The following is a 259,700-nucleotide window of genomic DNA, read 5'->3' as shown; positions in this document are numbered from 1 at the left end:
ATGGAAATGGGATTGCGCTTTTAGTTTAAAAAGACAAACTCTATGATCCCTCTGGGGTATGAGCAAAGTGGATGGGGCTATCGAGTCAGTAGTATCTTGATAAGGACATTCTATTCCACCCGAGAACTCAAGCGGAACACCCTTGGGCCACGTAGACAGAGATGGGGGTGGCAAAATTCCTTACAATGGAGATAAGTGGGGGGAACCCTAAGTCGAGCTGCTCGTCGTATCCATAGTAATTGTTTGTCACCACCTCGGGACGTGAGTTGCTTAGCATCTACAGCATCATCGGACAAGATAGGAAGCCCTAAATTCCATTGTGAAGGTGGATACGCTGGTGGCTAAATTTCCTCATCCATCCTAGTGTAGAATTCCTAGCCTTGGTGAACCCCAAAATGCCCCGCCTCACTAGCCGTTGCCTTGGACTTGTCACTTTTATCAAGGCCTCTCAACACTTTATTTGGTAGAGACAGACCCCATGGCCAGTCTCGCCCACATTTGTACAGTACACCCACGTTGACTTTACGATCTAGGCCTCGGATTTGTGGTGCCCGCCTCGAATATCAATTGACACATACGGCCTTCGCACTCATGAGCGGGGTTCCACCACGGTCTGATCCTAAACTTCTCAGAAGGCGAGAGAATAAGTCAACTGCAATTGGCTAAGCTTCTTCTATCAGTACGCTATCGGTATATCTACCGCAACAATGGCTGATATGGGAAATAGGTAGTAGATATCTGCACGCGCTTCTGGATTGACTGCTTTTGGATTCTTATCAAGGGCTTATCATTCAGCACGAGTGAGAGCAGGGCTAAGCTCCTTGACACCTACAGACCGCGCAAGTACAAAATCCAGCAGATCCCTCCAGCATTTCGACTTGAGAAATTCAAGCTAAAGACAGAATCACTGTTCTACGACTCTGACACACGATCATCATCAAGATGGCTCCTCGTCTGGAGAGGAGGTATGTTTCGAAGCTGGTTCCAAGCTCCGAGTTCATGCTTTTCATTGTCATTGTGGGAACATCATTCGCCGATTCGGTGGTACGTCCAGACCAAACCGTGTGTCTTCATGTATTTGGATACTAACCTCCCTGACTGGCGCAGTTGACCGGATACGACAGCTCCCTTATGGGAAGCTTGAACGTAATGCCGTCATATAAGTCATACTTCACGCTTACCACAGCCACGACGTCCCTCAACACGGCGAGCTCTTACCTTGGTGGATGTATAGGTGCCTTTTTCGCCGGACACCTCACCGACTGGCTGGGTAGGAGACGAGCAATATGGTCGTCCTCAGCCATCACACTGATCGGAGCCGCTTTTCAAGCCGGCGCCGTAAATATCACTATGTTCATCATTGGCCGCATCATTGTCGGCATTGGTATGGCCGTCGCCGTAGTAGCGACGCCGACATACGTTGTTGAGGTCGCAAGAATGTCATACCGCGGTTTCGCCCTGGGACTGTACTATTCCTGCTGGAATGTCGGGACTTTGATGGCGTCTGGTATCTGTTATGCGGTAGGCTTGATGTGAGACTTCCGCACTCATGACAATATGGCTAACGTGCATTCGTCCAGACCAATGACTGGATTTCGACATGGGGCTGGAGGTTGCCGAGCCTGCTGCAAATTGTACCCAGTCTATTTGCTGCGGGAATCGTGTTCTTCATCCCCGAGTCGCCACGCTGGCTGATCGGACAAGATCGCCACGGAGAAGCCTTGGAAGTGCTGGCCATCGTCAACAGTGGAGGAGACAAGGAGGATCCGAAGACGCTCTTGCAGTTCCGAGAAATCAGTGATACTATCCGCTGGGAGAAGACCGAAGGCCGTCAGCTCACTCTGGTCCAAGCGTGGACGAACAAGTCTAACCGCAAACGTCTGCTTCTGGCTGCGACCTTCTCAATAGTTGTGATGCTCTGTGGCAACAATACCATCACCTTTTATTTTGGCGACATGATGACCAAAGCCGGTATCACGGACTCGACTACCCAACTCGAAATCAACATTATCTTGACATCTTGGGGTCTGGTAATCTCCGTTGTGGCCTCATGGTACACCGACCGACTTCCGAGAAAGGGATTGGCGTGTACCAGTCTGGGTCTACTTTCGCTCTTCATGTTTGCCTTGGCTGGCATGACGGCGAAGTTTGGAAACTCGACGGATAAGTCAGGCATTTATGGGACTATCGCAATGATCTTCCTCTGCAAGGCGGGATACGATATCGGCATTAATCCGCTAACCGTTTTGTATCCGGCCGAGGTCCTATCGTACCAGATCCGTGCCACAGGCATGGGTCTATATGCTTTGACTACCAAGATGGGCGGCCTCGTCTCAACCATGGCCATTCCTTTCTCGTTGAAGGCCATTGGCTGGAAGACGTACTTGATTTTCGGAAGTGTCGACATCCTCTACATTGTCCTCATTGCCATCTTCTGGGTCGAAACTCGTGGACTGACACTCGAGGCAGTGGACGTGAAATTCGGTGGCGTCAAGCACTCCGATGTTCCTGACCTCGGCGACCTTGACAAGGCCGACACCAAAATCACTATCGAAGGCGTCGATCTCAGCCCACGTGGCCACACTGAGGAAGCAGGAAGCGTTGACCTCAAGGTGGTGGCGCTTTCAAAGGCGGCCGATGTGTGAACAAAGGTGGAGACTGCGGGCGCATCCGTAGGTCGTATTGCTGGCAGTGCAAGGAGAATGAAAGAGGTTGTGCATGTCATTCCAGATACTGAGATTTTGTTTCCGAAAGCCCTACCCATAGTCACCCCTTGCTCTTGAGAGATGCTGATCTCAGTCCAAAGATAGTTTACATCTGGCCAGGCGCTTCTGAATAGGAGTTGTGTTATTTATTCTATTCTGTCATTCATTCTTGCCATGTTTCTTGGATCAAAGTCATGGTCTCGTCTCTCGTCATACAAGGAAATACCTTCCTCAACTCGTCGTTTCTCTCCGTTACCCACTTCTTATCTTCCTGCGCGCAGACACCACTTGCTAATAGACACAGCGGAGTAGATGTCCGCGAACTAGGGTTACAAGTAACCGGGATCGTCTTCATCAAGGTCATAATGATAGTGACTGTCTCTTGCACTCGTGGGGACCATTTGGGATCCTTGTAGATTTGGAGCTGTAACACCAAATGCGCACACCAATACCAACACTGGCCCAAGGTGTGATAGTAGATAGCTTCTGGTCCGGATTCTCTTGCGTAGTCACCGTTTAAGTCCAACACAGCCATACTTTCGCCATACACTCGCAGCTCCGTTTCGATCTGAAAGGCAGCAGCCAGTCCCTTGGAGAACGACCCGCTTTCGTCGGACAAGTCGGATCTCAGGTGACAAAGGCGCGCCAAAAACACCCAGAGCGGCTGGGGACAACCCGTCATCTCGCGGAATGGCGGTTCTGACACGTCCAATTTAGGATCGGGCCAGAGAAACCAACAGGTTAGGGACAGGTAGGGCCGTCGGTTTTGCGTCAATGAAGTCGTAATGTCCAGCATGGCAAAGCGCTGGAGTAAGAACCGCAGGACAAACCCTTCGCATGGTGTATCGAGGATGTTCAAGCTCTGGAGGAAATGTAGAGCGATATTGAGATGAACGTCGACGCCAACCAAGCCTATGAAGAAGCTGTTGGCAACCTGCATCAACACCGCGGCCAGCATCACTAGATCCGTTTGGAAACATTGTTGACCGCTGGGAGATGAGTCGCGTTGAATCTCGATCCTGTTCGAGGTCAAATCCACATTCATTCCGCCGATAGCCTTTCTCAAAGAATCTAAGGCTAGATGCTGTCGCTGCAGAGTTCTTTCAGCACTGACTCGGCCCCAGTGGAACATCCATTCGATTGCGTGCGAGACGATAGTGTTCCCTACCAGAGGCGAGGTCATTGCCATCATGGAAAACTTGCGGTATGGGTTCTGTGCGCCATCATAGGCCACCATATTCCCGCACCGCTTCCAGAGCCCTGCGAGTGCGAATTAGAGCAGATCACTCTGATAGCGGACGATCTCCACCTACAATATTCAAGAGCAAGCCTTTCGTCATATGACTGGCAAACGACCGAGAAAGGCACTGGAATCACTCTCGTAGGCCGTGGTGTATGAATTTGGACTTGGCCCGCCAGATGATCCTGGGCGAGACCATCATCTATCTCGTCACCCTCAGCGGCGGCGGCGTCGATGTGGGGGAGTGTTTGTTGCTGAGAATATCGGCGGAATCCAAAGTCCGCGGCTTCAGAACCACTCTTTCGCTGCAATAAAGCTGTTGCGGGCTTCTGCGCAAGGACTACAGGTCCTTTCGTAGCTTCTCCGTCGTGATTTTGGGCAATCTCTTCGTTCAATAGTGAACTTTGACGTTTCCGTTTGGGCCGCCGCGCTTCCGGTGCCCTTGGTGACGGACGAATAAAGGCCCACCTAAAGCGATTATCGTAATCGCAGTCGACCCCTCTTCTCCAGCAGCCGCCACATTGTGGTCTCTTCTCATCACACTTGCGACGACAGCGTCGGCACACCGCACATCCTAGAATTTTGCGCTCAGCCGTCGGTACGTAAAGGTCATCAGATAGGGCACGGGAAAACACTGCTTAACTCAGCAAAATTTACTAACCTGTCCGAGATCGCGTTTCTGTCATCGCTGATCGAAAGTTGTTCGAGGCAGGGCGCCAAAAATTCCCAGAGAGGTGAAAACGTGGGAAAAGGAGCTGCACAGAGCGCAATCGACCTAATGTGGATAAACTGGGGGAGGAGATGAACCAGGGTATATCTCGAGTTTCGAGACCCTGATATCGTCCCTCATTGGGGGCTTCCGTCGTCGCCATTCTCCGACCAGGCCTCGTGACGTCGCTTACCAGTGGTCCAAGATATGAGCAGTCAACCTCGGGAATTGGGCTAGCGGCTCGAGATATCTAGCCGATATTTGGCTAGTGAGGCTACCGATGGTGCTGGTTGTTGGCTGGGAACCGGCAAAAGTCAGGGAACTGGTTGACGAGTGCCATATTAGCATTCCAGGCATAGACGAATGAAATCTCAACATGGCACATTGGGACTTGTGATAGATGTAAACCCAACTAGCTACTATAGCGCCCTGCCGGAAGCTACGCTGAAAGTGCTGGAAGACGGCAAGAAAATACTCGAGATATTTCCTCAGATAACACGGAGTAGCTTTTGCTCATCTCCGCGACCCACTGCCGCCCCTCTGGCACAGATAAGTGCCTACATTGCCATATTCATACTAGGCAATCCACTTGCCGACAAGGACCCCTCGGGTTCTTCTGATTGCATGTCTGGAATACTCGCTCTCCGCATAAGCCAGTCTGTAACCTAAAAGGGGGTGAATTCATAGATGCACAACCTAAATCAAGATGAATCATTGGAACGCCCTGTTGCAATGTCAAGCCGCTTGATTGTCCCTGTGATCAGAGAGTAGACCACAACATCCCTCTGATAACACCATCTTCGGATCAGTAGACGGCAATGCGGAAACGCTGGTTCGGTAATAGCCGACAGTCTTAAGTTGTGCATTCCAAAAAATCAATATAACCAGGTGAAGGCCACCATGATAGTATGATATTACTACCGCCTTGAGAAATTTTTCGAATCCTACCAGGAAGAAGAAGAAGCACAATGGCAAAAGCAGAGATTCCCGTCATATCATTTGAGCCGTTCCTCAAAGGCGACTCAGAGCAAAGAAAGGCTGTGGCCGATCAGATCTACCGAGCATTCCACGACATTGGGTTCCTTTACTTGAAAGACTCTGGTATCTTGCAGGGAAGAGTGGACAGCATTTTTACTCTGGTGAGTCATGTCTCTCAACGTTGAGAGTTCCCCGCTCTGGCAGAGTGTGGATGTGGGCTGATCCAAGGCACTCACAGGCAAGACAATTCTTCGATCTGCCCTTGGACTTCAAAAAAAGATATACTATTCGAGATCCAGCCGAGAACCAAGGCTACTCACCTAAACTAGCAGGCGATCATCGAGAGTCGTATGAGCATCGGCGCTTCACCAACGAGCTCTGTCCAACCTCTCAAGAGTTGACTGATCACAATCCGGAAATTGCGAACTTTCAAGTGATCATGGACGAGTTCTACAAAGAATGCTTCGCCCTGTCGGAACAGGTACTTAAGTGTCTGGCACTGTCCCTGGGCCTCCCTGGTGGGGAGCATTATTTTGACTCAATGATGGAAAGATCCGATCCGCAACTGCGTATCATGCACTATCCCCCAGTGCCAGCTGCCAGCGTCACGGCGTCCAGAGGGGCAGATGACGCTGGTGAAAAGAGGGCCAAGCCTCACTGTGACTATGGCTTTTGCACGCTATTGTTCCAAGATGGGGTTGGAGGCCTCGAGGTTGATCCATTTCACACAGGGAACTATATCGCGGCTAAGCCTATTCCTGGCACGGTCTTAATCAATATTGGCGATTTGCTTCATAGACTACTCAACGGCCGTGTCAAAAGCACACTTCATCGAGTTGTTGCTCCGGCGGTGGAAGTGGCCGACGAGTCTGGAATGCTGCCATCGAGGTATTCAATTCCTTTCTTTGTCCATCCCGATGAGAGGGCCAACATCAACCCTATTGTCTTGAGCGACCAAGAGGAACAGCTTTACAAGGGCGTCAATGCAGGCATCTGGAGGGCATGGCGTACTTCGAGATTTTATAATGTGCCCGAGAAGGAAAAGTATTTCCTCGACCAGCTTGGAATTGCCCATGAACTTGTACGCACTGCCATAATCAATTGAAAGCGCGGGACAGAAAATTGCGACTATTTGGTGGTATGGGATTCACGAATACTGGTAATCTACTATTCTGTTGTTTAGAACTCTCCAGGCCACCAGGCTCGCTCAAAGCCGACCATATCAGTCTCACAACCACAACCACCCCTGGCTCACCTCCGTAGTAGAAAATTCAGTTTTGAATCTTTTCTTTGGTATAGTGCCTGCTCGTGCATACTTACGTCAGCAGAAAACAAGCAAAACTCGGTTCCACAGCAGCGCATGTTTAACTTGAGATCGTTCGGTAGCCTTGGACAAAGATCAGCCGAGCCACCGGGTGAGGATACAAGCATTCTGACTATTGCTTCGACCACTGTCAAACCATCTTCGACACAAGGCTTCACTGGCTGCGCCATCCCCCAAACTGCGAGCCTATCGTTCTTAACAGGACAGAGGAATTGCTGATGCCACCAGATGTCTCTGGAAGTTTGAAGGGCTTTGAGACATCAGAACTGGGCCCTGAAACTGGTAACCGGTGGTGGATTCGCACAGCGTTATTAAATTCATTCGCCGCCATCATTATCGAAGATTGTCAGAATGATGAGTTGTTTGCTGCTCACCCTCTTTGAGTGACGTTGACTGTTCCTGTACCCAATATTAGGTTGTGTTTCATGTTGTATTCTCGGAGACGAGCATCTCGGGCCTGTATCTATTGGCTGCGAAGATTTCGGCCGGGAGGCTGGTGGCCGTGGCTGGGAGTGGACTTGGTAGTCGCTCCGAACTAGCTAAGGACAGTAATTGACTACAAATAGTTTTTGGTAGTCATGATGGACGACAGTCACCTACAAGATGCGGAGTACTGATGACCACTTCACCGTAACCTATTTCCTTGTACTCAGTACTCGGTATTCGGCGTCTCAGTTTACCCTTTAGCCCCCTCCCGGGTGGTCAGGACTGTGCCAGGGGAAGGATGTGGTTGTGCGTTGTTTGAGACACCTACAGTCGTACCATAGCTAGCTCACATGTCCATTTTTTTGCAAACCACGGTGCCACGGCCCAACTGCCTCTTTCCCATGGGTTCCCACAGTGTCTCCCACTTTCATCGTACGTGATATACTCGCCTTCTGTTAGCTGGCCCCTCCCGCGGAACCTAACGCCCTGCCTAATGTAGACATCCTTCTTCAGCTCTTGAAGTCTATCGATTCCCCCTAGCACTCTATCTGCTCCTGCATGTTGAGTAAGAACATTCAACATCACTGCCGTCTCCCTCAGCCTTGGCAGCGGTAACATGTCGATGCAAACATGGTGAGGAAACATGACTTGTGCGGAACATGGGCGTAAGGAACCGGGGACCGACGACTGTTGATTCAGGGCAATAATGTTATTGGTCGAATGCCCCGGCAACCCCGATATGAGTATTGGCGAAACAGAGGTTTGATAGAACGGCGACATATACTGTGGATCCATGACTCGCTCGATGTCGATACCCAAAGCGCGGGCGTTGAACAAGCAAGCGGCCAGGGTAGTGGTTACTCCATGTGGCCAGAGTGCAGCCGCTGGGCGATCTCTTACAAGGTTCAAGAGCTCTGAGAAGGGAGTGTGAAGTTTGGGAATGAGAGATTGATGAGTAGGCAGTAATGTCTGAGGGGAAGAGAATGTGAATGGCGCTTCCTTGGTAGCGCCGCAATTCGGATCTGGTCGATCCTGCACTCCCTCTGCATGTTCTTGATAGCGGTGGCTGGGTATCAGGGTTTCTGGGCCGACGGTGCTTTGGTTCAGGATCCCAGTGTCGGAAGAGTTTGCATTGGCATCCGCTTCGAATTCATGGGGATAGGGTGCAAGTGGCCTTTGCCTGGTGCTGGATAGGAGTCGGTTTTTGGCCCTTCGCCTCTCTCCTTATAGAGTATCAGTGTTAGATTCGGCTTCTAAGGGCAAAGCAGACTCACGGAATGCTCTTTGTGCACGCCGGTTTTGCTGACGCCGTGCCTCGGTAATGGCACTTTTGAAGGAGCCCTTATCTCCGGGCGCGTGCTTGCAGGTTGGTGTAGAGTGCGAGTCATTACAGCACATTCCGAGCCTAGAACTACTAGATTGGCCTTTCGCGAATCCAGTTTTGCTGGTCATTGAAAGGGAAAGCGAAAATTGCTGTTGACGGCAAAGGCTTCCTGAGGTCGAGTTTCGGAGGCGGTGTTCAATTTAAGCCGCTTTTGTAGCCAAGCCTATCATTTCGGTCTTCCGACTCTCCTACCACTTGGGTGGCACTTGCTCCACCCCTTGCTGCTTACTACTTTTGCCCAATCGGAATGCAGGCGTTGGAATGGAACAGAGAGATTCGGGGCAACTTCATTGTATAGCTCCCAAAAGGTGTGCGTAAGTAGAAAGTATATATTCCATGCTGGCAACGCCCATGTCTAGGTTGATGAAAACCATGCTGGCGACGCCAGAGATCCTACGCCTTGCCTCGCTTCTTCATGCAAATCTTACTGGCCACGAACGATGCCAGCGATCGACAAGAAAACCATCGCCATCGTAGGCGGAACAGGAAAACAGGGCGGCAGTGTTGCACGCACTTTCCTCTCCGCTCCCCAGTCATCTCATTGGCATGTTCGCTGTCTTACGCGCAATCCTACGTCTAAAGAAGCCAAGTATGTACATACCCAATTGACCAATTTGCAGGATGTTGAGCGATATCGAAGATGCGCTCTTTTATTCCCGCGTCTACGTCGGTGCTGACCGTCAATAAGGAACCTCGCTGCTCTTGGCGCCGAGCTCGTCCAAGCCGACCTCTCCTCGATCCCAAGCCTTCTCTCGGGGTTCTCGTCAGCCCACGCCATCTTTGTCAATACCAATTACTGGGAAGTGTATCGTGGCGCTCTGGCCGCCGGGAAGAATGATGACGAGGCCTCGCAACTGGCGTACAACACTGAGATCAACTGGGGTAAGAACGCGGCCGCGGCAGCATCGCAGATACCAGAGCTCGAGAGATTCGTATACTCGGCTTTCGGCTCGATGAAGGTCGCCTCTGGTGGCAAGTACGCTCGCTGTCATCATTTTGAAACTAAGGGTGTGGTTGTTGCATACATCTCCACAGATCTGCCCCAGCTGGCGGCCAAAGCAAGCTACATCTATGCTTCTTCGTATTCCGACAATCCTTTGTTGTACCCTCACAGGGTTCCCTTCGGAACGCCATGGATCGTATGGCTTGTCTCAAAGATCCCGTTTCTTGTGAGGTTTCTCCCGAGCCCTCCTCCGAGCGAAGAGAAGTCCAAAGAAAAGAAGCTGTCTAAAGGTGGCCAATATCTCATGGTCCTTCCGGCGAAAATGTCGATGAAAATTCCAGTTTTCATGCCACATATATCAACTGGTGGGTATGTGCGTTGTCTGGTGGAGGAGGAGCCGGCAGGGACGAAACTTTTGGCAGTTGATTGGTGGATTGGGCTCGACGAGGGTATGAAAACCTGGGAAAAGGTTACGCAACGCAGGGCGCACTTCGTGGAGGTCACTGTGCAGCTACTCTGCCGAATGACAGGCTTAAAGGAAGAGGTGGTCGAAGGTGCTGCTTATCTGGCCGAATTTCCTTACATGTGTGAGGTGAAAGATTATATCGAGCCAAGTGGGCTGCGGAACCCACCACCTGAAGCCATGAGCTTTGAGGATTATTTGAAGAGCAGAGATCCTCAGGAGCTGCTGATATAGTCAACAGACTGATAATTGTTCCCAAGTTGAGTCAGGTTGTGCACTAAACATAGCTGCAACAGCTGCCACGATCGCTATGATCATAGGAGAGATGTTACAGTCGCTAGTAAGAAATAATCGTCTGGTGTACAAATTACTCCGCCGTAGAATTCCCAGTGCTCTGCCGTTTTGAAGAGCGGTCAACCGACGTGGGAAATTTTTCTCACCCACGATATTTACCCAGTGTTGTCATCCCTCATGCGTCAGACATCACTCTTGCGCTTCGATACCAATGTCTGCCGAATGTAATCTACAGAACCGCTCTAAAGTATATGTTCGATGGCGGCCCTTGAGCTCTACCGAATCTGGATTGCCAGAGATCGATATCGATGTTTGGGAAAACGAGAACGTTCCAATATCACTTTCGCTTCGCTGCCCGACCCAGTCCAATCAAGCCTGTTCCTGGAAGAGCGGTGCTTCTTTCACAGATGTCTTTGGTCCTGCCTCTAGTAACCGAAAAGTCTTTGAAGCGGTGGTGGCACCTACTCTTCCGGCGGTTCTTAAAGGTCGCACCTGTAATTTTTTTGCTTATGGCCACTCTGGTAGTGGAAAAACGCATACCATTATCGGATACGACTATGAGCATGATGAGGGACTTGGTTTATTTCTTTGCGCAGCACGAGAACTTATAACGGCACTTGATACTCTGAACACTGGGCTTTCTGAGGGCCAACGAGCGGCACAAGGGAGGCTCTGTGTCTGTATGCGACTCTATGAACTTCGAAGGAAGAATGCATATGATCTTCTCAACGAACAGAACGAGTGTTATCTGCGGGAAGGACCTGATGGACGGACACACATTCAACTCGGGCTTGTCATACGTTTGACGAAGTGCGTCAGCATCTTCTTGAAGGATTGAAGCTAAGATCGACCGGTACATCTACCGTTCACGATCAAAGCTCGCGCACTCATGCAATCTTGGAGCTGGAGGTGGTGAATCGCGCTCTTCTCGAGGCTCGTAATGCAGTCGTAGAGCGTCAATCGGAACTTGTTCCTGTCGGCAAGAGAGCCACGGATGTTTATTTGGCTGAGATGGCCCGCAGCCTCATCAAGGCGGAAGACGGGTCGTACAGGCAAAATCCTGACTGCCCACCAGACCAAGCTCGCATCGATGCAGCAGAGAAAGAAAAGCAGGAGTTTGAAGCACGTCTTGCGGCAGCAGAAGCTACTGTGTCATCTGTGCTTAGTTCGAGTCCATATCCATGCCTTGGTGGCAAGTTCGTCTTTGTTGATTTGGCAGGTGCTGAATATTTCGACCAGGGAAAAGGAGTATCGACTTTGGGACTAAGGCTAACACCATAGGAACGATAAGAAAGAAGATAAATCAACGCAGACCTATTTGCGTTGAAGGAGGTCATTCGAGCCCGAGCTTTGGGTGAGCCTCGTATCCCATTCCGCTCAGCTCCCCTTACAATGGCTCTTCGGGAGCACTTCGTGAGAGCCGAAGACAGCTTGTCTGCTATGATACTCACTGTCTCTCCGGCATCAGATCAATTTTCAGCGACTGCCAACACATTGAAATACGGCAATCTTGTTGGCTTGACGAAAGAGTATACTGCTTGTGGGGTGAAATCATAGTTTCTAACGACGGAGAAGAAATTAATCTCTAGCGAGACAGGTGAGCAGCTCAGAAACGGTCTTTGAGGAGACACGTGAGTTAGGAGGCGTACTTAACACCGAGATACTTAAGAATCAAAGAAGTATGACAAAGTTTAAAGTTGCCAGCGTTGTAGGCTACGCCAGTGAGATGTGCGAGGCCCGATGCTGGTAGTTAGATTGCTTCGATCCACCTACAACAACTCTGCAGAGGTCCTCCATGCCTTGTCGGTTGAACAGGACAAGAAAGTCACAGACATCAGTGTTGCATCTTCAATTCCGGATGTTCAACAGCTTCAATCGCGAGACAGCCGTCTACCTATACCACCCCGTTCCGGAAGCAATCCGATATGCCATTTGACAGCCCATTGGAGATGCTTTTTTGTTTCGGTTTCTTGGTTGCAAACTCTTCGCGGAAGACAGCTTCCATCTCCCTTCTGACAGCCACAACCTGCGACGATTCTGAGAATTCGACATCCTCCCAGCTCAGACTCTGGTCTTTCACAACATCCTTCTTGAGCTTCAAGCCATGAGCGAGTCCTATTGGCAGACCTCCTTTTTCCAAAGATGCTTCTGCAGGCATCAGCTTACCAACGACAGTATACCCGCCTTCACCGTCTAGCACCTCGCCTGCCTTAAGGTCCCGCTTTGCAGTAGCAATGACATCACCTGCGAATGTCTTCGTCTGGCCTGTTGGCTCTCCACGACACATAATGGAAGCCACTGAGTATCCGACTTCCAGCCCGATCAGGTGAAATGGTTTGTATTGTGTTGCATAATATCCCGAGGTGTCGGTTTCGAGGCCGTATTGCTCAAAGCATTCCTTTTGATAATCACTTGGTGCTGTGATTCCACGATGTGTGAGCTCTTAAGTAATGAATGAACTATTTATGTCAGTTGCGAATGGGCCGAGACTTACCCTTGAGCACCACGTACACACCAAACCTAGCATCTTTAAACACTTGCCTTCCATCGGGCTCTAGCGACGACACAACGTCAACCATTCCAGACTTCTCGCTGAAGCCGCCATCGGAGACCGGTTTCAAGACCTTCGCCATATCGTGATATCCACATGGGGTGAAGCTCAGCCCGTTTGTGGGACAAGCTAGCCCAGTGCCGTTGGCCACAGCCGCCATCTCTAGGCTTGACTTCGTCCCGTCGAGAAATGAGTTGAAAATTTGTGGGTTCAGGCTATCCCTAGCTACCTGTTCAGGTGTGAATCCATAGAGGTCCCACACCGTATCGGGAGTGGAGTATTTGTACTGCGGAAGGTATTTGGTGCCTTTGCCAGCACACACCACGTCAAATCCGCAGGTTCTGGCCCAATCTACCAGCTCTGATATCAGGGCAGGTTGATCGCCGTATGCCATGGAGTATATGATACCCGCCTCTTTAGCTTTCCTTACCAGGAGTGGTCCCGCAAGGACGTCTGCCTCGACGTTAATCATCACGATGTGTTTTTTATATTCGCAGCATAGGAGCGCGTGGCGCACACCAGCTGCTGGGTTTCCTGTGATTTCGAGAATAACATCGATTTCGGGGTGGGCGATGAGAGCAGTGGAGTCAGTGGTGACGATCGTCTTGCCGGACTTAATACCTTCAGTCAAGCCCATCGTTCCAGTCATGTCGATTCTGCTTTCCGGATAGCTTGTTCGACTAAAGGCGTCATAGATACGGCCGGTGTTGAGATCACATACACCAGCGAGGTTGATTCCTGGCGAGCGGAACACTTGAGCAATGCTTGATACCACAAAGAAACCACCAGTTAGTAGAATTCTTTCTGAGCATTGGACCCTCTGGCAAAGTCGTGTTCTTTTTGCTCTCCGCTCGACTTTTTCTTGAACGAACTGATGCATAGACTTACAACATAGACCCAAATTTCCCAGCGCCGATGACCCCCACTTGAATTGGATTGCCCCCAGCATCTCTCTCCGCCAACTTTTGCGAAAGACAACTCATCTTCTAGGTTCTTCTGTAACTCTGTCCTTCTCCGTGTCTTCGAGCTTTCTGAATTGATGGTCGAGAGGTCCCTCGAGAAATGAATAACAAAGTTTTGATTAATATTATGTCTCGACGGCAAGGGCAGACGGGGTCTGTTATCAAAAAAGAAAGACAGTCTGGATCGGTTTGACAACTTGGAACAGAGTCGGAAAGAAACCCTGGGCCGCTACCCCCCATCTCCAGATGACTCCATCACTAGTGTCTTATCTGCCAAACAAATTTGGTTTATTTGACCCACACGCTACGCACCCTTACCCCACAGTACGGAAATTTAGCCCTTTTCGATCATCACGATGCCTTGAAACTCCAGAGCGACAATCCCAGGCAGCAATTCCGGTTACCACCACACAGGCGATGGTATGATGTCTCCGCGCTTACTTTCCGGGGTACATGTTACCCGATAAAGTGTTTGAACATTGTTCAGCCTGTGTCATCCTTCTCCGAAATTGCCATACTTCCAGCCATCGCAAATCTCTTCCTTTTCCTGTTTTGGCGACAATCCTTCTTGGATAGTTTTCCTGGTGCAGTGGCCACGAAGACAGGTTCACTACCGGCCCTTCAAGACCCGCCACCCGCAGGCTGGAAGAAGTTCCAGGCGAGACGTTTTGAACCTAATGGAGACTTTTTGAGTTGCACCCACATTGGGCGACCGAATCTGGAATAGATCCTGTAAACGCAAAAATCTCGAATGTGCTAGAGCCTGAGGGATTCGCTGTATGGATTCGTGTTACACGGGCTACAGTAGGGAAAATACTTTCAATAATCCACCAGAAGGTTGCCTCACTGGCGTATATTGACCGCCTCTCTTTCATTGCCCATCTGTTTTCTCCTTCAAGACCAATTTCTCCCACTAATTCGGAATCATTTGACGGGTCGAGACGACATACACCTCGAGTAACTTCGACACTCAAAACTTTCACCAAATTAAAAGATCACAATAAATCACATAAATGGCAGTCTACCATATCGGTGCGTTCTGCAGAGAACCTCGCTATCATTCCCCTTGTGCTACGGATTGTACCTTTCTCTTCTAACCACGAGCAGTACTCTTCAAATTAAAACCAGACGTCAGCCCCAGCGACATTGACAAATTAAGACACGCGGTCGTAGGCATGGTAGGCATAGTCCCTGGGCTGATAAGGGCCGACATCGCTCCACCGCACTTGAGCACGGCACACCGTTCGCAAGGATATAATATGGGCTTGGTTGCGGTTTTGGATGGTCCTGGAACGATAAAGAGCTATACCGAACATCCCGAGCATCGAAAGTAAGTCTGATATATCTATGTCTGACAATTTTCCTTTCAACCTCCATGCCAGAGTTGCTGGACGCAAGTTCGCTTCTCCACCAACGTTCTGTATCAGACTCGAATGCCTCAGGGTTGTCACATGGACATACTATACAATATATGACGGTGCAGATTTGCTGATCACTCATAGCTATGTAGGATTCACGAGCTGAGAGAGTCGCTTTGCACTGACACCCTGGCCTACGACCTCGAGTACAATCTATAGCACGAAAATCTGGCGGTCCCAATATCAAGATCAAACTGCGTCCGTCCATACTCTTGTTTCTTACAATACTCGTGATATCGATAAGCATAGGCTTAGATCAAACACGCGTAGTTGACTGGAAATTACCTTCAAGTTCCCAAGGTTCTCAATCAATTCCTGTCGATGTTTTAAAAGCCCTTTGAAAACAAATGAGCCGTAGTGCATTCTAGAAGGGGGATTCCGACGGTCATCCTCTCGAGACTCCAGCCAATAGTATTGCATTCTTTCGCTACTTTTCTGTTGACTACAGTCTGAAACTAGTTTCAGCATCTTCTGAGAGGCAACCGTCAAGAATTCGACAGAACACAGAGGATGAACCTTTGCTTTCTTATTTCTGTGGTTCAAACAGCTCCCAGCGCGGAAGTACTACTTTCAATCTAAGACTGTGGCACATGATTCAGCAATACATTCGCCTCAGTTGGACACAGGTATCGTAGTCTCAATCGCATACTCTTCCCCATACCAGTAGATCTCCAACAATATGCTCATCACTTATCAATATGCCCACACTTTCGGTTTGCCACTCGCGTCAGCAACACCAGCCTTGTTCATGCGCCCGTACCAAATTCTCAAGACAATGGAGAGAAATGCCACCACAAAACTACAAGCAGCGCACGTAAAGTTGCCTGTAGGATAGCCTCTCTCGGCTTCACTGGCTTTCCAAATCCATTGAGCAATGATTTGGCTGATTCCGGATGCTGAGTTATTCAATGCTGTCGCGATAGCCATCGTGGTAACGCTAGGGACATTCCCGGTGATCCATGCACTGAGTGGTGCAACACAGGGAAAAGCTCCCGCGGACGCAAGAACAAGGCAACCATATCGAGCAGTGTATGAGTGGGCAGGGAGACAACCCGAAATCAGCCAGCCAAGGCCACCCAATATCGAGCCGAAACAAATGTAGTATCCTCTGGCGTTGAATCGGTCGGCTAGGAATGAGTAAAGAAGGGCACAGAGGTAGCCCACCACCCATGGAGGGATTGTCAGTAGTTGCGCTTCCAGTGACTTGTAGCCCAAGCCCGTGACAATTGTTGCAGTGTAGAACGTGAAGGACGCAAGTGGAATAGTGTTGAAGACCTGTGGTATTGTCAACTTCTGGATCACCGCCGAGTTCGAAAGTTGAAATGGTGCTCACATAAATAATATAATGGAGCAACATCCTTGGAGAGAAACACGTTTCCATTATTTCTTTTCGGGTAGCGTGCGCTTTCGTGTACCCTGCCCCTTGCTGTTGCAGTCTCCAATCACAGAGCCGTTTTTCTTCTTGAGTGAGCCATTTGGCGCGTGAAGGATAGTCTGGTAAAAAGAAGAGCAGAAGGAGGGCGCAGAGAACAGTGATAATCCCTTCGATGATGAAGAGCCAACGGAAGCCTTGCAAGCCACTGGCACCATTTAGGTGTCCGACTCCGTACGCAATAACACCACCGAAGGCTCCTGCAAGATTGGCGTGGGCGGCGACGAATGCGATACGCAGCCCTCGTTCTTCGATGCAATACCAGAAAGTTGTGAAATAGACAATTCCTAAACATTTGATAGTTAGCGGATGAATTGCAGAAGCGATAGCAGAGGACGTCTTCCTCATTTCCACATACCTGGAAAGAAACCGGCCTCGAAAACGCCAATAAGGAAGCGAAGTACAATGACTTCAGCGTAAGAGTGCACGCCAGCAAATCCTAGCGTTGTGGCTCCCCAGCATAAGAGTAATAAACCCAACCAAATCGAAGGACGGACGTAACGTTTGATAATCCAATTCGAGGGCAATTCAAAAAGCGTGTATGCAACGGAGAACAGGCTCAGTGTGATAGCATAGCCAGTGGAGGTCATATGTGTCTGTTGTAAAAGGTCGTCACCAGTCTCTTCATTGAGGACTTTTGCGTTGCCCACGTTGCCTCGATCAAGATAGTTGAGAAGGTACATGAAAGACAGCAAAGGGACGATGCGCAGGTCAATTCTGCGCACAAGCTTCTTCAACCGTGTCTCATCGTGTGGTTGTTCCAAGTCTATTTTAGCGGATTTCAGCTCGACATCGACTCTGTCTGGGCAGGGCTTCTCTAGAATGTTAGTACAGAAGCCAGCGATATGCTTTGCACTTGTGAGAACACTCACCCTCTCCTCGTGCACAACATCTGCCATCTCTTGGATGTCTGACTGTGTCTTGAGCATTTTGAGTTCCTGATATCCACGATTATTGTCATGAAGTAAAAGGTAGCTGTGCAAGAACTGCATGGAGTGCCCATCCCGTCTCATTTATATGCCACCTTGCCTTCGTTTGCGGGAGCAGCTGGAAGAGTGCTAAGCTCAACTTAGACCGTCGGCACACCCATACGTGGAAGGCGGGGAAATTCCTGGGGTCTGATGGGCCCACAAGGGGCCGAGGCTGGCGGGTTCGAAAAGTTTACAGGGGTAGGAATACATACCAAAACGGGTGAAGCTGAGAGTACGACCTACTTAGGTACTTTGTCCCGGTAGAGACGAGCAGGGGCCGCGTATATTTCCAGATTCGTGCACTGGCCCGGCTTCGTCTAGTTACGCTCCAACGCCTTCGTTTGCTTTCGATTTCCGTCCTCAGGCAGTTAGAACCCAAGGGCACAACTTAAAGGACAGTTGGAGGCTCTCTGGTCTCGCTAACGTCTGCCCATCTCTCTACGAGCCTGGTGTCTCTTTGCAATCGAAATGCCACAAGTCCACATTTTAGCGATCTTCACTCCGAGACCTGATAAAGTCCAGAGGGTGAGTCTGTGATGTTCCAATCGATGGGTAGGACAGCCCTCTGAACTCTCTGCAGGTCAAAGAGCTCCTCACTGCACAGTGTAGAGAGGTCTATGAGAAAGAGGATTATGCCTTGAGATTCTTGGTTACGGAGCAAGTCGAGGCTGAGGTGCCTGAATTTATATTATTTGAAACGTAAGGAGCAGCATTTCTGTTTGAACAGTCAGAACAATAGCTAACAGCCCTCTCTCTTTGTATCAGGTACACTTCCAAGGGTGACACAGATCGGCACATGAAAGAGCCTCATTTTCTCATCATGTCCAAAGCATTTGCAGAGGAAGGGTTATTGAGCAAGAACACTTACGTGGCAAAGACTGTAACGACGGCTGGGTTTGATCTCGACCGTAAATTCATTATACAATAGACCTCTGGTGTTGAGTAGCTATTTATTGAAGAGAAGCTGAGGGCAAGTGAACCAGGAATCGAGCCTGGAGACATGCCCGTTGTCGATATGCCAGTGGATCCGATCTATTCCATATCCCAATGCTCTCTCAGTGAGTCTCGTACGTACTTCGTAGGCCATCCGTGAGCATTTTCTGTGCTTTGGAGAAGCTCCAGAATTGCGCGTTGCTCGTTGACTTCTGCGAACCAGCCTCCGCCTGCACCTGTTCAGCAAAGGGGTCGACAAACCTCAATACCCAAGGTACCGGAGAACGTCCACTTTGAAGGGCAAAGGGTATAAACTCACACATATGCATGATTGGACACAGGTTGAACTTTGGGTTGACAAAATGATTCGAGTAAGCTATGCCGCACACAGCTCTTGCGTGGAGCATGACCGCTTCCTATTTGAGGTGGAATTGGATTAGCTGGTGTCCAGGGCCTCACAATGATAGTGGTAGACTCATTCAACCCTAGTCTTCTTGACGCACTTTCATTGCCTTGTGAGCCCGAGTGTACCTCAGCCCTGCTCCCGGTGCTGGAAGATCAGGTTTGTAGAGACTCAGTAGAATCTTGCAAAGATGGAAGTATTGGGTCCCCGTTGCTATATTAACGTTGCTTCGTAAGAATTGTATTTCGGCTGCAAGAAACACAGTGAGAAGGGGTTTTGAAGAAAGGTGCAATTACCATGCCATGAAGTACAGAATCGGATCTCGGGCCAGAATTTTCCACTATGCATTGATGCCTCCTCGTAGAATATTGGTGTGAACGAGATAGGTTTCCGGGCGTCCCAAGCAGTTACTTGTGAATTCAGATCCTCCCAATGAGCTGGTGATTCTGTCTGTTCAGTGAAGCAGTACGTCAAAATCATTACCGTAGAGAAGATGATGCGATTGGCCCAGACATTGTCGGGCGCTTCAGACAATGAGAAATGAAAATGTTGTTTTGAAAAGTCGATCCGAGGTGGCTGCTGGATAAAGAGAGACATGTAGGCATCTTGCCGCACAAACTGCCAAAAAGCTGCTTCGGCTAGACCCCCTGTGACAGCACAAGTGCGGGAATTGAAAAGCGCTGAAACTCCGAGTAAATGATTCCCGGAGTCCTGTTGGGTCACGTATCCTAGTATCACGTTATTGGAACCAATCGTGACTTGAATCAACCAACACAAGGCTTACCGTTCATCTCTTCGAATTTCCGGAGTATGACTGCGGCGGCTAGAACATCTTCGGTTGTGGCCAAATTTTCATCAGTGATTAGGGATATGAGCATCCCTACACATCTGGTATGGTAGACCTCGGCGAGGACAGTGTCGACAGGTAGAGAAGATCCCTCGACAGATTCCTTCCGAGGCGACCGGTTGAGATGGAGCGCGGCGATTGCAAATATTGCATTCAGAAGGACTTCACTCTCGAAGGCTCGCTCAGGCACCACCACCTGAAAATAACCATAAGGATCGGTCACATCAAACTTCATATAGGTATTTAGCAAGCGTGCGAGAAGAAATCGGAGGCCGACATACCCAACATGCTAGCTCTTTCGCAAAGTGCTGCAAGAGCATGGCTTCAACACGATCATTCAACACACGACGTCTGATGGACGTGGAAGGGGTAGTCGGCGAAAGACTTCCGTGCTCATTGAAAAGAGCGAGGCTTGTTCCTGAAATGGTTTCGTCGGGCGGAAAGAACTCCTCCGGACGAGTAATTCCGAACGTCGGCATGGACGTCTCATCAACAAGTGCATCTGACGTGCCCAGGTCTGCTGGCTTCTGTGAGCATTCCGGAATAGGGGGCTGGGGAAAGGCCGATACTGATCGGTTGGCAAGAGGCGCATCCCACTCATTGTGTACATCCGGAACTTGGTCGTCGGTCGGACTGGATTCGTCATCTGACTCATCTTGGGCCGCCTCTGACGCCGGTACAGCAGCATCGATGTTTTCAGTGACGAACGTTACTATAAGTGCTCTATTAGTTGGCCAGATTCGCGCTGTGGGTGATAATACTGAGACAGACAGCGTTCGGGAATTTGTAGCCAGTTGCGGCCATTTCCATTGGCTTCTTTATCCTCAAAGACCCTGCCGTCTTCCCATTGCGAAATGAGAGGACGTCCTGTACATCTGCGGTGGGATTCTTCGCATCGCCAGCAGATTGGAAGGTGCTCGTCACCTGGATTCGCGCTGTTAAGCCGAGTCCGAAGATGCCGAGGGGTTGTCGTGACCTACACTTAATATGTCGTTTCCGGCAGGTGTCACTGAGCCACTCGTTAGTGGGCATGGAAGCACAGCGATCCTGCAAGGACTCACCATCCGCGGCGTGATCTGGTCTTCGGCATCGGGGAGTTGTAACAAGACTCAGTTGCGAGTTTGGGGGTTAGACGAGGGAAGGAAATTCATGATTTCCTCTCAAACTCCACACAACTATCACATGCGGGGTGAGGGACCAACCAAAGGGGGATTCTCCTGCAGGCATCTGGGCGGTGGGAAATCCAGTTAGGTTTTGCCGCCAATCGGCCCTCTTGGATTGAAGTTTTTGGAGACGTGGTGTGGATGGCCTTCTCTCTTGCAATTACAACTCATTGAGCATCGGGGGCTCGTTTATTCCTCTGGACATACAAGAACCTCTGAAAGCATCACTTGCTATCAACTCGACTAAATGTCTTCTGCAGCAAGATTCATGTACAGGCTTTGGAATATTCAAGCTAGTTGGAGCTCCTGAAGCTCCTTGTTGAAAACAACTTTGACGCTCTTCACGGCCTCCTTAGCGCTCAGTCTTGGTATCAGGATATCATCGTATGAGCCCTCAAATGCCACGTATTCTGACACTTCTGTCACGACCTTGGTGGATGCTGTTGGAAAGAAACGAGTTGGCTCCTCATATTCGTAGACCATGGTGAACGACCCATTCGAGACCGAGCCGTCAGGCAGTCTCACCCCAGGAGGACAAGCAGTCCATGTGTGAGGAACTCCGCCGATGATGTCAACGAGGGAGCCCGGGGCAACAGCGTACAGCGTGCCAGCGATCTCAACCATTCCCACCCCGTGTAGCACCAAGATGCGCTCATCTGTCAGTTTCTGTTTGTCCAGGGCCATGTGAATATGACGTGGCAGACGCAGTTCCGACGTAAATTCGATAAATCCAAGCTGGCCGGAGAAGAGCTGTTTGCTCCTTGAACACAGCTCATGCATCGTCAAATCGATGTTATTGAAGGGCTTCTTGACATGTGCCAATCCATGTGATATTCGACAGCTGTTGTCAAAGGTATATCCAGTCTCCCCTTCAGGCATTCTTGATCACTCTCACTCTCAATACTGCGAATTGGTTGTTCTTCTGCTTATGTCTTTTGCGTCCTCGCTCCTAATGTACTTCGAGCAGGATTTCGTGACTTTGTGCGTAGGGAGTATCGAAAAGAGAGTCGTGTGACATGGACTGAGTATTCGTTGTCGTTCCAACAACCAGTGTCTTGTTTCTTATCATCAAGCTCTCATGTGCTCGATCCACACTCTGGTTTACGACCCTCCTAGCCCAGAGCGAATAAATACCTTCCGAACGGCAGGGTTTGGAAGGTTATCCTCTTTTGCCTAAAACAAAGTACAGAGCGTGGCAAAAGGCTGGTTGCGAATAGGGTAAATAAACCGCGGACGGATGTGCCGGAAGAGTTGCCTTTTTTTTAACGCCCTGAAGTTTCGCAAGAGACGCCGCAACAACAGGGCGATTTGTTCTTGTATCCATTCAAACACATACATATGGAAGAGTCGTCCGAGTCCAACTGGGATTCGGCATGATATTCCGACTGTGTATTTGGTATATAAGCCTCACGAAGACATTTGGGCTTGTAAGAACGGCAATATCGCCTCATGCGGCTGCACCTTCCAGGAGGATTCCGACATTATGAATCAAGACTGAAACTTCTGGTAAGCGGCGTTTGGTCGAGAGAGAGCGAAGATGTTTGTGGTCAAAAGGTTTGCGAGTCCCGGAGGTACTCAAGGTGAGTCTGGAATTCGCTCAAATCTAGGGCATTTGATATTCGTTCACAATCAGTCAGGGTTCGGGCTCTCAACGCTTTGGTTAGTATGTTGTTGCCCGCCAGGCTCTGGTACCACACCTTCGTGACCATGGTATTGGATTGGGAAGTAAGAGATCGGGTTCTGAGATTGACCCGTTTGCTTACGATACTCGTCGGTTCTTCATTGTGGGGAAATACGGAGAAGGGCTCGGGGGCGGGACAAACCCTGAGGCCAATGTCCCACAGGCTCAGTTGCTGGCAGGTTCTGTGGTGCCAACTATGGCAAAAGGGTACTCTTCCCCACAGTCCAAGGGCATCAAATCGTTCGACATTGATGAACCGATATACTCGGGCTGAAAATTATCCAGCAGCCGTGAACAGTGTGCAGCCATTTACGCTGGTGGGCCCTTTACTCCCACAAATTGTTGATGACCACCATCTTGTCGAATTTCTATGCGGTATCAGCCCGCACTGTTGACAAAGCAAACTTCTTTTCTTACGGGACCACCATTGCTTCTGTCTCTAGAAATCTGACAGGATGGAAGGGGAGACTTCAACAATATTTATTCTACTTCGTTGACATAACAATTCATTGTTGATTTGCCACCGCAAAGTCGTCATGAAAGTACTCAATCGCACCACCGCGTTTGGCTTCGCTCTCGTGTTTCTCATTTGGGTCGTCCGCTCTCTCATCTACCGCAAGAGAAGAAAGCTCCCTCCTGGTCCGCCACGGCTTCCGATCATCGGTAACCTGCATCAAGCGCCACCCCTCGACCCATGGAGAACATATCAGGCTTGGACAAAGAAGTATGGACCTATGTACAGTCTCCGATATGGTCTAAGCACTGTGATCATGCTGGGAAGCTACGAAGCTGCTCACGATCTCCTCGATAAGAGAAGCAACATATACAGTTCCCGCCCACGTGTTGTCATGGGCGGAGAATGTGTTAGTAAAGGCTACAGGACATTACTCATGCCATATGGCCAGAGATGGCGCAATCACCAAAGGCTTCAGGGCGCTTTTCTCAACGTCCGTATCTCACAGAGCTATCGCCATCTTCAGGAGCTCGAGAGCCTGCAGCTCATTCACGAGCTACTAGACCCAGCGGCTGATTTCTCCGATCGATACCACCGCTATTCTTCAAGCTTGATCTTTTCGTTGGCATACGGGACTCGGATGACCAAAGGCGACGAACCAGAAGTAAAGGGGATCGACCAAGTCATGGAGAACTTTCTATACGCCGCAAGAGTCGGGACGTGGTTAGTGGATGCGCTGCCGGCACTCAACTATCTTCCCAAGTTTCTCGCCCCTTGGAAACGCCTCGGGAATAAGTTACACGATTTCGAATCTAAATTATACATGGACAATTTAACCCAAGGCAAAGCATCAACTTCCTGGAACTGGTCCAAACAGGCGCAGGAGATGAAGGAAGGTCGAGCCATGACACAGAAGGAACTCGCTTATGATATTGGCATTCTGTATGAAGCCGGAAGTGATACAACGACTATGGCTCTAGAAGTCTTCACACTTGCGATGCTTCTCTACCCCGACGTCATGAGGAAAGGACAGGCCGAACTTGACTCGGTACTTGGACCTACCCATTTCCCGAAATTCGAGGATAGGGACAGTCTCCCGTACATCGACGCGATCATCAAAGAGATCCTTCGATGGCGACCGGTATCTGCTGGCGGTATCCCTCACGCTGTGATCCAGGATGACGAATACATGGGTTATGACATACCAGCAGGCTCCACGGTGATTGGCAATCACTGGGCTATTCATCTAGATGAGAATGTCTACAAGGATGCTTATCATTTCAATCCTGACAGATGGATCAACGACCCCAGTCTACCTTTGGCGGCGTTTGGGTTTGGAAGAAGAATTTGCACCGGCCAACACATCGCCAAGAACAGCCTCTTCATCAACGTCGCAAGGATTCTTTGGACATTCGATCTAGATTACAGTTATAAGATTGTTGAGGGAAAGCGCCAAAGGTGCGAGGTCGATCCGTTCGCTTTTACCCAGGGTTTCAACTCTCGCCCTATCAAGTTTGAGGCTCGTTTTCTCCCACGAGAAGGCAGAGAAAGCCATGTCAAAGCAATATGGGAAAGTGCCGAGAAGGACTTGGATATCGTGATGGAGAGAGTACGAATTGAAAACTCGAAGTCGTGATCGATAAGAAGAAATCCTGGTGGAATTATAGGAGTTAAATCAGGATGCTGGAAGGGTCTAGGCTATGTGTCAGAAGTAGGGAAACTGCTAGGGTATTCCAGTTGCTCACTGATTATGCTTTCTTGATTGCTCACCGCCAATATTTCCAACTTGTGGCTCGAGTCTTCTCCCACCCTCTATTGAGGGCATCAACAATGCTTTCCGGAAGCGGCCCCTTCTCCAGATCCTTGAGATTCCCCTCGAGCTGCCCAATGTTGCTCGCGCCAATGATGATAGCGTCACCGCCTCGAAGCATGGAGTGATGCATCAACCATCGCAAAGCACATTCGGCTTCCGTCAACTCATGGGCCTTTGCTGCTACGCGAAGCATATGCAATGCGTCAAAAGTTCCATCATTCCAATACCTATCTCTGTACGCTCTGCCCTGGAAAGTATTCGGGTCGAAGCGAGTCCCTTTTTCAAGCTCTCCGCTTTGGTTATTGCGATGGTATCGACCCGTCAAATAACCACCTGCCAAGGGATTGTACCCGTAAAAGCTGATGCCATAGTACCGCAGGCAGGGAAACAACTCTTGCTCCACGCTACGGTGGATGGCGTTATACACTCCTTGGTACACTCTTGGCTGGATCCAGCCATTCCGCCGACAGATCTCACAGATTTGAGCAACCTCCCAGGACATGTAGTTGCTGATACCATACGCGGTAAAGTACCCCTCCTTGTGAAGGTTGTTGACTTCTCGCAAGGTCGTTTCATAAGGTGTAGTCCGGTCAGGTCCATGTAGGTACCAAAGATCAATCTTTTCAGCTTTGAGCGCTTTCAGTGACTTCATTAGATTCTCTCTCAGATGCTCCGGACTGTGAGTCGATCCTCTGTCTCCTGGTGCATCGGACTCAATAATTGTCGCTGTTGGATAGAACTTGGTTGCCATGAACAAATTCCGATCCGCCCACTTAAGCAAGCCTAAATACTCCTCCGATGAACCACCACCATAGAACTGAGCTGTGTCAATTTCATTGTGGCTATAAGATCGAAAGAGATCAAGCATAGAACCAGCATCCTGTAAGTCATGGACGCGAGCTTGCTCAACCCCTTCACGTCCGAAAGTCATACAACCTAAACACCAGTTATCAGTATTTTATCGTTGCTGCAAGAGCGGACCTTACAGACCCAGCACAACCTTGACTGGCTTTCTCTGAGTTAAAGACATTCCGATTGCCTGAATTAAATTTGAAAAGAAAAAAAGGGCGAGCACCTCTCCAGCCGATATATAGCACTCTGGCGTCGGGGCTTCTTCACAATGTTGTGTTGTTACTGACACGGGGTCTGGGCATAAGTCGGAGTTTGATTGTATGGCCGGCAGACCTGTACGTGGCTGACATTGTTGCACTAACTCCATGTTCTGCAACCGCTCAATTACTATCTCCCGCTCTTCTTCCTCTAAGGTGTTGTGCGACTAGCTCTGAACTTCCGCGGGGATTCAGCACGAAATGGAGCCCATGACCAAGAATATGACGGTAATCCATCGGACGAAGCAACCTTTTCCAATCAGCTCGAACACATTGCCCTCAGCTAGCTTCAGCGATATGTTGTACAGAGTCTGTTGCGATCTCGGGCCATAAAAGGCGGCGAGCAGTCTAATGTACGCGCTGTGGAGAGAACCGCTTTCCGAAACACCCAATCCCTCTCGCCCAGAAAGCTGTTATGTTCGTTTCAGTCGCATTTAGGAGCCCCACGCTTCCACAGAGTAGGTGATCCGGTCGCCGGCATATAGTTGTGTTGTCCAGCCATGCTTTTGCGGAAAGCAGAATGTTCCAGCTAGCTGAGACACAATCACAACAACTTTTGAAGTGTCGTATTGACAAATCTGGTTCTTAGAGCACTTGCCCACTAGGCTTCATCAAGATTCTCGCTGGTGTTGCCGATGTGTCAAAATCATTTGTCTTGATGACATTCTGCCCCTCCCAGCTTGTCGGACTGCTCACCTAAGCCATATGTGATGACCTGTATTGTGAACCTAGAGTAGTCATCGTTCAGCAGGTTTACGGAGAAGACGCTGGGGGGTCGCCGGGCGGGGTGATATATCGGTAAGCTGTTGCTTGGTTGTCGGTTGGAATGGGCGTCGCAGATGACATGGATTGCGTTTGGGTCGAAACAAAACTTGCTGTCCTGGATACAACCGTTGGAGTTAGGCCGCCGTTAGGACCGCCAGACTCAGACTTAAGCCACCGTCGACAGAGTCTGTCAAATTCATCCACGACTTGTCCCGTGCTTATATCCATACCGTTCGCACGGATGAAATACTTATCCTGCACTCGCTGGGCGGAGGCCACCGACTTTTTGGTCTTCGAGTGAACTGCAGCATAAATTGACTTGTAGATCCCTTGGCCAGTGTAGCCGATAAGGCCCATGCATGCTTCAACAAACAAATTATCAGGCTGTTATCATCGACAAGGGGGCACCGAACATACCTGATGTTGGTTTCGTCGCAGTCTGCAATGCCCCTTTACCGATCCCTTTGCCAAAGCCAATAATCCCTTCTTTGGCCAAACCCTTTGCCGGCTGCACCATCAAGTCCGTCAGTCCTTGGCCCATTTGATGGACAAAAGTCGTTCCCGCGACTTTGAGGCCGCTTTTCCAGTCAGTCACGGCGGCGTGATCAGGCACTTCCTGGCCGTAGAGCTTCGGCGTATTCCGCAAGCCTTCGGCAACAGCGACCGGGATGTCGACCAACGATCCCTTTATCACTATTCCTGTAATCTGAGAGAGGCTCATGGCAGAGGCCCCCACCATCTTCGCGATTTGTTTGCTTGAACCTTCCCCCGAATCTATATCTAGACCAGGCTCGGACTGATGAGACGAGGCACGACCTAACGCGCGTTCTTTGTCTTTCTGCTTGCGGACTGCTCGTGGGTTTCTCCAGAATCCGCTGACAGCGGCCAGAATATCGTATGACATCTCCATCGAGACAGCGAGTGAGCTAGTAAGAAAGTCCCACCGGCGGTTTTCAATTGTGAATGGTTTTGATTTGTACAATCGAAGGTCGTCGGCCTTGATCCTCTTGGCTTGGATCAAGATTTCAGCCGCAGCCCCAGAGATTTTGAGATGTGTCTTCGATTTCCTGTACACCCAAGTAGCGGGTAATCCGTTGATCAGATCACAACCCATGTCGTCAACTGGCAAATGGCGATGAAATGAATGAACAGCTGTTTTGACGCCCATCTCAGCAGCCATCTTGACAGCCACATCTTTCGCAGCGCTTTGAGTCTCTTCACGCAGGCAATAGCGGATGGAATTGCTCAAATTCTTGCTATTGAGTTTCTTGTAAGAAATTGGAGGTGGTCCAGCCCGTGAGGTGGCAACCACGTTGCCCCAAAATGGCTGACTATAGTTGATCAGCAAGGACAAAGCCATGGGTTCGGACGGCAGCATACTCTCCAAAGAATGGCACAATGACGGTTGGGCGGCCATGCATCAGCCCGGAAGCTGTAGTCCCAGCACCGCCATGATGGACCACCACAGAGACTTGTTGAAACAACCACTCTAGATATTTAGCAAGCGAAATAGCGGAGAGTTTCATCGAGTCATCACTCACCATGTGGACATTCCCCAAGGAAGAAGACATTTTCATCAACAGCTTCGCTTTCCAGGTTGCTCCACCCCTTCGAGATAATGGCGCGCACACAACATTCTTTGACAGCAGCAAGCAGTATTTGAAGGATTTTTTCGGGGTTCTCGACCACGATACTGCCAAAGCCAATATAGATGGGGGTCGGCCCCGACCTCAGAAATTCCTCGAGATCAACAGGTACAGTGTAGGGCGTGGGATCTCGAAGTAGAAACCCGCAGACGTCTGCTTCATTTGTCAAAAAAAGGACTGTGCGGAGAGTATGAAGGACTGACCGATATGCATGCCCCAGTCTTTGGGCTTGGGGGCTAACGCGGGAGACCAGCAATAGGTGTGAGGAACTTGGAGAGTCTCCATGAGGAAAGGAGCTTCGGACATTGGTATGGCTTCGAGATCAATCGATTTCCTCCAATTCTGTACAATGTCGCCAATTCTCGGGGAGAAGTCAGCAGGGCATCGTCGAAAAGGCGGACCTGCCCTACCCATTCCAGGTCAACAATTGGACCATGCCGTATGAGATGTAGTTTGCTAGCTTCGGGTCGGTATTGCCATTCCTGATGTTCGCTAGAGGATGAGGGAATGCTCGGGTTGGGCTCCAGGGCATGGTGAACATAATGTGGAGCGGAATTCCAAGTGCTTGAGCACAGTGAATGTGGGCAAAGGATGGAGGGTTGGCGATAATGGCATTGGCAACGAACGGATCTCCATTATCTGAAGGTGAAATGCATGAAGCCCAGCACCCTTCAAGGATCTCGCGAATCATCTGCCTATTCTTGCTGACGTCTCCTTCTCGCAGGGCCTTCATGCGAGGAAGCAACCCTGGGTTCTTGACCATGTACTAGATAATCAATTAGTTCAGGGCTTAGCAATCAGAACGACATCAAAATACCGCCATCAGTTCGGCAGGATCGCCTCCGACAGAGTAGAACTCCAACCCAGCATTTTCAACAAACTCTCTGAAGACGCTGTGTGTGGCCAGGCGCACTCTATGCCCGTGACGCAGTAGTTCCTGCCCGAGAGCAACAAACGGCTGAACATCCCCACGACTACCAACAATCTGGATCACAATATTCAGAGGCAGTTTCCACGAGTCTAGTTGCGAGATGGTTGAGTATGCCGGTGGGGGTTCAACGGTGTCTTCTTCATCCTCGGATGCTTCAATAAGCTTCGCAAAAACCTGCGCAAGTTTTGAATCGAAGTTGAGAGAGACGCGTCCGTCGTCGAGGACGCTCGTGGTATCATCTAGGAGGGCATCAGGGAGCGGAGAATCGGGTTCGTCAAGAATAATAGCATTGTCCGTGTGAACAGTAGTATTTGGAAGTTGTAAAGGAGGTAAAACAGCCAGTTGGCGAGAGATATCTTGCTTTTTGCCCATAGCTGGGGAATGCTGCTCTGGAGTTGACCAAGAAGCGGCGCATCCTGGGGACTTTCTTTGATGGAAGCCTTCAGCTCGATGACATCTGAACACGGAAGATTTTGCTGAGCACTGCTGGCATGTTCCTCCTCGATTTCCAGGCGACAATATTTCTCGCTGCTTGTGGAGAAGATTTTTGGCTTTTGAGTGGCTTGCAGGATCAATACGTGATACGGCGATACGGTTTCACACCTTCGTGTGGGAAAAAAGGTGGTTGGCTATTGATGACTTTCCGCCCCCAAAATCTTCTCTGGCCGGAACAACGTCAATTAATATCCGAAGTTCACCAGTATGATTGCGTGTCTCAAAGATGGGGGAGGTTCTGCCTGAGCATAGCCCACCTGGTAGTCGAGTCGGACGAGAAGACCCAAGCTGACCCAGCAGAAGCTGCCCGGCAAACCTCCGACAGGCATCATTAATAACTGCCTCCGTTGTTGTCCCTGGTTTCTCCGTCCACAATTTCAATTTGCTAGCTTAGATTTGTGTCGGCTTCTTTCTGCTATGTAGATGAATTTTGCATGCCGAGCATGTAGTGCTAGTTGCCAAATATGCTTGAGGTCTACCCATAAATCTGGCTGGCCAGTCGCGTTCCTTATATTACTGTGTTCTTGGGGACCGCATTGCTCTAGAAATACTTCAGCCTTACGCGGAGAGTTTTGTAGTCGGAATGACACCGCGGAGGACGCTATTCCCCAAATGGAAGTTCCCGGCCAGTTGACGGCATCTGCTCCGCCTACACAAAAAAACTCGAAGAAATCATTTTGACATGCAAGTTTCGCCATGCTACCCGGGAACATTATAGCCGAACGGCTCGAATTACACTTGAACTCGGCAACTGAAGAGTCTAGCAGCGAAGAGGATTTTCGAGATTCTCCTCCAAAACGAAGACGAATTTCGCAGGAGAGTGGTACACCTCCACGCGCCGCCGCCCAACGAGTCCCCGTATCCAGAGTTAAAAGCACCGTCCTTCCAGAGAAGAATGGGCCATCGTCAGCGGCGCGACCTTCGATCCCTACAACCTCTGCTACCTTTCAGTCACTTGCTGTGGCGCCATGGCTGATACATTCTCTCGCCGCAATGGCCATATCACGTCCCACCGAGATTCAGCGAACATGCATACCTGAAATTCTAAGAGGAAGAGATTGCATCGGAGGCTCGCGGACGGGCACTGGGAAAACTGTGGCCTTTGCAGTCCCTATATTACAAAAATGGGCAGAGGATCCCTTCGGTATCTACGCTGTCATTCTCACGCCCACGAGGGAGCTGGCGCTGCAAATTTACGAACAGTTTCAAGCACTAGGGGCCCCGCAGAATCTCAAGACAGTCCTGATAACAGGCGGATGTGACATGAGGCCCCAGGCGGTTGCTCTAGCTAAGCGACCACACATCGTCGTTGCAACACCGGGGAGACTGGCAGACCACATTCTCAGCTCTGGCAAAGAAACTACCATCGGGTTGTCTCGCGCAAAAGTGATGGTCCTTGATGAAGCCGACCGCTTGCTAGCCTCTGGACCGGGCTCCATGCTTCCAGACCTCAACACCTGCCTATCTGCTCTTCCTCCACCTTCGTCACGATTAACCCTGCTATTCACCGCGACAATAACGTCAGAAGTTCGAGCGCTGAAGGAACTTCCGCGCCCACCAGACCGGCCTCCTATTTTCATCTCCGAAGTTGCAGACCTCTCGGACCCCTCACTCTCCTCCAGCCTTGTTCCGGCGACCCTCACACAAACATACCTCCAGATTCCCATGACGCACAGAGACGCCTTTCTTCACGTCCTTCTGTCGGTTCCTTCGTTCATTAAAACCCCTGAGCCCAGCATCATAGTCTTTGTCAACCGCACCAGCACTGCCGACGTCCTTCACCGAACCCTCCTCCAACTCTCTCATCCTGTGACAGCACTGCACTCCGAACTCCCCCAGAGCCAACGAAACAGGAATCTCTCCGACTTTCGCTCTCAGAAGTCGCGGATTCTTATAAGTACAGATGTTGCATCAAGAGGTCTTGATATTCCTGAGGTCAATTTCGTGATTAACTTTGATGTCCCTCGGAATCCGGTAGATTACGTTCACCGGGTTGGGCGTACAGCTAGAGCGGGCAGGGAAGGCACGAGCATCACATTTGTTGGACAGAGAGATGTCGCTCTGGTTCTAGCAATTGAGGAGTACACAGGAAGTAAGATGGTAGAGTGGGCTGAAGAGGGGGTAAACATCGAGACACGTGTGGTGAAAGGCCGGACACTGAAGGACGTGGCCGAGGCGCGAATGGAAGCTCTTCGGGATGTCGAGAGCGGCAAGGACCTGAAAGGCTGGCGAAGGAAGATCAAGAAGGATAGGAAGCGAGCAGTTGCTCAATAATGGACAACCTCGAAGACACGCTTTTCGCCGGGCTTCAATGGTGTCTTTTGTGGACTATGAGTATGCCCGCTATGGTACATTTGTGTCGAACAATTACTATCCGAGATGTTAACGTCCAGCCTCGAGGTTCTTCTCCTCCGTTCTGCTCTCTTCCTATTGCCTGTCTGCCATCTGGCTCTTCAACGATCGTGCATTCATACATCATTCCTCAAAACCTTCACAATTGCATACATAAAGTGCGGACACATACCAATGATGACTCTTGAGTTCATCGTGAGGTTATATTACCACACGTGGCTATTTTGATGCCGTTCTACCTCATCCAGTCAATATCAAGCTCCGCTTTGTATTCGCCCTCGTCATCGATGCTGCTGAGAACAGTGTCTTCTCCTGTCCAGGTGGTTGGTGTGCCGTGACGCATACTTGATAGGCTCCCCGGCTTCTCGCTTCCGTTTACACTGCCTTCTCTCACTCTCCTCGCATTATCATTTGACTGATGTTCTTTCCACCATTTCCCGCTCTCTTCGACAACCCTCTCTTCCCAATCTTTGACAGGTCCAATGACTTCCACACCCTTCTGACCCGCCTTGAGTACATCCCGACAGGGCAGTGACATGGTCATGTTTTCCTGGTTGTTTCCTCCTGTCAAGTCTTTCAGCTTCTCCTCGCCCGCAGCGTAGACCAGGCGTCCAATATTGCTCCAGTACAATGTCCCCGTACACATGGCGCATGGTTCCCAAGTCGACACAAGTGTGCATGAGGCAAGGTATTTCTGTGAGAAGTGGATTGTAGCCAGTCGGGCGAGCTCAGTCTCTGCGTGCTGAACATGAGAGATGGAGAAGTGTGTAAGCAGGACAGTAGTATTGTCAGGCCCTAGAAGCAAGGCTGCAAAAGGCCGCTTTTCGTGCAATGCCGTAGCATTGTTTTGTAGATCCAGACATGCTTTCAACGCAGCGTCAATTTGTTCTTTGGTCAGGGATGTTCGAGTTGGCTCGTAGGTACGAGGAATGTTTAAGCCGGATGTGGGTGGTATTTTGGGGCCAGAGAGATTTGCTGGGGAGCTGGTGGATGAGGCAGGCGAGAATGGAGGATTGGTGGTCAAGGTTAAGGGAGCATTGCCTGTCAGAGTGGTATGAATCGATGAGCTAGAGAGTGCGGTGGACGGCGCTGAACCCGGAGGAGGTTTTCGATGGATTGCGCCTGACGGTGGAGTTTTGTTGTTGGCAAAAGCTGCGGTGGATTTGAGATATGACTGATAACTCATTTTTCGAAGTATTGGAAAGGAGCCAGCCTATCAGAAGTAGCGGGTAGATGAAGCACTGTAGTACAGGCGAGAGCACGAAGAACCTACGTGGTTAGGTTTATCGACCTCCAGAATATTGCACGCAAGTCATCATTCATCGGCTCGTTTGGAGAAGTGATGCTAAAGCGCAGTGCGCATTATTGATAGCAACGTTGTGGATTTTTCATTTCAGCAGGAGCGCAGCGGAGCTCCCATCAATCATAGCCCCAGGTGCAACCCCCAATTTGCGTCACCTCTGTTCAGCAGCCGAGAACGCTGCGGAGAGAGCCAACAGACCTGTTGTACGAAGAGCCCTTTGATTTGTTGATTTCAGGTGGGAGACTGGCCTAAACACCCAGTTCCTGGCGCTAGTGTTTCCGCCCCTGTACGCTGCGAATCCGTCGCGTGGACCGAAGACAGAGGTCGTCCTCGTAGAGCCTTGGAGGCTCAGGGTTGCGAATCTGTATCGACCACCGCTCGTGTTGTTGGTAATGGCATTGCCCTGCGATATTGCATCTTCCTCAATCAGAAGACGAGAATATCGATCTTGTTTTGCTCGGCTCCATATCTCTGACGAATGCTATCGAGATTGAGCAAGGCGACCATGGGTTGAAAAATTTGGCCGTTTGTGAAGATGGTGCTTTTCTTCTCGTCTTGATAAGAGCCATCCACCACAATTCGTTGTAGCCCCTCCGTCTTCAGTTCACCTGCTTCCATCAACTGATTCAGCCTCTCCGGAGTGCCTACAGCGATTCCAACTTTATTACTCCGCAAGAACTGTGCATTCATTTCGAATTTCATGTGTTTAGGCATAAATTTACCGACTTTGGAATCCCGAGTCTTGAACACTCGTAGTTGTCGTATGAGATCTGCTATGCGCATACCAGATATTGCGAGGACGAGGGTATGTGGAGTCGCGACTTCATTGCAGGTAGAAAGGCCCTCTTTACCGCCAGTTGCAAATCTCTCGAGAAAGTCTGGAAGGTTCGCAACGACTCGGTCTCTTCCGTAACTCGTGGTGTCAACAAAAGCCTTCGTGGGTAGGTACCGGTCTTCGAGTTCGATGGGGCTACTGGTTGGAAACCACTTTTGGATGCACTTCGCAAAGTGATCAGCGAGGAGGGCAGGGTCAAGGGCGTCGTCTAGTGTTGGGGTTTGTTCCGGCTTCATATCAAAGGCGGTTCGTTTCGATGAAGGGCGCGGGTCGACATCGTCGAACTCGTTGAGCTTTCGCTTTTTCCCACGGTCGCCCGTGGCCACCTGTTTCTTTTCGAGTTGGATGGAGGTCATCTCATTCTTCCCGCGCTCTTTTGGAGCCAGCAGATTCTTTGCAGCGCCCCTGCGAGCCTTCTTCTTCGTGCGAGACATCGTGGATGGTCGTCCGCCAAAGGGAACGTATGCATGGACGAGGCTGCGCTGAAGATTCGAGGAGACGGCACCAGGTTTAACCTTGCGCAATAAAATAAAATATTTGGAACTCCGCATGGATCACCCCGCATCTGCAACCTTGGCAGAACGTCAACTTGGCTGCTTGGTATGGAGCACGGAGTTAGTCTACTACGACAATCTATCACACTAGGTGATGCGTCCTGCCATCACGGTTCGCAGTCATGGCAAAGTCTGGATAGCCCATTCCGATATAGAAATACAGCCGGCTTGACGTTGTCCGAGGCTCTACTTCTATCCAAACTCCGCCGTCTTTAGTAATCTGTTTGGCGTCATTTCGCGATTGATGACACCATAACGCCTATTGAGCAAGCTTAACAAGTATAAACAGATGGATACTGACCATGGCAGGCAATAATTTCTGATTTTGCTTCCTCAGCGAGAGAACTCCACCTTGTCTCAATTCTCTGTGCCAACATGGGCGCTTTCAAGGACAAGCTTGAGGGCCAGAACATCGTAGTGGTTGGAGGAAGCACAGGGTAAGCCAAACAAAATGTTCCATTGGGTTCCTGCTTTCTGCCGTCTGCCATAACTCGGTTGACAAAGGGTAGGATCGGCTTCGGGGCTGCAGCAGCACTTCTTGATGTCGGTGCCAGAGTAACCATCATTTCATCCTCTTCGGCGAAGTTAGATGCCGCACTGCAAAGACTTGCGTCTCCAAGTGCCAAGGGAGTTGTCGCCGATGTCCGTGACGAGACGGCCTTTGCAGATACTCTGCGATCACTGGCACCTGTGGACCACATTGTCTTCTCGGCTGTTGATAATATCATTCGGGGCAAACTAGAGGACCAGAACCTCGACGAAGCAAAGCACCTCTTTGGGGTCAAGTTTTGGGGAGCAGTCATCACTGGAAAAGGTACATTAGACTGACAACTTTCAAGGACTAAAGCAACCGTTTGCTCACAAGGCATAGTTCTCCTGAAGTATGATATCGTGCGAAAGGGAGGCTCCCTGACTCTCACATCGGGGACGGCTGGCATCAGACCTGGAAAAAATGCTGCCATTGGTGGGGCCTTGAACGGAGGGGTGCTCTCTCTCACCAAAGGTCTTGCCGCAGATCTTGCAGAGAAGAAGATCCGCGTGAATACAGTGGTGCCGGGTTTGGTGAAAACGCCACTCTGGGACAAGCAGGGCAAAACACCTGAAGAACAAGAAGAAATCTTCAGCAAAGCCAGCCAAAATCTCCCGGTAGGGTTTGTTGCCACTCCTGAACATATCGCCGAGGCGTACCTCTACGCCATTCGAGCAGATTATTCCACCGGTAAACTAATAGAGATTGGTAAGTGTAGCAGAGCCAATCTCGTTCCCAGTGCTGACGGGCTTTTCAGACGGGGGTGTTCTGTTATAGCTGCGTCTCGAGCCACACATCAAATGCTGAGCTTGAGCTTGGCTTGGAAAGTACGCGGGTGGTATATCATCAAGCCTTTACAGCCAGGATCCTGAACGAGAGCGCATCTTCCCGTTGATCTGATCGAAACCGGGAAGAGCTTCTGACGGTAAGCAGGGGATTCATTAGCCGCCACTACGATTTACATTAGACCAAGGAAGCAGCAAACGCAACGATGAGCACTAATAGCTAGGAAGCCGTGTTGGGTTTTAGCTATGCGAAGTGGTAGATAGGCCCGAGAATGATAATGGCCTGCCCACGTATCCCAATCACTTAACTACCACTGGTGCATACGGCTTTTGGTCTCTTGAATCAGAAATCTTCTAGGAAGGGGTGTCCCGGGTAGACGAAGTACGCATGGCGATTGCCATTCGGGTGTGCTTCACAGGATGATTTCTATTGCTCATGGTGCCCCTCAGAAGGTGTACCCGCCTGAGGGCCGAGCAACGAACTCTTGACATTGACCACGAGGTTGGCAATGCTGAGGATCAAATAATCTGAGGCGCAATTGTAAAGGTCGACTGAGATCTGGTGTCGACGAGTTCGATTTGATCATAATCACATTATACTGAACGTTTCTAGGTAATGGCAAACCTGGACTTAAAGCAGTGAACCAAAACAGCCCGAAAATTGACAAACAAGTTATCAAAGCTTGTTGACTACAGGCAACAGCCCTATGGCTCCTAATGCCCAAAACAATCGCTGAGCCTCACTCATCACGCCATTCACAACCTAATCGACACCGCAGGGTCTGGCACTTATGCAGTGGCAGTCCAGCATACCCAGCTCCTGACTGTGTTCTTTCTCGTGGCTGGCCAGGTGAGCATCAAACAAGGCTGAGATGGTGATCTTGGTGTACTTCTTGCCTGATAAATGCCTGCCATATAACGCAACGGGAGAGAATCTTTTGAGAAGGTACTTTGAAGGACGCCATGAAGATTGATACTCCGATCTGAAAACGTCATACAAAGCAGTATGCAAGAATTGCCCTCATCTAATTGAAATGGAGCAGCTCAATGGCTTGGTTGACAGTGATTAGGCCATTATAGACGCTCCAAATCTCTTTGTATCTCACCTCTGGGTAGGTATACATGCACACCGGCGGTTATGGGCTTGTAAGCTCGTTGCCTCAGGTTTGGAAAGGGGTAAGGTGATTGTGCAGGTGCAATATATCAGGGGCCACATGAGTGTCTGCAATATCCCAACCCGCTTTCGCTTGCGCCCGTGATCAAGCCTTTTGCGGTCAGAACAATTTTGCAGTCGTGATCTCAACGCGCCCGCAGCGACTTTGCTCAGTCTGTTTCCTTCAAAACAAAAGCTTTTGTAATGTCGTCACCCAAGCCCTCATCGAGAATCGACTGCAACCAATACATGTCTCTCTTGTCTCGGTCGGTTTCGAATTGCCCAGGCAAGGGGTTGCGATGACGGACACCAAGATACTGCTGATGGGTTTTAAAAGATAAAGAAATGGTGTTACGTATTGGCCAGGCTTAGTTTTTCGAGACACGTAGTTCTCCCATGCCATTTGAAGTAGGGCAAGAGTAGGATCTTCAAATGCTAGGGTTCTTCCTTTATCCTCTCCTCGTTGTGAACCGAAGCTCACATGGCAATGTTAATTCATCACGAGCGAGGAGCAACCTCACCCTCTCTACTCACCTGCCCAACTGGGACCACTTCCTGCTCCACTTTCAACGGAGCATATTGTTACAATGCAAGCAATCAAGATATTTGCTGCGCTGACGGCAGCGGTGGGCAATTCTCCTGACCTTTGGAGTGCTATTACTAAGGATCCACGTAGGAGTCTGTAGTGGTGGTTTCGAATGTGGTGTTGGTGTTGCCGCCAATCGATGCTGTCAACAAGTGCGTCCGTATCATGGTCATATTGTCCAGAACTCACTTTCCTAGGGCCAAACGCCAGAGCAGTGCGCACAGAGCCCTACTGTCGATGTAGCGACGACCGTAAACGCAATTCCAGATCCGACGGTCGCTTTACGAACCTCTGATTCCACACATCCACGCGTCTGTATTTCGGCTCTTGGGATTGTGTTCCTGTTATTTGCTTTTCTTTTGTCTGCGTCCAGCAACTTGTGACGTGGCTAATGGTTCGTGGCTTTCGGTGCGCATCTTATTCGGAATTTAAAGAATGGCTTTGCAGACAACTGGGTTGAAACAGCTGGGAGATAGTCGCAATGAGAGCTTTCAGATGTCCTTGGCATAGGACGAGTAGTATGGCAATGGAAGCAAGTCTGTCGAGGAAAGAAAGTCTTCATTCCTCTTTCATGTCACATCAGAATGATGTTACAGTAGCAATAACATTCGGATGAATCTGCGGCCTCCGCTCGGCTTTGGTGACTGTGGGCGAACTCTGCGGGGCCTGGGGGCGAGGGGTTCAACTTTCGCATACCTTGAATCGGCGTCAAAGCATTGATCCGACAAATAAATTTCTTGACCGAGGTCCGCACCACTGGAATATCCGTTGGCTCCAGACCGGCGACTACCACTGATCGCTCTAAGAGTGACTTATCTGTTAGACATATCATTATATGAGCTCGGCCGACCGGATTCTTGCGATGACCATGCACATATATGCTCAAGGCTACTGCGAAATGATCGGCGGCCGATAACTTCAGAAACTCTACGTGTATCGCCGAACAGTCACACGACGCACTTGACTGCCTCATCGTATGGGTTGAACGCCGGCCGCGACTCACTGTTTTCACCATGCCGATCATAGAAGAGACGGTGACGGACAATGAACATCAAGACAGTTCTGCGATCGCCGAAGGCGATGCCTCTGGTCGCCATCCCCGTGTCCCTCCAAACCCAGCTTCGGTCAAGATCAATGTCGAAGGCGCCTTCATCGTCGACGACGAGATGAACCTCCGTAATGGCGCCTCCAGCGAGCATGAACACGTCCATTGGGAACACAAGGACATCCGCCTTCCATATCACACAGATGTAGTGAGCCACGTTGCTCTTGATGTATGCCACCCATGTGATATCTATTTCTCTGCAACTGTTCTGACTCTTACCCTAGATTGGCGGGTCACTGGCGAAGCTGGTCTACTTCTCCCGCGAGCCAGGCTCGACGCACGGCGGCGGACGACTGAATTTCCTCAACTTCGAGACGGACCGGATTGATTTGTGCATTGACTTTATTCAAGAATTGAAGAAGACGCAGTCAAAGCTCAATGGGTCTACTCCACAGGAACTGTGTGTCATGGCAACAGGAGGCGGCGCATACAAGTTTTACAACCGGATGAAAGAGCTGTTGCACGTGGATGTAGTTCAAGAGGACGAGATGGAGTGCCTCATTATTGGTTAGAATTCCAAGAGGAGCTTTTATGCATGATGGCTGACTGGGTTTCAAACAGGGCTAGACTTCTTCATTACCGAAATCCCGCGAGAGGTGTTCACATACAGTGAAGAGGAGCCGATGCAGTTCGCCGAAGCCCGCGCAGACATCTACCCCTACCTCCTGGTCAATATTGGATCTGGTGTCTCAATGGTAAAGGTCTCTGGACCTCGAGAGTTTCAGCGCGTGGGCGGGACGTCCTTAGGCGGTGGGACATTCTGGGGTATCCTATCCCTTCTCACCGGAGCCCGCACTTTCGACGAGATGCTCCGTTTGGCGGAAAAGGGGGACAACAGCGGCGTAGATATGCTTGTGGGTGATATCTATGGCGGGGGATACAGTAAAATTGGGCTCAAAAGCACCACTATTGCAAGCACGTTTGGGAAAGTGTTTCGAATGAAGAGGATGGCCGAAAGACACGCGGAAGACGGTGAAGGGTTATTTAACGGCGATGGTCACGGCGAGGACCATGACATGCTACGAGGATTCAAAATCGAAGACATGGCCAGAAGCTTACTATATGCCATCTCGAACAACATTGGCCAGATTGCTTACCTTCAGTCAGAGAAGCACAACCTCCAGCACATATATTTTGGCGGCTCTTTCATTCGAGGCCATACTCAGACGATGAATACCCTTTCTTACGCCATCAAATTCTGGTCCAAAGGCGAGAAGCAAGCCTACTTCCTCCGGCACGAAGGATACCTTGGCGCTGTTGGAGCATTCCTCAAACGACAACCGAAGAATTGGGGCAGGCGCAACAGTTTCGAGGATATCAGACTAGGCAAAGTGTTGTCGAGGGAATAGCATGGATTCGCATCTCTCAACAAAACAGTGATTATCGGAATCTTGTTCAGATCCGTGCACTTTGCCAGAGAGGTCCATTTGACTAAGAAGGCACCGAGAACCTGTTTATACCTTCGACACCAAAGCCATGCTCCAGAACCACCCTTTGGAAAAGATGGGCACGAATATTCTTTGGCGAGACAAGCGTGTCTTTCAAAAAATACCAAACAAAACACACTACCGCCAGTCCCGCATATCGGAACAGAAGCAAAGGTTACTCCGTGGGCATGCACCTGGGGCAATTAGTATTGTTGTCCTAGACTGGATACCCAGGTATGGGGTGGTCCGAACCACAGGACAACTGGTTTGAGAGAGGGGTCTGGGAGTTGCAGCAGTGCCCGAAGAGGGCCTCCAATGCATCACTACCTGGTGATTCTGTGAGAACCCACAAGAGATTTGGGCTTTCGACAGAAGCTTTTGCGTAAGGCTGGAGGAGGTTTCCGGCGGGCGTAGAAGGTTGGAAAACTCCTTAGTGAGTTGGGAGTGATGCAATATCGCACCGAGGCGGCACTCTTCCGATCAATATAGCGGGAAGTTCCAGCAATATCTTTAATCTACTTCCCTCAGCAGCACACTCCACAAAAAGAGCACGAGAAGTCACCGGCAAGGAGATGCCGCAGCGGAAGTCGAATGCTCAGACCATCATTGCGTGTTCATCTCCGTATCATGAGGGCTAACAGCCAGCACGACGAATGAAGGGCCTTGTGGCCTTAGCCTGGTGAGGCTTTTGGTCGCCAGCAATGCGCGGCAGGAACCAAGGAAAATCGTTCGGGGGTGGATGCTCCCCAAACAAGCACCGCCGGTTGGCTGCCCTCGGGGGGTCTGGCCCCTCTGACGATGCCTGACGTCAAATGGGTTTGCACACTCTCACCCTCTCTCATCCGACCCTCGCATGAGGCTTGTCAACAATGGCCGTTATCCAGCCTCCTTCGGCTCGTTCATATCTTACATTCGTTCCTTTCTGCTGGCGCATTTGAAAGCGCTCATTCCCGTGCGACACCTGCATTCTCTCCAACTCTTGTTGTTTCTTGCCCCTTCGTTTGCGAAACTACAAACCCCAATCCCTTGTTCGGTGACCTGCCGCGCAACTCTCGAGTCTGCGGATGGGTTCGGCATTGCGACGACGACAAACAAGCAGTCAGCAAGACCACAATTGCTTCACTTCCTGCTAGAAATCGCCAGGATTTGACCGCGAGGACCTTCTCAGGGCATTCGCCGTCTTCTAATGGTTTGCGCTTCTACCACCACCGAATGCTAGGACTCGGAATTAACGTAGTGATAGGCTCCCCTCGCGACCCTCGCATCTGCCTTCTTCCCAGCAACCCCCGCTCTCGTACCTCGTCAGGCCACAACCACCATTCTAACGCAATCAACAACGTCGTGTTCAGGACAATACTCTGGAGGTACACTCGCTGGCGCCATTATCGGGACTTTCTTTGGAACCCTCCTGTTGATCTTTCTCTTCAATTCATTGCAAGCGGGCAGTTTCGGAAATCGACGTGAAGAAGTCATCGTTGAGCGCAAACGAAGGCGCCGGAGTCGAAGTGGCAGCTCGTCAGGAGTGCGGCGACCAAGCAGGGTCTACTCTGGGTAGGCATTGGTTTGAGACCTTCTTGGGTTTCAGGATGAGGTGGCAGACGGAACACGAGTTGTACGATTATTGATCATTGAATGACGACGGGTTGGGCAACATTACTACGGGGCACGTCTGCATTGCAGCTGATCGGTTCTCAATTTACGACGAAGAAGGTTGAGCCTGGAGCTATGAGTTTTTGAATAAGGGGGCTGAGATGGGAATCTGGGAAACACCTTGCATCTTATGTTTTTTAAGGATTTGAGACATCTGGGGGAATACAGCCGTATGCGCGACTGATGTGACCATTGGGATTCCTTTGACCTTGCTCAGATGGCCGTGAGAACATCGCGACGTGTGTCTGTACATGAGGATCAAAGGAACGCTGTCAGATATGCAGATGCTGGGATGAGATTTCCAATTTCATTGAACAAGATCGATGAGTTCACAGTCTCTTTTGATATGACTTTTGCGGGTCTGCTGTTAGAGGTGTTTGTTGCAGCGAACTGTTTATTTACTCCATCCTCCCGGCAGGTGAACTCGCTTGACCTGCTGCGCCTGTGACAACCCAGCCGGGCTTCAGCCGAGTAGCGTATTTGCTGCTTGCCTGCTTGCCTGCTTGCTCACTTTCCGCCCTCTGAATCAGTTGACGGGATTCTCGTTGCTACGCCCTGTTCTTCTTTGCAGTCTGTATAACCCAGAAGGTCTTCAGTAATCGGCCACATTTACGCTACCAACCATAAACATCCCGAGATTGACCGTAGACTTTCTTCCGCAGGACGACTATTCAGACTAGCTCGGAGGCACGCGAGTTCGGGACCATGGCCGTCAAAGCGGTGATACCATTCCTTGTGGGAATGATGCTGCTCACTGGGTGCGCCAACACCCTTTTGACAAAGTTTCAAGATCAACAATGTGTACGGGGTTGCAGGAGCGAGAACCCAAAAGACCATAAGACGTTTGAACAACCGGTCATCCAGACGCAAGTTCCACTCTCCGACAGACGGGAGTTTTTGATTGCTAACCTGCACAGAGTACAAATGTTCATCGGCGAGATGGGATGTTGGCTTGTTATGTTGGGCTTCTACCTGTACCGCTACCTTGTCCTGCGCTCCAAAGATGCACCGCTTTTACACAACACCGACGAGGAACAGGAGGAGCAGGAGGAGGAGGAAGATGACACCGTCCGGCCAGTTTCTTCACGCGATGCTACCGACCCAGCGCTGAAGCCACTCTTGCCTAACGCAGACGACCGAGCTCATCTCGAGGGGTGGAAAGTTGTTCTATTAGGCCTTCCAGCATGTTGCGATATCGCAGGCACAACCTTGATGAACGTCGGATTGCTGTTCGTCGCTGCCTCTATATACCAGATGACTCGAGGCGCGTTGGTTCTGTTTGTCGGTCTATTCAGTGTCCTGTTCTTGAAGAGAAAGCTCTACTTGTACCACTGGATTTCCCTCGTTATCGTGGTGTTGGGGGTTGCCTTGGTTGGATTGGCTGGGGCGATTTCCTCTGGCGACAAGAACCCTGCTGCACCCAAAGAGGGTAGCATCGAGCTGATTCGGCACACGATACTTGCTGCGAGAGACGTTATCGTGGAAACGGTGGATCCTAGCGTTCTGCGCACTGTCCTGGGTATTTTTCTGATTGCCTTCGCCCAAATCTTCACCGCTACACAGTTCTGCCTCGAAGAATGGATTCTGGAACATTACGCCCTGGAGCCACTGAAGGTTGTTGCATGGGAAGGCTTATTCGGGTTCATCGTCACGGTCGCCATTCAAGTCATTCTGCATTTGGCGGTCGGCATCACAAAAGCTGGCAAGCACGGATACTTTGATGCCGAGGAAGGTTATCGTCAGGTGTTTAACAACCGTGCAATCGGCATTTCGAGTCTTGCAATCATGGTCTCCATCGGCGGCTTCAACTTCTTCGGCCTCTCGGTTACCCGAAGCATCTCGGCAACTTCTCGATCAATCATTGATACCTGTCGAACGCTCTTTATCTGGATTGTCTCGCTCGGGCTTGGATGGGAATCCTTCAAATGGCTCCAGGTGGTTGGATTTGCCCTGGTGAGTTTAAAGAGCGCCCGTTTCTGCATGGGAAAATTACTGACGCCTGCTGTAGCTAGTGTATGGCACGTTCATGTTTAACGACCTTGTGAGACCACCAATCAAAGCGTTGTTGCCTCAAGGGAGAAACGGCGAACGTGAGCAACTTTTGCCAGAAGAGCCAGTGGAGCATATATAAGGCCTAGCCATCGACACAGGAAGAGTGTCAGACTCAGCTTCGCATCGGCGTATCGTTTTCCAAGTCATAACAGGTCGCTGGAATAGACGTTTGTGTATCCCCTGAAAAGACCATTCTCATTATACAACTGCTCAAGGATGACTTGGATGTCCCTTACGGTATGCTCAGCTTGTTATTCTACGGATCAATGGGCGTGCCATCCCCTATTCTTTCAATTGATCCATTTTCCGAGGATGGAGCAACGGCAATTTCGTTCTGTACAGAGATTCGAATAAAGGAATCCAAGTCTTCTGGCGATATCGAACTCTTCAGTCCCAGATGTCAGCTCCTTTGATTCCTATCTGGAGAGTGGCAATTTCCAAGTGACAGCTCTTGGCGGTGGATTTGGAAACGCAGTGTTCAGGCTTTGTATCCCGTCATGTAAGGCATGACAATTAAAAGGCTGCATATGCCCTCTCAAATTTCAATGTCATGCTATGCGGTGCGACAATTCTCGCAACCTTTCGAGTCTGACACGGTTGTGGTGTGCACCCTGAAGCCGGGTTGAAGCAAGGGATGAATTGCTGCGCTACACGCCCCTAAAGGTGGCTGGACAAGACTCGCTCCAAAGGGTGAACGATTCTGTGTGACGCCGGATCTGATACTCGACAACGATGCAAGGGAAAGATTCAAGAAACGGCTGCTCGCGTCTTGCAGAAGGACCGCGGCGCCATTGGCAGTTGGATTTGCAACACGCGCAGAAGTGAGCAGCTGCCTTTCCCCTGAATATATGTCTCAGCTTATCCTTCATTGAAAGGGCCACATCCGCAGCCTACTTATTCTGGCTCGCACAAACACGATGGAACAATTGGATTCTACTCACGCTCTCGACGCAGCAGCTCACCCTCCAGATCGATCCTCATCGTTCCGTCCCGCTCACTGCTCGAGGGAGGGACAAGTGACACCACCCCCGTCGCCTCAGCCACCGACTGGGGACGGATCCAGAACGCAGCTGTCAAGGCTGCTTCATCGATGCAGGTCTGCGAAATCAAAGCAAAGCAGATTACTGCAAGCCAGGTTTCCAACCGCCACGTCGCAAGAGACATCCTTTCCATTACTTCTGCCCGAATTTCCGCCCATTTGCGAGAACAATTCTCCTACCACGACACTGCCTTCTCCCGGCCTACGCAGGATGTCGGCGAGCTATAACGACCTGCGTGCCCTGGCTCGCAATGAAGCTGCTTCGAGCCCGATCAGCTCATTACTCCCAAGCCCTATTACGGGAGCGCTGCAGAAAGAAGGTGGCTCGTGTTTCAGATTCCACAACCCGCGAGAGCGTTTACCAACACCGATCCCCAACGAAGATTCTTTGGATAGCCTGCACATTTTGTCCTATTATTGCGACGATCAGGACTGCGACGATCAAGACCAAGGAAGCCACTCCTCCGAACACGGGATACTTGAAAACGATAATCTAAGCACAGCGTCGGAATCCATGCCGGTAACACCGCGTGACAACGAGGATCGAGGCATTCTTTGTTCGGACGAATCTGGATGGCTGGCCAACACGACGTCGCATGAAGAGAGGATGCGGCGATTCAAGGCTCGCTACTATCAAGTCATTCAGGGGCCTTGCGCCCTTGATCGCACAGAAGGCAGCGAGGATGGAGTGGTATAAATTCGTACATTTTCTGTTCTGTTCGAAGTGCACTAATTGTATCTCAGAAGATCGCCACGGTCCTCGTTGGGCCAGGAAAGCCGAGACTAGTTCATATTCAACGTCCGCCTTCGAGTCAATCGAGGACTGAATCACCTGGAGAAGGGATGTGTGCTCCATCGACACCAAAGCAGGGGGCAATCGAGGTCTCCGCCTTCAGCCCGTATGACACCCCCTGCGATATGCCTCAAATCGAGTCCCACGTTTCAGACAGCATCTGCCCTCGTATCTCGGAAGCCTCTCCTCCTCTGACCGGGTTCGTCCCACAGCTTACGACCTTTGCAAAGCGAAGCAAGACCAGCATATCAGATACCCGCGAACCCCACGGCGCTGACAATTGTATCCGTAAATTGACAGATCCATTCATGACGTCGCCTCGGAGGACTCGAAGCGATCGATCGTTCCGCACGGTAGAGAAGAGGTGGGCGGTTTTGGACACACTAGAAGTGGACTTGCACTCAATTTCAGAGCTGTCACCTTCAGCCAAGAGCGCGAAATGGTCACGATGCCGAAAGTTAGAAAGGGCGCTCAGTGCGGTGACTGTGGCCATTGACGAATTCCCCGATGGCATGCTCTGTCTCGACTCGCCTGCTGTCGTGGAGCTGCGGAATCCACAAATCTCGAATGCAACCTACATCGAGGCCCTTTGCCGAATATTTCCTTCTGCGTCACCACCGCTCATTTCTGCCATCACGGCCTGGGTGATCGTCGATCTCCACTTCTCTCGACTGAAAGACCAGATCGTTCCCATCGAGCGGTACTGGGCGCAGGCTGCGGCCTCGAACGAAAGTTTGCATCGCATTCCCGAGAAGGCGAGAGAAATGTTGGGAATTGGCCTCCCGGATGAAACGTCCATTAGGCTCAACGAGTATGCGCTTCGAAAGAGAGCGATGGCTATGCAGGCAGGTATCGGCGTTATTGGGCAAAGGTTGATCGAAGGTTTAAGAGGATCGTGGGATGAAGACATATGGCGATCCCTGAAAGTCTTGGTGGAGGTAATTGAGGCGAGTTCGCCGCGTTGGCCATGATAGCAGGTTCCATTGAAACAGTTTCTTGTCCTTGTGACACCAATGATTCGATCCATTCTTGATGTCCGAGAGTTACCGCAGCGCCAACCTGACATTCAACCCCGTTTGATTCAACACCCAGGCATTGCTTACTTCCCATTCCCGCTTAGGGTCATCCAGCTGAATCTTGAACTTCATGAGCAGCGCGGGAACAAGCTTGTGCAGCTCCAGCATTGCAATGTTCTTGCCCAAACAGGACCTCTTCCCGGCACCGAACGAGAGGAGACTGTGTTCCATATTCTTGGTTTCCTTTTCTTTCCTGCTGAGCCAACGACTGGGGTTCCACGTCTCCGCGTCGGAGCCGAAGACATGTGGGCTACGGTGGAAGACCCACGGGTTCATACCCACGACAGTGCCTTCAGGAAGGAAGGTATGGGTGCCGTCTTCATGCTGTAACGTCAAACCTTCTCTCGGAACGACGCGCTCAAGTGGCAAGGACAAGGCTGGATTCAGCCTGAGGCCTTCTTTCACCACAGCACAAAGGTAGGGAAGGTATTGCTGGGTTTCGTTCCACGTTGGGGATGGGCTGGAGATTTTCTTCTGTGCTGCAGCTGAGTCCAGCTCGGCGGTCAAGAGCGAGAGCGAGCCAGGATTTTTGAGGAGATGGTAGAAGATGGCTCGTAGAGTCGACGCAATCGTGTCGCTTCCGGCGTTGATATTCATCTACACGAACTTTGGTTAGGGGCTGACGAGGCTTGAAAAATGGGCTTTGGTACTCACAAATAAATTGGATAGAATCTGAGCGTCTGTCAACGCCTCATCTCCCTCGGTGCCATCATTCCGGGTTTTCAAAAACCGGCTGAGGAAATCTGGTTTGTTTAACTTGTCGGTCTTATTCTCTGCACCCCCTTCCTCCAAGTCCGCCAGTCGCTCCTTAAGTAATCGTTGAGCAAACAATAGGATTGGTGAACTGACACTCTTCCGGAAATATCTCACGTATAGGGGGTTCTTCCCTAGCACTGCTTCGTCCAGCCAAGGCATTTGACCGAGGACACTGAAATAGGAGAAATTCGCCCCAATGGCGTCGATAATGTTGTCGGCATCAATACCAGATTCAATGAATCCCAAGCGCCGGCTGAAAGTGAGCTCTCCGATCACATCGAAAGCAAAGAACTGTAGATAGCGTCCCAGGTCAAGCACACATCCCTGCGAACGCGAAGTGCAGGCAAATTGTTCCTCCAGGGTGAGGAGAAACACATCCGTCGTGCGGTCAACCAGTTCTTCATACTCTACCAGCGTGCTGAGCGAATACGCATGAGCAATCAACCTTTTGGATCTTGCGTGCTGGCTTTCATCTGTCATAGCCACAAGGCTGGCCGCTCGACGTCCATTCACAATATTCTGAAAGCAACTGTAAAAGTCGGATTTCACAAGACCTTTGCCGATCCCGTAGATCTGGGGAATGTAACTCTGCGACCCTGAAATGGAGATGCACTTGGGCCCCAGGCGGACAAGGTTCCCATAATGTTTGTGGAGCATGAGATGTTTCTCGTGGGCATTGCGGTTGTAGACAAGGAGGAGGCGATAGATATCGGAGAGGCGTGCCGCGAAAGGCCCAGGGATTGAGGACAGAGAGAAGTAATCTTTGAGGAGATATAATATGAAGAGGATGGGGACTGCGTATATCAACAAGGGAAGCAGCATGGCTGCCTGAAGAATTCAGGACAAGAGAGAATTGGCCAGGGGAGTAGCGTCAAGTTGAATTCCAGAGGTCAGCAACACATGTCCGACTGCTATTACAGCTCTTGGAGCAGCAAAGATATAAATGAGGCAGCAACGGTAACCCTGGAAACTTTTCTCTCTCCGGGTCGATATCCTCGGCGTTCTTCCGCGCAAAGAAAGCACGCGAGGCGGACTGTTCGAGTTACTCAGGACGAGCGCGACAACAGATCTAGATGACACGAGAAACAGGCTTGTTGGAGGTCTTTTTTTAGGGTGGAAGATGCGGGATGCACCACTGCTTTGGGGCGGAACACTTTCCGTCCCCTCAGTGCGCCGCCCACGTTCGAAACACAAAATTTATGGGGTGTCGACATCTGGAACAGATTCCCTTGCTTGCTGCCGTTACATCCGCATCGCTTTCAGATGTCTCAGGAAGCCCGGTCGGAGCTGAGAATAGTCTTCTCCCTGTCGGATTCTTGCTGATGGGCCCTATACCATGGCAAAGCTTTGCGCCGCTGACCGGGCCGCTTCTCGAAGACGTTCGCCGGTTTCTAGCTGGTTGTCTTTGGGCGGGATGCTTGCGAGTAATCTTCTTGTCTGCACAAGAAGACACAATCAAGTATTCGTCCACCTTACGGCTCCGTCCAGTCGACTTGTTCGGTCACCGGTGAACCCCCATCTTTGGTGTACGAGATTTTCAACCGCAGGCGGAGTTTTGTGGGGAGGGCCTATCGAACAATCAGTCAAAGAGTAATGGTAAAAATACGAAGAAACTTACTCCCGTCGCTGCAACAACCTTCATGCCTTGGGTAGCCTCGTCGCCGACTCCCAATATGCTTTTGTTTATGGCTTGTAAGGTCAACTTCTGACTCTTTGGAACTGCAGCTTGCAAGCCGACATTCGACATCTGCTCAAACGCGGAGGTGTTCTTGAATCTTGCAATGGCTTGTATCGCAGAACCACTTCTGGAGACTTGGATCGCAACAGACAAACCATTCTTGTTGTATACAGGATGTGCTTGTGGTCCAGCAGGTGCAGGGCTGGCGGGTTTCGTAGTTCCGTTGCCGAACAGGTCCATGATGGCATCCGCGTTGGAAGGTGGTGCAGGGCTTTTCGTTTGTGGTGGAGGACTTGAAACTGAGCTCCCACCTCCGAGAATATCTGCCAGCAGGTCTGCTGTCTGCTGTTGGCCGTTCAGCGTAGCGCTGGTGTCAACAGCAGGCACATCGGATCCGCCCATAAGATCAAGAAGCATGTCGGATTCCGTAGTCTTCGCAACTTTCACATTCGTTTTCGCTTTCAGAGTCTTTCGCTTGTCCTTTGCAGGTGTGGTTGACTGGCCGAGCACCCGTTGCTCTTCCTTGATCTCCGGTGGCGGCATTTTCTCCAACACACCTCTTCGAATGGAGTCGTAACCGAACATGTTGCTATATTCAACGGCCCTCTGCTGGATCTCAATGCTAAGGTCAGCCGTTCTGGAATTCATTAACCGCCTTATTCGTTCAATTTGGGACTGATCAGACATCCTCGTAGTCAACTTCATGGCAGAAGTGATGATGTATTCGGTTACCACTTGATTTGCATATGTCGAGTTGAGGATTGTCGTGAACAAGTCGACAACGTCGCTTTCTTTGACTTCCTTCACCAGCTCTTCTTCCTCATACGATCCACCGCGAAGGAGAGCATCACCATATTCGCCAATGACCCAGACTGCAGCCAGAGTCAGGGCCTCCTGTGTGATGTCAGACTTCAGGGCCGCGTATAACTTCTGGACTGCATAAGTTTGCTGATCCGCCGAGGTGGCGATGAGGCGAATGAAGGACGACAGAATCTGCTCTTTGACAAAGTTTCCTGCTAGCTTGACAATCCTCAGCATAGTATCGATGTGCCAGCGTTTGTTAGGGGCGAATCGATCTGCGGCGATGCCAATTTGCGTCGTCATCACGGGTTTGAACTCGGTATCAGCGACTTCCAGAAAAGCCAACAATTCTCGTATGAGTACGCGTACATTGTCTTCTCGGATCAGGGTGAAGCTGAGATCCAGCGCCCGGCGGCGGATGGAGATATCTGGGTCTCTCAAGCATTCTAGGATGGTATTTCGATGCCTTTGAACCGCATTGGGCTCAATGGCGACCACCTTGATCAATGTGTTGAGTGCGACATATCGAATGTTGTTGTCCTTGTTGGCCAAGAACTTCCCTAGGATGTTGACGCCCAGCACCCTCAGACCCGAGTCGGCTTCGATATCTAGAATAGTGAGAACCGCCTCGTACAATATGGCGTTGCCAACATTCTTGGTGGATTCGGTATTGGTGGCGACCTGTGCCAGAATGTCGTTGATCTGCTCGCTGGTCGCAGCGTCTCCGCGCCCCAGAACTCGGAAAAGCCGAAGGATCTTCACTTGCAGGAAAGGATCTGTGATCCCGGAAACATCATGTTCAGGAGTGTATCCCGAGCTCGTCAGACTTTTCAAGGTGCGGACCAAGTGTGGTACAACAGGCCGGAACATTTCCACCACGCCTTCTTCACCACCTTCTGCCTCATCTGCCTCGCACATACTCGTTATCAGAGTCAATCCGCAAAGGAGGACTCCATGATTTCTATCCTGTAACAATAGTTTGGCTTTTTCAAGGAAATGTTCTTGCAGATCTGGGACTTTTCGGCATATTCGCATGGCGCAGAGCGCAGCCTTTCGACGTATGTAGGGGTTGGCGGTGGACACCAGCGTCTCGACTTCGGGAAACAAGTCTCTGGACATTTCAACTGAGGCAATGTTGCCTAAGGTGCAGAGGGCCAGTCCAACGACATATTGATTCGAATGATTAAGATCGCTGTGAACGGTCAGTAAGGCTCTTCAAGGGCCCAATGCAGTGCATACGTACTTCTTCAATGAGTTCGTGACCAACGTGAGGACTTCTTGGTTCTCGTCGAGCAGCAGCATTGTCCCCAGATAGCCCAGTCGTTTGTCCGCAAACCTTGGAGAGGCCAGGAGTTTGAGGCACTCTATCTGGCCGAAATGTGTGCGTTCTCCCAGCGTGAAAAGATATAGCAGCTTTGCGACATTGTTCCTTCTATTTCAGGTCAGAAACATCCCTTCTCACATCGCAGTTGTGATGGAGCGACCTAATATTGTGGTCCCCGCTCTCTTCTCGAAAGCTAGCCCTGATTGCGGCACTTTCTTTTTGGACGACAGCACGCTCGTCTGCAATGGTCTTGGAGGCCCGCACATTGCGGATGAATTGTTTAACTTGAACACTTGTCAGTAGGCCTCGAGCAGCGCAGACAATCCACAGGGCGACTGACGGGAGGTCATGATGGCTCACGCTGACCCAAAGTCCGGGTCGTGGAAGGATGTTCACTCTGTCATGGGGTTTTGGAACTATCGTACGACCGTCTGGATAGACCTTATATTTAGCTGGCGAGCGAGGCTGACGGATACACTGTGATGTCTGCGACCGTTGACAATCCTGGTGTCCGAATATCGGTTCAGGAACAACCTCATGCGTCCGCAGAAGTGTCCCTTCAACAGCGGCCAATCGGGGCCCGTGTCACGCCAAGAGCCGCTGCATTAGCCGCTTAAGTATTTAGGTAGATAATCAACTGCTAAAGCGATACGTACCAGAGTAACTTCCAGGTGGTTACTACTCCGTGGTCCGCCCTCCCTATCGAGTTCTTATTGCTGGCTCTAGGACATTGAGAAACTCCTCCCGGGGCATAGTAAACACCTTCCAGTTCGCCCAGAATGCCCGAGCATGTCGAAATATTCTCGCGGAGGATGTGCAACTTGCCGACAGGCACATACCAAGTGTGATGAAAAGGAGCCTGCATGCTCCAGATGTATGCTTTCAAGCATGGCCAACCTGAGAAACAACGATCTGATTGAAGTTCAGGCACCAACCGAGGCTGGCTCTGCCCTGGATATCGACGGCCCCTCCGCTGGTCCTTGAAGCACGAGAAAGTTTCCAAGCCGGATTCGTCCCTTTCGGGTGTGACAGCTCCAAGGTCTAATTCCTCTCGAAATGCATCCTGCCACGAGAGCTTTGATTCCTCTCTCACCGGCCGACATTATGACTATGGAGGACCACCCTCTGATCTACATGCCACCCTGGGGTACGACGACGCAAGGCCCAGGCCACGATCAGCACAGGAAGTAATGGGCAAGTTATCTTCAGAAGCATTCTCTTTGTATAACCTTGGAAGGACACCTGCCTATCAACGAATGTCATCGATTCTCCAGGATTCTGTTCTGCTCTTCAGTTGCTACTCTGGGATCTTGTCTCGTGTTCTATCCATTTATGATGGTCGGTTCAGCCCTTTCCGTGCTGCGGCACTGTCCCAGTGGAGGCGGTCGCCACTACTCTTCTCTGCGTTCAAGTATTTTGCCAGTATCTACAGATCGGGTCTCGATGCAAACTGTCATCCTTCTGTCGTTGTGAACGAGGCACGGCTTGGGGTTCTGGGCGAACTGTCTTCCAGCCTCGTGGCTATCAGCAGGTCCATTCCCGCTCGAAAGACAGAAGTCCTCTTTGTTGTGTGCATGTTTGGCCTCAGCAGTAGCTGGTACGATTTGAAGGACCTCGGATTGGAACACTACGATGCTGCCTCTGCTCTTCTGTCCGAACTACAACAGGAGAACTCCAGGGTTGCGCCAAGGGCCACCCAATTCTTCGCGGAATTCCTGGTATATTGGTGGATGATGCTGTCCTTTGCTTGTGGTCCGGAGACACGCGAAATTCAGAACCCACCGGCAATTTGCCCTCACAACTCGCGCGAGCCACGAATGCCTCATCCTCTTACTGGTATCTCGCCAGAGTCTCAAGTCCTCCTGGGAAAGGTTGGCCGTCTTGTCCTCTTGCAGCGCAGGAAAGTGCTTCACCTGCAAGTGACTGCGGCGGGGGCACTTCTTTCCACACTCCCTGATGTTGAGAAGCTTCGAGAACTTGAACATCAACTGATGTCCTTGGAGTTTCCCAAACCCAACATGGTCTTGGATCCGCAAGACCCTTATACTTCCGTCCGCGACCTGTTCAACATCGCCCAAGCATATCAACTGTGCGGGCTTGTCCTACTCTACCGTACTTACCCCAACCTCCTAGATTTCAATCCAGCCAGGGACACTTCGCACGCCATAAAAATGCGGACCCCCCGGAGTCCTGGAACGATCTCGGAGTATCCAATATCATTGGCAATTCACGCTTTGCAGGTGTTGGAGCAGAACTCGAGAAGCTCCGGCACTCGGACCATCGAAGCAATACTGCTTATGATCATATCAGGGGAGCTTTCGCAGAGCACCGTTACTCCATCCAAACGTGAGGGCGAGGCACGGTGTGACATATGCTTCCAATTGCCTGCAATCATGCAGTCTCATGAGTTCTCCAGCTTGCATCGGCAAATGACGATAGTGGAAGCCAGGGCTCTGGTTATCGCTCGGTTTGAACGAATCCAACATATCCTACCCTTTGATACAATCCGGCATATGAAGTTGTTAGTCTTCGAGACCTGGAGACTCATGGATCAAGGATCAGGTGTCTTTTGGGTGGACTTATTGATCAGAAACAACTGGCAATTTGTGATGATCTGATTCGGCCACGAGAACTTCGAGGCACAGCTTGGCCAGCAAGTCTCGATTACGGATTACTCCGCGATCAGAAACTGGATGACTTCCGTTGAGTGTCCCATAGTGACTCCTGTTTCGGATGTGGTTTGTCTCTCATTCTTTGCTTCTTACCAGCGCTTTTTCTCCTACATTCTACTGCGCATACCTCTCCCAGGATTGACGCTGTAAACACGAGCCTCGCAATGCACGTCCTGGTTGTGGTTTGTCATCCCAAGCAGGAGTCTTTCACCCACGCTATTACCGATCAAGTTATCAAGGGAGCCCAGAGCAAAGGTCATACGGTCAAGGTCATCGATTTGTACCGAGATGGTTTCAATCCGATCTTTACTCCACGCGACTGGGAGCAATTCGAGGGTGTTACAATGCCTGAGGATGTGCTTGAGCACCAACGTTTCGTGGAAGAATCAGACGCAATTTTTCTCGTCTTCCCCATCTGGTGGTACCAGATGCCCGCCATGATGAAGGGATGGCTGGACAGGGTTTGGTCAGCGGGCTGGTGCTACAAATGGGAGCGCAATCCTGAAGGCAGCTTGTTGAGCCACCGGCCTTGTACAGTCCTTGCTCTCGCTGGCGCGACTTCTCGACAACTCGATAGATGGGGCTATGACAAGCAAATTCACCATCTCTGGCGATATGGTGTCTTCGGCTACTGCGGATTTGAACCTCTGAGAATCACTATCTTTGACGACTGCTCTTACCCCGAAGGGGGGAAGCACGCTGAACATCTGCAGGCAGCGTTTCGAGCAGGGCAGAATATTGGTCACGATCCCGAAGCCCTTCCGGGAATCAAACCGTTCTTAGACAGGGGCCTGACCATCCGAGGAGAAAAATACACTGGGGAGTGACCAAGCTGCCTGGTTCAACGCCGACTGGATCTAGTTTACGAACAGGAGCCTATCGGAAGGGCACCTATGGGCGTGCTGAAAATTGGTGAGCACACAGAATGCCCAGAGATAGGACGGACTTTCCGCATGCTTCGCACAAGACTTCTGATAGAATTCGACAATGATGATTTGCACTGCGGACACCCCTTGTGCATTTGTTCGCGCCCAACGAAGCCCGGGATGCAAGACCGTTTAAACACTCCATCTTTGCAGGATAATCGCGGCATCTGTCATTGGCCGAGTGATTATTACGCCTTACTCAATTTGACGCAAAATTGCGAACATCCTTGAACGTTTGATCCAGGCTTAACCACAACATAGCTCGAGCCGAGGGACTTTGGGTGCACCTACTCGCCAATCATGCAAGCTGATAGCGATTCATGGCTGGATACAGCAAGCCATTCTCTAAGATGTTCAAAATGCTTGCAGGTCTCTTGCCAGTACTTCCAGCACGGACGCTTGGGTGGTATTCTATATCTAGCTTCCCGAGCTTTTGGCAAGACTGATCTATTCTACATCAATTCTGCCTGGGCCTGGAGAAGGGACTACACAAACACTGGGTGATTTCGCCGGTCGACTATCTCACGAATATTTCAAGATGAATGGCACGACTAATGGTGTGGGCACACATGGCCCGGTTAGCAACACCCTCCCGGCGTCCTGGTACCGCGAGGAAGGAATGTACGAATTGGAAAAACGTGCCATCTTCTCCAAACAATGGCTCTGTGTCTCCCATTCTCTGAGATTCCAAGAAATCGGGGAGTTTGTGAATTTTGAGATCGCTGGCTACAAATTCTTCGTCATTCGCGACCGACAGAATGAACTGAAGGCTTTCTTGAATATATGTCGGCACAGAGCATATCCCGTGATTGAGAAGCAAAGCGGTCAGGGTGGGAAGATTAGTATTCTAGCATGCAAGTACCATGGTAAGCCGGCAGATATGACACACGGTGCATCCTCTCGCCTCCTGCTTCGCCGCTGATCGACGCCTATCAGGATGGTCTTATGGTCTATCCGGCAATCTCGCAAAGGCACCGCGTTTCGAGACGGTGGAGAACTTCGACCGGTCTCGATATTCGCTGTATGGTGTTCATGTGCGGACTGATAGACTCGGCTTCGTCTGGGTTAATCTCGATGCTGCTGACCCACCAACAGTCGCTTGGGAAGATCATTTCGCAAAGGTTGACGAGCAGCCACGCCAGAAAGACTTTAGTATGGAGGACTTTAAATTTGACCATGCATGGGAGATGGAGGGCGAGTACAACTGGAAGGCTATGGTAGACAATTATAACGAGGTAATGTCGGTCTCTAGTTCAAGCACTGCAAGCTGACGACAAGCTCAGTGTTACCATTGCACAACTGCACACCCAGGCATTCTGGCAACCACAAAACTCGACACTTACGATGTCAAGGGTATCAGAGCCTGGATTGAACACTATTCGGAGCCGCTGGATAGTGTTGAACACAAGTACGGAGTGCAGCCTACTTACTTCTTCCCCAACGCTGCCATATTGATATCGTAAGTGTCGTTGATGCAATCTCGCACATGTCTTCCTTACTGACAATGGAACAGCGATGGGATAACTTATCTCACTCGGTTCGCACCAAACTCCGCAACCTCACTCAAGCTGGAATATGAGGTCTATCGGCACAGATCGTGCTCTGATCAAGACTTCGAAACCATGAATCCCTTTTTCAAGCAGGTCGAAAAGGAGGATCTCGAGCTCTGTAACGCGGTGCAGCGCAATCTCAATATGGACACATATGTCAAGGGACCACTACATCCGCACAACGAGAAGGGGGTCATCTATTTCAAGAATCTTGTGAGGGAGTTCCTGCACAAACATATGGAGGAAGAGCAACAAGCTGGGCGAAAGATCTATCCCGCTCGGAGGGACGATGACAGCCAAGAGATCGCGGCTGAAGAGGCCTTCTGTCGCCTTGCCTGCGATGGGATCGGAGCAAAAGCAGTTCCCGAGTGGTAGATGCTGCCAGAGATCAATGTACTGTCAGACCGCATAGAGCCGCCGCTGGCATCCTCGCAAGATATTCAGGATATAGTCTCTTTACATCTCATCAACCTCACTGTCCCCATCACCCAGTAGGAATACCACGGAGTCCACGCTGGTGTCACAATATCACGAGAGGGTCGATAGCAGACACCACCCAAGAATCAGATGCTGGTGACTGTGGCCCAATCGGCGCGCCTGAGCGTCACGGAAGCCGAGGCTGACGTCTGAGGGCGACGAGTTTGGGGAATGGTAGTGCTGATTGCTCCATTTTCGGTAGAGATTAGGACAATCCAAGGTCAGTCTGCACATTCGGATTCAGGGTGTCCGAACATCCAATCTTGCATTTAGTACTGCAGCAGGTCCTTTGAATTTTGCATCCGGAATCATGGATGCCTGCTTTCCTGTCGTGCCCATTGTTCTGTAGCGCATCTTTAGCATTCCTATTCCTTTTTTCTTCTTGAATACCCCGCCATGGTACCTTCTCGCTCTACGAGTCAAGAGCGAAACATCCTGCGTCCGCGGCCGACAAGGGCGTTGCCGGAGGCCTTACGTGCTCCTAGCCAAGGTCTGAATGGCTTTGCTGATGTCTCGTCGAGCATCTCAAGGCATGTCATCCCTCTATCTACAAACACTGCGATGCTGACATTTGAGACCTTAGCGGTCGTTCCACGCCAATTCCTCAGGATGCACCGCCTTCAGTCCATTCCCTTTCCACAGCGCGAAAAGCTGCTCGTGCTCAGGCGAAGCACCGCTTGTTCTATACAATCGATTACGTGTCCCGGGTCTCCTATTTCGATGCGCGGAGCGAATACCGCGACTTTCGTGGCTTCTTCGTCCTTTTCTGGATCAGTCTGACCATCATGGTGATCACGACGTGCTTGAGAAACATCAAAGAGACGGGTCATCCTCTGCGGGTCGAGGTCTATGCTCTGCTGTCACGGAATGTCATTTCTTTGGGCCTGAGCGACGCTGCCATGGTGGCAAGTACCGCGCTGAGCTTGCCCATCCAAAAATTGGCACGAGGCACGAACGGCGTCCTGCGATGGCGAAGAGCTGGAATCTGGATACAAAGCTTGTTTCAAGTGCTATGGCTGGCATTATGGGTGAGCTGGCCGTTCTTGCTGAGTTGGACCTGGACTGCGCAGGTCTTTTTCGCTCTCCACACCTTGACCTTCCTTATGAAGATGCACTCCTACGCCTTCTACAATGGCCATTTGAGCGAGACGGAGCGACGCCTGCGAGCCCTCGACAAGCCAGAAACGGCGGACCGGGGCAAGGCGGTCAAATACCCCAGCTCACCCTCTCGCTTGCGTCAGATGGACTCAGAGAGCTCCGAGGAAGAGAAAGAAGACGAGCAGGATCTGGCACAGCTCCGGCAAGATTTGGCTACCGAGTTGACTTCTCCCCTTGGACAAGTCACGTACCCTCAAAATCTAACGCTGTACAATTACCTCGACTACGTTCTATGCCCTACTCTTTGCTACGAGCTTGAGTACCCAAGGACACCCAAAATCCGGTGGCATGACCTCTTCTACAAGACCCTTGCCGTCTTCGGCTGCATATTTTTGATGATCACAATCAGCGAGGAGTTCATCATGCCAGTCCTAGCCGACTCGGCTGCTCGGCTGCGCCTGACGACATCTCTCTCTGAAAAAGCATTGATTCTGGCTGAGACTACCAGCATGATGCTGTTCCCGTTCATGATCACCTTCCTCCTAGTCTTTCTAGTGATCTGGGAGTACATCCTGGGCGCATTCGCAGAGATCACTTGTTTCGCCGATCGCCATTTCTATTCGGACTGGTGGAACTCCAGCGACTGGCTCGAGTTCAGCCGCGAGTGGAACATCCCGGTCTACCACTTTCTGCGCCGACACGTCTTCTTCTCTTCCAAGACGTACTTCTCGACCCCAGTTGCCATGACCATCACCTTCCTGGTAAGCGCGCTTGGTCATGAGCTGATCATGGGCTGCATCACCAAGAAACTGCGTGGATATGGCTTCTTTGCCATGATGCTCCAATTACCGATAGTAGCCCTGCAGAGGAGCAAACTGGTCCGGGGACGGTGGGTGCTCAACAACGCCGCATTTTGGGGCAGCATGATTCTGGGGTTGAGCACCATGTGTAGCTTATACGTCTTGGTTTGAATGGGAGCTTCGATAAAGACGATACAACCATCACGTGTGTAGAATATAATAGTCTGTGACAATAAGAGACCAATAAGAGACAAACAATAACAAGACAATTCCCTAACATCTGAGAGGTCTGGCAGCCACTTGGTGTTGAAGGGTCATAGGGTCAACAAGACTATGTCGGCCTTGGCATGATTTTGCAGTAGGTGGCAAAACCGAATTTTGAAATCTCTCTCGCTGCTTTAAAATTTCTCTTCTCAGTAGCTTTGCCGACCCGAATATCACCTTGAACATCACCAATTTCAGCGAGAGAAAGTCGCTGCTTTAACAGATCACTACACAAGACTTTACGCTTTTCCAATTCCGACAATATGCCTGGCGTGTAAGTTCCACTCTGATTTTGTGCACTTCACCCCCATCCTCTCTGTTTTTATTTGTCTCCATCAACGACGTGACGACAACTTCACCCCTGTCCACGGCTGTCCAGACCTGAGACAAATTCTCTTGAGTCTGTTCTCAACGACAACCATGCCCTTCATGTTACCTCACAACGTCTCCCGGTTGCCTGCAACCTTTCTCTCCTACCCTTCAACCCACCTTCTTGCATAGTCTCCCGCCCACAACATTCAAGGTCTTTGAAAAATCACTTGGCTTGGAACAGCGGACAACAAGACGACAGACAGTGAATGAGCAATGTCGATGGTCTGTGCTTCATGCCTCTCTTTTACCTTGACGCCGTCCTGTGCAACGCTGCACTCGACATGCCCTACGACTGGACGCCGTCAACAAGCCACGTTGTCATGGAGTTGCACCCGCGTCGCCTTGCCTCTCAATACACACCTAACCCATTTTGCTCATTTGGTTGAACTCATCACTGACATCTTGATGTTCGACAGACCCAAAAGTGCCACCATGTGGAAGTTTATCCACATGGCAACCCGCCCAGAGCGCTTCTTCGTCCGGGGTGGAGATGAGCTCGAGTACAACTCGGCCATCGTCCTCAGTCCCCAGGGAACGCCCATCCTCGTCAACGGGCAGCGGTTGGTGGTGCCTCGGCTGCGCGTGAAGCGCGATTCGGAGGGAAAGCCAGTCCGGCGGGCGCCGGAGCTTTGGCTGTGGGAGATGGAAGATGCCGATCAGGCGGAGGCTGATGGCAGCGAAACGTGGATGGAGCTGGGGTTTTTCTCAGGCCCGAAGGACCTGGAGAAGAAGTTGTTGGACTTTCTCGCGCGGGATTTTGGAGACGCGGTCACCGGACCGGCCGGCGCGTTGCAGGGCGGGCGCGGCTCCTGGGACCGCTTTATCTTCCACCGCCCAGGGGAGCAGCCAAAGCGGATGACAGAGGTCCGCGAGGAGTATTGGCAGGAGCAGAAGCGACTGGAAGAGGAGGAGCGGCAGCAGCAGCAGCAGCAACAGCAACAGCAACAGCAACAGCCCTGAAGGTCCCCCTCTGCCCTCTCTTGCCCCTCTCTTTCCCCTTTCGACTTACTCCGTTCTCTCCGTGGGATGGTGGTTGGATCGGTCGCGCTCCCCTGGGCGGTGTCGGTGTCGGTGGCTTGTCTCTGTTTGGGTCGGACGGTTATCGCCCTTTCATCCCCCAAGTCAGCGCCGCAAGGGCTTTCTGAAGGGACGCCCCTCCCATAGTTATGAGCTCCGCTCGTCAACGTCGTTACAGCGTTTGACAACTATGGGAACGGGTGAGGGTCTGGTGCGAATATACATAGGCACACTCGATAGCTTGTTGAACTGAGACTTGGTTGACCCCCAGTCCTTGAATGTGTCCCTTTCTCCAAATTCGACGTAACAGACAAAGTGGGACAGCAACAGTGGTTAACTGTCTTACAGATTTCGAAGATCGCTTGAGCTGTATACAAGCAGCTAGCAGAGGTGTGAATGAACTGGACCAGCATAAAGCCTTTCCTGCCTTTGACTATTCTCGGAGATGACACGACAGTCACATCATCAGCAGATTGTCTGAACACCGGAACAATGTCACAACGCTGGAACACAATCAGAAATCAAGATGCGCCAGTATCCCACCATGACCTGATATCCAAAATGGGCCCCCAACTCCAAACATTTGTATATCAGCACAGATCACCCATCCCACCTTTCTCCGGTTCGCGAGTCCAACCGGCGGATCGCCAGTGCCACAGACGCCAACAATAAAAAGGGCAGATCAGCAACTTGGAAAGGCCAAGTGGCTGACAAGTGGCTCACATCACCACACAACCACCACTCCTGGCACGTCGCCGCCCTCCTCGTGGGGGCCTTCCAGGCGCAAACTCCTGACCACTGGCATCTTCATCTCCCGTTCCGGCATCATGAGCCGCACCGTCTTCGTCATCTCTGACACGGAATTCGGCTTCGCGAGCCCGCCGTCTTCGGCGCCTCGAGCTCCAGCCATGACCGACGACACCGACCTCTTCGCTGGCGACCATCCACTCTGCCCATTTCTGTTCCAAGCGGGCAGCTGCACCCCAACGGCCGGTGACGCAACGTTTGTAATGCTCCTCTACCGTTTGCTGCCAACCATAGAAGGCTTTGAGATGAATGATTTCGGTGGGGTAGAGCAAAGTTTGGATCTCAACCACCTTCCGAATTTCCTGTTTCTCGCCGAACTCATCTTCCGCATTGAATGTCTGTACCACTGACTTCTTCCGACCTTGCATGACGCGGCCATTTCCCTGAAGAATCTCGCGGACGCCGGCCCAGGTGACGTTGGCGCAGTCAAACGCAACCAGCTCTAGGCCCTTCTCAGGCCGTTGTGACTTCTTGGTCGTGCTACCCCGTTTGCGGACTTGCTCAGAGGCTTCCATGAGCACCAAGTCAGAGATTCTTGTGTTGTCCAAGCACAGAGACTTGATACGAGGGCAGGCCTTGAGCAGAGGCAACACGCCGATATCTCCTATCTGCTCGCAGTAGGAAACGCTCAGGTGTTCCAAGGTCTTCGCAGCCTTTGACTTTGAAAGATTGATCAGTGTTGCATTCGTCAAAAGATCAACTTCTTCCACTTCAAGGTGCGTCAAACGGTGTGTTGACTGCACGAGATCTTCGAAGGCATCATCAGTCAAGGCCGTGTTCTGGCACGTCCGGAGACCTTCCAAGTATGGTACGTTATATGCAAGGGCTTTGACACCTCGGTCGGTTAGATTTCGACAGCGCGAAATATCCAAATGTCGTAATCGCCGCGGAGGCACCACTGGTCGGTCAGTCAGAACATCCCGTTCGGGGTCGATGCCGTGGATCATGATCTCCAGAGCCTCGTCTGTCAAGCTGTCACAATGCTGGAGGATTAACCTCTCCAGAGTATTACGCTGGAACAATTCGAGCATAAATTCGTTGTCATCCAACCCTCGAACCTCGCTGGCCCGCAGATCGGTGAGGTTTGGACAAGATTGGATGACCTTCTTGAGACCTTTGGTGTCAATCTGGGAACACCAGTCGATGTTCAGAAGCTCGAGCTGAGGGCAATGGCTGGCAATGATTTTCATGGTTGCATTGTTGATGTTCTGCATGCTGGGCATATTGATATGGAGCAGTCTTGGGTTCCGGAGAAGAAAGAAATGAATGGACGACCGCTCAATTTTGCAGCCTTCGATGCTGAAGTTCTCCAGGTTCCGGCACTCTTGGTTTGTCATTCTGGTCCCCAGACTCAGCCACTGATCCCGCAGTTGCACACATCCCCGGAGATTGAGGTTCTTGACAAAAGCGCCGGCCTTGAGCATGATCTTAATCAGAGCCTCCGAGGTGATTTGTTGGTAATATGTCTGGCAGTCGAGACTCGTCCACAACTGGCCATCAAAGCACATATCATGCCACTCCTTGGACACTGCAGAGATCCTGATGATCTCCTTGGGTGATAGGAAACCCAGCACGTACACTCTTATCTCATATGGCAGGTCTTTCCAAAAGTTGAAATTCGGTCTTCGAGGGAACGGCTTCTCTGAGATCTCAGGCAGCGGAGTGGAGAGAGGTTTCGAGGTGCGAATATCGACCGGTACAGGGACGGTAGTGATCTCATTGGGGTCCAATGGTCGGAGTCGGGCGTTTGTCTCAAAGTAGGACTGCTGGCTGCAGGGCGAACCGGGCGTCGTTGGCGCTGTAGAGAAGCCATTGGAGAAGGCGTAGGAAGCGTGGGGTGATAAGGAGTATGTCGAGGGCGGAGAATTGAGAGAGACGCAAGAGATGGAGGCCTTCTGGCCGGACTTGTAGACCTTCTCGCTTGAGCGGGTTCGACCCAACTTGGCAAGGGACGGAGAAGAAGACATCCGCTGCAGGCCTTGAAGCAATCTGTGCCGCCCTTTGAGCTTGACAGGCTGGTCAAAGGCCGTTTGGGCCTCCATGAGAGGGCTGGCCGGAGTCATTGGCCTTGGAGAATCGAGCGGTCGAGGTTGAGAGGCAGACGGGGAGAAGGTGATGGTGTTGGGCATGGCTGCAGGAATTGACTGCTGCTGCGCCATGATGTAAGTGGGAGGCTCGGACACCAACATCAAACGTAGAAGTTGATGTGCAGGATCAAGTACAAATGCAGCTCCGGCCGATGCTGTAGGATGGTATGTCCGATCAAATCAAGCAAGCCAAGCGAGGGAGAGGCCGCCCCTCACGCCCTCGTTGAAAAGGGATTGCTGTAAGGTAGTAGAATCGAGTTGGCCAGCAACTGTTCTCATATAGGTAGAGGAGGAGAGGAGGAGAGCGAAAGCGAGTCGATCAGAGGAGCAGTCAGTCCATTTGCAGGACCGAGCGACGACGGTGAGGTCAGGCGACTTGAGAGGCACCGGATTGAAAAGAGCGTCAACAAGATGGAGATTGGGGCAGCGTGGTAAGAAGACCAATCCAGGATTTTGAGAGGCCGAGCCGAGACAAGGAACACGCAATTGTTGCTGGTGATGGGCGCGGACATACGAGTGCAGCTGATAGTCGCATGGATACCTCCCTAGTGGTAGCGAAGTGGGTGTCATCTTGTCCGGTGTAGGAGACGGAACGAGTCCATCAGGCGATACGGGCGGGAGGAGTCAAGAAGCAGGGTGGGTTGAGTCGACGACCTACTATCACGACTCAGGTTAGGGGGAGAGGGAAGGGGGAGCGGGGGCAAAAGGGTTTGCAGAACCTGAGAGCAAACAGGCACGGGCATGGGCAAACGGGGCAGCCACCTGCTACTGCACCAAAAGCCGCCGAGGCGAGGCCAGCTCGCGGTACAAGTACGGAGTATCTACTTGTGCTGAGGGATCCTCAAGGCCTAGGGGCAGATGAGCAGCATGCGATGGGCGATGGGCGAGGGGTTCCAGCTGCCACCACTGGTGGGATGTGGGAAAAAACGGTCGAATTTGGCTTATCGGCGTTATCGATAGGCTGGCCTGGCCCCTATCAGTGCCAAGGTTCCAGCTAAACTAGCCAGAGACTCCTCCCCAATGAAAAATGTCCAGGTACTCCTTACAGACCACTCACTACACCAAGCAACTCGATCCTCCTCCGAGCCCACCATCCCCCCAAACCATGTCATTTGTATCCGCCCACTGGCAACTGACTGGTTCACCGAACATGCACTCACACGGTTACAGTTGTCCATCTGATGACCCTGCAGGGCTCTGATCAAGATAACGCGGTGCAGACCACCAGGAGTAAGGGTACTTCTGGCTGGTGAGATTCCACATGAAATCTAAGGCAAATGATCAACGGAGAGAGTGCGTTTGCTTTTTCTTTTCCTGGCCACCAAGGTGTCATCGCGTGCTTCCGGAGAGTCAACTCATGCCCTCTCTTGGATGTTTTTGCCATCCAGGGGTTGTCCTGGCCCTTCGATGCCGTGGCTCTCTCGTCTAGCGGCCCATGCAGTCCCTGACGCGGCCAGCCTCTGTGCTTGACTTGTGAGCCACCGACTCTTGCTAACAGTTCTTCTTCCCCCACAGCAGATCTGCCGACCACTTGCTGGTTTGCTGAGCGCTAGTGGGGACAGAGGCTGTGTTTTCAGCCTAGAGACTAGGAAAGTCACTGCGGACCCTGGCCGCTTAACCGAAGAAGAGCCCATCTCACCTTGGTGCGCCTTTGCCTCGTGGCCACCACCTCGCCATCCTATTCTACTCGCCCAAATGCGGCGGACCTCGACTCGACTCGGCCCATCCTACGCGTGGTTCCGCCTCTAGTTGGAGACATGCAGACCGTTTTCCATGCGAAGCAAGGTCCAGGCCCTTTGCAATATCTGCGAGATTCCGAATCCTGTTTGGTTAGCCGGCGTTGGTGGTACCCATGCCACCGCGGCCGAGCCCTTCTCGAAGGACATCTGTACGAATTGAAAAGCGATGGCTGGTCTCCAAGTAGCAGGGGGGTTGCGGTCCCTGCTCACCGTGGGATGCAGGGGTAACCACAACCACTGCTTGGGGTGGTTTCTGACCGCGTAGGGTCACGATCTTCCCCCTTTGCCTCCTGCGATTAAGGACCAACCGGTATCTCGGTTTCTCAGTTGTCACATGGGATGTCGTCAACTGCTCATGGGGCGAAGCCGTCCATGATTGACCTCCCTGTGCCTTGATTTTGACACTTTTGATAACCTCTGTGACGCCAGGCTCGATGTGAACGCGCTGATCCGGGGCTCTTTTCCGAACCGAGGACGACATTCTCTCCCTCTTCCTGCCGACGTTGTCGTCAGAGAAACGGCTGAGGCCTGACCGCACGGCAGTTCCCCAGACGCCATCCACCGCCCGCATGTTTCTCGGAGTAAGGCCGAACATGGCGTTATACCCCAATGGCATGAGCTGCCAATGTGGACTGGGGTGGAATGGCCTTCGGTGGCAGGTTTGTCTCATCACTATTGGCCCGACAAGACTCTGCTCCGTCCGGAGGTCCTTTCTCTAGCTTAGATCCCCACAGTAGCACTTCCCTTCCCCAGCTCTCAAAATTCGGCTGAATGCGCTTCGGAGTCTTCACGGGCGTTCATCCTCCTTGCTGGAGCCACCAAAGTGGACGGGTGGGGAGATTCACGAGACTATGTCTACTTGGTCCCGCCGAAGGCTCATTACGAGGAGAACGCAGCAGCTTGAAGCGGAACCTGGAGAATAGGTATAATTGAAAATGCTCCACATCACATTTGGAACTTTAGTTCAAAAGGTACTATCCGTCTGCCGAGGGACAACTACCCTCCAGACTGAACGGTGGGAGTCGACCGCATAGACCTCTCCACAGCTCGAAATTGAGAACCGACCGTTGCTGCGCTCATGCGAGGCATGTTCTTGGCCCGGTGTATCCAAGTGGATGCCATGCTTACCCCATGCTTCATTGTCCTGGGAGCCTGTTCTCGACCGAACTGTGACCTCTCCGCGAAAAGGAGCGCTTCCCTACTCCGATTGTCGTCCCTTTGGGATGTCTGCGGTTTGTCGCTGGTGCCCGGCAAGCTCATCCATATTCGCACATCTGCCCCGTTCAGACTCTTAGCATTCAAAAGACCGCTGGTCCAACTTGTCGAAAGTGCAGTTGTTCCCCCAGCAAAGATTCATCGCAACCATTCTTTTTTCTTTTTGGCCGTAAGTCTGTTCATTTAGCACATATAGCACATAAAAGCCCCCAAAATCAGCCAATCATTTCAGTCATCATCATCTTCTTCAAGCCAAGGATCGTCAAGAACTTCTTCAATGGTGACACGTCTGTCCACGTCTCGGTCCAACATCTTGCGAATGAGCTCTAGGCACTCTTCAGAAAATGGCAAGAACGGCACCCGCAGCGGGTGATCGAGGATTTCGTCTGTCACAAGTCAGTCTGCAGGCAACTCAGTCCTCCCGTGGCGCTGCTGACCTAAATTATAAAAAGGATCTTGCGAAGAGTTAGTCATGCCTCAATGAAGGGGAGGGATGTTGGACCTACTTTCTTTATACGCAATGGTGTATAGCAAGATGCCCAATGCCCATACGTCTTGCTCCTTGCCGCCATAGGGCTTTCCGTGAAGAACTTCTGGAGCGGCATAGTCTGCACATATTAAAAGACAGACACCACACATATCTCGATTGAACTCACCTATAGTTCCCACGAACACGTCGAATGGTCCATTTTTGATGTACGCCGCGCTGCCAAAGTCAATCAGTTTGATTCGTCCTTCGCCATCCAAAACAACATTCTCGTCCTTGATGTCTCGATGCACCACAAGAGCCTTGGTGTGAAGATGGTGAATGGCGTCCACAACCTGGCGGAAGATGTTCCGACTTTCGGCCTCGGTCATATTCGTCCTCAGCTCGATATAGTCGAATAGATCCATACCCGGAATACCATGGGGTAGCATTTCAATGTAATAGTTGATGTCATCCTCGAAGAAGTCAATCATCTCCACGATATTGGGATGTCGGAGCCCGTCTCGACGGAGATAGTCTAGGACATGGATCTCCAACGGGACGGTACCCAATCTGCGGTCTCTGGTCCAGGTGTCAACCAGGATGCGCTTCTTGGTCACATACTTGAGAACCATCTTCCTTGATTGGCCCTTCTTATACCTGACGAGCTTTACTTGACCATACGCTCCAGAGCCCATCTCCTCTAAGATAATAAAGTCATCAATGGTCTTTTTCTTGTGGGATATATATGTCATATGGGGGGGAGGATGTTCGAGCGGCTCATCCATTGTGACGGACTCTGTGTCATCGGATTGATCAGCCACGAGCGACAGTTGGGAGCTGTCTCCGGATCTGTCAGAAGGTACTGGGGGTGGAGAAGGAAGCGTTGGTGGTGGTTCTGGTTGCGAAGGTGGCGACAGAGAGCGTTCATGGGTAAGGGGCTCGTCATCGCTTGTGCCTACTCCCACACCATGGATATTGCGGGAGTAGATGATCCAAAGTGCGTAGACGAGCTCAGCCACGGCAACATTTGACTCTGCCCTGAGCTCATCTTTTTCCTCAATCACTGCCTCGTCTGACATGGGGAAGACGGCCTCACTGCGAATGACTCTCATTTGAATATCGACCATGATATCCGATCCATCTCTGTGTTTGGCAGGGACGCCGCACGGCCGTAGAAATATGTGGGCAGGATTTTCTTTGCCCTCTCGGAGCGAGAGAATGGTCCGCGCCCGGCGAAAGCTGTGTTCCGGTACGACAATCCCATCCACGAGATCAACGCCATCGTCCTGCTTTAAAATGTTCAAAACATCCTCGAAGCTGGGGATCAGATTGGCGATATGCAAGCCATCGAGTTTCGGATAGCCAAACAGCGCGGCCGAGAATATGCTGTTCGAGCTCGTGATTTTGAGAGTATCTGGGTCCAACACCATAACACCGGCTATGTGAGGTAGACTGGAGACTCGGAGCTGGTCTCCTGTAGGTGACACTTCCACCGTGGTTGGTACCTGGACATGTTCAGCGGTCTCCGCTGCGAAATATCCAATGTAATGTTTGTCGTGGGAGTCCAGTGCATCCAAGGGGAACTTTGGAAGTAGAGACTTGAGGGTTGTACCGTCCAGTTCAGATCGGCCCCATATGGCGAGTATCTCGCCATGAGCGCTTTTCACCTCTCCCGAGTGGTCAATATCGAGGTATGCGACATCTTCAGTGATCTCTTCAATCACCCAGATAAGACCACCGCGTTTTTCCATGACCCAGAAACTGGCGGCACCCTTGCTGCCATCTCGTCTTTGAATGGGCACGATGTCACCGCAAAGGAGGACGCCCCTAGATTTGCTTGACGGGTGGTTCTTAGGCTTGGGGCTGTAGTGGCCGCCAGAGCCATCGTCCGTCCTTGCTCTTTCTGAAGTTTTGTTAGCTCGAGAGGGAGCTTTACTAAGTAACCGAGCTGTAATACCACTTCTGGACCCTACCAATGAGAGGCTAGTACTCCTCGCCTCACTCTTCGGAGGAGGCGGGGACTTCGGTTCCCGAACTTCTTCAGGTCGCGACAGCCTCGTCTCCAACCAGTGCCTTCTTTCTTCCTGAATGATTCCAAGAATACTCAAAGACCGGAGTTCAGCTCGCGTAACTCCGAAAATTAGGCAAGCCAGGTCGTTGGCTGCCAGAATTGTCCAAGGAGCGTCTGCTGTTGTGCGGAAAACAGCCTGGTGCGCAGGCGACCACTTGCTGCTATGGGTATGAACGGAAGCGGCGTTTCCAGTGGTTGGCGTGGCAGGAACGCCTGTTATTGAAGATGTATACGAGGCGCCCTGCACGACATTGTTGTCATCTGCCGAGTATGGCTGCGCGAGAGCTTCTATCAGCTTCTGCTGTAAAGATACAGAGTGCAGATCAGTGTAGGTCCTCTTGAGCCCAGTCCGGCGTGGTGCGTCTATGGAATCTGATCTGGTTGGCGGTATCTGCATTTCAAGACCAGGCTCGTTCGGCGACATGTCATCGTCTATGGAATACTTTCGTTTTTGCATTTCTTCCTCCGGATCAGGGTTCACAATCGCGTGTTGAGCGTTGTCTAACTCCTGGCTGAAGCTCTTTTCGAAAACATTGCGTCCGTCGACGTGCGCTGGCCCGGTGAGGGGGCCCAGCCCGATCGCTTTGGATCTGCTGCCGCTTGTGTCAATGGGGATGATATTGGCCTTCTTGAGCAGGTCCATCATGCCCTGAAGCTCCGGATCCCCACTGACTCGTGCTTCCGCGTGGGCCAGTGCTGGGTTTGCTGCCCATGACGACCGGTCCCTTACGAAATCAATCGACTTCTGGAGGATATTTTGTCTGCTGTGGAGGATCTCCTCGGACTGTTTGGCGAAGGAGAATGAGTGGAGGGATTCCGACGGAAATCGGTGAAGATCTTCTATCACAGGAGAGGATGGTCCGCTCATCATATAGCCAGTTGAGACGGACCTGCTGGATGAGCCCGATATTGGCGCGGTCTTGGAGTGATGAAGCACAGGAGCAACGAACTCCCCAGCTTCCAAGATCAGCGTAGGCGTCCGCAACGACGGCCCTTGTCGTCTGATCCGTCGAAGGCCAGATCTACCCAGGCCATCATGGTCGACACGAGCAACCCTAGGTGTTTGTCAAAACCCGGAATCGTTAACGGACAGTATATCCACCCACCTTTTCAGGTTGTTCATCTCTTGAGTAGTCCCCGCGTCAAAGGAGAACCGCGTTCTCTGAGAAAACGTAGGTGCATCGTACTTGACGGGCTGTAGATTCCCAGTGCTCTTGTTTTTGGGGATTCGCAGTGACTGGTCTCCCCCCATGCCTGTCGAAGGTACGGCGAGGAGGGGGGAAAGAGGCGGGGTGGTGTCTCCTTCGCAGACATGTCAATACATGTCCAAAGCAGGCTGATTGCTCAAACAAGTTGCGGGTATCACCAGGCTCTTCCCAGTAGAGCCATGGGCTCAATGCATACCGTGAATATCCAATCCATTTCGTGTCATGCTGATTCTTAGCACTCCAATTCGCCGTCAGGCCGCCTGGCCGACCGATCCAGTGCCAGTATCACAGTGTCAGCCTGGAGGGACGCATCTCTCAGCAGGATGTAGACAGTGGCGAGTGTAAGATCGAGTGAGGAAATGAGTGTACGAAAACAGTTCCCTGTCTCCAAGATTTGAGTTGAGAACTTTTTTGAGGGAGCAAGGTCGGAACGGCAATGACGGACAGCGACGGGGGTCAAGCCAACTCGGTTCGAAGGGGGAAGGTTGATAAGTCGTGGCGATCCCAGGACAGGAAACAAGAATCGTCGATCAACAGGTCATCGGCTATTATGTAGGTTCGCGAGTTGGGAGGAGATTGTGGAAAGGTCGGTCGTTGTTCAAGCTGCGCAGTATTGTAGGCGCAGTTGTGCCGTCTGAGGCGATTGGTCCACCCGCACCCAGTGGCCTAATAAGCCGTTTCGCCTTGCATGTGCCTCTACCATTGACTGGGGACCGCTTGAAAGGAAGTCGGCATGGTGGGATCATCGTAGGCGTGTTTACCGAGAGATCGGGGCAGCCTCATGCCTTAAACCATCTAACTAACATCCCAACGATCGCGAACGTCGGGCTTTGGCCCACAGGAGCCAGACTTTCAACCGAAATCAAATCAAAACGCCCACTCCTCCCTGTAACCGACGGACTCTGGGCAGCACCCAGGTTTCTTTGTCGCAACCTATATCTACCTAGACGCTCGGAACACTGAGCTGATCAACGCAGAATTATCTTTCCGATCGTCATGCACTGGCACCTACTGTGCGTTTTGCAAGCACTACTGTCAAAGACGTCGGAGATATTCGACACCAACCCAAGCACCGCAGTCACTGCTTGTCGGAACAGCCGGGACTGCGTTGGAGACGTCGGAACTGTTGAATTTCGAAGGCTATGAAAATGAAAATCGGCAGATGTAGAAACTCCCAGGTCGTGGCAGTTGGACGGCTATACCCACAACGCAAAACCCACATTGATATCGTCTAACGCATCGCTCGTACACTCATTGTTACACAGTAGTCGATCGTGTCCTGCATTAGCGTTCCCTTTCCCTTCAGCCTTGGCCTCCTTGGATCTTAGTCAAGGTGAAGCCGTCATCCTCACTCCCTGAGTCTTTGCGCTCCTGCTGCGTTTTGGTCTCAGCTGCCTTCTTCTTAGGTCTGGTTCTAGACTGGCTTTCCCTTCTATGTTCTGGCAAGTCAGCAACAGAACTGACAAAGCTGGATCGGTGGCGATTTTCCCCAAGCATAAACGAGAATGATGAGTCCATCAACGATGGTCGTGACACGGCCTTGTTAGTGACCCCACCACCAGCCTTTCCGACCATGGGATCTTGGGTTGGCTCCGTGGTTCGTGATTCCGGTTTCGTGTCGTCTTCGCGGTCCTGTTCACCCTGAACAGCCTCGCCTGACTTGTGTGCAGATGGATTGGTTGTTTTGGTGGAGTTCTTTGTATCGCGGACCTTTTGTTCCTTTGGAATTGGGATGTCTGGATTGGACAGATAGACCGAGACAAATTGGATTTTCGCGAGGCATATATTTAGATCGTGCTCTGCCTCCCCAGCCCCTTCCGGAGCTGTCAACTTGATCGCCCTCAACGACTCCAAAGCATCATTGAGCATTTGGCCCAGCACCACGTTCCTTTCCTGTAACATTTCTAGTTTCTGATTCAGATTCTGTGATGGGTCCCCAGCTTCTCCTTCTGACCTTCTCGGCTCTGGGCTGACTAGCGGAGGTGTATCCAGGCTGGAATGCCGAGGGTGTGAGGATTGGTAGTGGTTCATGTTACGTCGAACTTCGCCAACTGCGCTTCTAACGGCTTTCGAAACATCCCACCCTTCAGTTCGTCTGTGCAGATTGCCTGTGACTTCTCGGAATAGCCCTTCGAGCTGTCTCTGCGGAGATGCAAACCGGCCTGGAGATGCGCTTGGTGACTGGCGGTGTTGAGCGGGTGCGGTTGGTCTGATAGCTGGTGAACTGCGGCGGCTCGGAGCTTCGGTGCGCTTCGGCCACCTGCCAGAGTATCGTTGGATCACTATTGCACCAGCTTCGCTGTCTCGATTCTTGTCCAAAAAGACGGCATCTCTGACCAGGGACCGGGGGTCTTCGGTAGAATTGGGCAGAGTATAATGAGTTAGTGCGGTGATGGCGGCGGTGTAGTCTGCTTCGATCAATGACCAACGAGATCTCAACAGCATTGCAACGCAGGTCAAATCGACGATATCTGATCTCAGGTTCTCGGCAAAGAGAACATCCCATACTTTGAGGACGTCCTTGAAATCGAATTCCCGGCCGAATAGCAGTCGAATCCAGCGGCTGGACGCTGTCAGGTATGATATTTTACGCGATGAAAAGAAGACGACTCACATAGAATAGATCTGGGGAAGAATGCCGAGCACATGCAAGTGGAGTGCCAGTTCCGGATCGACGGCACTCAGGATGTCGTCGTGGATTCTCTTGCTTCTTGCAATGATAGGAGACGAGTCGCGATTCTCTCCAACTTCGTAGAATGCTTTCGCCGTCTGCATCAAGGCGCAGAACAGGTTGAATGAGTCGTGCTCCACGAATTTGCCGTCCAGCACCTCTATCATGAAGTCCATGCCTTCGGCCTTTTTGTCACCTTCTGGAACAGCGGTTAGATCCACGGCATCTTGATGGACGACCCAGATGATAGGCGCCAGCAGCTCGTGCATTCCCTGCCGGTAGCCGATATCCGGGTTCAGCTTCGCGTAAATGAAAAGGATGTCTAGCAGTCTCTTCTGAGTAGCGGGTTCTCGGAAAAAGTAGTTGTCCTGCATGCATCGTGTTACATCCTGGAATATCTCCTCCCTGTTGATCTCGTCCTGCCGTAGACTTGCCCAGGGAGACTTTGCTTCGTCAGACGTCAGATTCTTGAAGTATTTCCAAGAGATGCAGCCACATACATTTTCGTCGTCCGCCAAGGGATCTGCAGACGAATGAAGATCATTGGGATGCTCGATGAAGCGTAAGAAGTGATCTCGCAGGGAAACGTATGCGGACCGAGACTCCGCCAACTTCTTGGACCACGAACCCTGGCTTAACGGTCCATATAGAAGAAAAGCCTGCAGAGTTGCGGTTGGTAGATGATATTTCTGGAGGGGCCCGCCAGTTACAAACCTTCCAGGAAACGGATCGCAGCCCATCCTCACATGGATCGAAGCCTTCACCGTCTCGTACAGCCTGTCTCAAATCGACTCCGATCGAGGTATTGAAAATCAACGTCCACCGGCGCCTAGACCGAAGTGAGTCCGTGAGTGATGCACAAGCGATTACACTTACTGTATATCTGCAAAGTTTCGCATGACCGCCAGTCATGTCCAAAGAAGGAGGAACTGATGAAGAGACTGTGTAGTTTCAAGACGGGGCGGAACCGAGTTGGTCGCACATGGAACGTCTAAAGTCATGGGTTCGGACTTGCAGGGCGAGTTGTCCGGGATGCTTGGCACCTGTGCCGCTTTAAAAACCTGGGCTTGTCGCTCAACGCACAACTCCCAACCCAGTCGTAAAGCCGGCATCACCTACCAACAGACGAGGGCGTATTCGGCCCCGATAAAGGGTTTCCTCGTGGGGTGAAAAAGGCCTGGCCGAGCAGAGGCCGGCATCATTCTCGTCCCAAAGCGGGCTGATTCGCTAGCAGGATTTCTATCCCTTGCCATTATCTAAGTCGCCCACTGTTACTCTGCGCTGACCACAGCCTGTGTCCGCGCTACGTTCCACAGCCCTGGCCTGTTATGTAGTCTGTCAAAAATGTCTGCCGATTTGTATGCAGCGTTTATGGCGGAGGAGACGCCTCCAAAGCCAGAGGGGACAAGCAATACACAGCCATATGTCGCGGCGACGACTGCGACTTCCACAAACGCTTCCAGTATTCAGGCCCCAACTTCGAACACGAGAATGGCTCAAGCAGCCCAGCAGCAAAAGGTGTCTTCACCCCTCTGGCAGCGAGATCCGGGGGGGAGCGATATCCTGTTTGATGCCGAACAAGCTGACTCCGGAGACGAATTTGGTGACTTTGAGATGGCGGGCGACTCCCCGAGTGATAGGAACAATACCAGACAGAATAATTCTCTGAGGCACGAGTCTACCAAGACACAAAATCCGGCACCTTTAGCTTTTGACCTTCCGGAACCAATTGAGATGCTCAATTCCTCGTCGCATCCAGAAATGAGAGTCCCCACAACCTCAAACATCCAGCGAACCCAGAGTGGTACGGAAAGCACGGAAATCGACGTGAAACCTTCTTGGGACGATGATTGGGGCGACTTTGAACAGACGGAGCCTCAACCTCCTCAATCGGTTGCGAAAGTGACCGCTCAGTTGTCCGATGATGAATGGGAGCCTGTCGAAGACGGAGTGCCTGCGTCAATGCAGCAGATTTCCCACCCGAAGTTTCCATCAATAAAAGGCAAAGCTGCGGAGGCCACTTTGCAATCCAGTACCCAAGCGTTGGCTTTTGAGCGGCCTAACAATGTCCCGCCGCCGTCCTCGCTTCTGCAGTTGCTCTCCTCTGTTTTTGAATTCATCCACCAAAACAATGCTGATAGTATGATGTCGCAATCGGAGTTAGCGTCAAGGTTGCTGGTTGTCTTTCGAGTTTCCAGCCGAATCGTCGCCGGCAGGACCCTACGGTGGAAGAGGGATACCGTCCTAGCTCAGAGTGTGAGGATAGGTCAGTCAGGCAAGAGTGGCGGAATGAAACTAGCAGCAGTAAACAAGAGTGAGACAGCCAAGGAAGAACGAGACACTGAAGAAATGGTTCGACATTGGTCAAGCTACGTCCACGAATTCAACAGCATCCTTGCTCAAGCTGAATTTCCTCCATACCGGATGAGACTGACTGCCTCCCCTCCCATCAAGAGATTGGGACAAACCAATCCCCCTGACTTGTCAAAGCAATGCGCACTCTGTGGGTTGAAGCGTACAGAAAGATTAACCGATGTGGATTTCGACGTGGATGACATTTTCGGTGAGTTTTGGGTTGAACACTGGGGCCACAAGGACTGCTTCGACTTCTGGTATTCGTACAAGAATATGCTCGAACACCGTTAGGCACGACCATTATCTTAAGGATATACCACCGGGATTCGCTTCCGCAGACTTCGAAATTCTGTCTCGGTGCCGGAATGCACCTTTCACTCGCAGCAATCGTCCTCATTCCAGATGCTGCAGGGGCCGGACGCATCGGGACACGGATCATCAAGCTCGTACCTGTCGGCCTCTCCCTCCACCTCAGCTTCTGTCCAATGGAAAACCTCGCACCCGTCGCACTCAAAATTTGAGTCAGGGTCGTCGCCGCACAAGCAAGGACCCCAGGACCGATTGTCATTGCTGGAACCCATCGTCCTGTCGCAATCGAAACAGGTGCGAATGGAAATACCCCCGAAGGCATTTCCTCGCCACTGTCTTTTTCTTTCATCATATGCCGTGTCTTGCTCCATGGTTACACCAGGCCTGGCATACCCTTCCGGCTCGTCCCATGACCAGGCTGCAGAAGAGTTGAAGTTGATTGCTGGACGGTATAGGAGACAGTGATGGCAGAAGAGAAAGTCTTGGGGCATCCAGGACGTGAGCCTCGACATCAGGACCATATACGTATCGTGGTCCCCGGGACATTCCCATCGAGCTTGTTTGATAAATGGCGTAACGTGTGCAGCCATGGCCTTAGAGGTGAGTGCGAGACTGATCATATTCGCTTTGCATGATATCTTTTGGAAGATGCAAGTTAGGGCGCAAGGTGGAAGGCATTCGAAGGCTGACAGTGCCTTGGGGCTTGAAGTGGCCGTCTGAGACTAGTTTGACATCAGATCGAAGTTTTCGAAAATGATAGCAATTGGGCTGACCGTTTGTGGAAACCAAACCTCACTCAAATCGATCTTGAAGTCCTGGTGTTTTGATTCCTGCCTACGGTGCGGCGAAGGGGCTGAGGAGGTGACCTGACATTTTGTGTTGTTCTGCACCGATGTTTCAGTCCTTGGGAGGGGACAAAACCAACAGTCTCCGTCAGGAAGAGACCACACCATGGTATGAGGAGAGAGCACGTCGCATACACTGCGAGACAGCATCCAAGCCATGTGAGCTGAATACTTGACAGGACTGGAATCTTACAGCATTGAACAGGGCTTTTATCGAAGAAGAAAAGAATGGTCAAACAAGTTTTTTAGGTACAATCAGAATAGATTGTCGATCGAATGGTGACGAGAAAGTGAAAATTACTGGCAGGTGCATTTGCTCACTGCCTGAACTGTAAGCATGGCCTTTGTCTCCCTACCTAGGTACCTGCCATTTGCACTCACTTCACCTACAACACCGCCGGGCAGTGGCTGCAAGGCATCACTTCAATGCAACAAAGCCGCGACCGCGACATCTGGAGCCAAAATCCTTTTGCGAGGACGACCGTCTTTACAGGAGACAACAAAATCTCAAAAGTTATATTGCTATTAGCGACACTCAGATACACAGATGATGTCACCACTTCATTCTTTGGCTGAACCTCACCGATTCCGCATCTGAAGTCCCTTTTCTGCACAGCCTTGCTATCATCCTAGGTACCCATGTATTCTTCTCAGAGGGCAATAGAAGGAGAGCAGAGGGAATGCTCCGGAGACACGCATTGAACGGCATTGTCCCATATGACTTAGGGGATTTGCTTTGTTACCTCAAGGAAGTGCTTGTCGAATAAATAAATGACTGAAATCACTATTCCTGCAAGGACTAGAGGACAGCTTCATAGACGACGTTCACAACAACGAGCAACTAGTCGACGGTAGTGGGGCTGGGACGAACGAGCAAGGCCCGAGTAGTGACGAACTCTCCGATAGGATTGCGGCCCAGGCCGCAGTAGTGTCTAACCCCCAGGATCGATTCCCCTCTCCCACTGATATCCGTGGCTGCGTGCTTTGGTTGTGCAAATCATCCTCCTGACTACTTCGAGCAGTAAAGAAACGCCTAACACGAGCTACATCACCGTGGTAAGGCTCCCAACACTCCGGTCACACGGTTCAGTTCCTCAGAACAGTCACGAGCCACTCGGTCGGTGTCCCTGGCGTTTGCGAAGCCCCCCCTCACCAGAAGTGGCCTCCCACCCAAGACGTCCACTTGACACTTTCCGCCGTCGATCACAAGCCTACCATCAGCCCATTGCTCTCGGGCTTACAAGGAGAGGGCGGAGAGCACCTCAAAACCAAAGGTTGTGCGAGAAGATCTCGGACGAGCATTCAGCGAACAGAAGAAAAACTGCAGCTTGGTGGCGGCGGCGAGGAACAAACGCTCTCTGGCTTCAACGGCGTCGAAGTTGTAGCCAGAGACAGCTCTGAACAGCATGGGTCTTACGTACAACGTCTACCTCGATTCTGCTAAAATATTTGGCTGCAAGGTATACCCCCTTGGTCAACTACCTCCGCGTCCCTTTTGCTAACGGAGCCGGTCGACGCCCTTAGAACTGCAAGACACACCTGGCCGACTTTGACGACATCATTTCACGCAATTTCCGAGGCCAGCATGGCAAGGCCTTCCTATTCTCCACCGTTGTCAACATCAAGCAGGCTGAAGCCATGGAACGCAATATGACCACCGGTAGACACATTGTGAGGGATATCAAGTGCAAGCAGTGCGATGAGACGGTGGGTTGGAAATATGATAAGGCCTACGAGGCTGCAGAAAAGTACAAGGAGGGAAAATTCATCCTGGAAAGTGAGTTGCTTTGCACGGTGACCTGAAAGAAGGGCCAGGCCATCGGTCCTAAGGAGCATCTTGGGGGGGCCATTGGAAGGGACTGGAGTTCTCTAATCTTTGTGCCTGAATAACACCCTTGGAGTCGACCATCCTGTCAGTTTGAACTAGGACGTGTCAGTTCGGGTCTTTGGATTTGGTATAAGGGATATTGCGTTAGAGCAATGAGCGAGCGATACCGCTGCACTTCTCCGCGAAGGCCCATCCAGATGTGGGACGCACCCTTTGCGATCGGGCAATCCCGCCGACTTCCCACCTTGTTACTCTCGATACTGAAGCCGGGCACTATGGGAATTGCTGCGCAGCAGTCTTTTTGAACATCAAATTGTTTCCGGCGGAACTCGATTCCCGTCTCTGGTGGGGGATAGATAGATCTCTGCCCGAAACAATGCCATTTGGGCCGCGCATTCGGAAGCCGTTTTCGACCCTCCCATTGGATGCCTGTTTCTGATGCTCATTAGGCTCGACGGGTTTCTCTTCCACTGTCCAATCTTTCCCTCTTCCAAGCTGTGCTCCCACTGTGGGCAAGCAACACGGACGCAGCTATTGCCTCTGTCGGGATCGCCACAACCTCTAATACTCAACGAGAGCCAGGCGTTACCACTGATGACTGGTCCTAAGAGCGCTGGAATGTCCGCTGGTGTGCGTCAGCCCACCTTTGATCTATCCACACCATTCCCCCGCCATGAACCCTCCGAGGCTGGAATAAACACACCATGTTGCTAACCCGTAAATAAATGACACCCAAAAACAATTCTCCTCCGACTGAGGCCGCAGGATTTACTTGCTTCCCTCACTTCGCAATAGCTCCTCGCCCATCATATAACCCGAGCTAAAAGGCTCCAAATATTGCCGTCGTGTTCTGTCTGCCCAGAATTCCACACCTCACCAACCGATTTAACACACAGAGACAAAGGCCAAAGAATAGCACATCATGGCTTCGAAGGGTACGATGAAGGCGGTCGTCTTCAAGGGCAAGCTGCAAGTTGAAGTTGAGGACAGACCTATCCCCAAAATCCAAGATCCCAAAGACATCATTGTCAAAGTCAGATACACTGCGCTTTGCGGGAGGTATGCATCCAGTCCCCACTGTCCTGACCAGTACTGACAAAGGAATAGTGAACTTCATGTCTTTCGCGGCCATCAGCCGTCCGGCACTGGCTTCATCATGGGCCACGAGTTTACGGGAGAGGTTGTTGAGACAGGTTCCGACGTCAAATCGTTCAAAAAGGGGGACAAGATCGTCACACCCTTTACCACCAACTGTGGCGAATGCTTTTACTGCAAGAGAGGGTTCTCATCACGTTGCGAGAAATGCCAACTCTTCGGAACGGTAATCCTCGACGGCGGGCAAGCAGAATACTGTCGAATCCCACTGGCAGACAGCACGGTCGTCAAGGCCCCAGCGAATATTCAGGAGAATAAGCTTGTGCTGATGGCCGACATCTTTCCGACAGGGTATTTTGCCGCTGCCAACGCATTTCGAGGGATGGACCAGGAAGTGATATCGCAGAGTGTCGTGCTCCTCATTGGATGTGGACCGGTCGGATTATGTTCCCTGGTCTGCGCTCTCGAGTACAAACCCAAAGCTATCCTCGCCATCGACGGCGTTGAGGCTCGTTTGGAGCAGGCGAGAAAGCTCGGCGCCGAGCCCTGGAATTACCAGAAGGACATGGATGGGTTGAAGAAGCGGGTATTGGAACTCTCGGACGGAAGGGGAGCAGACACAGCAATCGAACTGGTAGGTCACAGCAGTGCGTTGGGCATGGCCTTTGACCTTCTGAGACCGTGGGGCAACATTTCTAGCATTGGCGTCCATAACGGAGAGATTCCATGGACAGGAAATCAGGCTTACGGGAAGAACTTGAGAATTCAGATGGGCAGGTGTCCAGTTCGAAGCCTCTTTGAAGAGGCCCTGGACATGCTTGCAAAGAAACAGGACCAGTTGGATTTCATGACTGACAACATCAAGCCTCTCACGGAGGCCGTGAAGTGGTACGATGAGTTCAACAACATGAGAGTTCAAAAGGTGGTTTTTGAGGCAGATAAATGAGCGGTTAGGAATACTTGCCTCCCTTCTGTCTCTAGATCCCTACGCAGGGGTTCACAAGATATTGTAGTCCCTGGGGGTAGCTCTGGCTAATGCAGACTGGATCTCAACCTTTGAATCTCCCAGGATTCCCCATGTTCCCGAGATCAAACAAACTCTGGTACAACGGGTACTACGTTTGGACATGGTGGCTGCATGCGTTCTGGTGGGTCAAAGACGTTTATCCCCGCCACATAGGATCTTGGCCCAGATTCATGATGCCGATGAGAAGATCGGATAGTATTCATGGCATATTATGCGGGTAGATAGGAGGTCAGGGAGGCTGGCGCAAGGCTTCAACGTACAATCAGGCGGTCAGTCGGTCAGTCGGGGCCGAGGTCGGCTTGACCAAGTCTGAGAGGGAGGGAACAGAGCATCGAAATAGCTTGTGAAACTTCATGGCAGGGATTTGCAGTGCCTGAAGGTCAAGAAAGAGTTAGTCCACAGCATTTGGTAGAGACGGAGAAGACGTACTCATACTCTGTAATCACATGGCTCTAGAGCTCGAGTCGCAGGATGCATCAAGCATTAAGCCGTCTAACAACCAGTTGGAATTGGAAGGCCGAAACCCGAAGGTTAGTGAGGCTGGAGCAGGAGCAGCACAGGAGCAATAGCTGGAGCTGTTGCTGTGCCAGTGGCCGGCTGGCCTATGGGAGGGGACCCCCTCCTCACTGCTCTTCGCTGCTGCTGCACATTCGCCGCTGAAGAGTTGTGCTTGGTCGCCTCCAGTTTTTCCACTACTATTTCGTTTGTTTCTCAAAACTTGCTGCATCCTCAACACCACCACCGCATCTCGAATCGCCCTTCGCCGCGCACCTCACACCTCACACCTCATACCTCACACCTCATCCTCGACCTCTTCTCTACCTCATCCCTTCCATCCTCATACCTCGTCGTATTCCTCCTCTCTTCTCCTCCATTCTATCTCCTTCCCCGCGGTGCACTGCATCTTCTCTGCTACGCAAGATCACCTGCCATCTGCTTAGTTGGACTCTTCGCACCTTGTCGATCCGCAGTCGCCCACATCCCACGTCCAGCCCGTCCTCGAGTTAACTCCCTATCATCCTCAACTCCGACACACCTCCCGATAGACATCACGATGGCCTCCGTTGACTCTGCTGCATCTCCAAATCACATTGATGAACCTGGTGTTGCCGACTCTCTGTCCCAGCTTAATGTTGGAGATCCACAGAATGACACTCCGAAGACCGAAGAGGAATATGCGCAATCCCAATTGACCCTACGTGCTATTGTATCAACCAAGGAAGCTGGTGTCATCATCGGCAAAGCGGGAAAGAATGTTGCTGATTTGCGTGAAGAGACCGGTGTCAAAGCCGGCGTCAGCAAAGTTGTCCAAGGTGTTCACGATCGCGTTTTGACAGTCACTGGCCCTCTTTCTGGCATCGCAAAGGCGTACGCGCTCGTGGCCAAGGGCCTTCTTGAAGGCGCACCACAGATGGGTATGGGTGGTGTCATCCAGAATAATGGCACGCATCGTAAGCATTTTCTCCAATCTCCTACTTTTCGACCTTCGCTGATTTCCCCGTTCCAGCCATCCGTCTTCTCATTTCCCACAACCAGATGGGCACCATCATCGGCCGGCAAGGATTGAAGATCAAGCATATCCAGGACGTGTCGGGAGTCCGTATGGTTGCCCAGAAAGAGATGTTGCCACAATCCACCGAGCGTATAGTCGAGGTCCAAGGCACCCCCGAAGGTATCGACAAAGCTGTTTGGGAGATTGGCAAATGCCTGGTCGATGACTGGCAGCGCGGGACTGGGACGGTTCTTTACAATCCGGCTGTCCGGGTTCAAGTTGGGTCTGGTCCTCTCCCTCCCGCGGTTGGCAGCGGTGGTATGTCTGCGGGTGGCAACTTTGGTGGTGGTCGGTCCTACAATCGTACCGGTAACGGCGCGGACTTTAGTGAGACGCGTACGTACAATCGCAGCGCCGATGCGCCACGAGGAGGTGGTATTCCCATGGTCACTGAGGACGGAGAAGAAGTCCAGACCCAGAATATCAGCATCCCCGCCGATATGGTCGGCTGCATCATCGGAAGAGGAGGAGCAAAAATCAGCGAGATCCGCAAGAGTTCTGGGGCCCGCATTTCCATTGCCAAAGCACCACACGACGACACCGGCGAGAGAATGTTCACCATCATGGGCAGTGCTAGTGCCAACGAACGTGCCTTGTACCTCCTCTACGAAAACCTCGAGGCAGAAAAGGGACGCAGACAGCAGGTCTCCTCTGAATGAGGTGCGCATGCTGCCACAGCCCGGCTCCTTGTCCAGCACGACCACTCTTTCCCCACGCTCCTTGAAAATCCCCCGTCCAACCATGTCCCGCCTTCAGACTCGACGAAATGACAGTTCGACTAAAAAGCAAACGGCATTGTTTTTCCTTCTTCGGCGTCGGATAGATGGTGTCTTGCGCAAAGCGACATTGACGAAGCTATGATACCTTACCTCTCGCCTGGGGCGCGAGAATTTTTTGACGAATGATGACCTGATCTCGAGCTTGGACGTGACGAGCTCCATCCATCGATCCTTGTTTAATGTTCTCCAACTACCAAACACCAATGCAAATCGATTCCCGACTCACAAGTGAACTCATCCATTTCCCCCAACCACTGTTTCCCCATTTTAAGCCTCATCGCCACAGCCCTACCGCCCAAGGCTGGATTCTCCGAAGCGAAGGAAAGATTAGACACTGGGTCGGAAAATAGCGGCGGAGGAGATGCCCTTGAAATGTGTTGTCCGTGGCTTATCTAGAGGATATGGCCAACGCTAACCTAGGTATCACGCGGCTGGTGCAGGAGGATGTTCGTTGAGCACCTACTTAACAAAACTCATGCCGGTCGAAGAGAATGAGCGTATCAGACCAGAGGACGGACGGGCCTCCTCTCCCTACGAGTACTTCAGATGAATCCAACAGCGAAAACTTTTCGTCCAAACCTCGCTTAAGTAGTGACCATTTTCAGTTCGTAACATTTCCAGCCGACTGCAGCGTTGATTTGCCCAAGGCGAGTGACTCGTAGATTGGTCACCGCATGTTCACAGCCTCTGACAGGCGGGAATGAGACAAGTCAGCTTCCGAGGGGCGGTATGTGAATCAACGGCAGCTCCGCTCACCATAGGCTAGCCGGGCTCAAATGAGGTTGTGTCAAAGTTCCTGCTGATGCCCGAACGTTGCAGCTGCCACTACTGCTGCATCCTTTTTGCCCCAGGCGCTTCAGGACCCCTGGTGTTTAAACGGTATCGATGGCCAATCCAGTGGGAGAGCCCGGAGTAATGGGGTCCGGAACGCCCCTGCAGCATGGATAGCAGGGAGCGAGGGAGACGTAAGGGACCTGATTCCCAGGCCTCGCGCTGCAGGTTGTCAGATGGAGACCAGTCACGACATGCCCAAAGGGGACAGCTGAAAGCGAACCGAACTATCGCAAAGCGTGAATCACGACTCCGTCTTAGGTGGACAAGACACATGTCCGTGGGATCTGTCTCTGTCCAAGGTCACCTTGTGCTTTTGATCAACTGTATCGTGGACTTCTGGCTTGCGAGCGTGCAGTAAAATCTCTCTAACCAACAGGTGCACCCAGCTCGCCAGCTCTCTGCCGCGCTGGCCCTGTGCATCTCGTTCTCTGGCGTTTCAGGTAGCCGCCCGTTGCAGATCAACAATCCACCTTCGCCAAACCGGGTGACTTGGCCCTCGTCCGGCAAACCACGCTTGACGTCGACCCCGTCGTCCTCGTGGCCTCAAGGGTCTCGCTTTGGCTGGCGTGGGCACTGGGCAGTCAGCAAAACCAAATGCAAATCCATTACTTTGGACTTTTCCAAACCTCCACGCGCGTGATTGCTTTCATGCACTAATATCACAACATCTACTATACAGCAAGCCTCCTCCCACCGAGCCTTGCCTTGCCTGACGGAGCCGTCCAGCTTGGAGCACCGTATTCCCTCCGCTCTGGTGTCACCATCGAGGCACAGGGTTTGCAAGGCACACAATCCGAGCCCTGCGGCTGCGTCTGCGTCTGCGTCTCAACCTCGACTGCACCGTCGTGCAACGGGCAAAAGAACACGACCAATTTGCCTCCCACCCGCTGCAGGATTCCGCCACGATAACCTCGATAACGCCTCTCCCCACTGAACTCGAACTGGTTCGAGTCTACTTATTAGAAAGAGAAAGCTGTACAAAATATCGGAAATCCTGACGGTGCTTCCGAAAGCCCTGCTATTTCCCACGCATCATCAACCTTCCTGCCGACTCTGAGCGCACCCTATAACGAAATCATGTCTTCCCCGGTGCCGCTTCTTCGGCCACCTGTCCCTGGTGCTCGAAGCTCAAGCGGTAGCCGGACCCCTCGTTTGACATTGGGAATTCCGCCTTCACCCAACCAACGACCAGTCTCTGGAGAGGGAGAACAGGCTGCTGAAGTCCCCCGCTTCAGCCTGGCCGCATCTGGAGTGAAGGGGCCACCAAAACTATCTCTTGCAACACCGATGGGAAGTCTCGGTTCAGTGCAAGAAGGAGCAACCAATCTAAGACCACAGATACAACCCTTGAATATATCCGCAGTGACAGGAAATGAAGCCATTAGCAGGCCAAGAGGGGATAGTTTCCACGCCGCCAGCGTTCCCGGATCTGCTTCGTCGTCCACATACTCAGCCCTCTCATTCGCCATGCACGGTAGGCAAGCTGGGACACCTGACCCATCCTCGGCGATAAGTTCGATCTATTCAGAGGCCAGTATCGGCGGGACTTCGATGGAAAGAGAGTCGAGTATGGGTGGGTTGTCGGTGGACTTTGAGAAACTCGCGATCGAGAAAGGCAGGCCGCTCGATGTGGAAGACCTGGACGACGAAGGCTGGGGTGCAGCGAGTGAACAGAAGAAAATTATCGAACTGGGTTCTCTGGGTGAAGGTGCGGGAGGGGCGGTGACACGGTGCATGTTGGAAGGCGGCAAGACCATTTTCGCCCTCAAGGTATGTTTGCATCCACCCGAATTTGTTAGAGGCTCCTGTCCCTGATATTGGACTTCACGCAGATCATCACCACCAGTCCCGACCCAGACGTGAAAAAGCAGATCCTTCGTGAACTCAAATTCAACAAGAACTGCACGTCCGAATATATCTGCCAATACTACGGGGCTTTCATGGACAAATCCTCGAGCACGATATCAATAGCAATGGAGTTCTGCGAGGGTGGCAGCCTGGACAGTGTCTACCGCGAGGTCAAGAAGCTGGGTGGCAGAACGGGAGAAAAGGTCCTGGGCAAGATCGCAGAAGGCGTGTTGCATGGTCTCACCTATCTCAACAGCAGGAAGATCATACACAGAGGTAAGCCACAAAAATTCAGCACCAGGACTTCCTCTCGAGACTTATTGACATGATGCCATGTAGATATCAAACCTTCTAACATCCTCCTCTGCCGTAACGGCCAGGTCAAGCTCTGCGACTTTGGCGTTTCCGGTGAATTCGGCACCAAAGGTGACGCCAACACCTTCATAGGCACCTCTTATTACATGGCCCCCGAAAGGATACAAGGGCAATCCTACACCATCACTTCCGACGTGTGGTCTTTGGGTGTGACCTTATTGGAAGTTGCACAGCATCGCTTCCCATTCCCAGCCGACGGGACGGAAATGCAGCCTCGTGCTGGCTTGATCGATCTGCTCACATATATTGTCGCTCAGCCAATACCAAAGCTAAAAGACGAGCCCGAGAACGGCATCAAGTGGAGCGACATGTTCAAGTACTTTATCGAGTGCTGCTTGGAGAAGGAACCCCCTAGGCGAGCCACACCGTGGCGAATGCTCGAGCACCCGTGGATGGTCGAGATGAAGGCAAAGAAGGTCAGCATGAGCTCCTTCTTGAAACAAGTGTGGGATTGGAAAGACTGAATGAACGACACGCTATCTGGGCCAGAACTGGGGACGCCTTGCGATGTCGATTTGAACATGACTATGCGGAAGCGAATCTTGGATTTTGATGACGCGATCCCCTGGAGGAAAATACGACCGTATTAATGCTGGAATGAAGGGAAGTAAGGATTACTAATGGGCAAGACTCAACGGCTTCGCTCTGAGGCAACCACTCGCTGAGAGGCGTCTGGATCAAGGACAAGCACCGACCAGCCCGAGATGATATTGAGGTACTACACCTTGGGTGTGCGAAACCGAGCCTTTGTCCTGATGGGGCGAAGACTGTATTGTGCCATCAAGGCGGACCTGCAGCGGTTCGATGGCTCAATAGTGCATACTCGCTGCAGTTCGAGCAGCTGGGTGCCCTTATGCATCTATTATCGTTAGATAGAGTTACGGTGAAGTCAATGAGGTCAATGCCGGGACAGAGCGAAAGAAGATCACATTAACCAGCTGAGAAGCGGTGCTACTCTAATTTCACTGATCCCAACTGCCCTGATAGTTGCCCGTGCCGCCGCCACGACGTTCAGAGCTTGGCTTTATGTGCAATCAGTGTGTATCCCCTGGGGTAGCTTTCCAGACGATCCTTTTGCATCTCATCAATATTCCGCATTCCGGCTGTGAGCATGGAGATGTCGAACTCGGCAAGCAGGCACTTCATGACGTGGCGGACGCCCTCTTCGCCCATGATGCTGTTGTTTCGAACTGTGAGTATAGTTTACAACTCGAGTTAGATTTTACAGGGGGATAGTATCCAACGCACCTCAGCCCGTAAATCCACATCCTACCGACCCAGACAAACTTTGCGCCCAAACACAAGGCCTTGATGACGTCCGAGGCGCCTCTCACGCCCGAGTCAAACATGACGGTTAGTTTCTCGCCGAGTCCGGCGTTGACGATGTTCTCGAGAGCGTCGAGGCTGGCAATTGCGCCGTCGACTTGGCGGCCCGCGTGGTTCGAGACCACGATGCCGTCGACACCCAAGTCCACGCAACGTTGGGCATCGGCGACAGATTGGATGCTGCGAATATCAGAGAAATCAGAAGTTAGACGCTGGTGATGAATCTAATTGGGGCACCAGGTTCCACCGACTCACCCTTTGATACAAAACGGCTTTCCGCCACTCAGCCCCTTCCACGTCTTAATCAGCCAGGGGATCTTCTCCCAGTTGAACGCCCGGCCGTGCCAAACATTGTCTATCCACATCGCACCGGCCTCCTCGGGCTGCTTCTTCGGGTCGATCCCCGCCTCTTGCATGCGTTTCTGGAAAACCGGGTCTGCGAGCCCTAGATCCGCGCCGATCCCGCGATAGAAGGCGTAGTTGGAGGTTGCGACGTCGTCATGTCGCCAGCCAAGTTGCCATGTGTCGGTCGTCAGGACACATGCTGTAAAGCCATGGTCGACCGCTCTCTTCATCAGGGAGACAGCCAGCTCATCGTCATGGGGCAGATACAGTTGGAAGAAGCGGACCGGGGAATCGTTGTCTGCGCCTTGAACATTGACGGCGTCGGGCATTTGGTGACCGGCGTCATTCGACGCAGCAACATCTTCAATGGTGCTCGATCCGGCGGTGCTGAGCGCATAAGGCAAGCGAAGCTGGCCCGCAACTTTGGCGACGGGGAGCTCGCCCTTAGGGTGGTAGATCTTGTTGATACCGATGGGGGCAAAACCAATCGGGGCAGACACCTTGTGGCCAAACAATGTCGTGGTAGTGTCTCGCTCATTGACATCCACGAGCTGATGTGGAATCAGTCGGTGGCGGAAAAAGGCCTGCCGGTTCGCCAAGTGAGTCCAGCTGTTGCCAGCGTTGCTCTGAGCATACAGTCTGCCATTGACGGACAGAGATTCTTCAGCGCGGGCTTCAAGCTTATCGGGCCGCGTGTTGAAAGGGGCCACTTTGCCCTCATTCAGCGACCAGAAGGAGTTGCGCTGTTCTTGCTGCCAGTGAGGAGTGCTGCGGTGGTAGAGCTTGGGAATTCGAGGATCACTCATTTTGGGAGAGAAATAGATCTGGACTAAGCGAGAGAATAAAGTAATAGAAACAACCAACCAAGGCCCAAGGATTACAGAGAAGACTTGTTTGAGATACTCGCAGAGGTGATGTGATTTCTCTCAATGTTCCCCTGTTGGAAGCCCAAAACTCACCGTTGGTTTATACGTAGAACCAAAGAACAGCCTTGTGGTCCTCGAACTCGGACAGACAGAGCGATGCATGACATATTGTGCTAGACGGTGTGCTTCCCGGCAGATCGAGCATGATCGTCACCACTATGCATAGCAGGGGGAGGATGACGTTGAGATGGGACGGTAGACGTAGTAGATGCAGTTGATGGACTGAGATGGCGGTGGAGATTGGACATGGAGATCGAAGCTTGTGCTGCAGGGAACTCTTTTATTCGATCGTCAAACGCCACGCCCGGAGTATTTTCCGGGTCACTTTAGGGAGGACTTCACGCCTTGAGGGTTGAGAGAGGAAGTCAATGGTAAGGCCCCTTGTTTGTCGATTGTGTTCGAGGGCGCAGCAACGCAGTCTGATGCTGACTTCGTCCCATGTCCTCTCAGCTAGGTTCTAGGGAGATGGAGCCAATGTTGCCAAGGATTTGCCTCGACACGCCAACACTTGACAATCGACAGCATCTGCCCCAAACAGTCCCATCAAACCTTCATCCTCCCTTCCTTGCGGTATCCTGCTCTGCCCACCACTTCTTAAATGCCTTCTCTGCGTCTTTGAGCGCGTCGAAGCCCAACAGATCTTCCTGATATCGACTGTCTATCCACTTCCACTTTGTTTGACTGCGGTACCAGTCCAGGCTCGCCAGAGCTGCATCCCGCTCCTCCTGTTCGGGCCCATCGTGAAGATGGAAGTATTTCCGGTTGGTGACTGCTCCTAGCACATTGACCGTGGTACGCGACTTGCGCAGCTTCTCATACAGCCTCAGCACGGCTGAGATGTGGTCCTCCGCCTCCAATGTTGCGTGATTGCTCGCTGACTTGTGCGCAACTTGTCCCAGCAGGAATCCCAGCACTGCGCCATCCTCCACCGCCATTGCTGCCCCCTGTGCCTGGTATGGGAGGGTTGGATGGCATGCATCGCCCAGCAGTGCAATGTGATCCTGCGCCCGATCTCGTCAGTCGACACCTCCAACTGGCCGAGGGACTCACCCACCCGTGTCCATTTCTCGAGTTCTTGGTGATGACAGAGCTTCCATTTCAACACGGAGGAAATGCACGAGATCAATTTCACCAGGCTACCGAGGTCAGCATGTGTGCTCGGCAGTCATCTACCACACCTTACATTTCATCCCATCCTTCGAATGTCATCCTCATTTCGTCAAGATCTCCTTTGACCGTCCTAACACCGGTAGGAAGATTGTCCGGTCGAAGCAGCACAAGGTTGAATTCGGCGCCGCCACGCACAGGATAGAACACACAGTGCTTATCAGGCCCCATCCAAAGTGTCACGGTCTTCTTCGCACATAGCTCTTCGACCCGCGGATCATTCAATTCCGATAATTGTTGGCGCGAGAAAGTCGCCCGATATGCGAGATCGCCGGTTTCGACTGGCGGCGAGGGGTGGCCCAGGATGGCGTCGCGCGTGGATGACCAGAGCCCTAAAAGCGTTAAGACGAGCCATGATCAGAAACATGGCTGGACATCATTCACCATCAGCTCCAATGATGACATCTGCCTTGATAACCTCTCCATCAGACAATATCACCTCTGTGCGGTCAAAGTTGAGGTCTGTCACGTTGGCATCCAGCTTCACCTCTGCTCCAAGCCTTTTTGCCTCCCCGAGCAATATGGCATGGTAATCTTGTCGATGGATGACCCTGTTTACGATCAGCTATCAGGAATCTTGTTCTGTGGCGCAGATTGGAACGCACATCCATGGTGCACCCATTTGCTTGATGAATTGCTCGCCTACAGGTCTTGAGGCCAAGAGCTGTCCATCCCGGTATCTTCTCATATCATGCCATTCAAGCTGAACAGCAGGCTTGTCGAACAACGGCAAGAGGCCGTAACTTTGCAAGATCTTTCCTGCATTTGGCGGAACTTGGATGCCAGCACCAATCTTTCAACTCAGTCAATATCATCTCAACCGATTCGACCTTTAGAGTCCACCTACGGCGGTGATTGCTGGTGCCTTTTCCAAGACCAGGACGCTCAACCCTTGATGTCGACAAGCGATGCTGCACGAGAGCCCCCCCAGCCCAGCTCCCACTATGATGACTCTGAAAGGAGATGCGCTTCCCATTTTTCCCTGCGACCAAGTCTTCGGTATGCACTGCAAAGATCCGCCATGGCCGGCACTTATATCAGGACCTGAAGGATAAGCCAACTGAGTTTCTCGTCACTCTTTCGTTTACCAATCAAAGTACACATATCCATCCGCGGGGTTCTCTGGAGTAGCTGTTCTCTTGCCAAAGCCTGGGCACGGCCTTTAGGTGTTTGTGGGTTACGCCGAGCAGGGAGCGGCTTCTGCTGGTGCACGGCAGATCTTAGCCTCGCTCTGAGGTCCGGCGGGACGTCCGCTGAGCGGCAGTTGATATTCCTGTGCCAGAACAGCGCCAAATGCCGAATGTACCCTTCGCTAAACTCAAATGCCATGATCCACAGGATTCCGCTGGTCTGAATACGGGGTCTATCTGAACGGGCAAGCTAAAGCGTCTGGACCCGACATCGTAGTGCGAGACGACCTTAATCTTTGGCATTTGTCCATCAGTTTCTGTCTCGCCAGACCCATTGTCCAGTATACTGACGAGTCGTTCGACTATGTGAGAATCTCGACTCGATCACTTGAGGGCTCACGCCTTCGGGATTGGAAGGTGGCGTGGAGTCTCTACTTGCCCCGGAGACGCTCTGACTTAGCCATGTCGACTTCGAAGAGGAATTGCTGAAGCCAGCTTGCGGCATTCCTATATGCGTGATACCTGCCAATCAAGGCTTTTCGAACAAAGGACAAAGAGGATCCGAGGTGTCGACTCCCATGTATCAAACGATCGGGTTCTTTCTGGTCTCGGCCCTGGGGTTGCCCGGCTCAACTCTACTGCCTAGCCAGGTGAGCACGGCGCAGACATTGGCATTTGAAGTGTCCTGAGTCGATCATGCGGGCACGGTCTTCTGCGTCACCTTGCTTATGCCGGTCCACGTGACGGCCCTCGCTACATCCGCTCGACATCCATCAACGCTGCTGGGGATCCGTGCGAAGACATCGGTCTCTATCGACCAAACATTGGAGCAGAGAAATGCACTGTGCTCTGCGGTGCTTACTTGCAAATACATCACTCTGATGGTAACAAGGGTCGAAGCAGCATCGAGCGACGAAACCCCTGTTTCTGGATCAATCTGCTGAAGCATCCATTCAAGGAGCAAAGACGCATTGGTTCTCATGGCTGAATGCCTACTGTATCTCTCAAGGTAAGAGGATATATGTGTTTTTGTTCCTACCTATCTAGTGTTTCTGATGACAAAGATTCCTTGGTCGTCGAAGAGACAGCATGATTTGTGTGTGCCACTGCTCATAACAGCTCTCTGACGGGGTTTCATGCTTTCTTCGGCAGCTCCATATTTATGATGATCGTCTTGGCTTGCAAATATCCTTTGAGGCCTTCGTAGCCGCTCTCCCTTCCTTGCCCTGACTGCTTGTATCCACCGAATGGCGTCTGCGGAGTTGTCTTATATGCTTGATTAACTCCCACATTTCCGGCCTCAATCTTGGACGCTACGCGCAATGCTCGCGCAATATCGGATGTGAAAACAGAGGCTGCGTCCGTTAGCATTGCTTCATCTTTTCTAAGGAAGCTTTCACTCACATCCAAGACCGTAAGTGGTATCGTTGGCCATGGCGATAACATCTTCCTCAGTCTTAAAAGTCTTGAGGGCAATCACAGGTCCAAAGATCTCGTCGGTAAAGACACGGCTCCGGACATCAGGATTGAGAAGTACAGTAGGTTTCACGAACGTGCCCTTGTTACCCAACCTCTCTCCTCCGGTCAAGACTTCAATACCCTCGGCCTTGCCGTCGTTCAGGAATCCCATAACGCGATCGAATTGTTTCTTGTCAGCCAGTGGTCCATACGCAGTTTCAGCCAAAGATGGATCTCCCATTTTCTTTGTCGCATCTTCAAAAGCCTTCTTGATCCCTTCGATAAACTTTGGGGCAATGCCTTCCTGGACAAAGACTCTGGACGAGGCGAAGCAAATCTGTCCGGAGTTCCGCAGAAAACTGGTGGAATTGTGCAGGAGAGCATTGTCCAAATCGGCGTCATCAAAGATGATAGCGGGAGATTTGCCTCCCAACTCCAGGGAGACGTGTTTCATGTTGGATTTGGCGGCCGCGATTTGGACAGCTCGCCCACCGGCGGCAGAGCCAGTGAAAGCAATCTTGGCAATGCTCATATGCGATGCTAGCATGGCACCTACCGGGGCGGCTCCTATCACGATGTTGATAACGCCGGGGGGAAAGCCAGCTTCCTTGATCAGTTCTCCATAGAGAGCTGCTCCCAGTGGCGATTTTTCCGATGGCTTGAAGACAAACGTGTTTCCAGCCGCTAGGGCGGCTGCCATTTTCCAGGCGGCCAGGGCGTGAGTGCCGTTCCAAGCGGCAATACCGGCGCAGACCCCGAGAGGTTCATAGGCGACGATCTTATAAGAGCCATCACCCTCCGGAGGGTAGCTTTCACCAGCAATCTTGCCGGCAAAGCCAGCATAATAGCGCCAAATTGCGGCTGGGCCGTGGACAAAGCCTTTGGCAACGGTGATGGGTTGGCCCATGCACAGCGTCTCCATTTTGGCAAGGCGTTCGGCATTGGCATCCAGGAGGTCAGCAAACTTGAGCATGATGGAGGCCCGCTTTGCACCGGGTGTCGAGGACCAGCTGGGGAAGGCGGCTTTGGCGGCCGCGACAGCCTTGTCGACGTCGGCCTCGGAAGCCACTTGGACTTTGTCGGTGACTAGGGTGTCATCGTTGGGGTTGTAGATGGACAGGGTCTCTCCTGACGAGGAGGGGACGTACTGGAATGGTGAGTCCAACCCTCAGACGAGGGTGAGGAGGACTTACCTCGTTGTTGATGAAGAGATTGGTTTGGTAAGCCATCGTGATTATATCGAGTGTCGATGTGGGCGGCGGTGTTGAGAGTGAAGACGACGAGCTCACCTTGGACAGTGATTGAGATGGAAAGAGTCAGCGACTGGATGATGGCGGTATTGATTGATTGACCTGGCTGAGATGAGATTAATATATGTATCCATCTCTACTGAATGTAATGGTGAGAAGGTGGTCATGGTTACCCCGCACCGCGCACCAACCGGGCCACGCAGAATCCCCAGCATCGTGCGGCGCTTCCGAGGAAGAGAGATTGATGGCTGTTGGCTTTGCCGTCACCATCTCCAACAATGATATATTGTGTTTTCGATGCGAGCATGTCGAGCCCAGACGTTGGAGCCATCCAGCTTGGGGGCTACCGAGCATTACCTAGGCACTAGGCTGCTATCCCGCATCTGTATGTGAACACCATCGACGCCGACGCCTCCTCTCATTGCTCGCCTTTGACGCACGTTTCGCTGCCTTGTTGCCGTCAGCCAATCAGGCTGCCCTCGCCGGACTTTACTCCATGGCGTCCTCTTCCCTCGAAAGCGACTGCAACCTCGTCCTCTACCGACACCTTGTGCTGGCGACGGGCGCAAAGGACTGCCAATGATGCGGCGGTAAGCAGGCAGAGAGCAAAGCTTCATCCGACAGCGGACCACATGCATGGATGGGCCACCCGTGAAGCTCCAGAATCCACCGACACCATGCCCATGACCTCGTCCGCTCCATCATGCAGTCCTCGCAGCAACCTGTTTCCATCTTTGCAGGCCTCCTCACTGACCTCTTGACCTCCTTCAACACCCTCACATCCCAGCTCTATCAGAACATCATGTTTGTGCGACTCCGCGACGTGCTGCTCTTCGGCTCCGTCACCCATCGGGTTGTGGCCCAGTCCAATTGCTCCTCCCCAGCCACGACCTCCGTGGACTTGACGTGGCATCCTCCGAATGCCACTAATATCAACAACCTGGCATTCGTTGTCAATGGCACTGGCATCAATGGATTCATCTTCAACTCCTCCATTACTCCCGCTTCGACCGCCTACAGCACGTACAACTGGTGCAACATGCCGCACACGCGACGTCAAGAATACCCCCGCATTGCCCAGGGCTACACTTTGGAATATGTCGAGATTGTAAGTCGGATTTCGAGGTTTGGGCGACCTGGCCTGGTGATTATGGCTGACCCTGTTGCAGATTCATCGTCACCACAAGCGCACGCCTTACGCGTCCAACACTTTCCCCCGCGAATCCTACGCCTGGAATTGTGACGACGAGGCCTTGTTCTTCTACGGCGCCCCAGAACCAGATGGATCCTCGGCCCAGATCAACTGGCAAGTGTACACCTCCCCCTCCAATCCCCTGGCCCCAGAGGGGTTTAATGGGACTTGCCAATTTCCTCAAATCTCTGGATCCGGCCTGAACGACTCTCGGCAACATGGTCGCGATCTCTTCGGGGTGTATCATGACTTGCTCGGCTTTCTACCGTCATCCTATAACTCGTCGCGAGTCAAGTACCGCGTCACAAACAATGTCATTACCTCCCAGGTCGCCGGTCAAGTCGTCGAGGGCGAGTATTCGGGGCGCCGGAACGCCCCTCTTTCCGTACTCATCCAGCCTGACAGTGTCGATAGCCTGGAGCCGGCCTATACCTGCTCCGCTGCCAGTGACCTCTATGCCTCTTACGGCGTGGGCAGTGACGCCGCCAATTGGACCCTGCACCTCAATGACTCGGTCTCCTTGTTCGAGAAGCTGGATTCCGTGAGCGGGGTCAACAGCAGCGATCCCGACTGGCACAACTGGTTCGATCACTACTTTGACAATCTCTCCGCGCGTCTGTGCCACCAAAAGCCCCTGCCATGCCAGATCGGCAACTCGTCCAACTGCATCACCGAGAGGGACGCCGATGCCGTCTTCCGGCGCGGCCAGTACGAATACTCGTTCATTTACCGCGACAGTCCCTCGTCGCTCCCCGCATCCACCGCGAGCTACGGCATCTACATGGCCGAGCTGGCGCAGAATCTCCGCGACGCGATCAACGGCACGTCCCCCGTCATCTACATGCACAACGTGGCGCACGACGGGTCTCTGTCCCGCCTGCTCAGCATCCTGCAAGTCGACGTCATGGTCTGGCCGGGCATGGGGTCCGAGGTCGTGTTTGAACTCTACTCCAAGCAAGGGTGTTACTACCTGCGCGTGCTGTGGGGTGGCCAGGTGCTGCGGAGCTCGAACCCGAGTCTCGGCCTGATGGACCTGATACCTGTCCAGACATTCCTGTCGTATATAGACGGTTTGGTCGGGGTGGGCGCGAGTCTGGTGCCCGGCCTGTGCGGAGGAGGTTCATGAGATTTTGAGAGAAACGAGGTCCATCAAACGTCTATACAAGTCACAAAAATGCTAGATGATAGAAGCTGCCCGTAAGGGCCGAGCGAAATAACGAATCACCTGAACAGTGGCACATGGCTGGAAGGGGAATATCCTCCAACGCAATAAAATCGTTGACCGTCGAGATTGATGGTGGCTGTCTAGGGTCACGTCATATCTGCTGCTCTGCTCCGCTCCTTGTCCCTTCAGGCTCGCTTGCTTCCTTTGGCGACAGCAAGATTGAGTACATCGAAATCACACACACGTCCCGGGACACACACGTTCCGGGTAGTCACATGCCCATCGCGAAACTGTCTTCGTGGGTGGGAAATATCTCAACGGGGAACACTGGCCTTTTCCCTTTGGATCGGCATCCTCCCCCAATACCCAACGTTTAGACTTCCTTGTGCTCCACAACGTGGGCCTTCTCCTTCTCCTGCTCCTGGAAATGCTGGCCGGCCTCCTCGAACGTCTCGGCGATGCGGTCGCCAAAGATGGCTTCGATCTCCTCGAGCTGTGGAAACGGGGGTTTATGCGTTAGGACTCAATCTTCAACTTTTTTCTGTGGTGGGGACGACTTACGGTCTTGTTCTTCGTCTCCGGGTAGAAGAAGTAGAATGTGGTGATGAAGATGAAGTCGCAGACGACGAAGATGAGGAAGTACTTCCACGAGATGTGCTCGAGGGCCAGGGGCGTGACCTGGACGAGTAGGATGACGATGCAGTTGAACGTCGCGTAGCCGCACGCTACTCCCGCGGCCCGAATGCAGGTAGGCATAATCTCCGAGGAGTACTGGTGATCTTGTCAGACGGATCGAAGCGGGGGGGTCAAAGACATGCTTTGGGCAGCTGGAAGGACAAAGAGAGGACTCACGCATGGGGCAAACGTGTTGAGGATGCCACCATACCCCCAAACGAGAAAGAACATGCCAAAGATGATGCCCTTGGCCACGCCCAGGTCCGTGCTACCACCGGCTTCGAATCGAGCCCACATGATAACGATCAGCAAGGCGCCCGGGACGATGAAACCGTAGGCCAAGAAGACGGACGACCGGCGGCCAATGCGGTCGAACCAAGGCGACATGCAGGCGACCGCGATGCAGACGACGGTGCCCCAGATGCCGACCAGGACAAGGGACATGACGGCATCGAACCCGCAGATCTGGTAGATAAAGACTTGATAGTTCTGGAGGGGAATGATGCCCGTGAGCTGCTGGAAGAGGAAGAAGTTCATGACCAGAAGAACCCGCTTGCGATATGACGGCTTCGTGAAGATGTCCTTGAGGCCGAGCTGCTCGTCCTGATCGAGTTGGATCTGCGCCTTGATTTGGTGGAACTCGCGTTCGTAGAAGGTGTCGTCCTGGTGCAAGCCGCCGTGGATGCGCTTCAGGACGGTCTTGGCCTCGTCGTATCGCCCTTTCATGACTAGCCAGCGGGGCGAGCGTGGCATCCAGAAGGAGAACACACCCATCACCAGGGTCGGGACCGCCTGGAGACCAAACAGAACTCTCCATGAGGCGTTCCCTTTGATGAAATAGAACCCGAGCCCTATCCACTCGGTGACCGCGTAGCCAATAGAGACGTTCATGGCATATATCATGCCAATCCGGCCTCGGATATGTGGTGGTGCAATCTCACTGGCGTAGACTGAAGAACGAGGTTAGAACCAGGTGGTATAGAGACAAGGCCTGTTGCACAAACCTGGACACAGGGCAAACACAATGCCGCAAGCCAGACCACCAATTACTCTCCCGGCCACAAACATCCCATAATTGACAGCAGCAGTCTGCAAGACGATGGCAGGGACGTTGAGGAGACAGGCAAATTGTAGAGTCCGTATCCGTCCGAATCGGTCAGGGAGGTACCAGTTGGCGATGTTGCCAATAGCACACGCAGCATAGTATGCCGAGTTGAAGGCTCCGATGGTGTTCGCATCGAGGCTGAAGTAAGTCAAGAAGCTCGAGTACCCGAGCACGGAGGTGGTAATGCCTATGGAGTTGTTAGAGGGATAAGTCTCGACAAAGACGTTGCAGCCTGCCATCGTACCAGAATCGTAACCATAGAAAGCAGAACCAAATGTGATATAAGCGAGACAAAACAACTGATACCTATTGAGTCCGAACATGTTGGCTAGTAAGTATGAGATGTTCTTTCGTGAGGTAGGGTATCGTAAAGTCTGAACCGCTTCGAAGGAGGTCGACTACTCGAGGGGAAGAGCCTTTAATACCATGGAGCAGTCGAGCCCGGCTGATCATCCAAGGAGTCTGGGGTTTTGCGGGGAGTTCGAGACCCTGGTCGAATTCCCCGAGGACACTAGATCTCCCAGCATGGAGATTCGTTCCCTTTGTCATCGACATGAGTGGGAAGGTATTGTCGAGCTATACAACGCCCCCGCTCCTCGGGCCCGGCTCAGTTCGATCCAACCGTTCGGGTTCAGGTTTTGACAATGACTCCTCTCTTGTTACCTCAACATGCTCCAGCCCAGGGCAATCTACCGAGGGGGTGCTATCCGCTTGACCCTCTTCATTCTTCAAGAAGCGAATCCTTGGATGGCGGGGTTTGTTCCGCCGCCATATTTGGCTCGTTTCTCTATTTCGCCTCTTCTGGCATCGTGATTTTGTTGGTGAGCCGTAACGCTCTTGTCTTCAGTGCCTGGCTAAGACTGATGGTCTCAAAGCTACCTTCTTGAGGCGCCGCGCCCGAAATCGAATTGCTGTGGCGGCGAAACTTGTGAGGGATAAGTGACCGAGCATTTCATGAGTAAGGATTCGAGGTCGTCCGGCAGCCAATCATATTGTCGAGCTTGGAGTTTGATCAACCCCCAAGAATCAAGAACCTTGCTGGGTCAGGCTCATGTTCCAGAGAGTTTCTCGCCTGGACGAAAGGAAAGATGGGGGAGGAAAGGACCTCAAGACCGATCTGCGGTACGAAAATGTGGGATTCCCGAGAGGAGCGCCGACGAAGTAGTAATGATAGCTTGACTACGAAGGCTTTGAAGCTTTAGGAAGAGCACTATCTGTTCTTGTGCTCTGCCGCCCTGAATACTGCAGAGTATTTAATGCGCCGCGCCACCATTTGCCAAATCACTTCTGTTGGCCACCCTGCCCGCTCCACATGGAAATTGAATATCTCCTAACCCGCCCGTAACATCGTCGCCGTAAAGGTTACCGGCAACTGTGTAGGCTATGTATAACACCATGTTTCCTGTCCGTTACTTAAAGGAACTCTTGTGAGACTCTTTCCTCGCTGAAGCGACTTTTCCAAGTGCATGGTTGAAACTGTCCCGGCGGTTTTCAGGTCCAAATGAACTGCCAAAGCCCTCGCATAGCCTAACTAAGTAACAGCAGCATAAACACGGAAACATGAACATCCTACATCCTAGCTGTGTGTGCGCTCCATGACGACGACCTCACCTCTAGTAGACAGCCTGAGGCTGCTGTCCGTAGGTAGGGTCATATGCCTCCGTTCCATCCTCTCCCATTTCTTCTGCTCCATCACCATATTGCTCATAATCATCTTCTTCCCCACCTGTTTCGCCCATGGTGCCATCGTCATACTCGCCTCCCGTAGCATGTCCCTGACTGCTGGCGCCTGCTCCGGCCATCATCCCTCCACCTTGCATGGCTGGGTGGGCCGCTGCTGCTGACATATGAGTAGAGGCTGCAGTCCCCTGGCTCGGCTGGTTGTAGTAGCCCCCATCTTCATCTTCTTGGTCATACATTCCCTCCTCATCGTCTTGTTGGTGCTGCGGATACTCTTCCTGCTCATTGTAGTCTTCGTACTGCTCTTGTCCACCGTACTGCTGTTGCTGCCCGCCGTATTGCTGTTGTCCACCGTGCTGCTGCGGGTGGCCGCCGTAGCCCCCCATTGATTGCCCGTGCATTTGGCCGTGGGGGTCACCGTAACAATCTCCACCCTGGAGCCCTTGCAAGTTGAGCGTGATGTTCGGGTTGAAGGTCGGGTTGAAATTGTCGTCGACGTCGGTGTTTCCACCCTCGAGAGGCCCGATACTGGTGTTTCCACCGTCGACCGGGCCGATGTTGGTATTTCCACCGTCAATAGGTCCAACGCTGCCGCCGGAGACAGGGCCCAGCGATGTGTTCCCCCCTGAGCTGTCGCTTGTGATACCGCTGACGCTGTTTCCAGTGGTAGTCCCTCCTGTTGCGGTTTTAGAACCGTTGCGCGAACGGGGCCGTACAGAAGTCCCCCAGATGCGCGGGTAGGCGTCTTCGGGTGAGAAACTTACCTGAGACAGACCCAATCGAGTTTCCACTGCTGCTACTCGTTCCTCCCGTTCCGCCCTCATTCGCGTTGGTGCTGCTAGTGTTGCCGCCAGTGTTGTCCCCGGTTGTGGCGGTATTTTGGTTTGAGTTTGAAGAGTCGGCGCTGGAGCTGGCGCTGGCATCGGCCGTGTTGTTGTTGGTGGTTGATGGAGAGGAACCACCATCTAGAAGACCCCCGACAAGACCTCCAAGGAAAGACATTGTGTACGTAGTTGGCTGAGTTAATAGAAAGAGTGATTTAGAGATTGTTCGGAAAGTTTGAGTAGTTTGAATCAAATGAGTATTAAGCCCAACAAATGTTGTTGTGTTGAAGCATGGAGGGAGAACAGAAAAACACGAGCTCTTCGAATCCTTATAGCTAAGTTATGTTCTAAAATCGGGCACTACTTGAGAAGATGAATTGAAGGCCCGACTCTAGAATTATCACCCGTGTTCTCCGTTGGCTTGAATGGATCGAAAAACGGCGACCAATTTTAGCTTCAATTGTGCCAACGTCTACTTCTCTGTAATGATACAAGCCACACTGATTACCAGCTTGCCTCAGTCACAGGGCCCAGGTTTAGGCTGGGTGTCCGCATCCAGGAAAGAGGAGAGTCTCTTCAGCCCCGAAGGAATACCGCTTCGGATAGTCCTGTCAGAGTATGGCCCACACTTTAGCGTGCCCCTCAGTAATAGCGTATTATTGTGGGCCTCGAGGTTATCTTCAACTCGCTATGAGATGGCGGTTGTATCTAGGCTGTGCTACCAGCTATTTTTGATCAAGCAACGTTGGAGGACTGTGGCTTTTGGGCGTCTATTTTCACCTTCGTTGATGATGGGCTTACTAAGTTGCTGGCGGCACGTCTCTTTATCTTTAGTTGGAGAATGTGAATCTCTTTTCAAACGAGGCTGAGAGATGGGCTGTAATCCTAATCTACGCCCTTGAAGTCTAACCTTTGAGGTGACAGTAGATTCTTACCAAACTATTTCTTAGGCTTGTTATACGAGTTGCCTGAGAATCCAATCTTACCCACCTGCATTTGTGCCTCGCATCAACGATTTCCAACCCTACGAACAGAACCCTGGCGTGAGAATCTCTCTTATCCCTGCAAAAGGCTCCAACCTGCTAATATTCATGCCAGAAGCTATGCACGAGATTCGAATTTAACAAAATGAGCAATGCCAGACGAGGATTGGCGTGACGAAATTCAGGAATACGCCCTCCTTCTAGACGCAGTTGCCAGCGGCGACAGATCTCGAGTCGTGAAACATTTGACAGATTATATTCTCGGCAAGAAGGAAGGGAACCAAGCCTCACAGCTGAACGACCAAGAACCGCAAGGAGAAGAAGGGGGGTACCCCGAAGAGGAGGAAAATGGCTACGAATATTATGAAGAGGACGCATATAACGACCCGTATGCCGGGACGAGCACACAATCTGCGGACCAAGAAGGAATGTACACAGGGGAGGGAAGAGATCTGGACTATGAGGACGGCCAATATCAATACGACAATGACTATGACGAGAATATACCTACTGAGTACGGTGTCTCAGGAGCAGCCGAGACCTACTATGAAGGCCCTTACATGTCTGGTGCATACAATGAACCAGAGAATGGGGTTGATACATATGATGGTGAACCATACGATGACTACTCTGGCCTTGATCCCTCCGCTTATGGCAACGAGACATACACAATGGGAGAACCTGAGAGTGCCGATATGAGCTATGCACTTGGAACCTATGATGGATCCAACAGCAACAGTTACGGGACGCATTCATATCCTGAAGGCCAACAATACGGCGGAGAATATTACGATCAAGCAGTGGATGGGACGTATAACGATTGGAATCAGGGTGGAGAGAACTATCATTATCAGCATAGCGCAGACGAAGTAGGAGGTGAGTGGCATCAAGAGTCGGATCACGGGCTTGTCTCAGATGACCAAATCCAGGAGGTCGTCGATGAAGCCGCTCTCAACGAACCAGGAGAAGAATACTTTGAGGAGGACCAGATGCACCCCCGCGACGATCGCACGCGTCCGGAAGAGCAAGCACGTCCAAATGACGACGACGTGCCTCCAAGTTATCATTCTGAACAAACGAATTTGCACCAGCCTTATCCAGAAGATGCCCTCCCTTTCTACCCCCCAACGAAAGACACACCTCCGGAATACTCTGCGGTTCCACGCTACGAGGTCAATCACACTCAGCAGACACAGTACGCTCATACGAGGCTAAACGAGCTGACAGGAGTAGACAGAGACATCAGGGAGACTGAAATCCCTGTCAAGAGTCATGGAGATAGATTCGGCGCTGGCAATAATGCCGATCTAGTTGACTTTGAGGAGGATGAGTGGGAGGACGAGGCTTGCGAAGAGGAGGATGAGAGCATAGGGCCGCCACCATCACCCACTCACTCTGACCTCCACTTCAATCCTTTCAGTCATCAATACGGGAGGGGCATGCCTGGACGGAGACCGGACCCTTTCCTCTACCTACCAACTATTGAATCAAGCCAGCCAAATGTAGTTTGGGAGCGAAACAGGCGTTAGAGCTTGGCACAAGTATATTTGTATAGAACCACCAATTCAAGTCTGTTTGACAGTCAGAACAAGTCTCCGGGAGGAAATATCGAGGGCAGTACTGATTGACTTCGAGGGTCTTTCGAGACCGGCAGAGTAGACGCCCACTTTCACCAAGATCTCGTCCAATGCTTTTGGCACATGGTAGACTTCCGGGGACCGGCCCGCTGTAAAGAGAGAACCACTCAAATAGGCTTTTGATCATCAGCAAGCAGGATAGGTGGGTGTCGGAAGTACGGCACGATGACATGGACTCGATGTCATTCCGTGGTCCGGCCGAGTTACAGAATCTACTACATCGATAAGAATTACTTCCAACATGCCAAGAAGTGTACCCTTGAAATTGGATGTAATGACCATCCGGCCCCAAACGCCTGTTCGTTGGCTATCCGCTGGCAGTTCCAGGGGCCCTGGCCTCGCTTGTTATGTCCAAGTTTGATATGTATCAGCACCGGGGTTTCGGCGATGAGATAATAAACAACCCCCGAAATAGCGCAAGGCTCCCCCCTGTTGGGGCAAAAGCTTAATCTGTAATCTTAAAGCGACTCTATCGCGGGATCCGGGGACTTTGCCCAGCTTATTATGGGCGTATTTTCCGCCCAATATCACTAATATTGGAGCTGCTCGAATGCGGCCGTAGGTGCTTAGGCTGAGCAGGAATAGACAGCAAGCCACACTGCCTTCTGTCATTCATCGTGAATCCTTGGCTGTATCCTTTGCCTCAACGGGCTTAGACGTCTGGATTCAGTCAACCCAACAACACTCATCTACGCCGGTAGAAAATAGATCATCTCCAATTGAAGTTTGACCAGCCCTATGTCGAGCATTTAACTTTGCATAATAATCACTCTCTTCTTTGTGGGAGACGCCGCCAGGGGAAAGCAACAGTTCATATACGTCATTGAAGAAGCACAACTCTACCTGAATCCAAGGAATTACCATCATTCTGAGGAAAGGTCTAGATTGCTCAACAGGCCATCCTGTTCTAATCACCATGGACTACGACTATTACCACCACGACTACTACTACGACGATTACCATGACTATAACGGATGGGACGGGGAGTATGGAGGAGACGACTATGACTACGACGAGTCTTATTGGTATGACGATTACTGGTACGACGAAGACTCTCCAGAGTACTACAATCACCAGTATGACGAGGGCCAGGATTATGACGGCGGCCATCGCAGCTACGCTGCTGCCGCTGAAGAACAATATGGAGACCAAGTTGAGGGATATCATGATAACGGGTACAATCAAGGATACTCTCACAGTGGCAACTACCAATACGCAGAGGAAGCAATGCATACTCAGTCCAATCAACGACAACACCACTACTATGGGAGCAACTCCTGGTAAGGTGGGGAATTGCGACCAAGCTTGATCAATTATACCCTAATGCTGGTGTCAGGAGTGTCTCTTCAACACATCATTCCGACAGTCACGCCGTCGACCATCACGCCTCGAAGGCTGCAACACTAGCATTAACGGCCTCTCCAATGCCTCCATTACTTCCAGTACCTCCTGTATCTCCAAACCCTCGAGATATTTCAGCTCTTTCGGTCCTTCGCACAGGCACACCTCTGCTCCCCGCTGGCTTCCCAACCGTATCGCGGGCCCTTGACATCAACCGCAACCAGAGCCTGAGCGTGCAGCCCATACATTCACAGTCTACGCAATCTGCTCGCACCCCGACTCCGACAGAATCTTTCTTCCACAATCTTTTTTGGAGAAGCCCGGTCAGGCGCCGAGCACGCACACGACCGGGCACGCCAGTTGCCCCACCAAACTCGAGACAAATGCTTCACAGTCCCAATTTAACCGCCAGTACATTGAACAGGCCTCTGTCAGCTACCGGTAGCCCTCCAATAGCTGGATATGATGCGTCGAGGGGAACAGATATAGGTTTTCTAGCTCCGACTCCTGAACGGACTTAAGGACTTCAGCAAAGCGGGATAATGGGGTATGTATTTTGTCACTGGTGTTCTATGTTTATGGGAAACTCAACATTCAAATTGGTCATGTTCGAGGAAGTTCTGTGTTCTATAAAATGCCACGGAGGGAGGGCTCTCCGTTACAAAGCTTGGTATCAAATATATGTGATATAAATTATGTTGGAACTATACACAGACACATATTCGATGATTTAGTCACGCGGTTTGGAGGATGAAAAATAGTGTAAGATGCATGAATAGCTGAGCAGATGCCAGGGTCTCGACACGAAGATTCACCATAAAACTCCAGACTGTGAACCACCACTGTTATCGATTGAATTCGATTATTGATCTAGTCCACATTTTCTCGGTTGTGCAGATTTGCGAACTTGTATCATGACACAAGCCATTCCGAATACTCCAACTTCAACTGACCTTTTCAAGAAACCTTCGTTCCTAAGCAGAGTTGCTCTATGTCTGTGCCTACAGCATTCTGATACTTTAAAATGTACTAGAAGATCATATGTGGCGCAAGCTGTCGAGGGTTCGTTCAAAAGCAGGCGCAGCGCTGCGACTCGTTTAGAAACAGCTTCCACCCGTACGCCCATCTCACTGGATAAACAGGCTAAACTTGAATCAGGAAGCTGACCATATCGATTACTAGTTCGGCGATATATTTTTGGGAGAAGCGGGGAGAGCAAAGCTTCGTGTGGCACAGGGCCCTGGCCCCTCTGCGGCAAGCCAAGTGGACACATCTATACCGGGCATTTGGCTGCACCCCGTAGCCGCCCAAGGCTGTACACATATCACGCCCTTCCTCCTGTTTACATAGCCCAGGGCCTCCAGGGCATATTGGGTCCTACGTCTCTTAAGTTTTATCGCGCTCGGGTGCAGTCTTGTCCATTTTCTTGCGTTGCTCACACTCTCTTGCAGACCAGTCACTCTTTACGAGATTTTGCGGCATTCCTTGCACTTCAGTCGCTCTTTACAGGCTTGAACCCATTTGATTCATTCCGGCTGCCCACTCAAAACTATTGCGCGCGTTTGCTAAGTTTACCATGAGAGTGTCTCCCTTGTTGACGCTGCTTTCGGCACTCGCTGCCACTGCCTTGACATTTGTATGTCTCCTCGGGGGTTACTCAACAACAACCCTTACGAATATCGATATGTTTAGTGTAAGTCAAACATCTTCCATTTTTCTTATTTCACATGGTTGACTGGCTTGAACCAGCTTAACGTATCACAAATAGCAAATACGAAATTCAACAACGGGACTGGCAACGGATGCAACTGTGTCGAGTTTGTCAATGGTACGCTGACGATAAATGGCACGGCCGTTGTCAACGGAACACTCACAGTGGGATATGCCCAACTTGATCTCTTCGAATACTACTCGGTCTATCCCATCAACTACTGTGAGGGCAACTATCTTCCGTCATACCAGGATGCACACGCAAGTGCCGTCATCACCCATTGCGAGACTCCCTCACTCTCGCGGCGCTTTGATCTTGTTACCATCATGGAGACAGCCATGACGCGGCTTGGTAACGCCCTCGGGGAGGACATTTCTCTCGACGACCTGGACTGGCCAAGTGGAATCACGAGCGCGTTCGTCTACGTACAGTCTGCCGGCTCGGCCATGATTGTTTTCTTTCTCATTGGACTGTCCTGCTTGATCCTTGCGTCACTCGCGGCGCTCTGGTGTTTGTTTACAACGAACCGGACTGCTGTAAAACTTATCCTCATTACCTCTGTGGTAAGTCACTGGATTTCTTGCTATTCTCGCATCTCCAAACAGAATGCTAACCATGATTTCAGCTTGCTTTACTAAGTCTCACAATTTGTGCGGGCATTACAACGGCTATAATTACGATCGTTGTCAACGGCGTCAATGCCAATGGAGAGCAGATTGGTGTGTCCGCGCAACAAGGCAACGTGTTTCTGGCCTTGATCTGGATCGCTGTCGCGCTCCTCTTCATCTCGACTTTGACAACAAGTGCCACCCTTTGTGTTGGACCCAGCCGCAGGTCGCATGCCCGATTGGGAGGACAAGAAGGGTATGACATGCCACCGGTAATGCTTAAACGGAAGCAAGCGCCGTATTACATGCAACCTCCCGACTCGAGCTATTGGGATGCATTCTCGTCCAGAAGAATGTTGGTGGATCCGCGGGAGGAAGAATATTACACTTACGGCGACGAATTCAGATAACGTCGATCGTCAGAGTTGGGGTTTAATATGTGCTGGACTAGCCAGGATAAGCTAGCCTTCCATTTAATGGCAAAGTTCGCCGCTTGTTAATGAAACTCGTTATCTCATATCTTCACGCGCCAAAGTCTTGACATTTCACCTCGAAGAGTGGCCGGGGAAACCCCGCGTTCCTCAAAGACGAGACGAGGGGCCGAGATTCTTCGTCTCAGAATAGAGGTAGAAATGAGGCGTCCAATTTTTGGGCGCTTCCACCATGCTTCCCTCAAAGATTTAGGTAAATCTTCGGGCTCCGACAAGGCGGAGTGGGTAGATTCTATAAGGAGCATGTTTTCTGCGAAGTTGCAAGTCTCAATGTCAACGGTAAGAAATGCAGGACACGAAAACCACCAGATGTGGGGAGTCTCCATATCAAAGCACCGGACAGCGGCTGGCCGGCTGCCTCAATCAGCCTGGCGTTCTGAGGGTGGAGTCGATCGGAGGTGGTGCATTGCATAAGATCAGCGGCTCAAGGAGCGCAAAGACTGGCCATCTTCTTCATAGACGGAGTAATCAGTACATGTGACATGAAAAGTATCCTCCGGCGGCCTCATCTGGCTCGTGGGCATCGGTCAGTAGGAGGCTAAGCTCACGCAAGCATCGCAGGCCTGGCTGATCTGAAGCTGTGACTGCACCCCACAATCTCGATCGGCCAGTCAAGAACCCTTCCTGGTTCGGCCAGGCCTTATTGTGTCGACTCTTTTTTGGCGTTTTTGATTACTTGCACGAGTCCGTTGCCCCGCCGTGATTACAGGGCTAAGGCCTTGGCGGTCAGGGTGTAGGGTTCGTGGCCCCGCAGCCTCGCCATCGACTTGCCAATGGAGGCGATGAACAGCAACGGCCCGCAGGATCCACTGAAGTAACCGACCCAGTCGAGAGTGCGGCGTGGTTCTATCTACGAGTAACTGCTCTGTCAGCAAACCACAGTTATATCCACATCTGACAGCTACAATAATGCCACTGCGGGGCACCGGTTCGTCCCATACCTCCGAGTATAGACTGTTCTCTTAGTATCTGACCGCCCTGCTCCTCGCCGCCAACCTTAGACCAATAACTCCATTGGGAACAAGTTCTCCCAGTCATATTCAGATTGTCTAATGGACTTTCTATTCTCCAGCGCAGGAAGGGGCCAGTTCCCTTTCTGATTACCTGGTGTTAGGGCAGCATGCAGGCCTGGAAATTCAACGTCAGACCTCCGGATATCAATATCTCCCTCGAATGACTCGTCAGAGCATTTGGCTAGAAGCAGTAGCCGAGTGTGCCTTTCCGTAGCATGCAGCTGAATCTTGGAATGCTTTTCTTCTCCAAACACAACGTCGTTGCGAGAACTCTCCGTAACTGCGGTGCAGGACTATTGGGAAAGGACATATTCCACGAAGAAAATAGGCTTGAATATACTGTCTGTCTCGGAGCCTGTATAAGCTTCGGGTCTTTGTTGAAGCTGATCTAATGTACTTTCGCTTTTTGCACCGTCCGAACCACTGACCTGAAAATCACCCGCGGAAAAGATACGATAACATCGTCGGTCCCTATACCTTTTCTTACATCCCTCGTCCTCGGGGCGCAGCACCGCCTCTTCCCCGCATTGCCATCCCTCCACGAGCACCCATTGCGCCCCCTCTCATCCCTCCTCGCGCTCCCATGGCTCCACCAGGGCCCCCTGTGCTCGAGTTTGGATTGGGAACTTGTGGAGCCAGACCCGCTGGGTTTATCGCCATAGGTTCTGCATCCTTCAGGAGCGAAGCTCTCTCGATTGTGCTGCCGTTGGCCTGGAATTGGCTGCCACCCGTCGTGCCGGCCGTGTCGGTTGGGTTGACCTTGATCTTCACGGCGCTGATTTCAACGTGTGTCTGGATAATGCCGATGAGGAAGCCAATGGTCCAAATCACTGCCAGCCAGTGCAGCGCTAGTGCAGCACTGCCTTTTGTAACCTGGAAGATCCCAGGGGCTTCCGCGTTGTGGCTTGTGGCGAGCTGGACTGCCGCGAACATCTGCGAGTTCGACACAGCTGCGGCGAAAGCGAACACAACCGACAGTCCGATAAGCACAATTATGACGACCCGCAAGATGTCGAGTCGGCGATTCCTTTGCGACTGCCTCCATGAGGACGCTGGGCCAACCCAAGGCTTGTTTAAGGCGCCGTAGAAGGCGAACATGATAACTCCGAGCGCCAAGAACATGCCAGGAATTGCGGGGAAAACAATGAAGACGTCGTTTTGCAGAGATGCTGCCACCTCAAACAGCACGGAGTTAAGTGTTTGATTGGCAGGTAATGCCTCAAAGTCGTATATGTTGTTGTTTCCAATGGACAGATATCGAATGCTTGCAGCGTGATCTTTACCCACGGTGATGGCACAATGTTCGGGTCCACCCGAAAGCGAACAGCACATTGCTAAGTTATGATGAGCCCCCATTTCTCTCTTGACATTGCATCAAAGGATAACCAACCTGTGTACCCTATTCTGAGCCGGGTTGTTGCTTGGCCATCAACAGAATTGAACTGTAACAGATAGTACCCCGATGTACCACTGCCTGATCCTTGAGCCCCGGGTACATCTCCGAGAATAACAAGACCTTTACGGAGCCAGTTAGCAGGATGTCATCCCAACGAAGGAACAGCAAAAGGTATACTGACTTTGAAACAGAATAGCCAAGGCGGCCAAAAGATACACAAAAAGGCGGAGCCAGACACTGTCTGTGTAAAGGTTAGCAAGGTTTCAGTTGGTGAGAGAACGGTCCGCGACATACCCGCTATGTGCTTTTTCCAGTACTGCGTCATCCCCGAGCCCATAGAGCCCATACCAGCTCCCATACTTGATACTGAATTCATTTTGAGGGAATGTGTAGACTAGGAGATAGAAATGAGAGTCACCAGGTAGAGCAGGGAAATGTAAAGATTGACACAAAACCGAGAAGTACTATGCTAACGAGTGAATTTCAATAGTAGTGCGATTGCAGTAAAGGATAGTGACAGGTGAGTTTTATTCTTATTCCTGGACACTCGACCTGTATATGGCTTCTTGAATGGGGGGAATCTAGTACCGGAGGCTGAGCCCGACCAATTTTAGTACCCGAAGGGCCCTACAGCTTTGGACAGCCTTGCCCCTCTGCAGAACTGACAGTCTTCTCAGATTGAAATCATTAACAGGAGTAACCGGCACGGGGCGCTCTCCACATGCTAACTTAAGACTCCGTGCCTCCTCTTTGCCGAGGACCCCCTGAGGGCCGAGCTGCGCATGGGGTCCCGATCCACCAGGCTGGCCGTCTCGTCATTTACAGCCTTTCCCACCATTGGACTGCAGCTTCCATCTATATCAGGAAGCTTGCTTAGATCATAGCCACTTCTTATGCTCAGATCTGAGCAGCAGTCAGATGCACTGCCGGCCGTGAGTTGCCTCTCGCATCCTACCAGCAGACGAGACGACTTCAATGATGGTGTAGCTGGGGATTTCGACTCAGAGTATCTTAAGCTTCCACACCATATCCTGTCCCTTGATGCTGTGGATATCATGTCGATTTCTCTCATAAAGGTACCGCGCAGTCTGGCAAAGTTGATTGCTGCCAATGCTTCTCATCTGGGGAGGCATGCCCATTGGGGGGGAAGGGGGTGCTTTACTAAGCTTCATGGTCAGGTACTGAAGGCTATTGTATCAGTACGTAACGAAGCCGCAGTAAGTGACCCATGTCGCGATTTCTGCAAGACCCTACGTGACCAAACGCTTGTATATCAATTTCCTCTGGGCCTCTCTAAATGGAGGAGTATTTTCAAACTGGGGCACCAATGACTCCTACAAGAAGAGTACATGAGTACGACATTCACCTGAGGCCTCTGAAGTTACATAAAATCCACAGGCAGTAGAGTGAGAATCTTGAGACATGAGACGAAACAGTAATGATTGCGCAATGCCAATTTCGCAAAAAGATGACTGATATCCAAAAAGCACTAAGATCCCGCTCGATTGTGCTGAACCAAGCATCCAATCCAACAGCAACAACAACATCTGCAGCAACAGAATACTTCCCACCACCATCCCGACCATCTACTGTTCCCACACACCTCCACTGTTGGCGCTTTCACTCCTGGAGTACCAGGGAATTACATATCATGGCATGCGCTGTCATGGTGCGGCTCTTGATGACAGTCGTCATGATGTTGCTGTTGGTGACAATCCTCATCCTCATCGTGGTGCTGTTGATGGCCGTCATCATCATGGCCGGATCCCATGTGATGATGAGCTTCGGGGCCACCCATATGACCGCTGTGATCCCATCCATGCTGTCCGTCATCCTGACAATCATCCTGGTCTAACGCAATTCGAATGGTTAGATTGCAATGCCGCGGACGCAGGTGTGTCCTTTGGTTGGGCAACTTACAGTGATTCATGGATTCATCATGCGGCTGATGATGGCTTCCGTCGTGCGACTGGTCCCAGTTGCCGTAGTTGTTGTGGTGATAATTTTGACCATCTTGTCCGTGTTTCCATTGACCGTCGTCTCCCCCTTGCTCGTCATATTGATGGTTCTCGTCGTAGTTGGATCCGTCGTCATTCTCCCCATCGTAACTGTCCTGATGAAAGGTATCTTCAACGGCATCAGCAATGTCATGAACACCGTCAACGACGTCTTCGAATCCGTGCTCGGCAAGACTTGCGATGTGGCCGAGACCCATTTTGTGGAGTATGTGTAATGTCGAGGATTGCTTGAAACAGATACAAGCGGAAGATTATTCTGGGACTGGTGACTTGGAAGATTTTGCTTTTGATGATGACTGGTACTGCTGCTCTGGTTTTGTGCAGTTGCCAAGGCGAACTTGGTTCCTTTATATCGTCGACTTCTCAACTGACCTCGCGCAAAAATAGTAACCCGATTGCAAGAGTTGTTAAAGACACCGCAGCTGAGTAAAAGCTTCGACCTTTCAGCGAAAGTCTCTAGCAGGATTGGGGCTGTTCCGTCGCGAGGACCACATTACATGGGGTTATTTTGACGGCAGGTAAAGCCACGAGCCACAAAAATGGAGCCGAAAACTTTCCATATCCATCAACTCAGCTCTACGAATGGCACAGACCCAAGTATATTGTCGGACGAAAGGGGCCGATCTGCTGATTACAGGAGGTACTGATTACAACAGGCGTCAACAGCATTGTCCCTGACGTCCCATAGAGAGCGGGAAATAGTGACAGTATAAGCGCTATGCACTATGCATAGTGTACGAGGGTAGATATCGGCGGTCCGTCGAGGGTCGCACTGGCCCCGTAGTGGGAGAAGTGGATAAAGAGCCCCAGCTAGAGAAGTGGATACATCCGTAATGAGCAGGGGCGCAACAAGGCCTCCACACAAGGCCCACCAATACATCGTCGCCATTTACAATGACTTTTAAAATGACCTGTAATTTACTCCGTACACAGCCCATCAATATCAATATGCTGGGCTATGCTTACTCATACCTCAAACAAACCCACTGCCACTTAAAGCCTCCCGTTACGTTCAAGCCAATCCTCCAGCAACTTATCACCAAGATAAAGATGGAAAGGCCTTTGCCCCTTCTCTTAATGGGAGGCCGATAACGCACTAATTTGGCCGTTGGAGTAATCAGTTCTTGCAACACCGCAAGTGTGTACTCAACTCGATGCTCGCTCGACTTAAATAGAACAGATCCTTGTACAGACCACGGCGGTTTCGACACTGAGCCTCTAAGATCTCGCCAAACGGCGGTCTAGATGATCATGAGAGAGGCCGGCGGTTGCACCTGTAGCGCTCAGAGGGTACAGCCCCAGTAGGACCCAAGAATTGCTATATAATGGACCGTATGTAAACCTAAATATTTCCGTGGGAGAAAAGCAAGCTCTCACGAAGACGAGTAAATAACACTTCAGCCTTTTCCATATCACCCAAACCATCACACTGCAATGGGTAAGCTCAACTTTCACTTTGGCGGTGGAAGCGGCTCCAAGGCGAAGCCCAAGGCTTCTCCTGAACCCCCTCCATCTAAACCGCCGACTGCAGCGGAGCCACCAAAGCCACCCTCGCCTCCTCCACCACCACCACCACCGACTCCCGCAAAACCACCAACACCACCAACAACCAGTACCTCCGGCGAGACAGATCCTAATCCAGCAACACACTCAACACCCAGCACTTCTGGCGAAGCCGGTCCTAATCCGGCAGAATCTCATAACCCCGCAACGCATACAACACCTGGCAATTCAGAAGAGGATACCCATGCGGCAGAGCCTCATAATCCTGCAACGGGCACTTCTGGCGAATCCGCTACTTTACCCTCACACCCATCCAACTCCCAAACAGAACCACCGAGCGACACCCCCGGATCGTTTCCCTTCAACCAACCCGCTGGCCCAGGCCTCGGTACAACAGTGCATCCGTCAAACGAAAACTATGGCGAGCAGCCCAGTGGCCAACAAGGGAGCGATCTAGGTACTTACATTGATGGAATAGCCCAAATCAGCCAATCCGGTCTGCCACAGATGATATTGCAAAACACGGTCTTCCATAACCAGAATCCATACAACAGTGAGTACCCACCGTACGGCGAGACAGGCGGAGCTGAGGGCTACGACGATTACTCTGGCGAGGGAGGATATGACGGGGAATACGATCCAGGAGTAGCTCAGAACATTCCTGAGGGAACCACGGATACCTACCCGGACACGAGCACCGATGCGTATCCAAGTACAGCCACCGATGGCAACGCAGGTGCGACCACAGATGGCTATCCCAACACGAACGTCGACGCCGACCAGAGTACGAACGTGGGCGGGAACACCGACGTCGACAACGAGGATGGCGCATACCAGGACGATGACGAGACATATGAGGATGACGAGACCTACGAGAATCCTGACCCCCAGGACGAAGACTACGACTATGATGACGCCGATCCTGACTACCTAGCTTCCAACGATGACGACGACTTGGGAGTCCAGGGTGAGACCGACGTTGACAGCACAGAAGAATCACCTGCGGATGATGATTACTCTGGCAATGCTACTGCCCTGGGGAATGCGGGCGGTTCAACTCCCAGCGCAGCGTTCCCTCACCAGCCTCCCGGTGCGAGGATTGGAGTTACCGTACAGTGATGGTGTAGCGTCCCTGTTTTCTCAAACATCAGGTGAATGGCTTTCGTCTGTCGGCGCTAGGAGAAAGGATTTGCATTTGGATAATCGTAGGAGGAATGCACATTGTTATATATACCCCAGGACTTCCATGGGCAGATCTCCTTTGCTTCATACTTTTCTCAATCCTACTCTCACGTCTACGCAAGGACCAGGCTTGAGAAGGAGGAGTTGACAGCCTTCTGCTCCGAGACAATACTGTGCAAAATGTGCTTGCCATCAATAAGTATCTATCGGTTCAACCCTAGCCCTGTAGACAACAATCCTTCAAACCCTCCGATATAAGCCGCTCAGCTAAAGATACGTAAAAGGTCTCGTCAACTCAGTAAGCTAAATTTAATCCTTCGCAGTGCTTGCCAGCTGTCGAAACATGTTGAAACATTTGGGATTTCTGCGCCTTGGAGGATCAAGGCCCAAACGGCGTCGACTTTACCGCCTCATCAGCTTCTCGATATGCATCGTAGCCGTAAAGCCAAGGCTGGACCTCTGGACACGTCCTACAGTAATTGTCAGTGCCGCTCCACATTGTTGGGGGGGGGGGGGGGGGGGGGAAGGGTGGAGGTTTTGGGGGGTGGTGGGGGGGGGGGGGGGGGGGGGGGTAATAAGAGCGACAACTTACCAGCGACTAGGAAACTTGCCGGATATCTCTTGACCCAATTGCGATTCAAACAGCTTGTCCCTAGCTTGCTGTTCGGGACCGTCAGGCATATGGAACGCCTCTCTCTGATGGAACGTCTCGCGCGCGATCCTCTCGCTTCGCGGCTTGCGGAGACGTTCGTACAGCGTGATCGCCCACGACAATTGTTCCTTGGACCCGACGTGGGACAGCAGTCTCCCCAGCACGCCGCCGTCTTCGATGGACGAATTTGCGCCCTGCGCCAGATAGGGCAGCATTGGATGGCAGGAATCCCCGAGCAAGAGGAAGGTCTTTTCCTTGTTCGTCCACGACTCCAGCTCTTCGCGGTGCATGAGTTTCCACTTGTCGACCTGTTCGACCTGCTCGAGGAAACGGGTCAGGATGGGATCCCAGCCGGCAAACAGAGCCCGCATCTCATTGACCGAGCCTGTCGTCCGTGAAAGTCCCTGTGGAAGGTCATCTGGGCAAAGCAGGACTATGTTGTACATGGTGCCGCTCCTGATCGAGTATGCCACGGCATGGGAGTAGGGACCAATCCAGAAGTGAACCTGCGGGTTAGCAATCCATTCCTTCAATTCGGGATCAGTGATCTTGTCAAGTTGCAGGACAATCCTATAAGCCAAGTCCCCAGTCGGTAATGGCTGGTCCGCGGTTTTCAGCATGCTCTCTCTGCACTTGGACCACAATCCGTCAGCGCCGACGACCAGGTCGCTCTGGATCTCTTGGCCCGATTTGAGAATGGCTTTTGGGCCCGCTGTTGTGTTCACAACCGAGGACACTCGACAATCAAGCCGCACAGTCACTCCAAGCGAGATGGCCTTGTTATACAATATCTTCTGCAAATCCACCCGGTGAATATCAAGGAAAGGCAGACCGTATTTTCCCTCAAGGTTCTTGTCAAAGTCCCTTTCCTCAGCCAGAATCTTGCCATCCGTGTATCTGTGCACGGCCAGGACGGTCGGTACCGCGGCACAGGCCCTCACAGATTCTTCCAGTCCCCACTGCCGCAACAGTTTCGAGGCATTGGGCGTGATTTGTAGTCCAGCACCAATCTCGGCCAGTTCTTTGGCGGCCTCGAAGACTGTAACTGTGTGTCCTGCAAGAGCACAGGAGATGGCGGCGGCCAGACCTGCTAACCCCGCCCCTACAATTGTAATATTCAAAGGGATGAGGTATCTAGAGACGTCAGCTGGCTCAGGTGCCGAGCCACTCCGCATCGCAGTCGCCATAGATATCGCAAGGTGGATATTTCGGAAGCCTTGCTTGGCCTGTTTCGCAGAGAGCGACCACAGTCGGTTGGTTTTGAAGCCAGAGCGGAATGCTCTTGTGCTATTCCGATCCTGTCAGCCCCGTCCCAAACATCACCGACGCTACACGAAGCGAGGGGAACATTGAGTGGTTGGGTGGGTACGGGTCGATCTCTCGGTAGTTAGACACCTTTAACTACCGATCATCCCTGACATGCTCAGAGGTCGGGCGGCTCGCAGAGACAAACCTGATATCAACTGGCCCTGTTGCCTCCATCATTGAGCCAGCATTCAGTGAGGCCACGATGGAGAGTCTACCACAACTTGGAAAAGCAATCGCTCAAGTCTTATTGCCGACCTACCAGGTATACACGCCATTGTTGCTCAGGCAAGCCGACACCATCAAGTCGACCGCACGTCAGACCTTTAGCTATGGTAAACATCCGCGTCAGCATTTGGATCTCTACACTCCCTCGAAGACGACAAATTCCAAGATTGGCAAGTCGGTCTTGATATTCCTGTATGGAGGAGGATTCGTGCGAGGCGACAAGATCAACCCGAATTTTCCAGAGGGCTTGGTGTACGCGAACGTGGGCCATTTCTTTGCGGAAAACCTAGGCGTCAAAGTCATCATCCCCGACTACCGACTTATCTCACACGATGCGACGTTTCCTTCTGGAGGCCAGGACCTAGAGCTAGTCATTGAATGGGCTAAGGAGCACATGGGCCACGATGCATCAAGTCCTACCAACCTCTTCATCATGGGTAACTCCGCTGGGGGTGTTCACTTGGCAACGTATCTCTTTGCCCCTGACTTTCGCGGCAATCGCCAGAAGCAATTCAAAGGAGATGCTCCAGCCTTGAAATTGAGTGGTGTCATATTCCTGGCAGCCCCCTTCCACTTCGATCGGGCAATTGCAGAGAGAGCCCAAACTCTTCAAGCATATTTCGGGAATAATGTCCGCGACCGGTCCCCGCTGGGGCTGCTGAGAGCTTGTAAGAAAGACGGATCCATTGATGATCTGAAAGCGGTTCCGGCTATGGTGCTTTATGGCGGACTTGATCCACAAGACGAAATCTTGACCCCAAAGAATGATTTCGTCAAGGAGTGGATTGAAACGGATGCTGTGGCCAATGAGTTAACGGTGCTCAAAATTGAAGGCCACAACCACATCAGCCCCGTCTTAGCCTTAGGGACGGGGATCTCCAAAGAAGAAGCTTGGGGTCGACAGGTGGTCGAATTCATCATAGCAGCTGCTTCCAAGAGCTGAGGAGGCCATGTTGGTTGACAGTGGCTTGTACAAGAGGCTAGTCTCTCAGTTACGGCCCGTCCAAGGTAGGTAGGGTATATCCAGCCAACCGTATGCGGTGATATACACTTCCATAGTCGGCCCATGGCTTGCTGGTTTGGTAGCTTTACAACCACTGTGTGCAGAAAGAGATCTACGGAGTAGTTGTGTCAGGTTGAATGGCAGGTACATCCCATAACAGAAATCGAGCAGATAGAAAAGCAGTCCATCCAGAGAGATAAACCTGAAGAATCAGGGTTGGGTATCTTATTTGTATCTGTACACGGATCTATGGTGTGAACCAACATGTCTTCGTTGTCCCATCTAACCTCCTGTTCAATATTCCGCATCATATGTCTGAGAAGTGGGAACCATCTCGAATATACCGAAGAAGGCACTTTTGGGCACCTTGTCCGCACAGATGCGTCGGACTCCGTTATGTTTAAGCATTAAATGTCGTAGTGTGAATATCGTCATCATCAGAATCAGAATCCGCGTTGTCCATCATACTGTACATCGCCATCATATCATATCATCGCCTCCAACTCGTTGTTGTCGACGTTCTCTGGAGGCTAGCGCGAAGTCGGCACGACCAGCATTTCTCGACTACCTGGCCTCTGCAAGCGGTCGATGCCAAGGTGCTCTTTCCCGTCTCGACCGACGAAGATTCCGAATGCGTACCTCATCCCAACGTCATGTGCTAGACGGCGGACAGCACGCCGTGATCGACGACCTTTTTCCTCCAATTCGCCGTCACCGGTCAGTGGCGCTGGAGTAATAGTTGACCCTGTCAATCTCTCGATCAACTCAGATTTCGTTCCAATGTTCTGTAGCGCGACATCACCGAGCAATGGACTGGCATATAGCCAACTCAGAAGTGCTGCAATGGTGTCAATACTGTGCGGCAGGTACCGCTTCCTGGTCGGCCAGATAATCAGGTACGAGAGTGCATAGATAGTGACCAGCACGCTCAACGCGATGTACCCAGGCAAGCTGGCGACAATTCTGACTTGGTTATCGGAGGAGAAGAACACTGCAGTGAACACTCCACCAGCCAGCACCGGAATAGAGAGCAAGAGTATCGAGATGAAGGCAATATATGCAACTTTGTAATCGCGATTGATCAGGGCCCGGATAACGACTCGCACAGGTCCATAGGAAGGGTATGAGAGCAGTAGTGACTTCCTTGCTGTGGCACCACTTGGCTGGGAGAGATTGCGGAACGGCTGGACTGCTCTGTAATACATGTCAATCGGCTGCCAAGCGAGGAACAGCACCATGCCAAGAAATGCTGGCAGGAAGCTGTAGAGGAAGTTGGCGGGTGAGAAGCCGCTCGAATCCGTCAAAGACGGGAGGAGAGGGCGGAAGCCATCTTGCACCGCTTTGTTGACGAAGCTGACGACCAAAAAGGCGATGACCAGCAGAACGGCAGCCACAATCCATGCCAAGACGAATGAGTCGCGGAGGAACCAAGGCGTCCACCGGTACCGGACAAAAGGCGAATGGATGTTGCGAGAGAACGCAGAGCCATAAGAATGCCGTTGAGCTTCAAGATCAACCTGGTCGTTGGGGCCATAGACAGTTCTCGGCTTCTCGGGTGGAAATGATAGGCGTTTGACAGGGGCGTACTCCTCTCCCACGGCATGGAATACTTCGGGGCGTTCAGACGTGGTGAAGAAACCTAGGCGCAGATTTCTGGGTGGGATCTGCACGTTCGGTTGTGGTGATATCTCGGATTGCTCAAAGTCTGGACCCACATTTGACCTCCGGAACAAGCAGATCAGATCAGCGAGAGAGCAGGGATCCCAGAGTAAGTTGGAATTCCGTCGCCGAAAGCGAAAGACGCAATACAAGAGTCCAAGGCAAAGAAGGACATATAGCGCCACTAGAGTCCAGCCAACGCCTCTAACAGCCGTCCATCGGAAACGTGCCGGCCCGTCATCTGTGATCCATTGTGTCTGGAAGACGCATGCGAGAAGCGGGACCGTAAAACTCGTCATCCAGAAGATCAAGAATGTAACTCCCAACAAGGACTCGCCATTCCGGAAGAACGTGAGGTCTGGCAGCAGATAGTTTGCTGGAAGAATTCGCATGTTTTGCAAAACCCAGTGATTGCGGCGACCTGGGCCCATGCAGTAATAAGGCAGGGATCTATACACTGCGGCCTCGACCACAAAAAGCCACAGGATCAAGAGAATGCCAACCAGTTGTGGTAGATACTGGAAGACAAAGTAGCGCGGCGTCGTATTTCCATCATAGTTGAAGAGTGCATGATTCGTGCCTGCGAAGACCAGGCTGAATATCAGGGCGGCGATCATTAAAAGGCATAGGAGGAAGAATAGACCAAGAATTGGAAGTCGTAAAGGTAGTGGTACAAAGCCGAGTCGTAAACGAAGGTCTTTCGAAAGATCAACTGGGATCATAACCTCTTGGAGGCCTGTTTGTGAAGGAGCGCGAGAGGGCGGACGAGGCGAGGCAGGCTGGGGGGGTGGAGTCGGCGGAGGAGACGGAGTTGGCGCATGAGGGCTTTCGTCAAAGCCAGGCTCGATGGGAGGTAGGGGCGCTGGAAGAGGCACCTGCGGAGCAGGAAATGTACTATCCCTGCCTCGACCAATGACATCCTCGTCTCTTGTTAACTGCTCGATGGCAAATCGGATGTACGGTGTATCGTCAACCCCAGGAGTCGGAGGGCTCATCTCGTCGAAACTAGACAGCATCCGCACCGTCGACTGTGCACCTGCAGGTTGGCTGTGTCGAATGTTCAAGGGAGCCGGCTGAATTGCGCCAGGTCTTGAAGGGAGTGTCATCTCGGAATCGATAGGGTTGTGATGCACTTGTAGCGGAGTAGAGATGCGTGAGGGAGGCGTCTCATAGCTCGCTTTGGAATCGTCCGACTTTTGACTGGCAACTTCGGAGGCATAGTCTGAAAAGTACTCGTTCGTAGCCGAAGAGGACTTGAGAGAGTCGGATTTGATATATTGAGGGGTGGTTCGTTTGACTGTCTGGATGTGAGCGTCGGGATCAGTGACCAAGTTCATCACTTTGGGGAAGGGTAGTGAGCAAAGGATGCGCAAAACCCAAAAGGAGCGGAAAACTCAAGAGACGCACGTTAACGACACGGAAAGAAAGCAAGGGAGTAAAGTTAATGAGGCGATCGGAGAATTAAGAAGAGAGCGTTGAATGCGAGGCTGGGATTGAGCTGGTTGTGCTCGTGGATGATGGTGAGGTGGTTGGTGGGTGCGGGCAGACACCGCTGAAGATTCCCAGCCTCCCGCAACAGCATTGAGCAACCAGAGTGAAACACATCACGAAAGCGGAAGCGAAACCTGGACTAAGCAGGGCATGTATTCACTGAGCTGGCAAATGGCGTCCACGGCACCAGCCGTCTGAAGCGATTGCTGCCTTACATGCCTCAGGACTTGTACGTGTAGACACAAGTCGCATTGGGAGGATGGAGGTTTGACGCAGATGCTGGCCTTTGGCCGTTGGGCCCGTTAGCCAAGATACGTAAGACTGCTCCACATTGGGCTTCGGATCGGAATAAAGGAAATGCCGCTCTTGCCTTAGCGTCTTGGCACAGGTGCGCCACGTGAATCTTGATTTTGAGTGCTATGGCCAGCCTTGCCATTGTTTTGGGACAAGCCCAGCCTTGTCAGTCTGGTGTGCATCACTCATTGTGAGCGAAATGCCACTGTTGGGCTCATCATGTCCTGCCAGAAGAACATACTGTTGGGCAAAGCTATGTGACTGTCAACCTATGAAGCAGCTTTTGCTTCTCCAATGCTCATATTTCAAATCTTTTAGAAGGTGCCAATGTCTTGCACAGGGTGAACAGCGCTCCTGCTTGATACGGTTTTCGGTTGGCAATTGATTGCTTGTGTAGTGAAGACTCTGTGGTCAGGTAGGTGCGCTGCGGACCTGGTCTTTACACAAGGTCCGGCAGTCCCAATTCTTCGTTGTTTATTCAGTGAACTGTTGTGCACCCTTACCACTCCGTCTTCCTAGCTCTCTCTATCCCTTGGTACACATCTAAGCCTGTTCATCTTCATCATTACTACATCCCTCTCATTTGAAGGTTGTGATAAGCTGCGAGGCTGGCCATCGAAATGATCTTCACAGCTCTTGTCACCACAATGTGGCTTGTTGGGCTGTCAGGTGCGGCTCCAACGAGGACGGATCACGCGCTTGGTGTTCTGCAAAGCCGGGTCTTTGCTGTTCTTGACCAACTATGTTCATCTCAAAGTTGTCTTTTTGGGAAAGCGATATTCGACCTGTCAACATTCTCTTGTTCATGTCCCCTGTGGTCCGGGACGCCCGTAAGTTCGGACTCTAAATACGCCTCAGCTGTGTGGCCGTTGCTAATCAGTCCTTGTTCAGTTCCCTCAGCCATGCGGTGCCTTGGAATGTGAAAATGGAAAGGAGACATTCTACTCGGTGATGACAGATTCGTGTTACTGTGGCACAATGGAAGACTGGTCCAACAAGGCGAATGAAGCCTACGATTCATTCTCAGAGAAATATCAACAGCCCGTAAAAGACTTGCGCCGACGGCAGACACAAACGAGCCCAGCACCGGGAATTGATACTGCAGTCCCGACATTCATCCCTCCACCTAACCAAGACATCACACAACAGTTGATTCAGCAATCCTTGAGTGTCCAGCCCCAGAACACGGCAATAGTTAGCTCCATGGTCCCCTATCTTCTAGACGGCGTCATCCAAATCTACCTGCAATTAGACGGTCCGGTGCCAACAACGCTTGTGGTCAACTGCAGTACTTCTTTACCCTGTGGCACAATTGGACTGGTCAACCCTCAACCCAATCTGGCGTTGGTACCCCTGGTGGTGAACCAAGGCCAAGGACAGCCTCAGACGGCGGTTGCTGATTGTCATTGCATCGCTATCAACATGTACAATCCACACATCGCCACGTACTGGATCCAGAAACTAAACGATGGCAGCGTCTATTCAGTCCTTGGGAACAATGTGGTTGCGGATATCGACAAGATGAATACGACCCAGAGTACGGCTTTGACTCTCACCGCCGTATCTCAGGGAGCCGACAAACGCAGCTTTGACCGCGACATTGTGTATGTTGAACCACAAAGACGACAAATCTGGAGTGTTCAATGTGACCGGGCCTGCCCTTTCCAGTACATGAACAAGATCAAGGGCACCGATGGATATTGCGGTTGCATGTTTAACGATGTAGGCAAAACACTGGACGCCCGGACTTTGGTTGAGCCAGACCTCTACAATGCAAAGATGACTGCGGAAGCTTGTGCTGCCATGACATGTTTCAACGATGGAGGCGATGCGACTCCGGCGCTTTTTCATCCCTTCCAACGGACTTGTTGGTGTGTCACACAACCATACATCGAATCCAACCCAAACGCTTGGAGTCCTTCGTCTGCACCGATATCTTCTTGATTGAGTCAGCTGTGGTGGGAAGGAATATGAAGGGATTGACGTGGTAGTGACGCATCAAAATTGTACAAACACGAAACGGTGGCTTTCTTGGATTTGAGGCGGTACGGGCTTATGAGTGTCCGGTCGATGATAATAACTTTCTGTGAGAACTCGGCATGCGACCTGGTATGAGCAAGTGGAATGAATCAGAACATTGTCGCACACTTGGATAAGTGTGCAGCTGCGAGACGTGTGAAAGGAGTAGCTGGTGTCAATGAGCAACCCAAGAAGGATCGGATCGGATGACCAGTCCTCCCTGGACGAAGCGAGAATGAACGCCGACCGAGCGAAAGCCAAATTGAAAATGTTGGAAATGTCTCTCTGCATTCTCGGTGCTTTGCACGGGCATTTGTCCCTAGAGCTTCACAAAACCGACAACAGCGAAAGTTGTAGTATTTTATTGGGACCGTGACACAACTCGCCCATCACGCCTTCGCTTGCTATGAAAACAGTCTGAACATTAAGTTATGAACCCAAAAAAGAAAAGAACTCGACCCGACAGAAACAGGAAGCTCTGAACTCTTCCCTTGTTTCTCTTCTTATCCTGTTTTGAACCTCAGCCTTTTGCCCTCCTTCTGAAGTTGTTCTTTTGGCGACGCGGTTGATTTTCAGCTGAGGACCTTGCAAAATGTCCTCGCTCTTCCTCGCCCACCAAACCGCTGTCTTATTCCCTGAGAGTGGTCGACCGTTGGGCTATTTCTGTGGGCCCTTCCGCCTCTCCGAGACTCGCTTTCCAAGTGCATCCCAGCAGAGATTGAAGAAGTTCGGATAAATCGGGTACTGCGTCGCTAGAGGCATAGAATCAATTAACCCGCTCAATGAGGTCGAGCTTCCGTATGTGCATTCATTAAATCCGTATTGTACTTTGTGTTGTACATTGAGCCTGATAGTAAGAAGCCACCCATTGATTAGCGGGTTTGGAGAACGCTTTTTTCTTTCTTTTTGCAGATCCGATATGACAAGGATCTCCTGTGAAGATTGGAAGGTGGTGGTCGCCGCTGAAATGAGCAAGATGAGGGGAAAACCGGCCCCGTTAACACAAGACTCGACGACCAGAGATAGTGTGTCTCTTTTCTTCGTCAGGAACAGCACGAGGTGTCGATTCTGTTCACCTCCGGGTGGAGGAATTTCCACCGCCATTTCCTGTCCCTGCTCCCGCAGTTCCAGGGCCGACCCCCAGATCGCCAGGTAGAACACCTGAGCCACTGACGTAGCTGGTCCGACTGGGACTCGTCCTTGCGGTCTGTTCTTCAATGATATCACTCAGCCTGGTCGGATGGTGGTGGCTGCGGGTCTGCAAGCTCTCCCAGCCTGTCATGGCTTGAGTTACTGCGGGTGGCACACTTGGATCGTAGACTTGGCCTTCGTAAGGTGAAGATGTAGGATCCAATGTTCGTCCTTGCGGAATAGGTGGAAGGGCACCAGCCGTAGTACGAGGAATACCCCCGGATGTGGTAGGTGGCTGTTGTGAAGACTGAGGTTGGCGATATTGTGCAGCGTACATTCTCTCACGCTCGGCATCGGCCGTATGATCGTCGTCATCCTCTGATATTTCTTCCAGTATTTCACCTTCGTCATCGCTAATCTCTCCAGCCAAACCTGATGTCCCTGGTGCAAGTGGTTGGCGATAAGGGATGCGCCGGCCTTGCGAGTCCCGGGTATAGCTGCCGTCGGGGTTGATATGGTATTCTTCCTCGGATGGTGCCAGTGACGCGTTAGATGGGATATACGACTGTTCTGTCCCTCCCGTACCCTGGCGAACAGGCGTGGGCAAAGCACCAGACATTTGAGCATCGCTGGTGGCAGTTGGATAGTACCTCGATTCGCCAGGTGTCCTCCCAGGCGATTGCCCTCCGGCCGCCGCAGCACGAGCAGCAGCAATTGCAGCACCACTTGTTGCAGGCTGCGTGGGCCGAGGAGGGGTAGTGTAGAATTGCGTATCTGGCTCACGACGCAGCTGGGCTTGTTGTTCTCGCTGCCGGGATGACTCTGTGAATGGGTCTGTCATGGTTGAGGAATTACCGGTGTCGGGACGATATGTGAACTGTCGGCTTTCTTCCCCAGGCGAGTCGAGAGATGTTGTCGTTGTTTGACGGGAGGGAGGTCGTTGTTGCTGCTGCTGTCCAGACATGGTTGTTGGCCCTGCACCACCTGTCGGCCCATCTCTTGTTTGTGGGCGTTGAGCCGTACTCACCTGCCTACTCGGCAGACCTTGCATGGGCACAACTTGGACACCACCAATAAGGGTGGGCTCTCCACTCCTTAACGCAATGGTTCTCTCGCGTTCCTCCTGTTCCCTTCTTCCCAGTTCTTCCCAGGCACGACGAGCTTCTTCCTTGCTAATTTGTAATTCGCGGCGCATCTCTTTGACAAGCTCCTCAGCTCTGGTCTTTTCTGCCCGCACTTGTTCGATCGAGGTGGAACTGAGCGTCCGAGCTTCCTTTTCTGCGCGCAGTTGACGTTCAAGCTCAGCCTGTCTTTCTTGAGCTTGTTCCTGCTCATGCCGAGTTTCAAAGAACCAGCGTTGAAATTTTCGCTCGGACGACGCTCGAAGGCGTTGCAGTTCGACCACCGCGTGAAACAGGTTTGCGCCTGCCCGAGACAAATCATCAATCTGTCGAGCCATCTGTCGGTCGAGGGGTTTCCCAGCTAATTCATCGGCATTGTTTTCCATGCGATGGATGAAAGATGATACGATGCCCTCCCAACGGGCAGAAAGATCTTCCCAGCGTTCAAATGCATTGGGAAAGCGGCTTCGACCCCCCGCACCCGAAGCTTGAGCCGAAGGCTGTTGAACAGGCTGAGAGCCAAATGGGGGAACAGGTTGAGCTCGAGATTGTGGTTGCGGCGGCTGAGTGGGTCGTGGCACCTGTTCTGCCGGTTTGGCTGGTGCAGGAATATTGAGCTGCTCATAGGCCTCAGTCCGATTCCGCTGAGCGGTTGCAGAAATCCTGGGTTCTCTTGCAGCGGGCTCAAGGGGCCTCCCAGTCGTCCTAGAGGAACTGGGTTGAGCGGGTTGTATGTTCTCTTGCCGCCGTGTCGCCGGGCCAGCAGGTTGAGGGATGGCTCCGCCTATGTTGTAGGTTTGAGGAGGCTGAGCACCGGGCCTGGCAGTCGTTCTTCGTGAGGTGTCCTCCCCAACGCCAACAACTTGTTCTTCTTGTAATCTTCTAGCTTCCTCCTCCTGACGGAGCCTAGCCGCAGCTTCCTCGGCTCTTCGAGCTTCCCGTGCTCGTCGGTCTCGCATAACATCTGTAGGAGTACGATATCGAGGGGGTTCGGTGGGTGTTGGACCAGTCCCAGCAGCCGCGGCCGCCCGAGTTGCTCCGCCATTCTGAGTTCGGCTCGATACAGCAGCGGTACCGGGCGCAGTGCCCCTTACCAAATCTGACATTCGAGCCTCTTCTTCGAGTGTATCGGCAGTTAATGGCTGCGCATGAACACCATCCCCTCTTCTGATGGCCTCCAAGGCGAAGAGGATAGCGTCGTGGGTATGTCGAGAGATGTGGAGGGTCCTCCGAGGCTGATAAAAGTCGTCTGAGACCAGTCGCTGGAAAAAGCTAGGGGTGGTAGAGCCGGACTCGTCAAATTGGACTGGCGGTGTCACAGAGAGGGGTTGAGACCTTCTCGCACGCAGAGGAGACCTTGTTGTCGCCCGTCGCTCTTGTAGTCTTGGGGTTCTCCGTAGCGATCGAGCACCGCCGGACTGCGAGGATTGAGGACGCCTCTGCGAGATTGGAGTGGTTATTTGTTGCTGGCGTTGGGGTATGGGATCTCGTTCCGGGTCGTAGTACTCGTAAAGGTCGTCAAGAGCGGGTTGATGGGGGAGCGACACTTCGACTGCTGGCTGCTGGGGGACGAGGGAGGGATCCTGGGACAATTTGGGGACTGCGCCTGAAGCGCAACGGTGACGGAGTTGGTAGTAAAAGCTCGGAGGGTGGTAGGGAAAGGACTAAACAGGGTTGGAGCCAAACGAGATGTGAGAGGGACTGAACAGTAACAGTAACGGAGGCATTGACGTGGTGAGGTGGAAGAAGTGCGCGTGGTTGTGCTGGTGGCTGGTCACTTAAAATCATGGAGGTTGGGCCTTCAGCTTCCAGTGTAGAGTCGCGTGTCCACAAGTGCGGCGAAGTCGCGCCTTGGAATCGGTGAGTGAGCTGAGACAATTTACTACTCGATATAGACATCAAAGGTATTCTTCCCTTCAAGCAGCGAATTTTGTTCGACTGTGTGGTGTTGAAGCTCGGCCGATCACCAGGCGGTGGCTGCGGCGAACTCTCTGGGCGCAGCTATGAGCGCAGTCAGTCAAACCTCAGCTCCCAACTTTGCATGAGTGACCCTCTTGGAGCCTTTGTGGTATTCTGAGTTGATGCTGATATTGACCTGTCCCGTAGCGAGTATTCAGATTTGGAACTGGCGGGTCGCAAGACATCAACTGCAGACTGCGGGAGGACAAACGGCGGACTGCGGATCGCTACCGGCGGTCCAAGACCAGATGCCTGGATTGGATACTTGAAGGGCTGCCTGGAACAATCCTCGACAACGTGTTTGCCATGATCTCCTATTTTTCCTTGCTCGGGCACCCAACGGTTGTGTGAAACTCGGTATGAGTGAGGCCGTGGTGCGATATTAGAGAGGCTGGGCGCAAGCTCACAAAAGCGTCGAGCCCAGATGTGGAGCGATGAGCTGGCAGCATCGTCATCCCAACGCCGCGATCTACGGCCACCGCCGTCTGCTCCTTCAACCCCTGGTCCCGCGAGCCACAGTTTCAGCTGCGTCGTCACCGCCCGAGCGCCCTCATAGCCGGCCGCCCATCTTTCGACAGCCTTCGTCGAGTCTCAAGAAGCAAGTTCTGCAGGGGACAAGAGATTAAGATCAAGAGCTTGGAGAACAATGCTGGACGGGTTGGAAGACCTCGTTTCTGCCCCACCATCCTTACTCAGGAGTCATCCAGGAACCAGGGACAAAGATGCTGCTCGACTTGTCCACCACCTCTTTCAGAAGCGGATTGGCTCAACGTCCCTTCGCCCTGAGCGAATCACCGCACCTACAGACGAGAGGCTTGCAAGCCTCCCTGCGTGATCCGTACCTTTTCTTGCCGTGCCCGGGCAGAAGCGAAAGCCTAGTTGCCATGAGACCAGCTTCCCGGATATCTGTCGCCACCACTGAGGCTGAGTGCCTACTCTTTCTCTGCTGACCATCACCTTGCTTGTTGGGCAAGCCTCGCTTCCATGATCAATGACCTTGGACTCCCAAATTGTGTGCATGGGGCGCGGGGTGTACGGCTGTCGTTCGCTTATCTCTTGTTTGGATGCAGGGTCTATTTCTTGTCAACCTTGACTGCCTGCGAATGTCAATGACAGGGTCACTTTTCTCGGTTTAAGCTATTTCTGCAACACACCACTACCCTGGTGAGATTGAGGTGTCTTGCGCGAGGGTGTGCTGCTACTTCCCCCAAGCAAAGCAGAATGGAATTTCTGTCCTTCACAAGATTGGTCATATTGGTTGGGGCGTCGTCATTGATTGATCTCCAACCACTGTGTTTGCTGTTGGTAAACAGCAAATTCGCATTCTGTCTCGTGGTCCCAGGGCCCGGCCAAGGAGTTTGGAATCCTGCTGAAAAGCAAACTGTACCTTGGTTTCCAACTCCTGTGAACGCGTCCAAACTCACATATTCAGCCAGAAGGCCGTTGCTGTCCAGCCAAGAGAATGTCGCTGGTGGAGTTCCCATCGCACCCAAGTGTGCGGAAAGGTATGCGTGCCTAGACTGGTGAGGCTGTCACCCCTTGAGCCAACCTGGCCCCTCTCTTTCACCGTGCTCAATCTCCAATATTGATGGCGCAAACATTGACGTTCAGGGTCGTTAAGCGTATCATTCTGAGGCGCCTTGCCTCAAAAGAGAAGCAGACTGTATCGAAATGATATGGTCCTGTGCCCTCCTGCAAAACCGAGATGTGCCCCTTCTTCACCCTGCAGCAGCTATTCATGACCACAAAGCGATTTACCCTCCTAGACCACATGAACAGAGCTTTGGCCAAGAACTCGGACGGATTTTACCTGAAAGCCAATTCGCTTTTACTGCTCCAGGCCCATACTTCCGCTTCCAGCTCGACCCCGCTGTGCCTGTGATCGATGCAGGGTCACAATCTGTGCTGCTGATGGTCTGGCTATGCTTTGGCGCGGCATATTGCGAAAGAAAGACCGGCTTTCCTGACACCCACGTCGAGGCCCCCATCTTGTTATTCAGACTGCCTGTGCCTAAATCCCGCGAGGCCAGAATCTCCACGGGTTGCATGGTATCTAAGAGCCTGCAAGACCCAGGTTTGCTTCTCCTTCAAACTGCAGCTTGAGCCTACTTCCAGTCAGCCAGGATCTTCTTCTGAGGAATCTCCTCAGCACGTGGAACTGTCAGTATAAATTGATAAATTCGCCCACTCATTCCAATCCGAATCTTTCGTCGAGACAGAAGCTCCGGCCAGATTTCCTTTGTCACAAGAGGAAGTCGAATGGTTGAACTGTTTGTACCCTCTCTGTGAAAGCGTGGATCTTCAAGAGGAATGCTCTACACCTACCACATATGCCACACGAATTCTGGAACATGCCTCAACCATTGGGAAAGGGAGAACCTCATACCAATCCACATTACAAGTGTGGAAAGGATGCCTCTCATCCACGGCCTTCCTGCTCGGATCCTGGTTCCTTCCATGGACTTCTCCCACACCGTGTACCATCTGCGTCACTATATTCTGGGGAGATGCTGATGCAGCAGGCCTCGAATTTCTTTCAGCCATCCCTTATTTATGCAGACGCAATCGACGAAGAAATTCACTTCATGATCGAGCCTGAACGCCGCTCCGCTCCCTCGCCAATAGAATATGGTGATTGGCTCTTTGAACAGTCTCGTCTTCACCCCCCAGCACTGCTTCCACCGGCACCACAATTAGTTCGGCCCCCATCAAACACATGCAAGGTCGAATGTCGATTATTATCACCAGAGCCATCGGCTTTGTATCAGGAAATGAATACAAACTCGACCTCGACGGCGAAGAATGAATTGCTGGAGCAGTTGACTGCGCAAGTTGGAGATATCTCAATAGAACCCGAGGGTCTGTCCACGGTTCCAACAAGTCCAATCACCCTAGTTCCGTCTCTGACGAATTCGCGTCATTCTCGCTCATCCTTTTCCATATCTGAAGGTTCCCCTTGCACAGCTGCCGGTTCTCCCAAGAACTACTTTGAAAGTTTTCTGCCGCACAATTCTCACGGTGCTGTGGCATCTCCTAAGATGACATATGAGGCCAGCGTCGGTTCTGGCATCTACAGCATCAACCCGCCGCCGCAATCAAATCCTCGCCTGTTCCAGGATGGCCAGCTTTGTTGGACACCTCAGCCCACGAATCTCTCGAGTGGCTCCAAATACCCACCAGCGCAGCATTTGCCAAATTCAGACGATAGTACTACCACGACCCAGTTGCCTCAAGGTTTTGAAGGACATAAAGAAGTGTCTTACATTGATTGGGACGACGAGGACGACCGCAGACGCCACTATTCACCGCTCTTGCGGATTAAGAAAAGTTTTACTGATCTTCGTGCCGCCGAACGCTTCATCGCGGACGCCAATGCCCGCATGAGAATCAATTTGAGTCAACGCAAAGAGGCCAAATGGGACGTTCCCAACGCGCAACGCCATGAAGCATATGACGCATACCAGATATCTGGACGCCATCGGCAACCCACCCACAGTGCTCAAAGTACGCCCTTGCCGGTGAGGGAAGAGAACAGTCTGACCCGGTTTTCGTCCAAGCTGCGGAAAAGGCCCAACGCCAATTTCCGCTCCCACGGTCAACCCAGAGTAACAGCTCTGGTGGGGATGTCACAACAGAGAGCTGACAAAGGGATTGAAAGCACACGGTCGGATGGTATTTTGTCAGCGCCGCCACGAGACACCGCTATACCTCCAACACCACCTTCGACGGGGAAGAGGAAACGCGCCAATACCATGACATCCGAGCGGTCGAGGGAAGTGCAGAAGAAGAAGGTCAAGCTTGGTGTTGTCGGGAAGCTGGTGACGCGACTTCTCGTGTCCAAGAGAGAGCGTTGACGGAGTATTTTGTCTTTAATATTCAACCGAACAGAGACGCTGGCAGTAGGGATGGGGTCAACGCTGTAGTCCAACGGCGTCTTTGGGATACCGGCAGGAAATCTTTCGGTTCTATATGTCCCAAAAGTGACGGATGAGGCTTTCGAATTGGTGTTTGGCATTCCGAGCATTTGGAGCAGGTTGCATGGGTGAGGCTTGGTGAGGAACGAGAGGTTCGTCTTGCTCGTGGAACGGACTCTTGAAAGCACCCGGCATTCTACATGATGTGTGAACGATTACGGCTGAATGACGGGGTAAAGACCTAGAGATCCTTCTGAGGGATACGATATGGGGCATGATAACTAGAGTGATTGACTGATTTGGGGATGGTCCTCGACACACCGGCATGATATGCGAGAGCAAGGGCGAATAAAGTAGCGTGGTCGACAAACGCGAAGACGCTTCAGAGCTCAAAGTCGAGATGTGGACAACTACAATGACTTGATTTTGATTCCCAAGCCCCAGCTCTCTTGCATATCCCGAAAGCTTCGCAATTGCAGTATCAGTGCTGAAAGATCCTACCAAGAACAGCCGCAAACAGGCCACTGGTCGATACACCAATCTAACATTTCGTATCCGATGTCTTACCTCTGGGGTTCGTCCATCTCCGGCCTTCGTGGCTATGACGGGCAGCGGCCGGACCAGGACCCGCGAGACGGTGTGTTCGCGCACTCTTGCATTCTCGTCCCCGTCGTCGTCATTTTTGCCAGTCGTGCATCTCGATCTTCCGCAACCCCTTGCTGCAGAACCCAGTCACGCGCGCTCCGCAGGGCACTTGAGAACATGTCGAAGGCCCAAGTCTGAACTCGCGAGGTCAGGGCTTTCATTCCAGGCCCTGAGGAACGGAGGGGTCAATATCGAGAGCCACGCTCAAGACGTTGGCTCGTGCGCCGCCGAGTCTCCTTGCTTGGGTTTGTCTGTTTCTTTCTGGACCAGTGTTTCCCCGGACCTCGCCCTTGACTCGGCAACGTCTCCAAAACCAGTCAACGGTTCTCTGGTGCTCGTCCCCCCTACCGCGATCGCTGAGTCCGCTATGCGGTCCCTTCTCGGGCGACCGATGCGAAAAGAGAGAAGCGTGTATGCACGTGGGCCGTTGACCTTGAGTGCGCGGACGCATCCGTGCGTGCCAGCAGCTCAGAGCCTAGACGTCGTTCTCGTCGTGTTTCTCCGAGGCATTTGGGTTCTGCAGGAAAGGTGTTTTTCTCCTGATCCGTGCAGGCGCAGCAGAGGCAGCGGTGTGAGCAGAGCACGAGACCGAGCGGATATAGCAAGTCTAGAGGACCCAGATCAGGAGAGGAGGCGCTTGGCTTCGGAGGAGGGCAAAGGGTCAACCTGGAAAGGATAGATTTCGGTTGTCTGAGCGCTCACACAGAGAGAGACGAGAATGCTCATGAGGCGAGGACATATTGAAGGAATGATCAAAGGGCCGTCTCCACAAGATAGTCCAATCCTTTCCCGCTTCCTTTTCGCCCTTTCTGCTGCTTCCCGGTCCACTCAGAGCGCATCTCAAGGCCCTATCTTCGAGGGATGACCTGTGGCGGAGGCTTGCGGCGGACTAATACCTACAGGAACGACCTTTCTGATTGAGAAAGCGGATGCAGGCTCAGCGTACTGCTCAGCAAGCAGATCCGGCCAAATCATACAAGACGTGAATATGAATCCGAAGGCACAGCATCCCTCAACACAGAGCGGAGGTAATAACCCACCCAACGGTAATTTCGAGGATCAAGATAGGAAGAAGGATTGCGGCAAGAGAGTGAGCGTATTGGGGAGCCTATCGCATACATGTCTATCTGTGATGCCCTCCTTTCGCCCGTTCAAGTTGGCCCAGGAAGCAACTGTCCATGCAAGATCGACACAGGTGACCCAGACTAGTGAGAGAGCCGTTCAGGTAGCAGTAATTAGGCAGCAGTTCTCCCGCGATGGGATACAGATGGCGGATCTTCCCCTTATTCTGTGCCCTTTCCAAAGTGGGTGGCAAGTATACTATGTATGTGTGCGGCTTGTAGGGGACAAATGCAACGTAGCAGAAAGGGGCTGCGTACCGAGCACCGAGTACTCCGTACACGTAGTCCACACCAGTGATTGAAACGTTGGCCAGCCATCTTTTGTCCATCTCTTTTGGCTGATGGTGAGGAGTGTCTTTTCCAAGATTTGACAGAGCCAGGGAATCTGAAGTCAGGGGGGCCTCCTTGGGTGCAGGATCATCAAACCGTTTGGAATTCTCTTGCGCCGTGCCGCTAGCTTAGCAAAGCTTGGGAAACTTATTACGAGAAGGTTTACGAGTAGCCCCCAAAGAAAAGGGCTTCTCAAGCGCCCGACAAACTGTGATTTTGCAGCGGTCAATTTACATTCGCCCTAGGGTAGGTTGTGGTCGATGTGGATAGCTCTATTAGCAGGGTGAGAGCGGCAGCAAGAACTTGGGACATACTCGTAATATAATTGCTTCCTGCGGATCTCCATTCGGCTTTCCCCCATCGAGACCATCCACGGCAAGTCCAGTCCTCGAGTAGTCGACGATAAGAAAGCGAAATGAAGTCGACTCGGGTCCTCGTACGAGCAGAGAACCAGACTGGCACGAAGCAGCCCCGGCGTTGTGCGATGGTGGGACAAGGCAGAGAGCTATCGCACACCAGTCAAAGATGGCTCTTGTTTAGCATGCTGTTCGCCCGTGGTCGGCCAACGTCTAAGCAGCAGGCAAGCTCTGGTGGACCGTTGAGCCAGTGCCATGGTTCATGGTCCAGTGCCTGGTCCAGTGCCTGGGAAGAAAAATAAGGCGACGCAAAATCCGGGGATGGCATCTTGGCCCCCCGCGCAATTTCACCAGGCAATGCTTGCTGCTGGCTCGCTTGCTAGATTCTGAGAAAAACCTGGCACGATGGGTCGAGACAGTTGCGGTTTCAAAGCGACGAGCTTCTCGTAGTTCCAACGTGTCGTCGCAAAGTGTGCGCGGGCCGAGACGTGATTGCGCATGATTCCCTCAGTCGCCAGACAAGATGATTGAATGCTCCAGTCGGGCTTGTTTGGGCTCGAGGCTACTGGCGCTTGGTCTCCGGCCTGTTGGGCCAGTAACAGCATGTCAATCCCCGATGATCTTCAGCGAGAGAATCCACAATTACACACTAAACAGTCCCAAAGAGGAGGATCGTCCTTTTCGCCGGACGAAGGGTGCTTGCTGGCATCAGATTCCAGTCTCACTCCATGCTGCAGCACTCAAAACGAGGGCGAGGGTGCCAGATTGCTACTCCCAGAGAACAGCCAGTCCAAGTGTTTGACGAGCGTTGCAGTGGGAAAAGCCAACTTCGGTTGGTATAACCGAATAGAGCCCTATCCGGGTGTCGGGGGAGGAGGAGGCTTAAGCGAAATAACTCTGGACCCGAGTCCCGGTCGCTATCGCCGCCGGCGTGGGACGAGGAGATGGACAGTCCGAGTCACACGAGTGTGTGGAATGTCGCGCAAGGAGCACGCTGTATTATTGCTATGTACTGGAAGCCATTAAAATGCCAATTCAGTTGCAGGTCAAGGGTCAGCCGTCGAAATGATGCCGCATAACGTTTCACAAGATCCAATATATGCTCGGGGTCTCCTGTAGTGCCACCCCCATTGATGTCGTGTGCCTCGCTGCTGAAAATCTCAGTCGCGGAAAAGCCCCATCCACGCATCATTTTCCCGGCGCCAACGCTATGCCCCTGGCCCAAATGTCAAATGGGTATCAGATAAATGAAGCCTCAGGGGTCTCAGTGGCTTGGGTAGGTCACGTTGCCACCGATATCCTCCAACCACGCAATGCTGTTGAACTCGGTGTAGATGGTGCTGATCTGCCACGTATCCTTTTGGCCTTGGCTGTTGGATGCTTTCAAGACCGTGATGCCCTTGACGGGCTGAGGTTGGAGACCACCGATCCATCGCAGGGAGATGGTGTCGCAGTTGAAAGCCTCAATGGCAAGGAGCTGGAACGGGACTGGGGGCTGAGAGCCCTGGCCGGCCATGAAGGCTGCCTTGCTTGGGAAGGTCGCGGTGCCCACTGGTTGGCCGATGAGGGAGTTGATCGAGTCAGAATAGTCGGTCAGATTGTCCGCCAGGATCTTCTCGGCGTCGGCGTCGGTGTAGGCTGAGATAAGTTTGCCAAACCCATCAACAAGGCTCTCAACAGTGGCCTGGGTCAAGCACTTGGTCGGGTCGTACTTCCCTCCCCAGAGGCCGCCCATAGTCCATGGAGAAGCATAGGCTGAGGAGATGAGGGCGGCGGCGGCAGCGATGGTGAATGAACGCATGGTGATGGATTACGTAGGCCTTTGTGAGAGAAAAGAATGTAATTGGGTTGGGTCTGCAACGAGCGAGGAGCAAATTGCTGAGAAGGAGGTAACGAATGATGGTTCTGCGGAACTGGGTGACAGGCTGGGTCCAGAGGAGGGAGAAGCGATTGTTATATAGAAATTGATGCCATTGACCAGCCCGGAAAAAGGTTGGTACGGAGAGAGCCTGGACTAGGTCAGGGACTGGCCGGCAAGCCAGCCATGTCGTTTGAGATCCTGCATCGCCCTCGCACTCAGCCTCGAGCGAGCAGACGCAACCGTCACCACCTCCAGCTCCAGCTCCAGCTCCAACTCTGGCAACCGAAAGGCCCCAAACCTTGGGAGCGACCGTCGCAGCTGGCCCACCTCCCGCCACAAGGTCCAGGTGCTGGATCAACTGGGGTGATGGGACCAAGACGCACGCCGCTTCTCTCGGTGGGGACCAGCCTATCTCGCAACCTTAGCTCGCAGACGACCGACGGCGACCAGGTGACTGCAATCTTCGTGTCGTGGATAGCGCCAAGATCAACATGTTCCCCTGCAGTAGAACCGATAATGGATGGGGATTTGAGGATTTAGGTTTGTCGATAGCGCCTCCTCTTCGTTTATCTCAGCCACTGATGTTTGAGGCTAGCAGAGGCGTCAGCCCATTTCCAGGATAGTCGAGGTATTTTTGGGCTAGACCAACCTCGCCCCAGCCTTGGATCAAGAGCCCGTCGCTGAGAAGCTTAGCCTTTTCCCTCAGCCACTCATCGACTGCCCAGATGCTCACGGAATCCAGGCTGGCATGGTCTGGATCAAACGGCCATGGTTTGAGCCATGGTTCATGCGCCAGGCAGGGCCGAACTGGGTCCCCGCAAGACGTCGTCGCCTGGGGGTACTGGATTCGGTAATCGCCATGAGGGCTTTCATTCTGGACCCATTATTGATCTCCCCCAAGGACTGGTCAAGGTTCCCCAGCCAGGTCGATTAATTTCTCTGGGCAGTCTGGAGTGGTCACGAGTGCCAGAGCAGAGACACCGCAGATCAATATGCGACGCAATCGAGCTGTCAGTCCTGGTCCAGAATAGAACACGGGACCTGTCCTGTTTCTGCTTCAGGAAAGCATACTATGTGGCCAAGCGCTGACACGATGTCATCTGTCATTAATCCTTCAGCGCGTGCTCGAGTTACAGTAGGATTTGTCTGTGTCATAGGTTTGCATCCAGGTCCTGCTTCTCCCGAGCCCAAGAAGCACACTCGACCATCACCCTATGCTGTCTCTCCGCGGAGTGCTAATGTCGGTGATGGTGACCGACTCGGGGCGATGCGCGTCGACCTCGCTCTGGATTTGTGTTGTGCCATAGGGCAGGCCTGCGCCACTCCTCAACGAATTCTTGCCTTTGATGAGCTGCATGAGCATGAAGTTTAAAGCACATTTAATGCCTTGCTGCTCGCCCCGCTTGATGATGTAGCCGTTGATGTAGTCGATTTCTGGTTTCTTGCCATGGCGGATATCCTCCCGCATGCTGCTCGAATTCTGCGCCGTCCGCTTGGTCACGCCCACGAACAGCTGCTCAAGTCGCCTGGAAGAGAACCGGTGCTGAACATTGGGGATGCCTTCCAGTTCAGGTAGACCTCGGATGACCAGAGATATCTCAGCAAGGAGCAGCCTCTGGACGGGTAGTAGCTCCTCATTATTCAGCAGTGCCCCGTTGGGAACATCGAGGAGGGCAGTGAGAGGGTTCAAGATGCAATTGGAAGACAGCTTTTCGAGCTGCAGTTGCAGTAGGTCCAAGTATGGGAACGCCGCGCATGCCAGCACTGGCGATCTAGTCAAGGTGCGGAGAAGATACCGCGAAGATAGGTTTGCAAAAAGTTCTTTGTCGGTAGGGTGATGCTTCTTCCTCTCTTCCTCCGACAACTCCCACAAATGCTGAACTGGTGCCTTTGGAGGGAGCGGGAAACGATCGGTATCTCGACATATGCCCAGAGCTATTGTACCATATCCAGCATGCACGACTGTACAAGGCTGCGACATGTACGCGCCATGAGAAACAATTCCCAGCATATACGTCGGGCGCGTCTGAGGATCGGTAAAGACCTCTTGATTGAGTTCATCTATCTGGCCGAGCCCATTCTGCATAAAGCATATGGTTGTCTTTGCGTTGACACGGTGTTTGATAGAGCGGAGGGCAGCAACAGTTGTAGGACCCTTGACGGCAACTACCAAGGTGTAGATGTAGAGCTCGCCGGACGGCATCTGCTCTCCTTCCTCGAGAGGATTGGTCTGTGGTCGATTCAAAGGCTTGTCCGGAATGAAGTCCCATCGCGCCTTGCCGTCCTCTGTATATCCGCTGAACAGGTCAACATCGTACCCAGTCTGCTCATCGTTGATCTCGTTTTGTTTGTTTATCAAGTTGATAGTACGGCCACCTCTTTTGAATACTTCATACTGCTCTTGCCGGTGGATCATTAAGGTGATCGGAGGAGGATTGGGTAAACATCTCAAAGAATGGGCGACCAAAGTTCCGATACTCCCGAGCCCGAGGATGTGTACACGTCTTGTAAGCAGCTGTTCATTATCTGTGTTGAGTAGTGCTGATTCTTCCAGTGGTTTGGACTCGAATGTGGGAGAGTCTCCAGAGGGCTCAGGCGAAGGCGGATCTCTCCACCAAGAGAGAGCTTCAGTCATGGTTCCGAACCTGCGAGGCGGTTGTCTAAGACAAAAGGTGCTCTGCGTCCACAAGCCTGAGCTCAGAGCCTTTGGCCATCTGCGAACTGCCCGAGAGAGTGGGCGAAGAAGGAGTCGTTGCGACAGCTTGAAGGTTGGTTTGGGGTTCACCAAAGAATGAGATTGGGGTAGGCGGGCAGATTGCGCAACTCTACCTCGCGGGATATGCTCTATCAAGTTCAAGACACCGTAACCATCCTGATAAGGCCACTGGACATCGATCCGTCTGGTGAGAAGAGAGATAAGGAACCGTGATGCGAGTGATGGCAGAGGAACTAAGCTGGTCGAGTGCGTCGCAGTCGGAGAATGCGAACAGACGCGCAGGTTTGATGCGGGGAAGAATATCAATTTCCTACTCCAATTCACGGTCGACTGCGACATTTTTCTCTAAGTTCACGGAGCATTGCCCTGCCAGCCACACTTTCCCCTGCACCATCGCGACAAGATGGACACCAAGGCTGTGGTACAACTCGTTGACGAGTTACAGGAGAATCTGGAGGACCTTGAAGATAACCTCGAACCAGTCCTTAGCGGCGCTCTTTCCGCCACCACGAAAAAGCTGCCCTTGCTCGACCGCGCAAAACTCAATGTCCTCCTTGTCTACTCGATCGAGTCCTTGATTTTCTCCTACCTCAGGCTGCATGGTGTCCAAGCGAAAGAGCATGCTGTCTTCAAAGAGTTGACAAGAGTCAAGCAGTATTTTGAGAAGATCAAGCAAAGCGAAGCCACACAGCAGAGTTCTCGGCCAACTCTCTCGCTGGACAAAGATGCTGCCGGAAGATTCATCAAGCATGCTCTGGTATGTTGCTCTGAGAAACACGCGCTCTCAGCGAAATGCTAAAACGCTCTAGGCGGGGAATGAAAAATACGATCTACAACGCGCCGAGCGCGAGGCACGAGAGAGAGTCCTCGCAAATAAAAGGCTAAAGGATCTCGAGGCTGCTATGAAGGCAAAAGCCGAGGCAAATGCGAGCGCAGGCGAACCATCCGATGCCACTGATGTACTAGAGCAAGTTGCTCAACTAGTCGCAGTCCCATTGAAAGATACGCCCTCTTCGGAGGCCCTGGCTGACAGCGACTCTGATGGCGACGACAACAGCACAGATCCAACGGAACAGCCACAGCCGCAGGAGGGCAAAAAGCGGAAAAATAGATCCAGAAGCAAGCCACAGAGGACAAAAAGAAAGAGAGAAACCGATGTCCAGGATCGAGGGAATGAGGATCAAGCGCAGCCGGCCGCAGGAAACAAGATGTCCAAGAAGGCAACAAAGAAGACGAAACGAACTTAGAATGCTGCTTCTACAACAGGCTGACCGTATTCGTTGGCAGCCGCGGCACTTTCACCGGGATATGATCCTACCGCAGATGGCCTGGTAGAAAACATCGCTGCGTGTCCCATTCCCTCATAGCCTTTTACTCGTCGAATATTTTGATCGACAAGGCATTCCATCAAGAATGCAGACTCTATCCCGAAAGGCGGATTTGCATGATACCCATCGACACTGCCGGAGAGAGCACGGGACGATGTTGGAAGGCGCTTCATGGTCGAGCCGATGGGAGGTTTCCACTCCAGCCGGAATATGCTGAGGTAGTTATTCCATACAGCGGCTTATTCAGTTCGCGGCTATAATCATCGGAACCGTTGTGCTGCCACCCAAGGGAACATCTATCCAAGGATGAATCCTGCACGTCAGATATTCGCTGTGCCTATCGTTGAGGTGAGCTTCATACAAATTTATTTCACTATGAAATTATCACTTACTTACCAAGCGACGATAGCACAGAACACACCCACATTCCGTTGAAGGAGTTGTTTGTGACAGCACGAGCCAGAATTATACCATTTGCGGTTCGGTTCGGTTGGTCTCTTATGTGACTTGACACATTTGCTCTAATCAACAAATGTTCAAGCCCATTCCAGACTTTGCCTATCGATACTTCGTTACGCCTTTCTGATGTTGTACGACACAGGCCTGCTGAAATGGATACTCGACCCAAACTTTCTCTCTTTCGGGTTCTTGATCTTCTCTGACTGGGTTGCACTAAATGCTCGTGCTTTTGCTTGGGCACGGTCCAACTTGCCGGGCTCATGTGGCATTTGAAAACTGGCTAGCAATAATTGCGAAAAAAGTTTGGAAAGACGTGACTCAACCCTGGAACACCGTCAACCACATGTGTTCAGCTGACCAGGCGTTGCTGCTGACCCTTGCGTTGTTCCGCTCAAACAGGTCACCTTCCTGGAGGTCTGCTGGTATCGTGGTTGTCAGTGCGTGGATGAAACGTCGGGCTGCGGTTTCCGAGGATCTTGATCATGCAGGTTTCGAGGCTGATAATGATAATGGTTCAAATATTGACTCGGGACAAGTGTGAACATTCCTATAAACAGTGGTATGTCGAGGGGTCAACCCACTGGGACACTTTCGGTGAGAAAAGCTCAAATCCGAAGCTCGTCCACAATCCGCTTGTATTTTCTCATCTGACGCGACGCTTGGACCCTCCTTTACCACCACCACTGCCCATATTCACGGACCCCAGCGAGGCTCGAGATATATCTTCTGACTACGGAGTACATCTAGTTGGATGTAAGTTTCGCCAGCCACCGAACCTTATATCGACTAGCACCAGCCCCTCGTCAATCAGATGATCGTCTCTTGATGATCGACCCTCCGCCAGCCCAGCCCAGTCGATATATGCTTTACATGGCAGACCATATTACCGTGCGATCGTTGCGATTGGTTGACGAGGCTGCGCATAGACAAAGTACGCTATATCCTGCAGGGGGAAAATGTTGAGCCGGAAGGATATACCTCGTGAATATAAGAACCAGAGGATGTGCGCTGACAAGGGTTCCGGAAACCCTCTTCAACGATTGCCTTCTGGTCGTTGGCTCCAGCACACAGCTTGTTGTTATACAAAACGATGCTCAACTTGGTCCTTCGTCTGGTCGCTGTCGCGGCCTGTGCGTTGGGGGTTGCCATATGTGCCTATATCAGCGAAGAGATCCTGAAGGATGAACCTTGCGCTATATGTATCGACCCGGCCACGCAGAGATGTGACACCACGAGGGCACCCAAAATGGCCATGTCAGAACGGGAGGTGGTGGAAGTCGGTGCATGTTCGCTCGCCTGCCACAACCTGGACTGGGGGAAGATGCTTCCCCTTCTGGACACTTCAGCATTCCGCACCCGCTTCATCAGCCTCTTCAGAAAGTCTTTGGGCACCATTGTCGACCGTTCCCTGCACGTGCGGTTCACCAGAGAGTCTCCTTCGCCTGCTACGATGACTGAATTGTAAGTCGCCGTAGAGGAACGATGTGAAGGCCACGAAAGCATTGAGCCATGGGCCCGTGTCAGAGATCAAATCCTGATGCTTGAGCCGGGACGATATGGAAGGCCACCTGCTCTCGAGCATCTCCACCCGAGAGGGAGACATTTGATCTCGAGTCCTTATCGGCGTTTCCGACCATATATATATCATGCCCGGGGTTCAAGAAGCCATTAACCACGCTTCCGCCACTCACTATCGTCTTACAAGGGAAACGAACGAAAACCGTGTCCGGCCACCGTCCGTGCCGGTCCTGAAATTGACGTCATTCGCTATCATATCAAGATGGAGGTCTGGGGCCGCTGTTGCCTTCATTCCTGTTCCCCGTCCGACCGAGAGGATATGGACCAGGCTAAGGCCAGGAAAGCGGAGAGTCAGGAGCTCACACAAATTTCACAGGATGTCCTGAGTGTTTGCACGTCGGATCCGAAAGGCGGAGGAAGTTGAAGGAGAGAAACCCATCAATTGGCTGGTCTCCTCTCCTCATGCTCAGCCTCGCCGGCATACGAGTATATTTGGACGCAAACCAATAGTCCGGAAGATGCTGGAAACCATAGTCGACTGAAAGGAAAGAGTGGCATGTTTTTTTGCCTTAGCTGTTGGGGATATACCCACCCTCATTGAATTGCCATACCACATTAGAGTCATCCATTTGTTCGTTGAGTTCCATTCCCGCGTGCCACTTGCTCGCTTACATGGATCCAACCTCTCACAGAACATTGCCAGGCCGTAAAAGGGATAATTATCTTCGTTGAAGCCTTTGAAGAAAAGTTCGACTCAGTTGTTAAAACACCACAAGAGGCCGCTTGCTTGCTAACCGCTCAATCACCAAAACGCAAATATAGGGTAGAAATTATGTACACCGGACAAGATGAAAGACCATAGTCCAAAATCCATCACGGCTTTTCGCCCGTCCATAGTCCGACATTCCGGCCGTCCAATAACACACTTGAACAACTTCTATGAAGGCATCAGTTTTCTGCTCTGCATAATTGCTGTGCCATGGTAGCTTAAGACATTAAAACTCTCTCGGGCTTCAAGATCAATCGTCGCCCACAAAAACCGGCATCCATTCCTGTCCCGGGTACGCCGTGGCACTCATTGGGATCTCTTCTTCCGATTCATACCCCTCTGCTTTTGATCCTGGTAATTCTGCAATTATGCCGGGCGTGTTCTTGTCTCTCGCACTGGAACGACGGGCTTCTCGTGGGGATGTGGGAACATGGGATCCCTCTAGAACGGAAACATTGCGTTCTAGCCCCTGGCCTGTGCTGGTGTTCATATGCTCAGCATGGCTGCCGGATTCGACACTGACAGGCGTCTCACTCCTTGCTGTTCCACCCTCAATCCGCTCCCGCAGGAGCTGCTTCTTGCGCCGCTCGTTTCCTTCGTCTTCGAGCCCCGGCACCGTGATTGCAAAGGGCCGTTCTTGATCATCGTCCGGGCGCGCGATGCCACCCACAGGGCTGATCTTCTTGGAACTGAATGTACCCAGCATGTTGTTAACGCCAATGTTCGGAGTGCCTCGTTCTTGGTTGGAGTCTAGGTCATCAGAGGCCGGACGTCCAAGTCGCGGTGAGCGTGATCGTTTGTGGAGGTCGATGACATGGGTACGAGCTTCCTGTTGAGTTGAACCTGTAGGCTGTCCAGGAGAAGCAGAGGTTGGTCCGGCCGTGTTTGTCATCCCAGGGCTTGGATTTGGATTATACGGAGCCGAAGCGAATGACAACGGACGCGAATAGCCTTGTGCTGGGGCAGTAGCAGGGGCGTAATATTGGTTACGGTTTCCGCTACTTGTATCAATGCGAAGATCGGAGGGCCGACTTTGGTTTGGATTCATGTAGGGATACGCAGTGGATGGATATGATCCCACTGCTTGCTGCTGACCTGGCGGAGGCGACTGAGCAATTTGTCCCGGGTATGGATATCTGGTGGGTTCAGACTGGTGTTGATATGGAGAGGGCGCCTTTGGATACTGAGATGGTTGAGATTGAGATGGAACCAATGGGTATGTAGACTGAGGGTATTGTGACTGTCCGGGCCCTTGGTGGAAGTAGCCCCCGGGTCCAGCGGGATACTGGCCATAAGGAGTCTGTGCAGAATATGGATCTGGAGACATAACCCGCTGGCTCTGCGCGGAGTAGGGGTCGGGGGAAATAACACGTTGGGTAGTTATGGGCTGCCCTTGGGTCGTCCGTGAAGGAGGAGTGGGTGCCGTTGCGGCCCGTGTGTTGTTGCTGCTGCTCTTGAATAGGTTGCCTCCAAATCCTGAGAACCTCTTCTTCTTACCCTCTGGAACCCTCTCCCCGGTTTCTGGTGTAGGAGCTCGCAGGACATCCTTAGACTGCCGCCTTGCAGAGTGGGACTGAATATTCGACGATGGAAGTTGTCCGAGGTGGTCCTGGCGGCCGTGTTGGCCGCTATGTTCTGATGACATACTGTCATTCCGGCGCAGGAAGCTACCACGCTTCTCCTTGTGTATTATTTCTGTATTGTCGATTGGACTCCCGACTCTCCCTTGTTTGTGGAGCCTCGAACGCGACTGGGAGCCGACACCGAAGAGCTTTCCAAGCATACTCTTCTTTCGCTCTGTTTGTGGGCCAGGGAATGCTGGTTGTGAAGATTCTGGTTGCACAGCTGGAGCGGGGGATGCATTCATTGACTGACGATGATGCTGCAAAGACTGAGCAGCAGGATGGGTCGGGATGTTTCCAGACTTAGTATCATATTCAATGTGAGCAGCAGGGCCAGGTTTGTAAGAAGGCTGCTCCTGGTAACTCCGGCGATTTGGTCCTTCCACTGAGACGTTTGAGGCCGGTCCGGGATGAGGCTGGGGAGGAATCTGACTGGGATATTGCTGAGATCGGAGCGCACTGGGCAGTGGCTTCCCGCTCGCGAGTACTTGAACATTGCTTCGACCGTTCCTGGGCGCGGAGATTTGTTTTGGTGATCGATATTCCTGCACGTACGGGCCAGGGATACGATATTCCTCTTCCATCGACGGCTGGTGTTGTTGCATGATGGCAACCTGTTGCTGTTCTTTTTGCTGGCGCAGACGATCAAGCTCTTCTTGAGGCCGTCTGGCACTAGGTAAAGGACTCTCAGTAGAGTACATCTGAGCACGATCCAGTGGTGGCTGCTCAGGCTCCGCTGCACGCAAAGCCGGATGGTTGCCGATGTTCGGATCAACAGCGAAAGGTCTGGAATATGACCTTGAATGCCTTTGCCCTGGTGCATTTGCCTGATCCGTAATCTCTTCGACGCTGACTTGTGACATCTCTTTGCTGAGTCCTGCGCTGCTTCGGCCCTGACTTATGGGACTGAGTGGCTGGGAGGGTATCCTGCTGAGATCCGGCTCCTGCATCTGCTCTGATTGGTGGATTGCACCAATACCTTCAATGCCAGCAAATGAGAAGGGTCGACGTTGGCCAGGCAGATATTGTTCGCGTTCTTGCTCATGGTGCGAAGCCGGCTGCTGGTCTGGTAGTTCGCCTGCGGAATCTGGCTCTATCACCCCAGTACGTGGCTTCGAGTCTTGCATATTGGGGAGCTCGTCCTGCGTTGCCGTCGAAGGGGCAACCGCCGCTGGAGGTTCTACTGGGCGTTGCTCAGTGTCCAAGGATGGTTGTTTTATGGCCGCCTCAGCTGCCATGAGTTGGGATGGTTTTTCAGGCTGGGTTACCCGTTCTCCATATGGAGCAGCTATCGGATCAATTGGTGCTTCGTCGGCGGGTGATAGAGACACACTCCTTCTGGCATATTGCCGTTCAGCGCCAGCGCCAGGACTGGGACTAGCACTGGATACATCTGAGATGACAGATCGTCGTCGCAGCTGTGGCACTTGCAGGCTCCTATCACTGGAGTGCCCCTCAGATGCTGATCCTTCGTGGTGCTCCGTGAAAGGCTTTGGTGCGGCGAGAGCATTCGGGTCCAAACCACGAGACTCCGTGGTGGCGACCTGCGGTTGAACTGTAGAGTCTTCTCTGTGGCTCTTGCTTCGTTCAAGAGCTTGGTGTGGGGATTCGATAGGTGATTGATCGGTAGGTCGGGTCAACTGGCTGATTGAACGGCTAGGCAGTCCATCATCTTCGTTATGCTCTTGTTCGCTATCCAGTGCCGAAATCGCGGGACTAGGAGCAAGCACAGGACCGACAGGAGTAATGGAAGAGGTGCCGTCGCCGCCAGGTACCACATTGGCGTGCTGCAACTGTGACCGTGTGCCAACTTGACTTTCTGGAACCGTGGGTGAAGTGGATGTTTGTGGCAGCCGAATCTGATCCAGATCGCTTGTCCGTGACCTCTTAAGCTCGGGATTCGAGAACCAATCAATGGGGGAGGCCGGCGTGATGCTCAATGGAATTTGCGGTGGACCGTCAAGTGATGTGGAATCTCGTGGCTGGGAAGGAGATGCAACGTCTTCGGGCTCGTCTGGAAGAGGTCCGGTAGACTTTCGTCGGCTGGCCAGTGTCCCCTAAAATCAAAACGTCAACCAAGGGCTCGCTCAGGAGAGACAGACATGTTGAAAAATGTGGTTTTCCATTCATTACTATTTGAAGGTGCCAGAGGAGAAACGCCGTGAAGGTGTCCGAGCCAGGTTCTGGGGTCCCTGAACAAATAAATTCCCGCCATAGCATCACATACATTCCCTTCGTTGTAATGAAATGTATTACAGGCGCGGCAAAGGAAAGGGGGGAGATCAACGGACTACCTTTTCACCAGAGCTCGCGTGACGCATCTTCTCTTTTCCTTTAGCAAAAAGACCTTTGGCGGCAGTTCCCGCTTTGCCACCGAATCGTCCAGCGGCCGCCATTAGCCTCTTTCCGTCCTCCTGCATGTGTCCAGCTGATTCTGTCAACATTCGTCGGGGCGATGGCTTGTGTATATTGATGCTCTCGGCCCTGTCTAGTGAGAGCCGACCATTCGTGGCAAACAGCTCCGAGTTTTCAGGCGTCTTCATTGACATCAGCCAATTTCCCAGCTGTTCATCTGGCGTGGCATAGTATTGCCGACTGTCGTTGAACGCCTTGATGCGTTCTGCTGGGGTACCAAGATTCAAAATTGTACGGAAAGTCGGTGGCTCGTCGTGTTGTCGTGGAGATTGGGGTACCTCTCCAGCGGCCGTAGGGACTCTGGAGGGCTGCACCACTTGAATGGGCTCATGTGACGACAGAGTTGCTTGCCTAGCAATAGGCTGATCGACCTCCACGTCCATTTGGGGTTTGTCAACTAAGCCAGATGCCAATGGGACTTGGGCTGTAATCGTATCCGGAGAACTTGCTGAAGGCGGGCTCATTTGCTTGGGCGTTGACGCAGAGGGCGGCTGTGAGCTGCCTGTCTCCCAGGAAAATCGTTGTTGGAGGAATGGTTTACCGCCCATAACCATTCTCTCTTCGACCGGAGCTTCTGTTTGGCTAGTACCGGCCATATCTGTGTCGACACTTGGCGATATAGTCGCTCCCCGAGGAAACGCAGTCGAAGTTTGTGAAGATAACATCGTGGATTCAGCCCGTGGCTGATCAAAATTGCTCAAATTTCCATCGTTGGTCAAGGTGGTAGGCTCTATTGGTCGTGGTGTGATCACATGTAGAGGTGCTAAAGTCTTGGGTCCAGGTTCAGGATCATCGACGTTCTGATGTATGGTCCCTCGCGGAATCGTGCCGGATGGACTACTTCCTTGTGCATTTTGGCCGTCCAAATTTGAAGATTTTGGAGTTAAACTCTTCACAATTTCCTGTTGTAATCGTTCATTGTCACTCTCGGTGGGAGTGTCTTGCGGCATTGAGACGTTAGGGATCGGTGGACGAGGGCTCGAGGTATCGATAAGTCGGCTAGTGCGCAAAGGCGCCGGTATGTAGTCAACATCTTGAGGGGACTTCCCAGCCTCGGCAGAATTGTTGGTTGATGAAGGCGTTGAGCTCGACACAGATGGATTTCGGACCGGTTTGGTCACTGGCTCAGAACTTGTTCTTTTCCCTATGCTCTCTTGTCCAGGCTCGGCCATTTGCTTATTTCTCTGACTCTCTGGCCCCATGTCAGATGTTGCTGGCTGTGCTTCCTCCCCACTAGATGAACTCGACGCGTCCCATTCATTTGCGTTGTCTTCTGATGATGATTCGCCAGAGGCTTGCGCTTGTTCGGCCAGTCGATGGCCAGCCAATGCCCCAGCAAGAGCACTTCCAGCGGAAGCGGCTGCGGCGAAAGCCTTCTGGGTGACTCCATCTCCATCAGAAGTGAGATTTACAGGAGCACGGGCAGTAGGTATGCTCTCAGTGCTATCGACTCGACTTTGAGAAAATGGGGGCTGAGGTGATAGGATATTCCTCTGACTTTGTAAAGGCGTACTTGTGCCAGGAGTGGCTGAGCCTGCAGACGAGGCATATGATTGCCATCCCCCAGGAATTGCAGGACGAAAGCTCTCTAGTCGCATTTGGGGTGATGGGCGCCCTTGGACGTCATTCGATGGCGGAGGCTGCGCCGTTGCAATGGTAACAGCAGATCTCACGGGACTTGATTCTAATCTGGTTGTAGGATCGTGGACTTCAGTTAGTGATGGAGTACCTGACCTCGGCAGGGCTGGGTCTGTAGATGCAGGACCCGTTTCTTGTTTGAGTTCTGCAGGAAGTGGTTTATCACCTAACACCCTGCCACGAGCTGGTTCTTCTGGTACAGATTGTCTGGTCTCGTCATCCACAAGGGAGCCATGCTGTGGTTGTAGAAATTCCCGAGGTCCAACCTCACGAGGCTTCTTTGCAGGACTATTATCTCGACTTGGGGGAGTAATGTCCCGTCGATAGCCAGGACGAATTGGAGGTGGCGGAGAAAGCACTTCGTCCTGAGCTGGCTGCATCTCAACAGCCTTCAGCGTATTGGTTGATGTTGGTCGCGACTCTGAATGCGCCGACTCCTCAGGAATTGCGGCCTGTACGGTCTGGATGGAGGAAGTAGACGGGGTTGGATCATGCCTGTGACTCATTATAGGGCTAATGTCTGTCGTTGAGGCGCTGTTTGAACGACCAACAGTCCCTGCTGTGGAGGTGGGAGAAAAGGGTGACTGGTTCTCGCTTTGATCGAAGGCCTGCTGGACAACTGACCTATAGCCAAGAGTAGGCTGGTGCTGCAAACCTTGCCTCTTCGATTCAGAGCCAGCATCGTCAATAGTGTTATTTGAAGAGGTCCCTGGCGGTGATCCATTGCCTGATGACTGCGACATCTGAGGTGTAGGTTCCGGCACCGGCGTTGCCAGTGCACCAAGATCCACATCAAACCCAGATGTTCTGTGGACGAGGGGTAGCCCAAAGGATTCCTTCGCATTTGGCAGGCGATGATCCGTCTCAGGAATGCCTTCAGTGATTGAAATATTACGAGAGATGGGGGAGGCGGATACGGGGTCTGGACGATCGGTATAGACCGATGATGCAGTAGTATCATGTCTAGATACCCCCACGGCGTCAGACTCGGTCTTTATCTCTTTCGGTTGTTGGTTGTCGTCGCTTGGTATCTTGATTAAGTTGTCGAACCCGTACTCGCTCTTACGCTCCGGCACGGTATCCAAGGTAGGTTTCAGGCGACGAGTAGAATCCGAATCCTCCGCTGTCATCTGCATAGGGCCCGTAGGTTCCTTGGGATCTGAGGAAGTCGAGCGACCACCAATAGAACCTTCTCTAGCTGGGTTCGTGGCCGAATCGACGCTTGGACGGGACGACTCTTGTGACTTGCGTACTTTCTCCATCTCCTCAGGCATACGCTTGTAGATATCTGATGGCCGAATGAACACTGGTGGAGGACGATCATCAATAGAAATGCTATTACCAGGTCCTGGGGATGAAGAACGCACGGGAGACTCGCTGCGTCGCAAGAGATCTGGCTGAGGCGACTGTTGACTCAAGCTTGCTTTGCGCGGAGGAAATTGTCGGTGAGATGCATTGGAAGAACGGCTATCCGGCCTCATGGGACTTTCTCGGCGCTGATAGACGTCACCAAAAGGAGGGCGACCCCCGAGGCCGGAGATGTTTTGCTGTGGGAAGCTTCCTGGAGCCGAGAAAGGCACTTCTTCATATGCCGGATATTGCCTGCCTCTTGAACCTGGTCGGAAGCCACCTGGATGCATAGGAGCCTGTGCCTGGGTATTAAGGCGAAGAGGAGCCTGCATCCCATAGTTTGAAGCAGACGATTCGTCATCGTGTTGAGGCTCTGGGAAAGGCGAACGCTGGGTCGTGGGGTATGCCGATTCAAAGCCAATAGAGGAAGAGAGATGTCTTCTTTCATCGCCGCGATCAAATGACGGTCTCTGGTCGGCTCGAGAAGGGGAAGGGCTGGTAAAGCTTCGATTGGATGGATAGACGTTGGACTGGGTGCCCCAAGCAGGATGTCGAGGATTGTCCGCAGACACGGGTTGTGGCTCATCGTATTCTTCATCCTCTCCCCAATCTGAGCCCTCATAATTCACCTGGCGGAGATCTTTCCATTTCTTCGAGATCGCTCTTCCCACATTGGTCTTGTATTTCCCAGTACCATAAGGGTTGGAGGTCGCCATCTGTAGCGGACCTGGGGGTCGATTGGCCTTGTCCAAGTATAGCAGGAGAAGAAGTTGCGGATTGTCAAGGTACGAAGTAACACATTTCGCAGGCTATGCGCCACGGCATATGTTTCGACTCTTTCCGAGTATGCAGGAGCAGTCGAGCAGCTGGCGTTATTATGTCCGAAGGGATGCTTGTTGCACGCGACAGACGGATGTGGGAAGACTATTATTGCGCAAGATGGGTAGAAGAAAGGCTGGAGCAACTGATCAATTGGCAAAGAAGTACCGAGGATACCTAGAGCATATGCGAATAAGAGGATGTGAAGGAGATGTGAGCGGACTATTAGGCCAGCCGCGCAATGCTGGAGGAATGGCGGGCAAGAAATGAAGGGCTGCTGCGTTGCTCTCCTCACTCTGCCCTACGAACGGGACAAGAGGCTGCGGACTTGATTGGAGAAGACAGTAGGAGAGTTCAACCATGCGTCACCTCAAGAACGGCTGCGCCACACTTTTTCGCGACCAGATCTCGATAAATCGAATGCGGCAGACACAGAGGGTGTGTATGGTCTCTGGTGATGATGGAGGACGGTGGGATATGGGCTGTTGAGTTTGACAGAGCAAGTTGGACGCCGCTTGCAAGTTTCATACATTGCCGCATCATGCATCACCCGTTCGTGAAATTGTTCTCCGCTTCCTGGCTTTCGGTGCAACGCGAAACCCTCTTCAATTACGATCTGACCTGTGGCTGTGATGAGGCTGTTGTGGCAGGTGGCTCGTTGTGGCGGCAAAGACACCTGGACATTTCCGGCTGCGGCGCCTCGAACGAGGATCTGGAGTTCAGTTTCGTTTCTTTCATTTCACGGAGCTTGTACATACTAACTTGAGTCTTTTGCCTGGACGCAATACCGTCGAGCCACATGTAATAACATTTCCACTACCGCACATCTCCCACGATACTCATTTCATAGACCACGGACCTAGCATGAGCCCACTACCACTTACTCCCTCATAACTGCAGCACTGTTCCGATTGCGAACACCGAGTTCCACCACTTTTACTCTTTTAATGCCACTGTGCTGAAATTTAGACCGCCATGGTTTCCACAAGCATTCAAGACCGAACGAACGAGTTCCGCACAATCCTCGCGCAGGCACAGAAGCGGCAAACCGCAACCAAGGGCGGGCCACAACGACAGTCCCTCCTCAGCGATTCGCAAAGAAAAGAAGCAAATGGAGCCGCAAATGGCACCTCAAGAGGCTCGAGGTCGGAATTCGCTCGCAATGCAGCCCAGATAGGGAGGGGGATTACTGCCACCATGGGCAAATTGGAGAGGCTTGCGCAGCGTACGTCGAGAACCCGGTGTTCGGTGCGCGCAACAAAGCTGCTGACAAGGAACAGTCGCCAAAAGAAAGGCTATCTTCGACGATCGACCTGTCGAGATCGCGGAGCTGACATACGTTATCAAACAAGACTTAGCTGGGCTTAACGCACAAATATCCGCCCTGCAACAGCTCACGCACTCGCAACACCCAACCGCTTCCCAACCCCGATCGGCGGACCAAGAAGGGCAGCACAACAAAAACGTGGTGTTAATGTTGCAAAACAAGGTCACGGATGTCGCCGTCAATTTTAAAGATGTGTTAGAAGTGCGCACCAAGAATATCCAGGCGTCCAGATCGAGGACCGAGAACTTTGTGTCGTCGGTGTCGGCAAGATCACAACCCCATCTGGATGACTCAAGGTCACAATCGCCGCTCTACCAGGGTTCAAGTAGTCGGCAAAAAACTCCCCAGGCCTCTTCGACCGATCTTTTGACCCTTGAGCCTTCAAATACTTCGACTCTCATGAAGCATACCCCTCAGTCCGACCATCAACTGCTGCTAATGGAGGAAGCACAACCAACCAACACGTATATACAGGAACGTGGACAAGCCATCGAAGCCATCGAAAGGACGATAAACGAGCTGGGCTCCATTTTCGGCCAACTTGCAACGATGGTGTCTGAACAGGGAGAGATGTTGCAACGGATAGATGCAAACACCGAGGATGTGGTGGACAACGTCCAGGGCGCACAGAGAGAGCTGCTGAAATATTGGAACCGGGTACAAGGGAATAGATGGCTGGTTGCTAAAATGTTTGGTGTTCTCATGGTGAGTTAGCAATCCCCCCCGGTTGTCTCAGCTTGACGTCTAACGATCCCAGATATTCTTCTTACTTTGGGTGTTGATATCGGGCTGAATGGGTAGCAGTAATGCTATCCACGGGCCAATGTACAATCATTTTGTTGAGTTTCAAGATTAGATAATGACAGCCGTCCCACTGGAACAGCGAGTGGTTGCGAGCGATTGTTTCTGGTTTGATGCTTTAAGCGTCCATACCCTGAGCGTCAGCTTCAGCGGAAGATGCCAGTGGCTGTTGTAACATCCAAGACGACTAAATGCAACGATCCTCAAAATACCTCTCTGGAGATGCAGCCCATCGTAGCTCAAGCAATGGCCCGGCATGAGTGTCACTCGAGACAAAAAAGGCATTAGAAAGGAGCAATTTCACCTAGACTCGGCACGGGATGCCTTTTAGCGTCGATGTAAAATGAGGTGCGAGTGATCATGGACTGCCACCCGACGTTGTTGAGTGTGGTTGGGAGTGAGAGCTTAAGCCAGCAAATGTATGTATTCATCTCAGTGTCGTGGCCAGAAATGGCAAATTGGTGGCCTTTGCACCGTTTATTATGTCAGTAATGGGTATCGCTCTCGTCCGTGATCAATCAACTTTTCCAAGTCCAGTTCTCTTCATTATGGGTATGTACAATGAGTCGTCGCCATACTCTTGTCTCTCTCCATTACCGCAGTTTGAATCATCGGGACTTGATTGACAGTTGATCTCGTCGTGGGTGAACAAGAGGCGGGTATCGTGATCGTGCCCATACTGCTGATGCCATTTGAGGTGAGTCTGTTCGAATGATGCTTCCAATACCCATGAAGAGCCTGTTGGACCAGATTGTCAGAGACCTTCCTGTACAGAGAGGAGCCGCGATACACACCCAAACATAGTGCCCGACCCCAGCATGTATTTCCCCAGCGTCCTCATTACACCAGCTTGACCTGCGCCGTATTGAAAGATCGTCACGGTACCTTTGCAGTGTAATTAGTGTGGACCTTTTGGACGGTTGCACCGAGCGCGACAAACCGTAGATAAAGCCCATAATGCCCCCGACAGCTGTGAATCAGTCAGTCCTTCTGTAATATCATCTCTGTCTTTGTTGTTGTCATTGTTTGACTGACTTCCGCCCATCAACATCCCCATTTTCACTGCAAGCAACATTAGCTTCAGACGAGCAACAGAATGACAGGGAGGACCACATACTTTTATCAATCCACGACGGCCCACGCCGCTGCGCGGAAGGTGGAATTGGAGGCATGTCGCTGCTGGTGTTTTCCTTGTGCTTGCGTTCTTGCGCGACGCAGTGGCTACTAAACAGAGAGCGAATTGGAGAAGGTAAGGTGAGGGTGAATGCAGCAACTCATAGGGTGCAGTAGTGGGTGTGACGATGGAAGCCCCATCTATGCCAATCGGAGCCGGTAAAATTGCCGCCGGCCACGATGAGCACGATGAGCACGTGATGATCCTCCGGCCGTTTGGTTCGGGGAGACTTTCCACAAGTTCCAGAGCGTCAATCTGAACTGCTACAGAACCACGAGTCGCATCCTCGTGAACATCAAAAACAACCCCAGACCGAAACCAGTCGCCTGCAACCAACCGCGTGATGGCAATGGCATCTCTTTGACATACTGTGACGCTTCCCCGACCTCGAATTCGACTCTTTCTTGAATTGCCGGAGCTCAGTGATCAGCCCCAGGTTGTTCCCGTCAGACCCCTCGCTGTCGAGACCACTGCACGCGAGCAGCCTCTTCCCTCCTTGGACTCTGTCTACATCTCTTGTATGTCCTCGATACACTTGACATGATCCTCCTCTTCTCCATATGTGGCTTGAACATCGTGGGATGGGCATATCGATTGACATTGTATCCCTCAGAAACCAGACTCACCTGTTGACTTCTCGAGATCCGACACATGACGGCCAGGCACAACACCGAATCTCTGTTTTTCTCCGCTCCCGTCACTTCTCCCTCCCGCCTACTGCCAATACGAACCATCGCAAGATCATAGAACACGCCCCCTATCGACTACGAATTAACCCCCGTCCTCTTACCTCCCGATGACGACCGCTGTGGCGTCGCCCCCTAGCTTCCCAAATATATCCAGGCTCAATTGGAATGGTCTAAGCGGCACAGGAGGTGGGTTTTCCGCAATGAGCACTGACGAAGTGTCTCGGATGTTTTTACCTCAGCGTAAGACTGTGCAGAGGAGCAATTCGTCTTCATCACTCTCATCCACAAGTTCTTCTGGGTCAACGGTCACCCTTACCCAGAATGACGGCTCGTCAGAACCCGCTCACGGACCAAAGAAAAAGGCAAGGGGAGGGTTCTGGCCTGTTTCAAAATCGGAATCGACAGCGAGTGTCTCCAATGCGCGGGCAAACGGGTCGCTTCAGACCGCTATTGGAAACTCTTTGGTAGGAAAGAGTCCAGTACAGCCAGCGCTGCCCAACCCAAGCCCTACTGCTCAAGTCAATGGGACAAGGATCGTGAATGGAGCGGTCACTGGTGAGCCAGCGGCAATTTTAGCGCTGTTACCGATGAATGGAACGTTCGAGAGGAAACAAATCAATCTTCCCTTCTATCCAGAAGTACTTCGGATAGGCCGACAAACGAATGCGAAGACTGTTCCAACTCCGGTGAACGGATATTTCGACTCCAAGGTCCTGTCACGACAACACGCTGAGGTGTGGGCCGACCGGAGTGGGAAGGTGTTCATTAGAGATGTCAAATCATCAAACGGCACATTTGTCAACGGACAGCGACTTTCACCAGAAAATCGAGAATCTGAGCCTCATGAACTCCGCCAACACGACACACTAGAATTAGGCATTGATATCGTCAGTGAAGATCAAAAGACCATTGTTCACCACAAAGTCTCAGCCAAGGTTGAATATGTGGGTCTGCCTGGGACGACCAACAACGTGCTCGACCTTACTTTTGGCGACTTGGATCCTTCTCATGGCGGTGCTCTATTGCCATCACCTGTAAGTTCACCAATGCTTCACAGTCGAAGCCGGCCCGGGGGACCGGCTACGAATGGACGGGCTTCGGCACCTTCAAGCGTTGCAGGCAGCCAGATGAGTTCGATTGCGCAGCAACGGATGAACATGTGGGGGGCCACGCCGTTGAATGTGGAACAACTGGTCAAGACACTCGCCGTAAGTTACTTCATGCAGCTATCAGGCACACCAGAAACTGACATTGAGTGCTAGATGGAGATGCGGGCAGCAAGACAGCAGGCGGAGGAACTCGACCAGGCTGGCGCTTTTCTGAACTCGTTGTTGACACCAGGAGCTGAGGCTCCTCGGCTTCAGCCCACGTCAAAAGAAGTTGCTCCTCAACGGCAATCCAACGGACGTGCGAAAGCCCCCAAGATGGAGCATATGGCCCGCTTCGCCGATCCCCCAGCACCACCGCCACAACAACCGCTCCCGGAGAAGCCAGACACCTCGAAAGCAAGCCCTGTCGCAACTTCATTCACGAATCTTCTGAAGCGCAGCGAAACCGCCAAACAAGCGAACAATGCGTCACATTCTCCTACCAATGCTCAAAACAGTCAAATGCTGTCTCTCATTGAGGCGCTATCTATTGCCAAAAAGGAACTCGACTCTCAGGGAGCTCGCGTGAAGCAACTGGAAGATATGCTCAGGCAGGAAAGGTCTGCCAGAGAGGATGCTGAGGAACGAGCTCGGAAGCTCGAACAACATGCGGCATCACGACCAATCTCAGCCGTTGAAGAGGAATCAGAGACACCGATAGATTCCAATCACGACAAAAAGGCTGTTGAAGAGGAGGCAGGACATGACACGGACGGCGAGCTTGATGCAAGAACGAAGAATCTACAACAGAATCTAGACCAAGTCTTAGGAGAGATGCAGAGACTAAAAGCAGACGTGGACCAATTTCAGCGTCGCGCAGAGACAGCGGAAGCCGATGCAGCCAACGCCCGGAAAAGCCTCGCCGAGATGATTGATAAGATCCGAGAAGAGAATGAGAAAGCAGAATCGTCCGCAAGGAAGTCTCATGAACGACAATCAGACGCCCAGGAGGATGAGAGCGCCGAGGGCACTGGGGCAGAAGTCGAGGAGCTGAGCTCGAAACCCGTGGTCAAGTTTGCACAAGCGAATGGGCACGTCCGCGCACCAAGGCTACCTGAGCATCTTGAACGGGCCGTGGCAACAGTTCTACGGGACAAAGGCGGCAATTCAGACGCTATTGCTCAGTCAGCACCATATGTGTCTATGCTGGGGGTGGTCCTGATTGGAGTTGGATTAATGGCCTATCTCAACTCCTGGCAAAAGTCGGAGAGATGACGCATCGACGCAAGAAAACCGGGATTTTCATTTCGTTGGACATACTACCTCCTTCATTTCTTTAGTCGGGTCATCGGTGCCCCAAGTCTCACTCGTTTTCTCTCCAGCATGGTATCGGGCGTGGCGTTAGAAATGGACAGACTCAGTTCCAAGGGCGGAGATACTGCCCATGTTCGGCTGGGGGCCATACACAGGCCCATGTCGAAATGGTCGCGGAGCACGGCGTCAAAGATGTGTCAAAATGGAGCGTCAATATCTTCATGGCTGAGGCCACAGCAAACCAGCAAACAGATTGTGGGCGAGGCGTTGGTCATGGAATGCATGAGAAAAAGATCTGGGCGGGATAGGCGTCATGTATATATGCACGTCGAGTTAGGATTGTTGTCAGCCTTATTGCTCTTTTTCGAGGCCCTCGAGGCTAAGACAAGGTCCGACGAGTCCAGTCCAGCGAGCTAACATGAAATGATGATACGAGCTTCAAGAACCGCCACGGCAAGGCTTTTAGCGTATTTTATTCGTATTGGATCTTCTGTGCGAATAGCTCGTGCTCGTAGGCAGTGCCAGGCATTCGGGTGATCTGCCCCTGACCAGGCCGAGTTAATAGGGGTGCGATAGCGGGAGGCCGGGTGGGAGGAGGATTCCGTGTCTTGTACGGAGTACCTTGTACACGAGTAGGATAAGTTTGTTGAGCCTCACTAGCCCTACTGGCAGATTCAGATACTCCATCTCAGGGACTATTATGATACACTTGTAGCCGGGTGGTTATCAGTTGGGAAAGGGGGGCGTGTTGAGTGCCCGCGGCGCTCCAGGCCAACCATGTTTTGCTGCCCCTTTTCGGCGAACGAGATGGCGGTGGAGCTGAGCCAGTTGCTCCATCGAGCCATCATCAACTTCGGCCTCCGGCGCATCATTTTATCTTTCGTTTCCATCCGTCAGTCTGGCGCTCGGTGACGGCAGCGTTACGCCATGGGTTTGGTCACTCCCTGGCCTCCGTCCGCCGTATCTGTATCGTCTTCGGGAGCCTGGATGTCAAAATGACGTAGGGAAATACCTCGTACACATTGACGCACACTCCGCAGTTCTTTTCGGGGAAGCCGTTGGCCTTGTCGTTGGCTGGGGTCTCAACGCCCAAGGTAACTTCCGCTCATCCATCGGGGCCGTGGTTGATATCAACCTATGGCGGCCCCAACACGCAGAATATGACTATCCTCTCCGCCCAGGTGGCCGTTGCAATGCTTTGCTTTGTGTCTCTTCGGTAAGTGTGTATCTTCCGGCGGCCAGCCAGGCTCATACCATGAAACCGATCACGCTGCGTTGTTCAATGCTTCCAAAATGGCAAAGGCACCTTCGAGCTGCCACATACGGGTCGAAAAAGGCTGGGTCACGCACCGATCAGGTCTCGGGAGGTTGTTTGCAGAGGCGCTGGTTCGCTACGCCTGTCGACATCACTAAGGCTGCAAATCAAGATTCGGCCGACCCTAGGGAAAAGGTGGTGATTCTAGGTAGTGGTTGGGCAGGTACGGTACCCGTCGACCGCGATCCAAGAAGTATACTTACTTGGTGTGATCAGGTTATGTCCTGGGCCGCCAGCTGGATAAGAGAAAATACCGCGTCGTTATCGTCTCGCCTCGCTCCTACTTTGTCTTCACCCCTCTCCTCAACGACACCACCGTTGGGACCCTCGAATTCCGAAACGTGCTCGAGTCCGTGAGAAAGAGAAAGAGTGGCTTGGAGTACATCCAGGGCTGGGCAGACGACGTCAACTTTGCGGACAGGACTGTTACCATCGAACCTTCAGTGCTGGATCCGGATGTAGGCCACGCGATGACCGGGCCAAGGAAACCGAATGAACAGCAGACGTCCAGCGGGTACGCTGTGAAAGGCGTCTTCCCTCATGGACCGTGGCAAAAGGAGGTGCAGATGGGTGGGACGGGCTCCCATGAAGTTCCTACATTTCCCATACACTACGATAAATTGATCATTGCCGTGGGCACCTATAGCCAGACGTTCGGCACCAAGGGTGTGCGTGAAAATGCATGGTTCCTAAAGGATGTCCGGGATGCCGTTGCCATACGCCGTCGCATCCTGGAGTTGTTCGAACTCGCACGATTGCCCATCATCCCCGAAGAAACCAAAAAGCACCTCTTGCACTTCGCCGTTGTTGGCGGTGGTCCAACGGGCATGGAATTCGCCGCCTGCCTGTCGGATCTGCTGAGAGATGACCTGTCCAAAATCCACCCGGAGCTGATGAGATTCGTCCGCATCAGCCTATACGACGTTGCCCCCAAGGTCCTCCCCATGTTCGATGCCTCACTCGCCGACTACGCCGTCAGACAGTACAGACGTCAGAACATTGAGATCAAAACCTCTCACCACGTTGAAGAACTCCGCAAGGGGTTCCCCAACGACGAAAAAGCCCGTCAGGATCAGGCCAGTCAAGTCAAGGGAAGAGTATACACGATCCACACGAAAGAAGAAGGCGACGTCGGCATTGGCATGTGCGTGTGGTCCACAGGGAACATGAACAACCCGTTTGTCGTAAAGGCGCTCAATCATGTGCGTCGGTTCCCAACAGAGTCGGCACAGATCACCCAGGGTAAGGTGAGCGACCCGATGCAACGACAATGGATCATCCAACGTGATGCCAGAACCGGCGTCATCTTGGTGGACGACCACTTTCGGGTGCATCTTACGACAGAGTGTGCCGAGGGCATGAAGGAAGATGAAAAGCCGAAAGCGTATATGAAAAATGTCTTTGCACTGGGCGATACCAGTAAACTGATGTCAGGAGCCCTGCCCGCGACGGCGCAAGTCGCGAACCAGCAGGCCCTCTGGCTTGGGAAGACACTCAACAAGCACCCTTCACCTGAGGAGTTTGGCAAGCAGAAAGGTTTCACATTCAGGAACTTGGGCGTCTTGACATATCTCGGCGGAGCCAAGGCCATTCTTCAGGGAGGAAACGGAAACGGCAGCAGTGGTGGTGCCGCCAAGGGGATCAAAGGGCTGGCCGCGTACCTCATTTGGAGAGGAGCTTATCTCACGATGACGCTGAGTTGGAGGAACAAGTTCCTTGTCGTGGTGCAGTGGGTGGCTGTCAAGGTGTTTGGGAGGGATGTCAGTCGATTCTAACGGGTTGGGATGGACAGTTGGGTTTCCGGGTTGCCGTTCTGGGAATATGACAGGTTTGGAAAAGCCGATTGCTTGGGCCGTGTTAACGCGGCTGAACAGAGGTAGGGATAGGCGTTTCTGGATCCAGGATGTGGTTATCATAAGCTATCATGGGTACATGTATGGACAAGAGGCGGGAGGACAGTTCCAAAAGCGCTGAAATAGATACACACATCCTTCCTACCTCTTCAAGCTATCATCTATCCATTACAACAGGGGTAAACACAGTGCCAATCGAGGCTGCCAACACTTTCTTTCCTCTGGAGACACTGGCTTACGGGCTGATTATGGCTCGTGCGTCTGTCGTCCGAGTGGTGGAGCCCTGCCTCCAGAGTAACGTTGAACCTAAACCTCTCTATATCACTGTTCTCGACCGACACAGAGACGCACCCCAGAGACCCTCGAGGCATCGTCTTAATAATTAGATGCAAGGCCTTCTGGGCTATTACCTCTTATTGGAAATACCACTCCCGCCCGCTGCGGAATCTTTCCTTTAGTGCTACTATGGAGTTACAGGCCAATGAAGGAGGTTTTATCTCTCTCTCTCTCAGCCCTCTCGACATTATTCCTTCGCTAGCAGATTGGAACTTGGCCTGGGGGCCATGCGATACCTTGGCTTCAGTAAGCCGGCTAGATCGAAAGTTACTGCAAGGTGTGTTGGCCGGATGAATGTGTATATAAAGGTGAGCGAACCTGCGATGCTGTGCCACGCCCTACCCCCCTCCTGCCCCGCCTCGCATTCAAAAGCAAACGCCAGAAGAAAAACAAACACACATCCTGCCCTCATCTTCAAGGCCAAAACACAACGCAGCAGCATCCGAAAAGCCATGGCCGAAATCGTCTCCGCCGAGGTCGCCCACAACTTGGCCTACGGCAACCTGCTCCGGGTGTTCAGCAACCGCGACGAGGCGTCGCGCCTCCGCGCCGTCCAAGAGACGTACCACGCCGACGTGACCTTCTACGAGCCCGACTCGGTCGCCACGGGCCACGACGGCGTCAACAGCAAGGCCGAAGGACTGCTCCGGGAGAGAGCAGGCTGGGGCTTCGTCCCCGTGGGCAATGTGCAGAGGAACCACAACATGCTCTATCTGGCGTGGGGGTTCGGCCCGCAGGACGAGGCCACGGGGGAGGTGGACGTCAAGGTCAAGGGCGCAGACGTCCTGCTGGTGGACCACGGCAAGGTCCGCACCTTTTGGGTCATCATAGAGGGTGTAACCGATTCCAAAGCCTGAATGTGTCGAACGCAGTGTGTCTGTCCCCAGAACCGGTACATATTGTCGTGTCAACGAAAGGAAGAGAAACGTAAAGGAAAGGCACCCTTCTTGTGAATGTAGGAACTTTTCTCATTTTTTGGGGATTGTTATGGCTTGGTCTATCTGCTGCGGTTGGGCGGGTCGCTCATGGCATTGCTGCCAGTCGCACCTTTCCACCAGTCTGTCCGATAGCCACGCGATTTGCGACTTTGCCGATTTTTCAAGTAGCCTTCAAGACCTTCGCATGCACCAGCTCACTGGCACCCTTCGGCACAGGATGTGCTCGCGTCAAACGGCGATTTCTGTTTTGATGTACTCTGTCAAAGGTGTTGTTGGTAATCATCCAAGGTTCGGCAGATTGCACATGGTCACAGGGTGTCATAGCCCGTGAGAGGAAAGTATTGTCACATGTTCCAAAGCACTTGCAAGAGACTGCCTCTCGTGTCGTTGGGCGTTCAAGCCTTAGCGGGCCAGCAGCTGCAGTACCAGTGGTTGTTGCCAGTGGCAGAGCAACCAGCCGCCATCTCTTTGTCACTGCAACCCTTCATGGCACTGCTGTCGCACACGATCTGGGATTGCTCGTTGCTATATAACGCGGTTAGTCTCTGTTCAGTGGTATTACAAGTGGTCTGGAGAGTCTTACCAGGTGCAGAAGCGAAGACAGTTGTCGCCGTTCAGCTGGCCGTCACAGGTGGCAAGGTCCCAGGCCATGGCCGTGTCAGGGTTGGCTGCATTTCCGGTAGGGTACTGCAAGCATGTGTTAGCTTTGAGGGACAGATTGCGAAGCCGGAGACTCTGTCAGGGAGAAAATGGGACTCACACAGCCGATCTCCATGGCGATCTCGGGGTTGGGAGACTTTGGCATGAGCCCAGCAAGAGAGACAGGCGAGAGGGCAAGGAGAGAAGCAACAGTGAGCATCATCTTGGACTGCATTCTGAAGACGTCTGCAGTGGTATTGATGTTGATGTTGATGTTGATGGTATTGGCGATTGTTGACAAGAGTCTCGACTGTGGACTGTTGCAAGCGAAAGCGAAATTGTTGTGTTGTTGTTAGAGAGAAGGGCTCTGAAGCAGTGGAAGGAGATATTTATACCATGGAGGAGGCAGACGTGAAGATCGTGCGTGAATGTTGATTGATATCCACAACCAGCGACATACTGGTGATTGATCCTGTCACTTAGAAGAATCAAATAGAATAGCAACCCACCTATGATAGCTACCTTTACACAAGTGAGAACACACAAGCAAACAAAGAGGTGACGGTGACGTGTTCGCGAAGTGCCGGTAAGATTTGGATGCTTTCAATGAAACCAGAGGGATTGATGATGTGATTTGTATAACAGCTGTAGCAAGCAGGGAGCAGGAGCAAGCTGTCCCTTTCTTCTTGTCACCTCTGCCTGATATTCGATCACTGCCCTTTCACTCATGAGACGGTTGCCCGGATCTCTGACTGGAATCTATGAGCCTGCTCAACGAATCTGTAGTATCTTGGGGGTTAGATAGACTTCGGCATAGAAGATGAAAAAGACACGTGGTAATCAATGGCCAATGCTGTGCAAACCATCCGGATTTCCCAGGGCCAGTCTCTTTTTTTCCCTTGGTGTCCTGGGAGGCTGGCGATAAGCCGAATATTGCGGCATTATTCCATGAAGCTACTCCATAGCAACATTCCCAGAGTCCCGTAACCAGCGTAAGGACGTCTTACTTCATTTCCGGGTTCGAAAGGCTCTCCCACGGATGCCCAGTGCTCGCCTCCTGTTGGGGCAATGCAGGCGTATATAGTCCAGCAAGACACCTTCACCTTCACACGATCTTGCTCGTCTAGAATCGCGTCCTATAAGGTGTGGTGGACTTTATCATAACGACAGCCGACCGTGTCCTTCTCAGAGCAGACAGTGGGGTTTTCTGCGTCTTTCTTTGCCTTTTCCACTTACGTAGATAAGTCAAGCATTCAACGTCCCATCCATCTTTTGCGACAGCAATTGCATCGGCAAGGCAGAGTGCAACGACTAGCCTAGCGCTCCATCCGGTATACATCAAAAACGCGGATGAAGAAGGAGCGCGCCAGAGAGTCCACATGGGATTGAGGTTTGAGCAAGGGTACTGGGGATTTGGAGAGAGGTTGCTCTCGCATAACATTCCCAGTGGTTGCACAAAGCCACGTGCAGCAGACTGCATTCAAAGTGCATTCGTGGTTATGCAGAGGCGGGATGGGATCATCCGTGGAGAGGTTGCAGTCCGAGCGATGGGAACGGAAGAGATGTTCCATTGACGGTCTGGAATGGAGATGCCGCGTGGAGAAGAATCTGAGTCCACCTGAACAGCTTCAAGGAGATAGGTAGCGAGCGAGCGAGGTCGCTCTCTGTGTATCTGGTGATTCCACAGTACTCGGTAGTGGTGGAGCAAACACTGGGCACCAGACTGCGCCGTGGCTCGCAGCGACCTTCCCTGGCCGTTCGGGGAAACCTCGTTAAACCTCGTCGTCATCTTGCAGAAGATTTCGCTTTCGCTTTGGCATCGACTGGCCCGCCTCCGTGTTCACATCCAGGTCTCACCAAGATGCTCCCACAACGTCCATCCCACTGTCCCGTCATCATGCTACGCGATATCCGGTGACAATTTGGTCCAACAAACCCCCCATGAGAGCTCCGTCAATCTCCCACTCCGACGTTTGCCACCGTCGCCATGAGCTCCCTACTCAACCCTATTCACAGCGCGAAGCAGAAATGCCGCCCCAAACACCAAGTCCTTGTCCTGAAATGCTATCCCAAATACCAGAAGAATGTTCAGGAAGTCAAGCCCATGTCCTCCGAGCTCAGCTACCTGCTCTATTATGCCTCCACTCGCCGCAACAAGCTGCAGAAAGTCGGCGCATTCCTCGAGAAGAAGAACGCCGGCGACGTCTGGAAAGGAAGGCTCGGGTGCGCATCACAATGTCTCTACCACTATCGTTGCTAATCAAGCTGCAGCAATGTCCAGGTGACCCTTCAGATTCTCGCTGCCATCATCGAGAAAGCCCCCCGCGACCTGTCTCTTTATTCCAGATCCGTTCTCACTATCCTCGATTCTGTCCTACGTTCGAAAGACGTAAACATGGTGGAAGACTCTATTCCTACATTTGAAGCCTATTGCAAATACGTGGACGTCGCCTCTCTCACGGCCGATCAGCAGCGTGCTCAGCAATATGTCTCCCTCGTCCAGCACTACACTGGGTTTGCCTTAAAAACGAAACCCTCGGACAGAAAACAAGGAGACTCCATCCCACTCTCTCTTAGATGGCGGAAAATCGGTCTCCGCGCCATTCGGGCCGTCGTGGCCTCTGACGCTTTGGCTGTGGACTCCAGTCGACAACTGAACCTGGTCATGCCTGTGATCCTGGAGAATATGTCGCTGGAAGAAGAGAATATACTGTCAACATTGCAGCAGCGGGCAAAGACAAGCGAGAGGATGGACGACGAGACCGCCAGGAGGAGGCGTATGAGTATTGCCACAGTCACAACCGTCGACACCATTGATGGCGATCCTGCTGCCGCCGTGGAGACCACTGCGGGTGCGGACAAGGTCGCCGAAGAGGAGGTTAGAGCTCTGGCATTGAGATGCCTGAAACAAATCTTCTCTGTAGGCATTGGAAGTACAAGGGGTCAAACAAGGTTGGCAACAGCTTTGACCCTGAAATTCATTGCCTCAAAAAATCCGCCCAAAGTCACGCCGGAAACATCAAGAACCGGCAACTGGGCGACGTCTCTGTTTGAAGCAATTGCGCGATGGACACCTGTACAAGATCGTTTCATTATCGTTGTCACAGCCATGGAAACTCTGGTTAGAAGCCCCATGGCGGAGGGGGTCCTGGAGAAACAGCTGGTCCTCACAACCATGATCGATTGGCTTCTCAGTTCGCCTGTCAATCTCATCGGATTAAGCGTCATGGATGTTCTACTCGGTTTCATCCAGCACATGCTAGTTCTCCTCCAGCTTGGTGGACCCAACGCTCGCGTCACGCAGCCACATCGAGAGGATACTCTCGGGTTCTATCGAGAAGCCAAGGAAGCATTCGATCCAAGTTCAGTCTTGACCGACAACAAGATGTCCCGGACGCTCTCCAAAGAGTTGACAGCATCGCCCGTCCGGCAAGAATTGCTCGAGAGACTACAAAAATGCATCGCGTCTCTTTCCAACCACATCTACTACACAGACCAGATCAGCGACATGCTGACAGCAATTCTGGCGCGGCTGAAACCATCACCCCAGTCTGAAGTCCCGACATCGGCAGCTGCTATCAACGACCCAGCAGCCGCAACGAAAGCGATTGCAGAGTCTGCGAACATACATGAAGACGCCAACACCTCTACATTCTTTTCGTTTGCAACGGCGCGGGTCACTGCTTGCCGAGTCATCAAAGAAATCTTGGTTCGCGCCAATAGCAGGCGAAGCGCCATGGGTGCGCCCATCGAAGCACGTGCACGAGTCGGAGTGCAAGTGTGGGAAGGCACTCAGTGGCTCCTTAAAGACGAAGACAAAGAAGTGAGATTTGCATACGTCGACGCGCTGTTGGCTTGGCTCAAGCTCGAAACCAACAAGAGCGACTTGCTTCTACCCCGAGATGGCAATCGAAAGCAGACGCAGTCCAAGAAATATCAGGGCGAGAATGGTGTGGCCAAGAGGGCCGTTTCCAACGCATCTCGCAAAGAAAACAAACCTACAAGATCCAATTTTCTTGCTCTCTTACATCTCGCTGTTTACGACAGTATCCTGGACGATGTCGAAAACGAAACGAACCTCCTTCTTCTGTACCTCCTCCTAACCAAATTGGTTGAAAGGCTCGGAGTTAATGCGATCCGCAGTGGATTGCCTATGATACTCAGACTCCAGGAAACAGCTCTCAATGGGGAAGTTGTCTCCACCTCAGGAAGAGTCAATGTGGGAAGTGTTGTGCATGGCTATCTGTGGACTATCGCGGACAATTTTGACTTTGAGACAAGTCCACCTGGTCATGAAATCAACGCCGAAATCTCTCGGAGGAAACGGTTTGGAATTTGGCTCGACAAGGTCAAATTTCCAGCGCTGTCTGTCGAGGACATCAGACATCTTCGAAAGGAGACGGAGAAGACCCCAATCTACAATGAAGAAGCCGTCGAAACCATCAAGCCGTTCCTGTCGGTTGTAAACATTGTGGAGGAAATAGCGACTGCATACGACAACGCTTTGCTCACACCGCCAACCTCTGCCCCAAATTCGCCTGGAAGAGTCTTCTCTGTTCCGACTCTTGGATTTGGTTACGGTTACGGAGCCGCTCCTCAACCGAAGGCGTCCAGAGAGGATCAGCTTCCGCAGAAGGTCAAAGATGAGATGGCTGCAGGGTGGAGCAGAGAAGCATGCATTGCTGCGGTTGAAAAGGAAAGTGCGGCATCTGTCACAGGATCTCGAACGGGGGCATCTTCTATCCCTAAACAGCACCTTGGCGTCAATGGGGCTGCTCGTCCGTTCGGCTCTGTGAATGGGAAAGAGTCAACTGCGACGGCAAACGGCACCACAACCCCAACTTATGGCCTGACGGGCGGATTAGGAAGCCTCACTCAAGTCCGAAGGGCGAGCGCCACTGGTTCACCTGCAAGGGTCCCGACCACGTCCAGCAGAGAGTCGACGGTCAGGGTCACTGACTTGAAAAGAGCGCTGTCCGGATACGGCGTTACAGGAAGGCGGCAGAGTCCCCTGCGGAGACCGCAGGCTGGTTCGCGCAGGAGTACAGGAAGCAGCGGAAGCAGCAGCATGCTTAGTTGGGATGAGGCTGACGACCGTAATCCATCCTTCCTCGACGTCGCAGCCGCTGGTGATCCAACCGAGCAACCTCTCGATAGCAGTCCGCCGAGGCCACAGACGTCATCCTCGGGCAATCCCAAGATGGCGGACCAGAGAGATGCGACATACCATGACCAAACAACGCTACCGAGTGTTACAGTTGATCCTCGTACGGATACGAACGTCCCGCCGGTGCCAAAGATCCCGTCAACGCTCAACCTTCCTGGTACCTGGCCCCGTGACGCTTCACCAGCGCGACCTGCAGAGAGTTCGCCGGAAACAGCCGTCTCGGCCGTGCCAGAAAGCCCGAAGTCACGAAAAATCACAGGTAAAACGTATTCAACGTCACCAGCGCGAGAAAAACAAAGCCTCCGGAAGACGTCCCGGCCAACAAGCCGCAAGGGTGCGACGCCACTATCTTCATCTCCGAATGAGAAGTTCGATTTGGGATCACTGTTGGCGGCCATTCCTATCCCTATAGCAGAGGCAGCAGGGGATATGCAGAAGGAAAACCGAACCGGCCGGCTCATACGGCCTCCTTATTGATGGATTGTAGTAATGAGAAAACTCTGGATTGTACATTACTGGGCAATGGCTTTGCTGGCCATGAGTTGTGCAAAATGAGCGTTCCCTGTTGTTTCTATTGTGTTTGGTTGTTTGTTCCAAGTTAGACTCGCCGAGAGTTTCTGCGAGATACTGTCTCTATGGTGAAAATTCAATCAAGTGGATGGATTTGAAGACTCATTTAAGATGTAAACCCGACGAGGGCGGGACCAGTCCGTACTCTGCTGTCGGTTTGTGAGATTTATAGAAATCGAATGACGATATACACGTCATTTGAACAGCGACATCGTGACACCTGGATTCTGTCCCGTTCATTGTCCTCTCTGTGACCCTTCCTGACTTCGAAACTGATCCCGAACTCTATAAAAAAAGTCACCGTCCCCCGATGACGGTTCGCGATCAGTCCGTCTCTCCATACCCCCCATTGACGCAGGTCTCTCACGATGGTGGATGCGGCGCTTTCAACTCTTGTCGAGCCAGTCCGAGCATCTATGCTCCTAGATGTGGAGGGAGGTGGTGCCTATTCAAGGGACCTGAAGCTGGGAGAAAGTCTACCGGCAAGTGAGATGATGGGTCTCCAAATTGAAGGCCTCGACACGTCATTTGGCTCTTTGTGGAGAGGCGGAAGGGTCATTGGAATTGGGTCGACTGATAAAGAGGGGGATAATTCACCTAGAAGAAAGGTATGTGCTCAACTGCATGGCCTATTAACAGTAATGTGCATGGGTTGATGCTCTGAGATGGCCCTTGAGAAGCTCAGACAGAGAACAACTGACCGCATCATGAGGAATCAGAGATCGTTGATCTTACAAACTCTTGCCGCCGCACTCCTCAGCTCCCAGGTACGAGTCTCCGCGACTTCAACCGTATCGCCGAATGTATACATCGTGACTCCTCATACCTCTCAAACTATTCCAATGCTCCATGTTCTTCTGGCAAACACTATCTCTGATTCTCAAGCCGCGATTGAGCTCCTCAAGCCTGTGCGACTCTTACAATATTTCGACCTCGCGGGATTGGCAGAAAGCTTAGGGGAGATCAGTCAAGATCTCTTCCAAAGGGCTCATGTGACCAATAAGACGACTCCTGCGGAGCTATACAGACGCGCCCTACCCAGAGATATCGTCTTGATCCAGGGTTTGGCCCAGACAGTGTCAGCCACGCATCGTCGGAGTGGCCTCGTTCAAAGCAACGCGCTGCTCGGGGATATGATGAGGAACACTACGCAGATTTCGCGGATATCAAGAGATGTCCTTGTCCTTGTAGAAGTTGCTCTCGAGATCGGGGCAGCGTATGACCTCCAATCGCGTCAGGAGGGAGCAAAAGCCAGGAAGGTCCATGCCACAATCCAACTAGAGTCTACCTTTGTTGGCTCAAGCGGTGAGACTTTGAGGCTTTACTCTGGGCATGAATCACTAGCGAGGACACTGGAGGCAGCTCTCGATTGTATCGTTGTAGCGCATGACGGGTTCGGGCGAGTCAAAGAGAGCAGGAGACCTAACGAGTCCGGAGAGCAGGTGGTTGAGGTGGTCAAGGATCGAGTTGGTGACTTGATGGGCGTTTGGGGCCTTTGGAAAGGAGGATGATCGCGTCCGGAAAGCATTTCGAGATTGTGAGGTGCGCCTTCCAACGCTTCCAGTCGACTAGAGGCCACCATTCTTCTCCGAGACTCTTGCGACCAACTCTTCCCTCGTCGCCGGATTCACCGGGTTACGATACACCAATATCTTACCAATGAACATCGCTAACAGTCATTTCAGCGTTGTCGCACGCTCCGGAGTGCCTGTCATGCACGCTGCTGTCTTACCTCCCTCAGGCAAAGTATTGTTTCTGGACAAAGTTGAAGACTACTCAGAACTGCGACTGCCGAACAATCGTTGGGCATATTCCGCGCTCTACGATCCCGATACGCACCATCTTACTCCACTGTCTGTCGCGACAAACCCCTTTTGCTGCGGCGGGACCTTTCTGGCGGATGGCCGGCTTATCACCGTCGGTGGGAACGCTCCCTTGCTCTGGCTCGATCCAACAGTCGAGGATGGGTTTGATGCGATTCGGTACATTGGAGATGAAGATGGCAACTATCAATGGAAAGAGCCCGGCAATAAGCTGGCCTCCAACAGATGGTATGCATCCGCACAGACCCTGGCGGATGGCACCGTTTTCGTGGCAGCGGGCAGTTTGAACGGACAAACCCAGAACAACTTCAGCAACAATAACCCCACCTACGAGATTCTTGATACGAACGGTGTCAGCGAAGGCGAAAATATACCGATGGATATCTTGATCAACACAATGCCGTACTAGATGTACCCCTTCCTGCACCTTATGCCCGACGGCTCGCTCTTCATTTTCTCGGACACCTCCTCCGAGATCTTTGACGTGGCTGCCAACGAAACCATCAGGAAGATGCCCGTTATGCCTGGGCTGCACCGAACCTATCCCAACACCGGCGGCAGCGTCATGTTACCACTGCACCCAGGGAACGACTACAAGCCTGAAATCATGATTTGCGGTGGGGGACAAACACAAGCGATTGACAGCGGGTGCGAATCAAGCTGCGGAAGGTTGAAACCTATGAGCCAGAATCCTCGGTGGCAGATGACCGGGATGCTAGGGCCTCGGGGAATGGTAGAAGGGATCCTACTGCTCGATGGCACTGTGCTCTGGATCAACGGCTGTCATATAGGCGCACAAGGATTTGGACTGGCGACCGACCCGGCCTTGGAAGCCCTAGTCTATAATCCGAGATCGTATACCTGGACTGTATCTGGAAGAACCTCAATTGCCAGGCTTTATCACTCTGTCGCCTTCCTACTCCTGGATGGAACAGTGCTCATCGCCGGGAGCAATCCAAATGAAATGCCAGTCACGCTGCAGCATGTTGAAATCCATAATCAGTACAAGGCCTTTCCCACGGAATTCAGGATGGAGATTTGGACGCCGCCATATTTACGGGGTGGCAAGGCATCTCGAAGACCCAGGAACATCAGCCTCTCGACATATACCCTGGCGTCTGGTGCAAGATTTAGCATTGAATTCAGCACCGTGGACGAGACCGAGACGCTCGACATTGTTCTCTACAGTGGAGGCTTCGTCACACACTCAGTCCACATGGGCCAGGTGATGCTGTACCTCGAGAACAACGGTTGCGAGAGCTTGAGCGACGGTCGAAGGAGAGTTGAGGCGTGCATGCCAGAAGGGATCAAACTTGCCCCTGGACCGTATGTGGTGTATGTGGTTGCCAATGGCATTCCCGGAGTCGGGCAGTTTGTTACCTTGCGCGTTTGACCTGCGACCGCTTGTTTATTCTTGGTTTATTGCTTGAATGAGCAGTATTAATGTAGGGCATCAGGACGGACGACGTTTGATATTCCATTAGCACATTCTGATCGAAGTCAAATCTTGTCGTTTTCAATGTTGTGCAATTTTCTTCTCATGCTCCACCGTAAACCTTAGTACGTTCAAATATGCGGCAAAAGGCGTAGTTACGAGAATGCGAGCCTCGAAATCATCCACAACGCCCAAAGTGTTCGCACGTCCATTGCCTGCGAGATTTCCAAATGGCAGAAGATCCGCCGAAAGTACCGTCGCCAGACCTGGCGCAGGCAATTATCCCTAGTGTCGACGGAAGCACAGATCTACCCTCCAACACCACCGCGGGACAAACATCAGAACCAGCCCCGCGACCAGCGCAAGATGGTGAGGGCGACTCAGTCATGACTTCGCCCACTGCGCCCATGACCGCGGCGTCTGCGCCAGTATCTACTCTCCCAAGCACCACGACCGGCGGACCAGTCCCCCTCGACTCGCCCTTACGCAGCACGCCAATCCACCCGTCCCTGCCGTCGGTGAAAGTCCCCGAGGCCGCACTGACGAGCAGCGCGCCGAACACGAACCCGATAACCCTGCAGCCGTTCACGGAGGCCGAGCTGACGAAGCACGGGTTCGGAAAGCTCCGGGCGCAGATTTTTGCTACGGCGGCGAACAGCGGGGGAGGGCTGGGCGAGAGGGAAAAGGAGGAGATAGCCCGCATGCGCGAGGAGACGGCGGCGCTGCTGAAGCAGAAGCTCGACGAGCGGGAGGCCCGGGTGCGCGAGATCGAGCGCGAAATGGAGGAGAAGGAGAAGATCCGCGAGGTGGAGAGGAAGGTGTTCCGCAAGAAACTGGCCGGTGGGAAGGAGATGTGAGTGAGATCAGAAGGGAAAAATTCGCCCTCGGACCCCCCGTTTCGTGTCGAGCGGGCGGCTGGCTGGCTGCATGGACTGGCTACAGTAGCTGGAGAAGAGAGTCGTCCATCTCATTCCCCAGGCGTGAATGGCTCTGAGATGCTCTGGGCAATCAATGTCTGCGCACTACGGCATGGAAAAACACCTAGGTTGAAGGGCGGAAAGGCCAAGCGTTGCAATTCTATGGATGGCGGTGTGCTCTATTACGATGAAAGTCTATGGGTTCAACAAAACCAGATCCCGTCTATCCAACTCCTTGATCTATCCAGCCGAGCGCCGTCGTGGAAGCAAGACGCCTCTTTCGCCCGGAACCTCACGCGGCACAACAACAGAATTCAGAAAAGCCCCTGGGTGCAAAGCACCCAACAAAGCAAAGACCAAAACAGCAATTTGTATGCCAGTCCCTCCCTGACTCCCCTGGCCAGCTCCTCAACCGCATGTCCCCCTTCCTCAACCACACAACGTCAATGTCAAGTCGACGGCCTCCCGACAGTCATGCTGCTGTCCCCAGTCGTTGTGCACATTGTACGAGGCCATACAGTACTCCTCCCCGGGCGCACAGTGCAGGGGGACACAGTTGCCCTCGACGACGTCCGGGGTCAAGGTCATGCCCTCGTCCTTGAAGGCGTGCTTGATGGCGACCTCGCCGACGTAGGCGCCCAGGCCGTCCTCGTCGCCGATGATGGCTTCGCCCTGGTGGGCGTCTTCGTCGAGCCACCCGGCGTCTCCAGCGTTGACCATGCTCAGATCGTACCAGGTCCGCTGGAAGGAGTCGTGCCAGGTCCACTCGAACTGGACCGGCGCCGTGTTGTCGGAATCGGTCCGCCACAGTTTCCAGCTGACGCCCATGCGCGGGTCGTGGGCGAAAGGATGCGACAGCCCCTCCTGGGGTTGGAGGATGGAGTAGATCTCCTCCGGCGGGCCCTCCACCCCAGGACGGGGTCCGTGCACAATGTTGCTGTGCACGATGAAGGGGCAGTTGTTGTACACGACGGATTGGCCCAAGTAGCCATCACCGCGCCCGCCAAACTCAGCCGGCGCGCTGGGGTCGGTACCGGCGCTGTCCTCGGGTGCCGCCGCGGCTTCGTCTGCCTCTTCAGGTTTTGGTTCGGCGGCCTCTGGCGTGGTTGTTTCGGAGTGCCCTTCGGACGCACCGGCTTCTGCTTCCCACTGCTTGTTTGCAGGGGCTGCCGGCGCGTGCTCCATGGCACTGTGGCATGCGAAGGCAGAGTCCTCCTCCGCGGACGGTTTGATGCCCGCATCGTCGTGGTAGGTGGGCAGGGCCGAGGCGAGGAGGCTCATCGCGGCAACGCCGAGGGTGGCCGCGGTTGCGACCGAGAAGAAACGCATCTTGGCGACGGTGTCGATGAAGTCCTCAAAAGACGTTGACTGTGCGAGTTAGCCTCCCTGTCGTCCACCATGTGTTTCAATTGTGTTCTGTTTGAAAGAACTAACAGACGTGCAAGGAGCTCACAATGGCGCCTGCCGCAGCCACGATTGACCCAATAATGCCCCCGACGCTCCACAGTGGCATCAAAATGTACTGGATGATTTGCGTGAACATGAATCGTCACCGCGTGGATGTTCGTTTGGGAAGGCGAGGGAGAGTGTTGCCGGTTGTGTTTGTAAGGACAATTTGAGGCTGAAGCGTTCCTGGATGGCAACGGTGAGGGTTGAGGGAAGGTGAAGGTGCAGATGAAGATGAAGAATGCCTCTCGAGCAAAGGCAGGGGATGGATTGCTGCTCTCTTTATAGTCCCTGGCCTTCGGTCGGTCTCGTTGCAGAGTTTTGATCGGCATTTCTTCCTCTGGATTGCGCGACCAGGGCGTTCCTGTGGTCCATCTTCCCTTTCGCTCGCGGGTGCGACTCGACAACGAAAAGTCTTGGGGTGGGGGGTGGATGTACATGGCCTCAACAACGCCGTGGCCGTGTAATGGTGTCTACCCCCGTGCAAGCTTTTGCAAAACGTGGAAGAGTAAATAAATGGGTGCTCCGCCCAGCAATGCAAGGCTGAGAGCCTCGACGATCGCGAAAAGGGGAAGAAGAGAGAACCAGAATCGAAGAACACGAGTGGAGTAAACACATTCCTGATTTAGGGTCTCTCTGGCTCTCTTGTCAGTTCAGGTCTCGCGTGGAATCCATAAGAATCTGATCGTCGCGCTCAAAAAGAGCCAGGTTCTCGAGGAGTCAAGAGCACGAGATCCATGGATCCTGAAAACAAAAAAACAAAAAAAAAGGGGGAAAGAATTTGGCTTTTTTTGTTTCTTATTTTTTTTTGCTATTTTTGACCCCCCATTTTCCTTTCGCTGTAGTAGCTGAGGTACGGAAGATCGCAAAGGGGGCTCCAATGGGCAAACATCTGTGGCTCGCGGTCTAATCCGCGCAAAATCCAAGGCTCTGCCGTGCGCCAAGTCGACGAGGTGCAGTGGTTCAGGGGGTGGTAGTGGATGAGATGAGCGAGTGAGGTCGAGTGAGTGAGGGAGTGGAGTTTGTTGGGCGCGCGCAAGGCTGGGGAGGAAAAGGGGAGAAAGACAACAACGACAGCAACAACAACAACAACAACCACGACCTGCGCACAGTTGTACGGTACAGTATTGAAACTTATCTGGTATGACCACCACGTGCCACTACCTCCTAGGACAAGATCCTGTTGAAAAATACCAAGGGACTCGGTACCAGCCGGTGTTGCGCTGCAAGTGGAGTTGAGTTGATAGGAACAATATGCTTCTTTTACGGTCAACGTAACAACAAGGCTCCGAATGGCGTGGGATCGCTCGCGGGGAAAAACTTCGGCCCTACATGCTCTAAAACGAGCTGGCCACGGTCTCATGTGTTCCTCCTCTTGGAATACTGAAAAAGGGAAAGATTGTCTGCGAGCGGAACCAAATTCGGAATTTTCAGGGTATCATTGCCGTACGTAGGTATGCATAACTAAAGAAAACAAGGATATATGCTGCTGGGGCAGCTGAATAGATGGGAAACAAATTACCAATACCCATCCGACTGCACAAGCCTCGTCCCAGCCAGCCCGCATTGTCCAAGACCATTTCCATACAAGCGAGACAGAGTACCCAGGCTGCAACTTTTCCCCTATCAACCCTCACAAGCCCTTGAATCAGGCCACATCAGCAGTCGCAGTTCGATCACGAAGGTCGCCCTTCTTTTCGTCCTGCTCAATCGCGGAGCTGGAGCTGTCCACTTCCGTGTCCTGAATCTCCGCCTCAATAATAGGACCGTGGTAGAACCTCTTGCCGCGGAGGTACCAGTACACCATGGCACACAACAGGATGAAGGCCAAGAAGACGATGGCGTAGTTCATGTTGTCTGCCGTGACCGGTCGGATCGTGGGCATGAGGAAGATGATGGAGACAAACAGTGTCCATGTACATGCCCACAAGTTCACAAAGAAGGAGAATTTACCCAGATGCCACGGCCCAGGCTCGAACTTGTTGAAGACGAGCTTGCAGAAAATGGGAATGACGTACGACCAATCGAGAGCGATGGCGCACACGTTAAATACGCCCGCAATCGCAATGTACGAGCCCAGAGCGATCAAGTTGATGGCAATGCACCAGAAGATGCTGATCCACACCGCGTAAAGTGGAGTCCCGGTCCATCGATTGATGATGGTCCAGACCTTGGAGAAGGGAATCAGGCGATCGCGAGAGAAAGCAAACACAGTCCGTGCCAACGCCTGCGTTGCCGTCCAGCAGACGAATTGCAGAATGAGAAAGGCCGAAACCGTGAAGAAAATGCTGGCGCCCTTGCCCAAGGAATTGTAGAAGATTTGAGCAACGGGCTGATAGATCGGAGAGGCGAGGATTTCGGCGGCATCTCCCATGCAGAAGCAGAGCACGATGTTGAAAAGCCATCCGAGAACGTAGGTGCAGATCATGGCAAGGGAAATAGCCCACGGGGCTTTGATCTCGGGCTCGCTGATTCTGAAAGAGGTCAGCGTACGCATCTGGAAATCGCAAGGGTGTGCATGACTTACTCCTCAGTAATGTGGGCCGTGGCATCATAATCCGTCATGGTCCACGAGACTGACAAGAAACCAAACAAGAAGGACCATCCGATAGGGGTCCAGCCGGCGCTTCCCTCCACATGGGTGAAAACGTAGCTTGCATCGTGCTTGTTGTCGGTCACCGCGAGGAGGGCAACCGCACAAGCAATCAGGACCCCAAAGTGGTAAATGACGTAGGTCTTGGTCATTTTCTCCATCCAGTAGGTCGAAAGAGAGTTGACCAGCCCACAGAGCACCGTTAACGCGGCCATGACTCCGACCGTCTGGTTGGTGGTGGGAAACCATTGAAAGTCGCGACCGATAGACACTGCGGCTAGGAGAAGTTGAGCCGAGCCGTACTCAGACGAGGCAACACCGGCGACCTGTCCCAGGAGATTGATCCATCCGACGACCCAACTGATGGAGGGGACCCATTCCTTCGGGGCTAGTCGAGAAACCGTGTAGTATAAGCCACCACAGGTTGGATAGGCGGAGACCAGCTCGGCGACGGAAAAGGCAATGCACAAACATCCAGCACCTGAGATCAGCCAGCACCACACGACCGAGGCGGAGCCACCAGCTTCGAGCGGATAGATGAACGTGGTAGCAGTGGTCGCGAAGAGGCCGGAAATACTGACGGCGAAGGAGAAGGTGGAGAGGTAGCCGAACTCGCGCTTGAAGACCTGTCGGGTGGTTAGAACAGCCTCGTTCTTGTTACTCAAGGGCGGCAGTCCGCATTCCACATACCGGCTTGTATCCGAACTGCTCGGCAAGAGCTCTGTCGGCCGCATTCAGCTCGTCCAACTGAACCGTCCTGCGCCGACCTTGAGCATCTTGAATCTCAACTGTGCCAACGCTGTGTCTGCGCAATTCGCCGTCATCAATGGGGCCTAGGTTTACTTCTTTGTTGGCCATGTTCGTGGAGTGAGTGATATTTCCGAGTTCTCTTTTGTGTTCAGTCCTTCGCTCGAGACCAGTGGGAATCCTTGTATTTGTAGAGCAGGGTGTTGGCGTATGTTTGCAACGCAACGACTGATTTCAGCTCAGCGCCACTTGCGATAGCGAACAACCCGTTTGACACAGGTGCAATAAAAGGTCACTCTTTCATCCACGTCGGAAATCGATTGCATGTGCCGCTTGTTGGTGATGCGGTTGAGAGGAGTGACGGCCCGAGTGGTACGTTCAACTACGAGCTGGTATGGGTCGCTGAACAACGCAGCGCACAGTCTGTCGATCGGTTTATTGGGACAGAGAGGGAGAGAATAAGAAACAGAGAGTTTCAGACAAGCCTGAGGAACAAGAAGGAAGAGCGAAGGCGGCTAGCTTTCTGCGATGCCGAGGACGCTGGTGAGGCTTGATCTGCGCATCGTAGCATTGGTGCAAGGACATGGGACTCTCGGCGATGGCGGTGGAGGTCTGATGAGGTAGCCATGATGCCAACTGGGACCCGCCGGGGATGGAGGAGGAAGAATCTTCGATAGAGACCCGGGGGCGGCGGTTCGATTGGGCAGATTCGACAGAACGAAGTTGTCAAACACGATGGCGTGGGATGTGAGTGGACGAAAGGGACGAGAGATGGATCGCGGTGCCCGCCACGAGAAGAGTCTCTCTACGTAACTAGGGCTTCCAGCTGCATGGGGCGACAACCTTGAGCAGGGAGGAGCCGGACTCTGCATGGCTTTTGCCTTTGGAGGGGTGGAGAAGGGCCTGCTTTGCTCGGTCTTTGCTGGACGTGGCAATCGACAGGATCCATCAGACGGGCTACTTCGGCTGAGGCTTGAATTAACCTGCCACTTGCCCACCGGGTGCCACCCAAAATCCTTCGATTAGGCCCGGTCTGGAGAATGCATGGAGATGCCTTCCAGGCACCGGACCATCAGATGATTCGATAGAGGCGCCTACGGATGAGGAGAGCCCGCCTAGAGCCCGCCTAGATGCTACCCACAGCCCACTCACAAGCCACCTAGAAACAAACTTCTTCAACCCCTCAAAAATCTCCAGCCGTCGCTTCAAGTTGCAAAATCTCCACCCCTGACGTTGTGCCCCCGGTCCGAGGGCAAGATTACTTGGACATGGAGAAGAAGAGGAAGAAAAAAAAAAAAAGGCGAAAAGAGAAAAAAAAAGGAAAAGATAATTGAGTGTAAATGGCTCAACAAACGAAATGGATCAGCATGTCAATCTCTGCGGACCCTCCATCTGCACAACACTGTCATTTCCGATAAGAATCCAGCTTCTCAGGTGCTGTGGCTACCACTTGGTGGCTACCTCCTCGCACTACTGATAAGCAGGTGGCAGCACCTTGGTGGTTAGGAGCAATGGTCATCATTCGATTTCTGATAAGCCCAGATGGGGGATAAGTTCAGAGCATGGATGGCATTTCCCTGCCTAGATGAGTACCAAAGTCCTTGATCTATTAACCCTAAACAGCTATCCTTTGCGGATTGGTCTCTGCTGCTCTCGCGACAATCGTATCACGGGCCTCTCATATGCAAGCCTTGCCGGTCCGTTCGAGGCCGGCTGACACCAATACGAGGCACCACTACTCCTCCATTCCCCTCTCGTGGAGGCGGGCTGCTCGCCTCAAAGTGCCCATTTGGTGTTAGTAGGCTTCCAAGATGTGACTACAGCTGGTCTCGAGACAGTTGCAGGATACCACAGGACGTCCATCTACTCTGGGCAGCCATGACAAAGGAAGGGGCACGAAGTTGATGCAAGATACCAACGGTCACTAGGACAATGGGATCGTGGACCATGTATCGAATCCATTTGAGAATTCAAGAGCTAGCTGTTTCTGTCTTTCTCTGCCTCTGTCTCGGGCATTTCGTTGCCAGAAGACCCAAGCCGAGTCCTCGCACAACTGGACTTGCGACACACCATCTTGTTCGACAAAGCACAGAGTGGAAAGGTCGTGCTGATGAGGCTCAACCACTCACTCGTCCCTTTCGATATGGAAGCCATCCTTGTGCCTCCAGAGACCATTTCAACAGTCCCATATGAACTGCCGTAGCTTGTTATTTTTTCTTGAAATACCGACACCGAGCTGAAGCATCCATCCAATTCCAGGGGATCGCGAAGGCGAAAGCGGCCACAACTGTCAGCGGACAATGCGGTTGTTCACCATGAATCCAGTTCACCAAGCTCCGCCGGCATCGACTTCAGCATCGCTGGAAGCAGTCCAGTTACCATTGGCAGTTGCATCAGTTCCGGCAGCCGAGCCCCAGGCATCGCTGGCAGCGTTGGCACCACCTGCACCCCATGCATCGCCTCCGGCACTAGCAGCGTTGTCACCAGTTCCCCACGCATCACCTCCAGCGTCACCCGATGTAGCACCAGCATTGTTCTCGTAGTCTGGCTCCTCCTCTTCGTCAAAGTTCAGATCACCTTCTGGCTTGAAATGTGTAAGGAAATCAGGAACATCCTGGTTGGTTTCGAGTAGGATCTTGGTAAGGAATGGACCTAAAGCTTCGTCGCCCTCATTGTAGAAGGAAGTAGCAAGACCTTCGTTGCCAATGCGAGCAGTGCGACCTATTTGTGGTTAGCCGTGGTAAAAGGACCATGTTCGGGCTGACATACCAATGCGATGAACGTACTCGTTCTTACCATCATGGTCTGCAGACGGGAGATCAAAATTGATGACATGCATGACATTGCGGACGTCGAGACCACGAGCCGTCACTCCAGTCGCCACAAGAATAGGAGTCTGGCCACCTTTGAACGAACGCAAAGCATCCTCACGTTCACTCTGAGTGCGATCGGAGTGGATAGAGGTTGATGGGAGACCCAAGTTGAAGAGATAGTCGTCAACAAAGTCGGCGGTCTTCTTGAATCTCACGAAGATCAAGGTACGTGAAGGCGGCATGGAAATGAGCAAGTCATAGAGCGCCTTCATCTTCTTGTCTTTGTCGCACCACATGATCTGAAATAAGTTAGTTACAACATGTGTTCACTGTTGAGGGAGTCAAACATACGTTCTGCTTAACGTTGACATGGACACTTCCGGTTCTGCCAACGCTAACGTGGACATAGTCAGATGCAAGATATTTGGCCGCAAGCTTACGGACACGCTTGGGGAAGGTTGCACTGAAGAGAAGGTAACGATGATCGCCATCAGTATTGGCATCTAAACGAGGTCAGTATACAAAGTAGTGCGTGGATAGGTGTGCGCGGATAGGTACTTACCTCCACCACCCATAATCTTTGACATCTCCTCACCCCAATCATCATGGAGCATCTCATCAGCTTCATCCACGATAGTGTAGCGAACACGAGCCAAAGATAGAAGTTCAGGACGGCCCATAAAATCGAGGAGACGGCCAGGAGACGCGACAAGTAAATCACAACCGCGTTGAAGTTGAGCGGCCTGGTCTCGAATCGGAGCACCGCCATAAGCGACACACGGACGAAGCATCGAGCGATAGCAAAGCCGACGGGCTTCATCGAAGATTTGACAGCACAATTCGCGAGTCGGAGCCACAATGAGGATCAATGGTTCGGCTCGGACTCGATCACGAGTAGGATCGAACCCCTGGCCAATATTCGGGCGAGGCGCTGCTAACTTCTTGACTTTACCCATCAACTTGGAGATGGTTGGGATCAGAAAGGCTGCGGTTTTGCCAGACCCTATAGTGTTATTTGTTAATTTGAAGGTGCACGAAGTATCCGCAGACGAGGACGAAGCCTACCAGTCTGAGCAATGCCAATCATATCATGACCTGTCAACACCGCAGGAATAGTGTAAGCTTGGATTGGGGTCGTATGACGGTAGCCACAGAGCTCAATGTTTTCGAGGATGACTGGGTGTAAGCCAGCGTCCTTAAACTAAACAGAGGTAAGATTTGGAACTTAAGGGGGATAGAATGGACTCACGCTGGAGACAGGATTGACACGAGTCTCGGATTCAACTGTGACTTTGACAGCAGTAAGACTAAGAATAATCAGCTTGCAGCTCATTATACGGCGAGGCTTTACTTACTTTTCGAATTTGATGCCGGCACGGTTGATGTGCTCGCCACGGAAGAGATCCTTCTCAAGTCTCTCGTCGCGTGGGCCAACATCCCCGTACTCTTCCTTCCATTCGTACTTTGCTGCGTCGTGGGACCAGTTACTGGTTGCATGCTGACTGACGGCAAGATCCTCAGCGCCAGCTTCTTCTTCGGCTGCAGCTTCCACCTGAACTTGGTCGCTGTTGAGGACTGTGGTCGGGGCACGAGAGGTGTAATTGTTCGCTTTAGGCTCAACCCAGCCAGATTCGCGAGCAAGCTTGATGGCCTCCTCGTTCTTAGGGGGACCAGTAGTTGGCTCGACACCGTTGGCTGGCGTGATATCAGCAAGAGCTGACGCCACCTCAGCGGTATCGAAAGAGGAAGCCATGTTTACTGAAGGAAGTAAACACGACTGGGAGGGCTGAAGAGAACAAAAGGGCAAGGTGAGGTGATGGTGGAAGAGAAAGAGAAAAAGTTTTGAAACTTGGGAGGAGGAGATATTTAAAGAAAGAGCTGCCGGACCGGATCAATCAACTTGGCAAAACCAGATGGTGATCGAGCATGTCTCAGCACGCGTCACCCGAAGCCTGTGATCTGGATAGATGATTTGAGACGTTGAGCGTGGGGAGACGACGTCGTCCGGGGAATCCGGTGACGGTTGACGATGATGTCGTCTATGATGTTGCCGATTATGTCGTCGATTATGTCGTGATGATGTCGCTTGGGCGCAGGCAGAAAGAAGAGGGAGGAGGCCGCAGCCTAGACCTTCTCTCAATCCCAATCTTCTTGCTCAGTCCAAAGTCATGTCCAGTTGCCTGATTGTGCTTAATTTCATTGTATTCTTCGCGTCTCATTTTACTCAGACTCTCTACCTTGGAGAGATGTCTACTGGAATCCACTCGCCCACTGTCCTCTCAGTTGCTCCTGTACGATACCACGCTGCTGACTTCCATAGGACAACACGGAACAGATGTTTGATCTGCCTGAATGTTTGTTCAACCCCGATCTTCTGCAGGAATTGCACTCCAGTGCCTTTGATCAGGACACAAAGCAAATCATCCACTCAAGACGATCAAACGGAAACACCGGGGTTTGACCCGCTCAACTTATACCCAGGCCAGCAAAGGGTTTCATAAAGCCTGCGGAATCAAGCAATCAGGAGCGAAAGAGTCGGGTGCAACAGCACAAGGACTAATCCAGGTAAAGAGGAGGCATAACGGATAGCCCGAGACACGGATCTTTGCGCGCTGATAAGTCTGTACCTTGGGCGACCATGCGTCGCCTCAGGTGAACGGCCTTGTTCCAGTCTGGCCTTGGTGCTTTCACAGCATCAAAGACAGATTCTCCCGTCGGAGAGCAAAGAAGATTCGCATTGAGCAACGAACTGAAACCTTTACCTACAATCCTGTCCCCTTGATTTCGCGTCTGAACAGAGATTGGGGTTGAGAACAGCCCCTGAGGACATGAGATTGCCAAAGGATCAGATTACAATTGGGACTTTCTTGAGAGCATCGGCTGATGCTGAAATAAGCTCTAAGCATTGACGATGGCACTCTGAGGGCTAGTGCTTGCCCGTATTTCAAGAACACTGGAACAAAATCTGAGGCGAGTCGAATACGCTGCGAGAGCAGGCGGCTGGCTCCTTCCAAGACTGTGATATGGTCAACGCCATCGGCAATTATGATAGCGTGGAGTGTCTATTGACAAGGACGGCCGCCGATATTGTACACAAGGAAAGAACTTGGGCGAGAGGAAATGTGTGCATTTTCATCTTCAATCCCCAGCCCCCGCTGTCTCTCGCAGCAATCTCGGTCGTCTGGAAATACCGCTGATGTGCGTGAGGATATATTTAGCAGGGAGCAACATGCAATGTTATGGTTGTGGGAACCTGGGACTCCTCGTGATCCATTTGAGATGAGGGAGATGTTCCAGCCTTTTCAACCAGGCCGGCAACTGACGTAGAATACAGATAGTTTTGTGTCCACCAGGATACTGAAGAGTCTGTACCGCGTACCATCCTTGCCCATCCACAAAATCGGTGAAGTAAAGCAGAGATCGTAATTCCTGAGGCTCATATTCAATTTAGCACTCTACACCCTTTCTCCTGCACAACAGAGTGACCCTCAACGCCTTCATCACCCACTATTTTTTGGTTATAGTAAGGCTCCACTCGTCCCCAGGCTTTGGCAAGGAGAAGCAAACAATGAGGATCTGGGTGGGACAGCAGAAGAGAGAGAACGCATCAGAGTGAGTTCGAGTATCCAAATCCTCAAGGTCTCGTATCACGTTTCTTTGCTTGAGTTTTATAGGCCATGAATTTGGAGAGTATGCTTTCCATGGAAACATTTGGCCGCCATAGCACCACCTTCAGGGATTCCTCGAGTAAATTGTACTGTTAAGCCCAGGACGAGAGTCTAAAGGGTCATCCTCGCATGAAATGGACGTGTCCCAAGAGCAAGTTGCAGCGGGCGGGAAGCGCAAGTTGCAACAGGCAAGTATCATTATCCTTGGCTTCTGTGATCCGCCGTATTTGCTTCTGTAGTGCATAGAGTCCTCACACGTAGCGCACTTCCTCAGCTGCAAAATTCTGTCTTGGCATGAAATTGACATCCTCCCCCACATTGAATTTCACACGTTTTGGGACTGCGAACTTGCCAACATCAACTCTTTGCTCGTTGAGATCAAATCGCCAACATGACTACCCAGCAAGGCGCTATCAGCAAGCGTCGCAAGTTCGTCGCTGACGGTGTTTTCTACGCCGAACTGAACGAATTCTTCCAGCGCGAGCTGGCCGAGGAGGGTTACTCTGGCGTCGAGGTCCGAGTCACACCTACCGTTACTGATATCAGTACGTCTCTCTCTGCGCCAATCCCCCCTATAGGGAGATGGCTTGGACAGCAGAAGTCTCAAACAGACATGAAAACTAATTCGACATCTTGCTGCAGTCATCCGCGCAACACACACCCAAGAAGTCCTGGGCGAACAGGGCCGACGCATTCGCGAGCTCACCTCCCTGATCCAGAAACGCTTCAAATTCCCCGAGAACAGCGTCTCCCTATATGCCGCCAAAGTGCAGAATCGTGGTCTCTCCGCCGTCGCACAATGCGAATCTCTCCGATACAAATTGCTCAATGGTCTCGCCGTGAGACGGGCTTGCTACGGTGTTTTGCGGTTCATTATGGAGAGCGGTGCTAAGGGCTGTGAGGTCGTGGTCAGTGGAAAACTGAGAGCTGCTCGGGCAAAGAGTATGAAATTCACGGTAAGATACAACCCGCAGACCACATCACACCCCAGAAACATCCAATCAGGGCATAACTGACCTTTGGCGATTTATACAGGACGGCTTCATGATCCACTCCGGTCAACCCGTCAACGACTTCATCGATTCCGCAACCCGACACGTCCTCCTCCGCCAGGGTGTCCTGGGCATCAAAGTAAAGATCATGCGCGGCTCTGATCCCGAAGGAAAGGCCGGTCCACAGAAATCTCTGCCCGACAGCGTCACCATTATCGAACCCAAGGAGGAACAACCTGTCGTGCAACCTATGAGTCAAGATTACGGTGCAAAGGCATTGGCTGCTCAACAGGCAGCGCAAGATGCCCGGGCGGCGGCCGATGCCGAGGAAGGCGGCGCCGGCGGGGAGGAGCAATATGCCCAGGAGTAGGAATCCCGAGATGTTGGTGCTTCTTCTACGGTTGCGGCTGTTGGGGCAGCTTGCCAGGCCGTTTATGATGGTGCCGGTGAAGGGCCGTTGGCTCCTACTGCTGTTGTGGTACCGCCTCAGCCGGTCTACGAATCTGCTGGAGTGGATGTCTGGGCTATGGACGATACTGGAGCTACTGGCAGCTGGTGATTCTGGTGATCTGCATCGCACCTAGCGCATGACCGGCAAGAAAAACGGGTTGTGCAAAGAGCAAATGTGACTCGGGGCGCTTCTTTTAGAAAATGGGCCAGACCCACAGTCCTTGAATGCATGTAAAAGAACAGAGAAAACATGTCACGGGCTTTTTCCTAAATAGCGTCGGGCAGACATCGAGTTCTTAATTCTAACTACAAGAACACCTCAACATTGAACTCCAACGCACTGACTGGATATCTCAACTCGAACTTCTCCAGTACCGTTGGATGCAGGATTCCAAAGCTCCCAATAACGACTTCTTTCCCGGCAATTCTCGCGTGGATGCTGGCTCCGTGACCAGGGAAATAGGTCGCATCATCCAGCTCTTGGATCCAGTATTCCATTTTCTTTCCATTCCCTGCTCCATCTCCGCGCATTTCGAGTCCTTCCTCGTGAGTGATGAAAGCCGTTTTGAGCATAGCCATGAGACGGTCCAGGAGACCGTGGACAACTTCAAAACCTGAGGTTTTGCCGTACCATGCGGCAGCAAAGTGTCGCTCATTCCGGGCCTTGCGTTCCAAATTAGCATCCTTGAAGGCAACATCACTAACCTCGAAGATCTTAATAGGGATAGAGTGGTGCTTGTTCTCGCGGATCGTCTTCAACAAGCCGGGCAGCAAGGTCGTGCGGACGACTTGGTATTCCGCCGTCTTTGGATTGGCCAGCCGCACTGCGGTATTGCCATCATCCTTGCGGTTTAGCCACGCAAAGTTCTCATCGTGCGAACAGAGAATAAGTGGAAGGACCTCTGCCCATCCCGCCATGGCGGCTTCAAGACGCAGAATGTCAGAGAGCTTGTTGATTGCCAGTGGTGCAGCGATTGTGGCTCCAACTTTGGGAAACGCACGAGGCAGCTTGTTGAAGCCATAGGCGATGCAGACGTCTTCCATGATATCTGCTTGATGGAGCACATCTGCTCGAGTAGGCGGGACGTCCACGTCGATGAGATTCTGGTCCGACTTTGACGGGCGCGCCGTGTAGGACATACGTGTCAAGAGATTGCAAATTTCTTGCGCCGACAGCGAAAGACCGCAGCAGGCGTTGATGTAGTCCACCTCAGCAACTGTGGATCGAGGTGTAAGATCAGGGACTTGTCTCGATTGACCGTTGTGTTCGGAGACGATCTGGATGGGTTCGACGGTGAATTGGTCTGAGGTGTATTGGGAGAACATAGTGACCATCATGTTGACAACGATCTCTAACTTGGTCTTATCTGTGGCGGTGACTTCCATAAAGACATTCTTGGTGTTGAGAGTGATTTTGCTGAGATCGCCGTTGATGATTGGCGGCAAGGAGCAGACGTTGTGGTTGGAGTCGTAGATGACTGGGTACACCGGAGAGTCCCTGATAATGTGCAGGAAGCGGCCTAGATGCTTGTCCTTTTCATAGAACTGCATGAGCTCTTCGCCGTCCAATTCCTTGGTCTGGTTCAACGGCACGAATTTGATGTCCCTGGGAGGGAGGGCTTCGTAGGTGAACGGCCCCTTGATGGAGTCGAGGTCATGCGTTCCGATCGACACCAATGTCCGCTGCCGCGCCAGGTTTTGGTGCAGTTTGTCTTGCAGGTCAATGAAAGACTCGTATCTGGCCTGGTCGAATTTGATGTTTCGCAAAATTGCGCCAGAGACGTATGGCCGTATCCTCTCGCAATCCTTCGAAACTGTGATGGTCTGGATTTCTCCCTTTGGCGGCGCTTTGAGGACATATTTGGGAGCGGACACTCTGCGATTGAAGATGTTCAGCATGAGTTGAATGCCCTCGAGGCACAACATGTCATATCGATTGGCTGGGATCTCGATCTTTAACTGAGGAGGCTCTTGTTTGCCGTTGACAATCGGTCGTTCTGTCAGTGAGGTGTCCTCATCGAGCTCAATCCCGAAATCAAAACATAGCTCGTCGAACTCCTCCGTTGTGTAGTCTCTTCCGAGTGCCTGGAAAAGGGCAGCCTTGTCCACTGTGATGGTCGGCATGGTGAGGAGCCTCTGATGAAGATTTCTTTCTCTACAAGCTGGTCAGTCGAACCAAGCTCTCCGAAGCGAGTTCTGGGAGAGACAGAGAACAGAATGACTTGCTGGAGACTGCGTGCTCAGCAGCCGAAATGGATCTCTTGACCCAGCTCAGTCAAAGTGAATAATATCGAAAAGACTGTAGAGGCAAGAGTCATCTGCAGGTCTTGGCGGGGCGATTGGGATGCCAGTCTGCGCCCGCAGGAATTTGGCTGTGCCACAGCGTCTGGCATCAATCAGCCCCTTTCAGCCACACGTCCCGACTGTTCACTTTGAATGACGGAGCTCGTTGAGCGAACCTGATTATCCCACCTTTTCAGAAGCAACAATACCCTTATTTGCCCTCAACGAATTCCCTCTCTTCTTCCACATTGACTATTTAGAGGACTGGAGGTCAGTCTGACGGACGCAACCGGTTCTGCGACACCTGCATCGACTCTGTCTCTTGGTTTGTTGTGAGTCGAGCCTTTGCACTCTACGGCGCATACGTGCCCGTCAACCGCGCAGCCTGCCCATATCAGGCCACGACGCACAACCCTTGACGTCTCGCGAACCGGTGGAAACTGATTGCCTTTTACTCAGTCAAGGATGCACTAGAATGTGAACTGGCCCTTTCTGCAACAGACACGACTCGTCCACCCTGCTTTGCGTCGAACTTTAAGCAGACGTGACTGTTCAATTTTCCCGCCGAAAGCCCCTGGCCCAAGGACGAGCTCAATATTGGAAATCTTGCTAGACTGCTCAGGATATACCCGAAATGGAGGGTCAAGATAATGGAGATGAGCTCTATCCCATCGCCGTGCTGATCGACGAACTCAAGGTATGTCCTTGCTATAAACACTCGCTAGACCTCGGACTCCGACTGACATGTAAACAGCACGACGATGTCCTTCTCCGCCTCAACGCCATCCACAGACTTTCTACCATTGCCTTGGCTCTCGGCCCTGAACGAACAAGAGAGGAGCTGATACCCTTTTTGGATGGTGCGGGCCTTTTTAATGCCCCAAAAAGCGGGAGTACAACTGACATCTTTGCCCAGACTCCGTGGAAGATGAAGATGAAGTCCTTACCGCACTCGCTGAAGAGCTAGGAAACTTCATTGAGTACGTCGGAGGCCCTGAATATGGTCACGTGCTCCTTGCACCGCTTGAGAATCTGGCTGCCATTGAGGAGCCTTTGGTGCGGGACAAGGTATGTGAGATTTCTCCTGAGAACGGGCATAAGTCATCTAACGCGGAGAGGCCGTTGAATCTCTGAATAAAATCTGCAATGAGCTGTCAGAGAGGCAGGTCGAAGAGTACTTCATTCCCCTCACGATCCGCCTGTCGAAGGCCGACTGGTTCACCTCGAAGATTTCTGCGACCGGCTTGTACACAACTCCTTACCGAAAAGCATCCCAATCCTCCCAGCAAGTTCTTCGAACCCAATTTGGTCACCTCGTTCACGATGAGACACCAATGGTGCGACGACAAGCCGCAAATAACCTGGCCAAATTTGTGAAAGAGGTCCCAGTCTCGGTTGTGATCGATGAGATGATCCCTCTCTTTCAACATTTGGCCAGCGACGATCAAGATAGTGTCCGACTGCTTACAGTCGAAGTCCTCATCTCCATCGCAGAAGTCATTCCCAAGGAGCAGCAACCGAGTCACGGCGTGCTCCTGACCGCATTGAGGAGCTTATTCGAGGACAAGAGCTGGAGGGTACGATACATGGTGGCAGAGAAATTCGAGAAGATTGCAAAGGCTGTTAATGAGGAGGTTGTCACCCGAGATCTCGTCCCTGCATTCGTCAAGCTCCTCAAGGATAGCGAGGCCGAAGTCAGGACGGCCATCGCCAGCCAAATTCCCGGCTTCTGCGGTCTCCTTGACCGAGAAACCCTTCTGAACGAGATCATGACGTCCATTGAAGACCTTGTGTCTGACCCCAACCAGCATGTTCGAGCCGCCCTTGGAACCCAACTCAGCGGATTGGCTCCAATTCTCGGCAAAGAAGAAACCATCTCCCATCTCCTCCCCATGTTTCTCCAAATGCTCAAGGACGAGTTTCCAGACGTGAGACTGCATATCATCTCCAAACTCGAACTCGTCAACAATGTTATCGGTATCGACTTACTTTCTCAGTCTCTCCTGCCGGCCATCGTTCAGCTCGCGGAGGACAAGCAGTGGCGAGTGCGCCTTGCAATTATTGAGTACATTCCCTTGCTGGCAAAGCAGCTGGGCATGAAATTCTTCGATGAACAATTAAGTTCGCTGTGCATGGGCTGGTTGGGTGACACAGTATTCTCGATCCGTGACGCTGCAACGCAGAACCTGAAGAAGCTCACGGAAGTCTTTGGCGTGGAATGGGCGAATCGATCCATCATTCCCAAAGTCACGGCCATGAGTCAACAGCAGAATTATCTGTACAGGATGACGACCTGCTTTGCCATCACGGTGAGCGCTTCCTTCTGCTATGCGCCCCACTTTTGGACATGTTTTGCTGACAGCTCAACGTTAGATCCTCGCACCAGTGATAACCCTCGATATTATAGCCGAAAGCGTCCTCCCGATGATGGACCGTCTCGTCTCCGACCCGATTCCCAACATCCGTTTCAATGTTGCAAAATCCTACGCCGTCCTTATCGAAACACTCCGCCGCATACCCGCCGAAGGGACACTGCAACAAGAGGAACAGCAACCAGATTCCTCAACACAACCGAATCCTAAAGCGCAGGAGTTGATCGGGCAGATCATGTCAAATTTGGAGAAATTACAACAGGACGAAGATGTGGATGTGAGGTATTTCGCCACTGTGGCTGCGGGCGGAACGAACAATGTGTACGCCCAGCAGTCAGGGGAGAGGATGGATACCGGACAGTAGTGCTTCCGCCGGCAGAAGGATGTGAGGGAGGTGGAGGTGAGGGAGCGCGAGATTAATGTTGATGAGAATGAGGATGAGCCTGTCCAGCATGTCGAGCACGTTGAGCGTGGGATGGAGCGAGAGGACGACATGGGGCATGAGCTGGGCCGGAGGCATTCGCAGTGGACGTTTCCCATCTTTGGAGGAAGGCGGGATGCATGACCGGTGCAAAGGACGGGCATGGGCCAGGCCAAACGGAGGCAGGAGGCTTTCAGCGAGATTGATCCTGCCGGGCGGGATGGCTGCATGGCCTGGCATGGCTGTGAACACGGTGCATTTGTACGAAGACCAGCGAAGTCGCGCGGAACGAAAACATTGGCAAGGGAGAGAAGAGCCCGCACGAAGGGACGGACAGACGGCACGGGAGAGAAGAGAAGAAGGAACGCCATTCAGATATCGGAATAGATGTCTGGAGTCGCGATTCTGGACTTTGTTCCCCTTTGCACACTGCGCGGTGGAAGAACTAGATAGACTTTCCAAAGACCATTGAAGAAAAGAAAAGAAAGAGCGGACCCCTGACTCTCGCCCTCTTCCTCATGCCCATCCTCCAACCCTACTAGTCCGGGTCCTATGGCTTTGGTACGTGTCCCTCTCGCTTCCGCACTGATGTCCTCGGTATCTCGAACCAGGGGTATCGCGTTCCTCTTGCTCAGATTTGTGCCCGAAGAGGATATCTATCATCTACTCGGTACATGCAAGCATTACCTCCCTCCTCGACCCCTGACTCGACCTACGGTAATAACATGCACGAGACTCGTACCGAAGATGTGTGCATGTGTTCATGTGTTCATGTAGATGTAGGTGTATACAAAACGGGGGGTGGGAGGATTCCCCGACGCCCCTTTAATTTTTTTTATATTCAAAGCAAGCCGCCGCGAGGCACTTCTCGTTCGGCGATGCGAAGCACAACGCCATTTCTATACAAGTTTTCAGTACCCTTCGGCGGGCGTCCCCAGGACCATTAGATGCCGAAGCCAATATTATATCGATCGTCGTCGATGAGGCGGCCGTACCTGCGGATCAGCGGTCAGCGTTGCTCGGGATCCAAGCATGATCGAACTCCCCGAGATTGGGGGGGGACGGGGAAACTCACTCTAACAACAGCCGGAAATACCACACCTCCAGATCCTCGTTTCTGAGCACCTTTTGCGCCCAACTCCTTCCGTGCTCTGCTATTCTTTTACCCTCAACCTTGCCAGCTTCCTCTTGATCAAAGTATCTCACACTCTCGGCGTATTCATCGCCAATCAAACCGAGTGGGATGTAATGCACCCACGGCCTGAGCCATTCGTCGTGCCATTCGCGGAACACCGCGAGCTTGTAGACAAGAGACTTGCTCAACAGCCAGGCGTAATAGCGACCGGAGAAAGCATTACCATCTATATCAAGCAAATAGCGCGACGCAAGTGCATCAAACATATTCACAGGCTCCACGGTTCCAAAGTACTCACGTTGAGCGTCGCAGTCGCCAGGGTCACATTGTCCAATATATGTGAACTTGACGTCGAAATAATGCGCTACGTCCGCCGCAGAAATGGTCTTCTCGCGCCACAGAGAGTCTTCGGCCGAAGTGTTGGTGTCTAGTTCGAGGACCTTAGCGGTGTTGAGCGGTTGGATCTTCGTGAGGAATCGCTGGCGGTGTTGTCTTCTCCACCCGCCATCGCGAGAGAAACCACCTGTCGTACTGCCTCGCCAGTACATCGTGGGAGCCTTCTGTTCCCAAGGCATATCCCGCTCCGGCTCGTATTTGACGCGACCCATGAAATACCAGGGTGATGGGTAGAGGATGTCTTGGAAGGAAGAGATTTTTGACTGAGAAAAGATGGGGAATAAGTCGTGCGTGACGTCGAACGCGTTGGGCCGGTCGAAGAAGCCATATGATTTCTCCATGCTGGGTGAGTTGCAGATGTCGGAGAAGGCGGTGGTGTTCCGGATGAAGCCAAGGGGTAGATCCGAGTAGGTCGTCATATTGTCTGGGCATGAGTCGCTGAGACAGTTACGCGCAGCGCTGTCCGGGGAGCATGAGATTCTGGAGTTGCTCCACGTCGGTTGATGGGCAAACCGGTTGAAGCGAGTGGTTTTGTATTCTTTGATGCGAATCCCCTCTCCCAGATCTTCGGCGCGCGTCGACCATTCGTTCTTCAACTTTTGGGCGCTGTAGGCCTTGGGTATGTTCTCGTCCTTGGCCACTTGGACGTGATGTAGGAGGTCGTCGTGCTGCATCACCACGCGGGGCTCGTCATGAATGTTAAACGCCAAATCCATATCGGGCAGGTATTTGATGAAGTCCTTCAACATAATGGGAGTCGCCTCCCTATGCCACTCGTACATATCTCCACCTCCTTCGATTTTCGTAACCTTGCCATTGCGAATCATGACCGCGATCAAGGCATTGTCGAATCCAATTGCCTCTCTTGTCCTCTCTCTTATGACTGAGGGCTCCAATGCCCAGAACGGCAGCAACTGGTGGTATATAGTGTCATACTCGTCAATGAGTTCGACGCCCCGCTTTTTCGCAAAGTTGTACCATTTGTCGAAGTGCGGAGGAGGCGGCAGCTTGTACCGCCTGCGGTACTCGGCTACGGCATCGCTGAGGGATCGTGACTGGCGAGCTCGAACGGTCTGAAAGTCACCTTCTCCTTGGGTGACTAGCTGGTGGATAGGATGCAACAGGGAGCTCGCCGGGAGGAGTGGCTGGTTCTCCTCGTGCGCATGGTGGCCTTGGAAGAGCGAGGCCGTCGACTCCTCGAGGGTCTGGATCTGCGCGGGGCTTTGGAGGAAGTATAGAGTGAGAGCAGCGGTGCTGACAAGCAGGATCAGAGCGAGTAATTTCCGCGACCTTAGCATGCCTCGGACATGGCTTGGGTGCCGATGCAAGTTTTCCAGAGTCATGCACAGTGCGGCGATGCCCAGGTCTGGCGCATTGACGTGCAGCTGCTGCGTCGAGTGATCAGCGTGGTGTTGCACGCCTCGTGGGTGATCTTCGAATCAGGCTCTGGAGAAAGCGTCCTAATCCGTCTGGAGATGCAGGTTGCACAACAGGAGGGAATGGCGTATGGCACGACGAGGGAGCCTTTTGGCGATGTCGAACTTGAATGGGATTGTCGCCATCTCTCCAAATGCCTGGGAAAAGGAGAAACTCAAAGCGGCGGCGAACGACGGGGTGCAGCTGACATAATAATTCTACGGTGAATCTATTCTGCTCGCAAGCGCGATTCCTTCCGCAAGGCTGCCATATCGAAATGCATCCTCCCGGCATCCCACCCAGCTCAATACCCCAACGCCTTCCACAGTTTCTTGGACAGACTACTCCCAATGTCCGACCACATACCCGTCCACCCTCGGGCCTGCGTCACCAGATTCGTGATACCAATGATCCTTCTCGTAAACAGGTCCGTCTGCTCGAAGTCGTCCGCGTAGCAGTCCCACACCGCTTGGTCCTCTACAGCTCGCTCGAGACCCATCGTCTTCGCGTCCTTCTCGGAAGTCTTGGTGGCTATTATGAGAGCTCGGCCGATGATGCCTTGGTCTGCCACAAGGCGCGTCGTGGCATCGACCACTGACTCGATCTTGGCCATTCCGCCGCCCGCAAGCACGAAGGCACCGACGGGCCCTAGGATCGGCGTGTCGACGAAGTCTGTATCATCGATGAGCGATCATGTAACTTGTAGTTATTCCGTTGAGTCTCACATGGATTGATCATGTTCACCCTCACTCCGCTCTTCAGCGGGACTGTGAGCCGCAATGTGCGGAACAAGCCAACCACACCATGTTTCGCCGCTGCGTAGAGAGGTTGACCCGGTAGACCCGCCAGCCCAGCAATGGAGGAGACAAGAATGAGGTGTCGATCTCGCGTCCCCGAACGCTTGTCGGCTTGACATTTCTCGCTCCCTGGGTTCCGGGACAAATACGATATTGCCAGGTGTGTGGTATACAGGACTCCATTGAGGTTGATGTCCAGCGTGCGCATGGCTGGCTTGGGCGGCGGACCATCATCCATCCTCGCATAGTCAGGCGGGTCCTCAAATAGAAGCTGCTCCGGTGCATCGGCCACGCCAGCATTGGCCATGACATGGTCAATCCCGCCGTGCGGGCTCAGTCGCGCCGCTTGTTTGAAGCAGGCGGCTTGACTCTGCCAACTCGTCACGTCGAGCGGAATGAAATGGTGGTTCTGGTTCCCCGTGGACTGGCGGGTCTGAGCCACCAGCTCCGTGCCGGCTTTCTCGTTGATGTCGCCAATGATCACGTTGGCGCCGTGAGAGGCCCATTCTTGGAAGCAGGCTGCCCCGAATCCCGAAGCACCTCCGGTGATGAGAATCGTTTTGCCCCTGATGTTGTCACGGTTGATGGGCCGAGCTGTGTCGATGGGCCCAGAGTGGACGACACTGGAGCCGTAAGGGATCACGCCAGGTTGTGGCTGCGCCATGATCCGTGTGTATGATCAAGACAGATACTGGCAGCCAAAGGAGTTGGGTAGCGTAACCCTCAGGTTCTCTCCCCGCGTTACCTCTGTGATTGTTGTTGTTGCTACCGTATCCAAACCATGCCCATATTCAGCTGTAGTAGGTGGCCGACACTCGAACAAGAGAAGAAGCTTGTGAAGCTGGCCGAATCTAGCTATGGTTATGCTCGAGACGGTGAGATGCCAATGTCCCAAAAAGGACTCGAGGATAAACTTCGGCTGTTAATGCCTTTCCTTCTGGTGTGTTCTCCGTTCAAACACGTTCGAAGTGATTCATTTGTCTAGCCAATCATTCTAGCATCTATACTGACCAAAAGTCGCTTTTATGAAGAACCATGTAACTACTATCAGGCTGTTATAGCAGGATGCGGTTCTCCATTGACTTTGAGCCGCTCCTTGATCTCTCTCGACGGGATATTCTCCAACTCTTTGAGGATGTTCAACTCTGAAGCAGCTGATCCGCCAGCGTCCAGACCTCTAAAGCCCTCCTCAACTCTCCATCTCTTATCTTGATCGGCCTTGTAAAGGACCTCACAAGAATGGCCAACAACGAGCAAGCCGGGCGGTCTGGATCCTTCTACCTCCACAGCCTGACAGACATGCTGGAGGGTTGATCGGATCACCCTCTGGTCCGGACAGCTGGCTCTTTCAATCACGGCGCATGGTGTACTGGATGGCCAGAGTACCCGTCGGGCCGCTTCCTGGTTCTGATCTTCCGGAGCTTGTGTCAGGCTTTTGACCAAGCTGTCTAATCTGTGCAGAGCCATGAGAAACACCACGGTCTTGCTCTTTCTATAGGATGGTGGCTCCGGCGCAGCCCCCTTTCGACCGGTTCCGGTACAGATGACGACCTGGTCGGCAACAGCTCGATGAGTCACTGGGATATCAGCAAACATGGGTGCCGAGAGGGCGCTGGTAATGCCCGGTATCACCCTGACCTCGAAACCTCGTTCTCGGAAAAAGGTCACCTCTTCAGCTCCGCGACCGTAGAGATAAGGATCACCTTGCTTCAGTCGGAGCACATCCTTGCCTTGTTCCATAGCCTCCAGCCCCATGTGAAGCATCTCCTCCTGCGCTGCATCCGCATTGCCAGGGAATTTTCGGGCGATATGGACGGGCGTCCTACGAGGGATCAGAGCCAGGATTTCGGCAGGAACAAGCTTGTCAGCCAAGATGACATGAGCCGTTTCTATGGCTGTCCGGGTGGCAATCGTCAGCAGAGAAGGATGCCCTGGGCCCGATCCAGCCAAGGTTATCGTGCCTTTGCGGGGAGGTAGCGACGGAAGGAGACTAGAGGTGTTGTCTGAACCAGGGCCAGGAGTCTGTGCGGTGGTTCTGTACGCTTCTAGTATTGCTGCCACGTCGGCATCCGTGATTGCTGCAAGTCGATTCAGGGGCCAGTACTCGCATATCTGCGAGAGCCATCTCATCCGACGAGTGCGCAAAACAGCTGGATCTCGATCGTCCTCCTTCACTAATGAGTTGAAGGTATGTTTCTGCGCCGCAGCTTCTTCGTCCTCGCCCTCAGCATCAGGTACCTCGTTGGGATTTGAGGCATTCGACTTGTAGTCCTCTGCCCATATCCGCCTCCGCACAGTACCCAGTCTCTCGACAGCAGCGCCAAATTTCGGTGGTAGGGTGGACACAATCTCACGTCGAATGCGCGACGATAGCTTGCAGCCGTTGCCCGATGTGGTTATTCCAATCTGGAGAGGGCCGTCTGAATAGGTCGACAAGAGCGTGAACGTGCAAAGGTTCGGTGCGTCCACGACATTGACCGGTATCCGCATGCGCTTGCAGAGGCTGGACACGTGGGAGCTGCGAGGATCTTTCGCGGGGAGAGTGACAAACACCGCGTCCACATATCCGTCTATTTCTTCTCTTCCCCACGTCTTCAGGTCCCGCTCTTCCAAGTCCCGTTGTATCCATGACACTTTGCCCTGCTCAATGGCTGCGGCGAGTGTGAAGTGGGGTTCCTCAGTCTCAGGAAACACAACGAGCGGTCGAGCGCCAACCTCGAGAGACTTTGTGCACCTGGCGGCAGCAAGAGGCCCTGAGCCGAGGATTAGGTGAACGTGTCCGACGCAGCTATGCGCCGTGAGTAACGCAGGCGTAAACATCGCGGGACGCGGGCAGTGAGGGGATGTGCGGGAGCCAACGAAAGCTTTTTGAGAAATCAAGTAATATGATACCGAGACGCCATGGCCATGCAAGATGAGAAAGATAGGAAGGAAACACGAAATCTGGCACAACGTCACCTCGTCATATTATCTGTGGCAGCTGTGGCAGCGAGAAAAAGGCCCAGAATGGCCTCGACGTGGAAAATTGAGAAAAAGTCTGAATGACGTGATTTGTCGCGTTGTGCTTATCGCTTATCGGACGCCACTCGTTAAGAAACGCTCAGAGACCCGTGGGGCCGCGGAGCCTCGTCTACTAATCCAACAGTCGTCCTCTTGTCCTCCTTGCTCTCTCCGCGGGGCTGCAAGCATCTCCAATCAGTCCAGAGATGATTCCCTTTGATCGAGTGGTTCGAAAACGACCGTCAATGGGAGGCAGCGGAGATGCACAGTCCCTCCCTTTGGCGCTGTTGCTCTCCTGTTTCTGACTTTGCCGCACTTCGGCTCAAATAAGACGGGCACTTTGAATGGAGCCATACTGCGTAGTGTCAAGCTCGGGTCTCAGTATTGAGAGAATAGCCACCTAACAACAGTTGGGACCGGACGCTTGAGGCATCGTGCGACAATCGCAAGACCTACCAGGAGGTTGCCGCATCGCGCCCTGAGAACAGCACCTTCACCCTCTGCGGAGGTCTCTTGCGCGGACATTGCTTGCGATGTCTGTTATCGCGAAGTATCGTTGCTGAAGGACTTTCCGGTGGGCATTGTTCCAGCGTAAAGATCTTGCAGGCAACTCAGTCTTCAGGTTCTTCGTCATCAAAACTGAGCATCTTGCTCATGTATGGGCCGTCGAGTGTGTATCCAAGACGTTCGTAGTAGCTTCTGACACCGACGCCGCTGATGACGCTTAGTTTCTCGCTGCCGTGTTCGTCTCGGGCAATTTTCTCCGCTTCCTTCATCAGCAGAGTTCCATAGCCTTGATGCTGAAACCTGCTCTTCTCCCGGCCGTGGATGGGGACAGCTAAACCGTACACGTGGAGCTCGCGCACGATACTTGTCGGTTGGCCTGTAAGCTCTGGTCGAAATGTGTGTGTATCTGAGCATTTCCGCAATCTCAGCAAGCCAATAAGGATATCTTGCTTGGGATCTTCATAGGCGAGAAACGTCTCCCAACCACCATTTGCCATGTAATCCCTTCGCACCAGTTCCACTTGGGACGGACGAATCTTGTTCTTCACCTCGTTGATGCCGACTTCCCGCGTTCGAACGTCCCGACATGTAGTGCCGAAATCCTTCATTCGCGACAAGGCAAGCTCGCGCAGATTGCCATTCTCGACCCCAGATGTTACCAAGGGCATGGGAATGTCCCGCTGTACACGGTAAATCCTCGTCCAAGGAGGGACCAGTGCCAGAATTCTCGCCACCAGATCCACAAGCGCGTTGGGGGTATAGTTCTTGAATCGACCAGTCCGCCACAACTCGTAGAGTCCTGTACCACGGATCACAAGCGTAGGGTAGATCTTCAGGCCATCTGTTCGGAAGTCTGGGTTCTCGAAATATTCTTGGAATTGGAAGATATCGCGCTCCATGCCAACGTTGGGCAAATCGGGCATCATGTGCGAAACAACCTTGAATCCAGCATCTTTGCAGAATTTGAACGCTTCCACCACTGCAGCGACTGTATGGCCCCGATTGGTGTCTCGAGCCACGTCCTCATACAAAGACTGGACACCAAGCTCCAGTCGGGTACATCCATATCTCAGCATGTCAGAAAGGTGGTCGATCTGTCCGAAGTCGGGCCTTGTCTCGATGGTGATTCCAACGCACTTGATGCTCGACATCTCTCCTGCCATGACTGCCTCGTCGACATTTTCGGTCTGGTAACCTGATAACGCGTTGTGTAGTTGCGCGACAAAATTGTCACGGTAATCCTGTGGCAAGGACATGAATGTTCCACCCATGATGATGAACTCAACTTTGTCCACGCTATGTCCGAGAGACTTGATCTGATCGACTCTTCCACGTGCCTGTTCAAATGGATCATACCGCGCACGAATAGCGCGCATGGAGGTCGGCTCGTATCCTGTGTAAGACTGGGTCGAGTACTCGAAGTCGGAGTCAGGACCGCCTGGGCAATAGACGCAAGCGTGCCCCGTCCAGGCAATGTGTGGGCATCGATGCGGCTTCGACATGACGGCAACCACGGCAATACCCGAGGCTGTTCTTACCGGTTTCGCAATCAGCTTTGGCATCAGGTGTTTCTTGAACTCCGGCGGGACAGCAGCCAGGATGGCGGTCAGCGGAGGCAAGTTGCTCAGCCTGTGCTTTTTGGCGACATCACCTCTCAGTTTATTGAGGTTGACATCCTTCTTGGGTTTCGTCTCATCCAGGCTGGCCTCATATTCTTGGACGAGAGCGCGTGCAATGTCATTACATGCTTGCATGAACCGGACATTCTCTGGGGGGAGCTTTTCATTCTTGCCGATCTTGACTTTGGTCCTGAGCACCGTCTCCGTCGCCATGTCTGTTCACAGACCACAGATCCGTCAAATAGGGGGTAAGTCGACTCTCGTGAAAACTGGAAAACCATCAAAGATGTCATCGAGGCTCAAAAATTCGATATCACATGAAAGCGAGGCCAGCCTTGGCATCCGGAGAAATTTTGTTCCGTAATGGTCCATTTTGATGAACGCGTCTCTGCATCTACAAAATCTCTCTGGTGCAAGCCGGAACTGCTTTCAGGAAGATAGAGTCCTCTTATACCGTCGCGCGATGTCCTCAGACCGCTTCTACTCTAATATTTCCTACAGCACATTAACAGATGAGACTCTTTCAGACTAGATAGTTTACGAAATACGCGCCAACAAGTTGCCCGTGGCCCTGGCTGGCCGTTACATGGCCAAGTCCAATTCTCAGAGCTGCTTCTCACGCTTCCTCCTCCAAATCTTGACGGGCATCTCACCCAAAATCCAGTTGAGTGTCTCCAGCCTCTCGATCTCCCAGTCCGGGCTCTTCAAGGCAAAGTCGTATCGTCTCAACAGTGTCCCCATTGCCACCGTCTGCTCCAGATAGCTGATATTGCGCCCAATACAGCCTCTTGCGCCTGCACTGAATGCGAGGAAATATGGTTGGAGAGATTTGCCAGATTCGCCCAGCCATCGCTCAGGGATGTATTTATCTGGACTGGGGAAGATATTGGGATCACGGTGAGCCGTCAATGCGGACATCATTACTGAGACTCCGCCCGCAATGAAGTCATCAGCAATCCTCATGCCCTCTGAAGGAGTCAGTCGCAGCAATCCGTGCACCGTTGGAGGGAAGAGGCGTAGAGACTCATCAAGACAGGCGCGGAGGTAAGGTAGATGCTTGAGCCGGTCATAAGCAATGACTCCATCTTCGTAATAGCCACTCGCAGACTCGACATCTTCAGCCTCGTCGGTATCTAGGGCGGCGTCGATCTCTTCTTTGACTTTGCGCAGACATTCTGGATTCTTGAGCAGCTGGAACATCACGTTTGTTATAGCGATGGCTGTTGTTACCGACCCTGCGTTCAACATGATGCTGACCTCCGCCACTATCTCCCCCCATTCGAGATTGTTCGGACGAGAGCTCTTGTCCTCCATAAGTGCTTGGAAGAAATCGTCAAGCTTCTCACCTCGTTGATAGCGCTCCAGACGGCGAGCTGCGAGTTCCAGTGGGATTCCTTCCCATTGTCGATGTAGAGCTCCCATTCGACCATAAAACGGGATGAGATCGGCGATTTTGTTAAGAAACGGGTACCAGGCATATGGCCAGATCAGAAGAGATTGCTTATGGGCCATTTTGTACAGGCAGTCTCGCATGTCCGCCTCGTAACGCGTTCCATTCGTTCCACGGGCGACTGTGCGTGAATGACCTTTGTCGAGAAAGCCCAGCGGGTCCGAAAGACCTATGTCGGAAATAGCATCGAGACTGAAGAAGTTCATCCACGCCCGAAAGTCCAGGTTGACGTCTTCTTGGACCGGGACTCTCTCATCAGGTCGCAGGGGCGCGGTACAGCATTCATCGAAATGCTTGATGATCCGACTCATCTTGTCTGCCACTTTGTGCTCCCATTGCTCGAGATTCTTGATCGCATAAGCGGATGATAAGACTTTGCGTTTGCGGCCATGGTCGTTGCGGTCTATTACATCTGCGAGGTGAAAATGGCTGCCAGAAAAGAGAACGTAGGAAGGGTCCTTGATGCAGGGAGTGTTGTGGCCGTAGATATCCTTGATGGCTCTGACGTCGCCATATGATAGAGTATTGGGAGCGACACGGATCACAGGATGTTTCTTGTGCATTTCCGTCAAATACGTCGACCGCGCGCCAGTATGGGCCAGGATCATCATCGGAACAGAGCTGATTCCGGAGAACATCGACATGTTAGGGAACTTGCGCAGCCCTGTGCGATCGTCAGCTTCCACTTTCGCATACACAGCATCGTCTAGGTCCAGTAGCACACCTTTCGGGTCGCGGAAATACTCTACCAGAGGCCATGCAACAAAGTAACCGAACAAGGCCGCTGCCAGAGCAGCGGCGTACGAAAGGGACGAGAGCCACATTCTGACGGCCCACCAACACGCAGTGCAAAGCTCAAGCAGTCGAATGAACTTGGGCTTGGACAATTTCACTCTCTGACAGAATCCCAAGAGTCATCGGGTCTCCAACATCTGCGCAGTTGAGTGTTCTATATTACATTTATCTCTTTCCCACCGGAGAGCCAAGGCGACCTCCTCTTTGTCCATGGCGAGTGAGTGGCCGCTGATGCCACTTGTTTCGCGCTGCAATGAGGGGCAGCCCAGTCTATGTGGGTTGGACTGGCAAGAACGGGATCAATAGGATCGCCGGGATCAAGAGGAGTAAATGCTGGACAGCTGGGCAGCATCACCATTCCTTTGCATTTTGCCGCTCTGTTCACCTTCTGGCGACTGCGTTCGGTCCTGGAGAGGAAACGAGAAGTGGGACCGCCCAAGTCTTTCCTCATTTCACTGAGAGAACGGAAGAGGAAATGGATGAGCGGAATAGTTGGCGGAGAAATCCTTCCTCAAACAGCGTCTCGGAACAACGGCATCCCGCTGATCTCAACGAGGCAAAACTGTCGATCCTCCATAGTTGACAACAGATTCATTTGTCCAGACCATGAAATCCTCTGTCGTCAAGGGTCTGATCGGAAAGCGGTCTATGCGACTTGGAAGACACTTCCTAAGAGAAGGAGACGAAGTATATTTGATTGTATAGTAAAGTACCGCGATGTGGGCAGACGTATGGGAGTGCAGCAGCTCAATCACTGCACACCCGCCCAGTGTCTTTCCAAGTGTTCGATGATATGATCAATACCCCAGCCCAACTTGATTCTGACGCTGCGGAGAAAGTTAACAGCTGCTTCTCGCTCTGCAGGAGAGTTCAGGCAGTGTCCACACGCGTATAGGATGTGTGACGCTTCAAAATTGGAGGCGACCACATGAGGATTGCTAATGGCCAGACCAATGCAGCGTTTGAGGTCAACCCGGACCTTCTGCTCCGTCTCTCTCCAGAGGCGTATGCTCTCGAGACCTCTACGCCGCGCTGCGTTGATTGGGTCGCTCAGAGCAAGCAGAATGAGGGTCAGGTGGTAGTACATCAGCCCGATGACATGAGGGGCTTGGAGCATCGAGATCGTTGGGAAAGGGCTTCGGAACTCGGCTGTGGGATGCTCATTCAGTGCGCCTTCTTCACCTGAAGTCTCAAAGACTGGAAGAAACGTGTCAGGCTTGTCGTGATACCACTGCGTCGCGGCGTGCTGCAAGGTGTGCCAATCCTCGACATCGGCAGCGCCATTGCCGTTGCTTTTGGCGGAGTAGGCCAGAGTCTCCGCGAAAAGGAAGACGATTTTGTTGGCCCAGGCGTGATCGTTAAGGCCGAGGAAGACCGACGACCGTTTGTAGCAGCCAAGGTTGACATTCAGAGGGGTGTTGCTTGTCAATGAAACGTATATACTTTGTCTCAGCACCAACCATGCTGCTGATTCTCCCAGTCCGCCATTTGCAGAGACCTCTCCGACCGAATTGATGACCCGAGCGGAGCCAAGAAGATGGCACATGCGATCCTCATCTGCAACCACTGGTCAATGCCCCGCAACGGACGTGGAGGAAGGCGAATACCTACCTGACATCTCTTCCCCCTTGCGCAAGACGACGATAGCCGCCAAGAAGTTCTCGTCGGGAGAATACTCAGGGTCGTCCAGGTATCGAATCAAGATCCGGATGCACTTAGCTTGGTATTCTTCATAAAATTGGTCGGGAACACCTTGAACACGACTGCGGTGGATGGAAGCGGCAGCAATGATGGCATAAAATAGCAAGGGGCAATGGGCTGCTCTCTGGGGTACAGTCGTGGTGAAATGGGAAACATGGTCAGTGACGTCCAGTTGAGGCCCAATGTTATCGATAAAATGCCGAAGGAGTTCAGCCTCTGCTAAGTTGTTCAGTGGCCAAAGAGGCTTAGACTCGTAAAGAACGGCGCTGGTAGAGGGCGAGAGTATCTGGATCTGGCTTGATGGAGTACGGTGCTGCTGTACCGGGGAGACTAGATATGTCGGAGACGAAGCGAAATGGGACGCCCCCGAAGCACTGCCTCTCCCGAACGACAACGTCCTCTCTGCCGCATAGGATTCCACTGCCGCAACAATACTAGGTTCTCCAACCACATCTGCGCTACCAAGGTGCACGTTCACTGGATTCGCAGGGGCTCCCTCATCTTCGTCAACAGCAACAGAAGACTGAACATCACTTGAATCTTCGTCGTTGTCGTTACCGTGGACGAATTGGACTTTGGACACCAGGGTCAACTCAGAAGTTGATGCCGGGCGGCAGGACGACAAGCATCAGGGGACTCACCGGGCGTGTGGAAGTCTACCCAAACATGATCACCGCCGTAGACAAAAGATATCTCCCGGCCACCCTGCCCGGAAGAGCGGGATTGTTCAATCACGGAATGGACAGCTTTCAGCCGGATTCGTTTTCGGGGAGGGGGCAGGCAAGGCTCATCTGCAGTTTCGCAGCTTTCGCATCTGCGCATGCCATGCTCAATGATGCCTGAAGTTTTGTTCAGGACCCAACACTGCACAGTGGGTTACCACTCACATCTACTATGCTTCTCACGGCACCGCTGGCTAGCATATCGTTAGCTGCAGTTTCAGAAGTCACGGGGGATTCCCACCATCCTTGGGAGCGCATGGCTCCTCATATCTCCGTAATTGAGGTCGTCGTCCTTCAAAAGTAGACATCAAGAATCAGAAGTAGTCCATTTCGGCGAAGAGTTACTTCAAATAAACGAGGGCTGGTTATGCATAACCCCGTATTTTGGCCACCAGACCCTTAGCCGTTGAACTAGGCTAGTGGTGTGCGGAGAAAGCATCGGTTGCATTTCAATAACCATGGCCAGGTTTTCGCGTTGAAGGTCCATTGCGGCGAGTCTCCGGTGCGGAGTCTTCTTGGTAACCTCTTTAAGGTTGAGAGAATCAGTGCCAGTAAAGTCTTGGTCCTGTTCAAAGAGGCACTGTCCAGCCGACCAGTTTGAGTGGGCACATTCATCCGAGGTCCAGAGTGTCTTGACACCGGTTTTGACGTCCCGTCTTGCTGGATATGGGTTCAACTGGCAACCAGTAGCGTCACTTCAGCCAGGTACAACAATCATACAGGCTAGTCCTGCAGACGGACCCTGGCATCAGGTGAGGAATGCTGTCGTATGAGGAATCTTTCATCCGAAACAAGCTTTGTAGATTCAGCCCGCTGGTCTGTCGGAATACGTCCCTGCCAATAGTATTGCGCTAATCGTGGGCCAGGATGTCGATTGTCCATGTTGATGCCACGAAATCCTGGGTTGAGATGTGGATAATACTTGTTCCAACGACGAGTACTGTTTAGACTCCCCGTGGGGAACGCCACGCGAGTTGGAGGAGATATTCGACAACGATATAAAGGAGTGGTGGTCGCGGAGTCCTTGTGTTTCTTTCGTCTGTATCGACTGTCCTGGCGCATCTTGCCTCGACACTTGTGGGATTCCGCAGATCTGTGCCGACTTTGGAGTTACCGTCGCCGCCCAATCTTTTGCAATCTGACAAAATGTCGGCAAACGAGAAGGAGACGATCGAGAAGGGCGCCCAAACCATTCTTCACGAAGAGGACGTGCTCGACAAGGAGATTGCAGCCCTCAACACGATCGAAGATACACAAACCTCTAGGGTCGTCTGGTTGATCGCCATCTGTGTCTCTGTTGGCGGCTTCCTGTTCGGTATGATAGATCTCCACTGTTCCCTAGGCTTGAGACAACTACTCACTGACTTCTCAGGATATGACACCGGGTATATCTCTAGCGTCCTTGTCACAATTGGCGACGACTTAGGTCACGACTTATCGTCGAGCGAGCAAGAACTCATCACATCAATCACCAGTGGAGGTGCACTTATTGGCGCAATATTTGCCGGGTTGACCGCCGACCGGTATGGCCGCAAGATTTCCATATACTGTGGTTGTGGGGTCTTTGTCGTCGGCGCTATTCTTCAAGCTGCAGCTTTCTCCATCGTTCAAATGACTGTTGGGAGAGCTATTGTTGGGCTAGGCGTCGGTGAGTGTTCCTGAAAACCATATCCACCCTGACAGAGCCCTGTTCCACAGATCTATCCCTCTGCAAGCGTAATTGAATGCTGACGACAGGCCAGGAAGCGCGGCAATGGTTGTGCCTCTGTAAGTCTTCATCTGTTTCGGAAACCTGCTTTGTACTTAGCGAAGTTGAACTCAGCAGACATCTCTCCCGCAGAAGACGGGCTGACATAGCAACAGTTACATATCCGAAATTGCTCCTGCGAAGTATCGCGGTCGCATGATCACTATGCAAACCTGTAACATCACAGGAGGGCAGTTCATTGCGTACTGCATCGGCGCTGGGTTCGCCGAGGTCAAGTCTTCCGGCTGGCGATATGTTGTTGCTATCGGAGCAATTCCTGCGATCGCGCTCGCTTTGTTCCTGCCCTGGTGCCCGGAAAGCACTCGGCAGCTGGTAGCGCATGGGAAGCTTGAGCAGGCTGATGCCGTGCTCGCCAGACTGTATCCTCATTCTTCCCCAGAGCAGCGCCAGGACAAGATTCGAGCTATCCAGCAAGATCTGGAGCAAGCCACTGAGCTGATGGCCCACAAGTCGCTCTGGTGGTCATACAAACAGCTCCATGTCGTTCCCGCCAATTTCCGTGCCATGCTTACAGCGTGCTGCGTGATGGGAGTAAGCCAGCTCTGCGGGTTCAATACCCTCATGTAAGTTCTGTGAATTCCCCTCATATGCTGTGTGGCAGACATCTCATGTAAGGGTACTGCAGGTACTACAGCGGCACTCTGTTTGCTCTTGTCGGCTTCAACAAGCCCGTTGCGGTATCGATCGTGGTCGGGGCTTGCAACTTTCTGGGATGCTGTATCAACCTAGTTATTGTCGACCGCTTTGGCCGCCGGAGGATCCTCATCTTTACCGTGCTGGGCATGTCTCTCAGCCTGGTGCTCGCAGCTGTTGCCTTCCACTACATTCCAATCAACTCCAAGGATCTCACACTTGAGATCAACAACGTCAATTGGGCTGGTATCTTGGTACTCGTCACAATCATCTTCTATGTGGGCTTCTTCGGCACCGGCGTTGCGCCTGTTTCGTGGATGGGAGCGGAGCGTCTTCCGCTTGAGGTACGTGCCATGGGTACCATGGTCATGACTGTTACCTGTTGGGGAACCAATATCATCATTGCCTCGACCTTCCTATCGATGATGAAAGGATTAACCCCGAGCGGAGCGTTCGGCTTCTATGCAGCCATATGCTTTCTAGGTTTCTTGTTCTCGGTCTTCTGCTTCGCAGAAACCAAAGGCATGTCCCTAGAAGAGATTCGAGAGGTTTTCAACCACGGTTTCGGAGTTGAGTATGCACGGAAGTGGCAGAAGCAGCACGCCTTGGAAATCAAGCGATCTGCCTCATCCGCGTAGCTGGAGAAGAGTTGCAAGATGTCGTTGTCTATCCGACTAGCGGGGACAGCTGAATGACCCCAAAGCACGGCTGTAGGGAAATTCCAGACAAGAGAGTGGTGACCTTTGCTCAACAACATAATGGCAGGAGAGATTAGAAGGCAGTGATCGACATTCTAGGGTGGCTAACGAGACATAAGGCACAGTAGGTTTTCGCAGGAAATGGTCAGATAGATTCATCAGGGCTCACCCGTCCGATGGTGATGTAGCCTGTGAGTGTCAATAAATCGAAAAACAGCTGTCAAAGGTGACTTCACAGAGTAGCCAGCCTCGGTTTTCTTCATCTCAAAAAGTGGCCAAATCAACAGCTCTTGTGATGCTGCCAATGCAAGAACAAGCATTCACCATCCCAGAAAAGAAGCGCATGTTTGGATACTTTCCGTCCGGCAAACAGGGGGGTAGCACATTTCAGAAGGTGACTGCTCAAAGAGCCTATTGTCATCTTGAACCAGTTAGTGGAGGAACATGGACGGGAAGATCCCTGGATTGTGCAGTATCTTGATGGACAGAGTCTAGTAATTGGTAAGATCTGTTAAGCTGGGTGAGATGTTGAACAAGCATAATGCAGTTGCAGGTCGAATGCTCCACCATGTATTTCAAATGACATACTCAAATGACGCTCGGCAACCCAGCCAGCCAGGAGCTTTCCTACTCCGCAGGATGGAACTCTGATATCAATCAATTGACGCACTCGCTCGAATTCCACCATCGTTGGGCTTTCAGTCAGACTTTAGTCTTGCTCTTTAAGCCGTCGCCAGAGATGCAGGCTTTCAAAACCTGCGCTCCTCGGGCGCTACGATCTGCGACTACCTCTACGTCAAGAAGCTATGCTACAGTCTCTTCCAGTTCAGCTTATAGCCAGACGCGGAATAACTTGAGAATCAACGCCGACACCAAAGTCCTCTTTCAAGGCTTCACAGGGAAGCAGGGCACGTTTCATGCTCAGCAGGCAATTGAGTACGGAACCAAGGTTGTGGGTGGAACGAATCCGAAAAGCAAGCCTCCCCCAGGTCTTTGTTGCAGAGATACAGCGTGCTGACCGCAAGCAGAGGCCGGTACCCAGCATCTTGGTCTACCCGTTTTCAAGAATGTTTCCGAGGGAGTAAAGGAGACCGGAGCTACTGCAAGCGTCATATTCGTACCGCCTCCGGTAGCAGCAGCTGGTATAATGGAAGCCCTTGAAGCTGAGATCCCGCTGGTCGTTTGCATTACTGAAGGGTAAGGCCGCTCCCCGTACTGAATTTCATTACTGACGGACCCAGGATTCCTCAACATGACATGCTCAAAGTCACCGACGCGCTAAAAACCCAAAGCAAAACACGTTTGGTCGGCCCCAACTGCCCTGGAATCATCGCGCCCGGCCAATGCAAGATCGGCATCATGCCAGGATTCATCCACAAACGAGGAAGAGTTGGAATCGTCTCAAGGTCAGGAACATTGACATACGAAGCAGTCAATCAAACAACCCAAGCAGGTCTTGGACAATCTTTGGTCGTGGGTATTGGTGGTGACCCATTCAGCGGCACCAATTTTATTGACTGCCTGACTGTTTTCATGGAAGATGACGAGACAGAGGGAATCATCATGATTGGCGAGATTGGAGGCAGCGCCGAGGAAGACGCTGCAGAGTTCCTGAAGAGCGAGAACAAGAAGAACAAGCCCGCAGTCAGCTTTATCGCCGGTATCAGTGCCCCTCCAGGGCGCCGAATGGGACATGCTGGCGCAATTGTCAGTGGAGGAAAGGGTGGTGCCGAGTCGAAGATCTCGGCATTGGAAGCAGCAGGAGTGGTTGTGGAGCGAAGCCCGGCCATGTTGGGCAAGTCGTTGCATGCACAGTTCGTCAACCGGGATCTGGTTTGATTGAGAGGCGTTCAGATTAGGTGAGGTTGGGAGGAGAGACTGAGTCTTCCAGGGATACGTGCATGTATTTTTGATACCGCAAACAAAGCGCATGTGATAACACTCTACATGGTCGCTTGCCCCATAGGCCTTCAACGATCAGCTCCTGTGTAGGAGCTTTCCTATTCATTGAGGCATGTATCCCAGCATGATACTTCCAATTTTACGCCGTCCGTATGCTCACTTCCTCGCGCAGATTGATCCCTTCATTCCATAGAATCTGTCACAATCATAGTGATATAGCGCCCCGCCGACTCGCTCGAACATGCAGCCAAGCTTGAAAACCGCAAAACACCAAGAATCCCTGCCCTTCCTGTCAGTATCAAACTCATAAATAGCTGTCCAGCAGATGGAGACTCACAGCATATACCGCTACCGCAATAAATATAGAGGCTGCGACCGCCCCACCGTCTTCAGGATCTTCTTCCATCCCCATCATCATGTGGTGATCCCTCTGTATTCCCCAGACTATCAGTATGCTTGCTCCTGAAATGCTACTTCGTAAAATGACAGGTCGGGCTCGTACCGCAAACAGGCTCCCTATAACGGAGAGGATGACGATGGCGAAGACCGACAGGACCGTGCTGTTCAAGGGTTAGCAATTCGCATCGCACATGTGTTCGAGATGGGTAGAAAGACTGACCAGCTCCATGCGTTCAAGGCGGACACCACGGGCTTCATATTGAGCTATTTATCGCAGCCTGCTGTAACTGGAGGTAGAAGGGTGCGCTTCAAGTCGGCACAGGATTGCCGTTCAACGTGGTCGACAGTCACTCGAGGATACAGTCTGCGACCAACCCTGTGCCACAAGTCCAATGGCGATTTCTTGGATGGAATTATTGATCTTCGGAAGGCTTTGGGCTGCACAGGAGTGACGTGCGCTTGCTTGAGAGGTTGGTTTCCAGCACTGAGGTCTTCTGCGGCCAGCATCGGGACATCTCGACGAGGCGCAAACGCCCTGGGCGTCAAGCCAATCAGAAGAGCTGCTGAGCCCGCCGGATAAAACTTCTTCCAACTCAACCTCAAGCCGCCCTCGTATGACCTTGATCTGATGATCTAATTCCTCGATTCTCGTGAGTATGACCTTCTTACCATCTGACTCTCTTCGACGAGCATTATCTATTTGACTTATTCTTTCTCTCCCTTGACCTCTCGCACTCTCGACGCTCCTTGACAAGAATGAACTGAGGAACCCTAAGTCACAATACGACCAGAGACCTTCTCCTTAAACATCACATTTGAAGACATCACGGAACTCACGTGCCCTTTACTCAACTTCCTTTCCAGCTATTATCGAGACATTCAGCTCTTCAAGGATTCCCGCCAACATATTCATGACCCGTAGTGATCACAGCTCAGATAGCAGCGAGCGCTCACCGCTCATTCGAGACGGCAAACTTTCGACTCAAAATGACGACATTCCAGAACAACCACTTGGAGAGCAGAGGCGGCATTCGGAGGAGCCACGCCTTCCAGAGGATGGCCTCCTTTCGGATGAGCGACCAATGTCAGAGGCTATTGACTATGAAGAATCGATAGTCGAATCCAAAGATGTCTTGTACCTTGCCTTTCTCACGGTTTGTATTGGAGGCCTTCAGATCGTTTGGTCCGTCGAACTCTCCAATGGGTCACCGTATCTGCTCTCTTTGGGGATGAGCAAAGCATTGCTGGCGTTTGTTTGGCTTGCAGGTCCCTTGACCGGTGTACTGGTTCAGCCATATGTCGGGATTCTGAGCGATCGATGCCGAGTCTCATGGGGCAAAAGGAAGCCCTTTATGATTGCAGGAACTTTGGGCACCGTTGCTTCTTCGATGATCCTCGCATACGCCCGTGAAATTATCCGGCTTATCGGAGGGCTTGACGCGAATGCTCAGTATATTGGAGGCTACAGGACAGGGACCATCATCCTTGCTACAGTCATGATGTGGTGTCTGGACTTTTCCATCAACACCGGTTAGTGTGTTCTCGGGAGACTTCTCTCCTATATCTGACAGGTTTCCAGTACAAGCCGCCATTCGGGCATTTATTGTCGACAACGCCCCCTCTCATCAACAAGAGTCGGCCAATGCTTGGGCTTCACGCATGACAGGCGTTGGTAACGTGTTGGGCTATATCTTTGGATATTTGAATTTGCCACGTTATTTCCGCTTCTTTGGAAACACTCAGTTCAAAGTCCTGGTTGTTCTCGCATCCATCGCTCTAAGCTCAACCGTCTTAATCAGCATTCTAGCCATCAAGGAGCGGAATCCACAACTTGACCCTCCCTCAAAGGCAGATTACGAATCGGGTGGATTGCTATCCTTCTTCAGGCAAGTCTTCAGTTCCATCAAGCGACTGCCACCTCAAATCCGCAAGGTCTGCGAGATCCAATTCTTTCACTGGCTAGGCTGGTTTCCTTTCCTCTTCTACATCACGACTTACATTGGTCAACTTTATGTTGACCCCGATCTGAAGCCTGGCCTTTCGGATGATGAAGTGGATCGGCTTTGGGGCAAAGCCACTCGGGTTGGAACACTTGCGCTCCTTACCTATGCTATCGTCTCGTTTGCGTCGAATATCATCCTGCCGTTCTTGGTTGTACCAACATACAAATCCAAGACTGCAGACATTGCCGAAGATTTTGCGCGACCAATCACTCCGACATCCCCTATCGGCACGAGATCGCGAGAGTTTCCTTGGAACGAACGTCCTACACTGAGCCGGTCTCAGACGAGCCTGTCAATCAATCGGCCAGTCTCTATTCCTCTCACGAGCAAATCACCAGGTCATAGTCCTGGCATTTTGAGACAATGGTTGGATAGATTGCAAATTCCGGGGTTAACGTTACGACGAACGTGGCTCATGTCTCAGCTCCTCTTCACGCTCTGCATGTGGAGTACTGTATTCATATCCACACCCTTGGCCGCTTCCATCATGACAGCCCTGGTTGGCGTGTCCTGGTCACTGACCCTCTGGGCACCGTTTGCGTTGATCTCGGCCGAGATTTCGCGACGAGATGAAACGAGACGGAGGAGGCAACGACAGAGACTCATGAACGGAGAAGACCTTGACGAGATCGATGATAAGGAAGCAGACGAGGAGGATCAAGCTGGGATTATCCTTGGGCTCCACAACGTGGCCATCAGCGCTCCACAAATTTTGGCGACGTTGATTAGCAGCGCCATCTTCAAACTGCTTCAAAAGCCGCGAAACGAGCCGGGCGATGTCAGTGTGGGGTGGACTCTGAGAATTGGTGGGCTCGGGGCGCTGGCAGCCGCATTCATCACTTGGCGAATGAAAGAACCCGGGAGCGAAGACGATACAGATTCCTGATCTACAGGACAGCATCATGTGGTTATCCTGCATTGACGGCGGGCATTGGGTAAACGCATTCAACGGTTTGAGCTAGGGTGTCTCGTCCATGAATCTCATTTTCTTGAATACATCGGCGCGTCCCGGATATTCTGCGCTGTCAATACTAGCACAAGGGTATAGCATCCGAGTTTGGGCACACGGAGGATTGGAGGGTCTGGAGGATTCTCAGCGGCATTATGACCAGATGTAGGGACGGAAAGGCAATGTACAGTGTTTAGGTACTTCTGCAAGGGACTTCTTTGGCACAGTCGTCCTGTCTTTTTCACAGAGGACCGTCCTTGGGCTCGAGGCTCCTTCTGGATGGCGCAATGCAAGGCTTCATGTGACGGTGTTTTAGGTGCTCGGCGGCTTTGAGCTGCTCCTCTTTTTAGTTCACTGGAGCTGTAGGTCAATCGGCAGCAGGAGTGGTCGGATTATGTGGCCTGTGTAGAGCGAGGGGTGGCGGGTCGGTCTACCCATGGTCGGCACAGGAGCAAGTAAACAAGAATCCGAATCTCTTCTTCATCTCTCCGCTGTTCCATCTGTGACCCAAATGCATCCCGACGCGGGCAGTGTTCTTTTCGAATACGAGGGCGGACAAGGTACGGGCAGCCCATGTGCTGACCAGGTTTGCCCATATTATCTCCACCATCTTCTGGGGCTGGACGGCGCAGAGTGACTTGGGCCCAGGTGTGGCGAGTCCAACGAACCGAAGAGCAGCCGTGAGGATGAATTGAGGATGATGGCGCGCCTACAGGCTGTTAGGCTAAAGTTCGGGAGGCGGCAGGCGAAGGAAAGGAACCCAAACCTCACAAAGTTCAGCAGGACATTTGCCGGACAGCATCAGTCCGCAACCAATCCGGTAGAATGCCATGCGTGTGGTGGACCGTTCCATCGTCCATCGTCCAACTCTGTGCAAGCGAAAAGATGGTTCCCACCAGGATAAACCATGGCGTTTGATCATCCAGCCTCTCAGGCAGAGGTGGACAGAGGGTACAAATATACGAGGCATGGTCCCGGCCAACGAAGAGATCGTCTTCTCCTCCACGCGGTCACACAAAGCCCTACGCACGAGACTCCCGCTTTCTTGAGACACTGATATACACAGACTACGACCCGTCACCCCGCGGCTCGACTCGATTCGCTTCCCCGGATATTTTGATCTGATCTACTCCGTTGGAACCTCTTAAAAAGGACCCAAAAAGAGCCGGACATCCTCGTCGATCACTTCCGCCATGGTCAAGGACATTGCTCCCAGGGCGGGTCTGCCTGCTGATTTCCTTTGGGGCTTCGCAACTGCTGCGTTGGTATCCCAGTCACCGATCCATATGCTTACACTAACCTGGTGCAGATATCAGATTGAGGGCGGTGCCACAGCAGACGGACGAGGCCCGTCAATATGGGATACCTTTTGCAAAATTCCCGGCAAGATTGCCGATGGAAGCTCTGGGGATGTTGCTTGTGACTCGTATCACCGAACAGCACAGGACATCGAGCTGCTCAAGAAGCTTGGAGCAAAAGCATATCGTTTCTCTATCTCATGGTCCCGGGTCATCCCCCTAGGCGGTCGCAATGACCCGGTCAACGAGGCCGGGCTCCAATACTACGTCAAATTCGTCGATGATCTGCTCGAGGCAGGCATTGTGCCCTTCATCACTCTTTTCCACTGGGATCTGCCCGACGAACTCGACAAGCGCTACGGAGGCTTCCTGAACAAGGAGGAGTTCGTCGCTGACTTTGCGAATTATGCTCGAGTCATGTTCGAGGCTATGGGATCTCGGGTCAAGCACTGGATCACGTTTAATGAACCATTCTGCAGTGCCATTCTCGGATACAATGCCGGTGTCTTCGCCCCCGGTCGCTCTAGCGACAGAAAGAGGAATGCTCATGGTGACGGATCTACCGAACCGTGGATAGTTGGCCACCACATCCTGCTGGCCCATGCAAGTGCGGTCAAGATCTATCGAGACGAGTTCAAGTCACGGGATGGGGGAGAGATCGGGATCACGTTGAACGGTATGTTTTCTTTCTTGTGGCTGGGGCTGTTCGAAACAGGACCAATCTCACACTATACAGGCGACTGGACCGAGCCGTGGGACCCCGAGGACGAACAGGATCGGATAGCATGCGATCGCAAGATCGAGTTTGCCATCTGCTGGTTCGCCGACCCCGTGTATTTCGGGCACTACCCGGAATCGATGGTCAAGCAACTGGGCGACCGCCTGCCCAAGTTCAGCGAAGAAGAAAGCGAGCTCATGAAGGGATCCAACGATTTCTACGGCATGAACCACTACTGTGCCAACTACATAAAACACAAGGAAGGCCCCGCCGACCCGCTCGACTTCGCGGGCAACCTGGAGATCCTCTTTGAAGACAAGTACGGCAACAGCATCGGACCCGAGACGCAGAGTTTCTGGCTCCGCCCTCATGCGCCCGGGTTCCGAAAACTGATGAAGTGGCTGAGCGATCGATACGGACGACCGAAAATCTACGTGACGGAGAACGGCACGAGCGTGAAAGGCGAGAACGACCTGTCGCGCGAGGAGATCCTCGAAGACGATTTCCGGTGTGAGTATTTCCGGAGCTACATCACCAGCATGGCCGAGGCGGTGGCGGAGGATGGATGTGATTGTCGCGGGTACATGGCCTGGAGTCTCATGGAGTAGGTGCTGCCGCTTTCCTGTTGCAGGACTGTTGATGCTAACACATGGATGCACAGCAACTTCGAATGGGCCGAAGGATACGAGACTCGCTTCGGAGTGACCTATGTGGACTACGAGAACGACCAGACGCGGCACCCGAAGAAGAGCGCGCTGGAGATCAAGAAGATATTTGATCAGTACATTGGCAAGATATGAGCGTGGAATATTTCTGAGATCTCTAAGGGGACGTAGACAAGGGGCGTGACGATTTAGCAAGGGATATTGGAGTTTTGTGGCCATCAGAGACAGGTGTGGGATTTGGATCGTATACAGTCAAACTCGAATACACCGGACGTACGGTGGACGTGCGTGCCGGACTCATTGGCGAGACAATACCGAGTCGCCATCTCGTCTCCTGACATCTGAGAGATGACTTAGGTGTTCAGAGCGTAGACTGTTTCCGGTAGCTGGGATGGGGATTCGATGGTCGGCCTCAAATCGGGCGTCGGCCCTTGGGAGAATCTGCGTCCGACGGGCGTCTCTGTCCTTTTCTCTTCCTCTCACACTTGTTGCTCGTCCTTAAAGGCCCATACATCCCACTCTTCGGCATTGCACAAATACACACAGAGTCGTTGTGCTCTAGACCTTGAAACAGTATGGAGACGCCTACGGTGCCCATCAACTTTGTCCCCGCAAAGGCGGGCGAGACGTTCAAGGTGGGAACAATCACCATCCGAATCATGGAGGATGGCTCGAGAACAGGTGCGTGGCCTCGGTCTGCCACAGGTTTCCCTCTGAATCCCTTGCTGACTAGGTCATAGACAGTGAGTAAAAGACCAAGTCAGGACCTCCGCAGGGCGCACCGCACCGACTGACTGCCATGGTGCCAGATCGAATTGGCAGGTGAGTGAGTGTGTTTGGGCGGGACTTCGACGCAGCTTGGTATGGGATATTAGGAGCGTGGCCTTGACTCTGTGTCGCCAGTGCCGAGTTCACGGTCCCTCCCCATACGTCCGGGTAAGAACATCCCCAAGTCAAGTCTCTGTTGCTGAAGAGGCTGACCGACAACGCGGGATCCAAGTCCACCTCCACACTGGCATGAGATGGTAAGAGACAGTCCCACCGATCCCTCTATCCACGCATCCGGTTATTTCTCAGACTAACGCGCTCCCCTTGTCCTCTCCCCCCGAAAACAGCACGACGAAACCTTCCTCGTCACGCAGGGCACGTTGCGCTTCCACGCGCTCAACGGGCAGACTGTCGACGCCAAGCTGGGCGACTACGTGACGGTGCCGCCGCGGTCGCCGCACACCTTCAGCAACCCGTACGACCAGGAGGCCAAGTTCTTCAACACGTACACGCCGGCTTTCTACATCAACTACTTCCGCCTGCTGGCCACCATGAACGAGCAGGGCCAGCCCATGAACCCAGAGGCGAACCGCAAGGCCATGGCCGTAAGTGTTTTCTCCCTCAGATCTCGCCCCGGCTCTTGGACCCCCAGTGTTTCTGTTCTCCGTGATCCAATACCGTTCTCAAGGGCTGATCATGGGGCCGAGGGGATTAGTATTTCGCCACCATTGGCGTCGCGGACGACGAGATGCAGATGGACAAAAAGCAGTTTTACGGCGATGCGGACCCGTCGAAGAAGTGAGGCTGGACGGTTTGAAGTCCGCGTGACTTCGAGAGTAGAATGAGGAGGAAGAGCTGCAGGGCGAGGGCCAGAGCCGAGCGCAGAGCCAAAACGCTGTGAAGGCACATCCGGAACGTCAACCGTGGACCGTGACGAAGGATGAACAGGGATCAAAGGGAACAAGCGTCCACTACGTCGCGCACGATAGTGTTCATGATCATGAATCTGATGCCCAATCCTTCGTTAGCGCTCTGCTTCATAGCCAGGCCTGCAGTCCCAACTATTCACACGCATAATGGCACCCCCAGCCTTCCCAATATCAATGGGGTATTGTGACCACGTTCTTAACCGGACATTGGCGTTTCTGCAAGGTCTGTGAAATGCGAATCACGATTCGTGTGGCAAGCGAACCCGTCATGACAGCCTGATTGCGAGCTTTGGGATGGATTCATGGGTCCGAGATCCACTTTGTATAGCCATTCTCTTCGCCAGCGCCTATTAAAACGGGACCATCTAACTAACTATGCTTCCGAGACAAAGACACCGGCCATGCCCATGCCCGTGCCCACGCACATACTCGTGACACCGACCTTTTGCTTCCGCCGCTTCAGCTCGGAAAGCAGCGTCACCACTTGTCGGGTCCCGGTGGCGCCCAAGGGGTGGCCGATAGCACTGGTAGAATGTTAGTCGCTCGTGCACGACCTTTAGAGGGTAAGGAGAGATTGAGAAAAACACTCACATGGCACCACCCCGGACATTGACCTTGTCGATGTCCAGGCCGAGTTCATTGACACAGTAAACGTACTATTTGTCGAATCATGGTAATTAGCTTCCGGAAAATTCATGGCATTAAAGGCATGGCATTAAGGGGAATGAAAGAAAAGGGCATAAAACTCACCATCGAAGCGAACGCCTCGTTAATCTCAAAGAGGTCCACGTCGTCCTTGGTCAGGCCGGTCTTCTTCAGGATCTTGGGGATGGCCAGACTCGGGCCGATGCCCATGATGCGTGGCTCCAGCCCGACGACGGTGCTCTTGACGTACTTCCCGATAATGGGCTGGCCCAGCCGCTGGGCCGTCGACCGCTTCATCATCAGCACGGCCGCGGCGCCGTCGGTGACTTGGGACGCATTGCCTCCCGTAGTAGTCGGCCCCCATTGCGGGAAGGCGGAGCGGATCTTGGCTAAGCCCTCGTACGTGGTGCCCGGTCGGATGCCGTCGTCCTTGTCCACGGTGACCGTCTTCGCCTCCTTGGTCTTGGGGTCGATCCACTTGGTCGTGACGGGCGAGATCTCGTCCTTGGTCCAGCCTTCCTTCTGCGCCCTCTCGGCGCGGTTGTGCGACATCTCGGCGAACTTGTCCTGCATCTCCCGGGTGATGTGGAAGTCGCGGGCCACGTTCTCCGACGTCCAGCCCATGGGCTCAACATTGTCCTTGGCGATCGGGTGGGACATGATGGTCTCGCTCATGGGAGGCGGGGCGTCTCTGTTGGAGGACATGCTCTCGAGCCCGACGGCGATGCCGACGTCAATCACATCGATGGCGATGGAGCTGGCGAGGGTCTGGATGCTCAACAGGCCCGACGAGCAGAACCTGGAGGCGACGCTCGTGGCCGTGGTGACGGGGAATCCTGCCGCGAGAACGGCGCTTCTGGCAACGAAGCCCGGGGCGGGCTGGAGGACGTTCCCCACACAGACATCCTCGACGAGGTCGGGGTTGATGCCGGACTTGTCCTTGATGGCCTTGAGGACATGGATCAGCAGCTCGTCGGTCGGGGTGTCCTTGAACCCGCCCTTTCGGGCCTTTGTGAGCGGCGTGCGCGTGGCACATGTGATGACGATGTCGTCGGGGTTCTTCTCGAGGATTTTCTGCAGGCCTGGAGATTGGGTGGTGGCGGATGTGGAGGACAGTTGGCCCGAGATGGCGTCGAGTCGTCGTTGGGCGCTCATTGTGCTGGGTGTGGTCGGATGGTGGGGAGTAGACAGGTCACTTACTAGGAAACAAGAAACGGAAAGAAGACAGGACTCAAGATATTCGAGGCTGTGGAATCTTCCGTCCTCGAGTGTTATATAGGAATGTTCGATAGCAGGAGGAATAGTAATATTACTTGGGTGTCGAGTGGCTTAAAGCAGCAATCAATGTCGCTAGGAAAACTGCCTCGGCATCTGCGGAATTTTCAGGTTCCGGCAGTTGTTCCGGGACCAACGACCAACGTCCCATCTCACTTCTCCCTGTTCACTGTCTCTCCCAACATCACCACTCCCTCACATCAGCGCTTCTCACAAGCCACTCCTGCTCGTGCTATGCAGGCGCCTACTAGACACCTATCGAAACTCACTCCTCCTTATGATACCGTGTTACTGGGTTGCCACAGCTCGCAGCTCGCCAGACTGTCCGCTCCCTGGCCCCACCTCCACATACAGGAGACTCTAAGCCCTCCAAGGTTTTAGGGGGAATCGGTAAGTGTGATTCAGGTCCCTTGTGGCCCTTGTGTGATTCAGGCCAGAGACCAAGGAACAATTTAAAGACAATATGATTGTGTGGGATTCACACGCTTCCTTCCCCTCTTCTCTCCCAAACACCTTGCTATATATCAGACTCCAGCTACCCCCGTCCCGCCTCCCCTTCGTCTCTACCCACTCCTCCTGCATTTCTCTGGCGCCCGTGGGGCTTCTGAAGGACGTTGTGGCTGCTGGCCTCACTAACTCAAACTGGGCTGACGTGGGTTCTCCAACTCTTCTCGGCCCGGGGAACCGCGCATTGTCTGGGGAGACCATCCGACCCTTCTTCACCCAACGTGCCTTCGTTGTCGAGGAAGCTTCCGAGCTACCATCTCAGGTAGTAGCCAGCCCTCCTTCTCGCGCGGAACTCACGCGCCTTGCTTGACATTCCAAAATAATTTTACGTCCGTACGACTCGGATAGATCATTCCAGCCTTGCCCACGTCCATTGGCCGAGGACCCTTCAACACGGGAAAAGTAAGCTTCGTGTCCTAGTTACAGCCTAGATTGACAGGGGGAGCACCTTACGGCATATCCATACTGGACTGCGATAAATCAGCATCGACCTCGCGACCGAGGCACGGCAGCTTCTAACGGGAAGGGGCTTTGTGCTAGGTCACTCTTCTGAAAAGACACCAATTTTCAGTTCTGACCATTTATCTAACATCTCTCGTCGTCGAAAACACGACATCCATCAATAATACACTCGACCCTTTTGGCTTCTGAAGATGGCCACCATAGCGGCGTCCACCGCCGCCGCCGCAGGCCTGCTCTACTACGCCGACCAACGCATTGGTGTGAGCAGGGACATCCAACAATACCGTCAGGACAAATCCTTTACGAAGCGCATGGTGCAATTCGTAGATAGACTGGGTCCTCAATCACCTCACCTATATCGCATGCTGGAACTCTGCGACCCAAATGCCGATGCGTTGTGGTTCGAAGGCCGCTCGTGGAATTTCAGAGCTCTCAAGGCTCAGGTGGATGAACTGGCCCTCGGCTTGAAGGAGAGTCTGGGTGTCAAAGATGGAGACATCGTGGCTGTGTTCATGACGAACTCACCCGAGATGGTCGCTATCATCTACGCTCTGACAAGGCTGGGAGCGGCTCCTGCATTAATCAACAATGCCCTCCGGGACGATACATTGCTCCACTGTGTGAGGCTACCGAAATCAAACCTGATTCTCAGCACCCCGGACTTGGCTGGTTATGCAGCGTCGGCAGCGCAGTCAATGGGTGGTGGGGATGTCAAGACCGTGAGGCTGAATCTGGGTTCTTTTCGACCTTCGCCGCTCTCGACCGACAATGGAGGTATAATCGACTTTCCCTTCCCAGACCCATCCCTATCACCAGCCTCGTCCTTGCCTCCGACACCACCCAAAACACTCGGCTCAGTGGCCGCCCTGATCTACACTTCTGGCACGACAGGCAAACCCAAGGCCTGCAGTATCAAAAATGGTCTCATTTGCGCGGTTGGATGCACTAGTTCTTCCGACGCCGCCAACCCCAAGAAATACCTCCAGGGCCTCCGCGCATACTCATGCATGCCCCTTTTCCACGGCACCACATTCTTCGCCGGCATGTGCTACTCCGTGGGGCAGAGCGGCTGTTTCTGCTTTGCGCGGAAGTTCTCGGCCAGGGGGTTCTGGAAAGACGTACATGAATCCCGCGCCACGAGGATCCTCTACGTCGGCGAACTGTGTCGCTTCCTTCTGGCCACCCCACCCGGGCAGTATGACAAGAACCACAACGTCATCGTGGCCGCGGGCAACGGTCTGCAAAAGGATGTCTGGGTAGCCTTTCAAGAGCGGTTCAGTGTCCCCGAGGTCCGCGAATTCTACCGATCCACCGAGGGACTCGTTAAGTTCGACAACGTCCACCGCGCGGGCCAGCCCGGCGCAGGGAAAGTCGGGTACCTGGGCCCGTTGAGGAAGAAGATCCTGGAGAAAGATCAATTCATCATCCGATTCGACTACGACACCGAGTCACCCGTCCGCGACCCCAAGACCGGCTTCTGCGTCGTGTGCCCCAAGGGCGAGCCGGGTGAGGCCATTGCGCGGATCCACAACCTGGCGACCTACACGAACTACCACAACAACGAGTCCGCCACGGAGCAGAAGTTCCTCCGAGACGTGTTCGAGAAGGGCGACCTGTTCCAGCGCAGCGGGGACCTGCTGGTGCAGGAGAGCGACAACTGGGTGAGGTTCGTGGACCGCATCGGCGACACGTACCGGTGGATGGGCGAGAACGTGTCGGCGGGCGAAGTGCGGGCGTTCATCTCCGAGCTGCCGGGCGTCAAGGACGCCGTCGTCGTCGGCAAGCGGCTGGCCAAGTACGACGGACAGGTCGGCACGGCGCTGATCGTGCTCGACTCGGCCATCAACAACAACAGCAATCACGAGAAGCAGGAGGCCTCGGGCCCGCTGGCCGGGGAGAAGGCCTTCATGACCCGCCTGTTCCAGGCGCTGCGAGGCAAAGGCGTCCCGCGCTACGCCGTGCCCAGGCTGGTCATGGTGCGCGACGAGCTCGTCGACGTGGGCGACACCTTCAAGCACGCCAAGATGGTGGTCAAGAACATCGACTGGGCCGCCGGTTCCACCTCCCCCGACCACGGCAGGACCAGGAAGTACTACCTAGACCTCGAGGAGGAGCGGTTCAAGGAGCTAGATGCCGCGAGTTGGAAGCGCATCGACGAGGGGCGGGCCAAGCTGTAGCCCTTTGCTCCTGCGTCTACGGACATGCTCAGATCGTGTCGTGGCCGTGGCCGTTGTCCCTGTGCGTTTGGCTGTATTGTTGTCCTCTTGGTATAAAAATAGAACGAGAAGACTTTTTTTTTTTTCTGTCGCGGACCAAAACTCGGTTCAAGAACTTTGCGGCTTCACGTCAAGGCACGGGGTAGAGTTGTGTGCTTGGGCATTCTCTGGAGAAGATATCTAGCCGGCTAGCCAGCTAGATCGACGCGCGGTTTCGGCTCTGGGGAGACGGCAAACGGGTACTAATATTCGCGATAAAGAATAAAACTACCAGGTAGATTATACAGTTGTGCGCTCTTTTCGTGACACCGCGGAGCGATCGGACAGGCGAAGCGCAAGCAAGTAAGCAGAGCCGGTAGTAAAAGCGGGTGAAGAAAGGAACAGAGCACAGAGAAGGGAAACGGAATGCTTAGAAACCAGAGATTGAGAAGCCAAGGGGTCTATCTGTCTGTATTCATCGTCGCTCGATTGCTGTACACATGTGCTGTCTGTCCAACCCTCTTCCCCTCCAGGCTCAGTGTTCGCCCTCTCCTCGAACTAGCACGATAGATAGATATGCTGACATCCCACCCTCTGCTCTGGCCCTCTGGTCATGTCCAAAAGATCTATATGCTCCGCGGCAATGCGCTGGATGCCCCCTCTTTTTGGTCATCCCATGCAACACACCAACCCGCGTAAAGCCTCTAGAATGCAACAAACCCACCTTGATTCAGCCTTGGTAGAAATTCCTTTGGGATTCCCCTTGCAAAATGCCATTTTCACTCTACCCGCCCAAACACTTTCCTGCGATCATGCATGGTGTGGAATGTGAAGAGATGCAATCCTGTATATCTCTCTACTGATTGTCCTTATCTTGATGTATCTTGCGCGTGCCGACTGCTTGGCCGGCTTGTCGCCTGAGCCACGCTCCTGCTCCGCCCTTCCCGTCGCGTCGGCCGGATCCAGTCGACCACCATCCGACCCCGTCCTCTGACGCCATCCACCGACGAGTCGACGCTAAGGCCGTATGTTCCGTCCGAGTATCGTTCCTGTGGACCGCCGACGGAACTGGTGCGTGGCCGAGTATCGTAGCTGCTGTTTCGGCTCAGGCGCGAGGGTGGTCCCGTTGGCTGTGTGCTCACTGTGGTCATGGTACGAGTTCGTCCCGGACTGCGATCCTCAGAAGGGACGCCGAAACTGGTCGTTGAGCCCGCTGTATCCTGAGACACGTGGTCTCGTGAGTCGGTAGTCCCCGCTCGACTTCGTCCGCGAAACCTGTTTTCGCGGTGAATGCCAACCGTTGCTGGACCCCACCTCGCAGTGTATCCTTTCCAGATCTGTTTAACTTCACGATCGCGCTTTCCGACCAATTGGTCCAGCTGGTCTTCGATCTCGAGAATCGCTTGGGTCGCTTCAGGCTCAAGTTCCAGTGTCGATGGGAATGCAAATGTCGTTATTGCATTGTCACTTTTTTCCGGGAGTGACACATTGCAATGTTCACTAGCGATGTCTTTCTGCAGAAGACTCAACTGAATGTAAAGGTTTTCCAGCTGATGAGTATATCTGTCCAACACCTTTGACTCAGCGTGGCGTCGTGCCGTGATATCACACTCGGAACACGATCCCTCCAGCACGTAAATCTTCGGAGGGGTAATCGCTTCATCAGGATTGTACCCACGCAGATGGGACGGTGGATACGCCAGAAGACCCTTGTGGTACTGCACAAGTAAAGGCTGGACGTTGAGCGGACGAGACATTGGAGGCGATGTGTGGCAACAGACAGTGTAGTAGTAAGTGTGCGCGTACGCAGCGTCCGGAGCTGGCAGAGTGGCCGCCCCAGCTGAAGCTCGTCGACCGAGAGCCGACCCGCCGGTCACCCTGTTTGGTGGGGTTTCCGCCTTTGCTGCGGCCGTGGGACCGGAAAAGATTATGCTGTAGCGGCGACTAGAACTTGATCGAGCTGGAGAAGACTGAGGCGCAGGATTGGATGAGGCTTGGGGTCTTCTCGCGTTCTGCGCTGGATTCGAAGTCATTGTGCTGGTAGATAAGGATGGGTTGAGCCATGGTTGTCCAAGGCTGACAGTGGTGCTCGACCTGACATACCCACTGTCTACACCAGCACTTGAACTGCTTTCGGATAAGGCGTTCTCCTCAACATCTGCGATGGTCAGATGGGCAGCTGCAGTGGGCCTCCAGCTGGTGGGAGGATAATTGCTCTTCACAGACGCAAATCCGAAATCTCCACCTGGGTGACTGGTTGATGGATTCTTTGTATTCGATGCCCAAGGTCTGTGCTCGATGTCTTTTACATCCTGACCGGAACCGCCAATCGTAATGCGTCGTCGAAGATGAGGTGGCCTTGTGATCTCAGTCCGAGAAAATGGTTCGATCTCACTAAAGGTTTCCCGCTGCATCCCTGTACTTGAAGTTGCCCTTTCGTGGTTAATTCTACTCGAAGAGCTTAATTGTCGAGGTCCCGTCGTTGGAAAGTAGGATTGCTCTTTATCTGCATGGAGCAGGATGTCCCCGTTGATGACTTCCGGAGGCATGTTATATATGTAACCACGTTCAATTTCCTTGAAGCGGGACTTTTGTCCAAGACACCGAGGAATGGGCAACCGGGCCAGCTCTCTTGAGTCTTGCGAGAACAAAGGACTGTCGGAAGAACAGTCTTTGTTCTCATCGATGTCTGGGCTGCCATTTCACGCGCCGTCTTTATGCTCGACAGCTGAACTGAACCAGGACTGCTGTCTCTGTGTTTGAAGTCATTGTTTGAGCGGAAAGAAAATGCGCCTCGGTCGGAGCGTCGCAGGGAGAGATCGAGCAGCTGAAGTTGTGGGAGTGCAACACGCGGGCGGAGTAGATGCATGGTTGGGGAGCACGAACACTCCCTGAAGGCCAAAACTGGCAAGGTCGCGCTGCAGGTTTGAGTTTTGGGCGCGAGCGAAACTGCGCATCACGTGTAAAAACTCCACCAGACTATCGGCTTCGGATGTCCTTGTACGGAGTATTCCCCATGAAGATCGCAGAGTCGGCGGGTGGAACGAGTCTTTGGGAGATTTGCAGTGGTCGAAGCAAGCCATGAAACTCTCGGGGAAACGGGGATCGCATTCAATCCTCCTCAGTACTGCCCGTCAGAATGATCCGAAGATTCATCCTCCAACGGCCAACCTCATGCTCAAGAGCACTCAACTTGGCGGCAATACTCAACAAGCTTGGATCGCTCGTCTCCACGCGGACCTTTTCACGGACAATAACATCTTGCCGCCCACGCCACTCGTAAATTTCGCCCATTTCGTCGTGATTCGGAGGCTTAGGACCCAGTCCCAGCAATCTCGTCCTGAGGTTGAGCCCAGACAGAGAGAAAGACCCCTCCGAAGGCGTGCTGGGAGTTCCACCTGGAGAGGTTGGAGCGAGGGTCCGCACAGTGAGGACCAGATTGGCGTCTTGAATCGTAAAGTGCAGACTGAGATTCTCGCCTAGCGGAGGTTGAAACACGTTTTCATCGGGGCTATTTGTCCACCATTCGGCCCCTGGGATAGAAGAGATATCGGTGCCGGCCACTGGACCTTTCAAGCAGGTCTTGGCCTCACGCAAATGGTCATGTAGCAGCTTCAATTGACCAGAGATGAAGGAGGAGTCAGTCGACTGACCGGTCCACCTTGATACGTCGATTATGTCGAGTGCGTCGTTGAGCAAGGACTTGACAGCCAACAGTTGCGAGAGGACGATCTCGGCGGAGGAGGAGGACGAATGAAATATCAAGCGAGTCGATGGGGTAGAAGTGGTGGTGCCTCTCGGGGTGTTTGGTGGCAGAGTTGTCAGCCTGAGATGGATGTCCTGTATCGATTTCAGATCAGGTAGGTTCTGGAGTTTGGGGGGGAGCCGGCGTACGCCTTTGACAAGCTTGGTGCCAACCCTCGTGACAAAGCCTTTCACACTCTCAGATCTGAGGGATGACAAGACCAGAGTCGACCCAGGTTCCTTCGGCGCCAACAGCGCAGCACATTCCTCCAAGGCTTCTTTGAGAGCAGGCAAGGCTCTTTGTAGCGACTCAAGCAGCCACTGCAGCTCAAGTTTCTGAGGCCAAATCAGTCGGTGAGGCGGGAGGACATTTGTCACTTGTTCAACCTTACCAAAGACTCATTCTCGGCTTTCCGAAGCTCGTCAGGGGGCAATGGAGGGTAGACCCACGTCGACATTGCGGAAACATCAATAGTCAGTCATGGAGGTGTGCAATAAACATGAGGGAGCAAGACAGTAATGAGGTATTATTTAGGAGGCAAGGCTGGCACCAAGTGGAAGGATGGTTTGATATCAGGTGATGGAGCCAAAGGATTATTGGCATCACCAGTGAAGCTGTGAGTGCGAAACTGCGGACCGGTGATTTTCCAGCTCGCCAGGTGGGAGGATTGGCGAGGATTAGAGTTCGACGCTATTGGAAGCCGGGTCTCGGCAACTAGCCATATATGGTATAATTAATGTGTGAAGTGGAGCAAGAGTTGATGACGTGGTGAATTGTTGTGCTGCAGGGCACCCACAAGGTGCCGCGGGTGTTGGGCCTCTTACCCTTCTTGCTCGGCGCTGCGTCATTGCCCAGGAAGGCATCGAGACACCCGGGAGGAAGCTCTGGAGCCCAAGCTGAAGCCCACCAAAAGTTGGATAATGAAGCTTGGTGCCCTTGGGGTTGAGCAGTGGGGGGGCTCTCTTGGGTCTTGGGGGGGAGGTTCATCCCAGGTGCTGCTCTCTGTGCACCCTGTACTCCCCCTCTTGGGTGCGGTGGGTGCCCCCCAAAACTTTCTCCAACCGTCTCGCCCCGAGGCCCTGTTTGGCTTCCTGCCTTCTCTATCGTAGTCCCTCTCCACAGTCGACCAAGCTACTCGGTACATCGACCGCCAGTTTTCGGCTGTCACTCTGAGGGACGGGAAGGATCAAGCTCTAGTGGGTGGTCAGTTCTGGTGGCTCCTTTGGTTGGGTGACCTCATCCAAGACACTGCATTACATCTACTGCCTGCATACCGACCTACATCACAAGCTCTCTTACCACTGCTGCATTAGTACAAGAGCATCTCCTCCCACACCACCTCGACCTTCTCATTCCACCCCGCGCTGCTGTCCCTCTGCCGCTCTCAGAACTTCTTCCACCCTTCAAAACGGCGCCATCGGATCGCACTCTACCTTTCTATCTCGTCGCCTGGCTGCGCACTCTCTTGCGAGCTCCAGCCACCTTAGAAGCTCTGCGCCGCCATGGCGTCCCGTAAGCAAAGCTTGATCCCGCAAGTGGCGATCCCGAGGTACTGATTGCAGCGTCGCAGGTAACGGTCTCTTCGGTCTTGTGTCGCTGGTCCTCCTCGCCGGCGGCCTCCTCTTCATGTTCTTCATCCTCCTCGCGGGCGCAGTCCAGCATGGCCCTGTCAACAAATTCTATATCCTACAAGCGGACACGGCCAATATACCAGGAGCTCCACCTGTGTCCCGATGGTCATATTGGAACGTGTGCGGTGTTCGAAATGGACGCACCCACTGCGGCAACCAGCACTATTCAGATGTCCACCCGGCCTTCCCACTTGACCCTGCGTCTCATCGGACCTTTGACACGACGGTCAACGTGCCTCGAAACTTCGTCGACCGCCACGGCTACTATTTCTATATGACGCGCTTCATGTTTGCTTTCATGCTCATGGCTCTCTTCTTCGGCGTCATGGCCTTGTTCACTGGACTGCTGTCCTTGTGCACGAGACTGGGCTCTTATCTGAGTGGTCTCCTGACCATGCTGGCCATGATCTTCCAGGCAATTCAGGCATCTCTTATGACGTGAGTGGACATACGTCGTGGGCCATGCGCCAGTGTGCTAACGACTTAACAGTGCCGCATACGTCAAGGGGCGCAACAACTTTCGGAACAACGGTCAATCCTCCGACATTGGCGAGTATGCCTTTGGGTTCGAATGGGCAGCCTTTGTGTGCTTCTTCATTTGCACCATCCTCTTCTGCATGGGTGGGTCGTCACGGCGCGAGCCCCGAACAACCAAACGACGAGGATTTACGTTCCGAGGCCGAAGGAGCAGGAGCACAAGGAGTCGAGGCAGCTTCGTTCACGACAAGGAGTACGGATCATAAAACCAGCAGTCCTCCAGGATGGAAGAGGAGATGGTGAGAGAGTGATTGAGGTGAAATACGAGTGAAGAGCCCGTCATTGTACAGACCTTTTTTGTTTGGTTTGTCCCCGCCCAGAATGTGCATGGGTCGCGGGATGCGGAGTTTGGGAGAACGTACACAAAATCACCCAGATGAGAAAATGTCTTGGTGTTGACGACCTTTGTCATGATATTACACAGATCAAACGGGTAGTGTCTATTTTAATGTTATCTGACAGTTCCAACCAGATGCCCGATCGAAGAACTCTTGACTTTCGCCTTGGTGTTGAACGGTGTCTGTGAGGGCTCGCGCGAAAGATGGCTGGATTGGCCTGTGTCGGGCATCGAGGCCAAGTCGATCCGCTTGGAAACTGTGCCACTTGACTCTTTCTAACATGTTGGACCGAACCCTCGTTGTCGTTGGTGTCCTAGAGTTCACGACCTTGTGGGCGGGCGACCGAACGGGATTGACCTTGGCGGAAAGCATAACTGAACCCAGTACCGAGTACTCGCGAGAGTACATACATCTTAAACACCTCCGACACCAGTGCTCTCTGTAACCACCCACCACCACAACACCTTGACTTGATCCCTGACGAAGACGGCGCCCCCATATGACCTTTACTGACGGCGATGGGAAAGATAATGTTGTACAGTGCCGCCGTCGTTGGGTGTTATGCCTCCAGTTCAAAGCTGTCGACACGAGGGTCACGGGCTGCACTCTTGGTTAACTGAAGGTCCCCCCCTCCCGGGTCAATGTGAGATGGCGTCGCACTCACTTCGAAGACCACGTGCGGCGTAGTGCGCCACCTGCCACATTCCGAGAAGAGCCACGATGGCCATGAAGACCCCAAACACAATGGACACGGTGGCGTCCGCTCCGAGGGCCATGGTGGGTCCTTTCAGTGTGGCGGTGTCCTCAGAAGAGCCTGGGTTGCTTCAGGTTGCCTGTCGGCGTTCTGTAAGGCTGAATTCACGAAGGGCCGCAGGGAACTTTGGGGGACAAGAGAAAGAGAGAAAGAAGGTGGAAAATACGGTGCTGTGACTCGGTCGTTGGTCTCCTGGGTCTCTTGTATCGGTGAATGCTGTCAATGATGGGAAGAGAATGTCGTGAAATCAGCATTGGGGCATCCGTCTATATACCATTATCAACAACTTTTGTTCGAACAATGCTTCTGATCCCTGCTAGAGTGGGGAGGTCGCTTTCGAGGTCCCGAATGTTAATGATAGGCTGGCGAGGTTCCCCCGACCACGGAAGCGTATCAGCCAATAATTCGACAACCTACTAAGGGTTGGCTGCGGACCGTGACCGCCTGGACGCAGTGGACATCGTCTGGGGGCGTGGTCTCTCGGGCCTGATGAATGTGGCTCAGCTGGTGTCTCCTGCAAGACTCCCGTCTCTCTTGCTCCTGCTGGCCGGTCTATACCAAAACCATTCAAGGGATGCGCGTCATCCAGCAGTTCCCAGCGGACTACCGCCAAGAGTTGGCGAATTTTGAGGCATCGATGTGGGCACTCTGCCTTGCTGGCGTTCTGTTCGCATCAACTTCTGACCAGGCTCTGACGGCTGTTTTGGCCCTGCCGGCATGGATAGCATGAGCGATCGTGTCCGTGCGTCGACACTTGCCATGTTCGACTGGCTCGCACTGGCGGAGCCTGGGAAGCTGAAGACAATCTTCTCTTACTGGTAACAACTTTTGGCTGCGACGAATGACCCCTCGTTCCTCATCAACGCCCAGGGATGCCAAAAGTTGCAACTCGTGGAAGCCAAAGACGGTCTATTCTCTTGCTGGTAACAACTTTTGGCCGCCCCTGATGACCCCTGCCTACCTCTCACTCCTCATTACCGCCCTGGGATGCCAAAAGTTGCAACTTTGGGCAGCTTGGTCTTCATCCGATAGGCTCGCCAACACCTCGCCCCTGCGTGCCTGGCTCGCTTCCCGGGTCGCTCCTGGTGCTTGTGCCATCTGCACATGACACAAAGTTGCAACTTTGGGATCCCAGCGCACTGCTGGCCAGGGAATGAATAGGTTACTCCTTCAGCAAAAAAGAGCTTACTCTTTCTTCAAGGTCGGCGAGGTCAAGTTTTCCTTTGCTCATCAGTCCCGTTACATCTTCCGATTCCGAAGTCTGAAAGCGTGCTCTAATTTGATTTTCCGCCCGTCGTGCTTCGGCGCACGCTATAGCCACGGCTGAATGGCCACCGCAGCACCAACTTCACGAGCTCCTCGCATTCCCGAAGACATTTGGGGAAAGCATCGTTCTGACATCGAACGGTTATATCGAGACCTCGAACTCCAGGGTGTGATACAACTGATGGAGAGTAACCATGGTTTCCATGCTACAGACAAACAGTACAAGCGGCAGCTCGCCAAATGGGGCTTCCGGAAAAACTTCACGTCCAAAGAATTGGATGCTGTCTTAAGCAATCCTGGTGGAGATGGTATTGTCCGCGGCATTCCTGTTCCCAAGGCCCGGGTCGAGCGATACGCACGCAGGCGGCGTCTCAAGAAATCGTTTGCTCTAGGTGACCAACCCTTCAGCCGACAAACATCGACTATTCCCACGAGTACACAGACACCTGAAGAAAACTCATCTCATAATTTGCAAATTTACGCTAAGCTACCCAAATCCAACCTTCTCAGAGAAAATCCCACGCAAAATGTGGAATGCCTCTCACCGGGAATTATTGGCAGATTCTTCACCCTCAAGTTTGTAAGTCTTCAAGTCCGCCGCCGTATCATAGCTCACTCGAGCAGTTTGAAGAAACGAACATGCCATGGCTATCACCGGCAGATGACCTAGTCGTCTCCTTGGACGATTCTCCTCCGCGCAACGGATATCTGACCGACTTCGCCAAAAAGGAATCTTTCACAAGGACAAGAATTCTATTTGCCTGGCAGTACCGTCCACATGTCGAGTCTTGTATTGCTTTTTTATGGCCCTCAGGCACAGACAATGAGAAGAGCACGATACCCTGAGCATCTCTACGGGATATGACAACCTCTGTCAACCGTCAACACATCGCTACCTTCACAGCCCTGAAGCTTGCCAAGCAGTGTACATATTCTCGAAGAGTTTGCGGGAGTTTTTGCTGAATTGTTTCCAGATCTGGATTCTACGTCTCCATATCTTTGGACTAGCGACTACTACTACCACGAGAGTACGCCTTTCCTCGTTGGCGGGTTCTTCGAAGTCGTGTCACTGGTGGAGCACCGCCTCGGAGACCTCGTGAAGATCAAGTTCCCAGAAGAGATTCCACGATGCGACAAATTTGACGCTTCCAAGGCTTTTAAGAGTCCGCTCGCCTCTATTCGATCTATAGATCACAGGCATGAGGTGAACGAGATCTCCTCCTGTACACAGCTGTGTTTAGATATTCTTCGTCAGCAACAGAAGAAATAGCACCAGTCACCAGAGAATTAGGTAACACTCGGATACAGGGCATTGTTGAGCTTCTATATGTAATCGCCCGTCTATTGCATGGATTGCTCCCGTCTCTCTGGCTCTCCCTAAGCGTGATTCTTGCCATTTATGGACTGTCGACTGAAGGATCTTCCCAGACCTTGCCTGGATCTTAGATTGTCACACCGTCAGAACGACAACCAAATTGGTATTCGAGACCAGCGATAGATCTCTTCTGCCGATTGAATCAGCTGTTCCGAAGCAATGATCAACAGAGTCATATTCAATAGGCTCGGCATCCATAATATATTGAGTCGAATTTCATTTCATTACAGCCATGCGCCAGCTTAGAGCTTCAACGACGGATCCTGCGTGCAGTCCAAACTGCAATGAATATCGGCGCTGCCCCTTCTCTCCAGCCACATCTGCATCTCATTCCCCAGCGGAACGTTTTCTTATCCTCTTCGGTCTCAGTGATCCTTCCTCAAACTCACGTAACAGTCCAAGTTCTTTTGCTTGACGAACCACACATTTTCCATCTCCAGCGGCCTGTTTGGATCCACAAGGGTGAAGTCGAATTTCCTCACTAACTCGGGGATCAAAATGGAGATTTCGAGAAGGCTGATGTTCTTGCCGATACAGGTGCGGGATCCGGCTCCAAACTGGGTACACAATATCCCACATCAACATCGGAACACGGGAGGGAGGAGGGTGGGTTAGTTGAATGGATTGCTTACCGTGAGGATATAGCGATTCATCTCTGCAGCTCTCTCGGGAGACTCGAGCCATCGCTCGGGTCTAAATTCCTCCGCGTCGGGGCCAAAGATCTTCTTGTTGGAATGCGTGACCCAGCTGTTTACACCGACCTCAGTCTGTCACACAAGAAATCAGCATCACTGCTCGAACACAGTCCTCCTGTTTAAGCATCGCGGGCAGAGGCTGGAGTCTTACCTTCTCTGGGAAGTACGTCCCAGCAATTTTTGCGCCGCCTTTCGGAACGACGCGAACCATGGGCAGACCAGTTGCTGGATGACAGCGCAGCCCTTCTTTGATAACGGCCTGAAGGTAGGGCAGTTTCTGGGCTTCTTGGAAAGAGAGAATGTCGCTCGACCCGCGCTCTTCGATGGCTTGGTCGAGTTCGTGTCGCAGCTATGCCGAGTTAGCACGCTTGGTCTTCCATGGCCTCTAACCAGGCTTGTTGGCAGCGCTCAAGCCAACTGTGATGAACCTCCAGGCTGTTGTCGAAACCAGTGTGGATCGGGACTAGGCTTACCTTCTCTAATGTCGCAGGTGCTCTCATCAAATGGTACAAAATCCCCGCCAGGCTGACCGACGTGGTATCCGACCCAGCACCAATATTCGTTCCGCAGGTCGAAAACACCGACTCCATCGGAAACCTGTCTGGCTGCAGAGCGTGCATCCTCAACAGCTTGGTCAGAAAGTCGTCCGTTGGCTTTGACTCGTCTTTCTCAAGCACGCTCTTGGACTTCTGCCTCTGGCCTTCGAGGACTTGTTGTTGCATGAAGGAACCCATGTAGTGCATTCCGCCGTTGGGCAACAGAGACAAGACCCAGTTGAGGAAATAGTGCCATTCGTGGTACACGCCTACTTTGGAGAGGTAAAGGAGGTAAGAGTGCAGGGCGGCGATCATGTTGCCGTTGTCCTTGCCGGTGTCAAGGAAGCCAAATCTTTTGCTGAGCTGGAGATATGTCAATCTGGGAAGACGATTTCGCGAGGAGCGTAAAAGCTTAACCTACTGTGATGAGTGCTATGGTATCAAAAGCGTCTGACACATCGTCAGTAAGGAGACCTTCGTTTGGCATATTGCAGGTTGAAGCAAAGCCGCCCCAGGACAACATCGATGGTACTCACAATATTGCAGCCAGACTTGCAGGTTGATGGCGGTATGGGACTCAGCAAACTCGGTGAGTTTCCTGACCAGGATGTCGGCACACGCCACAGCATTCGGCTCCATGGCGACCAAACTTGTCATCGAATACAGAGAGGCGACATTGCGTCTATTGACGGCATGTGTCTCAGGGTTGAGGTCGGTGAAGAGATCCGGATGCTTGTTCTTGGGGTTATTGGAGGCGATGTACCATTTGCCCTTGACAAAGTTGGAGCCATGGCCGTAGATGGTCTTGATGGCGTCCCCATCGTCAATGGAATAGTAGTTTGGCGCAATGCGCACGATCGGTCCTGGCGAGGTCAGCTCGAAAGTCGATCGGCAATCTTGTTGGGTTTGGGGCTCAATACCATATTTCTTGTGAAGAGCAATGTTCGTCTTCTCGAAACGGCCACGAGCCACCTGCAAAATATCAGGATCGACACTCTACGTCTCGAGATGGGAAGCACTCTACTTCTCTCAAATACCACAGCCTTGTGAACCTGGCTAACAAGGGCCCTGGCACCGACCGCAGGGGATCCCGAAGAACGACAAACAGATTATACGCAATCCAGACGCCCACCAAGCTCCCAATCAGAATTATCGGTGAGAGGGTGGTAGCGTAAGCAGAGAGGAGGCCTTGCAGCTTTGCCATGATTCTGTTGGAGGCTTCTTTCGCAGCTCCCTTGAACGGGGACGACGAGGCTCTCAGGCTGGAAAATCCTGGTCGCAACACACACAACAATGCTCAGGAAGTCGGTGGGGAGCTCCCCCAAGATTTCACCCCCATATATCAGTACCAGATGTCTGGAACGCCAAAAGGCCGTTCAACTCAAGTGCCGACAGACAGCTACCCAGGCGCCAGAAGGACGGAACATACCCCGGATCTCGGCTGTGCCATGCATTGGAGACACGTCGACGACCCCGCAAGGCTCTCCACAGACAAGTTCAAAGGCTTTGAAGGATCGAGAATCCCTTCTCCACATGAATATACAGAGATCCATGTGGGCGTCTTTTTGGCTGTCAGGTAGGATCCTCGAGGAGGACACCATGTGGGACCTTTGGGCGTCTCTCACTCTACTTATGCTGCCCTATATTTCACAGGCCGGGGAGAAGAGAATGAGGCTTTCTTTTGCTGCTACTATACTGCCTCAGGAAAATCTCCTGGTCGTCATTGAACTCAAAACACCAAAATGGGTGTCCTCCAGAATCTGTCGAGTGCTCGGGGCTCAATGGAGCTGACCTTGGATCCCCTCAGCCTCCTGCGAGTTGCCCTTATTGGGGTCGTTTCCCTGCCTGTGGTATTCATCCTCGTTGACTACATCCGAGTCCTGCGGCTCCGTCAGAAGCTGCCTCCTGGGCCCTTCCCCCTACCGCTCGTCGGCAATTTCTTCCAGATCCCCAACGTCAAGCCATGGATCGACTTCGAGAAATGGTCGGAATACTACAAGGATCCCATGATCACCATCTGGCAGGGCCACAGACCGACCATCATGTGCAACGACATCTGGACGATATCCGACCTGCTTGACAAGCGGGCAAACATTTACTCGTCTCGGCCGCACATGATTGCCATGGGCGATATGATCAATGCTACAGAGAGCAACCAGGTGTGTCTTGTGTATGGGGACAAATGGCGCCTTCATCGTCGCCTCATGGTATGTCGCAGACCTTGCTCCGCCGAGCCATATAACTTATACTCGAGCAGCATTCGGCGACCGGTTCACAAGCCATCAGGCCGTGGCGCGTCATTCAGGCCAATGAATCCAAGGTCCTGGTCCGTGATCTGCTGGACAAACCAGATGACTTTGTCATGAGCGTCGAGAGGTACTCGTGCTCCATTGTCTCCATCATCGGCTGGGGACGTCGCATCGACAAGATCAACGACTACGTTGCTCAGATGGCGCTCAAGTCCATGGAGGGAGTCGACCTCATCATCCCAGGTCTGTTCATTGTCGAGTCGATCCCGTTTCTGGCCAAACTGCCAAAATGGCTGAATTGGATCTACCCGATGCCGAGCAAGATGAACACCTTCGCCAAACATATGCAAAGGTGATTTCCGCAGTGGTCCTTGTGGCGGATGCAGGCTAACAGCGATTGTCAGATACTTCGTTGCACTGTCCAAGGAGGGCGCTCAGGCCCCGGAAGACAACTTCGCCAAACGTCTCTTCAAGGAGCAAGAACAGAGCCACATTGCCGACGAGGAGATATCCAGTCTCACGTCCAATCTCATTGGGGGCGGAGTCGACACCACGAGCGGGACCATCATCTCCTTCATCTTGGCCATGTGCGTCTTCCCAGACAAGCTGAAGAAGGCGCAAGAAGAGCTGGATCAGGTGGTGGGCCAGGACCGGGTGCCGGACTGGAGCGACGAGCCGGCTCTGCCGTACGTCAAGGCCGTCGTCAACGAGACGCTGCGATGGAGGACCGTCACTATCCTGGGCGGTATCCCGCACGCGCCGATCCAGGACGACGAGTACCGCGGCTACCTGATCCCCAAGGGCACCCCCATCACGGGCAACGTGTGGGCCATCCATCGCCATCCCAGGGAATTCCCCGAGCCTGACAACTTCCGGCCGGAGCGCTACCTGGGGGGGCTCGAGCGGCCCTACCCCAACAAGCAGGGCCACAATGCCTTTGGCTGGGGCCGTCGGCAGTGCAGCGGACAGCCGCTTGCCGAGCAGGGCCTGTTCCTGACGATCGCGACGCTGCTGTGGGCGTTTGACTTCAAGCCCGGGCTGGATGAGAATGTAAGTCGCCTCAATACCTGTTTCACCCGTCCGCTTTTCTCCATTATGACTTTCACTTATCCTTCGTTTTCTTTTCTTCTAGGGCAACGAGGTCAAATTGGACATCTTCGCCTACACCAAGAGCGAGAACATGCGCCCGGAGCCGTTCAAGGCGCGCTTCATCCCGCGCTCCAAGGGCATTGAAAGCATCATCCGCTCAGAGGCCACCAGGGCACGGAAGGAGCTTTGTGCGTACGACGGCGAAACCAGGTTGACGATGGACAATGTCTCTTAGATGAACGACTTAGTGTGACTGGTTTTATCCTTGATATCTCAAGATTTCAGCGGGGGTTTATCATAGCTAGGTAGTTGGACAGTCGGGCAGGAGACGATCTATAATTTGGCCTCCCGCCGCATGCTGAGCAGCTTGGACGAGGGATCTGTATGAATTGACGCTTTTGACCAAGGGATCCACTCCCGCAGGACCTCTTCACTCCCCGCGCCTTTCTTCAGCTCGGGATACGATTCCTGGACGTGGACGTCGAGGCTTGGAGAGTCCGATAGCTCGACGAGCGGGCGGAAGGGCGCCTCCGTCTCGTCCATGTTCAGGACGGGCGTCACGCAGGCGTCGACGCCGTCAAACACCGCCGCCCACTCGCGCATGGTCTTCTGCGCGAAGGTGCGCGCGAACAGCTCCTTCATGCGCGGCCAGGCCGTGCGGTCCCACTGCTCGGGCAGCTTCTCTGTGCTGCCGCCATCCGCCAGCCCCAGGCCGGCGAGGAGGTTGTGGTAGAACTGCGGCTCCTGGGCGCCCACGGCGACGAACCGGGCGTCCCTGGTGCGGTAGACCTCGTAGAACGGGGCGGCGCCGTCCAGCAGGTTCTCGCCGCGCGGGCGGTCGTTGTTCGCGTGGCCCTGCTGCTGCCGCATGAAGGTGGCCAGGTACGCGGCGCCGTCGACCATGTTGGCCGCGACGAGCTGCCCGCGCCCGCTCGCGTGGCGGTGCAGCAGCGCCATGAGGATGCCGGCCACGCACACGAGCCCGCCGCCCGCGAAGTCGCCCAGGATGTTCGCCGGCGGGGCCGGGTTCTCGTCCCGGCGGCCCAGCACCGACAGGATCCCCGCCGCGGCGAGGTAGTTGATGTCGTGGCCCGCGCGGGCGCCGTAGAGCCCGTCCGGCCGGAACCCGTACAGGTGCGCGTAGATGAGGCGCGGGTTGAGCCTGCGCAGCGTCTCCGGGCCGACACCCAGGCGTGCCGTGACCCCCGGCCGGTAAGGGTCGATGAGCACGTCGGCGACCTGGACCAGCTCGAGGAACGCCCGCCGCGAGGCCTCCTGCTTCAGGTCGATCACGACGGAGCGCTTGCGCCGGCACAGCGTGTCGCGCGGCGGGCCGAAGACCTCGAATGGGCGGTCGACGCGGACCACGTCGGCGCCGTAGTCGGCGAGAATGAGCCTGCAATTGCACCGTCAGGGGGTTCTCTCCCGTGTTTAGAGCAGAGAGGGGGAGAGTCTCTGCTGACCCTGCAAACGGACTGGGGGCCAATCCGCCAAGCTCCAGGACTATTTGGGGTGGTCCAGTTAGACGAATGATACTTTGTGCGTTTGGCGAGAGACTGTTGTTTGGTCCTCACCTTTCAGTCCTTTCAAGGGAGCCTCTGATGACATGTTCGGCCTCCTTGGTCGTCCCGATTCACACACTCAGGCGTCTGCCTATCCTTGACAAGGTCTCCGTCTGTGGATACTGTGGGCGCCGCAAGACCAGTTGTCTCTGTCCCCAGCAATAGCGTTGTATAACCTCTATCTCATGTCCCCAGCAAGGAATTCAGATCCTGACACAGACAATCTAGAAAACGATTCAAGAATCGTTGGTGAATGGACACGTGCTAGGATGTTGTATTCCCTTGGAAAAAGTAATAAATCGTCAAGTCCGACGGTATGGCTCACGATACCCAGCACGCAGTCACATTGGTCCCTCTTGCAATCGACCTCAAGGAGCTGGATTGAATGTGTGGGCGTGAGAGGTATCCCTTCCCCTAGATGGCGAGGCTGGCATGTTGAAGTCAGCCCCACACTTCATTACTCCACATTTCCCCGATTCTCATGGAGCCTTGGAGTTTCCTGGGGTATGGAACATATTACAGGGTATGTGTAGTCATTGTCAAGTGTGTGCTCCCATGCCCAGTCCAATGAACGGCTGGTCTTGGAAGTGTACCTCATCTGGTGGTATATCTCTCTGCTTGGACGGAGATATGGTATTTCTTGGAGATTTTATTTGAGCGAATCGCGAGCTTCAGGGCGAGACTTTCGGAATTTGCATAGAATTTCCTCTACTGTGACAACACCACGTACTCCCATTGGAACTGTCACGTAGAGCCTATACTCGAATTCACCACACACCATGATCTTCGAGTCACAGTACCGCGTCGACATCCCCAACGTCGACCTGCTCACATTTCTCTTCTCCCGGACGCCGTTCAAAGACGACGATCCAATATGGATCAACCCCGCCAATCCAAGGAACCATGTCACGCTCGCCCAAGCCCGCGATCTAACACACCGGATCGGCCAGGGCTATCGAGATCTCGGGATCGGGACACGCGGCGCCGGCAAGGACATTGTGCTCTCGTACATCGAGAACCAAGTCATGGTCGCCCCCAACAACCTCGGGGTGATATGCGCTGGCGGCATCCACGCGACCTGTTCCGTGACCGCGACGGCGTTTGAGCTGGCGAGGCAGATACGGCTTAGCGGACCCAAGATTTTGATCTGCTCGCCGCAGACGAGGAAAGCCGCTGAGGAGGCCATCACACAGTCCGGGGTCGGCGGCGTTCGGCTTGTGATGATGGTGTCTGAGAAGTTGGATATTGTGGACGCAAGTGGCAAGTCGATCATCCGTGACAGGAAGCTGGAGTGGGACAGAATCACCAACCCAGCTGTCCTCGAAAGGACGACTGCTTGCCTGGTCTATTCCAGTGGCACGACAGGGAATCCCAAAGGCGAGTAGAGCCATGCTTGTACCCCCTGAACAACGCTCGTTTCATTCAACTAACGTATCTGTGATCTTGCAGGCGTCGTCATCACGCACTCCAACATTGTCGCAAACCTCTGCCAGATGGCCTTCCACTTCGACCACTTCGCCAAAAAGGCTATCTCGGACGGCATCTACCTGCGCATGCCGGGCGTGATGCAAAACGCCGTTGCCGTGGGCATCTTCGTGCAGAACATGATGTGCCTGCAATGCGGCATGCAGGTGTACATGTTCCCCAAGTACGACTTCCCCACGCTCATGTCAAGCATCAGGAAGTTTCGATTATCGGCCTGTTTCATTGTGCCCGCGATCTGGAATAGGGTCGTACAAGAGTGCACGAGGGAAGATCTGGCGTCCATCAGGTTCGCCATGAGTGGTGCGTCGCCGCTCCCGTTGCCGTTGCAGTTGAAGGTCCACGAGATGCTTCCTGATGGTGTGGTGCTGCGGGTCAACTGGGGGATGACGGAGACGGTCACTGCAGCGTCGCAGCCGAATGTCACAGAGGTGGACAAGGAAGGAAGCTCCGGCAGGCTATTGCCCAATATCCAAGCTGTTATCGTCAGCCCTGATGGGAAGAAGTTGGGCTACAACGAGCCGGGGGAATTGTGCGTCAAGGGTAAGCAAAACTCCCCAAGAATGCTCTCATTGTATTCTTGTCGATCTTTCATTAACCGGTTCTCAGGACCAAACATAATCAAAGAATATTTCAACAATTCAGAAGCCACACGCGATGCGTACACGAGTGACGGCTGGTTCCGCACGGGCGACATTGCCTCCTTCAACACAGACGGCAAATTATTCATCGTCGGCCGCTCAAAGGAACTACTCAAGTACAAATCCTTCCAGGTGAGTCCGACTGAAGTTGAGTCCGTTCTAGGACAGCTGCCCGGGATCTCAGATGTCGGCGTTGTTGGCGTGCCCGACGGACAGGGCAATGACCTCCCCCGGGCATACATCGTCAGGTCAGAACAGGGCAAGGCCGCAGGGCTGTCGGAGGAGAATATCCACGAGTTTCTGAACCCGAGGGTCAGTAACTACAAGAGACTGAGGGGCGGAGTGAGGTTTGTGGACGAAATACCCCGGAATCTGAACCAGAAGATCATGAGGAACGTGCTGAAGGAGTGGGTTGAGAAGGAGATGGGGGAGCAGTCGAATTTCCGGGCTCGATTATAGAGAAGACGATAGAAGACAGGCCAAGCCTGTTAGATCAGAACAACTCAGACATTCATCCCTCTTTAGCCCTGAGTTTGCCAGAGAGATTCAGCCGAAGTTGCAGAGGGGACGAAGGTCAAACGCATCTATTGTTGAGATAGAGGCATCACTCAAGCTCACTACCAAGACATCAGCGTCGAGAATATACCAACATCCTCTTCTGATCCCACCAATAAAGCGCCAGTCTTTTCCTTCGGGTCTTTTTCCACATGTAATGGCCGAGTGCCACCGAGATACCCCGTGTGTGAGTATGAGGCTCTCCACACTGACGCTGAACAAGGCTGCGCTAGACTGTTTTGAGGATTTGGGGAAAGAGAGAGGAGCACGGAAGGGGGTCTGGGGCAGGGAGCCCGGCATTTCTTCTATCCCCGCAGTTTGCGGCCCTGGGGCTAGGTCTCGCTTCTAGTTATAGCGATTCCTTGCGAGGGGCACGGCCTGCTTCCATCTTGAACGAAAAACATGTGGGGTTCATCCTCATTCGTCAGCGGGAGACGAACGAAACATGGCCGCTTCAAGACGTACGGTGGCCTTTTTGTCTTGGAGTGACTACTACCCAGGTAGCCATGCAAAGACTGGCCGTAGAGGAGTCCTAACCCTTCCGAGTTCAATATCATATACTTCATTCTTATTTCCAGGCCTGGAGGAAAAGAAGCCATGGACCCAACCAAGTTTGGCGTCTCGTCCATCCCCTTGAACCACGCCCCTTATGGGCCCATCACGGACGACAAGCTCAAAGGCTTGAACCAGGGCAAAGTCGCCCTGGTCACGGGCGGTGCCAGAGGTGAGGAGAGACACTTACCACCATGAGGGAATCTAAGTGCTATACGGGGATGGCGTTCCCCCCCTCTATAGAAGGAGACCCTGCTAACGGCCTGGACACGGCCAATTCAGGGATCGGACGGGCAATATCAGAGAAACTGGCTCTCTCGGGCGCCAATCTCGCGATATTGGACCTTCTCGAACATGAACTCGCCGAAAGCAAGGCCCTGTGCGAGATGTACGGAGTCAAAGTGAAGACCTATGTGGTTGATGTCACGGACGTGGACGGGTTGAGGACCGTCTTGAAGCGAGCAGAGGAGGACCTGGGCCCGATTGAGTGAGTCTTCTGCATCCCGGCATTTGTCGATCTAGACTCTGGCTGTCACTTTTCCCGGGGAAAACGTGGCATACGGGACTGACTGTTGGGATTGCGCTCGCTCAGTATCCTCGTGAACAACGCCGGAGTATCGCCTGGACGACCACAGTGGATGGAAAGCTTTGAGGACTTCTGGAAGACCATCGAGATCAATTTCAAGAGCGTAAGTCTCCCTGCATGTTGTATCCCCTACAACACCACAGAATCGCCCCATTCCCAGGACCCGAGAACTGTGGCCCCCAGCTCCCCGGAGGGAATCCGCCGCTGAGATAATTCATTCCACAGACAATGGTAACGACCTGGGCTCTTCTCCCCCAGCTCCGCGAGCGGAAATCCGGGGTGATCATCAACATCGCGTCTCGGGCCGCGACGGTCGACTTCCCCTTTGCCATCGGCTACAACTCTTCCAAGGCAGCCGTCGCCCGCGCGACCTCGACCTTGCAGGAAGAAATCGAGCTCGACGGCCTCGGGGACCGGATTCAGATGTACGCGCTGCACCCTGGGGGCGTCCCCACCGCTATGGCGAAATGTAAGCACTTCTTAATCACTCAATTCCCCTTCTGTCTATTCCGTACCCGGGTGTCTAAGACGTTTATCGGAACCGGATGTGCTTCTGTGGGAGAAAACATACTGACAAGTGACCCGTTTAACCACTAACAGCCGAGGTCCGCGTGGAGCTCCTGGAAAGGTACCCGTCTCTCACGCAGCATGGGACGGATTTCCAGGCCCTGTTCAAGGATCCGCCGGAACTGTGCGGCGCCACCTGCGCGTACCTGGCCGCGGGCAAGGCAAAGGAATTGCGAGGCATGTACTGGGACTGCAGGCAGGACATTGAACGCGTGGTCAGCTACGGGAGGGAGAAGCTGATGAAGGAGGGCAAGTACGTGCTCAAGATGGACTTTATCGACGGCTACGAGAACGAGCCGTGAGGGACGTGAGGGCAAATAGATTGGTCAATAAGGCTGTTGGGGATGGCTGCGATGGCAGAGAGTAACAGAAAAGGGAGAAAGACACAAACATATATAGGTAATTTTCTCCGTCCTGCAAAGCTGCTCGTCCCGTAGCATAGACCCGAAGATCAGATTCCAACGGGCTGTAGGGCGATATGCCTCCATTCAGCCACTGGATCGCTTATTGCTCTCCTCACATTCCCCCTTCAGCCCCAGCATGGTCCGTTTCCAGGTGTAACCACTTCAGCGCATTATGCTTGTGCCAGAAATAGCGGTACTTCTTCCCAAAGATGTACATCGGCACCCCCAGCAGGCATAAGAACCCGGTAATCCCTGCCATAGTCCCTGCCATTTCGACAGCCCCATGTTTCATGTACCAGTCGATGACATAGTTCGTAAGCCTGTCCATCGGTCAGTTCAGGGGAACATCATTGGCAGGAAGAAAGTAAATGACTTACCCGTAGAAGAAGAAGTTCTTGAATACCCTGTTGCTTGTATGTTAGCTGGTCTCTTACAACAGATGGTTTAGGGGGGCAAAGGGATTGCCGAATATCACTCACATGTTCATAATAAACAGTTCCGTACTGTTTTGGCGATAGGCGTCGAGAGCCCACTGTGTCGCAAAACTGGCAATTATGGTCATTCCAAACAGAATGACTCCCCAAATGAAGCAGATTAGGTAGATGTTTTCGAAGTTCTTGACGGCGTAGGCCCAGCCAACCAGACCGGCAACAGAGCATACGCCGCCGAGACTTACAGGGAGGAGCGCGAATTCCGGTTCATAGACGCCGTTGTTCCGACGCGACATCGTCTTGACGAGCGGCTCCGAGAGCGCAAATGAAAAGATTGCACCCAACAATCCGCCGATGAACGGCCCTGCCGACATGTACCCAACAGAGGCGGAGGACATAAGATAAGGAGGCGAGGCAAAGATGACACCGGATAGAATGGCCACGGCCACATACCAAGCAATAATGACGCCTGTCATCAAGACTTGATAGAGCGCTCCCAGGTTGAGCAGAATTGCAACAGAGGCAATAGCCATCTTGATGACGGAATCGTCCACAAAGGTACCATTATAGAGTGCAAGTTGCTGGACGAACGTCTTCGGCGGGGGTATAGAATCCACGGACGTTTGGGTGTTATTGGTCATTGTCTTCTCCAAGTCAGTATTGATACCGATGTTGGTTACTTTGCCCTGCCCCTCCAGATGATGTGCAGCTCGTGATTCCACGCTTGCCAGCTTTTCCAAGTTTTCCTCGGAGCCCGCAGTGTCAATTTCGTATATGGCCTTACGCCGATACATCGTCTCGGGACAGTAAAGGATCACCAGAATCGTTTGGAGCGCCGCAAAAGGTATGTAGATGTGGAAGTTATAATGCCAACCAAGATGATCAGTAATTACCCCGGCAATAATGGAGATTCCGTTAGATATGGCAGCCAAAAGGAAGATGATGATGGCAACTCTTGGGCCTCTCTCGTGGACGAAAAACATGTCGCCAATGGATGCCACCGCAAGCGACTCGTATGCGGCGATGCCAATTCCTTGAAGAACCCGGCCAGACAGGAGCGTATTGTAACCAGACGCCACTTCGGAGACGATAATTCCGATGGTGCCAATCAAGGATGAGAACACGTACATGGGCCGTTTGCCGTACTTTCGACCCAAGGCAGAGGCAAACGGGCCCATGGCCCCGGTCGCGAGGAGGGAATAACCAGAGAGCTTGGCGACATCAGTCGGGGAGCGCTTGAGATCCAAAGAGATTTGGATGATGCCGGCATTGAGGATCGGTCCCTACATAGCTTGTCAATCAAGGCCGCATTTTCCGCTGCTGGCCTTCGCCTACCGGTACAACACCGTGAATGATCACTCCAAAGAAAATGATGGCCAGAACAATATGCTTCTTGAACGATGACCAGTTCAATGGATCGTTCGGATCCTCGGACGGCTGCGGTGCCAAAACGATATGGGCATTTTTCCCCGTTCCATGCTTCAAACGACCCGTCTGCTGCTCAGAATGGGCAGCTCGCTGGTCCAGGAGGACAGTTCCTGGAACATGCGCAGTGGTGTTGGCCTCGAGGACACCGAGACCCATTGTGATGTTCTGTCTTTGCTCTTATTTGAGGGTCGTAGTGCTGCAGGTCCAGCCACGGGAAGCTATTCAACCTGCTTTTCACATCAAAACAAGCTGCCGGACGAGATTGTATATCAAGAACTCGGGGCAGAGTGGAGAGAGCCTCGTCCAGAATCCGGGGTCACCAAAATCTGGGGAATATGCCTACCCCACCTTTCCTCATTGGACTAATCCATTGTCTGTTCGTGGTTAGATCCTGTGATGGCCCTTTCCCGCCTGCTTTTGCTCTGGGCCACCTCTGAGACCTGGAGTCTTCCATGATCTAGCCTCTGTATTGGAGAACAAGAGCTTCGAAGCGAACCTGGTTTGTGCAACGGTGTTGGCGGAGCAGCAGGATCAGCAGGGCATCATCCACGGCCAAGACCAACCATGCATCTCGCTCTCCTCGTGGCCAGACTCGATAGGCGACCGTAGCTCCCAAGAGTGGGAACCCATGCATTGTTGCAGGTCCCCATGACCATAAGATACGAAAGGGAAGTTGGAGCAAGCTGGGGACCCATGTAGATGAAAGTCCAGACCATGTGTTGGTCGGAGAACAGTCTCACAGCCTTGCGTTAGGCAATTTTCCTATTGATCAGTAGATAGCCAAGGGCATTCTTCCCCAACGGTGGGATCGACTGGGCCAGGTATCTGATGTAATTGAGTGGGAGCTCGTCTTTGAACGTGACGGGAGTTTTATCTGATCGAAATGCTGAAGAAGCTCGAAGTGGTTAGGGTTAAAGGAAGAGAAAACTGAGGAGCGTGAGCGAGCTGCAGACTCCATGGAGAATGTTCCGAAAACTTGAGTGCATCTTTGCATCTCTCTAGTAGATGCCCGGAATGATCCTCCACCTGACACGCTTGCAGTAGCGCTCCCAGTCTTTTCCATACTTCTTCCTGCACTTCTCTTCATCCCTCATTTCTCTATGCACAAGTAGCACGCCAAAATACAAGACATAGAAATATGTAAAAATCATTCCCCAGCCACGCGCGTCTCCTTGCACTACCTCTCTGGTTACGTGACCCGTGACAGGATTCTGGTACTTGTTGATGATGTATCCCGCAACACCAGTAGGGAGAGAATAACTCCAGGACATGATCCAGTCGCCGAGGTAGTTAATATGTCGGGCACGACCCCACCAACCAGAGACTAGAAGCTTGGAGCCAGACTCAGTCGTCATGGTTTCGAGGTGTGACACCCGAGGGTCGTTGGGATTGGTCCGGAATCGGTTCTTCTCGTTGTTTGCGCCTCGAAAGATATAGTATCCCAAGCCTTGAACCGCTAGAACGCCAGCGATGCCGCTTATTCCAAGCCTCAACGGATAAACCGCCAGATACCGTGCTTGCAGACTGTAGAGGAATGGAACCCAAGTCAGGTCGCCGAAAGCGAGCATGAATCCGAAACCATCAGTCGTCACGTCCATGGTGGTCAGAATAGCCGACTCCATGTAAAGAGCGTCGAGGACATAGAGCGATTGGAAAAGAGTGATGAGAATGATGGAATCGCTGACGAAGCCATGTGCCTTGTATTGATGCGCAATGAATGCGAGGTCGAGAATAATCCAACCTAGCAGACCTGGTCTCATCTCATTGAAGACCTTGATGTCAATCATTTGGCCGCCCGCAATGGGAATCCAACGTGGAACTGTGACGCGTGGGTTCAGCTCACGACCAATGAAGAAGTCGTATAGCATGTTCCCAGTGTGCCCTCCTTTGGCGAGCTCCCGGTTGTCAGGATTTGGCTGACCTGGGTGGGGAACGCTGAAGGAGGCCAGGTAGACATAAATTGCTTGAGCATAGGAAACGACGAGATTTGCAGTTGCAACTTGGGGGAGATTGTCCCAGATGAAAGTCCAAACCACGAAGTCGGCACCCTGTATAGCAGTGCCAATGGCGAGACCAGCCAGGATGAGAACCGCTGAGTTGAAGGCGTTGAATTTGTAGTGGTGCCGTCCTCCTGTGCCCAATGTTGTACCATCGACCTCTTCACCTGGCAGAAACAATTGTAGAGCCACGCTGAGAGCATAATATGCCAGCACCCATAGAATGACATTCAAATCGAAAAGACCCAAGACTCCGTCCTCCGGCCACGGCGTCTGTTGCTTCAATTTCTCAAGATTGAATGTTCTGAGATCTAGCAAGGCAGGTGCAGGGCAGCCCGAGACGTCGTTGCATAGGAAGATGGTGGCATGGATGAGGATCGGCAGGCCGAAGATGATTCCAGCAGCTCCCAGACTGCAAAGACGTTAGTGCAGGTCACTTCAAGCTGGCAACAGATGGCAGCGACTCACGGTCCTCCGAATTCATAACCGTGCTTTTCCTCTGGTGCTTTCTCTGTCCTTGCTTTCACGGTCATTGTTGACGGCTTTCTAGCAGCTTTCGTTGGGTGAAAACCAGCAGAGCCGACGAAGGAGAGAGGAAGAATACGGATGGGAGCTTCAAAGAGAGCGAGATAGAGACAATTGAGATCAAACGAGTGTCATATTGACGCAGTCCTTCAAGTCAACGCAGGAGCGCGAAGCAAAAATAAAAAAGTCAACTGCCCGGGATGTGCAGCAGCCGAATGAGATCATCATTGTCCTGGGGCGCAGCTATGGATGCTGTCGCGTTGCGTGTTGCGTGTTGCGTGTCGCGCCAACAAAATGCTGCCTCTCTGGCCACGAAGAAGCCTCAGCGGAATCAATCCTCGCCATGTGGTCGAGTGGCACGATCTTCCGATAGTAACTTCTCGTAATCTCAAATGCAACGCAGCCACACAGTTGGAGGGCTTGATGCATCTGTGAAGCGTCGAAATGATGTGCATTGCCGATGGCTAGTGAGGCTTTTGCCGTTCACCTTTGGCCAACCCCGTGGATCCGCAGGCACACGCACTCTTCCACCCTGCTACCGAGTACTTTGATCCCTACAGTCCCTAGCTGCGCGTTCTCCTCCTGCATCCGCAAACAATCTTACAGGCCGCTCGCCGTCCTGCTGAAGGGGTTTGTTTCGAAATCGTACTCGTAGGCTGCCCTTGCGACCGCCTCCTTTCTATCGTTCACTCTTCCTTTCAGCACACAATCGACCTACAGACTGTTATACCGCGTGCAGCATTCACTTGCATTGCGCCGGCTTTTGGCGACCTTCAGTCAAGTATCTTTTTTTTTTCATCTCCAAAGATCGTCCCGGAGCAATTCTTGATAGACCTTCTACATCCTATCTTCCGCACGAACAACTAGCCATGTACCTGTCAACGTCGTTCTTCCTCCTCTTCTTGTCATCATTACCCTCAACTCTCGCGGCGACCGAGTCGAAACCCCCTCCGAAGCCATGTACCATTCACTCCCCTTCAACCGGCTCATTCTTCGACCTTCGCCCTCTCCAATTGACCCTCGAGGGTACAAAATACCAAGTCGCCAGTAACGAATCATACCATTCAAAGGGATATGATTATCCCGCAAATTTCACCATGAATTTCTGCGGCCCAGTGCTTGAGGAGCTGGAAGATGTCGAGGGAATACCCACGAGCAGACTGAAAAATATCTCGGCCTACTATAAAGATTCCCGCGGTGACATTTACAGCATTGGCCAACAGAACGACCAGCCTCTCTTTCGGGGCAAGAAGCTAGTCCTCAATTACACCATGGGCTCACCCTGTCCCGATCTTGATGAGGATGGCAATCCCATCGATGCGGACCTCGTCGCAGACAAAGCCAACAACAGGCGCAAATCCACCCTCCTGTCCTTCATCTGTGATACCTCCCCACTTCTCTCGACCCGCCCTGCTGTCTCCTTCCTTGGTTCTCCGGACCACTGTACCTACGTCTTCGAAGTTCGATCTCGCTATGCTTGCGGTGGCACTTTGCAGTCCGGAGAAAAAGGCACATTGGGCCCAGGCGCCGTCTTTGGTCTGATCGCGGGCATTGCTTTGCTGGTCTATCTCATCGGAGGTATCGTTTATCAGCGCAACGTGCTGCACCAAAGAGGCTGGAGGCAGTTGCCAAACTACGCCATGTGGGCGGGTATCTTCGGCTTCTTCTCGGTATGTATATCCCCTTCATTGTTATCTGCTTGTCCATTCGGTGGTGTCACGTTCCCTTACACACTGTGCTATCTACAGAGGCCCTTTTCCGGGGGGCAACGCCGAAAGCGTCATCCCTCAGCTGGAAGAGATTACGATTGGAAGTCGGACCTGCCTTGACCACCCACGGCTAACCTCATTTTTACCGATTGCGTATATAGGATATGTTTGTTATCCTGTTCTCCTCATGCACACAAAGGATGCCCGGAGGAGTCACGCAACTGTTCGCTGGTCGACGTGGCTACCATCGGGTAGGCTCTGACGAACGCGGACACGGAAGAGGCCGCACTCCAGACGACGAAAATAGATTGATTGACCAGCTCGACGAAGAGTGGGAAGATTGAGCAAGGCCACAAAATCAATCGTGTCATTGCTCCTTGAAAAGGCATCAAACTCGTCGTGCTTCAAAACTTGTGAGACTTCCGGCGAACACACACTGCCGACGCTCCTGGCGGCGCGGAGATGTGTCTGACATCAAGAAAATCGAATATTTCGCACAGCAACCACGCTACAGCTCGGTCCAGTCACTGCATGTCATCACTATGAGATCAATCTCGCCCTCGAGACTGTTCTTTTCACGTGTTGCCCGAATTCTGCTCTCCACCAAACTGTCCACCAACGTCATCTCCTCCTTGACCAAGATCACTCAAATCCATCCCGTCCAACGCGGTGTTACCGAACTCCTCCATTCCACTGCCTCCGAAGTTCGGTGGTTCAATATTAAATGGTAACAACCACGCCGATGAACTTGTGTCCATCCCGCTGGTTCCTCCTCCCGCAAATGGATCGTTGAATCCGTACGTCGTCAGATCGAGTTGATCCCAAGGATTTGTGCTCGCATAGTTTCCCACCGAGGGGGAGTTGAGATTGTTCAGTCCTGAGGAAGTGTTTTGGTTGCCGCTGTTGTTGCCGGTGCCGGTAGGGTCCATGCCGGCGTATGCGGCGCCAAAGACCATTTGTCTATCGATGGCCGGCAGGGTGGATATGAAATGAAGGTTGTTATAGTGTGGCGATGTTGGTGAACCACCATAGGTGTAAGGGTCCGGGAATTGGGCGTTTTGGTATAGTGACGGAGATGTTATGTCGAAGCTCGAAAGATCAAAAGGCTGATTAAGATTGAGGTTCAGGTTAAGATCGGCGCTTGTGGTTGGCAGATGTTGTCCAGCCGGTTGTTGAGACATGGACTGTCGTCTATGCGAGTCCTGCCCAGCAGCGGACGAGCCAGCTCCAGCTTCAGCACCGGCAACCGTAGTAGAGCTCGTCGTATTGTTGCCTTTACCTTTTTCTCCTTTCTCTTCTTTTTCTCCCTTCTTGTTCTCCGCCACACTTTTCCCCCTTCTCCTCGGAATCTTCTTGCCTCTCCCGGCCAATCCACTACTACCGTCCTCGGCCTTAGACGGCGGACTCAGACTCGCGAAAAACTCTTCGACCGACTGTAAGTCACTTCTCTGAGACATGACTGCCTCTGCGCCACCCTGGGCGTGTTCGCTGCGGTACTCCAGATGGGACTTCTCCCATTCACTTTCGGAGACGCCGTGAGGGTACTTGTCGAACCAGTCACCGTACTGAAACATCGTCTTGGATTTGTCTTGTTCGGACTTCGGTTTGTTGGGGTCTGCTGGTGTATCAGAGCGGGAAGGCGGGTTGGTGTTGGACGTTAGCGCTGCGGTTGCGTCCAACTCCATAGGCGTCTGCGTCCCGCTTCCTCCTGTGGCAGAAGAATGTCTGCGCAAGAAGCCCAATCCCGGGCCGGATATTCCATTTGATCCCGGTCGAGCCTGGGCGTGACGAAGGGTAGAGTCGGCGAAAGCGCGATAAATATCCTTCACCGACTCGGCCATGTAATGAAACATGCCCCAATACCGCTTCATCCTGGTGAGGTATTTATAGTTATGCCGTAGATTCTCCTTGCTCTGCTGCTCGAGTGCGGAGTTCTTGGAGAATATTCCCCAGACATGCACTGTTGCAGCAGCGTAGGCACAATACCCCGCGAAGGGAACGGTCAGGGTGTGACCCGTCGAGTCGGCAATGAGTTTGCTGATGAGCGAGGCGGATTCAAGGACGATATTGGCGGATGATGTGAGAAATGCTTTGGGCATACCCTGTTGGGTGTAGTAATGATGATGGGGTCTGTGGCTGGGTTGCGTTGGGATAGCAAAGCGGTGCAAAAAGAGGGAAGTTTGCGCCAAGATGATATGGAGAAAGAGATATTGGTTCGCGAGACGTTCGGAGATGTGTGTGGCGAAGTTCTCTGGTGTGTAGGTTATGTCGTCCGGAAGAGAGGATTTCAACTGGGAGATTTGGCGTTGTAAGGTTGCGAATTGGGATAATGGATCCCAGATAGGATGCGGATCCTTTTCCTTGCCTCCTAGATTAAGATACTTGACGATGCGTTTCCAGAGGACCACGGCACGAACGATGTACGCGGCAACGCCCATGTTTGCTTTTGCCTCTGCAGTGACGTCTACTGCATTATTGTCGAGCGATGATTTACTGTTGGACATGGGGACGTTGCCGTATAGATCTTCCGTGGGGCCAGGCACCTCCATTTGAAAATGCGATTCTTTGATCGGTAGCTGGATTTGGTAGTAGTCTTCGTTGAGAAAAGAAGGGCGTTCGGTGCCGGACGAGTTGAATGTGTCCATCAGGTAACAGGCCCACATTGTTCGACGCCGAATCTCTCGATCTGTAAAGGAGAGTTCGGGGGGTTTAGGGCCTTTCTTGTTCTCATTTGAATTGGCGATTTGGTTTCGACCCAAAGGATCGTGGTCAAGTTCGCGGTGCAGTTGTAAAGCATAGCCCATTCGCATGGCCTGACCACCGAAAGACCATGACAATCCGCCCTCACAGGTTCCAAAGTAGTGTAGACCCAACATGAGCATTGCCGTAAGTATAGTGATGTTCGGCTCGTAGTGACGCTTCTCTACAATCCGTCTAGCGGGAGTTGCCCACTGTTCCCCACGGAGAAACGCCGGTTCGGTGCTGACTTGCGGATGTGTCGAAAAACGTGCAGATATCGCACATACAGCCAAGATAAGGACTGGTGGAATCGTGCCAGCCTTTAGTTTACGCATGAAGCTGGGTTTATGCAAAAGAAGGTAGGATTGGCCGTAGACGCAGTCGAAAAAGACCTCGGCGAGATGTTCTTGGATGTGTTGCGGTGGGAGAGACTCGGAGCCTTCGATAAAGAGCTTGTTCTCGCCTTCGCGCTGTTTACGCAGACCAGCCGTGGGGTCGAGCAAAGTCGATTTCTCTCGAGAACTTCTCCAATCATTGAGCTCTTGTGTGAAAGCCTCGTCGGCGGAGCGTTTTTTGGGTTGGTCTTTCTCTTTTTTCAGTGCCTGTCCCGGGAGAGGCGGCCGAACCGAACCACGGCCAGTAGAGCTCAAATCTGGAAGTTCGTCCTTGGGAATGACTCGGATTACTCGGTCTTCCATTCTTTTCAGGCGCTTGTCCAACATGGCCATATAATCGGTCCGAGGAGCAGCTTTTCTGGTCGTCACTTTGTAGACGCAGGGTATGCGAGCGCGTAGACAATGTTTGCAAGCTGGCTTCTCACCGGAACAGCGGATCTTCTTTCGGCGACAAGCAATACAGGCGAGAGGCAGGCGTTTCCTCTCTTTGCCTGCTTTTGTCTTGAGCTCGCTCCATGCTGGCGGTCTTTCCTCGTCACCTTGTGCCTTTTTGTTTTCCTGCTCACTGGTGCTCGGGGCTTTTCTAGGTGACGAGTCCGCATTACTGGGTGGCTGATTGCCGGAACCAGGAGCCCACTGACTTAAAGCGGCAGCTCCAAAAAGATCATGATCAAAGGCCGAATCGATGCTGGCCAAGGAGGCGCGATGTTGGGGACTAGGGATTTTGCCAGAGACATAACCCACCATGGAGCCTCGACCGGGAAAGCCTTGGCTGTGGCTCAAACGAATGTCTGGCGGAGCATCAATCCCACTGTTGCTGCTACCATGAGGACTACCGCCAAAGGGAAAATTGAAATCAATAGAACCAGGAGATGACGCGTCGAAGGCGGATGTGTTGGACTGAGGTTGAGGGAGACTGTCGATGCGGGGGTTACGTGCATCAGACATGAGAAAGCCTGAGCTCGAGAGCAGGTTGCTTCGCTGATCCCCCCGAGGCTGGCCAAGTTGTTTTGATGAACTCGTCATAATGCAGAGCAAGTGGTGAAGAACCAGATAATGGGCGACGGCATGTCCTCGATTTGAGATGACACCTTCAAACGCGCCACATTGTCAGAGTGGCGGAAACAACAGAAGCCGAGGTTGCCAAGTAGTGTGGACCACCAGATAGATGAGGAGCCAGTGTGTCCAAACGAGTATAGGCGAATATCAGACTAGATGGGATGAACTCATTGTCTGCAGCAACGAAGGACGAGGCTGAAGAAGGGCGACGTTGGTAAGACAGTGTGAAGTAGGTAGTTTGATGGCGAGGTCCGACCGGATGAGAAAATGTGGGAAAGTGAGAAGCGGGTAAGCGGTCGAATTGTGGATTCGCCCGTGGCGTCTCTCCAAAATGGGGGGAAATGGCGAACCGGGGTATCTTTGTTTTTCTTTTGAACTGGAAAAGGGCAACCTTTAACTGCTGTATTTGTACCGCGTAGATCGCAGGAGCATCTGTCCAGATGGCAGAAGAGGGTCTAGACTCTGTAGCGATGATGATGACAATGATTGAATGGTCGTTTGGCTGGTCACCGCCGAGATGTGAACGTTCTTTGCTTGTTAGATGCAGGAACCACGTTCGTCCAGCAATTTCTAAGCCTGTGAGATGATTGCCGGAGGGATAGGAAGAAGGAGGACAATGACCGGATGTGGACGAGGATGAGGATGCTGGTGGGCGCAGGAGTCCGTTCCGAACAGCTCGCCCAGAGAGAATCGCGAGTCGCGGGTCGAATAGGCTAAATTGGCCGGTCGCTGGTGAGTTTGGCGGTGGGTTCTAGGCTCAAGTTCGGTGCTGGCGGCGGTCGCCCGGTGCCAGCTGTCAGATGGGTTGGAAACGAAAAGGCACCCGTAGTAGAGGCGAAGTCTGTGGGAGAATATTTAAGAGGCGACGACGAGAGCCCCAAGACCTCCAAGAGATGGGCGCTGATGGGGCAGATGGCACTGTGGATGGGTGAATTGTTTTCCTGACGCAATGACAAAGATCGTCTCTCATCACCACCGAATCAAACGGGAGTTCCAAATAGAAATACGAGGTCGCCTTGGCCCCAATACCACCTACACCCACTGTCAGCAACGTGTGAGGCGCAGATGGCGAGGACGGCGACAACGTCAACCAGCAACACGATGATGATGACGACGAGCACGAGGAAGTTCCAAACTCATCACGTGAGTCACCTGCGCCCACGTGATGTGTTTGTGGGGCTCACCAGGCTTCGCGGCTGCACAGCTGAAACCTCATGGGGTTTTGATTCCACTTCGCAATGGACGCCCTTGTTACTCCTCCTTGCAATTGACGGACAACCATGGAAGGGCTTCGACTCCAGAGACTCACTTTCCCGCTCTTCACCTCCTGGCGACTAATCATCCATGAATCTCCTGCCTGAACGCGTGGCACAGCTCGCCCTCGCGACCTTCAATTCCCTGCCTCCAAAATGTAAGCCACGCACTCTTCTAGATGGCACGACCGAATGGACGCCAATGTCGGCAGTGGTTCTGGCACAGGAAGGACAGGATGCTCCTCTGACTTGTGTTTCGCTGGCTACGGGAACCAAGTGTCTGTCAACTTCTGCCTTGCCTCGATGCAAGGGTCTCGTGGTCCACGATTCGCATGCTGAGATCCTGGCATTGCGCGGATTCAATCGATGGCTCCTTTCGGAAATCGAAGCGATCCTTCGTGACCCGACTTATACATCGCCCTACCTGGAGCTCACCCCACGAGACGACGCTGGGTGGCGTCGGGGTTTCCCATTCAGATTAAGAGACCATGTCACCATCCACTTCTTCACCACCGAGGCGCCGTGTGGTGATGCGTCGATGGAGATACTGATGGAATCTTTGCCTTCTGGCGACGCAAATCCGTGGCCAGTAGAATGCGATACCCCCACTTCGCTGCAAGGCCGCGGCTACTTCTCTCTCCTGGGCTATGTCCGTCGAAAGCCTGCCCGGGCAGACGCCGAGCCAAGTGGTTCCAAATCTTGCACAGACAAGCTTGCCGTCAAGCAATTCACTAGTATCTTGTCGTTTCCAGCTGACCTGTTCGTAGAGAGAACTCCGAGTGCCTACATCAAGAGCCTTGTGGTCTACACCGACCAATACAATCCCGTAGGTTACGAGCGTGCATTTGGGCCAGAAGGACGCTTGTCGCTGCTTGGGGACGCTGGAATCTTCTTTTCTGTTCAACCTTTGCGTGCGGACTTTACCCGTTTCGCGTTTGAGAGGCGACGGCCACATCCTGCCAACTCGATGCAAGCGACATCCAAAACAAGCAACATCTCGGTGTTGTGGGTGCAAGCGGCTGGAACCAACCGGTCGAACGTGGTTGAGGTTCTCATTAATGGCGTGAAGCAAGGTTACAGACAATGGGACGAGAGACTTGGCAAAGCCAGCACTGTCTCCAGAAGAGAGTTATGGGCCACCGGTCTGAGGATCAGCAGACTCCTCGAGAATCTTGATACCTTTGATAACTTGGGCAGCGTACCTGGTCAGGGGGATATTGGCTGGTTCAAAATGACGCAGAGCACACTTTCCGCACGAACATATGAAGAGGCTAAATTATCAGCTCTGAGAGAATCTCGCAGAGAATGCAGGAAGCATGTCACCGATATCTTGGACAACTGGACCAAGAACGCTGGCGACAGTGACTGGGATTGCGACTTAACTGAACGACTAATTCGCGCCACCCCGGGTCGCGATTGTCCTGCAAGAAGTTCACAGCCCTTTTTACACGAGAGAGGCAGCCAGGCGCTGCCTTGACAATCCTGAATTCACCAAGGCAGTTGACGGCGCAACTGTCACTGCTCCCAAAACGAACAGAGAGCGCCGCCTACTGCCTGCGCTCGTGAAAGAGTGACTACCTACGTGTGTCTACCCTCATCGCATGCCTTTTCAGACGAGGAATCTCCGGAGCCGTCGTCTAAATGTACGCCGACTTCTTCTGCATCAGGCCTCGAGCAATTGTCACCTCGTCGAGAACTGATTCAAATGCCTACCATGAAGTTACCATTCAGGCCAGCCTCTATGTCGCGGAGGCATCATCCTCCAGCAGAGATCGCTCCATTCTTAGACCCAGAACCCGGCAAGTCAACAAAGAGCAAAAGTTCAACTGGTAGGATCGGAAAGAGCAAGGTAGTCAAGCCTGCTACAAAGACGAATCCTGGTGCAAGCCGAAGCGTATCTGTAAGTACGAAAGAGACGGGCTCTCCCTGGCCTGACACACTTGAGAGTGAAAAGGAAATCTTCGGATTCTTGGAATACCATCTCGGCGTCAACCAAGAAGAGGTGCAGAGGTCCGTTCGCGAAGCAAGGAAGCAACCACGACAGTCTATCCGCAGAGCCCTCAGATCCGAAGGAGGCGATGAGATCGGTGGTGTTCCAGTGCAGATCTCGTCGTCGACGACTGTAGAGATCCCAATTCCCATCTACTTGCATGTCTCATTTAAATCGCTGAAGTCAAACACAGCCCTCGCTCCGACAGTCATGGTCATGCTGGAAGATCTGCCCGATGTTACCGCACTCTGTACACGGCTGACGACCAAACATTGCGAAGTGATTGGGAAGCAGCTGTTCGACAGCAAGGGGCCAAAGAAATGGATTTTCGAGAGCAAGGCTGGTGAAGAGGACAAACATCTCCACAGTCTGGGCCAAACCTTTTCCAAAGTATGCTCTCACCGTCGAGCCGAAAGAATATGCACCGATTTCTTCCACTTCCTTACCGAGATGAGACGTGTCAAGACTGAAAGGCTGACGCAGGAAGAGGAAGCGGAAGCGGAAGCGGGTCAAGAGCTCAAGAATTCGAAGGAAGACTCTGGCAGGAATGACGGGGGTCGCACCTCTGAGCGCGAGGTTCCTAAGGTGCCTCTGGTGGAGGACACTGCCATCGACGGATTCGTGGAAGTTTACTTTTAATGAGAGGAAGATGAAACAAAGGATGTGGATAGTCTTTCGGCCACTGGGAAGGGCAGTGAAACGCTACAGAATATCATTAAAGTGCACGAATGTTGATAGCACGAGGTAGGACGAGGAGACATCTGCAGGATTGAGTGGTGTATGGCATGTCTCTCGAAACCAGCTATTGTCCAAACATCCTGTAGATACTGTTGATCCTATCTTTCTGATATCATTGGTACTTGCAACGTCGTCTATATGCCATTCATTTTATGTATCCTGTAACCTCATCAGCCCTCGCCATGCATTCCTCCAACGTATGCCAAAACTTGGATAGATCGAGTGTCCTCGGAATCCTCACGCCTCCACTATTCAACGACTTTGTTATCACGGTCCTTCCAGTTTGCTCACCCTCCAAGATGACATCGACGTCCCATCTCTCGCCACCATTATCATCAAAGTCGATTCTGACTCGGGGGTCTGGATGATTTTCCAGTAATACAGCCACTGCGAGCGGATCATGCAGTGGCGGTCCTTCGTTTAGCCCAAACACCTTAGCATAGGTATGCTCAAAGAACATGAGCAGCTCGTTGAACATCCTCCTTAGCCTCGTCGGCCCGTTTACTCCATTCAATAGCATGTGCTGGACTTTGTGTGTTGCGTAGGCTTGGTGAGTCACATCCAGAGGGATGAGAGTCGTCTTCGATTTCAAGAGCGGGTTTTGAAAGACTGAACGTGCCGACTCTGGATCTGCCCATATGTTGAACTCTGCAAAAGGCGTGCGGTTTCCAATTCTAGCATGAGTGGTGCCTTGGGTATCCAGGTAAGCTTGGCCCATCTTCGGTGTAGGTTCTGATGTCAGCGTCGTTCCCGAAGAAGCACCAGGGTCAAAGAGCCCCGGTTTCACGAGTTTCAGGTGGTGAAGGACATATAATAGTCTCAGTCGTTGGCAACAGTGGCCCGAGCAAAGAGGAGACGTACCGTGACATGGGTGAAGTCTGCGCCGATCGCACCCCCCATAATGGAGAGGCCCGCAATGTGTTCGGCAACCTCTGGGAAGAGGGTGAAGAGGAGAGCGACGTTCGTCAATGGGCCGGATGCGACAAGATACGGTGTGCCTTTAGGTTGAGAGAGAAGCGCACTACGCATCTCGAGGATGGCACTGCAATGCGTCAAGGCGGAACGGCTTGGTTGAGGAAGGAGGTCTGTCCCTCCTAACCCGCTCGCGCCATGGATATCAGGAGCGGTATGGACGGTACGACAGAATGGACGCGACAGGCCGGGGAAAACGGGAATTTCAGGTTTTCCGATCGCTTCCAGCACACTCAGGGCGTTGAATGTACATTTCGACATTGGCGCATTGCCGTGCACAATGCTCACCCCGATGAGGTTAAGGGACTGATGATAAGCCGCAAGGAGGAGGGCACAGGCGTCCTGGTGAGCAGCAGGAGCTGTGAGTATCGAGACATTTCACATTGAGAGAGATAAACCAATATAACTCACGTCATGACCTGTGCGAGGCCATGAGTTAAAGAGGGGGCCCATTGGGGGGGAGGAGGTTGACCTACCGGGGTCACAGTCGACCCATACGGGCAGTTTGTAGGATGAAGCCATATCCTCACCCATCTTGAGACGCAGGACGAGGGACCACTTGTCCAAGGTGGTGCATGACTAGTCCCTACGGTCGACAACGATATCGCCGCCACTTTCGATTGATATAGGGCCTAAATAGGAAGGTCATCCGAGCACTTCCCGCTTCCGTCCCTCCAATCTGTCTCCCACTTTTACTCGTCCACCTCCCTTCTCGTTCGCAGCCTTGACAATTCCCCATCCACCAATCATACGTTGACACATCCTCTGGACACCCCTTCAGTCATCTAAACCGGTGAGCGAACCTCTACTGGCCCCTGCATTGCCAGCGTGGCCAGCGGGAACATCACTGAGCAGTTGACTACAAAGACCTGCGCAATGCTCTTCCGCGCCATGGTCCTGACATGACCGCCTCAAGTTCCTCTCCCTCAAGACCACCCTTCCCGACCATAGCAACGAAGGCTTCCTCCACCGCTCAGTCTTCCCAGTTGACCGTTGCCGCTGACAGCAAGGCCACCTCAGGCCCTCGCTCTGCCTCTCGAGCCCCTCCCATCACCAGAAGCCGTCAGGATGCTGCGGCTCCAGACCCTACCTCAGAAAGAGCGACTCTGTCCTTGATCAGAAGGACTTTGGTGGCAGATGGAAGTCATGGGGGGTCGGATAGGAGGGCCTCACCGGCACCAATTGAGGGGGTCTTACCACCACTTACCAGTTCCAATGAGGTAGATGTCCAGCTGTATGCAGTCGTTGCCATCGTCATCAAGGACTTTGTCAACTCATGGTACTCCAAGATCACCCCAGACCGAACATTTGTGGATGAGGTCATTCAGATCATTGCTCATTGCAGTCGCGCACTGGAGCAGAGGATACGGCAGGTTGACATCACGGAACTGATACTGGACGAGTTGCCTGTGTTGGTTGAGAGACATATTGCTGGTGAGCAGAAGAACATGAAAAGCCAAGTTGTGTCGTCCCAATATTGACCGTGTCTCTCTGTCAGCCTACAGGACGGCCACTACTGCTCAAGCTGCTCTGCAATACGGCGAAAATCCCCGACGAATCTATCACGCCCTGAACCCACATCCTGCGCTCGACCCTTCTCTCCCACCAGAGCAGCAACAAGCCTACGAGTCTGCCCACCGACAACTTCTTGTTCAGGGGGCATTGGCGGTCCTCCTACCAACCGAGGACCTGGCAAACACATGTCTCAGAACATTGGTGAGCGATATCATCTCCGACCTCATCCTCGGACAGGCAGTGGCGCAAAAACTCTGTGAGCCATGGTTCCTGCACGGGATTGTCTCAAAGGTGGTGGAGATAGTGACATCGCCTCCTACACATGCGCTTCCTGCCAATGCCGTCGATGAGCAGAAAATCCTTCAGCCAGACGGCCGCCAAAGCCAGCTGGAGCATTTTGGCCTATTAACTTCCAAAACCGCGACTCATGAGAGTTATTCGTCAGACCGGCACCAATCATCTCTTAGTGCGTGGTTTTGGAGACTGCTTCAGTACGCCTTCATCGCATACCAGCTGGCGCGGTTCATTCTCGTCGGCCTGGCGTACGCGCACCATCTACCCCGGAGAACCCGCCATCATCAGCACCTCCTCGCCGGCTCCACAACATCGCCGTCCAAAGACCAGCTGCCTGTCCCATCAACACGGCAAGTATCGGCGCCCGATCATCGATCCCCACGCGCTGTGATCAATTACAGAGTGTTCTCCTGCATATCCAGCATGCTCGATTTGACCATCCGCATGCCTTGGCTGGCAAGCTCATTGGGGTTTTGGCAACACATTTTGACTACGGGGCCGGGCAGGTACGGTGCTGCAAATTCCACACTGGACAAGTAAGTGCTTCCGCTCTCCTTTTTTCTCTACCACTGGCCCTCAGCCTCGTCCGTGTCCGTGAATCCCATTTCCCCATACCTCCATCTGTCTCACAACGGGGGCTTCGGTAAAGCTCTGATCCTTTTTTTATCTTGGGATGATTGCATGAAGGCCTGGTCATCTGATAGACCAGAGTGGTTGCGAGCCAATGGACCTTGATATCGGCATGTGCGGGCTACAATCCTCTTGTTCGTCATCCCCCCGTGTGAATCAGGAGGGTGTGGACCGCCAGACGATACGGGGATTCAGCCAATCCCAGCCGTTACGAGTAATGACGGTCACGCTTGTGTATTGTCACAATGCTCGATACGGGCTCCCATTGGACGGACTTGGACCTTCACGCTTTGCCAGATTCAACTGGTTTGTTTCTCCCTGGTTGTTGGCCTGGTGGTCATCCCCCCTAGCATCTCTCTTGTTTGCTGGTGGAGTTCGCCCGCTCATGCTCGTCGACCAACTGTACGTCAACGCCATGCCGACAAAGCTATCTTGAACGATCGACCATCGTGACGATCTTCCACCAAGCGACCACCTCGGGGCAGACGACCGAAAAAAGCAAAAAGATAAGTTGTCGCAGCCAATTACATCCCCGGATTTATTGGGCTTTTCTCGCTTGCCTGGACAAACGGTGCCAATTTTCAAACAAGGAGGGCGACATGGATCGGCCCCGCCCTTGCTCCCTCAGGTCTCCGTTGACTTGCCCTTCCCGATGCCCTGCAATTCTACCACTACAGACGACCCCGACCTTAGCCAATTGCTGTCGCCCAACTTGTTCAATCGCTAGTCTCGACCCTGAATCAGCAGATGGCCCCCCCGACTCAAAGTTCTCGACTTGACCAAGGCAAAATCTCACCCAGAAAGAGCCATTTTTGAAGTCGCTTACCAATGAAACATCTCGCTCCTCTGGCATTTTTGGAAAAGGTGGCAGTTTGCGGTCCCGATTGGCCTACGCATGGCGCTTTTCCACAATCGAATTCGAGTCAGATACGTCCGGCCTCCCACTTTCCTCAGCGGTAG

At 52.6% G+C, this 259,700-nt stretch overlaps 83 protein-coding genes across 94 annotated transcripts in view; 43 read left to right on the top strand and 40 right to left on the bottom strand.

Moving 5' to 3' along the window:
- Nucleotides 1–942: 942 nt before the first annotated feature.
- On the top strand, nt 943–2,645 carry PV07_10841 (uncharacterized protein; the record flags this gene model as incomplete). Its single annotated transcript, XM_016398207.1, has 3 exons — nt 943–1,044; nt 1,108–1,521; nt 1,581–2,645. The coding sequence occupies 3 exons, from the start codon at nt 943–945 to the stop codon at nt 2,643–2,645; spliced, it is 1,581 nt and encodes a 526-aa protein (XP_016245398.1).
- Nucleotides 2,646–2,868: 223 nt separating this feature from the next.
- Nucleotides 2,869–4,130, bottom strand: PV07_10840 (uncharacterized protein; the record flags this gene model as incomplete). Its single annotated transcript, XM_016398206.1, has 2 exons — nt 4,019–4,130; nt 2,869–3,965 (listed from the first exon to the last, which is right to left on the bottom strand). Exon 2 carries the CDS (start codon nt 3,940–3,942, stop codon nt 2,869–2,871), a length of 1,074 nt encoding a protein of 357 aa, XP_016245397.1. The 5' UTR covers nt 3,943–3,965; nt 4,019–4,130.
- A 1,492-nt stretch (nt 4,131–5,622) lies between these two features.
- PV07_10839 (uncharacterized protein) lies at nt 5,623–6,737 on the top strand (the record flags this gene model as incomplete). The annotated part of the gene is made up of 2 exons (XM_016398205.1): nt 5,623–5,793; nt 5,871–6,737. The coding sequence occupies 2 exons, from the start codon at nt 5,623–5,625 to the stop codon at nt 6,735–6,737; spliced, it is 1,038 nt and encodes a 345-aa protein (XP_016245396.1).
- Nucleotides 6,738–12,360: 5,623 nt separating this feature from the next.
- Nucleotides 12,361–14,000, bottom strand: PV07_10838 (uncharacterized protein; the record flags this gene model as incomplete). The annotated part of the gene is made up of 3 exons (XM_016398204.1): nt 12,361–12,884; nt 12,961–13,781; nt 13,906–14,000. The coding sequence occupies 3 exons, from the start codon at nt 13,998–14,000 to the stop codon at nt 12,361–12,363; spliced, it is 1,440 nt and encodes a 479-aa protein (XP_016245395.1).
- Nucleotides 14,001–18,795: 4,795 nt separating this feature from the next.
- Nucleotides 18,796–21,097, bottom strand: PV07_10837. Of its 2 annotated transcripts, none has more exons than XM_016398202.1 (9): nt 21,045–21,097; nt 20,964–20,992; nt 20,755–20,907; nt 20,265–20,695; nt 19,921–20,212; nt 19,433–19,864; nt 19,237–19,349; nt 19,053–19,149; nt 18,796–18,963 (listed from the first exon to the last, which is right to left on the bottom strand). In XM_016398202.1, exons 1-9 carry the CDS (start codon nt 21,071–21,073, stop codon nt 18,833–18,835), a joined length of 1,707 nt encoding a protein of 568 aa, XP_016245393.1. In that variant the 5' UTR covers nt 21,074–21,097; the 3' UTR covers nt 18,796–18,832. The 2 variants fall into 2 exon arrangements, with proteins under 2 accessions (XP_016245393.1, XP_016245394.1); XM_016398203.1 differs by having other exon boundaries at nt 19,237–19,385; nt 19,438–19,864.
- Nucleotides 21,098–21,400: 303 nt separating this feature from the next.
- On the bottom strand, nt 21,401–22,306 carry PV07_10836 (uncharacterized protein). The gene has a single exon (XM_016398201.1). It carries the CDS (start codon nt 22,023–22,025, stop codon nt 21,435–21,437), a length of 591 nt encoding a protein of 196 aa, XP_016245392.1. The 5' UTR covers nt 22,026–22,306; the 3' UTR covers nt 21,401–21,434.
- A 2,741-nt stretch (nt 22,307–25,047) lies between these two features.
- On the bottom strand, nt 25,048–26,124 carry PV07_10835 (uncharacterized protein; the record flags this gene model as incomplete). Its single annotated transcript, XM_016398200.1, has 2 exons — nt 25,048–26,030; nt 26,085–26,124. The coding sequence occupies 2 exons, from the start codon at nt 26,122–26,124 to the stop codon at nt 25,048–25,050; spliced, it is 1,023 nt and encodes a 340-aa protein (XP_016245391.1).
- A 121-nt stretch (nt 26,125–26,245) lies between these two features.
- Nucleotides 26,246–30,110, bottom strand: PV07_10834. Of its 2 annotated transcripts, XM_016398198.1 has the most exons (7): nt 29,432–30,110; nt 29,025–29,380; nt 28,818–28,975; nt 28,510–28,767; nt 28,349–28,457; nt 27,386–28,299; nt 26,246–27,330 (listed from the first exon to the last, which is right to left on the bottom strand). In XM_016398198.1, the coding sequence occupies exons 1-7, from the start codon at nt 29,915–29,917 to the stop codon at nt 26,957–26,959; spliced, it is 2,655 nt and encodes an 884-aa protein (XP_016245389.1). In that variant the 5' UTR covers nt 29,918–30,110; the 3' UTR covers nt 26,246–26,956. The 2 variants fall into 2 exon arrangements, with proteins under 2 accessions (XP_016245389.1, XP_016245390.1); XM_016398199.1 differs by having other exon boundaries at nt 28,818–29,380.
- A 480-nt stretch (nt 30,111–30,590) lies between these two features.
- Nucleotides 30,591–32,556, top strand: PV07_10833 (uncharacterized protein). The gene has a single exon (XM_016398197.1). It carries the CDS (start codon nt 30,737–30,739, stop codon nt 32,312–32,314), a length of 1,578 nt encoding a protein of 525 aa, XP_016245388.1. The 5' UTR covers nt 30,591–30,736; the 3' UTR covers nt 32,315–32,556.
- A 71-nt stretch (nt 32,557–32,627) lies between these two features.
- Nucleotides 32,628–33,578, bottom strand: PV07_10832 (uncharacterized protein; the record flags this gene model as incomplete). The annotated part of the gene is made up of 1 exon (XM_016398196.1): nt 32,628–33,578. The coding sequence occupies one exon, from the start codon at nt 33,576–33,578 to the stop codon at nt 32,628–32,630; it is 951 nt and encodes a 316-aa protein (XP_016245387.1).
- Nucleotides 33,579–34,121: 543 nt separating this feature from the next.
- On the bottom strand, nt 34,122–34,964 carry PV07_10831 (uncharacterized protein; the record flags this gene model as incomplete). The annotated part of the gene is made up of 1 exon (XM_016398195.1): nt 34,122–34,964. The coding sequence occupies one exon, from the start codon at nt 34,962–34,964 to the stop codon at nt 34,122–34,124; it is 843 nt and encodes a 280-aa protein (XP_016245386.1).
- A 412-nt stretch (nt 34,965–35,376) lies between these two features.
- On the top strand, nt 35,377–36,697 carry PV07_10830 (uncharacterized protein). The gene is made up of 4 exons (XM_016398194.1): nt 35,377–35,521; nt 35,594–35,898; nt 35,956–36,321; nt 36,371–36,697. Exons 1-4 carry the CDS (start codon nt 35,460–35,462, stop codon nt 36,388–36,390), a joined length of 753 nt encoding a protein of 250 aa, XP_016245385.1. The 5' UTR covers nt 35,377–35,459; the 3' UTR covers nt 36,391–36,697.
- A 2,186-nt stretch (nt 36,698–38,883) lies between these two features.
- PV07_10829 (pantothenate kinase) lies at nt 38,884–41,253 on the top strand. Its single transcript, XM_016398193.1, has 3 exons — nt 38,884–39,411; nt 39,467–39,749; nt 39,804–41,253. Exons 1-3 carry the CDS (start codon nt 39,151–39,153, stop codon nt 40,589–40,591), a joined length of 1,332 nt encoding a protein of 443 aa, XP_016245384.1. The 5' UTR covers nt 38,884–39,150; the 3' UTR covers nt 40,592–41,253.
- A 1,771-nt stretch (nt 41,254–43,024) lies between these two features.
- On the top strand, nt 43,025–44,450 carry PV07_10828 (uncharacterized protein; the record flags this gene model as incomplete). The annotated part of the gene is made up of 3 exons (XM_016398192.1): nt 43,025–43,185; nt 43,237–44,272; nt 44,328–44,450. 3 exons carry the CDS (start codon nt 43,025–43,027, stop codon nt 44,448–44,450), a joined length of 1,320 nt encoding a protein of 439 aa, XP_016245383.1.
- Nucleotides 44,451–45,288: 838 nt separating this feature from the next.
- PV07_10827 (uncharacterized protein) lies at nt 45,289–47,174 on the top strand (the record flags this gene model as incomplete). The annotated part of the gene is made up of 2 exons (XM_016398191.1): nt 45,289–46,101; nt 46,155–47,174. 2 exons carry the CDS (start codon nt 45,289–45,291, stop codon nt 47,172–47,174), a joined length of 1,833 nt encoding a protein of 610 aa, XP_016245382.1.
- A 72-nt stretch (nt 47,175–47,246) lies between these two features.
- Nucleotides 47,247–48,857, bottom strand: PV07_10826 (uncharacterized protein; the record flags this gene model as incomplete). Its single annotated transcript, XM_016398190.1, has 2 exons — nt 47,247–47,876; nt 47,934–48,857. 2 exons carry the CDS (start codon nt 48,855–48,857, stop codon nt 47,247–47,249), a joined length of 1,554 nt encoding a protein of 517 aa, XP_016245381.1.
- Nucleotides 48,858–49,507: 650 nt separating this feature from the next.
- Nucleotides 49,508–52,188, bottom strand: PV07_10825 (uncharacterized protein; the record flags this gene model as incomplete). The annotated part of the gene is made up of 5 exons (XM_016398189.1): nt 49,508–49,603; nt 49,654–51,706; nt 51,758–51,946; nt 51,999–52,122; nt 52,179–52,188. The coding sequence occupies 5 exons, from the start codon at nt 52,186–52,188 to the stop codon at nt 49,508–49,510; spliced, it is 2,472 nt and encodes an 823-aa protein (XP_016245380.1).
- An 840-nt stretch (nt 52,189–53,028) lies between these two features.
- Nucleotides 53,029–54,456, top strand: PV07_10824 (uncharacterized protein; the record flags this gene model as incomplete). Its single annotated transcript, XM_016398188.1, has 1 exon — nt 53,029–54,456. One exon carries the CDS (start codon nt 53,029–53,031, stop codon nt 54,454–54,456), a length of 1,428 nt encoding a protein of 475 aa, XP_016245379.1.
- Nucleotides 54,457–54,674: 218 nt separating this feature from the next.
- PV07_10823 (uncharacterized protein) lies at nt 54,675–55,337 on the top strand (the record flags this gene model as incomplete). Its single annotated transcript, XM_016398187.1, has 1 exon — nt 54,675–55,337. One exon carries the CDS (start codon nt 54,675–54,677, stop codon nt 55,335–55,337), a length of 663 nt encoding a protein of 220 aa, XP_016245378.1.
- A 637-nt stretch (nt 55,338–55,974) lies between these two features.
- PV07_10822 (uncharacterized protein) lies at nt 55,975–57,361 on the top strand (the record flags this gene model as incomplete). Its single annotated transcript, XM_016398186.1, has 4 exons — nt 55,975–56,302; nt 56,373–56,671; nt 56,720–56,895; nt 56,950–57,361. 4 exons carry the CDS (start codon nt 55,975–55,977, stop codon nt 57,359–57,361), a joined length of 1,215 nt encoding a protein of 404 aa, XP_016245377.1.
- A 330-nt stretch (nt 57,362–57,691) lies between these two features.
- On the top strand, nt 57,692–59,646 carry PV07_10821 (uncharacterized protein). The gene is made up of 2 exons (XM_016398185.1): nt 57,692–57,993; nt 58,047–59,646. The coding sequence occupies exons 1-2, from the start codon at nt 57,860–57,862 to the stop codon at nt 59,530–59,532; spliced, it is 1,620 nt and encodes a 539-aa protein (XP_016245376.1). The 5' UTR covers nt 57,692–57,859; the 3' UTR covers nt 59,533–59,646.
- A 4-nt stretch (nt 59,647–59,650) lies between these two features.
- On the bottom strand, nt 59,651–64,485 carry PV07_10819 (uncharacterized protein). The gene has a single exon (XM_016398182.1). The coding sequence runs from the start codon at nt 64,008–64,010 to the stop codon at nt 61,734–61,736; it is 2,277 nt and encodes a 758-aa protein (XP_016245373.1). The 5' UTR covers nt 64,011–64,485; the 3' UTR covers nt 59,651–61,733.
- PV07_10820 lies at nt 59,937–61,323 on the top strand. 2 transcript variants are annotated; one of them, XM_016398184.1, is made up of 2 exons: nt 59,937–60,219; nt 60,414–61,323. In XM_016398184.1, the coding sequence occupies exon 2, from the start codon at nt 60,430–60,432 to the stop codon at nt 60,955–60,957; it is 528 nt and encodes a 175-aa protein (XP_016245375.1). In that variant the 5' UTR covers nt 59,937–60,219; nt 60,414–60,429; the 3' UTR covers nt 60,958–61,323. The 2 variants fall into 2 exon arrangements, with proteins under 2 accessions (XP_016245375.1, XP_016245374.1); XM_016398183.1 differs by having other exon boundaries at nt 59,937–61,323.
- A 2,074-nt stretch (nt 64,486–66,559) lies between the features above and the next one.
- On the bottom strand, nt 66,560–71,307 carry PV07_10818. 2 transcript variants are annotated; one of them, XM_016398181.1, is made up of 7 exons: nt 70,807–71,307; nt 70,509–70,704; nt 69,289–70,457; nt 67,519–69,234; nt 67,369–67,470; nt 67,300–67,317; nt 66,560–67,248 (listed from the first exon to the last, which is right to left on the bottom strand). In XM_016398181.1, exons 1-7 carry the CDS (start codon nt 70,832–70,834, stop codon nt 67,091–67,093), a joined length of 3,387 nt encoding a protein of 1,128 aa, XP_016245372.1. In that variant the 5' UTR covers nt 70,835–71,307; the 3' UTR covers nt 66,560–67,090. The 2 variants fall into 2 exon arrangements, with proteins under 2 accessions (XP_016245372.1, XP_016245371.1); XM_016398180.1 differs by having other exon boundaries at nt 67,519–70,457.
- A 320-nt stretch (nt 71,308–71,627) lies between these two features.
- Nucleotides 71,628–74,242, bottom strand: PV07_10817. 2 transcript variants are annotated; one of them, XM_016398178.1, is made up of 5 exons: nt 74,158–74,242; nt 73,996–74,110; nt 73,782–73,940; nt 73,225–73,724; nt 71,628–73,173 (listed from the first exon to the last, which is right to left on the bottom strand). In XM_016398178.1, exons 1-5 carry the CDS (start codon nt 74,178–74,180, stop codon nt 71,913–71,915), a joined length of 2,058 nt encoding a protein of 685 aa, XP_016245369.1. In that variant the 5' UTR covers nt 74,181–74,242; the 3' UTR covers nt 71,628–71,912. The 2 variants fall into 2 exon arrangements, with proteins under 2 accessions (XP_016245369.1, XP_016245370.1); XM_016398179.1 differs by having other exon boundaries at nt 73,782–74,110.
- A 143-nt stretch (nt 74,243–74,385) lies between these two features.
- Nucleotides 74,386–77,088, top strand: PV07_10816 (uncharacterized protein). The gene has a single exon (XM_016398177.1). It carries the CDS (start codon nt 74,626–74,628, stop codon nt 75,925–75,927), a length of 1,302 nt encoding a protein of 433 aa, XP_016245368.1. The 5' UTR covers nt 74,386–74,625; the 3' UTR covers nt 75,928–77,088.
- Nucleotides 77,089–77,744: 656 nt separating this feature from the next.
- Nucleotides 77,745–79,123, top strand: PV07_10815 (uncharacterized protein). Its single transcript, XM_016398176.1, has 2 exons — nt 77,745–78,250; nt 78,315–79,123. The coding sequence occupies exons 1-2, from the start codon at nt 78,197–78,199 to the stop codon at nt 78,591–78,593; spliced, it is 333 nt and encodes a 110-aa protein (XP_016245367.1). The 5' UTR covers nt 77,745–78,196; the 3' UTR covers nt 78,594–79,123.
- Nucleotide 79,124: 1 nt separating this feature from the next.
- Nucleotides 79,125–80,985, top strand: PV07_10814 (uncharacterized protein). The gene is made up of 2 exons (XM_016398175.1): nt 79,125–79,677; nt 79,726–80,985. Exons 1-2 carry the CDS (start codon nt 79,541–79,543, stop codon nt 80,657–80,659), a joined length of 1,071 nt encoding a protein of 356 aa, XP_016245366.1. The 5' UTR covers nt 79,125–79,540; the 3' UTR covers nt 80,660–80,985.
- A 461-nt stretch (nt 80,986–81,446) lies between these two features.
- PV07_10813 (uncharacterized protein) lies at nt 81,447–83,755 on the top strand. Its single transcript, XM_016398174.1, has 2 exons — nt 81,447–82,191; nt 82,248–83,755. Exons 1-2 carry the CDS (start codon nt 81,795–81,797, stop codon nt 82,949–82,951), a joined length of 1,101 nt encoding a protein of 366 aa, XP_016245365.1. The 5' UTR covers nt 81,447–81,794; the 3' UTR covers nt 82,952–83,755.
- Nucleotides 83,756–84,165: 410 nt separating this feature from the next.
- On the top strand, nt 84,166–87,179 carry PV07_10812 (uncharacterized protein). The gene is made up of 3 exons (XM_016398173.1): nt 84,166–85,675; nt 85,738–86,029; nt 86,093–87,179. The coding sequence occupies exons 1-3, from the start codon at nt 84,983–84,985 to the stop codon at nt 86,590–86,592; spliced, it is 1,485 nt and encodes a 494-aa protein (XP_016245364.1). The 5' UTR covers nt 84,166–84,982; the 3' UTR covers nt 86,593–87,179.
- PV07_10811 (uncharacterized protein) lies at nt 87,140–88,605 on the bottom strand (the record flags this gene model as incomplete). Its single annotated transcript, XM_016398172.1, has 3 exons — nt 87,140–87,305; nt 87,377–87,634; nt 87,710–88,605. 3 exons carry the CDS (start codon nt 88,603–88,605, stop codon nt 87,140–87,142), a joined length of 1,320 nt encoding a protein of 439 aa, XP_016245363.1.
- Nucleotides 88,606–92,001: 3,396 nt separating this feature from the next.
- PV07_10810 (uncharacterized protein) lies at nt 92,002–93,865 on the bottom strand. Its single transcript, XM_016398171.1, has 3 exons — nt 93,674–93,865; nt 92,427–93,627; nt 92,002–92,377 (listed from the first exon to the last, which is right to left on the bottom strand). The coding sequence occupies exons 1-3, from the start codon at nt 93,707–93,709 to the stop codon at nt 92,157–92,159; spliced, it is 1,458 nt and encodes a 485-aa protein (XP_016245362.1). The 5' UTR covers nt 93,710–93,865; the 3' UTR covers nt 92,002–92,156.
- A 171-nt stretch (nt 93,866–94,036) lies between these two features.
- Nucleotides 94,037–96,185, top strand: PV07_10809 (uncharacterized protein). The gene is made up of 2 exons (XM_016398170.1): nt 94,037–94,838; nt 94,900–96,185. Exons 1-2 carry the CDS (start codon nt 94,434–94,436, stop codon nt 96,046–96,048), a joined length of 1,554 nt encoding a protein of 517 aa, XP_016245361.1. The 5' UTR covers nt 94,037–94,433; the 3' UTR covers nt 96,049–96,185.
- A 21-nt stretch (nt 96,186–96,206) lies between these two features.
- PV07_10808 (uncharacterized protein) lies at nt 96,207–99,018 on the bottom strand. Its single transcript, XM_016398169.1, has 5 exons — nt 98,112–99,018; nt 97,767–98,054; nt 96,940–97,712; nt 96,649–96,858; nt 96,207–96,580 (listed from the first exon to the last, which is right to left on the bottom strand). The coding sequence occupies exons 1-5, from the start codon at nt 98,188–98,190 to the stop codon at nt 96,461–96,463; spliced, it is 1,470 nt and encodes a 489-aa protein (XP_016245360.1). The 5' UTR covers nt 98,191–99,018; the 3' UTR covers nt 96,207–96,460.
- Nucleotides 99,019–113,004: 13,986 nt separating this feature from the next.
- Nucleotides 113,005–114,192, top strand: PV07_10807 (uncharacterized protein; the record flags this gene model as incomplete). Its single annotated transcript, XM_016398168.1, has 1 exon — nt 113,005–114,192. One exon carries the CDS (start codon nt 113,005–113,007, stop codon nt 114,190–114,192), a length of 1,188 nt encoding a protein of 395 aa, XP_016245359.1.
- A 442-nt stretch (nt 114,193–114,634) lies between these two features.
- On the bottom strand, nt 114,635–116,094 carry PV07_10806 (uncharacterized protein; the record flags this gene model as incomplete). Its single annotated transcript, XM_016398167.1, has 2 exons — nt 114,635–114,725; nt 114,848–116,094. 2 exons carry the CDS (start codon nt 116,092–116,094, stop codon nt 114,635–114,637), a joined length of 1,338 nt encoding a protein of 445 aa, XP_016245358.1.
- A 323-nt stretch (nt 116,095–116,417) lies between these two features.
- On the top strand, nt 116,418–117,495 carry PV07_10805 (uncharacterized protein; the record flags this gene model as incomplete). Its single annotated transcript, XM_016398166.1, has 1 exon — nt 116,418–117,495. The coding sequence occupies one exon, from the start codon at nt 116,418–116,420 to the stop codon at nt 117,381–117,383; it is 966 nt and encodes a 321-aa protein (XP_016245357.1). The 3' UTR covers nt 117,384–117,495.
- A 138-nt stretch (nt 117,496–117,633) lies between these two features.
- On the bottom strand, nt 117,634–120,522 carry PV07_10804 (uncharacterized protein). The gene has a single exon (XM_016398165.1). The coding sequence runs from the start codon at nt 120,437–120,439 to the stop codon at nt 117,974–117,976; it is 2,466 nt and encodes an 821-aa protein (XP_016245356.1). The 5' UTR covers nt 120,440–120,522; the 3' UTR covers nt 117,634–117,973.
- A 1,107-nt stretch (nt 120,523–121,629) lies between these two features.
- Nucleotides 121,630–122,831, top strand: PV07_10803 (uncharacterized protein; the record flags this gene model as incomplete). The annotated part of the gene is made up of 2 exons (XM_016398164.1): nt 121,630–121,717; nt 121,768–122,831. The coding sequence occupies 2 exons, from the start codon at nt 121,630–121,632 to the stop codon at nt 122,829–122,831; spliced, it is 1,152 nt and encodes a 383-aa protein (XP_016245355.1).
- Nucleotides 122,832–123,161: 330 nt separating this feature from the next.
- Nucleotides 123,162–127,486, bottom strand: PV07_10802 (uncharacterized protein). Its single transcript, XM_016398163.1, has one exon. It carries the CDS (start codon nt 126,262–126,264, stop codon nt 123,979–123,981), a length of 2,286 nt encoding a protein of 761 aa, XP_016245354.1. The 5' UTR covers nt 126,265–127,486; the 3' UTR covers nt 123,162–123,978.
- A 94-nt stretch (nt 127,487–127,580) lies between these two features.
- PV07_10801 (uncharacterized protein) lies at nt 127,581–131,493 on the top strand. Its single transcript, XM_016398162.1, has 2 exons — nt 127,581–128,622; nt 128,739–131,493. The coding sequence occupies exon 2, from the start codon at nt 129,448–129,450 to the stop codon at nt 130,969–130,971; it is 1,524 nt and encodes a 507-aa protein (XP_016245353.1). The 5' UTR covers nt 127,581–128,622; nt 128,739–129,447; the 3' UTR covers nt 130,972–131,493.
- Nucleotides 131,494–134,343: 2,850 nt separating this feature from the next.
- On the bottom strand, nt 134,344–135,674 carry PV07_10800 (uncharacterized protein). The gene has a single exon (XM_016398161.1). It carries the CDS (start codon nt 135,282–135,284, stop codon nt 134,748–134,750), a length of 537 nt encoding a protein of 178 aa, XP_016245352.1. The 5' UTR covers nt 135,285–135,674; the 3' UTR covers nt 134,344–134,747.
- Nucleotides 135,675–135,686: 12 nt separating this feature from the next.
- On the bottom strand, nt 135,687–138,307 carry PV07_10799 (uncharacterized protein). The gene has a single exon (XM_016398160.1). The coding sequence runs from the start codon at nt 137,977–137,979 to the stop codon at nt 136,552–136,554; it is 1,428 nt and encodes a 475-aa protein (XP_016245351.1). The 5' UTR covers nt 137,980–138,307; the 3' UTR covers nt 135,687–136,551.
- A 107-nt stretch (nt 138,308–138,414) lies between these two features.
- PV07_10798 (uncharacterized protein) lies at nt 138,415–142,012 on the top strand. Its single transcript, XM_016398159.1, has 3 exons — nt 138,415–138,817; nt 138,870–139,736; nt 139,798–142,012. Exons 1-2 carry the CDS (start codon nt 138,464–138,466, stop codon nt 139,305–139,307), a joined length of 792 nt encoding a protein of 263 aa, XP_016245350.1. The 5' UTR covers nt 138,415–138,463; the 3' UTR covers nt 139,308–139,736; nt 139,798–142,012.
- A 15-nt stretch (nt 142,013–142,027) lies between these two features.
- Nucleotides 142,028–150,219, bottom strand: PV07_10797 (uncharacterized protein). Its single transcript, XM_016398158.1, has 2 exons — nt 146,051–150,219; nt 142,028–145,813 (listed from the first exon to the last, which is right to left on the bottom strand). The coding sequence occupies exons 1-2, from the start codon at nt 149,873–149,875 to the stop codon at nt 142,385–142,387; spliced, it is 7,254 nt and encodes a 2,417-aa protein (XP_016245349.1). The 5' UTR covers nt 149,876–150,219; the 3' UTR covers nt 142,028–142,384.
- Nucleotides 150,220–150,637: 418 nt separating this feature from the next.
- PV07_10796 (uncharacterized protein) lies at nt 150,638–152,406 on the top strand. The gene is made up of 3 exons (XM_016398157.1): nt 150,638–151,203; nt 151,259–152,010; nt 152,063–152,406. The coding sequence occupies exons 1-3, from the start codon at nt 150,954–150,956 to the stop codon at nt 152,096–152,098; spliced, it is 1,038 nt and encodes a 345-aa protein (XP_016245348.1). The 5' UTR covers nt 150,638–150,953; the 3' UTR covers nt 152,099–152,406.
- PV07_10795 (uncharacterized protein) lies at nt 151,981–153,386 on the bottom strand. Its single transcript, XM_016398156.1, has 5 exons — nt 153,224–153,386; nt 153,142–153,168; nt 153,047–153,076; nt 152,901–152,991; nt 151,981–152,844 (listed from the first exon to the last, which is right to left on the bottom strand). Exons 1-5 carry the CDS (start codon nt 153,276–153,278, stop codon nt 152,715–152,717), a joined length of 333 nt encoding a protein of 110 aa, XP_016245347.1. The 5' UTR covers nt 153,279–153,386; the 3' UTR covers nt 151,981–152,714.
- A 160-nt stretch (nt 153,387–153,546) lies between these two features.
- PV07_10794 (uncharacterized protein) lies at nt 153,547–156,863 on the top strand. The gene is made up of 3 exons (XM_016398155.1): nt 153,547–153,798; nt 153,894–155,177; nt 155,232–156,863. Exons 2-3 carry the CDS (start codon nt 154,077–154,079, stop codon nt 156,330–156,332), a joined length of 2,202 nt encoding a protein of 733 aa, XP_016245346.1. The 5' UTR covers nt 153,547–153,798; nt 153,894–154,076; the 3' UTR covers nt 156,333–156,863.
- Nucleotides 156,864–157,273: 410 nt separating this feature from the next.
- On the top strand, nt 157,274–159,724 carry PV07_10793 (uncharacterized protein). Its single transcript, XM_016398154.1, has 2 exons — nt 157,274–157,849; nt 157,903–159,724. Exons 1-2 carry the CDS (start codon nt 157,627–157,629, stop codon nt 159,459–159,461), a joined length of 1,782 nt encoding a protein of 593 aa, XP_016245345.1. The 5' UTR covers nt 157,274–157,626; the 3' UTR covers nt 159,462–159,724.
- A 514-nt stretch (nt 159,725–160,238) lies between these two features.
- PV07_10792 (uncharacterized protein) lies at nt 160,239–160,884 on the top strand. The gene has a single exon (XM_016398153.1). The coding sequence runs from the start codon at nt 160,328–160,330 to the stop codon at nt 160,730–160,732; it is 405 nt and encodes a 134-aa protein (XP_016245344.1). The 5' UTR covers nt 160,239–160,327; the 3' UTR covers nt 160,733–160,884.
- A 324-nt stretch (nt 160,885–161,208) lies between these two features.
- PV07_10791 (uncharacterized protein) lies at nt 161,209–161,910 on the bottom strand (the record flags this gene model as incomplete). Its single annotated transcript, XM_016398152.1, has 4 exons — nt 161,209–161,338; nt 161,397–161,500; nt 161,574–161,769; nt 161,864–161,910. The coding sequence occupies 4 exons, from the start codon at nt 161,908–161,910 to the stop codon at nt 161,209–161,211; spliced, it is 477 nt and encodes a 158-aa protein (XP_016245343.1).
- A 1,331-nt stretch (nt 161,911–163,241) lies between these two features.
- Nucleotides 163,242–167,413, top strand: PV07_10790 (uncharacterized protein). The gene is made up of 2 exons (XM_016398151.1): nt 163,242–163,675; nt 163,724–167,413. Exons 1-2 carry the CDS (start codon nt 163,440–163,442, stop codon nt 167,094–167,096), a joined length of 3,609 nt encoding a protein of 1,202 aa, XP_016245342.1. The 5' UTR covers nt 163,242–163,439; the 3' UTR covers nt 167,097–167,413.
- A 441-nt stretch (nt 167,414–167,854) lies between these two features.
- On the top strand, nt 167,855–168,700 carry PV07_10789 (uncharacterized protein; the record flags this gene model as incomplete). The annotated part of the gene is made up of 1 exon (XM_016398150.1): nt 167,855–168,700. One exon carries the CDS (start codon nt 167,855–167,857, stop codon nt 168,698–168,700), a length of 846 nt encoding a protein of 281 aa, XP_016245341.1.
- A 148-nt stretch (nt 168,701–168,848) lies between these two features.
- PV07_10788 (uncharacterized protein) lies at nt 168,849–169,421 on the top strand (the record flags this gene model as incomplete). Its single annotated transcript, XM_016398149.1, has 1 exon — nt 168,849–169,421. The coding sequence occupies one exon, from the start codon at nt 168,849–168,851 to the stop codon at nt 169,419–169,421; it is 573 nt and encodes a 190-aa protein (XP_016245340.1).
- Nucleotides 169,422–170,416, top strand: PV07_10787 (uncharacterized protein; the record flags this gene model as incomplete). Its single annotated transcript, XM_016398148.1, has 1 exon — nt 169,422–170,416. One exon carries the CDS (start codon nt 169,422–169,424, stop codon nt 170,403–170,405), a length of 984 nt encoding a protein of 327 aa, XP_016245339.1. The 3' UTR covers nt 170,406–170,416.
- Nucleotides 170,417–171,793: 1,377 nt separating this feature from the next.
- PV07_10786 (uncharacterized protein) lies at nt 171,794–172,907 on the bottom strand (the record flags this gene model as incomplete). The annotated part of the gene is made up of 2 exons (XM_016398147.1): nt 171,794–172,732; nt 172,818–172,907. The coding sequence occupies 2 exons, from the start codon at nt 172,905–172,907 to the stop codon at nt 171,794–171,796; spliced, it is 1,029 nt and encodes a 342-aa protein (XP_016245338.1).
- Nucleotides 172,908–174,230: 1,323 nt separating this feature from the next.
- Nucleotides 174,231–176,893, bottom strand: PV07_10785 (uncharacterized protein). Its single transcript, XM_016398146.1, has 3 exons — nt 176,094–176,893; nt 175,338–176,029; nt 174,231–175,284 (listed from the first exon to the last, which is right to left on the bottom strand). The coding sequence occupies exons 1-3, from the start codon at nt 176,259–176,261 to the stop codon at nt 174,459–174,461; spliced, it is 1,686 nt and encodes a 561-aa protein (XP_016245337.1). The 5' UTR covers nt 176,262–176,893; the 3' UTR covers nt 174,231–174,458.
- A 1,583-nt stretch (nt 176,894–178,476) lies between these two features.
- Nucleotides 178,477–180,716, bottom strand: PV07_10784 (uncharacterized protein; the record flags this gene model as incomplete). Its single annotated transcript, XM_016398145.1, has 7 exons — nt 178,477–178,871; nt 178,920–179,262; nt 179,315–179,466; nt 179,526–179,966; nt 180,029–180,164; nt 180,213–180,270; nt 180,319–180,716. The coding sequence occupies 7 exons, from the start codon at nt 180,714–180,716 to the stop codon at nt 178,477–178,479; spliced, it is 1,923 nt and encodes a 640-aa protein (XP_016245336.1).
- A 2,226-nt stretch (nt 180,717–182,942) lies between these two features.
- Nucleotides 182,943–184,524, top strand: PV07_10783 (40S ribosomal protein S3). The gene is made up of 3 exons (XM_016398144.1): nt 182,943–183,176; nt 183,274–183,587; nt 183,667–184,524. Exons 1-3 carry the CDS (start codon nt 183,023–183,025, stop codon nt 183,991–183,993), a joined length of 795 nt encoding a protein of 264 aa, XP_016245335.1. The 5' UTR covers nt 182,943–183,022; the 3' UTR covers nt 183,994–184,524.
- Nucleotides 184,314–186,392, bottom strand: PV07_10782 (phenylalanine-tRNA ligase, beta subunit). The gene has a single exon (XM_016398143.1). It carries the CDS (start codon nt 186,195–186,197, stop codon nt 184,380–184,382), a length of 1,818 nt encoding a protein of 605 aa, XP_016245334.1. The 5' UTR covers nt 186,198–186,392; the 3' UTR covers nt 184,314–184,379.
- A 71-nt stretch (nt 186,393–186,463) lies between these two features.
- On the top strand, nt 186,464–189,671 carry PV07_10781. 2 transcript variants are annotated; one of them, XM_016398142.1, is made up of 6 exons: nt 186,464–186,688; nt 186,816–187,053; nt 187,111–187,216; nt 187,273–187,424; nt 187,475–188,665; nt 188,730–189,671. In XM_016398142.1, exons 2-6 carry the CDS (start codon nt 186,991–186,993, stop codon nt 189,090–189,092), a joined length of 1,875 nt encoding a protein of 624 aa, XP_016245333.1. In that variant the 5' UTR covers nt 186,464–186,688; nt 186,816–186,990; the 3' UTR covers nt 189,093–189,671. The 2 variants fall into 2 exon arrangements, with proteins under 2 accessions (XP_016245333.1, XP_016245332.1); XM_016398141.1 differs by having other exon boundaries at nt 186,464–187,053.
- Nucleotides 189,672–189,845: 174 nt separating this feature from the next.
- On the bottom strand, nt 189,846–192,282 carry PV07_10780 (uncharacterized protein). The gene is made up of 2 exons (XM_016398140.1): nt 190,225–192,282; nt 189,846–190,144 (listed from the first exon to the last, which is right to left on the bottom strand). The coding sequence occupies exons 1-2, from the start codon at nt 192,021–192,023 to the stop codon at nt 190,093–190,095; spliced, it is 1,851 nt and encodes a 616-aa protein (XP_016245331.1). The 5' UTR covers nt 192,024–192,282; the 3' UTR covers nt 189,846–190,092.
- Nucleotides 192,283–192,400: 118 nt separating this feature from the next.
- On the bottom strand, nt 192,401–193,557 carry PV07_10779 (uncharacterized protein; the record flags this gene model as incomplete). Its single annotated transcript, XM_016398139.1, has 2 exons — nt 192,401–192,768; nt 192,822–193,557. The coding sequence occupies 2 exons, from the start codon at nt 193,555–193,557 to the stop codon at nt 192,401–192,403; spliced, it is 1,104 nt and encodes a 367-aa protein (XP_016245330.1).
- Nucleotides 193,558–193,940: 383 nt separating this feature from the next.
- Nucleotides 193,941–195,713, bottom strand: PV07_10778 (uroporphyrinogen-III C-methyltransferase; the record flags this gene model as incomplete). Its single annotated transcript, XM_016398138.1, has 1 exon — nt 193,941–195,713. One exon carries the CDS (start codon nt 195,711–195,713, stop codon nt 193,941–193,943), a length of 1,773 nt encoding a protein of 590 aa, XP_016245329.1.
- Nucleotides 195,714–196,504: 791 nt separating this feature from the next.
- PV07_10777 (elongator complex protein 3) lies at nt 196,505–198,232 on the bottom strand (the record flags this gene model as incomplete). The annotated part of the gene is made up of 1 exon (XM_016398137.1): nt 196,505–198,232. The coding sequence occupies one exon, from the start codon at nt 198,230–198,232 to the stop codon at nt 196,505–196,507; it is 1,728 nt and encodes a 575-aa protein (XP_016245328.1).
- Nucleotides 198,233–206,431: 8,199 nt separating this feature from the next.
- PV07_10776 (succinyl-CoA ligase [ADP/GDP-forming] subunit alpha, mitochondrial) lies at nt 206,432–208,028 on the top strand. The gene is made up of 3 exons (XM_016398136.1): nt 206,432–206,760; nt 206,815–206,983; nt 207,028–208,028. The coding sequence occupies exons 1-3, from the start codon at nt 206,526–206,528 to the stop codon at nt 207,623–207,625; spliced, it is 1,002 nt and encodes a 333-aa protein (XP_016245327.1). The 5' UTR covers nt 206,432–206,525; the 3' UTR covers nt 207,626–208,028.
- PV07_10775 (uncharacterized protein) lies at nt 207,575–208,587 on the bottom strand. Its single transcript, XM_016398135.1, has 4 exons — nt 208,308–208,587; nt 208,191–208,248; nt 208,026–208,118; nt 207,575–207,968 (listed from the first exon to the last, which is right to left on the bottom strand). The coding sequence occupies exons 1-4, from the start codon at nt 208,343–208,345 to the stop codon at nt 207,894–207,896; spliced, it is 264 nt and encodes an 87-aa protein (XP_016245326.1). The 5' UTR covers nt 208,346–208,587; the 3' UTR covers nt 207,575–207,893.
- A 139-nt stretch (nt 208,588–208,726) lies between these two features.
- Nucleotides 208,727–211,489, top strand: PV07_10774 (uncharacterized protein). The gene is made up of 2 exons (XM_016398134.1): nt 208,727–209,617; nt 209,667–211,489. Exons 1-2 carry the CDS (start codon nt 208,999–209,001, stop codon nt 210,974–210,976), a joined length of 1,929 nt encoding a protein of 642 aa, XP_016245325.1. The 5' UTR covers nt 208,727–208,998; the 3' UTR covers nt 210,977–211,489.
- A 4,015-nt stretch (nt 211,490–215,504) lies between these two features.
- PV07_10773 (uncharacterized protein) lies at nt 215,505–217,350 on the bottom strand. Its single transcript, XM_016398133.1, has 3 exons — nt 216,168–217,350; nt 216,009–216,073; nt 215,505–215,941 (listed from the first exon to the last, which is right to left on the bottom strand). The coding sequence occupies exons 1-3, from the start codon at nt 217,215–217,217 to the stop codon at nt 215,791–215,793; spliced, it is 1,266 nt and encodes a 421-aa protein (XP_016245324.1). The 5' UTR covers nt 217,218–217,350; the 3' UTR covers nt 215,505–215,790.
- A 1,147-nt stretch (nt 217,351–218,497) lies between these two features.
- PV07_10772 (uncharacterized protein) lies at nt 218,498–220,483 on the top strand (the record flags this gene model as incomplete). The annotated part of the gene is made up of 1 exon (XM_016398132.1): nt 218,498–220,483. The coding sequence occupies one exon, from the start codon at nt 218,498–218,500 to the stop codon at nt 220,481–220,483; it is 1,986 nt and encodes a 661-aa protein (XP_016245323.1).
- Nucleotides 220,484–221,370: 887 nt separating this feature from the next.
- On the bottom strand, nt 221,371–223,050 carry PV07_10771 (uncharacterized protein; the record flags this gene model as incomplete). Its single annotated transcript, XM_016398131.1, has 1 exon — nt 221,371–223,050. One exon carries the CDS (start codon nt 223,048–223,050, stop codon nt 221,371–221,373), a length of 1,680 nt encoding a protein of 559 aa, XP_016245322.1.
- A 562-nt stretch (nt 223,051–223,612) lies between these two features.
- Nucleotides 223,613–224,703, bottom strand: PV07_10770 (uncharacterized protein; the record flags this gene model as incomplete). Its single annotated transcript, XM_016398130.1, has 3 exons — nt 223,613–224,341; nt 224,396–224,581; nt 224,638–224,703. The coding sequence occupies 3 exons, from the start codon at nt 224,701–224,703 to the stop codon at nt 223,613–223,615; spliced, it is 981 nt and encodes a 326-aa protein (XP_016245321.1).
- Nucleotides 224,704–225,366: 663 nt separating this feature from the next.
- On the top strand, nt 225,367–227,026 carry PV07_10769 (uncharacterized protein). The gene is made up of 3 exons (XM_016398129.1): nt 225,367–225,758; nt 225,817–226,315; nt 226,368–227,026. Exons 1-3 carry the CDS (start codon nt 225,749–225,751, stop codon nt 226,618–226,620), a joined length of 762 nt encoding a protein of 253 aa, XP_016245320.1. The 5' UTR covers nt 225,367–225,748; the 3' UTR covers nt 226,621–227,026.
- PV07_10768 (uncharacterized protein) lies at nt 226,855–227,160 on the bottom strand (the record flags this gene model as incomplete). Its single annotated transcript, XM_016398128.1, has 1 exon — nt 226,855–227,160. One exon carries the CDS (start codon nt 227,158–227,160, stop codon nt 226,855–226,857), a length of 306 nt encoding a protein of 101 aa, XP_016245319.1.
- A 1,673-nt stretch (nt 227,161–228,833) lies between these two features.
- PV07_10767 (uncharacterized protein) lies at nt 228,834–229,618 on the top strand (the record flags this gene model as incomplete). The annotated part of the gene is made up of 2 exons (XM_016398127.1): nt 228,834–229,352; nt 229,397–229,618. 2 exons carry the CDS (start codon nt 228,834–228,836, stop codon nt 229,616–229,618), a joined length of 741 nt encoding a protein of 246 aa, XP_016245318.1.
- Nucleotides 229,619–229,633: 15 nt separating this feature from the next.
- PV07_10766 (uncharacterized protein) lies at nt 229,634–230,042 on the top strand (the record flags this gene model as incomplete). The annotated part of the gene is made up of 2 exons (XM_016398126.1): nt 229,634–229,697; nt 229,747–230,042. 2 exons carry the CDS (start codon nt 229,634–229,636, stop codon nt 230,040–230,042), a joined length of 360 nt encoding a protein of 119 aa, XP_016245317.1.
- Nucleotides 230,043–243,648: 13,606 nt separating this feature from the next.
- PV07_10765 (uncharacterized protein) lies at nt 243,649–245,878 on the bottom strand. The gene is made up of 2 exons (XM_016398125.1): nt 245,390–245,878; nt 243,649–245,333 (listed from the first exon to the last, which is right to left on the bottom strand). Exons 1-2 carry the CDS (start codon nt 245,452–245,454, stop codon nt 243,923–243,925), a joined length of 1,476 nt encoding a protein of 491 aa, XP_016245316.1. The 5' UTR covers nt 245,455–245,878; the 3' UTR covers nt 243,649–243,922.
- Nucleotides 245,879–246,015: 137 nt separating this feature from the next.
- On the top strand, nt 246,016–248,433 carry PV07_10764. 2 transcript variants are annotated; one of them, XM_016398123.1, is made up of 2 exons: nt 246,016–247,116; nt 247,317–248,433. In XM_016398123.1, the coding sequence occupies exons 1-2, from the start codon at nt 246,316–246,318 to the stop codon at nt 247,497–247,499; spliced, it is 984 nt and encodes a 327-aa protein (XP_016245314.1). In that variant the 5' UTR covers nt 246,016–246,315; the 3' UTR covers nt 247,500–248,433. The 2 variants fall into 2 exon arrangements, with proteins under 2 accessions (XP_016245314.1, XP_016245315.1); XM_016398124.1 differs by having other exon boundaries at nt 247,195–248,433.
- PV07_10763 (uncharacterized protein) lies at nt 247,545–252,271 on the bottom strand. The gene has a single exon (XM_016398122.1). The coding sequence runs from the start codon at nt 251,313–251,315 to the stop codon at nt 247,731–247,733; it is 3,585 nt and encodes a 1,194-aa protein (XP_016245313.1). The 5' UTR covers nt 251,316–252,271; the 3' UTR covers nt 247,545–247,730.
- A 333-nt stretch (nt 252,272–252,604) lies between these two features.
- On the top strand, nt 252,605–254,078 carry PV07_10762 (uncharacterized protein; the record flags this gene model as incomplete). The annotated part of the gene is made up of 1 exon (XM_016398121.1): nt 252,605–254,078. Exon 1 carries the CDS (start codon nt 252,693–252,695, stop codon nt 254,076–254,078), a length of 1,386 nt encoding a protein of 461 aa, XP_016245312.1. The 5' UTR covers nt 252,605–252,692.
- Nucleotides 254,079–254,342: 264 nt separating this feature from the next.
- On the top strand, nt 254,343–255,230 carry PV07_10761 (uncharacterized protein; the record flags this gene model as incomplete). Its single annotated transcript, XM_016398120.1, has 1 exon — nt 254,343–255,230. One exon carries the CDS (start codon nt 254,343–254,345, stop codon nt 255,228–255,230), a length of 888 nt encoding a protein of 295 aa, XP_016245311.1.
- A 113-nt stretch (nt 255,231–255,343) lies between these two features.
- Nucleotides 255,344–256,870, bottom strand: PV07_10760. Of its 2 annotated transcripts, XM_016398118.1 has the most exons (4): nt 256,778–256,870; nt 256,713–256,720; nt 256,191–256,643; nt 255,344–256,047 (listed from the first exon to the last, which is right to left on the bottom strand). In XM_016398118.1, exons 1-4 carry the CDS (start codon nt 256,833–256,835, stop codon nt 255,475–255,477), a joined length of 1,092 nt encoding a protein of 363 aa, XP_016245309.1. In that variant the 5' UTR covers nt 256,836–256,870; the 3' UTR covers nt 255,344–255,474. The 2 variants fall into 2 exon arrangements, with proteins under 2 accessions (XP_016245309.1, XP_016245310.1); XM_016398119.1 differs by having other exon boundaries at nt 256,191–256,720.
- A 145-nt stretch (nt 256,871–257,015) lies between these two features.
- The window catches only part of PV07_10759, a 5,787-nt gene continuing 3,102 nt past the window's right edge, over nt 257,016–259,700 (top strand). For 3 of the 4 annotated variants that reach the window (XM_016398117.1, XM_016398116.1, XM_016398115.1), the window contains exons 1-2: nt 257,016–257,735; nt 257,800–259,700. The exon at nt 257,800–259,700 is cut by the window's right edge. In XM_016398117.1, coding sequence (XP_016245308.1) covers nt 257,204–257,735; nt 257,800–258,650 — 1,383 coding nt within the window. In that variant the 5' untranslated portion in view covers nt 257,016–257,203 and the 3' untranslated portion in view covers nt 258,651–259,700. The remainder of the gene's footprint in view (nt 257,736–257,799) is intronic. The other variant, XM_016398114.1, reaches the window with a different exon arrangement.

Source organism: Cladophialophora immunda (assembly GCF_000835495.1).
Source record: "Cladophialophora immunda strain CBS 83496 unplaced genomic scaffold supercont1.6, whole genome shotgun sequence".
Classification (NCBI taxonomy): Eukaryota; Fungi; Ascomycota; class Eurotiomycetes; order Chaetothyriales; family Herpotrichiellaceae; genus Cladophialophora; species Cladophialophora immunda.
This window is presented reverse-complemented; position numbering and strand designations above follow the sequence as displayed.

Excerpts from the sequence above, each read along its gene's own strand:
- PV07_10837 (XM_016398202.1), bottom strand. The coding sequence starts at position 21,073 with ATGCCGAAGACCAGATCACGCCGCGGATG. Across the intron at positions 20,213-20,264 it reads CGAAAGAGCTAGCATGTTGG|TTTGATGTGACCGATCCTTA; the intron begins GTATGTCGGCCT and ends ACCTATATGAAG. Across the intron at positions 18,964-19,052 it reads GTGTCCAATCATGCATATGT|GCGGAGGCTGGTTCGCAGAA; the intron begins GTGAGTTTATAC and ends GAACAGGTGCAG.
- PV07_10836 (XM_016398201.1), bottom strand. The coding sequence starts at position 22,025 with ATGCCTGAAGGGGAGACTGGATATACCTTTGACAACAGCTGTCGAATA.
- PV07_10834 (XM_016398198.1), bottom strand. The coding sequence starts at position 29,917 with ATGGGCAAAAAGCAAGATATCTCTCGCCAACTGGCTGTTTTACCTCCT. Across the intron at positions 28,976-29,024 it reads CAATTGTTGACCTGGAATGG|AATTGGCGACATTGTACAGA; the intron begins GTAGGGCAGGTC and ends CTTCTCCCCGAG. Across the intron at positions 28,768-28,817 it reads AGACTGGGGCATGCATATCG|ACGTCTGCGGGTTTCTACTT; the intron begins GTCAGTCCTTCA and ends CAAATGAAGCAG.
- PV07_10833 (XM_016398197.1), top strand. The coding sequence starts at position 30,737 with ATGCTACCCGGGAACATTATAGCCGAACGGCTCGAATTACACTTGAAC.
- PV07_10830 (XM_016398194.1), top strand. The coding sequence starts at position 35,460 with ATGGGCGCTTTCAAGGACAAGCTTGAGGGCCAGAACATCGTAGTGGTT. Across the intron at positions 35,899-35,955 it reads AGCAGTCATCACTGGAAAAG|TTCTCCTGAAGTATGATATC; the intron begins GTACATTAGACT and ends CACAAGGCATAG. Across the intron at positions 36,322-36,370 it reads CGGTAAACTAATAGAGATTG|ACGGGGGTGTTCTGTTATAG; the intron begins GTAAGTGTAGCA and ends CGGGCTTTTCAG.
- PV07_10829 (XM_016398193.1), top strand. The coding sequence starts at position 39,151 with ATGCCGATCATAGAAGAGACGGTGACGGACAATGAACATCAAGACAGT. Across the intron at positions 39,412-39,466 it reads TGAGCCACGTTGCTCTTGAT|ATTGGCGGGTCACTGGCGAA; the intron begins GTATGCCACCCA and ends CTCTTACCCTAG. Across the intron at positions 39,750-39,803 it reads GATGGAGTGCCTCATTATTG|GGCTAGACTTCTTCATTACC; the intron begins GTTAGAATTCCA and ends GGTTTCAAACAG.
- PV07_10821 (XM_016398185.1), top strand. The coding sequence starts at position 57,860 with ATGGTACCTTCTCGCTCTACGAGTCAAGAGCGAAACATCCTGCGTCCG. Across the intron at positions 57,994-58,046 it reads GTCTCGTCGAGCATCTCAAG|CGGTCGTTCCACGCCAATTC; the intron begins GCATGTCATCCC and ends TTGAGACCTTAG.
- PV07_10820 (XM_016398183.1), top strand. The coding sequence starts at position 60,211 with ATGTCGATGGTCTGTGCTTCATGCCTCTCTTTTACCTTGACGCCGTCC.
- PV07_10819 (XM_016398182.1), bottom strand. The coding sequence starts at position 64,010 with ATGTTGGTGTCCGAGCCTCCCACTTACATCATGGCGCAGCAGCAGTCA.
- PV07_10818 (XM_016398180.1), bottom strand. The coding sequence starts at position 70,834 with ATGACACGAAATGGATTGGATATTCACG. Across the intron at positions 70,705-70,806 it reads AAATGGATTGGATATTCACG|GAGACACCACCCCGCCTCTT; the intron begins GTATGCATTGAG and ends ATGTCTGCGAAG. Across the intron at positions 67,471-67,518 it reads CGTGTTCGTGGGAACTATAG|ACTATGCCGCTCCAGAAGTT; the intron begins GTGAGTTCAATC and ends TAATATGTGCAG.
- PV07_10817 (XM_016398178.1), bottom strand. The coding sequence starts at position 74,180 with ATGCGAAACTTTGCAGATATACA. Across the intron at positions 74,111-74,157 it reads CGAAACTTTGCAGATATACA|GCGCCGGTGGACGTTGATTT; the intron begins GTAAGTGTAATC and ends ACTTCGGTCTAG. Across the intron at positions 73,941-73,995 it reads TGCGATCCGTTTCCTGGAAG|GCTTTTCTTCTATATGGACC; the intron begins GTTTGTAACTGG and ends GCAACTCTGCAG.
- PV07_10816 (XM_016398177.1), top strand. The coding sequence starts at position 74,626 with ATGTCTGCCGATTTGTATGCAGCGTTTATGGCGGAGGAGACGCCTCCA.
- PV07_10815 (XM_016398176.1), top strand. The coding sequence starts at position 78,197 with ATGGGTCTTACGTACAACGTCTACCTCGATTCTGCTAAAATATTTGGC. Across the intron at positions 78,251-78,314 it reads CTAAAATATTTGGCTGCAAG|AACTGCAAGACACACCTGGC; the intron begins GTATACCCCCTT and ends CGACGCCCTTAG.
- PV07_10814 (XM_016398175.1), top strand. The coding sequence starts at position 79,541 with ATGGCTTCGAAGGGTACGATGAAGGCGGTCGTCTTCAAGGGCAAGCTG. Across the intron at positions 79,678-79,725 it reads TACACTGCGCTTTGCGGGAG|TGAACTTCATGTCTTTCGCG; the intron begins GTATGCATCCAG and ends ACAAAGGAATAG.
- PV07_10813 (XM_016398174.1), top strand. The coding sequence starts at position 81,795 with ATGGCCTCCGTTGACTCTGCTGCATCTCCAAATCACATTGATGAACCT. Across the intron at positions 82,192-82,247 it reads CCAGAATAATGGCACGCATC|CCATCCGTCTTCTCATTTCC; the intron begins GTAAGCATTTTC and ends TCCCCGTTCCAG.
- PV07_10812 (XM_016398173.1), top strand. The coding sequence starts at position 84,983 with ATGTCTTCCCCGGTGCCGCTTCTTCGGCCACCTGTCCCTGGTGCTCGA. Across the intron at positions 85,676-85,737 it reads AGACCATTTTCGCCCTCAAG|ATCATCACCACCAGTCCCGA; the intron begins GTATGTTTGCAT and ends GACTTCACGCAG. Across the intron at positions 86,030-86,092 it reads CAGGAAGATCATACACAGAG|ATATCAAACCTTCTAACATC; the intron begins GTAAGCCACAAA and ends GATGCCATGTAG.
- PV07_10810 (XM_016398171.1), bottom strand. The coding sequence starts at position 93,709 with ATGGCTTACCAAACCAATCTCTTCATCAACAACGAG. Across the intron at positions 93,628-93,673 it reads ATCTCTTCATCAACAACGAG|TACGTCCCCTCCTCGTCAGG; the intron begins GTAAGTCCTCCT and ends TCACCATTCCAG. Across the intron at positions 92,378-92,426 it reads TACCACTTACGGTCTTGGAT|CCTCTGTTTTCACATCCGAT; the intron begins GTGAGTGAAAGC and ends TAACGGACGCAG.
- PV07_10809 (XM_016398170.1), top strand. The coding sequence starts at position 94,434 with ATGCAGTCCTCGCAGCAACCTGTTTCCATCTTTGCAGGCCTCCTCACT. Across the intron at positions 94,839-94,899 it reads CTTTGGAATATGTCGAGATT|ATTCATCGTCACCACAAGCG; the intron begins GTAAGTCGGATT and ends ACCCTGTTGCAG.
- PV07_10808 (XM_016398169.1), bottom strand. The coding sequence starts at position 98,190 with ATGTTCGGACTCAATAGGTATCAGTTGTTTTGTCTCGCTTATATCACA. Across the intron at positions 98,055-98,111 it reads TTTCTATGGTTACGATTCTG|GCATTACCACCTCCGTGCTC; the intron begins GTACGATGGCAG and ends ACAACTCCATAG. Across the intron at positions 96,581-96,648 it reads CGGAGACGAAGAACAAGACC|CTCGAGGAGATCGAAGCCAT; the intron begins GTAAGTCGTCCC and ends CCGTTTCCACAG.
- PV07_10804 (XM_016398165.1), bottom strand. The coding sequence starts at position 120,439 with ATGAACTTGGTCACTGATCCCGACGCTCACATCCAGACAGTCAAACGA.
- PV07_10802 (XM_016398163.1), bottom strand. The coding sequence starts at position 126,264 with ATGTCAGATTTGGTAAGGGGCACTGCGCCCGGTACCGCTGCTGTATCG.
- PV07_10801 (XM_016398162.1), top strand. The coding sequence starts at position 129,448 with ATGCCACACGAATTCTGGAACATGCCTCAACCATTGGGAAAGGGAGAA.
- PV07_10800 (XM_016398161.1), bottom strand. The coding sequence starts at position 135,284 with ATGCGTTCATTCACCATCGCTGCCGCCGCCGCCCTCATCTCCTCAGCC.
- PV07_10799 (XM_016398160.1), bottom strand. The coding sequence starts at position 137,979 with ATGACTGAAGCTCTCTCTTGGTGGAGAGATCCGCCTTCGCCTGAGCCC.
- PV07_10798 (XM_016398159.1), top strand. The coding sequence starts at position 138,464 with ATGGACACCAAGGCTGTGGTACAACTCGTTGACGAGTTACAGGAGAAT. Across the intron at positions 138,818-138,869 it reads GATTCATCAAGCATGCTCTG|GCGGGGAATGAAAAATACGA; the intron begins GTATGTTGCTCT and ends AAAACGCTCTAG.
- PV07_10797 (XM_016398158.1), bottom strand. The coding sequence starts at position 149,875 with ATGGCGACCTCCAACCCTTATGGTACTGGGAAATACAAGACCAATGTG. Across the intron at positions 145,814-146,050 it reads ACGCGAGCTCTGGTGAAAAG|GGGACACTGGCCAGCCGACG; the intron begins GTAGTCCGTTGA and ends TTTTGATTTTAG.
- PV07_10796 (XM_016398157.1), top strand. The coding sequence starts at position 150,954 with ATGGTTTCCACAAGCATTCAAGACCGAACGAACGAGTTCCGCACAATC. Across the intron at positions 151,204-151,258 it reads ATTGGAGAGGCTTGCGCAGC|TCGCCAAAAGAAAGGCTATC; the intron begins GTACGTCGAGAA and ends GACAAGGAACAG. Across the intron at positions 152,011-152,062 it reads AAATGTTTGGTGTTCTCATG|ATATTCTTCTTACTTTGGGT; the intron begins GTGAGTTAGCAA and ends TAACGATCCCAG.
- PV07_10795 (XM_016398156.1), bottom strand. The coding sequence starts at position 153,278 with ATGCCTCCAATTCCACCTTCCGCGCAGCGGCGTGGGCCGTCGTGGATT. Across the intron at positions 152,992-153,046 it reads CATTATGGGCTTTATCTACG|GTACCGTGACGATCTTTCAA; the intron begins GTTTGTCGCGCT and ends TACACTGCAAAG. Across the intron at positions 152,845-152,900 it reads GGGTCGGGCACTATGTTTGG|GCTCTTCATGGGTATTGGAA; the intron begins GTGTGTATCGCG and ends CTGGTCCAACAG.
- PV07_10794 (XM_016398155.1), top strand. The coding sequence starts at position 154,077 with ATGACGACCGCTGTGGCGTCGCCCCCTAGCTTCCCAAATATATCCAGG. Across the intron at positions 155,178-155,231 it reads AACTGGTCAAGACACTCGCC|ATGGAGATGCGGGCAGCAAG; the intron begins GTAAGTTACTTC and ends ATTGAGTGCTAG.
- PV07_10793 (XM_016398154.1), top strand. The coding sequence starts at position 157,627 with ATGAAACCGATCACGCTGCGTTGTTCAATGCTTCCAAAATGGCAAAGG. Across the intron at positions 157,850-157,902 it reads TCTAGGTAGTGGTTGGGCAG|GTTATGTCCTGGGCCGCCAG; the intron begins GTACGGTACCCG and ends TGGTGTGATCAG.
- PV07_10792 (XM_016398153.1), top strand. The coding sequence starts at position 160,328 with ATGGCCGAAATCGTCTCCGCCGAGGTCGCCCACAACTTGGCCTACGGC.
- PV07_10790 (XM_016398151.1), top strand. The coding sequence starts at position 163,440 with ATGAGCTCCCTACTCAACCCTATTCACAGCGCGAAGCAGAAATGCCGC. Across the intron at positions 163,676-163,723 it reads GTCTGGAAAGGAAGGCTCGG|CAATGTCCAGGTGACCCTTC; the intron begins GTGCGCATCACA and ends ATCAAGCTGCAG.
- PV07_10785 (XM_016398146.1), bottom strand. The coding sequence starts at position 176,261 with ATGGCCAACAAAGAAGTAAACCTAGGCCCCATTGATGACGGCGAATTG. Across the intron at positions 176,030-176,093 it reads AGCAGTTCGGATACAAGCCG|GTCTTCAAGCGCGAGTTCGG; the intron begins GTATGTGGAATG and ends ACCACCCGACAG. Across the intron at positions 175,285-175,337 it reads ACGGCCCACATTACTGAGGA|AATCAGCGAGCCCGAGATCA; the intron begins GTAAGTCATGCA and ends GACCTCTTTCAG.
- PV07_10783 (XM_016398144.1), top strand. The coding sequence starts at position 183,023 with ATGACTACCCAGCAAGGCGCTATCAGCAAGCGTCGCAAGTTCGTCGCT. Across the intron at positions 183,177-183,273 it reads ACCTACCGTTACTGATATCA|TCATCCGCGCAACACACACC; the intron begins GTACGTCTCTCT and ends ATCTTGCTGCAG. Across the intron at positions 183,588-183,666 it reads CAAAGAGTATGAAATTCACG|GACGGCTTCATGATCCACTC; the intron begins GTAAGATACAAC and ends CGATTTATACAG.
- PV07_10782 (XM_016398143.1), bottom strand. The coding sequence starts at position 186,197 with ATGCCGACCATCACAGTGGACAAGGCTGCCCTTTTCCAGGCACTCGGA.
- PV07_10781 (XM_016398142.1), top strand. The coding sequence starts at position 186,991 with ATGGAGGGTCAAGATAATGGAGATGAGCTCTATCCCATCGCCGTGCTG. Across the intron at positions 187,217-187,272 it reads GCTGATACCCTTTTTGGATG|ACTCCGTGGAAGATGAAGAT; the intron begins GTGCGGGCCTTT and ends ATCTTTGCCCAG. Across the intron at positions 188,666-188,729 it reads CGACCTGCTTTGCCATCACG|ATCCTCGCACCAGTGATAAC; the intron begins GTGAGCGCTTCC and ends GCTCAACGTTAG.
- PV07_10780 (XM_016398140.1), bottom strand. The coding sequence starts at position 192,023 with ATGACTCTGGAAAACTTGCATCGGCACCCAAGCCATGTCCGAGGCATG. Across the intron at positions 190,145-190,224 it reads TATTTCCGGCTGTTGTTAGA|GTACGGCCGCCTCATCGACG; the intron begins GTGAGTTTCCCC and ends GCTGATCCGCAG.
- PV07_10776 (XM_016398136.1), top strand. The coding sequence starts at position 206,526 with ATGCAGGCTTTCAAAACCTGCGCTCCTCGGGCGCTACGATCTGCGACT. Across the intron at positions 206,761-206,814 it reads GGGTGGAACGAATCCGAAAA|AGGCCGGTACCCAGCATCTT; the intron begins GCAAGCCTCCCC and ends GACCGCAAGCAG. Across the intron at positions 206,984-207,027 it reads GTCGTTTGCATTACTGAAGG|GATTCCTCAACATGACATGC; the intron begins GTAAGGCCGCTC and ends TGACGGACCCAG.
- PV07_10775 (XM_016398135.1), bottom strand. The coding sequence starts at position 208,345 with ATGAAGCCCGTGGTGTCCGCCTTGAACGCATGGAGCTG. Across the intron at positions 208,119-208,190 it reads TTATAGGGAGCCTGTTTGCG|AGGGATCACCACATGATGAT; the intron begins GTACGAGCCCGA and ends TGGGGAATACAG. Across the intron at positions 207,969-208,025 it reads TTGCGGTAGCGGTATATGCT|GGATTCTTGGTGTTTTGCGG; the intron begins GTGAGTCTCCAT and ends CAGGAAGGGCAG.
- PV07_10774 (XM_016398134.1), top strand. The coding sequence starts at position 208,999 with ATGACCCGTAGTGATCACAGCTCAGATAGCAGCGAGCGCTCACCGCTC. Across the intron at positions 209,618-209,666 it reads GGACTTTTCCATCAACACCG|TACAAGCCGCCATTCGGGCA; the intron begins GTTAGTGTGTTC and ends ACAGGTTTCCAG.
- PV07_10773 (XM_016398133.1), bottom strand. The coding sequence starts at position 217,217 with ATGAGCGCCCAACGACGACTCGACGCCATCTCGGGCCAACTGTCCTCC. Across the intron at positions 216,074-216,167 it reads ACGAGGCGTTCGCTTCGATG|TACGTTTACTGTGTCAATGA; the intron begins GTGAGTTTTATG and ends TTCGACAAATAG. Across the intron at positions 215,942-216,008 it reads AATGTCCGGGGTGGTGCCAT|TGCTATCGGCCACCCCTTGG; the intron begins GTGAGTGTTTTT and ends ACATTCTACCAG.
- PV07_10769 (XM_016398129.1), top strand. Across the intron at positions 226,316-226,367 it reads ATTCAGGCATCTCTTATGAC|TGCCGCATACGTCAAGGGGC; the intron begins GTGAGTGGACAT and ends ACGACTTAACAG.
- PV07_10765 (XM_016398125.1), bottom strand. The coding sequence starts at position 245,454 with ATGACCGTGAAAGCAAGGACAGAGAAAGCACCAGAGGAAAAGCACGGT. Across the intron at positions 245,334-245,389 it reads GGTTATGAATTCGGAGGACC|TCTGGGAGCTGCTGGAATCA; the intron begins GTGAGTCGCTGC and ends ACGTCTTTGCAG.
- PV07_10764 (XM_016398123.1), top strand. The coding sequence starts at position 246,316 with ATGTACCTGTCAACGTCGTTCTTCCTCCTCTTCTTGTCATCATTACCC. Across the intron at positions 247,117-247,316 it reads GTATCTTCGGCTTCTTCTCG|GATATGTTTGTTATCCTGTT; the intron begins GTATGTATATCC and ends TTGCGTATATAG.
- PV07_10763 (XM_016398122.1), bottom strand. The coding sequence starts at position 251,315 with ATGACGAGTTCATCAAAACAACTTGGCCAGCCTCGGGGGGATCAGCGA.
- PV07_10760 (XM_016398118.1), bottom strand. The coding sequence starts at position 256,835 with ATGGGTGAGGATATGGCTTCATCCTACAAACTGCCCGTATGGGTCGAC. Across the intron at positions 256,048-256,190 it reads CAGACTTCACCCATGTCACG|ATGGGCCAAGCTTACCTGGA; the intron begins GTACGTCTCCTC and ends CCTACACCGAAG.